At 43.6% G+C, this 288,358-nt stretch overlaps 1 protein-coding gene across 1 annotated transcript; it reads right to left on the bottom strand.

Annotated features, from left to right (window-relative positions):
• Nucleotides 1-60,414: 60,414 nt before the first annotated feature.
• Nucleotides 60,415-283,091, bottom strand: LOC143773558 (tetratricopeptide repeat protein 24-like). The gene is made up of 9 exons (XM_077260964.1): nucleotides 283,019-283,091; nucleotides 268,067-268,728; nucleotides 263,851-264,066; nucleotides 258,271-258,399; nucleotides 255,441-255,562; nucleotides 177,658-177,777; nucleotides 143,349-143,413; nucleotides 143,239-143,258; nucleotides 60,415-60,543 (listed from the first exon to the last, which is right to left on the bottom strand). The coding sequence occupies exons 2-9, from the start codon at nucleotides 268,713-268,715 to the stop codon at nucleotides 60,539-60,541; spliced, it is 1,326 nt and encodes a 441-aa protein (XP_077117079.1). The 5' UTR covers nucleotides 268,716-268,728; nucleotides 283,019-283,091; the 3' UTR covers nucleotides 60,415-60,538.
• Between the last annotated feature and the right edge of the window lie 5,267 nt (nucleotides 283,092-288,358).

Genomic DNA, 288,358 nt, shown 5'->3' with positions numbered 1-288,358 from the left:
GAGCCCACTTGAACGAGCACTTCATATCCGGTAAAGCACCTGCTGTTTTTGTGCCTCATCTGGAATTTGTAGCGATGCTCGTGAGAAAAGGATCATATCAGATTGTCCATGAAAAGAAGTAGACATCTTACTTTGGCTGGAAGATGGTCATTCTTCTGCAGATGTTACTGTTACTTTACCACCTACGCCACGGACACAACCTTTTTTTCCCTTTCCAACACGCCTATTCCCCTTTCCACCAGCAGCAGGCCTTTTGCCACTCATTTTGGTGCTTAACAAATTGGCAAGTCTGTGTCTGTAGTTGTTGGCACATAAAACGATGGATGAAAACCGAGCAGAGCTGAATGGCCAAACTGTGGTACTAGGCCCAAAAGGATTTACTGGGTTAGATGCAGTAAAAATGTAGATACACAGGTGGTGTAGTTAGCTTCACAGGCGGGCTACTCTGTGGACGTGCAGACACTGCTCCTAGGCCCAAAGCTATTTACTGGGTTAGATGCAGTGAAAATAGAAATAAACAGGCGGTGTAGTTAGCTTCACAGGCGGGCTACTCTGCGGACGTGCAGACTCTGCTCCTAGGCCCAAAGCTATTTACTGGGTTAGATGCGGTAAAAATTTAGATACACAGGCGGTGTAGTTAGCTTCAAAGGTGGGCTACTCCGCTAACGTGCAGACACTGCTACTAAGCCCAAAGAGATTTACTGGGTTAGATGCAGTAAAAATTTAGATACACAGGCGGTGTAGCTAGCTTCACAGGTGGGCTACTCTGCTGACGTGCAGACACTGCTCCTAGACCCAAAACAATTTACTGGGTTAGATGCAGTAAAAATGTAGATACACAGGTGGTGTAGCTTGCTTCACAGGCGGGCTACTCCGCTGACGTGCAGACACTGCTCCTAGACCGAAAACAATTTACTGGGTTAGATGCAGTAAAAATTTAGATACACAGGCGGTGTAGCTAGCTTCACAGGCGGGCTACTCCGCTGACATGCAGACACTGCTACTAAGCCCAAAATGATTTCCTGGGTTAGATGCAGTAAAAATTTAGATACACAGGCGGTGTAGCTTGCTTCACAGGCGGGCTACTCCGCTGATGTGCAGACACTGCTACTAAGCCCAAAAAGATTTACTGGGTTAGATGCAGTAAAAATTTAGATACACAGGCGATGTAGCTTGCTTCACAGGCGGGCTACTCCGCTGATGTGCAGACACTGCTACTAAGCCCAAAAAGATTTACTGGGTTAGATGCAGTAAAAATTTAGATACACAGGCGATGTAGCTTGCTTCACAGGCGGGCTACTCCGCTGATGTGCAGACACTGCTACTAAGCCCAAAAAGATTTACTGGGTTGGATGCAGTAAAAATTTAGATACACAGGCGATGTAGCTTGCTTCACAGGCGGGCTACTCCGCTGATGTGCAGACACTGCTACTAAGCCCAAAAAGATTTACTGGGTTAGATGCAGTAAAAATTTAGATACACAGGCGATGTAGCTTGCTTCACAGGCGGGCTACTCCGCTGACGTGCAGACACTGCTACTAAGCCCAAAACGATTTCCTGGGTTAGGTGCAGTAAAAATTTAGATACACAGGCAGTGTAGCTAGCTTCACAGGCAGGCTACTCCACTGATGTGCAGACACTGCTACTAAGCCCAAAACGATTTCCTGGGTTAGATGCAGTAAAAATTGAGATACACAGGTGGTGTAGCTAGCTTCACAGGCGGGCTACTCAGATGACTATCAGACGATGCTACTAGCCCAAAAGGATTGCCTGAGCTAGATTACACCAAATGCTGTGACAAACACTTGCGCAGCACTGGCACAGACCTGCCTAGCAAAAAGTGCTATGAACTGCTGTTACCTACCCTGAAAAGGGCTGATATTACAGCTAGTCCCGACTCCCTAAACCTATCTCTCAGAAAATTTGCTCGCAAAAAAAGACTCTTTGACTGTATAGTGCCCACAGCAGCAGCGGTGCCATCTAACACTAAGCTGCAGCAGTGAGGAAATGGTGGCGATGGGGAAAATGGCTGGCTCTTATAGGGCAAGGAGTGACATGTGGCATACACAGCCAATGACACATGCCCTTGCTTGTGTGCATCACATGCACATTGCTGTGTGTGTGTGCACTGCTGGTAGGCCGAGAGACTGCACCGCCCCACTGTAAATGCGGGAAAGAAAAAAAAATGGAGATCGGCATTATTTCAGCCCAGATCTATCCCCCACCCCCCCACTATACACTGAAACAGTCTATTAACAATGATAAACAGTATTAATGTGCAAATCAAGTTAGGCTTTTGGTGAACGAACAGTTATCGAACAGAAACTCGAACAGTCAAATTTTAAGCAAATTGTTCGAGTTCGACGAATGACTCGAACACCGCCCAAAACAGCTCGAATTTGAAATTGGCGAACAGTTCTACTCGAACACGGCTCATCTCTAGTCATCAGCTGCACTTATTGTTTTTTTTTACATAGGATGATGTGCTGGCATGAACAATACATTTTTAGCTTGTTTAAAAATCATCTCACCTGACAAATGAGCATTTTGCCCAAATTTTCAGATGTTCGTATGCCCAATTTTATTGACCTATTTAATGGTTCCATATACTTCTGCACTGCTTCGACAAACAGACATGCTTTTACAGATTTGAACAAACTGCCAGTCTAGATCATTTTACCTTATCGTGTTAATAAGATGTGTAATATGCTACAAATCCAAGTTATATGCATGTTATCAAGAAAAGTTTTCATGCAGGTCTTTTAATTGGAAATGTATAAAAATAGACATATGACAATGAAATGTGTTTACAGTATCTACTTTTGTGTATATGTACTTTTAACATATCTGTATATACTGTACTTTTGAATGGTCACTTGGTCAGTAATCTGTGGCCATCGGACAGAAGCCATGCAAACCTCCTCTTACTTGATTGCTTTTTTGGTTCATCCTTTGGTTACCCGGCCTGGCGCAACTTCCTTCATCATTGCAGCATGTCACACATGTAACATTGCACCAAACCAGCTAATTAAAATGGTTGTTCTGAAGGCTCCCGCCCAATGACTACAGATTGCTAACATATCGATAAACCGGTGTCCTGTGAATCCATTTGCACCATTTTTACTTTTGAAACATTTATTTATTTTTCTTATTCAACATTTTCTCCCTTTCGAACAGTACGCCTTATGCGTATTTTCAATGTCAAGAGAATTTTATTCTGTCTTACTCTCAAGCTGTTAAAATAAATTCAGTGTAACAGAATCAAGAGAAAAATAGGTTCAGCAAGTGCAGATTCCAATCCACCAGTGTTTTTATTAAATATTTTTTGCAATCCACCATTTGTACAAATAAAAAAATAACTAGCCACCTCCCGCTTCAGGAAATAAGTAAAAAAACTGTAATAATGGAAAGTAAAATGTACAAGTAGCTTAAAAAATGTACATCTGTTCTGCCGTTTGTCATGTTATTTATATTCGTCTACCTTCCTGAAGATGGTGATTTATGCTGAAAAATTTTGGTTGGGTGAATAAAATTATTATTTTTTTTATTGCAGTAAGATCTTGCTTTCATTAACTTCACTGTCTAATTCCAGTGGTGTGGATGGCAGCCACACCACTCTGTGTGTGTGTGTGTGTTTGTGTGTGTATATCAGCAACCAAGTGCATATATTTTAGATGAGCGGATCAGACTAGATTCGAATTTGCCAAATCGGATGGATTTGACAATGAAATTCAATTTGCAGTGAATTCAGTCTCTGTGAATTTATTGCCATTTAATATGCTCTGAGGTCTGAAGAGACAGAAGAGCTTTAAAAATGTGAGAAAAAATAAGCACACCCAATGCCACTTCACTGCTCACCTCTGGGGTGTATTGTTTCTCGTATGGTCCATGTTGCCTCTTCTAAAAGCTGCTGTGCATGGAATTCCTGTGAATCCTTATGCTAGGCCAGGACTTCCGGCCACTACTATGCCCGTGATGTCCATGGGCCTAGTCATTGTAGAAGTCCCGGCTTAGAGTGCCTGTTGTAAGGTGTGGTACTTGTCTTGACATGCAGCTAAAAATTCTGGCCTAGTGTGAAAATACCCTGGGCTCAACGTGTGGTGGTGGTAATAAGAGGCAGCAATGACTGTATGAGGAAGAAAGTGCAGTGAAGGTGGACAGGAATTAAGCAGTGAGGTATTAGATTTTTGATTTTTTCTTTCTATCTATCTATTCCATATCTATCTATCTATCTATCTATCTATCTATCTATCTATCTATCTATCTATCTATCTATCTATCATCTCATATATATCTATATATATCTATTTATATCTATATATCTATCTATCTATCCCATATCTTTCTATCTATATAACAAAAAAATGGAACAGCACATATCCAATGGCAACGTTTCGGCTCACACTAAGCTTTTTTCAAGCCTGAGCAGAAAAAGTCACCATGCCATGTGGGACTGAAAAAAATCCACATTTTTTCACTTAAAGTCTATGGAGTGTTGCCTTCCTTTTTTTCACTATCTATCTATCTATCTATCTATCTATCTATCTATCTATCTATCTATCTATCTATCTACCTACCTACCTATCCTGTATTCATTGTTTAGTTGCTTTCTTATTGATTGTCCTAATTGCATACACAGCAGAGGTACTGTGTTTTTATCTCACAACGAGCTTCTTCATTTAATGTTTTTATTGATGAAGCAGTAAATGATCACTTCTTTAACCTCAGTGGCATTTTTTCTAGATCAGTGTTATTCTGCCCTGCCACTCATTACAGCACATCTCAACTCTTATTTGTGACAAAGTGAATGAGTTCTTTTCATGTAAAGTATTTATTCTAATGTATGACTTTTTGAATGAATAATTTTAGAGACATATCTTAACTAAATTGCGCATGAATAAAGTAAGTAGCTTTCTAATTGCTGGCACTGAAATAAACATTTCATTTCTTTATCATTTGGCTAAAATGATAATATGGTTGAACAAAGGATTATTTTCTTACTGAGTACGTCTACATTTTTATTTGACAAGCACTGACGTATCATCACATTCAATGCGGAATGATTGATTTGCTAACTGTTTTTAAAGCTCCATACGATACTGTAATGACAATAAAGTTGATACACTACCAGCCAGAAGATTCAACATTTACTAGACCTTGTTCTCAAAGTTGGTAGTATGTGATACTAAATATAAATTTATTTCTCTTAAAACGTTTTAATTTTTTTTGTATACTAAATGTTTAATAAGTTATATCTAAATTTACAGAGGAGTTCTATTTTTTTCTTCATGCTGGGTCTACTAATTTTTAGAGTTCTTCTAAAGGGGATGTTTTCTTTAGAGAACATCTGGTAAAATTTTCTGTTAGGGCATGATGAGGAGGAAATATAGGGGTTAGACATGATGTGTTCTTAAGGTACCTTCACACGAAGCGACGCTGCAGCGATAGCGACAACGATGCCGATCGCTGCAGCATCGCTGTTTGATCGCTGGAGAGCTGTCACACAGACCGCTCTCCAGCGACCAACGATGCCGAGGTCCCCGGGTAACCAGGGTAAACATCGGGTTGCTAAGCGCAGGGCCGCGCTTAGTAACCCGATGTTTACCCTGGTTACCAGCGTAAAAGTAAAAAAACAAACAGTACATGCTCACCTGCGCGTCCCCCAGCGTCTGCTTCCTGACACTGACTGAGCTCCGGCCCTAACAGCACAGCGGTGACGTCACCGCTGTGCTTTCACTTTCACTTTAGGGCCGGCGCTCAGTCAGTGTCAGGAAGCAGACGCTGGGGGACGCGCAGGTGAGCATGTACTGTTTTTTTTTTTTACTTTTACGCTGGTAACCAGGGTAAACATCGGGTTACTAAGCGCGGCCCTGCGCTTGGTAACCCGATGTTTACCCTGGTTACCAGTGTAAAACATCACTGGTATCGTTGCTTTTGCTTTCAAACACAACGATACACAGCGATCGGACGACCAAATAAAGCTCTGGACTTTATTCAGCGACCAGCGACATCACAGCAGGATCCTGATTGCTGCTGCGTGTCAAACGAAACGATATCGCTAGCGAGGACGCTGCAACGTCACGGATCGCTAGCGATGTCGTTTCGTGTGAAGGTACCTTTAGGCTCCTTTCATATTGTGTTTGTTAGGTGTCGAGTTCCCGCCTCTGCACAGGGGGAGTCTCAAACCATCTCCGCTGCAGTCATTCATTCTTTTCCAGCCGCAGTGGAGCCTGCTCAGCGGAGACGTCGGTCTCAGCGTCTGGCTCAGCCTGATACTGTGCGGATGGTTACTGTGGCCTTTCCAAGCTCAGCCATTGTAGCCAGTACTGGTCAGCGGCAAGCAGACATCTCTGGGACTAAAGGTACCGTCACATTAAGCGACGCTGCAGCGATATAGACAACGATGCCGATCGCTGTAGCTGTTTCGTCATTGTGTGGTCGCTGGAGAGCTGTCACACAGACAGCTCTCCAGCGACCAACAATGCCGAAGTCCCCAGGTAACCAGGGTAAACATCGGGTTACTAAGCGCAGGGCCGCGCTTAGTAACCCGATGTTTACCCTGGTTACCAGTGTAAATGTAAAAAAACCCAAACACTACATACTTACATTCCGGTGTCTGTCGCGTTCCCCGGCATCCACTTCCCTGCACTGTGTAAGCGCCGGCCCTAAAGGAGAGCGGTGACGTCACCGCTGTGCTCTGCTTTACGGCCGGCCGGCGCTGACACAGTGCAGGGAAGCGGACGCCGGGGGACCCGACAGACACCAGAATGTAAGTATGTAGTGTTTTTTTTTTTTTACATTTACAATGGTAACCAGGGTAAATATCGGGTTACTAAGCGCGGCCCTGCGCTTAGTAACCCGATGTTTACCCTGGTTACCAGTGAAGACATCGCTGAATCCGCGTCACACACGCTGACTCAGCGATGTCAGCGGGTGAGCCAGCGACGAAATAAGGTGCTGGCCTTCTAGCTCCGACCAACGATGTCACAGCAGGATCCTGATCGCTGCTGCGTGTCAAACACAACGATATCGCTATCCAGGACGCTGCAACGTCATGGATCGCTATCGTTATCGTTGGTAAGTTGTTCAGTGTGAAGGTACCTTAAGTCCTGCTTTTCCCCTTCTGAGCATGCCCAAGGTAAGACCTCTCATTGGAGGTCAGGGGTCACATGCTCAGGTACTGCAGCAGCTCCCAATGGTCCTCTAGGAAGGTCCTGAAGTTGCTCAGGTACTGTGGCAGCTCCCATTGGTCCCCTAGGAAGGTCCTGAAGTTGCTGCAGCTATAAAAGGTTTGCATAGCCGCACGGCCATGCGCTAGGATCAGCTTATGTCATGAGCTTTTGCTATTCAGTGGTCTTGTCTGCTTGTGGTCAGGGTCCGGCTGAAGTAAGCCACTAGGCTGGCGTAAAGTCATTAGAATTCCGGCTCCACCGGAGAGGAGGTGTTTGTGTGCTTGCTACTCCCTGAGCACTGATTGCTTTTGCTCTGTTAGGCAGCTGTGTTCCCCTGTGACGCTAACAGGGCACAGCATTTTCCCTTCTGTGCGACTCTGAGAAGTAACAGAGTTCGCTTATACCGTCATATTGTGCGGCCATTTGCTAGCAGCAGGTTCGTCTCCTGCATGGTGGACTCCGCACCAATAATTATATCTAAATATACTCGGTGTCCTAACAGTGTTTTTGCCCATGTTAGTTGGTCGTGTTGGGGCTTACGTCCGAACACCCACACCACAAGGGAGTCAACCGTATGTGCTGATGGGTCCATAGACTATAATGGTGCCAACAGAGTCAACGTGTGCTCTGATGTGCATCATTTTTGGGAGTATCCAACTACTGGAGGCAGACACACAGATGTTGTAGACTCCCGTTTTGCTTGGCGGTTTGAACACAATCTTTGATGGGACCAACAAACATTGGCTAGAACTAAATGTGAATGGAGCCTTACTCTATTAGCCAAAGCTTATAAGCAATGCTCTGAGAAATTTACATCCATGAGCATAAAAATGCACATAGTGTGTTTTATAACAAAATTTCAAATGTCACATTTTTTATGGCTGAGGCCATTTTCCATTTAGTTTTTTTCCCAATTGTGACCTTCCTGTTGTCAGTTTTGTTGAAATAGCTAGTGCTACCACAAAAATTACAATATTGCTGTAAGTATTAAAAAATACCAAACTTTGTCTACTACTCTATACTCCTTCATGCTGTTGCTTTATGAAGAAAATCTCAGTAATCTGAAGGAGGATGTTTTGCATGCCTTGAATAAAAAAATACTAAAGATTGATAAAAGAAACTATATTGATAAAAGAAACTATCACTATAGTAGTGATAAACTAAAGTTTTAGGCAAAAAGTGGCATCTAGAAAAGTGATAATTTCACCATTGTAACTGTCGTAACAACTAACAAAATTAATCCTGCAGTGCATTTCAGGACAGACATTTGGAGAGCAGAATTAGCATGTAAATTGCTCCTAATTTTATATTTACAATTTTGTTATTTACTGTCCAGTAATAGTACATTAAAGTTGTGTGACTTGTCATTTAAGTAATTTTCTGTAAATTCATATCATCAATCCTGCATAAACACACTTCAAAACAATGGAGTAATTGCTTCTCTAATCTATATTGGATCATCAATAGCAGCTCTGACAGTTTCTAGTTGTCATATTTATGACTGCTATATTATATGTAACTGTACTAAGTGAAAGCCACAGGAAAGCTCACCTCATTATAAGTCTCTGCCCCCAATCCCTAACACCTTAGGCCTGTTTCACACGTCAGTGGCTCCGGTACGTGTGGTGTCAGTTTTCTCACGGACCGGAGACACTGACATACCTAGACACATTAAAATCAATGTGTCTCTGCAGATGTCATTGATTTTTTGCGGACCGTGTGTAAAACACGGAGACATGTCAGTGTTCGTGGGAGCGCATGGATCACACGGACCCATTAAAGTCAATGGGTCGGTGTAAAACACGTACCGCACATGGATGCTGTCCGTGTGCAGTCCGTGTGCCGTGCAGGAGACAGCGCTACAGTAAGCGCTGTCCCCCCAGCATGGTGCTGAAGCCGCCATTCATTTCTTCTCTCCAGCAGCGTTCGCTGGAGAGAAGGAATGAAAAATAATTGTTTTTTTTTGTGTTTAAAATAAAGATCCCTGTCACCACCACCCTCCCACCCCCTGTGCGCCCACCCGCTGGAAATAAAATACTCACCCGGCTCCCTCGATGCTTCCTCTCAGTGCCGCAGCTTCTTCTTGTATGAGCGGTCACGTGGTGCCACTTATTACAGTGATGAATATGCGGCTCCACCTCCCATAGGGGTGGAGCCGCATATTCATCACTGTAATGAGCGGCACCACGTGACCGCTCATACAGGAAGAAGCTGCGGTGCTGAGAGGAAGCATCGAGGGAGGCGAGTGAGTATTTTATTTCCAGCGGGCGGGTGCACAGGTGGTGGGAGGGGGGTGGTGACAAAGATCTTTATTTTAAACACACACACACACAAAAAAAATGATTTTTCATTCCTTCTCTCCAGCGAACGCTGCTGGGAAGAAGGAATGAATTCCGGCTTCAGCACCAGATGCAGGGGACAGTGCTTATCTCTAGCGCTGTCTGCTGCATGGTCCGTGTGGTACCCAGTCGGCACACGGGCGGCACACGGCTGCCACACGTGTGCCACACTGATGTGCCACGTGAGCTCACGGACACACGGACACGGATAACTCCGGTACCGATTTTTCCGGTACCGGAATTATCTGCACGTGTGAGACTGGCCTTAGGGTGTGTTAATGTAATTTCATTGTTGCAGGTTTTCCATTCAGATTTTATTGTAGAAAATCCACAGAATTTAAAATTCTCATCCACACAGTGTGATTTTTTTTTTCAATCCACATCAGTAAAGAACAATTTTTGCAGTTTTTGTCATGGAGTGCCCACTCGGGTTGTAGTGGTCAGTTTGAACAAAATATTACAATATTGCTATGTTCACATGCAGTGTTTTCTTTTGTTTTGTTTTTTTTCTGCAGAAAAGAAGCTGAGTTTTAGGGTATGTGTCCACGTTCAGGTTTGCTTCAGGCTTTGGTCAGGATTTTATGCAAGTAAAATCCTGACCAAAAATGCACCTGAGGTCACTGGCAGGTCACCTGCGGTGTTCCTGCGTGTTTTGTTCATTGTAGCAACATGCTGCGTTCTTAAAAAATGCACCGCATGTGCGTTTTCGCGGGAAAAACGCATGCGTTTTTTCCTGCACAGTGGAGACGGGATTTCATTAAATCCCCTCCACTATGCTGTAACATCTGGACACTGCGTTTTTGACGCTGCGGCTCAGCGCTGCGTCAAAAATGCAGCGTTTCCTGAACGTGGACACATATCCTTAGGGTATGTGCACACGTCAGGATTTCTTCATGAATTTTTGCAGATTTCCCCTATAAAAACGCTCTAATTCTGCATAAAAAACGCATACATTATGCATCCTATCATTTAGAATGCATTCCGCATTTTTTGTGCACAAGTTGCGTTTTTTTCAGCAAAAAAACGCATTCCGGAAAAAGAAGCAACATGTTCATTATTTTTGCGGATTTTTTGCGGATTTCCCATGAAATTGGAGTGTCAGGAAAAACACGCAAAAAATCCACATAAAATCCGCAAAAGAACCTGCACAAAAAACGCGTAAAAAACGCAAAAAAAGCATGCGGATTTCTGGCAGAAATGTCCTGATTTTGTCAGGAAAATTTCTGCAAGAAATCCTGACGTGTGCACATACCCTTACAGTATCAGCAAAAGTTAAGAGATTTAAGAAAATCTCATGCATACACTAGTTCTTTTTTTCGTGACTGAGTTTGAGCACTGCAGCGTTTTTGAAATCTGCAGCATATCATTTCTTTCAGCATTTTTGCAGTTTTTTACCACACAGAAACGGTGATTTTCCTGGGTTTTTGGTGAATTAAACTAATTTAACCCCTTCATGACCTTGGGATTTTTCGTTTTTCCGTGTTCGTTTTTCACTCCCCTCCTTCCCAGAGCCATAACTTTTTTATTTTTCCGTCAATTTGGCCATGTGAGGGCCTATTTTTTGAACGACATCATTGGTTTTAGCGTGTCGTGTATTAGAAAACGGGAAAAAAATTCCAAGTGCGGTGAAATTGCAAAAAAAGTGCAATCTCACACTTGTTTTTTGTTTGGCTTTTTTGTTAGGTTCACTAAATGCTAAAACTGAACTGCTATTACGATTCTCCAGGTCACTACGAGTTCATAGACACCTAACATGACTAGGTTATTTTTTACCTAAGTGGTGAAAAAAAATTCCAAACTTTGCTAAAAAAAAAAAAAAAAAAAAAAAAAAAAAAATTGCACCATTTTCCGATACTCGTAGTGTCTCCACTTTTCATGATCTGGGGTCGGTTGAGGGCTTATTTTTTGCGTGCCGAGCTGGCGTTTTTAATGATAGCATTTTGGTGCAGATACATTCTTGTGATCGCCCGTTATTGCATTTTAATTCAATGTCGCGGCGACCAAAAAAACATAATTCTGGCGTTTCTAATTTTTTTCTCGCTACGCTGTTTAGCGATCAGGTTAATGCTTTTTTTATTGATAGATCGGGTGATTCTGAACGCGGCGATACCAAATATGTGTAGGTTTGATTTTTTTTTATTGATTTATTTTGATTGGGGCGAAAGGGGGGGTGATTTAAACTTTTATATTTTTTTTATTTTTTCACATTTTTTTTTACTTTTTTTTTTACTTTTGCCATGCTTCAATAGCCTCCATGGGAGGCTAGAAGCAGGCACAACACGATCGCCTCTGCTACATAGCAGCGATCTGCTGTTCGCTGCTATGCAGCAGAAAATCAGGTGTGCTGTGAGCGCCGACCACAGGGTGGCGCTCACAGCTGCCAGGGATCTGTAACCATAGAGGTCTCAAGGACCTCTATGGTTACCATTCTAAAGCATCGCCGACCTCCGATCATGTGACGGGGGTCGGTGATGCCGTCATTTCCGTCCGCCCGTCCGGATGCAGTAGTTAAATGCCGCTGTCTGCGTTTGACAGCGGCATTTAACTAGTTAATAGGCACGGGCAGATCGCGATTCTGCCCCCGCCTATTGCGGGCACATGTCAGCTGTTCAAAACAGCTGACATGTCCTGGCTTTGATGCGGGCTCACCGCCGGAGCCCGCATCAAAGAGGGGCTTCTGACCTCGGACGTACTATCCCGTCCGAGGTCAGAAAGGGGTTAATAAGTCATGTGCGCCTCTTAATGAATTTGTTTTGCATGCTGTTTATTAGGCTGAAATCACATGCAATGTATAATAAATTGGTTCGTTTTACACGGACGAGAATCGCAGAAATGTTCCCCAACAGTGATCCGTATGTTATCCATGTGCAGTGCGAGGATGTGATTTTTTTCTCAAAAAAATAATCGTGTGTCATCTGTATGGCATCCGTATACTGAGATTTTCTCGCCGTCTTGCAAAATGGACATATAATGGATCCATGGCCTCAAATACTCTTGAAAACATATATACAGTTCAGTTTATATGCAGTGCCTTGCGAAAATATTCGGCCCCCTTGAACTTTTCAACCTTTTCCCACATATCATGCTTCAGACATAAAGATACTAAATGTAAATTTTTGGTGAAGAATCAACAACAAGTGGAACACAATTGTAAAGTTGAATGAAATTTATTGGTTATTTTAAATTTTTGTGGAAATTCAAAAACTGAAAAGTGGGGTGTGCAATATCATTCAGCCCCTTTAACTTAATACTTTGTTGTGCCACCTTTTGCTGTGATTACAGCTGCAAGTCGCTTGGGGTATGTCTCTATCAGTTTTGTACATCGAGAGACTGAAATTCTTGCCCATTCGTCCTAGGCAAACGGCTCGATCTCAGTGAGGTTTGATGGAGATCGTTTGTGAACAGCTCTTTTCACAGATTCTCGATTGGATTGAGGTCTGGACTTTGACTTGGCCATTCTAACACCTGGATACATTTATCTGAGAACCATTATATTGTAGATTTTGCTTTATGTTTGGGATCATTGTCTTGTTGGAAGGCAAATCTCTGTCCCAGTCTCAGGTCTTTTGCATACTCCAACAGGTTTTCTTCAAGAATGGTCCTGTATTTGGCTCCATCCATCTTTCCATCAATTTTAACCATCTTCTCTGTCCCTGCTGAAGAAAAGCAGGCCCAAACCATGAAGCTGCCACCACCATGTTTGACAGTGGGGATGGTGTGTTCAGGGTAATGAGCTGTGTTGCCTTTATGCCAAACATATCGTTTGGCATTGTTGGCAAAAAGTTCGATTTTGGTTTCATCTGACCAGAGCACCTTCTTCCACATGTTTGGTGTGTCTCCCAGGTGGCTTGTTGCAAACTTTAAACAATACCTTATATGGATATCTTTGAGAAATGACTTTCCTCTTGCCAATCGTCCATAAAGGCCATACCTCTTGAAGCTCATCAAGAGAATGCCAAGAGTGTGCAAAGCAGTCATCAAAGCAAAAGGTGGCTACTTTGAAGAACCTAGAATATAAGATATATTTTCAGTTGTTTTACACTTTTTTTGTTAAGTATATAATTCCACATGTGTTAATTCATAGTTTTGATGACTTCAGTGTGAATGTACAATTTTCATAGTCATGAAAATACAGAAAAATCTTTAAATGAGAAGGTGTGTCCAAACATTTGGTCTGTACTGTATATATATACACTCACCGGCCACTTTATTAGGTACACCATGCTAGTAACGGGTTGGACCCCCTTTTGCCTTCAGAACTGCCTCAATTCTTCGTGGCATAGATTCAACAAGGTGCTGGAAGCATTCCTCAGAGATTTTGGTCCATATTGACATGATGGCATCACACAGTTGCCGCAGATTTGTCGGCTGCACATCCCAAAGATGCTCCATACAAGGCAGGATGGATCCATGCTTTCATGTTGTTTACGCCAAATTCTGACCCTACCATCCGAATGTCGCAGCAGAAATCGAGACTCATCAGACCAAGCAACGTTTTTCCAATCTTCTACTGTCCAATTTCGATGAGCTTGTACAAATTGTAGCCTCAGTTTCCTGTTCTTAGCTGAAAGGAGTGGTACCCGGTGTGGTCTTCTGCTGCTGTAGCCCATCTGCCTCAAAGTTTGACGCACTGTGCGTTCAGAGATGCTCTTAGGCCTACCTTGGTTGTAACGGGTGGCGATTTGAGTCACTGTTGCCTTTCTATCAGCTCGAACCAGTCTGCCCATTCTCCTCTGACCTCTGGCATCAACAAGGCATTTCCGCCCACAGAACTGCCGCTCACTGGATTTTTTTTCTTTTTCGGACCATTCTCTGTAAACCCTAGAGATGGTTGTGCGTGAAAATCCCAGTAGATCAGCAGTTTCTGAAATACTCAGACCGGCCCTTCTGGCACCAACAACCATGCCACGTTCAAAGGCACTCAAATCACCTTTCTTCCCCATACTGATGCTCGGTTTGAACTGCAGGAGATTGTCTTGACCATGTCTACATGCCTAAATGCACTGAGTTGCCGCCATGTGATTGGCTGATTAGAAATTAAGTGTTAACAAGAAGTTGGACAGGTGTACCTAATAAAGTGGCCGGTGAGTGTATATATATATATATATATATATATATATATATATACACACTATATATATATACAATGTATATATATATATTGTAGCATAGCGCCTACTACGTATCTTGGGGGACACTCGCTTGGCACGGAATTAACGCACTCGGGCACGGTTTTCTATCAAAACAGAGTCTTTTAGGTTTATTTCACACAACATAAACCATATCCTTAGGAACTTAGTAACAGTTTATACACCATCTGGACGTATTCAACTTCACAACAGTTCGTCTCTGACCCCGGTCAGCATTACACACGGTTTTCAGACCGTTACCCGTTGGCAACCTTCACGGGTTCCTGGACACCTCTTGTCCTCAGAGGTGCCCCATACACAATGTATCTCTCTTCTAACCCCGGTTAGCATTACATGGATCCCTTTCCGTTACCTGTTGGTGCCGCACAGGTTTCTCGGATACCTCTCCTCCACAGAGGTATCCTTCAGACGTTTCTCACTCTGACCCCGGTCAGTACAACACGGATCTCCATCCGTCCCACACACTGGCATGTACTAGGTCCAGAGCCCTGCCATGTGCTCTTCAGGAATCCTATTCTCCATGACTTCCAACACAAGCTTCCAGGACCTTCCGGCATAGACCGGAGTTTGTCCCGCCCATCTCACACAACTAGCCTAGTAAATCTCCCTTACAACTACACCATAGATATACACACTCTTGAGGGACTACAGGTCCCAGAACAACAACATTGCATCAGACTTACCACGCAGACTCCCTCTGCGACACATAACGGCCATTCACAACACTGACAGTCACTGTTTTACCACCATTATCACAACATATATGCCTCCATGCATATCCCAAGGAGCACACACAGCGCCCCCTAGCTGCCACAGGGGTCACTACACCACAATATATATATATCAGTGAGACACATATATATGTTTATATTTCATACAGAGCTAGATAGCTGAATAGCCGGTAATTCAATTGTCGGGTTCTGTAAAATCATTACCGAACCCGACAGGATATGAGACATGGTTCACGGTTCACATACAGTTATATTTTTATATATCCCTCCCTAATAATGTTAGTAGTGTGTGTGTGTGTAAAATTTGGGAGCTGTAGGTGTTAAATTAAAGGGTTAATTCATAGAAAAAACTGGCGTGGGCACTAGTGCAATTTTCTCCACCAGAGTGAGAAAGCCAGTGACTGAGGGCAGATATTAATAGCCTAGAGAGGGACCATGGTTATTGCCCTCACAGCTAAAAATATCTGCCCTGAGCTTCCTAGAAAAGGCACATCTGTAAGATGCGCCTATTCTGGCACTTAGCCTGTTTCTTCCCATTGCCCTGTAGCATTGGCATATGGGGTAATAAGGGGTTAATGTCACCTTGCTATTGTAAGGTGACATTAAGCCTGGTTAATAATGGAGAGGTGTAAATAAGACACCTATCTATTATTAATCCAATTAGTCCATATTATGCTCTAGTGTGACTCCAGCCTTAAAGGGAATCTGTCAACGTTTTTTTTCTACTCCATCTGTGAACAGCATAATGCAAAGTCGGAGACCCTGATTCCACCAATGCATCACTTACTGAGATGATTGGAAGAAAAAGAAGAAAAAAAAAGGAAAAAAAAAGAAAAAAATAGAAGAGAAAAAAAGAAGAAAAAAATGAAGGCAGCACTCCAATTATTTCAGGTGGAAAAAAGTGAAAAAAATTTATTCTGCCCCACTCATCCTGGGCAATGTTTTGGCTCCTCCTGAGCCTTTGTCAAGCCATGACTGAGATGATTGCTAGAATTTTTTTAAGAAAAACTATTATTGGCTGAACATCCAGCAGTTCTCAGAATGTTGAGCCTGTATAACAGTGTTCCCCAAGTCTGGTCCTCAAGAGCCACCAACAGGTCATGTTTTCTGGATTTCCTTAGTATTGCACAGGTGACGGAATGATTGCCTGTGCAGGTGATGCAATTATCACCTGTGCAATACTAAGGAAATCCTGAAAACATGACCTGTTGGTGGCTCTTGAGGACTGGACTTGGGGAACACTGCTGTATAATCTCACCAACACCAATGATTGGCATCTTTCTGCTCATGTAATGTGTATACAAAAAGCCGCCAGTCAGAAGTGTGGGTGCGATCATACTGAGCTTATGAACATGCTTGACTCCCTGGCAGCAGGTTTATTAGTCCTCTAATGATAATCTCCTTCTGATAAAAGTTATTTATTTAAAATTATTCTAAGCAGCCTAGTAAGTGACATGTTGTTGGAATCAGGGTGTTTGGCTCTGCATAATGCTGCTCTCCGATTAGGCAAAAACTACTTTGTGACAGATTAACTATAAAACATTAAGACTGGCATGCACAACACCAGTCTTAATGAATAGTAGCCCAAACCTTATGTTAATTGATTACATAAGTGACTTTGTTATATAAAATCCAAGTATTTTACATTGTCAATGAGTAAAAATGTATAGTTAGGTCCAGAAATATTTGGACAGTGAAACAAGTTTTGGAATTTTAGCTGTTTAACAACGCAGATTCAAGGTACACTTATGTAATCAATATAGGCTTTAAGTGCAGACCGCAGGCAAACTGTGGAGTTACTAAGGACCGCATGCAAATTGAAGAGTTACTAAAGACTGCAAGCAAATTGTAGAGTTACTAAAAACCACAGGCAAATTGTAGAGTTACTAAAGACCACAGGCAAATTGTAGAGTTACTAAAGACCACGGTCAAATTGTAGAGTTACTAAAGATCGTAGGCAAATTGCATAATTACTAAAGATGGCAAGCAAATTGTAGAGTTACTAAAGACCGCAAGCAAATTGGAAAGCTTCTAAAGACCGCAGGCAAATTGCAGTTACTAAAGACCACAGGCAAATTGCAGAGCTACTAAAGACTGCAGGAAGACTGCAGAGTTACTGAAGACTGCAGGAAAATTGCAAAGGTACTAAAGACCGTAGGCAAATTGCAGAGCTACTAAAGATCATAGGCAAAATTGCAGAGTTACTAAAGACTGCAGGAAGATTGCAGAGTTATTGAAGACCTCAGGCAAATTGTAGGGTTACTAAAGATCATAGGCAAAATTGCAGAGTTACTGAAGACTGCAGGAAGATTGCAGAGTTTCTGAAGACCTCAGGCAAATTGCAGTTACTGAAGACTGCAGGCAGATTGCAGAGTTACTAAAGACTGCAGGCAAATTGCAGAGCTACTAAAGACCGCAGGCAAATTGTAGGGTTACTAAATATCGGACGCAAATTGCAGAGTTACTAAAGACCATAAGCAAATTGAAGAGTTACTAAAGATGGCAGGCAAATTGTAGAGTTATTAAAGACCACAGGCAAATTGCAGAGTTACTAAAGACCACAGGCAAATTGCAGAGTTACTAAAGACTGCAGGCAAATTACAGCGTTACTAAAAACCGCAGGCAAATTACAGCGTTGCTAAAGACTGCAGGAAGTTGCAGAGTTACTAAAGACCGAGGCAAATTGTGGAGTTACTATAGACCGGAGGCAAATTGCAGAATAACTAAAGACCGCAGGCAAATTGCTGAGTTACTAAAGACTGCAGGCAAATTGCAGAGTTACTAAAGACCGCAGGAAGATTGTGGAGTTACTGAAGACTGCAGGAAGATTGCAGAGTTGCAGAAGAAGTCAGGCAAATTGCAGAGTTACTGAAGACCACAGGCAGATTGTAGAGTTATTAAAGACCACAGGCAGATTTCAGAGTTACTAAAGACTGTAGGAAGATTGCAGAGTTACTGAAGACCGTAGGAAGATTGCAGAGTTGCAGAGTTACTAAAGACTGTAGGAAGATTGCAGAGTTACAGTGGCATGTAAAAGTTTGGGCAACCCTGGTCAAAATTACTGTTGAACTACAAGTTGAAGATAAAATGATCTCTAAAAGGCCGAAAATTAAAAATGAAACATTTCCTTTTTAGTTTAGGCAAACAAAATGTGTATTTTCATCTTTTTCATTTTAAAAATTACAAAAAGGAAGATGCAAAATTTTGGGCACCCTGCATAGTTAGTGTCTAATTGCACCCCCTTTCCAAGTATCACAGCTTGTAAATGCTTTTTGTAGTTAGCCAAGAAAGATTCTTTCTATTCTTGTTTGTGGGATTTTCATCCATTCTTCCTTGGAAAATTCTCCAAGTTCTATGAGATTCTTGAGTCGTCTTACATTGACTGCTATTTTGAGGTCTTGCCACAGATTTTCAATGATGTTGAGAAAAGGGGACTACGAGGGCAATTGTAAAACCTTCACCTTGCACCTTTTGAAGTAGTCTATTGTGGATTTTGGTGTGTGTTTATTATTATCTATTTGTAGAAGCCTTCCTCTTTTCAACTTCAGCTTTTTTACAGATGGTGTTATGTTTGCATCAAGAATTTATTGAAATTTCATTGAATCCATTCTTCCCTCTACCTGTGAAATGTTCCCCGTGCCATTGGCTGCAACACAACCCTAAAGCATGATTGAACTGCTCCCATGCTTAACCCCTTAAGGGCCAAGCTACTTTGTAGGTTAATGTCCAGGCCTTAATTTTGAAATCTGACCACTGTCACTTTATGTGGTTATAACTCTGGAATGCTTCAACGGATCCCACTGATTCTGAGAACATTTTTTCTTGACATATTGTACTTTATGAAAGTGGTAAAATTTCTTCCAAATTACCTGTATATATTTGTGAAAAAAATGTAAATTTGGCATCAATTTAGAAAATCTCACAATTTTCAAATTTACATTTTTATGCCCCTAAATCAGAGTGATATGTCACACAAAGTAGTTAATAAATAACATTTCCCACATGTCTACTTTACATCAGCAAAATTTTTCAAACATCATTATTTTTTGTTTGGAATGTATATAAGGGTTAAAAGTTGACTAGTGATTTATCATTTTTCCAACAAAATTTACAATACCATTTTTTTAGGGACCACCTCACATTTGAAGCGACTTTGGGGGCCTATATCACAGAAAATACCCCAAAGTGACACCATTCTAAAAACTGCACCTCTCAAGGTGTTCAAAACCACATTCAAGAAGTTTATTAACCCTTCAGGTACTTCACAAGAAAAGAAGCAATGTGTAAGAAAAAAATGAACATTTAACTTCTTTTCACAAATTTTTTTTACTGCGGACACAATTTTGTTTTATCAAGGCTATCAGGAAAAAATGATCTGCAATATTTGTTGTGCAATTTCTCCTGAGTACGCCAATATCCCATGTGTGGAGAGGAAGACCACTCTTTAGATGCACGGCAGGGCTCGGAAGGCAAGGAGCACCATTTGATGTTTTGAGCGTAAAATTGGCTGGAATCGAGAGAGGACACGATGTCGCGTTTGGAGAGCCCCTGATGTGCCAAACAGTGGAAACCCCCCACAAGTGACCCCATTTGTTAAACTAGACCCCTCAAGGGACTTATCTAGGTATTTGTTGAGCATCTTGAACCTCCATGTGCTTCATATAAGTTTTCAACGTAGAGCCGTGAAATTTGAAAATTAAAAATCAAATTTTTTCTACAAAAATCATTTTTTAGCACCAAATTTATTATTTTAACAAAGGTAGCAGGAGAAAATGGACCCCAAAAATTGTTGGGCAATTTCTCCCGAGTACGCTGATACCCCACGTGTGGAGGAACACCACAGTTTGGGCGCATGGCAAGATCTGGAATGGAAGGAGCAAGGTTTGACTTTTTGAACACAAAATTGACTGGAATCGAGAGCGGACACCATGTCACTTTTATATTGACCCTGATGTGCCTAAACAGTGGAAACCCCCACAAGTGAAACCATTTTGAAAACTAGACACCTCAGCTTATCTAGATGTGTGGTGAGCATCTTGAACCACCAGGTGCTTTACAGAAGTTTATAGCAGAGCTAAGAAAATTTTAAAAAAAATCAAATTTTTCCAGCAAAATTTTTCTTTTAGCCCCAATTTGTTATTTTCTCAAGGGTAACAGGAGAAATTGGACACCAAAATTTGTTGTACAATTTATTTTGAGTGTGCCAATGCCCCATGCGTGGGTGAAAACTACTTTTAGGGCACAGTGCAAAGCTCAAAAAGGAACGAGCACCATATTATATTCAAGATTTTACTATTATAGATTGAGCGTGCCATAACCCACTGGGAGAGCCCCTGAGGTGCCAGAACAGGAGTACTCCTCATAAGTCTCCCCATTTTACAAAATACACTTCTTGATTAATTAATCTAGTGGTGCAGTGATCATTTTGAAACCATTGTTGAGCCACAGAATTTTATACCATCGGGCAGTGAAGAAAAAATAATTACATTTTTACCACAAAAAAATGTTTTAGCCCAAGATTTAACATTTTGACACAAGAATTGGGAAAAATTGGCACTAGAATTTGTCCCACAATTTCTGCTGAATATAGAAATACCCCATATGTGGCTGTACACTACTGCATGGAGCTCTATTTGCCTCCTGTAGTGCAGATTTTCCAAGAATAGTTTGCAGACTCAATATACAGAGTCCCTAGGGGTGCTAGAGAGCAGAACACACTCCCCAAGTAACCCCATTTTGGAAATTATACCCCTGCCAAATGTGAACACTAAAGGAGATTTATGCACACTGGAGCTCAGAAGGGAGGGGGGCATTCAGATTTGGGAGCACAGAATTCTCTGAATTTCCTTTGGCGGGCAAGGAGCAATTTTGCTTTTCCAGAGCCTTTGTGCTACCAGTAATGTGGAAGACTTCTATATTTCCGTTAACAGATGATTGACCTGAGTAGGGGCTAGGTTTTTTTGTGGATTGAGATGAAGCTTTTACTGGAAACATTTTTCCTAATGTTTGGGATCACATTTATCCGGCGCTCTACGCTGAGCACTTTGGGGTTTCCATTTAAATCTCTGAGCGACATGACAGATGAAACCCCTGAGTGATCCAATCACTGTAATGAGGCAGTAGATTACTCTGGACTCTGTCTGACCGCTCTTCAGTGTTGTCCTTCCTTTCAGAGGTGCACAAAACTATTGTGGACTGTGCACGCCTAAAAAGTCGGACACCGCCGGATCACAGGTCCTACGACATTCACAGTGCCTCCATCTTCCTCATTATATGAAATCTTCCACTGGCGGTTCCGTCTGAATCATATATTTCAGATATTTACACAGAAACCCTGGTGTAAGAGCTCACTGTAGAGTGCAGGATAAATGTGCGCCGAGCCTTACTGCGATCTTTGGGAGACAGAATGAACAAATCCACAGCAGGTGAAGAATTGGTTTTATTTATTTTTTACATCATTCCTCATGCGGTATAAGTGATTAGTCAAGTATATTCTTCGGGTCGGTGTGATTGCAGTGATACCAGATTTATACCGTGTTTTTATGTTTGGCTGCTGTCACACACTAAAAGACTTTTTTTGCAAGAAGAAGTTTTTGCATCACCATATTTTGAGAGCTATAGTTTTCTATATTTCGGCCCATAGAGTCATGTGAGAGCTTGTTTATTGCAGGACAAGTTGACTTTTTTATTGGTATTATTTTCGGGCACATGAATTTTTTGATCGCTTTCTATTCCGATTTTTGTGGAGGCAGAATAAACAAAAAACAGCAATTCAGGAATTTTATTTTTTCCGTTCTGCGTGTGGTAAAATTGATATGGCAGCTTTATTCTTTGGGTCAGTATAATTACAGCAATACCACATTTATATAGTTTTTTTTCGCGCTTTTACACAATAAAAACTTTTATTGAAAAAATAATTATTTTTGCATCGCTTTATTCTGAGAGCTATAACAATTTTATTTTTCCACTGATGGAGCTGTATGGCGGCTTTTTTCATGCAGGACAAGATGGAATATTCAGTGATACTATTTTTATTTACATTTGTCTTTTTGATCGTGTTTTATTCCACTTTTTGTGATTTTTTACAGCATTCAGTGAAGGGCTTAACTAGCATGACACTTTTATAGATCGAATTGTTCTTGACGCGGTGATACCAAACTTTTTATTTATTTAATATTCCTTACATAAAAATGTGTATTTATTATTGGATTTTATTGTTATTATTATTATTAATAATAATATTATTATTTTGAATTTTTTTTAACATATTTTTAAACATTGTTTTTCCCTTTTTACCTAGTCCCGTTATGGGACTTTCACTTTTTTGTATTTTGATTTAAGGTAAAATGCATTGCAATGCACTAGCATTGCACTGCATTATACCTATACTGAAAGCTTCTGACACCATGCTCTGAGCATGGTCTCAGTAGTTTTCTGTAGCTTGGTAACCCCGGGGTCATCATGACAATGACTGGGCTCCCATGATGAAGTCGCGGGGATGCCCATCTGAAGGCAGAGGGCGCTTCCATCCCTCTGCCTCCCTACTGAATTTTGCGATCATGCTCAATTGCAGCATTTAGGGGGTTAACAGCCAGGGGCGGCATTGACACCACTCCTGGCTGTTATTGCAGAAGCCCGGCCACTAGCAGAGCTGAGCTACTGCAATGATCGGGCAGGAAGTGCTGAAATTTCAGCATCCCCTGCGCGATGATGCTGTGATTGGTCCATCAAATTGACCGATCACAGCGATCTGGGTGCGGAGACTGACAGCATGGATCCCTGCCCTTCTTCTTGTGCCTCTCACCTGTCACAGACAGCTGTTGGCACTGAACTGTCACTGCGTGTTTACATGCAGTGACAATTTAAAGTCCTGGTGTGGGAACTAACACCTTGCCATGACGGGCTATGGCCATCATTGGAAGTTAAGGAGTTAATGGTTGGTGAGATGTTTTTTTCCTGAAATTCTTTGCCCTTTTTTCTCCACACATACAGTATCTCACAAAAGTGATTACATCCCACACATTTTTAAAAAACATTTTATTATATCTTTTCATGGGACATCTCTGAAGATATGACACATTGATATAATGTATCAGTGTGTGCCCTCTAAATAACACAGAGCCATTAATGTCTAAAACACTGGCAGCATAAGTGAGTATACTCCTAAGTGTAAAATCCCAAATTCTGCCCAATTATCTATTTTCCCTTCCTGGTGCATGTGACTTATTAGTGATACAAGGTCTCAGGTGTGAATGTGCATTCCATATACACAGGAAATGGAGACCGGGACTACCCAGAAGTAGTACATTGCGATTCCTCAAATGGAGGGGATGTGGGGAGAAAACTAGCATGGTGGACACTGACTCCCAGTTTGCGGCAGACAGGCATCATTCCCACGCTGATCTTTACATCTATGATAAGTCCCTCTTTGATTTAGAGCTATACCAGCTATACCAGTATGTTCTCCTGAGGAACCAAACAATGGGGAAACGCATTGAGATTCAACATGCTGGATCTATTTGTATATGGTATACTTTGCATGGGGCATATGAATCTTAAAATACCTGATGTCTTTTGGGGATATGTGCAACCGAAATCCGGTCACAAGTGAGAATCGGCCACTATTGAAATATAATCCCTTTTAGGGTGCGTACATCTGAAACATTGTTTATGTACCAGGTTAATGCATAGTGGGGATATGTGCAATACAGGTGTGGAATTTGGCCAGTTAAATGCACAAATGTATACCACCCCCCCTTTTTTCTCTAGACTTAAAACAAAGTGGTATTATCTATTTTCAGTTGTGGATACCAAAAACCCTCCCCTTTGATATCTGGGATTATGTGCAATATCTACCAGTACTCTTGAATCTCTTTTCTAAATTGTCTGTTTCTTGTTCCCTGTGCGCTTCCATCAGGAAAATGCGATGCAATTGCGTTATCCTGATGGTCCATGGAGACCCCCAGCCGTAAGATGGCCGCGGGGTCCTTCAGGGAAGGTGGCATGTCAGTGCCTGCTCAGAGCAGGACCTGAGACGCCTCCCCTCTATCTGTCAGATCATGGTCTAATACCCTGCAGTGCAGATACATTGCAGAACATCAGATCACCGATCTGATGTTATACAGTAATGTCCCATACTGGGACAATGTAAAAACGTTTTTAAAAAAATTATTAAAAAGTGTAAAAATATATTTTTTTAAATATCCCCAAATAAAGAAAAAACAAACAAATAAACCAATAAATACATTTTTTAAGTAAATAAAAAAATAAACAATAAAAGTATAGATATTTGTTATCGTCGCTTCCGTAACGACCCGCTCTATAAAACTGTCCCACTAGTTAACCCCTTCAGTGAATACTGTAAAAAAAATTAAAAATCGAGGCAACAAAACAATGCTTCATCATCATAACGCCGAACAAAAAGTCATCTTGTCCCGCAAAAAACAAGCCATCATATAGCTCTATCAGCAGAAAAATAAAAAAGTTATAGCTCTCAGAATAAAGAGATGCAAAAATAATTATTTTTTCTATAAAATAGTTTTTATTGTGTAAAAGCGCCAAAACATAAAAAAACTAAATAAATTGGGTATTGCTGTAATTGCACTGACCCAAAGAATAAAGCTGCCTTACCAATTTTAACACATGCAGAACGGGGTTTCCGTGTAAATCTTTCAAATACATGATTCAGACAGAACCCCCAGTGGAAGATTCCCTATTATGAGGCAGATGGAGGCACTGTGGACCCCATAGGACCTAGGATTATGTAAAATGTTCCCAATAAAAGCTTCAACTCAATCCACAAAAAAGCATGCCCTCACTCAGGTCCGTCATCTGTTATTGGAAATATATGGGCTTCCACGTTACTAGTAGCACAAAGGCTCTGGAAAAGCGAAATAGCTCCTCGCTCCCAAAAGAAATTCAGCAAATTCTCTGCTCCCACTTCAAAATGCCCACCTCCCTTCTGAACCCCAGTGTGCCTAAACCACATTTAGCGCCCACGTTTGGCATTTCATTGGTGATGAGCGCCTGCCTAATTTACAGGTGCGTGTCTCCAGAAGCATGAACTGGGCGTAATGTACTGGTCACTACATCAGCAGTTTGCAATTTTCACTCAGCAATATCCACTGCTGTTTGTTTCTGGAAAACGCCCATGGAGTCAAAATCATCACTACATCTGTAGATAATTCCCAACGGGTTATAATTTCCAAATTGGGGTCACTTGAAGGGGATTGTGCTTTTCTAGTACTTAGGGGCTCCTTATATGGAATCAGCAAACTATTCTAGGAAAATCTGCATTCCAGGAGGCAAATAGCGTTCCGTCCCTCCAGAGTCTCTCTGTATGGCTAAGTAGTACTGTACAGCCACATATGGGGTATTGCCACGTTCAGTAGAAATTGTGGGACAAATTTTGGTGCATTTTACTCATTTCCCAGTATGAAAATGTAAAACTTGGGGCTGACACACAATCTTGGTAAAATTGATAAAATTATTTTATCTTCACTGCTCAATGGTGTAAAAGTCTGTGACACACCTGTGGTTTCAATATAATCACTGCACCCCTAGATGAATTCATTGAGAGATTTAGTTTGTACAATGAGGTCATATATGGAGGATTCTGCTGTGCTGGCACCTCAGGGGCTCTGTCAATATAACATGGAACCCTCAAACAAGTGCAGCAAAATCTGCACTGTAATATGGCATTTCTTCCCTTCTGAGCAGTTTTCAACTACATATAGGCTACCTGTGAACTCAGAGAAAAATTATACAACAAATTTTGGTGCATTTTCTCCTGTTAGCTTTGTGAAAATACAAAATTTAGAGCTTAAACAAGATTTTTGTGGGAATTATGTGATTTTTTTTATTTTCATGGCTTAGGTTCAATGTACTCAATGCACTTCTAGATAAGTTCCCTAAGGGGCCTTGTGTGTGTGTGTGGGGGGGTTCCACTGTTTAGACACATCAGGGGCTCTCCAAACGTGACATGGCATCCGCTAATTATTCCAGCAAATTTTACATTCAACAAGTCAAATGGCGCTCCTTCCATCCAAGCCCTGCCATGCGCTTAACAGTTGTTTTCCTCCACATACTGGGTATCTGTGCACTCAGGAGAAATTGCACAACACATTGTATGGAGCAATTTTTCCTGTTACCCTTATGAAAATGCAAAATTTGAAGCTAGAAAAGATTTATCTGGGAAAAATGTGATTTTTTTTTATTAACAGCTTAATGTTATAAACTTTTGTGAAGCACCTCTGGGTTCAAGGTGCTCAAGGTGTTTCCAAAATGGTGTCAATTGTTGTGGGTTTCTACTGTTTAGGCAAATCAGGGGATCTCCAAACACGACATGGCATCCACTAATTATTCCAGCAAGTCTTACATTCAAAAAGTCAAATGACGCTCCTTCCCTTCCGAGCCCTGCCGTGCACCCAAACAGTAGATTTCCCTCACATATGGGTATCGGCATGCTCAGGAGAAACTGCACAACAAATTGTATTGTCTATTTTCTTGTCATTTTTTGTCTGTATGAGTTAAAGAGATATAATTAGTAAATTTTGACTAATCTATGTCAATGATCTTATGTTTTCATTTTGATCTTTTTCACATGCCATATATAGTATAGAGATTGTAATAAATGAAGAAATTGGCAATTAATAATCTCCTTGCCTTGTCAATGACAAACTCACAGCTAAAAGTGAATCTTTATTTCATACTTTGAATTGGAGAGCTGTGACTGAGATCAAAGCAAAATGATATTCCAGAAAAATTGCTTGAAATCTTTAATTGAATTTCTTAGTTTGCAGGCTCCATTGATTAGAGCTGGATTGGAATTATCAAGAACAGCAAGAGTAAAAAAAAGGAAAATCATCATATGCTTAACGCTTAGTTGCTTTCAAGCATGGTGTCTACATTCTACAGCCAGCATGACAAAAAAATCTTCCTATTTTGGATCTGCACAGTCATGTTGAGCATACATGAAATAATTAATGGTCGTAGTCATATATGTATTTATTCTAAGTAGGAGTTTTTCTGCCCCAGTCTCTGTTGTGGAAATGATGGAAATGCTGTCATTAGTATTCAACTAAAGACAGCTCAGACTAATTGTACGAAAACCCGCAGGAAGCTTCATGCTCCATGCACACAGTCTAGCGGAAGTTTTTTTCCCCATTAATTCTTCTTTGAATGTGAATATTCAAATACTATGTAACCAGTGGATTAGAGACAAAATATATATTATTGTAAAATGAAAGGAGAATACAATTGGTGCCACTATTAGTAGACTTTATATAAGGTAACTGCACAATTTTCCAGATCCAGTGCCGTTTCCATGTCTCTTCTGCAGACACCCATCTCAACCTCTGTTATGCCTGGTATCTAAGAAAATTGCATTAAAAGAATCCCTGCCCAAAGTTAAAAATGTGTATGGAAATATCACAGATGATTTCAAGTCCTAGGATAGGGTTATTTTATAGCAGATCCAATAACAAAGCACAAACATAAAGTGTCTTCCTCACTACATTACATACTAGCTACAAAAGCCAAGAGGATATAACAACCAAATCACTTAAATTAACTATACAATACAGAAAAAATCAATAATGTATACTTAAAATACTCGCATTGATATAAACAATTGAAAGTTGCAGACACCTGCATAAAAACAAATATATAAATGATATGCAGCATGAGCCCATGTATAATGTGCATTAAATTGTTTTATTTAGTCATATACATTGATTCTGAAAAAATAAAATCTTTCTAAAAATGGTGCCAGCTGCGCCTGTGCAGTAGCATCTATCGGTGATTCCATAGATGCTACTGCGTGGGCCCTGGTGGTGCCATCTAGATAGAGACAATTTTTATTTCCTCTAGCAAAATGGTGCTGCCGGTGCCTGAGTAGAATCTTTCAAATCTCCCACAGAAGCTACTGCACAGGCATCGACGGCGCCATTTCGCTTGAGAAAGATTTTTTTCTCATAAGCAATGTATATGACTAAATAAAACAATTTAATGCACATTATACATGCAATGATGCTGCAACAAAGGCACCGCCAATGGCGCCTGCCTGCTGAAAGTGATTTTTTTTGTTTAATACATATAATAATCAGTATGTAAAATAGGAGGCAGGTCAGTAAGGGATCAGTGACCACTCAGAAGCCATACTGATGAATACCTAATCAGAGCACCACATGTAGACCCCCCCACAGGCCGCCCCAGAGCACGAGCATATCATTAACTGAAAACTGAAAATAAAGATTAAGCAACAACCACAAGACGAATTTCATCAACCAAGGTATCATTGTAATCAGTATAACGGCGCTGACCTGACACTGTGTGTAGGTTACTCTGCACAATCCTGCTGACAGGTTCCCTTTAAGAAACTGTTGGGCAAAGGCCATTAACCGTTTCTGTATGTATGCTGATAATTTTTAACAGTGAGCAGGGCCGGCTCCAGGTTTTTGAGGGCCCCGGGAGAAAGAGTCTCAGTGGGGCCCTCCTTTAACATATACGACGATCCATGATGCACAGATATAGCAAAGAAATATAGGTATAGTACAATGCCAGATTTCACTTCTTACATGAGTGATAGCTATTATAAATTCTACAATACCATACAGCAGAGGGGCTTCATATAAGTCAACCCCTTATATGCCAATTATGCAAGAGCCTTGCATTGCATCACCCGAAATGTCCAGATTTCTATGCAGCTGCACACTCCTGTTCAAAGAACGGGCTGCTGTGCAGGGTGAAGTGATGCGAGGCTTTTGCAAGTAGAACTCCGAGTCCAACCTAATATATAGTAATGATTGGTCACTTAACCCCTTCACCCCGAAGCCTGTTTTCACCTAAGTGACAGGGCCAATTTTTCCAATTCTGACCACTGTCACTTTATGAGGTCATAACTCTGAAACGCTTCAATGGATCCTGGTGATTCTGACATTGTTTTCTCGTGACATATTGTACTTTACGATAGTGGTAAAACTTCTTCGATATGACTTGCATTTATTTGTGAAAAAAACAGAAATTTGTTGAAAATTATGAAAATTTTATTATTTTATGCCCTTAAATTAGAGAGTTATATTACATAATATAGTTAAAAAACAACATTTCCCACATGTCTGCTTTACATCAGCACAATTTTGGAAACATAATTTTTTTTTGTTAGGGAGTTATAAGGGTTAAAAGTTGACCAGCGATTTCTCATTTTTGCAACAAAATTTGCAAAACCATTTTTTTTACGGACCACCTCACACTTGAAGTGACTTTGAGGGGTCTATATGACAGAAAATACCCAAAAGTGACACCATTCTAAAAACTGCACCCCTCAAGGTACTGAAAACCACATTCAAAAATGTTAATAACCCTTCAGGTGCTTCACAGGAATTTTTGGAATGTTTAAAAAAAATTGAACATTTAACTTTTTTTTCACAAAATGTTTACTTCAGATCCAATTTGTTTTATCTTACCAAGGGTAACAGGAGAAATTGGACCACAAAAGTCGTTGTACAATTTGTCCTGAGTACGCCGATACCCCACATGTTGGGGTAAACCAATGTTTGGGCACATGGCAGAGCTCGGAAGGGAAGGAGCCCCATTTGACTTTTCAATGCAAGATTTGCTGGAATTGAGATCGGAACCCATGTCGCGATTGGAGAGCCCCTGATGTGCCTAAACAGTAGAAACCCCCCACAAGTGACCCCATTTTGGAAAGAAGACCCCCTAAGGAACTTATCTAGATGTGTGGTGAGCACTTTTAACCCCCAATTGTTTCACTAAAGTTTAGAATGTAGCGCCGTGAAAATGAAAAAATATTTTTTTCTTTCCACAAAATGATGTTTTAGCCCGCAATTTTTTTTCCCAAGGGTAACAGGAGAAATTGGACCACAAAAGTTATTGTTCAATTTGTCCTGAGTACGCTGATACCCCATACATGGGGGGAAACCACTGTTTGGGCGTACGGCAGAGCTCGGAAGGGAAGGAGCGCCGTTTGAAATGCAGACTTAGATGGCTTGGTCTGCAGGCGTCATGTTGCATTTGCAGAGTCCCTGATGTACCTAAACAGTAGAAACCCCCCACAAGTAACCCCATATTGGAAACTAGACCACCCAAGGAACTTATCTAGATGTGTTGTGAGTAGGGTTGAGCGAAACGGGTCGGCCATTTTCAGAAGTCGCCGACTTTTGGCAAAGTCGGGTTTCATGAAACCCGACCCCTGTGTGGGGTCGACCATGAGGTCGGCGATCTTCTGAATCTGATATCGGAATTCCGATACCGAGTTCTGATATGTTTGCGATATCGGGAATCGGTATCGGAATCCATATTTAAGTGTAAAATAAAGAATCAAAATAAAAAATATTGATATACTCACCCTCGGACACGCCCTGGCACTAACCGGCAGCCTTCCTTCCTAAGAATGCACTGCATTGGGTTTCGTGTTTCGGCCGACCCCGACTTTTTTATAGGATCGGCCGATTTCCTATTAGGTATATACTCACCCTCGGACGCGCCCTGCTTCTTTCCGGCAGCCTTCCTTCCTAAGAATGAGCGCGTGAAGGACCTTAGATGACGTCGCGGCTTGTGATTGGTCGCGTGACTGCCCATGTGACCGCTCACACGACCAATCACAAGCCACGACGTCACCGCAGGTCATTCACGCGCTCATTCTTAGGAAGGAAGGCTGCCGGTTAGTACCAGGGCGCGTCCGAGGGTGAGTATATCAATATTTTTTATTTTGATTCTTTATTTTACACATTAATATGGATCCCAGGGCCTGAAGGAGAGTTTCCTCTCCTTCAGACCCTGGGAACCATAGTATCCCATTGCACTGCATTGGGTTTCGTGTTTCGGCCGACCCCGACTTTTTTATAGGATCGGCCGATTTCACTCGACCAGACTTTTGAGAAAGTCGGGTTTCGTGAAACCCGACCCGATCCTATAAAAATAAAAGTCGCTCAACCCTAGTTGTGAGAACTTTGAACCAACAACTGTTTCACTACAGTTTATAACGCAGAGCCATGAAAATAAAAAATATTTTTTTTTCCACGAAAATTATATTTTAGCCCCCACATTTTTTTTCCCAAGGGTAACAGGAGAAATTGGACCACAAAAGTTGTTGTCCAATTTGTGCTGAGTACGCAGATACCCCATATATGGGGGGAAACCACTGTTTGGGCGCACGGCAGAGCTCAGAAGGGAAGGAGCGCCATTTGAAATGCAGACTTAGATGGATTGGTCTGCAGGCATCATGTTGCATTTGCAGAGTCCCTGATGTACCTAAACAGTAGAAACCCCCCACAAGTGACCCCATATTGGAAACTAGACCCCCCAAGGAACTTATCTAGATGTGTTATGAGAACTTTGAACCAACAAGTGTTTCACTACAGTTTATAATGCAGAGCCGTGGAAATAAAAAAAAATTTTTTCCACGAAAATGATATTTTAGCCCTCACATTTTTATTTTCCCAAGGGTAACAGGAGAAATTGGACCACAAAAGTTGTTGTCCAATTTGTGCTGAGTATGCTGATACCCCGTATATGGGGGGAACCACTGTTTGGGCGCATGGCAGAGCTCGGAACGGAAGGAGCACTGCTTTACTTGTTCAAAGCAGAATTGGCTGGAATTGAGATCGGACGCCATGTCACGTTTGGAGAGCCCCTGATGTGCCTAAACAGTGGAAACCCCCCAATTCTAACTGAAACCCTAACCCCAACCCTAACCCCAGCCCTAACCCTAGCCCTAACCCCAACCCTAACCATAGCCCTAACCCTAGCCCTAACCCTAATGGGAAAATGGAAATAAATACATTTTTTTAAATTTTATTATTTTTCCCTAACTAAGGGGGTGATGAAGGGGGTTTGATTTACTTTTATAGCGTTTTTTTGGGCGGATTTTTATGATTGGCAGCCGTCACACACTAAAAGATGCTTTTTATTGGAAAAAATAGTTTTTGCATCGCCACATTTTGAGAGCTATAATTTATCCATATTTTTGCCCACAGAGTCATGTGAGATCTTGTTTTTTGCGGGACGAGTTGACGTTTTTATTGGTACCATTTTCGGGCACATGACATTTTTTGATCGCTTTTTATTCCGATTTTTGGGAGGCGGAATGAACAAAAACCAGCAATTCCTGAAATTCTTTTAGGGGGGGAGTTTATAGGGTTCCACGTGTGGTAAAATTGATAAAGCAGCTTTATTCTTCAGGTCAGTACGATTACAGCGATACCTCATTTATATAATTTTTTTATGTTTTGGCGCTTTTACACAATAAAAACTATTTTATAGAATAAATAATTATTTTGGCATCGCTTTATTCTGAGAGCTATAACTTTTTTATTTTTCTGCTGATGATGCTGTATGGTGGCTTTTTTTTTGCGGGACAAGATGACGTTTTCAGCGGTACCATGGTTATTTATATCCGTCTTTTTGATCGCGTGTTATTCCACTTTTTGTTCGCCTGTATGATAATAAAGCGTTGTTTTTTGCCTTGTTTTGTTTTTGTTTTTTTGCGGTGAACAAAGGGGTGAAGGGGTTAACTAATGGGATAGTTTTATAGAGCGGGCCGTTACGGACGCGGCGATACCAAATATGTATACTTTTATTGTTTTTTTTAATTTACATAAATAAATGGATTTACTGGGAAATGTTTTTTTTTTTCCTTTATTTGGGGATTTTTTTTTTTTTTACTTTCTACTATTGTCCCAGGGTGGGACATTACTGTATTAGATCAGATCATTGATCTGACAGTGTGCATATCACTCTGTCAGATCAACGATCTGACAGGGATGTTCAGGAGGCTTTCCGGCGCCTGCTCTCAGCAACTCTCAGCAGGCGCTGGCTAGCCAGGTCATTTCATGACCCGGAAGGAGTCCCACGGCCATCTTGGATCCAGGGACTCCTTCCGGATCACCGGAGCAACGCGATCTCATCGCGTTGCTCCGGTGGGAGAGCACAGGAGCCCCCGTCCCTGCGCGATCCCCCACTATGCCGCTGCCACTACTGACAGCGGCATCAGAGGGGTTAAATGCCCGCGATCGGCGCTAGCGCCGATCGTGGGCATTGCTGCGGGGTGTCAGCTGTCATATACAGCTGACACCCGCACCCGATCACCGCTGCGCTCAGCGTGAGACCGCGGTGATCGGTGCGCCGTACTAGTACTGCTGCTGGCACAAATGCAGTGCCGGCAGCGCAGTACTAGTACGGCGCATGTCGTGAAGGGGTTAATCAATTACTAGTCCATGTGTGTGTTCTGGAAAATAAGTCCTGATAGTGGCGTTTCTGCACTGTATCACTCTTGGAGTAGGTGACATGTAGATCCTGTGCTTTAGCAGATGGCTAACTCTGGTAATCTAAGGTCCACAGATCTCAGGGTATCAGTACCTGTAATATTAGAGGCAAATCAATATTATCGAATACTTTTGGGTTTTCATTGGCTATAAGCCATAATCATCTACATTAACAGAAATAAACACTTGAAATAGATCACTATGTGTTTAATGACTATATAATAAGGAGTTTCATTTTTTGTATTGAGGAACTGAAATAAATTAACTTTGATGATATTCTAATTTTGTGAGCAGCACCTGTATGCATACAACTTGATGAATAGGCAGCATTTCGTTTGTTTCGTATAATACACCCCATAGTCCTCCATATATTATAATGTTCACCACAGTCCTCCATATAGTATAATACACTCCTCAGTTCTCCATATAGAATAATACACTCCTCAGTCCTCTAAATAATATAATACGCTCCTCATAGTCCTCCATATAGTATAATACATTCCTCATAGTCCTCCATTTAGTATAATGCACCGCCATAGTCATCCATGTAGTACAATTCACTTCCCATAGTATAACATACCCATAGTTCTTCATATAGTATAATGTATTCCCCATAGTCCTCGATACAGTATAATGCAGCCCACATATAGTATAATGCTGCCACCTCACAGAGTATAATGCAGCCACCCCACAGAATATATTTTAGCCCCCTGAGTATAATGTAACCCCCAGAGAATATAATGCAGTACCCTCATATAGTATAATGCAGCCCCTGCATATATAATATATGGCAGCTCCCTCACAGAGTATAATGCAGCCCCCATAGAATATAATGTAGCCCCTCCATAGAATACAATGAAGCCCTCCTCATATAGTATAATGCAGTCCCCTCATATAGTACAATGCAGCCCCTGCATATATAATATATGTTAGCCCCCTCATAGAGTATAATGGTGCCCCCCATAGAATATAATGTAGCCCCTCCATAGAATACAATGCAGCCCTACTCATATAGTATAATGCAGCCCCCATAGAATATAATGTAGCCCCCTCATAGAGTATAATAAATTTAATACATAGAATACATTTAATACATGGAATATAATAGAGCCCACCTCCCCATAGAATATAATGTAGCCCCATAAAAGAGTATGATGCAATCCTCCCTCATAGATTATAATACTTCCCCCATAGAATATAATGTAGCCCCCAGAGAATATAATACAGCCCCCCATAGAATGTATTACAGCCCCCATAGAATATAATACAGCACCCCATGGAATGTAATACAGTCCCCCATAGAATATAATACAGCACCCCATAGAATGTAATACAGACCCCCATATAATGTAATACAGCCCCCCATAGAATGTAATGCGGCCCTCCATAGAATATAATACAGCACCCCATAGAATGTAATACAGACCCCATAGAATGTAATACAGCCCCCCATAGAATGTAATACAGCCCCCATAGAATGTAATGCAGCCCCCCATAGAATATAATACAGCACCCCATAGAATGTAATACAGCCCCCATAGAATATAATACAGCCCCCCATAGAATGTAATACAGCCGCTCATAGAATATAGTACAGCCCCCATAGAATGTAATACAGCCCCTATAGAATATAATACAGCCCCCATAGAATATAATACAGCCCCCCACAGAATGTAATACAGCCCCTAATAGAATATAATGCAGCCCCACACAGAATATAATACAGCCCCCCATAGAATATAATACAGCCCCCCATAGAATATAATACAGCACCCCATAGAATATAATACATCACCCGATAGAATATAATACAGCACCCAATAGAATATAATACAGCCCCCCTCAGAATGTAATACAGCCCACATAGAATATAATACAGCCCCCATGAAATGTAATACAGCCCCCCATAGAATATAATACAGCACCCCATAGAATGTAATACAGCCTCCATAGAATATAATACAGCCCCCCAGAATGTAATACAGCGCCCCATAGAATATAATACAGCTCCCCATAGAATATAATACAGCCCCCATAGAATATAATGTAGCCCACCCATAGAATACAATGAAGCCCTCCTCATATAGTATAATGCAGTCCCCTCATATAGTACAATGCAGCCCCTGCATATATAATATATGTTAGCCCCCTCATAGAGTATAATGAAGCCCCCCATAGAATATAATGTAGCCCTTTCATAGAATACAATGCAGCCCTACTCATATAGTATAATGCAGCCCCCATAGAATATAATGTAGCCCCCTCATAGAGTATAATAAATTTAATACATAGAATACATTTAATACATGGAATATGATAGAGCCCACCTCCCCATAGAATATAATGTAGCCCCATAAAAGAGTATGATGCAATCCTCCCTCATAGATTATAATACTTCCCCCATAGAATATAATGTAGCCCCCAGAGAATATAATACAGCCCCCCATAGAATGTAATACAGCCCCCATAGAATATAATACAGCACCCCATGGAATGCAATACAGTCCCCCATAGAATATAATACAGCACCCCATAGAATGTAATGCAGCCCCCCATAGAATATAATACAGCACCTCATAGAATGTAATATAGACCCCCATATAATGTAATACAGCCCCCCATAGAATGTAATACAGCCCCCCATAGAATGTAATGCTGCCCCCCATAGAATATAATACAGCACCCCATAGAATGTAATACAGCTTCCATAGAATATAATACAGCCCCCCTAGAATGTAATACAGCCCCCCATAGAATATAGTACAGCTCCCCATAGAATATAATTCAGCCCCCATAGAATGTAATACAGCCCCCCATAAAATGTAATACAGCCCCCATAGAATATAATACAGCACCCCATAGAATGTAATACAGCCCCCATAGAATATAATACAGCCCCCCTAGAATGTAATACAGCCCCCCATAGAATATAATACAGCCCCCCCACAGAATGTAATACAGCCCCATAGAATATAATACAGCACAGCACCCCATAGAATGTAATGTAATACAGCCCCCCATAGAATGTAATACAACCCCCCATAGAATGTAATACAGCCCCCCATAGAATATAATACAGCCCCCTCATAGAATGTAATACAACCCCTCATAGAATATAATGTAGCACCCCCTGAGAATGGCCCAACAATCCAGTTATCACTCATTAATAGATTAAAAAAAAACCACACTTAATCCTCACCTCTCCTAGTGCCCCACACTGCTCCTGGTGCTCCAGGATTGGCTCTGGTCTCAGTGACTGCAGTCTGCCCGGCACACAGCAGATCCGCGATGATATGACATCATCGCGCAACCGCAGGAGCACAGGCAGAGGGGAATGATGGGAGAGGGAGCGTCATCTGAAGCTCTCTCCTCCATCATATTGTAGATGCCGGTATAGTTGAATGCGGCGGCGCTGGCGGGGGGCACGTCGGCGCTGGCAGGGGGAGTCGGCGCTGGCAGGGGGATGAGTCGGCACTGGTGGGGGGTGAGTCGCCTGTATCCCAAACAGCGTGAGTGGGCCCTCCCATCTTTCCAGGACCCCGACACTTGCCCAGGTGTGCCAGGTGCTGACGCCAGCCCTAACAGTGAGTGTTGCGGACATTATGTCTTCATGCAACAGAATAATTTTTTTTAATGAGACACTAGCAATACAAATTCATTATGGCTACTTTGTCACATTTGCCTACAATATTTGCATTGTGAAAGGTCTGTGATGGCTCAAACTTAAAATGAACAAAACATGGGAAAAAACTAACTAATATAATTTCTGTTGATGATGTCTCAATAAAAAATAATGTATTCTTTTTCATGGAAATTAATTGTGTGGTTTCTTTTTTGTAAAAGAAAAAAAATCCATGGAGTCCTAGGTTCTAACAGAGTGTTATAGTCTTCTTTTGGTAGTGTGATCCGAGGAAATGTAACAGCTCTAAAATGTGTTAAAATTCAAGAAAACAATTCAGTTGTATTCTCTAAGTTATGACAGCACTGTCAGTGTGGGTGTATGTTTTTTCTACAACAGTATATCTTTAGACAGAACATTTATCTTATCAATTGTTGTGGAACCAGAGGTTCCAGGATATATAAGCAAAAATGCTATGTTCACATGTCCATTTGTACTGAATCCAGTTGGAAAAAAAATGGAAATATGAAAAAAAAGGGTGCAAATAAATACAAATTAAAGAACAATGTTTTCATTTTTAAATGGGTCCGTTTGCATGAATATTTGTTCTGTTTTAAAAAGATCAATTTTTGCTAGTCTCTGAAAACCTCTTGTGTTCTGGTCATGTGCAGATCCATTAAACAGAAAAAAAGCACATGATTAGTGATGATCAAACGTGCTCACAAGCTCATCACTATAGTTAAGCAAATTTGTTCGGGTCCTTGCTTATTCAGCAAGCTATACCACTTACCGAATAAGCTGCAGAGGGAAGCCGGCTACCTGGATCACTCCTGCTGATCAGCTGTTTGGCTCCACAGCTGCATTTGTCATGGCTGTGTGACAGGCACACTACATGCATGGAGAGCCTGTTTGTTGGTTATTATTAATTTATATAGCACCATTGTTTCCATGGTGCTGTACATGAGGAGGGGTTACATACAAATTACAGATATCACTTACAGTAAGCAAACTAACAATTACAGACTGATACAGAGGGGCGAGGACCCTGCCCTTGCGGGCTTACAGTCTACAGGATGGGGGGAAGGAGACAATAGGTTGAGGGTTGCAGGAGCTCCGGTGTTGGTGAGGCGGTAGCTTCAGTAGTGATGAGGAGGCAGCGGGGTCAGTGCAGGCTGTAGACTTTCCTGAAGAGGTGAGTTTTCAGGTTTCTTCTGAAGGATTCGAATGTGGTTGATAGCCGGACGTTTTGGGGCAAAGAATTCCAGAGGATGGGGGATATTCAGGAGGCAGTTGGGCAAGGAGCGAATAAGTGTGGAGGAGAGAAGGAGGTCTTGGGAGGACTGGAGATTATGTGAGGGAAGATATCAGGGGATTAGTTCAGAGATATATGGAGGAGACAGGTTATGGATGGCTTTGTAGGTTAGTATTAGTAATTTGAACTGGATACGCTGAGGGAATGGGAGCCAGTGAAGAGATTTGCAGAGGGGGGAAGTGGAGAAGTAGCGAGGAGAGAGATGAATTAGTCAGGCAGCATTGTTAAGGATGTACTGGAGAGGTGCAAGAGTGTTAGCAGGGAGGCCACAGAAAAAGATGTTGCAGTAGTCAAGGCGGGAGATGTTGAGTGCATGCACAAGCATTTTAGTAGATTGACGGTTGAGGAAAGGACGGATTCTGGAGATATTTTTGAGCTGGAGGCAACAGGAGGTGGAAAGAGCTTGGATGTGCGGTTTGAAGGACACTGCATAGTCAAGGTTTACTCCGAGGCAGCAGACTTCCGGTACGGGGAAAAGCATGACGTCATTAATTGCGATAGATAGGTCAGGTAAGGGAGATCTATGAGATGGAGGAAAGATGATTAGTTCAGATTTGTTCACATTAAGTTTGAGGAAGCGAGAGGAGAAGAAGGAGGATATGGCTGATAGACACTCTGGGATTCTGGACAGTAGAGAGGTGATGTCTGGGCCAGAAAGGTAGATCTGAGTGTCATCAGCATAAAGGTGGCACTGGAATCCATGATTCTCTCTGCAGCTTATTTGTTAAGCACTATAGCTTGCTGAATAAGCAGGGACCCAAACAGATTCGCTCATCTCTACTCATCACTAATGCTTATCTGTTGTGATCTGTTTCCCATAAACTTTATTGTTATAAAAAACTCTTAAATATGTGTTCTGTCGCCTTTTCGTTTTTTTTTTGTACAGAAGAAAAGTTGTACAGACTATGTTTTTGTTCATTCAAACAAATGGATACAGTAGCATACACAGAAATCACAGGGCCCAATAGCAAACATTCTAATTGTTTCCCTTCCCAAAAAAATTTATATGTACACATAGCACATACACAGTAATTATGTCTCTACTGAGAAGACCCTCAGTGTTCTCACCAGCGATACCCCTTTTATACACATTATACAGTATGATGCTTCCAAAAATGCCCCCACACGCAGTGAGTATGGTATACCCATGGTAAATCCTCACCCCCACACACAGTTTCAGTATAGGAAGTGATGATTCATTCCAGTGGCACCAGCAAAGTATAATGTCCCCACAGTGAAATTAACACAGCATAATACCTTCACCTCAGGATTCACTTAAAGTTCCCCCCATAGTATGATATGCCCATAGTTACCACACCACATATACACAGTATCATGACACCACACAGTATGATGGCCCCCACAGCCCCTTACTCTTTTTAAGGTACCGACAGACCCCTACTCTGTATGAGGGCCCTTACATCCCCCTACTTAGTATAAGTGCAACCACAGCTGAACACGTGAAGGAGACTTGTTGATCAGGACTGTAGCATTAAAACTTTGTTGTGGTGAAGTAGGGAAAAACAGCGGGCATAGAGGTCCGTGCAGTATACTACTGCAGAAGGATACTGTGTGGAAAATGGTCCATGCTGCAAAAGAAAAGTTCATAAACTTTGTACCCGTTATCCCTTGTATATAACCCTTACAAACCAAGTTGCTATTTAGTAAATATTTTTTTTTTGAATGGTCATCTCCCTCATTAAACTGTTAAACATCTGGTCCTGACAAACCAGCATCATCGGTTATATGTGGCTGTATGGACATAATGCCCCTCTCAGCATAAGTCCACCCAGCCAGGACCTTCATTTTCATGTAATGTGCCAAGGCTCCTCAGACGAGTTAATGAAAAGCCTGCGGCTACAGCCATACACCATGTTACATATTAACACTGGGGGAAAATTGTTAAGGCAAACTGGAGAATGAGACATGTGCTATATAACACAATAATGGCATAAACTTATTCTTACAGGCAATTATTTTGAAATAATTACAATATGTGTGCCGTATAAAACACTAGTGGCGCTAATAAATAGAGGCATTTCACAGAATTAGAAACACTCAGATTGTACTTCTAATGCAATCTATTACATTAGCACAGATTGATAGATTGTAGTGATGAGCGAGTATACTCGTTGCTCGGGTTTTCCTGAGCATGCTTGTGTGGTCTCTGAGTATTTCGGCGTGCTCGGAGATTTAGTTTGTCTGGAGCTGCATGATTTGAGACTGCTAGACAGCTTAAATACATGTGGGGATTGCCTGTTTGTTAGGATATCCCCACATATATTCAAGCTGTCTAGCAGTCTCAAATCATGCAGCTGCGCGTCGACATAAACTAAATCCCCGAGCACGCCGAAATACTCGGAGACCACATGAGCATGCTCAGGAAAACCCGAGCAATGAGTATACTCGCTCATCACTAATAGATTGTCCTATCATAGTATATACTAGTAATAGTATGGATAATATTATGTAATCTGTAAGGAGGCTTTAAAGGGGTATTTCGATTTCCAAAATCCTATCTCAATATGCAGTAGGTGTAATAATAATAATAATAATAATATTAGCAAATATCTTCATTTTGAAATGTAGTATAGTTCTTCTGATAAGCTATGTCGCTTACCTTACGTGCAGGGCATAGAAGGAGCTTAGGCATCCATGGTTATGACTACTCATATAGTGACAGTTAGTTATTTAGTTAGCTGTTAGTTGTAACAATGGATTTCTACCGTAAGTTACTACATTATCATACATACACCTACTGCATATTGGGATAGGATCTTAGAGATGGAAATACCTCCCTACGTCTTAGGACTCAGTGCGATTGCTGGTGGTGTAACAAGTTATTGTTCGCTGTGGTGAATATGTGAAAAACAAAACTTGTTAGGTTGCACTAGAGCACAACTGCCGAAATGTATTAATACAGGACTGCCAACAGAAAATGCCTTGTTAATGGCATGCATCACATTATGCTATAGGTAAATGGTATAAAAAGCCATAATTAGTATTTTTTTTAAAATGTATGTAGCATATATAAAAAGTATTCAGTATATTTGTGCATACATTATACATGATGTATGTATAGTATATTGACCTGTGAGAATCACTCCTCGCCCACTCTAGAATGATTGACATTCTATTTTCATTGTCATGTCCAAGAAATACTGTGTCTGTTCAATATGTTCAGACTCTCTGTGTGAAGCAACATGCCTCAGATACTCTGATCATACTACAAATATGCTGGATTTCTTGGAAACGACCTGGAAATGTAGCACAGCAGAATATGTCAGTGTAGATGTGCTACGTTTGTCTTCACAGACATTTGATCAGAATATGTGTGGTCTGTTATTTTAAACAAAGTTACAGATTAATCTTTTCAGCAATCTTTAAAGGGTTTCCTGAGACTGTAACCGATAGCCTAACATTAAAATTGGTTGTCACAATCACATTGGCAGCATCTGACTCCCAGCACACCCACCGATCTGCTAGATGTAAGTGCAAAAGTGTTCTACTAAGAAACTCAAATCCTCCATTGCTTATTCATGAAGGGGTATATATGCCCCATTTAATTAGTTAATTAGGGGAAGAATCATCGGTGAAGAGATTGGATGAGGGGGACACTGACAGTTTGGAGCCCCTGCGCAAGATATGTGTTTGGGCCCCCATCATTTTATGGTGACCAAGCTACATATATATATATATATATATATATATATATATATATATATATATATACACTATCATTCAAAAGTTTAGGGTCTCCCAGACAATTTTGGGTTTTCCATGAAAACTCATGCTTTTATTAATCAAATGAGTTGCCAGGTGAACTGAAAATCTAGTCCAGACATTGACAAAGTTCGAAAAAAAGATTTTTATTTGAAATAATAATTTTTTCCTTCAAACTTTGCTTTCGTCAAAGAATGCTCCCTTTGCAGCAATTACAGCATTGCAGACCTCTGGCATTCTAGCAGTTAATTTGCTGAGGTAATCTGGAGAAATTTCACCCCATGCTTCCAGAAGCCCCTGCCACAAGTTGGTTTGGCTTGATGGGCACTTTTTGCGTACCATACAGTCAAGCTGCTCCCACAACAGCTCAATGGGTTGAGATCTGGTGACTGCGCTGGCCACTACATTACAGATAGAATACCAGCTGCCTGCTTCTTCCATAAATAGTTCTTGCATAATTTTGATGTGTGCTTTGGGTCATTGTCCTGTTATAGGATGAAATTGGCTCCAATCAAGCACTATCCACAAGGTATGGCATGGCGTTGCAAAATGGAGTGATAGCTTTCCTTATTCAAAATCCCTTTTACCTTATTCAATTCTCCCACTTTACCAGCACCAAAGCAAACCAAAACCATCACATTACCTCCACCATGCTTGACAGATAATGTCAGGCACTCTTCCAGCATCTTTTCAGTTGTTCTGCATTTCATAAATGTTCTTCTGTGTGATCCAAACACCTCAAACTTGGATTCGTTTGTCCATAACACTTTTTTCCAATCTTCCTCTGTCCAATGTCTGTGTTCTTTTGCCCATATTAATCTTTTCCTTTTATTAGCCAGTTTCAGATATGGCTTTTTCTTTGCCACTCTGCCCTGAAGGCCAGCATCCCGGAGTCGCCTGTTCACGGTAGATGTTGACACTGGCGTTTTGCGTGTACTATTATTTAATGAAGCTGCCAGCTGAGGACCTGTGAGGCGTCGATTTCTCAAACTACAGACTCTAATGTACTTGTCTTGTTGCTCAGTTGTGCCACGGGGCCTCCCACTTCTCTTTCTACTCTGGTTAGAGCCTGCTTGTGCTCTTCTCTGAAGGGAGTAATACACACTGTTGTAGGAAACCTTCAGTTTCTTGGCAGTTTCTCACATGGAATAGCCTTCATTTCTAAAAACAAGAATAGACTGTCGAGTTTCACATGAAAGTTCTTTTTTCAGGCCATTTTGAGAGTTTAATGGAACCAACAAATGTAATGCTCCAGATTCTCAATTAGCCCAAAGGAAGGTCAGGTTTATAGGTTCTCTAATCAGCCAAATTGTTTTCAGCTGTGCTAACATATTTGCACAAGGGTTTTCAAGGATATTCTACCATCCATTAGCCTTCTTACACAGCAAGCACAAAGTACCATAAGAACACTGGAGTGATGGTTGTTGGAAATGGGCTTCTATACACCTATGAAGTTATTGCATTACAAACCAGACGTTTGCAGCTAGAATAGTCATTTACCACATTAACATTGTATATAGTGTATTTCTGAATCATATAATGTTAGCTTCACTGGAAAAAAACTGCTTTTATGTCGAAAATAAGGAAATTTCTAAGTGACCCTAAACTTTTGAACGGTAGTGTATAAACCGTATTTTCTGAACTGTAAGACACACTTTTTAACATGAAAAATTCTTGCTAAAAAATGTGTGCGTCTAAATGTCCATGGGCTTTGTGACAAGAACACAATGCAGTTGTGCTCAAAAGTTTACATACCCCAGTAGAATTTTTGCTTTCTTGGCCTTTTTGAGAGAATATGAAAGATAATACCAAAACTTTTTCTCCACTCATGGTTATTGATTGGTTGAAGCCATTTATTGTCAAACTACTGTGTTTTCAATTTTTAAATCATAATGACAACCCGAAACATCCAAATGACCCTGACCAGAAGTTTACATACCCCATTTCTTAATACCTCGTATTGCCTCCTTTAACATCAATGACCACTTGAAGTCTTTTGTGGTAGTTATGGATGAGGCTCTTTATTTTCTCTGATGGTAAAGCTCCCCACTCTTCATGGCAAAAAGCCTCCAGTTCCTGTAAATTCCTGGGCTGTCTAGCATGAACTGCGTGCTTGAGATCTCCCCAGAGTGGCTCAATGATATTGAGGTAAGGAGACTGAGATGGGCACTCCAGAACCTTCACTTTGTTCTGCTGCAGCCAATGACAGGTCGACTTGGCCTTGTGTTTTGGATCATTGTCATGTTGGAATGTCCAAGTACGTCCCATGCGCAGCTTCCAGGCTGATGAGTGCAAATTTGCCTTCAGTATTTGCTGAATACGTGCAGCATTCATTTTCCTTCAACTTTGACCAAGTTTCCTGTGCCTTTGTAGCTCACACATCCCCAAAATATCAGCGATCCACCTCCGTGCTTTACAGTAGGAATGGTGTTCCTTTCATTATAGGCCTTGTTGACCTCTCTCCAAATGTAATGTTTATGGTTGGGGCCAAAAAGTTCAATTTTGGTCTCATCACTCCAAATTACCTTTTTCCAAAAGTTTTGAGGCTTTTCTCTGTGCTATTTTGCATATTGTATGGGAGATACTTTGTGGCATTTGCGCAGTAATGGCTTTCTTCTGGCAACTCGACCATGCAGCCCATTTTTCTTCAAGTGCCTCCCTATTGTGCATCTTGAAACAGCCACACCACTAGTTTTCAGAGAGTCCAGTATTTTAGCTGATGTTATATGTGGACAACATTTTTGTTGGCCTACCTGACTGTGGTTTTGTTTTTACAGATCCCCAGATTTTCCATTTGTTAATCACTGTTTGAACGCTGCTGACTGACATTTTCAATTCCTTGGATATCTTTTTGTATCCCTTTCCTGTTTTAAACAGTTCAACTACCTTTTCCTATAGATCAGTTGACAATTCGTTTGCTTTCCCCATGACTCACAATCCAGAAACATCAGTGGCTGGTTGAAAGATGCAAGCGTCTGTCTGGATCCCAGAAACTCACTCAGCTTTTATGCACACACACTGATTAAAAGCAAGCAGGTCACAGGTGAGGATGTTACCTTTAGCAGCCACTCAAACCCATTTGTGTCAACTTCTGTGCATGTTATCAGGACAAAATCACCAGGGTACGTGAACTTTTGATCAGGGTCATTTTGATTGTATTGGGTTGTCATTATGATTTTAAAAAAGAAAACACAGTAGTTTGACAATAAATGGCTTCACCCAGCCACTAACCACGAGTGGGACCCTAACTAGGATAATGTGCCCCATCCTACTTCCCTTCCTGGTATAGTGTGCTCCAGCTTGGTCCCCTTCCTGTTATAATGTGTTCTCTTCATCTCCAACACATTAAAAAATAATATTCTCACCTTCCTCTGCTTCCATGATGCACGATGGCAGCTTATCTTGGTGTCCCTGCCAAGGCGCATGAAGTCATCCTTCCCCAGTCACAGGCACGCCAAAGTCAACTGCTGGCCTCTGATTTACAGGTGGCATGTATTGCAGTGATGGGAACCAGTGGGTCCCGTGCACCGCGATACATTTAAGATTAACCCCTTGGTGACAGAGCCAAATTTTTTAAATCTGACCAGTGTCACTTTACATGGTAATAACTCTGGAACGCTTCAACAAATCCCCCAAAAGTTATACCATTTTAAAAACAGCACCCCCTGACATATGGAAAACTGCAGTCAGGTAGTTTATTAACCCTTCAGGTGCTTTTCAGGAATTTATGCAAAGTGGCATGACAGAAATGAAAATGTTTATTTTTACCACCTAAATGCCGCTAACTTCTGAACAGGTCACTATAGCCTTCAGACTCTAAAGGTACCGTCACACTCAGCGACGCTGCAGCGATATAGACAACGAGCCGATCGCTGGAGCGTCGCTGTTTAGGTCGCTGTAGAGATGTCAAACACAGCAGCTCCAGAACGATGCAGGAGCGAATCAGTGACGTAACGGCGACTCACTTATCGTTCTCGCTGGTTGTTAGCTCCATGTAAAACATTGCTGGCATCGTTGCTTTTGATGTCAAACATGACGATACACACCGTCCTGATGACTAAATAAAGTTCTGGACTTCTAGCTCCGACCAGCGATATCACAGCGGGATCCAGATCGTTGCTGCATGTCAAACACAACGAGATCGCTATCCAGAACGCTGCAAAGTCACGGATCGTTGTCGTTCTCGTTGCAAAGTTGCTGAGTGTGACGGTACCTTTAGGCTGCTATTTGGCCATGAATTGCCATGGCAAACATCAGGACCACACAATCATGATCTGAGGGCACCAATTGGGATAAAGAGGAAGCCCCTACCCTCTGTTTACCATTTATATGATGTAATCACTATTGACAGCAACACCTAAGGGCTTAAACAGATTTGGAAGGTGCAAACACTGATCGTGGCTGATGCAGCAAGTTGTCAGCTATACTGTACAGCCGACAGCTACTGGATTGTCACCTGTATGGAGATGCTATGCCCTTATATCTCAGGTCAGTTAAAAGACTTATTGGTGGTCATTAAGGGGTTAATCTGTGTCCTTAGATGTACATCTAGCTAAAATAGTCACTGGTGTTGGCGGGCCCTCCTCCACCTCCGGGCCCTGGCAATATGTCCACCCCTGGATTTTTACTATTGATATAAAAAATTATGTAATTCCTTCCACACATAGAAGCTGTGCCTGCCAACTTCCTGGCTTATTTTACCCCTATGTATCCAATTCCTTCCCACCCGTTTAAATATTTTCAGATAACAAGACTTCTTTTGCCACATGGCAACCCTTTTCTCAGTAAAGTAAAACTATATAAAATCAGTGGTTGGCTTTTCTAATAATGCTCACAATGTGCTTCACAATTGAGGAGGCTAGATTGTTTGTGTAGACAGAACAATTCAATACCTCTGCCTCACAGAACAATTTTCCAGGTCACCACCTGACAGCACCATGGAGGATGTCCTTCTTATCCATAGTGGGACAGGAAACCACGAGAGTTTAAAAGGACTGTCCCCCTACCACCCTTCAGTGTTTTTCCTGTCCCACTGTGGATGGGAACGACGAGAGATCCTTCCGTCCCATGCAGAGGGTGAGGATCGGGGGGGCTTGGCCTCTTCCTTCACACTACAAAACTCTGCTTTGCTGACACCTGAGTAATAGGGTCCCTCAGCAGCACCAGTGTAGCGCTGCTCCTGGTTTCAGGGTGGCTTCCCCCTGGGGGGCTTTCGACCCTTGACGAAGCCCCAGATGTACCTGTGATAAAGACACCTCTGTAAGGTGCACCCTTAACAGCGGATCCAGGAGGAGTGAAGTGCCACAGGTCATCAAGGAGAACGCGATCCGGTGTGTCTGTAGGATCTGGGAGTGTGGCGGCCCCGTGCGCTCACTTCCCGATCGCGGCTCCCCCGCGCGTCCCCCAGGGTGCGTCAGAGGGTTAGTATATCCCTATTTTTTATTTTTATTCTTTATTTTACACATGAATATGCATCCCGATCCTGATTCCTGATATCGCAAAAATATCGGAACTCGGTATCGGAATACCGATACCGCAAATATCGGCCGATACCCGATACTTGCGGTATCGGAATGCTCAACACTAGTAGTGAACTGGTACAAATCAGACCTGACATCCAAACCAAGAATAAAGTTTCTGGGAATCATCCTGGACTCAAACATCAGAAATTTTTTTCTTCCAGTGGGGAAACTGACCAATTTAATAAAAAGGATTCGCCATTTTTCAAGAAGTCAGGTGTCCATCAGAGATGCACTGAAGATCCTCGGATTAATGACAGCCTGCATTCCCTGTGTCAGCTGGAGCCAGTTTCATTCCCGTCAACTACAGAGGGCAATTCTCGCTTCCTGGGACAGAAGACAGACCTCTCTGGACAGGGAGTTCCGTCTATCCCATCAGGTCAGACGATCTCTACACTGGTGGACCGTTCCCAGAAATCTCCAGGTCGCGGTCCGGTGGATTCAGTCTCCAGCAGTCACGGTGACCACGGACGCAAGCCAACAAGGTTGGGGTGGACAAGTCCTCGGAAGATACTCTCAGGGGCAGTGGAGTTCGGAAGACAGTAAGAATTCCTCCAATCACAGAGAACTACGCACGGTTTGGAAGGTCCTCTGTTCAGCACAAGCTTAAAGGTACCTTCACACGAAACGACTTTGTAACGATATCGCTAGCGATCCGTGACGTTGCAGCGTCCTGGCTAGAGATATCGTTTAGTTTGACACGCAGCAGCGATCAGGATCCTGCTGTGATGTCGCTGGTCGCTGAATAAAGTTCAGAACTTTATTTGGTCGTCCGATCGCCGTGTATCGTTGTGTTTGACAGCAAAAGCAATGATACCAGCGATATTTTACACTGGTAACCACGGTAAACATCGGGTTACTAAGCGCAGGGCCGCGCTTAGTAACCCGATGTTTACCCTGGTTACCAGCGTAAAATGTAAAAAAAACAAACAGTACATACTTACATGCGTCCCCCGCCGTCTGCTTCCCACACTGACTGAGCGCCGCAAAGTGAAAGTGAAAGCACAGCACAGCGGTGACGTCACCGCTGTGCCCTGCTACTGCCAGCGCTCACACAGTGCAGGAAGCGGACGCCGGGGGACGCATGTAAGTATGTACTGTTTGTTTTTTTTACATTTTACACTGGTAACCAGGGTAAACATCGGGTTACTAAGCGCGGCCCTGCGCTTAGCAACCCGATGTTTACCCTGGTTACCCGGGGACCTCGGCATCATTGGTCGCTGGAGAGCGGTCTGTGTGACAGCTCTCCAGCGACCAAACAGCGACGCTGCAGCGATCGGCATCGTTGTCGCTATCGCTGCAGCGTTGCTTCGTGTGAAGGTACCTTTACTAAAGAACAAACACCTAAAGATTCTGTCAGACAACACAATGATGGTAGCTTTCCTTCGGCATCAGGGTGGTCCAAGACACCCAAAATTACAGAATCTGGCAGATCGGATCTTCAGATGGGCAGAAAGATCTGTGCTTTCAATTTCAGCGGTGCACCTGAAGGGTACGAAGAACCAGGTTGCAGACTTTCTGAGCAGAGAAAAACTATCAGCGATGGAATGGGAACTAAACAACAAAGTATTCAGCGAACTATGCCAACGCTGGGGAACACCAGAGGTCAACTTATTCGCGGTCAGACGGAACGCGAAAGTCAGAACTTTTTACTCGCTGAACCCTTGGGTAAACCCTGCGGGAATAGACTCTCAGTCATGGAGCAGGAGTCTGTTATATGCTTTCCCCCCTCTTGCATTAATCCCAAGAATCCTCAGGAAAATATACGAGGACAGAGCTCAGATCATTCTAGTGGTCCCTTTCTGGCCCAAAAGGAGCTGGTTCCCCTTACTGAAAAAGTTTTTGGTAGAAGAAACCTTTCTCCTTCCAAAAAGAAGAGACTTACTCCTCCAGGGTCCAGTTCTACATCAAAACCCAGAGAGCCTCCAATTAGCAGCTTGGATTCTGAACGCCAGATCCTGAAAGCGAAAGGGCTGTCAGAAGGTGTCATCTCCATCCTTCAAGCAAGTAGGAAGCTGGTAACTTCTGTGATTTATTTAAAAATATGGAGAAAATTCTGCAGTTTCTGTGGAGACACAACAGTTGATGTTGACCATCCTGACATTCCCAAAATACTTGATTTTTTACAACAGGGATTTAAGAAAGGTCTTAAACCAAGTACTCTGAGGGTCCAAGTGGCAGCCCTCAGCATATTCTACGATTCTTCCCTGGCTTCCCACCCTTGGATAGCCTGTTTTTCCAGAGCAGTTCAAAGGTTAAGACCCTTAATTAGTAAAACTGTCCCACCTTGGGATCTTAACATGGTCCTTAACGAGTTGTGCAAAGGTCAGTTTGACCTAGCAGAAGATATAGAGATTGCTAATCTTTTTCTCAAAACAGCCATTCTAGTAGCCATCACATCGGCTAAAAGATTGGGGGAACTTCAGGCTCTATCTACTCAAAACCCCTATTTACAGGTATTTGATGATAGACTGGCCTTAAGACTTGATCCAGGGATTCTTCCTAAAGTGGTCTCAGATTCAAATATAAATCAGGAGGTAGTGCTTCCGTCATTTTGCCAGCTTCCTAAAAACCAGAAAGAGAAGTTTTACCATAACTTGGATGTTAGGGAGACCGTACTTAAGTGCTTGGAGGCTTCTAGGGCCTGGAGACAGGATAGTAATCTGTTTGTCCTTTATAGGGGTCCAAATAAAGGGAAAAAGGCATCAAAATCTACCATTGCAAGATGGATTAGGTCCACCATTAGCCTAGCTTATCAGGCACAGGGAAAGGGTCCCCCAGACAGTCTTAAAGCTCATTCATCCAGGGCTATAGCCACTTAATGGGCAGAGAAAGGGGGTGCTTCGGCAGAACAGATCTGCAGAGCTGCATCCTGGTCTAGTCTCAGTACCTTCTCTAAACATTACAAACTAGATGTAGAGTCATCTCAGTTAGCTTTTGGCAGGACGGTGCTTCAGGCAGTAGTCCCACCCTAGGACCAAAAATCTCCTTTGGTACTTCTCGACGGTGCTGTCAGGTGATGACCTAGAAAACGGTAATTAGACCTACCGGTAATTGTATTTCCAGGAATCCATCCTGACAGCACTGCTGGTTCCCTCCCTATTACAAAGACACTGCATACTCATGTGAAGTAACGTTTGTATAATGATTGTGCGTGTTCAAATAAAATTCTCTTTTTTGCATCCATCCAGATGTGTTACTTTGGAAAATCACTGAAGGGTGGTAGGGGGAGGGTCCTTTTAAACTCTCGTGGTTTCCTGTCCCACTATGGATAAGAAGGACGTCCTCCATCGTGCTGTCTGGATGGATTCCTGGAAATACAATTACAGGTAGGTCTAATTACCGTTTTTTATCCTCTGCCTCACCATGTACTGAGAGTCACTCTGTTAAGTACAATTTATTCACTTCTAAAATCTTTCATTTTCACACTGTACATTCCCAATTTATTATTCAAATAACGAAGATTTGTAGAATAAAACATATTTTCAACACAGATAAAACTGAAATGAATTCCAGACACTAATCTCAAGAAAGCAGGTAGTAATGCTCTTGCGGAAATGTTGTTCAACTACAAAATATTTCACCTTTGTGATTAAGCTGCTGGAATGACAATTAATGCTTGTATATATGTTGCAAAATTTGCGTCCATTACTAAAAATGCTAATAATTGCTCCGTGCTACTTTCCAAGCATTTACGTCATTATATCAGTTTGGCAGCCTAAACAAATTTTAGGGATTACCATTCGGAAAGCTACGGATTAATCAGTTGCAGACCCATTGTAAGAAAATCTGTGGTTCCTTAGATATTTAGGCAGATTGGAAAAGCCTAGAAAGATGGTGAAAACCAAAAATTTTTTCGCTACGGATTTGTGGTGAAACAAATTATTTTTCTTAATTTCTGTTTTGTACTACAACAGGTGTTGAAACTAAATTCAACGTCCCTGGTTCATTAAGTCTGGCACTGCTCACACCGTTCTTGATGAGGAGGGGTGCGTTTTGTCAGCGCTAGGAGAATCTTGCATGAGAAAGCCAAAATTCATATAATTTGCCTCAGTTTTGCAACTTTTCAATGTTTTTACTCCAGAAACCTTGTGTGAAAGCTTTCATGAATCGGGCCATTGTCTGGGGCCAGCAGCCTGCTATTGGATGGAAATTATAGGCCCCAAGACAAAACTATAGTAGAAAAGACTATTTAGAAAGTGTGCAATCAAGGACACTCTGTGTAATTGCAGACTTCTGAGTCATTACAGTGCACACAGTGCACCCTATCGGGATTCTCCAGTATTGCTGCCAAAACTTGGTGATCACGTGACCACAAGTATGTGATTTGCATGTATGAATTGCATACTTGTGGTCACATGACCATGTGTCTTGGCAGCAATACCGGAGAATCCTGACACTGTGCTGTGTAAGTATTCAGAAATCATATAAAGTGACTGCAGACTTTTAGAAGAACACCGGACAACCCATTTAAATGACTATGAAATGTGGGTCCCACCTCTGGCATCCAAAACTACTCTAGGCCTACCTGGTAAAGGGGAACTCAACCACCTTAAATAAGCAAAAAATAAATGGAGTAATAACCACACATTTGCAAAACTCTCTACATTCACTACTATGGGAGTCACCACTGTTTCTGTAATTCCTATAGCAGTGAATGTATAGAGACATACACATATGCAATCACTTTGCTGGCATTGTAGCTGGCAGGCTCTTCTTGTGGGACGGGCATCGAGGTTATCCTAGTCAAGAGATGACCCAGATGTGGGTGCTGCATTTGGCATTTACTGTATATATTGTATATGTCTAATGTAGAAATACCTTTTTAAATTGCAAGATTAGCATGTGCAGTCGCAATGGTACAAAAGTATATATTGATAAAAAAAGGTGGCTTGATTTGGAAATGCTAAATGTTATTTTGTTTTAGCTTGATTTTTTTTCATTTTCTGCTAATGTAAAGCTTAACAGTTCTTGATTTTTCTTTCAACTGTAATTACTGTTTACATTCAGTTTATGAAGATTGGATGTTGCAGCAAGAAGAGAGCTATCACTATAACTGGAATGTCATTTCCAGTGTAAACTTCATTGTAAAAGATGTTCTTCAAACAGCTCTTGCCCTCAACAAATTGTCCCTGTCTTATGTTCAGCCTCAATAACATCACACAAAGTGACAGCTGGACAGGCGAGAGGCACAGAACACTGCACATGGGAACAAGACCAAAGAAACTGTGAGCTACATCACACAGCACTTCTTTATTCATAGCACAAAAAAATACATTCATGGAATTTGGTACATATACACTCACCGGCCACTTTATTAGGTACACCATGCTAGTAACGGGTTGGACCCCCTTTTGCCTTCAGAACTGCCTCAATTCTTCGTGGCATAGATTCAACAAGGTGCTGGAAGCATTCCTCAGAGATTTTGGTCCATATTGACATGATGGCATCACACAGTTGCCGCAGATTTGTCGGCTGCACATCCCAAAGATGCTCCATACAAGGCAGGATGGATCCATGCTTTCATGTTGTTTACGCCAAATTCTGACCCTACCATCCGAATGTCGCAGCAGAAATCGAGACTCATCAGACCAAGCAACGTTTTTCCAATCTTCTACTGTCCAATTTCGATGAGCTTGTACAAATTGTAGCCTCAGTTTCCTGTTCTTAGCTGAAAGGAGTGGTACCCGGTGTGGTCTTCTGCTGCTGTAGCCCATCTGCCTCAAAGTTCGACGCACTGTGCATTCAGAGATGCTCTTAGGCCTACCTTGGTTGTAACGGGTGGCGATTTGAGTCACTGTTGCCTTTCTATCAGCTCGAACCAGTCTGCCCATTCTCCTCTTACCTCTGGCATCAACAAGGCATTTCCGCCCACAGAACTGCCGCTCACTGGATTTTTTTTCTTTTTCGGACCATTCTCTGTAAACCCTAGAGATGGTTGTGCGTGAAAATCCCAGTAGATCAGCAGTTTCTGAAATACTCAGACCAGCCCTTCTGGCACCAACAACCATGCCACGTTCAAAGGCACTCAAATCGCCTTTCTTCCCCATACTGATGCTCGGTTTGAACTGCAGGAGATTGTCTTGACCATGTCTACATGCCTAAATGCACTGAGTTGCCGCCATGTGATTGGCTGATTAGAAATTAAGTGTTAACAAGAAGTTGGACAGGTGTACCTAATAAAGTGGCCGGTGAGTGTATATTTGGTATATATACAGTATACTCACTTTTACAATATTAACACATATTCAAAATGTATTACAAAATAAGCAAAGCAATAGAAATAGATCACTTAGAAAAGAAAAACATCAAAAACCATACACACAAAATTGCCTTAGTAATGTCACACCATATTTTGGAACCAAAAATATTTTTAAATCTTTTAGTGATGTTTTGTCTTAAAGCAGGGGTTGCCAACCTGTGGCACGGGAGCCCATGAAGTGTGGCATTGGAGCCCATGATGTGTGGCACGGGAGTCCATGATGTGTGGCTTGTGGCAGTCAGCTTGTTGCACTAGCACCAGGTCTAACAAACACTTTGGAAGAGCAGGTCTCCAGATGGTAACTTTTATGAGTAGCCTTGCACAGAAGACCAGATCTAGAAGAACACATACTAGCTTAAAGCTGTCATGTGAAAATACGCTATTAACCTGCAGATATGGGTTTAATCTGCTGGTTAATAGTGTTCTTAACCTGCCCGGTGCCCGCACTTGGAACAGCGATGCCGGTTTCTATTCTTCCTGGTAGTGTTCGAGTTTCAGTCACGGGAGCGCTGCCGGTATGGGTTCAGTCACCTCTCTGTGCATAGAGATTGAAGACTGTTTTTGCACACCCGGCACTGACTGACAGCTGGCCTTAAAGATGAACTGCTGTCAGTCAGTGTACAGGGTGCAGTTACAGCCGCTGCTCTCTAAACCACCGGTGACTGAAACATGACTGAAACCTGAACGCTACCAGGAGGAATAAAGTTTATTTTCTCCAAGCAGCGGGTCTCTAAGTGCGGGCATCCAGCAGGTTCAGAACGCTATTAACCCGAAGATTAACCCCATATCTGCAGGTTGATAGCATTTTTTCACGTGACAAGTTCTCTTTATCGGTTGAAGAGATAAATTAACTATGGCTGGATATATGATGATACTGACAGGGTGGTTTGAAGATGGATGTAGTTGTGTGGTGAAAGTGCTTGATGTGAGAATACCAAATGGGAGTAAGGTGACAATCCTTGAATATAAGCATACTGCCCCAGTGTGAGTTTTATTGGGATGTTTTGGCTGTTATTATACAGTTATGGGGGCTCTGGGTGTCACTACTGTGGAGGGTGGGAGCGATCTTGATTTCACTACTCCGGGGGGCTCTGAATGTGGATCACAACCCTCTCTTAGAACTGAATTTGGCTCTCAAGATAAGAAAGGTTGAGGACCAATGCCTTAGAAGACATGCCAGAGGACTGTATAAACAGCAATTCCCTGGTATAATCTATGTTACCCATAATTATAATGTCAGTCTACTCACTTTAATATAAACTGGAAAGATCATACTACCATTTTGAAATAGCGCGAAATGATTATCTTGAGCATCTAGAAACATGAAAAACTGTCTTGTGTGATGAAGGATGACTATATTTCCCAAGTGTTCTATATAAGAAAGAACTGCTTCTTAATAATGTCACTTTTATTAAAGATATTATTCCATCTTTGCTCTCAGTAGAGGAAAAAAATAGAGCAAAACTCAAATACATAATGAAATTAAACCAGTTAGTTGAGGAAAAATTGCTTTTGTCTGTCCAGCATGAAATACAGAACATTTGCTCAACATATACAGTAGCTTACTGTATATTTGATGGTCGTCTTCATGGCTTTAGACTTCTTCAGATTTCTAAAGGTAAAGAGCAACTCTGTGCCCATATATGTGCCCAAGAGGAGGACTCATATATCTTGCCACCTTGCCGCCCTCAGCCTGTAGCTCCCGATATTTGTGTCTTCACCACTTTATTGAGAATAATTGGAAGGCAATGCACAAAATATATACAAAAGCTTCTACAAATAATTTCTTGAAGCAGATGTTGAATTGGAAGCAGCAAACACAATCCTTATTTATAATGGTGGCTTGCATAATGTGGAGTGATTTGATTTACAGAATGACTCCCTGAAAATGACTAGTTTATGTACATAACCTTTGCAGCCATTCACAAGATTACATTGCTAGATGTCTTTTTAGTTGATAATGTTGTTTTTCTTTAAACAATCACTGTAAGTGAAAATTATGTAAAGCTTTGGTTTATACATTAACATGTGGATGTATTGAATGACTAAGTGTATCTTCTATGCCTCTGGTGGGGCTTAACATCTGAAGCCCCATATGTCTATCGATTTAACCCATTTATTACCTTATGTCTATCGGGCAGTTCTTAAAGGGAATCTGTCACCAGAGTCTCTGATTCCAGCTATGCATCACTTATTGGGCTGCTTGCTAATTTTTTTTTACATTATCTGCTGCAGATCTACCAGTTTTCAGAATGCTGAGCTCTGTATAACCCCACTCACACCACTGACTGGCAGTTTTCTGTATACACTGTGCATAGGCAGAAAGCTAGGAAAAGGAGTGGTAGGGGGAGAAGGGCAGAGAGATGCAAATACACACAGATGGTTCTGGTTTCTAGTGTTTATGTAACTCTAATGCTGGCTTCACAACTACACTGCTCAGTACTTTTATATAATGATCTCCATGTCCTAAATATGTGCAATATAGAGACTGGAGAACAAGAACCCCTAATTTTTTGTGTACTGTGTATGGGAGACATCATAGTAGTTAAAGATGGATAGTTCAGAGGGGAAACTGGTGAAAAATGCAGGATACACATTAGGTCATATAATGGGCAGAAAGAGTGCTATTCGTTCTGTACATACACGTGACAATTTTATTCTGAAAAGTAACTGGAAATGGCAGGTACTTTTTAAAAACGATTCAAATAATGTTTCCTAAATGAGGCTTTCTTTCTGAAGGTGGAGTTAAGGTACATTGTTGCATCAATATTTTCGACTAGTATGCCAAGGCTGCACTAAATCTATTCTGTGTGACCACGGTCTTTAATAAATGGAATATACAGAATCTCAGTCTATTGGTAAATATGCATTTTATAAAATCCATTCTAGAAAGTATAATTTCATAGCATACCCTCAAACTATAAATTTGCTTATGTTGTTCCCTTCATTTTTTATTTTTGCTCTTTTAGATCAGACTGACTTTAATTGCATTCTATGTGAATTATTCAGATCATCGGCAGTCACTCATATCAAGAAAATAGATATTTTATTCAGTTTGAAAAACATTACTACAGCTGCAAATTTAGATCTTATATCGTAATAATTTGTGTATATTCTAAAAAGTGGTCCGATTAGCATATCTATTCTTGATTGGGTAACAGGATTGGAGTTACATCAGTAACCAAGGATGAAGTCATTGCTGGTAATATCAATAAATACTCTTAGCGTCATATAAGATCCAAGATTTCCCTGCCTATCTCCAAGTCCATATTTGCATATTGTACATTGATTTGTGTCTGTAGAGCAGAACATACCTTTAAAAGGCCACTGTCACCCCCTCCAGCCGTTATAAACTAAAAGAGCCACCTTGTGCAGCAGTAATGCTGCATTCTAACAAGGTGGCTCTTTTAGTTTTAGGTGCATGTATTACCAAAATAAAGTGTTTTATATTTTCGCCAAAATACCTTTCTTTCGCGAGGGAGGTGGGTCCTCACCCCCCTGCTTGTAACGCCACATTGTTGTCACTCAAATCTTCAGGGGTGCCGGTCGCCGCCCCCTCAGCGCTGTTTACCCATGAAATCCGGCGCCTGCGCTGTGTATCGCTGTTTGGTGCAGTCTGACGTCACAGCCAGGCTTGCAGACTGCACCTGTGCGGCGAGTGCGGCCACCCACCTTGGTAATCCCAGCCCCGCAGTGTGTTATGCATTATGCAGAGTGCAGGGCTGGGATTCATAAGCAGGGCGGCACCCCTGCAGATTTGAGTGACGGCAATGTGGCGTTACAAGCAGGGGGGTGAGGACCTGCCTCCCTGGCGAAAGAAAGGTATTTTGGTGAAAATATAAAATGCTTTATTTTGGTAATACATGCACCTAAAACTAAAAGAGCCACCTTGTTAGAATGCAGCATTACTGCTGCACAAGGTGGCTCTTTTAGTTTATAACGGCTGGAGGGGGTGACAGTGGCCCTTTAAGAGTACATAAAAAGATGGGGGAAAGAGGAGACTAAGTGGTGTCTGGCACTTACTTGTTCCCCTCTTCCCACTGACAACACATGCTGATCAAAGCTTACATTTATATAAGAGAGTCAGAAGCATTAGCTGTTAGTTGAACCAACATTTATCTGACATGTGCCTCAAGTCCTATGGCAACTTAAAGTGGTGGTCCAATCACTGGCGTAGCTAGAGCTTTTGCCGCCCGGGGCTGATTCCGAGTTTGGCACCCCCCCATTGCCGTCACTCAACGTCGGGCACCGCCCCCTCAGCACTGTTTACCCATGAAATCCGGTGCCTGCGCTGTGTATCGCTGTTTGGTGCAGGCGCAGAGAGCTCTGGCCGTCTGACGTCACAGCCAGGCTTGCAGACTGCGCCTGTGCGGCCACCCACCTTGGTAATCCCAGCCCCACAGTGTGTTATGCATTATGCAGAGTGCGGGGCTGGGATTCACAAGCAGGGCAGCCACACAGGCGCAGTGTCCAGCATTGCCCCAGTGTGTCCAGCATTGCCTTAGTGTGTCCAGCAATCTGCCCCAGTGTCCAGCATTGCCCCCAGTGTCCAGAATTGCCCCCAGTGTCCAGCATTGCCCCCAGTGTGTCCAGCAATCTGCCCCAGTGTCCAGCATTGCCCCCAGTGTGTCCAGCAATCTGCCCCAGTGTCCAGCATTGCCTCCAGTGTGTCCAGCAATCTGCCCCAGTGTCCAGCATTGCCCCCAGTGTGTCCAGCAATCTGCCCCAGTGTCCAGCATTGCCCCCAGTGTGTCCAGCATTGCCCCCAGTGCGTCCAGCAATCTGCCCCCAGTGCGTCCAGCAATCTGCCCCCAGTGCGTCCAGCAATCTGCCCCCAGTGCGTCCAGCAATCTCCCCCCAGTGTGTCCAGCAATCTGCCCCAGTGTCCAGCATTGCCCCCAGTGTCCAGCATTGCCCCCAATGTCCAGCATTGCCCCAGGTGTGTCCAGCAATCTGCCCCAGTGTCCAGCATTGCCCCCAGTGTGTCCAGCAATCTGCCCCAGTGTCCAGCTTTGCCCCCAGTGTGTCCAGCAATCTGCCCCAGTGTCCAGCATATTGCCCCCAGTCTGTCTCCAGCATATTGCCCCCAGTCTGTCTCCAGCATATTGCCCCCAGTCTGTCTCCAGCATATTGCCCCCAGTCTGTCTCCAGCATATTGCCCCCAGTCTGTCTCCAGCATATTGCCCCCAGTCTGTCTGAGTCAGACATAAAGAAAAAAAAAAAAAAAAGTAAAATCCTCACCTCTCCCCTTCCCAGCGCAGGTCCCGTGCACTCAGCGTCTCTCCGGCTCTGCAACGCTCAGGACAGAGAGGCTGAGCGCGCAGTGATGACGTCATCGCACCCTCTGCCCTGAGACGTCGCAGAGTCAGAGGGCGCTGAAGACGCTGCAGCTGCCGCAGGAACCAGGTGAGGTGAGTATTAAAGGGGGGCCCAATGCCAGCGCTGGCACCGGGAGGGGGGGGGCCTGGTCGTGGTGGGGGTCGGCGCCGCCCGAAGATTTAAAGGGCCCGCGTCTCTTTTTTTTTTTTTTCTTCCTCCTCCTCTCTGGGTCGGAGCCCCCCCCCCGCACCCCCCTTCCTACGCCACTGAGTCCAATGTGTAAAAAAAATTGTGAATGGCAGGAAAGTTTTTAAACAATGAAGTGAAGCATGCTCATCTCTGTCGATCTAACTGCTGAGGCCTCTGATTGGCTGCAGCAATGATATGACTGATTTGGCATTGGATGTTTCTCTGATGGTGTGCCATTCCTATCAGACGTAGTAGACTATGTCCAGGTGTCCGCCTCCAGTAGGTGTACACTCCCGAAAATAATTCACATTAGAGCGCATGTTCGTTTTCTCTGCACCATTACCATCAATGGCCCCACAAGCGCATATGTCCAGACCCCGTTTGGCAGGGATTTTGGACATATGTCTTGACGGGAACACAGAACACAATATGAGGGCATCTCAACAGTGGCAGAAACATCCAAACCACACAGTAGCTACAAAAGGTAAAAAAATAGAATGACTGATGAAACTGTAAAGCAGGCAAAAGATTTAGGACACAGCTAAATATGTATTGAGATTAGCCAAATCCATGATTTTAGAGCTTTGATCTGAGCTTTTAAAAAAAAATTGTGATTTTTGAAAAATATACCCAGCTTCTGTTTGATTACTCTAGCGCTTTGATATGTGGGATTCTCCTTTGGTTAATGAAGTATTGTTCTGGGAACTTGTCATCATCTAATGTACAGTATTCTTCCTAATCACATCCATTTCTTTATTTGGGATCACAAAATCTGCATTGTAGTTTGATTGTTCCTTATCAGAAGTTCTTTGACTGTAGATGATTTGTTTCTCTGTGGGCTTTATGGGTGAGTGAATTTTGTCCTTGCATCTTAGCTCTTCCTCATTAGTTGAGCTGTCAGAAGTCGTGATGTCACTGCTTACACTGCAAAAGAAAGATTTATTTCAAATTATGACTTTCTATGTCATAGTATTTCATTTGTGTCATTATAGGTCTATATTACAATCACAAATTCTATCTGTAATGTGTCAGCTACATGAAGTCATGGTGTCTATAGAAAATAAGAAGAATTTCAAGGAGCCCATCTAACATTTGCATTTCTAAGTACTTATTTTCATAAAGTCTATGGTTAGAAAACAGCTGACTTGTTTTAGGATTTGCTGTTGGATTTTTTTTACTATGGTATTTATGCATGTATTTGTATTTAATGAAGGACTCCCATCAAAATTTATATCCTCTTAATATATTGCAATCATCATAGCACCGAGTACTTACAATTACTCATTTTGCCCTTCTAACCAGTTAATTCTTCACATTTCCATTAGGTCTATGCCTAGGGATGAGCGGACCCGTGAATGTTAAGGTTCATCGGGTTCGACCAAACTGTAGTTCAAAGTTCGGTTCGGCATTAAAACTTGACCTCGAACTTGACTCAAACTTGAACGCAATAGAAGTCAATGGGGACCCAAACTTCGGTGTTTTAAAATGTTTGTAAAATGGTCATAGTAGTGGCTACAACAGGAAGCTAAAGGGGCAAGAGCAGAACAATTGCCCTGCAAACAAATGTGGATAGGAAAATGGCTTAAAATAACATAGAATTAAAAAAAAATTATAATCTTGAACCAGGAGGCTGATGCCCTAGTGGAGGAGGTGGAGTAGGTGGAGGATGATGTGGTGGTGTAGGTGGAAGAGTCAGGGGAGGAGGAATGCAACCCTGTTTGTGTGGTTTTATTTTAGGGAACTGACTTAAAAGAACATAGAATAAAAAAATAATAATTTAGAACCAGGAAGCAGAGGTCCAAAGGGAGGAGAAGGTGGCGTGGGGAAGAGGAATCCAACACTGTTTTTTTGGTATCTTTTTTTAGGGAACTGACTTAAAACAATCTAGAAGCATTAGACAATGGTTCAATTGGAAAAGGAGGTATAGTAGGTGGATGAGGTGGCGTGGCGATGTAGGTGGAAGAGGCAGGGTGGGAGAAATACATCACTGTTTTTGTGGGTTTTTTAGGGAACTGACTGAAAAGATCATAGAATAAAATAAAAAATAATCTAGAATCAGAAGGCGGAGGTCCAAGTGGAGGAGGGGGATGTGGCGGTGTACCTGGAGGAGGTAACCAACACTATTTTTTTTTTCATTTGGAGAGGCCCCAAAATTAATTGAATGGCAATTAGAGTTGAACAATGGCTGAGTGCATCTGGTATAGTTGTCTAATCAGCCAAAGGTATGGACAAGTCCTGTGGGATCCATGTCTGGTTCATTTTAATGAATGTTGGCTGTGGACAGGTGGATGCGCCTGTCTGTGACCACACCCCTTTCCATGGTAAACATGCATTTTGACAGTACACTTGTCACAGCGCAGGACAGCATCTCCAAGGCATAAAGGGCGAGCTCAGGTCATGTGTCCATTTATGGAGCCCCAGAAGTTAAATGGGGCAGATGTCATGCACAGTGTGGGAAGACTAAGTGCAACATGAGGGTAAAGAAGCTCAAATGCTAGGGAAAGGGGGAGTGGAGACCCCTAAGCAGATCTAAAAGCACCCTGCCTCCCCTACCGTCCCTATATTGTTCCACACCAATTGCCGAGCAGGAACCTAAGCCCTGTATATCCCTAAAGCTAGGCCCTGGATAGAGAAAGGGGGACTGATGACCACTAGTACATAAAAGTGTACTAGTTATGTACTAGTACATAAAAGTGAAGAACAGAGACAAACAAGGGGGAAGCAGAATAGCTTGAGAAGACTCAGAGAGGTAACACCAAATGTGGTCCAACAGCACCAGAGAGGAAGTAAGCCAACTGCTATAGCTCCAAGCCTTCACAAGGTAAAATGTGAATATCACCGGCGACTCCCTCCCTGAAGCAGAATCGGAGTCTATAAACACCCAGGCCCGGGAGGTTACCACTGGGTCCAAAAGTCAGAAGGATTAAGAAGGCGTCTGCAATGCCAAACGCAGAGACCTTCTGCAGCCAGAAGCAGAGGTACTGTCTGTAGCATTTGACACACCCAGTTAGTATGTGGAGATGTGTCAACACCATGTTGCTGTAGCGCTGCTTCATGCTAATACGGATCATATCAGATGGTGGTGTTGGAAGTTGTGGCATGCTGAGAAAATTTTGACACAAATTCGGCTATGCTAACCTTGTCTTTTGAGGTAGTGGCGATGTCCCAGATGTATTAGCGACTTCCTCCTCCTCTGCCTTGTTTTCCCACTGAGCCCCATTTTCAAGTAGGAATGCCGTCAGTAATGCCTCTACCAGCGTTCACTTGTATTCCCACATTTTGCGATACTGCTCCAGTGATGGAAGTAAAAATGGTATGTTGTCCTTGTAGCAGGGATCCAGCAGTGTAGATGGCCACCAGTGAACAGCACTGGTAACAATGCTACAGCAGCATGTGCAGCGCCCCAGAGTCCTGGTCGTTGCAGTACTGATGCTCTGCCGCTAAGGGGGGCTATGGTACATCTGATGGCACTGAAGGAGTTCACCTGACCAGGTATCACAGACACCAATACACTTCACAGTCGTCTGGCCTCCAGGGGAAGCTAAGGGTACTATGTATTAGGCCACTCCTCACAATCTGGTAAAACTGGGGGTTGGATAGGAAGTTAGGCAGAAGCTGACTGGGTTGGAACCAGGCAACATCCTGTGGCAGAGGGTGTTGCAGGGGAAGCTTCAGGGGGGGTCCCTGTCAGGGGTGGGATCCTGACAGAGGCCTAGCGAACAGGAAGGAACGTTACGGGACCGCGCCTGCACTTCATCGCGGCGGTACCCCAAGAAAGGACAAGAAGCGAGGTTTATTGTGCTGAGTGAGAAACGAGATCAACGCAACAAGGAGAAACACCAGTAGGAGTCGTGCTGCAAGACGAGGCAACATCCTACTGAGGCGCGTAGCCGGTGGCCGGAACGCCGAGGAAGTATTGAGCTCCAGGCCTTACTTCAAACCTACGGCAGGACAGTCAGTTATAGGCGGGCTGTCTCACCCAAAATCACCTAAGCAGACACAGGGGGCAACATTTGGAGAGGGGCGACTCTAGGGTCCCGGAAGACCTCCGAGCCCACCCGTCATACGGGTGCGTCCTAGCCATATCATCTGGGGGACGAAACAGAACATCAGAATCGAGTTGTGAGGGAACTTCAGAAACAGACACAACAGTTGTGAGGACTATCCCGTAAGCACAGCAGGGAAGGACTGCAACACACAAGCGCTAGAAGGTAGGCACAGATTTCCACCTGTAAAGGGAACTCTGGAGGTGCCATCGGACCTGCCGGACTTACGTAGCCCGGTTAACCGTATTCCGGACTGAGGATCCTGGAGCCTTCAGTAAAGAGGTAAAGAGACTGCAACTCTGTGTTCTCGTTATTCATCGCACCCTGCACCGCACACCATCATCACTCTCCACTTTCACTGGACGCCCCTCAGCAGGGTCACGGGCTGGGCCTAGCCACCGTGACAACCCCAGAACCGAGACACAGAGGCCCGGTACCGGGTGCCCCTAGGCCCTGCGGCAGTGGGGGCGCTCCACATGCATTGGCTCTTGTGTACCAGGCTGCCCAGAGGCAATGACAAGCTGTTCTTAGTGGGAGGTGTATGATCTGGGTCCTCTCTTTCCCCCCAGCCATGATCCAATGATGCCCATGAGCTGCTTTGCCCACTCTGCTGTGAACATGGTTCCTCCTCCTATTCATCCTATAAAACTGTCCCCTGGCTGGACAGTTGTGTACCTGGCGCTGTCAATACAGGGACCCACCCTCCTAGCCATGTGTGGACGACAGGCCATAGTATGAATTGGCCCTACTCCTCCTGCTCCTCTTCCTCCTGTGCCACCACCTCATCTATCATCGCCTTAAGGGCTTTTTCCAGCAGTAATAGAAGTGGTATAGTAACGCTCATAATGGTGTCATCAGTGCTGACCTTGTTGGTGAAGTATTTAAAGCTGCGCAGCATGGCACATGTCCTGAATGGAGGCCCACTAATTGGTGGTGAAGTGGTTCCACAGAGCAACTCAACCGTGCATGCTGCAGCTGATACTCAACTATTGCAAACTAGAAAACTGATTCAAGAAAAGCACATCCAGCCAATGAATGACAGTACTTCCCAGGACTCACATTCAAAGATGATATTTTATATTTTTTATTTCATAACTTAACCCCTTAATGACAGCCAATATGTCTTTTAACTGACCTGAGATATAAGAGAATAGCATCCCCATACAGGTGACAATCCAGCAGCTGTTGGCTGCGCACTATAGCTGACAACTTGCTGCATCAGCCACAATCAGTGTTTGCACCATCCAAATCTGTTTAACCCCTTAGATGCTGCTCTCAATAGTGACTACATCATTATAAATGGTTAACATAGTGTGGGGGCTTCCTCTTTATCCCCATTGGTGCCCTCAGATCATGATTGTGTGGTCCTGATGTTTGCCATGGCAATCCATGACCAAATAGCGGCCTTACAATCTACTGGCTGTTGTAACCTGTTCAGAAGTTAGCAACATTTAGGTGGTAAAAATACACATTTTCATTTCTGTCATGCCACTTTGCATTAATTCCTGAAAATCACCCAAAGGGTTAATAAACTACCTGACAGCAGTTTCCAATATGTCAGGGGGTGCTGTTTTAAAAATGGTATCACTTTTGGGGGTTTCCCAATATATGGGACCGATAAAGTCACTTCAAACATGGATAAATCCCTAAAAAAATAAATTTTGTAAGTTTCCTTGAAAAAATGAAAAACTGTTGCTACATTTTTAAACCTCCTAAAATGCTAGCAAAATAAAAGAACAATTTACAAATGGTGGTGAAATAAAGCAGACATGTGGGAAATATTATTTATTCATGTTTTGCTGTGGTATGGCTATCTGGATTAAAGGGATATTCATTCAAAGTTTAAAAATTGCTAATTTTTTTACATTTTTCTCAAATTTCTGATATTTTATATAAATAAACACGAAACATATCGAACTAAACTTACCATTATCATAAAATATAATGTATCACGAAAAAATCTCAAAATCACTAGGATTTGTTGAAGTGTTCCAGAGTTATTACCAAATAAAGTGACACTGGTCAGATTTAAAAAAGTTGGCTCCGTCACAAAGGGGTTAAAATAGAAGAGATACAACGCGTTTCGGATACAGTATATATCCTTCTTCAGGTATCATTAAAACACAGTACAAATCCTACTAGTATAAAATTCAATTACACTTAGGCTAGGTTCACATTGCGTTAGTGGGTGATCGCTAACGGACAGCGTTGCACGGCGAAAATGTCGCAATTAACGCCGTGCAACGGGTCCGTTAGCGCACCCATTGACAGCAATGTAAATTTCGCCTGCAGCGCATCACTAGCGCGTGCCCTTTTCGGCTCGCGCTAGTGATGTGCCGCTCTTCTGTGACGCGCCTCGGACGCTGCTTGCAGCGTCCGCGGCGCGCCCGAGGTCCGTTCCCCGCTCTCGCAGATCAGGGATCTGCGAGAGCGGGGACGTTAACGCGACCCCTGAACGCGGCCCCTAAATAAACATTGCGTTAGCGCAATCCGCTAGCGCTAGCGCTAAACGGATTGCCCTAACGCAATGTGAACCTAGCCTTAGGCTAGCGCTAGCGGATTGCGCTAACGCAATGTTTATTTAGGGGCCGCGTTCAGGGGTCGCGTTAACGTCCCCGCTCTCGCAGATCCCTGATCTGCGAGAGCGGGGAACGGACCTCGGGCGCGCCGCGGACGCTGCAAGCAGCGTCCGAGGCGCGTCACAGAAGAACGGCACATCACTAGCGCGAGCCGAAAAAGGCACGCGCTAGTGATGCGCTGCAGGCGAAATTTACTTGCTGTCAATGGGTGCGCTAACGGACCCGTTGCACGGCGTTAATTGCGACATTTTCGCCGTGCAACGCTGTCCGTTAGCGATCACCCACTAACGCAATGTGAACCTAGCCTTAGGCCGGTCTCACACCCAGCGTATGTAAATACGGTCCGTTTTTTACGGCCGTAATACGCAGAAAAGTCCCCAAAATAGTGATCCGTATGTCATCCGTAGGCAGGGTGTGTCAGCGTATTTTGCGCATGGCATCCTCCGTATGTAATCCGTATGGCATCCGTACTGCGATATTTTCTCGCAGGCTTGCAAAACCGACATCTAATGGATTTATGTGCTCAAATGTTCGTTAAAACATATATACAGTATATATATATATATATATATATATATATATATATATATATATATATATATATGTCATTGAGACACATATATATATATTCTGTATTTATATTTAATTCAGCGCGATATATGTGAAAAGCCGGTAATTCAATTGCCGTCTTTTCATTTCTCCTTCCCAAACCCGACAGGATATGAGACATGGTTTACATACAGTAAACCATCTCATATCCCCTTTTTTTTGCATATTCCACACTACTAATGTTAGTAGTGTGTATGTGCAAAATTTGGGCGCTGTAGCTGCTAAAATAAAGGGTTAAATGGTGGTAAAAATTGGCGTGGGCTCCCGCGCAATTTTCTCCGCCAGAGTGGTAAAGAAAGTGACTGAGGGCAGATATTAATAGCCTAGAGAGGGTCCATGGTTATTGGCCCCCCTGGCTACAAACATCTGCCCCCAGCCACCCCAGAAAAGGCACATCTGGAAGATGCGCCTATTCTGGCAATTGGCCACTCTCTTCCCACTCCCGTGTAGCGGTGGGATATGGGTTAATGAAAGGTTAATGTCACCTTGCTATTGTAAGGTGACATTAAGCCAGATTAATAATGGAGAGGCGTCAATTATGACACCTATCCATTATTAATCCAATTGTATGAAAGGGTAAATAAAACACACACACATTATTAAAAAGTATTTTAATGAAATAAACACACAGGTTGTTTTAATATTTTATTGCTCTCTCAATCCACCTGAAGACCCTCGCTCTGAAAAATAATAAACCAACAATATACATACCTTCAGATGATCTGTCACGTCCCACGAAGTAAATCCATCTGAAGGGGTTAAATCATTTTACAGCCAGGAGCCTCTCTAGGCTATTAATATCTGCCCTCAGTCACTGCCTGTAAACCCCCGGGTACTGAAAGGAAAGCAGGATGATCTGTACTTACCTTGAGTTGCGGTGATGCGCCCTCTGCTGGATGTCCTCATATGAACTCGAGCGTGGGAACTTTTCCAAGGCTCCAGTTCATGAGGACATCCAGCAGAGGGCGCATCACCGCAACTCAAGGTAAGTACAGATCATCCTGCTTTCCTTTCAGTACCCGGGGTTTACAGGCACGAGCGAGTGCTTCAGCACAGCTCCTGGCTGTAAAATGATTTAACCCCTTCAGATGGATTTACTTCGTGAGACGTGACAGATCATCTGAAGGTATGTATATTGTTGGTTTATTATTTTTCAGAGCGAGGGTCTTCAGGTGGATTGAGAGAGCAATAAAATATTAAAACAACCTGTGTGTTTATTTCATTAAAATACTTTTTAATAATGTGTGTGTGTTTTTTTAACCCTTTCATACAATTGGATTAATAATGGATAGGTGTCTTATTGACGCCTCTCCATTATTAATCTGGCTTAATGTCACCTTACAATAGCAAGGTGACATTAACCCTTCATTACCCCATATCCCACCACTACACGGGAGTGGGAAGAGAGTGGCCAAGTGCCAGAATAGGCGCATCTTCCAGATGTGCCTTTTCTGGGGTGGCTGGGGGCAGATGTTTGTAGCCGGGGGGGGGGCAATAACCATGGACCCTCTCTAGGCTATTAATATCTGTAAAGAACAAAGACCGAACTGATGTCCATATAATAATTAATTTTATTTAAGAAAAAATATATACCAAAAAAATCACACTACATAAATTGGTAGGGGGCGAGAAAGAAACCAAAAAAGGTTTGGCACAAAGAGGATACAGCAGCATGAAATACTCAGTCTAAAATGTGGCAATACAATATAGATGAATAAATAAATAAATGAATAATTACTATCATATAAAAAGGAATGGAAAATGTTGGTGTCAGTCTGTTTTTACCCAGGCATGAGATAGCCCAAAATTGATAATAAATATATATATATGGGCAAAGTGCAAAAAATAGTGCAAAGATAAAGTGCACCGGTGCAAAAAATATATAAATATTGAGGTGAACTGCTCGGGTAACGACTAACTGCAGGACACAGCCATCTAGTATCTGGGCACTGATCCCAAACTAGCTCCCATTACTCCCCATAAATGATTTGAATATTTACAAGTGTAGCAATCATAATAGATGGAAGCAAAAAGTGGAGCAAAGAAACGAAGAAACAAGTGCCTTGGGCAAGTTTGTACCTGCAATGCTGCTGTCGCCAGGATGTGCCAGTCCCCGACGCGCGTTTCGGCGCTAGCCTTCGTCAGGGGGTGGCAACATCCAGCAGGGAGGGAGATTATAAAGGAGGAATATCCAATGAATGGTGGACACGCATGTGGAGCGACGCACAGCGCTGCCGGATGTGATCCAGGCATGCACGCCGCCGCCGGACCATGTGGACCCCAGGGTCGCGTGCAGATGACGCAGCGCTGGGGGACATGAGACCGGAAAGCGGGGATGCCAGGACTCCAGCAGCGATGCGCGTACCATCCGGTCCGCCGTCATTGGCTGGCAAGAAACATGTGACTTAAGGTCCTGGAAGGGTAAAGTGGGACAAAAGGAACATATGACCACAGGTCCTGGAAGGGTAAAAACAGAAGAAAAAAAGGGGGAATAAAACAATATAACAATGAGGTCCTGGTAATGATGTATATAGAAAGAAACAAGGAGAAGTTTCAAATGGACAGATGGCGATACGATTTATTTGAAAAGATGTATATATATATATAAATAGTACAGATTTAATGTGTGTATCTATATGTGCCAGAGATCTGAACATGGAACGAAACAAAAATAAAAATAAAAATAAATAAGAAAAATAAAATAAAAGAAAGGAAAAATGTATATATATATATATATATATATATATATATATATATATATATATATATGATAAATCTAAGAAAAAAATTGTCATAAATGCAGATGTGCAAATATAAATGTGTATAGGTATATATGAAAATGAATAAATAAACAAAATGGGGTGCTACGTGAAAAATAATAAGTGACGTGAAATATATGAAACGTGAGAAATTGATACTGTCAATAAGAAACCTTAATGGGGAACTAATAATAATAATGATGGAAATATAAGTGCATAAATATAAATATAAATATAAAGTGAAAATTACAAACATATACATACACTTACATAGACATTAGGGAAAAGGACAAAAATATATATATATATATATGAAAAATAATAATAAGATATAAATAATAACAAATAAATAAATAAAGAATAAAAATAAATGAATAATAAGTAATAGATAATAACTGATAAATGAATGATGAATGAATAAATGAATGAAAATAATAATAAATGAAAATAAAAATAAAAATAAAAATATAAATGTAAAAATGATAAAATAAATATAAATAAATAAATGTAAAAATAAAGAATAAAAAAATAATAATAAATTGGAAAATAATAATCCATGCAATATGATAAAATAATTCAAAAGTCCATTATTTTTTCTTCTTTTTTATATATATATATCTCTCTCCATATCTCTTCATCACAGAAGTCTTCAGCCGAATGTCCATCAATCCGATGCAGCAATCAAAAAAGTGAATGAACAAACAGACAACAGTGTGCCCTCAGTGGTAAAGACGTGAGACAAAACGAAATCCTCATCTATAGAAAACCAGGTAAGTAACAACTAGAAAGGGAAACTGAAAAAACAAATAAGTGAATAAAATGCAATAAAAACATGACAAAAGCAATAACAATAGGACCCAAGGATACAACATACATATAGTTATATATATCTCTAAACATAATCAAGTATATATACATATGTAAAATGCATATATACATACATATAACAAAAAGTCCCCACAACCCAATTAAAACTATTTTTTAATGAAAAATAATAGCTAAAATCATGACTAAAAACATATACTGGAATTCATTATACGACACCTCACTACTGGATAACAAGGTGGAACAGGATAGTTATAAAATGGTGATAAAACTGAGTATCTATAAAAATGGAACAAAGCTAATGTTTTCGTTTAAACCGCGGGGTTGTATTGTGTTGAGTGACCAAATCCATCTAGATTCCATTTGTGCCAATTTTTGGCTTATGTTGCCTCCGCGGATCGATGGGTTAATTTTGTCAATACCTCTGACCTTAAGATATGAAGGGTCACAATTATGGAACAGTCTAAAATGCTTCGGAATCGTTTTAAGAGTACTCACATCAATTTCGTCATTTTGTGCGGCAACTATACCATTGACATGTTCACGCACACGTACCTTAAATTGGCGGGTAGTGAGGCCAACATAGATTTTAGGGCAAGGGCATGTGGCGTAATAAATAACCTCCTTAGTCTCACAGTTAATGAAATGTTTTATAGTGAATTGTTTTGCCCCATTAGAATCACAAAATGCATTGGTTCGTTCAATATTAGGGCATGCCTTGCAATGGCCGCACTGAAAAGATCCTTTCTTCTGTTGAGTCTGAGACAAAAAAGTTTTGGGACAATTCTCATAATGACTTTTTACCAACATATCCCGAATATTCTTCGATCTACGGAATGTAATGCTAGGTTGTTCATTCAAGTATTTGGAAAGAGTCTCATCTGCAAGCAAAATAGGCCACGCCTTCTCAAGCACATGTCTCATTTTCTGATTTTGAGAATGATAGTCAGTAATGAACCGCACATTCATTGTATTGGATGATATGGAAGCTGAACACAGTAGATCATTCCTTGAGGAATGTCTGGCTCTGTTGTATGCCCGTTTCAAACAGCGATGGCTGTATCCCCGATTTAGAAATCTTGATTTCAATTCTTGCGCGCGTAATTCAAAATCTTCATCGGTGGAACATAGGCGCCTTAGTCTTAAAAATTGACCCACTGGAATAGATTTGATTAAGGGTTTGGGATGTGCAGATGAGGCATGCAACACTGAATTAGTTGCGGTCTTTTTCCTGAATATATCAGTTTGTAAAATATTGTTACTGTCACGTTTGACAGTGACATCCAAAAATTCAATTTTAGACTTATGATGGTGATATGTCAGTCGAATATTCAAATTGTTATCATTGAGGTGGGACTTGTACACTTGTAGTTTTGTATATCCCTTGCCTTGAGTTATTTATTTAATCTTATTTACTGTGTTTCGCACAGGTTTCCCCTCTGGCTATGGACTTAAAAGCCAAGGAACAATCCTGGCTCAGTCGTATAAATCAACTTTTTGGTAGTGGTGGGTCTGATTCCAATGGCCCTGGTGGCCTAGGATTTACTGATTTTAATACCACAATTAAAAAACTGTTACACAAACGTACTCGTTTGTGGTGGAACAAAGCGTTTTTACAAAATTATATTACCAAAGACCTGATTCCAAGGGGGTTAAGGGTCAAAGTTATACCCTCGTTTGTCATAGAAGATGATGAATTTATTAAAAGTTGGGAAGATACCTGCAACAATACATCAAAAAAATTTATGGAACTGTTGATTAATCTGAACACTAAGAGCATAGAGACTATTGATCAACAATTGGACAACACATATACACTGGCAAAAACCCAATTATCTGTGGATGATTGTCAATCAATCAATGCAGCAATGGAAAAAGAGTTAGACATTTGGGTAAAAGAAATTCAGGACAATCATGCCAATAAATTATCATGGGATATGAAAGATGTCCAAATGAATAGAGTATACAGATGGAAAAGGTCACCTATCGGTGATCCTCCCCGTACTCGGACTATGTCTGTATCATCTACTCCATCATTGAGTGAATACTCTGATGCCTCAGCCTCCTCATCAACATCATATAAGGATGTATCCAAAAGAAAAAGACATCTACGGAATACACCCTATCGACGCAATTTTGATTATTCTGATGACAATCAGCTAAAGGTAATTAACCTCAGTACGCATTCTCTGTCTCAGATAGATTTGAGGGTATTACATAAAGGTCTTTCATTTTGCCCTGACTCTCATTTTGATCCTTTTTCTGCAACCAAGGACTTGCATATATTTGCAAGATCTCTCATGTTTAAAAAATATTTTCATGACGAAGCAACTTATGAATTATTCCCAACAGAATCGGAGCAAACGGCATTACAAGTCTTAAATGAGTTGGCCCGAGAGAATTCAATACCTGAAGGAGGTAAGATCCCATCTTGTATTGCACCCCGGTCAAAGAAATTTCCCCCTTTCTCTACTTGTTCAAATATTGACTTGTTTGTTCAAATAGTTAGTGAAGAATTTAAAAAGATCCCCTGCCATATTACCAATGGTAATCTGAATTTTGAGGAACGGAAAAGTGTCCAGAGATTGAGGAATCTACCTGGGGTCGTAATTAAGCCTGCCGATAAAGGAGGCAACATTGTGATCTGGCCATCTACAATGTATGAAGCTGAAGTTTTCAAGCAATTAAGAAACAAAACATGCTATAAAAAGCTCACCTTCAACCCTTTATCAGCTTACACATCTGAGTTAGATATCATCTTAAATAGGGCCAACAGCGAAGGTACTATATCAAAAGAACTATGCCAGGCTCTAACCATTAAAGAACCATGTATACCCACGTTGTACCTACTACCTAAGGTACACAAGGACTCTGAGTCACCACCCGGTAGACCGATTGTCTCCGGTAATCGTAATTATGTGGAAAATGTCGGTAAATTTATCGACTGTAAATTGCAGCCTCTTGTCGAATGTCTTCCTTCGTTTACCCGGGACACAGGTGACTTTTTGAAGAAAGTTGATTGCTTACATATTGAGGACGATACAATCCTTGTCACTTGTGACGTCGAATCGTTATATACCAGCATAAGACACACGGATGGTATGTATGCAACAAGATGGTTCCTGTCTACATCTGATTACCCTACATCAATGATTGACTTCATTATTGAAGTTTTAGAATTCAGCCTGACACATAATTTTTTTATTTTTAAAGAGTCCCTCTACCTACAGCTCCAGGGCACCGCAATGGGCGCATGATGCGCCTGCGTATGCTAATCTTTTCCTGGGGCTGTGGGAGAGGGACTTATTTATGTCAGACAGTCATCAATACATGTACCGTGTCCTATTTTGAACACGGTACATTGATGACATTTTTTTCATTTGGCAAGGCAGTACTGAACTATTGGATTCATTCATTTCCCACCTCAATGATAACAATTTGAATATTCGACTGACATATCACCATCATAAGTCTAAAATTGAATTTTTGGATGTCACTGTCAAACGTGACAGTAACAATATTTTACAAACGGATATATTCAGGAAAAAGACCGCAACTAATTCAGTGTTGCATGCCTCATCTGCGCATCCCAAACCCTTAATCAAATCTATTCCAGTGGGTCAATTTTTAAGACTAAGGCGCCTATGTTCCACTGATGAAGATTTTGAATTACGCGCGCAAGAATTGAAATCAAGATTTCTAAATCGGGGATACAGCCATCGCTGTTTGAAACGGGCATACAACAGAGCCAGACATTCCTCAAGGAATGATCTACTGTATTCAGCTTCCATATCATCCAATACAATGAATGTGCGGTTCATTACTGACTATCATTCTCAAAATCAGAAAATGAGACATGTGCTTGAGAAGGCGTGGCCTATTTTGCTTGCAGATGAGACTCTTTCCAAATACTTGAATGAACAACCTAGCATTACATTCCGTAGATCGAAGAATATTCGGGATATGTTGGTAAAAAGTCATTATGAGAATTGTCCCAAAACTTTTTTGTCTCAGACTCAACAGAAGAAAGGATCTTTTCAGTGCGGCCATTGCAAGGCATGCCCTAATATTGAACGAACCAATACATTTTGTGATTCTAATGGGGCAAAACAATTCACTATAAAACATTTCATTAACTGTGAGACTAAGGCGGTTATTTATTACGCCACATGCCCTTGCCCTAAAATCTATGTTGGCCTCACTACCCGCCAATTTAAGGTACGTGTGCGTGAACATGTCAATGGTATAGTTGCCGCACAAAATGACGAAATTGATGTGAGTACTCTTAAAACGATTCTGAAGCATTTTAGACTGTTCCATAATTGTGACCCTTCATATCTTAAGGTCAGAGGTATTGACAAAATTAACCCATCGATCCGCGGAGGCAACATAAGCCAAAAATTGGCACAAATGGAATCTAGATGGATTTGGTCACTCAACACAATACAACCCCGCGGTTTAAACGAAAACATTAGCTTTGTTCCATTTTTATAGATACTCAGTTTTATCACCATTTTATAACTATCCTGTTCCACCTTGTTATCCAGTAGTGAGGTGTTGTATAATGAATTCCAGTATATGTTTTTAGTCATGATTTTAGCTATTATTTTTCATTAAAAAATAGTTTTAATTGGGTTGTGGGGACTTTTTGTTATATGTATGTATATATGCATTTTACATATGTATATATACTTGATTATGTTTAGAGATATATATAACTATACACTCACCGGCCACTTTATTAGGTACACCATGCTAGTAACGGGTTGGACCCCCTTTTGCCTTCAGAACTGCCTCAATTCTTCGTGGCATAGATTCAACAAGGTGCTGGAAGCATTCCTCAGAGATTTTGGTCCATATTGACATGATGGCATCACACAGTTGCCGCAGATTTGTCGGCTGCACATCCCAAAGATGCTCCATACAAGGCAGGATGGATCCATGCTTTCATGTTGTTTACGCCAAATTCTGACCCTACCATCCGAATGTCGCAGCAGAAATCGAGACTCATCAGACCAAGCAACGTTTTTCCAATCTTCTACTGTCCAATTTCGATGAGCTTGAACAAATTGTAGCCTCAGTTTCCTGTTCTTAGCTGAAAGGAGTGGTACCCGGTGTGGTCTTCTGCTGCTGTAGCCCATCTGCCTCAAAGTTCGACGCACTGTGCGTTCAGAGATGCTCTTAGGCCTACCTTGGTTGTAACGGGTGGCGATTTGAGTCACTGTTGCCTTTCTATCAGCTCGAACCAGTCTGCCCATTCTCCTCTGACCTCTGGCATCAACAAGGCATTTCCGCCCACAGAACTGCTGCTCACTGGATTTTTTTTCTTTTTCGGACCATTCTCTGTAAACCCTAGAGATGGTTGTGCGTGAAAATCCCAGTAGATCAGCAGTTTCTGAAATACTCAGACCAGCCCTTCTGGCACCAACAACCATGCCACGTTCAAAGGCACTCAAATCACCTTTCTTCCCCATACTGATGCTCGGTTTGAACTGCAGGAGATTGTCTTGACCATGTCTACATGCCTAAATGCACTGAGTTGCCGCCATGTGATTGGCTGATTAGAAATTAAGTGTTAACAAGAAGTTGGACAGGTGTACCTAATAAAGTGGCCGGTGAGTGTATGTATGTTGTATCCTTGGGTCCTATTGTTATTGCTTTTGTCATGTTTTTATTGCATTTTATTCACTTATTTGTTTTTTCAGTTTCCCTTTCTAGTTGTTACTTACCTGGTTTTCTATAGATGAGGATTTCGTTTTGTCTCACGTCTTTACCACTGAGGGCACACTGTTGTCTGTTTGTTCATTCACTTTTTTGATTGCTGCATCGGATTGATGGACATTCGGCTGAAGACTTCTGTGATGAAGAGATATGGAGAGAGAGAGATATATATAAAAAAGAAGAAAAAATAATGGACTTTTGAATTATTTTATCATATTGCATGGATTATTATTTTCCAATTTATTATTATTTTTTTATTCTTTATTTTTACATTTATTTATTTATATTTATTTTATCATTTTTACATTTATATTTTTATTTTTATTTTCATTTATTATTATTTTCATTCATTTATTCATTCATCATTCATTTATCAGTTATTATCTATTACTTATTATTCATTTATTTTTATTCTTTATTTATTTATTTGTTATTATTTATATCTTATTATTATTTTTCATATATATATATATATATTTTTGTCCTTTTCCCTAATGTCTATGTAAGTGTATGTATATGTTTGTAATTTTCACTTTATATTTATATTTATGCACTTATATTTCCATCATTATTATTATTAGTTCCCCATTAAGGTTTCTTATTGACAGTATCAATTTCTCACGTTTCATATATTTCACGTCACTTATTATTTTTCACGTAGCACCCCATTTTGTTTATTTATTCATTTTCATATATACCTATACACATTTATATTTTCACATCTGCATTTATGACAATTTTTTTCTTAGATTTATCATATATATATATATATACATTTTTCCTTTCTTTTATTTTATTTTTCTTATTTATTTTTATTTTTATTTTTGTTTCGTTCCATGTTCAGATCTCTGGCACATATAGATACACACATTAAATCTGTACTATTTATATATATATATACATCTTTTCAAATAAATCGTATCGCCATCTGTCCATTTGAAACTTCTCCTTGTTTCTTTCTATATACATCATTACCAGGACCTCATTGTTATATTGTTTTATTCCCCCTTTTTTTCTTCTGTTTTTACCCTTCCAGGACCTGTGGTCATATGTTCCTTTTGTCCCACTTTACCCTTCCAGGACCTTAAGTCACATGTTTCTTGCCAGCCAATGACGGCGGACCGGATGGTACGCGCATCGTTGCTGGAGTCCTGGCATCCCCGCTTTCCGGTCTCATGTCCCCCAGCGCTGCGTCATCTGCACGTGACCCTGGGGTCCACATGGTCCGGCGGTGGCGTGCATGCCTGGATCCCATCCGGCAGCGCTGTGCGTCGCTCCACATGCGTGTCCACCATTCATTGGATATTCCTCCTTTATAATCTCCCTCCCTGCTGGATGTTGCCACCCCCTGACGAAGGCTAGCGCCGAAACGCAGTCGGGGACTGGCACATCCTGGCGACAGCAGCATTGCAGGTACAAACTTGCCCAAGGCACTTGTTTCTTCGTTTCTTTGCTCCACTTTTTGCTTCCATCTATTATGATTGCTACACTTGTAAATATTCAAATCATTTATGGGGAGTAATGGGAGCTAGTTTGGGATCAGTGCCCAGATACTAGATGGCTGTGTCCTGCAGTTAGTCGTTACCCGAGCAGTTCACCTCAATATTTATATATTTTTTGCACCGGTGCACTTTATTTTTGCACTATTTTTTGCACTTTGCCCATATATATATATTTATTATCAATTTTGGGCTATCTCATGCCTGGGTAAAAACAGACTGACACCAACATTTTCCATTCCTTTTTATATGATAGTAATTATTCATTTATTTTTTTATTCATCTATATTGTATTGTCACATTTTAGACTGAGTATTTCATGCTGCTGTATCCTCTTTGTGCCAAACCTTTTTTGGTTTCTTTCTCGCCCCCTACCAATTTATGTAGTGTGATTTTTTTGGTATATATTTTTTCTTAAATAAAATTAATTATTATATGGACATCAGTTCGGTCTTTGTTCTTTATGTTTATATATGAATTCTCCGAGGTGCCTGGTATTATGTCCATTATTTTGGGTATATGTGCATATATAAATATTAACCATCTTTGTACACTTGTAGTTTTGTATATCCCTTGCCTTGAGTTATTTATTTTGCTATTAATATCTGCCCTCAGTCACTGGCTTTACCACTCTGGCGGAGAAAATTGCGCGGGAGCCCACGCCAATTTTTTCTGCCATTTAACCCTTTATTTTAGCAGCTGCAGCGCCCAAATTTTGCACATACACACTACTAACATTAGTAGTGTGGAATATGCAAAAAAAAAGGGGATATGAGATGGTTTACTGTATGTAAACCATGTCTCATATCATGTTCGGTTTGGGAAGGAGAAATGAAAAGCCGGCAATTGAATTACCGGCTTTTCACTAACACCGCTGCGTATTTCTCGCAAGTCACACTGCTGGTCCGTGTGGAATCCGTATTTTTCTCGCCCCCATGGACTTTCATTGGCGATTTTTTTGCGCAATACGGTGACAAACGCAGCATGCTGCGATTTTCTACGGCCGTACAAGACCGGCAGATAGGAGCTGGGCCATAGAGAATCATTGGGCTGTGTGTAATGCGTATTTTACGGACGTAGTTTATGCGCTCATACGTCCGTAAAACTCGCTAGTGTGAGGCCGGCCTTATACAGTATATAGTATCAAACCTTTTATCCCAGCCTTAGAAACTTGATTTGGGATGTGGACAAAGTTCAGGAACACACACACTGATTGATACAGCCTTGTTAACATTGATGCAAGAAGGAGAGAAAAAAAACAAAACAAAACAAAAAAACAATCTTTAAACTCTCTCTATGATATCATTCAATCCATTTGGAAATAATGTTCCCAAACGATATACAGGTCCTTCTCAAAAAATTAGTATATAGTGTTAAATTTCATTATTTACCATAATGTAATGATTACAATTAAACTTTCATATATTATAGATTCATTATCCACCAACTGAAATTTGTCAGGTCTTTTATTGTTTTAATACTGATGATTTTGGCATACAACTCCTGAAAACCCAAAAAACCTGTCTCAATAAATTAGCATATTTCACCCGTCCAATCAAATAAAAGTGTTTTTTAATAACAAACAAAAAAACCATCAAATAATAATGTTCAGTTATGCACTCAATACTTGGTCGGGAATCCTTTGGCAGAAATGACTGCTTCAATGCGGCGTGGCATGGAGGCAATCAGCCTGTGACACTGCTGAGATGTTATGGAGGCCCAGGATGCTTCAATAGCGGCCTTAAGCTCATCCAGAGTGTTGGGTCTTGCGTCTCTCAACTTTCTCTTCACAATATCCCACAGATTCTCTATGGGGTTCAGGTCAGGAGAGTTGGCAGGCCAATTGAGCACAGTAATACCATGGTCAGTAAACCATTTACCAGTGGTTTTGGCACTGTGAGCAGGTGCCAGGAAGCATGAAGTGCTCCAAAATCTCCTGATAGCTAGCTGCATTGACCCTGCCCTTGATGAAACACAGTGGACCAACACCAGCAGCTGACATGGCACCCCACACCATCACTGACTGGGTACTTGACACTGGACTTCAGGCATTTTGGCATTTCCTTCTCCCCAGTCTTCCTCCAGACTCTGGCACCTTGATTTCCGAATGACATGCAAAATTTGCTTTCATCAGAAAAAAGTACTTGGGACCACTTAGCAACAGTCCAGTGCTGCTTCTCTGTAGCCCAGGTCAGGCGCTTCTGCCGCTGTTTATGGTTCAAAAGTGGCTTTACCTGGGGAATGCGGCACCTGTAGCCCATTTCCTGCACACGCCTGTGCACGGTGGCTCTGGATGTTTCCACACCAGACTCAGTCCACTGCTTCCTCAGGTTCCCCAAGGTCTGGAATCGGTCCTTCTCCACAATCTTCCTCAGGGTCCGGTCACCTCTTCTCGTTGTACAGCGTTTTCTGCCACATTGTTTCCTTCCAACAGACTTACCATTGAGGTGCCTTGATACAGCACTCTGGGAACAGCCTATTTGTTGAGAAATTTCTTTCTGGGTCTTACCCTCTTGCTTGAGGGTGTCAATGATGGCCTTCTTGACATCTGTCAGGTCGCTAGTCTTACCCATGATGGGGGTTTTGAGTAATGAACCAGGCAGGGAGTTTTTAAAAGCCTCAGGTATCTTTTGCATGTGTTTAGAGTTAATTAGTTGATTCAGAAGATTAGGGTAATAGGTCGTTTAGAGAACCTTTTCTTGATATGCTAATTTATTGAGACAGGTTTTTTGGGTTTTCAGGAGTTGTATGCCAAAATCATCAGTATTAAAACAATAAAAGACCTGACAAATTTCAGTTGGTGGATAATGAATCTATAATATATGAAAGTTTAATTGTAATCATTACATTATGGTAAATAATGAAATTTAACACTATATGCAAATTTTTTGAGAAGGACCTGTATCCAAAACGTTTCTTTCCTGTTTAAAAGAGCATTCCTGTTTGCAACTCCAGATGGTGTCTGCTCCACTGGAGTTACTTTTATGTTAAACATTTTATTATGTTTAATTAGCAGATTTCTTGAGAGACTATGTTTTAAAAAGCCGTTTTTTGCTCTATTTCTGTGGCCGTTAATGCGGGACCACAGTGTCTGTACAGTGCGTCCCACATATTGCAAACCACAACTGCATGTGATGACATATATAAGGGTACCGTCACACAGTGAAATTTCCATCGCTACGACGGTACGATTCGTGACGTTCTAGCGATATCGTTACGATATCGCAGTGTCTGACACGCAGCAGCGATCAGGGACCCTGCTGAGAATCGTACGTCGTAGCACATCGTTTGGAACTTTCTTTCGTCGCTTGATCACCCGCTGACATCGCTGGATCGTTGTGTGTGACAGCGATCCAGCAATGTGTTCGCTTGTAACCAGGGTAAACATCGGGTAACTAAGCGCAGGGCCGCGTTTAGTAACCCGATGTTTACCCTGGTTACAAGTGTAAACGTAAAAAAAACAAACAGTACATACTTACATTCCGGTGTCTGTCCTCCGGCATCTCAGCTTCTCTCCACTGTGTGAGCGCCTGCCGGCCGGAAAGCGAGCACAGCGGTGACGCGGTGACGTCACCGCTGTGCTTTCCGGCTATGGCGCTTACACAGTGGAGAGAAGCAGAAAGCCGGAGGACAGACACCGGAATGTAAGTATGTACTGTTTGTTTTTTTTTATGTTTACGCTTGTAACCAGGGTAAACATCGGGTTACTAAGCGCGGCCCTGCGCTTAGTAACCCGATGTTTACCCTGGTTACCCGGGGACTTCGGCATCGCTCCAGCGCCGTGATTGCAAAGTGTGACCGCAGTCTACGACGCTGGAGCGATATTCATACGACGCTGCGACGTCACGAATCGTGCCGTCGCAGCGATGGAAATTTCACTGTGTGACGGTACCCTAACATGATCACTACTACAGGTGAGTCTTTTTGAGATTTCAAAGACATCACCAGTATTATTGCATTTGATAGTTTTAGCCCCATGATCTAGGATCCCACAGGTACAACATTTTTTGGAGTTACATTTAAAACCTCCGGTGCCTTGAAGAACTCCACATAAAGTTTGATCCTTATTTTTATAAATGTTTTTTTCTTTTTGAATCCAACTGTTTTTTTTTATTTACTGGGGGCCACCAAATTTTTCAAAGTTTTCCCCCTTCTATATGTAATCCCTGGTTTATCAGGGAGATGTTTTCCCAAGACAGGGTCACGCTTCAAGATATACCAATATTTAGAAAGCACAGTTCTTATGACTTTATTTCCCCTATTGAATGTTGTCACAAAATTCAATTTCCAGCGATCATCACTTTTTTCTTTACCAATATTCAAATTATCCCCCTTCCTGGTTTTTCCTTTTAAACATTCCTCCTGTGTTTTTATTTTGTTATCCCTATATGCACCATTTATCAAATTTTTCAGGTATCTTTTTTCCTTACATTTTCTTTTTAGAATTTTAGACTGAGCTACATAATCAGATTCTCTTGTACAATTCTTTCTGATGCGAAAAAATTGGCTGTGGGGGTATATTAACCTTCCACTTCCTATAATGTGCACTATTGAAATCTAAAAAGCCATTTGAATCCACTTTTTTGAAGTGGGATTTCGTAATGATTTTTTTCCCACTATGGCTGATCTCTAGATCAAGAAACACAATTTTTTCTTTATTAATTTGTGATATAAATGTAATCCCCCAGGTGTTATTATTGAGCTCCTTTATTAATTGTGCCGCTTCCTCCTCTGTCCCCTTCCATATGATAATCAGATCATCTATGAAGCGCTTATAAAGCCTTATTTTGTCATAGAAAACAGGCTTAGAAAGTGACGATGAGGACTCGAATCGCCCCATAAATAAGTTTGCGAAATTTGGCGCGACCCGAGTCCCCATCGCTGTGCCGAGCAACTGTAAGTACAGTTTGCCTTCAAAAATGAACACATTGTGTTCAAGAATGAATTTCAGACCCTTTAACAGAAAATCTCTTTGTTCGGGGAGCATCTCTGTCTTTGCTAAAGAAAAACCCACTGCATTTACCCCTATTTCGTGATCTATGTTGGAATATAATGAATTTAGAGCTAATGAGATAAAGGAATAGTTATCTTCCCATTCAATATCCCTCAGTTCCTAGATTAATTGTGTGTAATCTCTCAGATATGAAGGAAGAGACTTTACTAGATCTTGTAGAAACAAGTCAATATAATGAGAAAGATGACAAGTTAAAGACCCTTTTCCTGATATAATTGGTCTGCCAGGTGGTTTTTCACAGTTCTTATGCAATTTTGGTAAATGATAAAATAACGCCATGGTTGGCGCAGGATTTGATAAAAACCCTTTTTCTGTTTTATTGAGAATGTTCCTCTCATATTCTTCCTTAATCATATGGTGATAGTCCCGAACAAAGGATTGTGTAGAATCTTCTTTTAGAATTTTGTAATATCTCATATCAGACAATATGTTCAAAGCTTCCTCAATATAGTCAGATCTGTTTTGCACAACTACTCCCCCCCTTTATCAGCTTGCCTTATTACTATATCTGTATTTTGTCTCAAATCCTCCAATGCCATTTTTTCTCTTTTAGAGATATTGTTCTACTTTTTTATCTTATTTTTTCCAATTCCATGCTTTTCGATTTTATGTTTATTATTATTATTTTCCCATTTCCTAAATTCTTCAGATACTAATGAAAAAAAGTGTCTATATTTGGTCCTCTGTGTTGATGAGGATTAAATAGAGATTTTGAGTGTACCTCCTTGTGGATATGTTCCTTTTCTTTGTTTGTCTCTATTGGGATCAGTATTTTTTTGGGATCCCCAATGTCTCCATTTTTTTCGTTCAACAAGAAATGCCTTTTAAGAATGAGTTTGCTAGTGTACGCATTTAAATCGAGAAAAAGATTAAATGCATTCATATCTTGAGCAGGGCAGAAGTTTAGTCCCCTACTTAAAATTTCCATTTCTGAGGAGGATAAAATATGGGATGATAAATTAAATATTTTAACCAGAGGCAGATTTAGTTGTTTATTAGTTTCAAGGTTCCTTGTTTTTTACATATTCTCAGATTCCTATTAGATCCCTTTCCTCTTTTTCCTTTTGCTCTACTTTTCTTTATTTCTTTTCTAGAAAACTGAGTAGATACAACAACCCACCAAATAAAAAAAATAGTTTTTATTAAGTTATCACATATAAATTGATTGTCTCTCAAACAATACAGCACATAGAGGAGAATACGGAGGAGACACGCCGGTAAGCAGCTGCTGCTCACACAATCTCCCCAGCATATGCAAGGTGGAGTTCCACCTTGTTGTTACGCATATGAGGGGGTGAGGATGAAGGCAGAAGTGACTCTGCAGCGCAGACAGGCAAACAACAGCAAGTTGAGAACACTGAAAACACGCACACAGAGCTGGCATATGTGGATAATTTTTCTGGAAGCTCTGCACCACCAAATTTAGCACATGCGCCAGACAATGTATATACGTCAAACTCGCTAGGCCCAGAGATGCTCTGAGATTTCGCCTGTTATTGTACAAACACCAAGCTAGGCTTGAGGTTCACTAGTGCCAACCACTCGTCTGTTGTTTTATACCGGTCAACAGTTTCTGCGCAGTGTGGGATTTGTCCCTCAAACAGATGAGTTTCTGAACAGCCTGCTGTCGTTTTCCCCTTTGCAGTGCTAAAGTTGGTGGTGCAGGTCTTACTGTGACCAGATGAGGAGGTGGTAGATGAAGCAGAGGAGGAGGCAACATTGACAGAGAAATGTCCAGCAATCCTCGGTGGTGGTAGGACATGCACTAGAAAGTTTTCCACCTCTGCAGGACCGCCATCAGGGCATTACTACTGTATGGGACCCGATGAGCAGGGCCCTGCCTCTTGGACTTCTGCTCATCGGGCCCCATCGTGCCCTAATGTGCTGTGCACTGCCGGCCTGCGACACACATGTCGGTGCTGGGGCACGGGAGCTTTCTAGTAGTTGTGTACGGCCGTCTTACCTCGATGATTGTGCAGCTCCGACTCCCCTTGCCCTCCCAGAACTTCTGGTCAGATGTCGGCGCGTACACGATGACATCATCGTGTACGCGCCGACATGTACGAAGACACTGTGACTAGAAGCGTAGCTGTGCCTGCTGGGGATCGCTTATGAGGAAAGTATGTAAAACATTTTTTTCTTTATAAAATGAATTAAATGGGCAAGGAGGGGATGAGGGGGCACTGCACATGATGAAAGGGGGGCTGCTCATAATGAAGGGGGAGCTGCACATTATGGAGGGGCTGCAAATGATGGAGGGGCTGCAAATGATAGAGGGGTGCTGCAAATGGTGAAAGGGGGCTGCAATTGATGGAGGGGGCTGCAAATGATGGAATGGGGCTGTAAATGATGAAGGAGTTGCAAATGATGGAGGGGTCTTTAAATGATGTAGGACCTGCAAGTGTTGAAGGGGGCTGCACATAATGAAGGGGGTGCAAATGGTGAAGGGGGCTGCAAATGATTAAAGGGGCTGCACATGATGGAGGAGGGCGGCAAACTATGAAAGGGGCTGCAAATGATGGAGGGGGGCTGCAAATGATAGAGGGGGCAGCAAATGATGAAGGAGGACTGCAAATGGTGAAGTGGGCTGAACATGATGAAGGGGCTGCAAATGATGGAGGGGGCTGCAAATGATGGAAGGGGACTGAAAATGAAGGAGGAGGGTTGCAAATGATGATGTGAGGGAGGGGACAGGGGACTGCACATGATAAAGTGGGGGAGAACGAGGGACTGCAAATGATGAAGTGAGGGGGACAGGGACAGTGAATGATGAAGTGAGGGCGGAAGGGGAACTGCAAATGATGAACTGAGGGGGAGAAGGACTGCAAAATGATGAAGTGAGGGGCAGATGGGGGACTGCAAATGGGGAATTTAGGGGTGAGAGACAGGGGACAGCAAATTAATTGAAGGTGGGGGATGGGGAGAGCAAATGAGGACATGGAGGAGAACAAATAATGATGAATGTTGAGGGTGGTGGAAGTAAATGATGTATTGAATGTGGGGGGAGAGCAGCTGATAATGAATTGAGGGTGGGGGTGGGAGAGAGAAGACATGACAATGAATTGGGGAGGAAGAGGCATGTAAATATAATGAATCAGTGGAGTGGGAGGAACATAGTGGGGGGGCTTTGAGGATGCAGTGACTAGTAATGAATTGTGGGAAAGAGTACAGGGGCTAATTAATGTATATATTTATTAGGTGGGAAAATTACTACTTATAGTTGGTGGGGGCGCAGTGGTGGATTATAATTTATACTTGGAATGGTGGATTGCATAATAACTAATTATATATTAATGGTGGGTGTACGTCTGTATTCAGCTGTGTAGTGTAGTGTTGTGAATTCTGTTTTTGGCTCCCTCTGGTGGCTACTGGTGGTACTGGCTTACTTTTGTCTTTTGTTTCCAGTGCACCTGTTCCCATCAGGGTTTGGGAGTTTCCTATTTAGTTTGGCTTCTCAGTCATTCTAGTGCCGGCAATCAATGTTATCAGAGCACCTCTGTTGCTTGCTACCTGCTCCAAGTCTGCAATTCAGCTAAGTTGGATCTTTTGTATTTTTGTGTTTGTTTTATCCAGCACGCATTTATACACTCTTGCTGCTGGAAGCTCTAGTGATCTGAAATTACTACTCCGGTGTCATGAGTTGATATCGGAGTTAAAGTAATTTCAGGATGGCTGATTAAGGTTTTGAGGTGACCGCGAAGTCCTCTTTTGTATCTTCTGCTATCTAGTCAGAGGGCCTCTCTTTGCTGAACCTATATTCATACTGCGTACGTGTTTTCCTCTTACCTAACCGTTATTATATGTGGGGGGCTACTATCACTTTTGGGGTTTCCCTGGAGGCAAGTCAGGTCTGTGTATTCCTCTACTAGGGGGAGCTAGATCTCCGGCTGGTGCGAGACGTCTAGGAATAAAAACGTAGGCACGCCCCCCGGCTACTGTTATTTGTGTGTTAGGTTCAGCATCGCGGTCATCTGAGTTACCATCTTCCTAGAGCTAGTCCGTTTTTGCCTAAGTCCCTGCCATTGGGAATCATGACAGTATTGCCGGCCAAAATGTATTAAAGGTATTGGCTGAAGAAAGAGAGAAAAAAGAAGTTTCTGATACTTTTTTTTTTTTTTTTTTTTTAACTCAGAAGTTCTGTCTAGCCATAATTTCAATCTGCTGTTTTTTGTTTTTTTTTTCTCTCCTCTTAATCCCTGAATGGCTCAGATCTCAGCTGTTGAGAAATGGATATCCAGAGTTTAGCTTCAAACCTGAATACTCTTGCCTCTAAGGTTCAAAATATCCAAGACTTTGTTATACATGCTCCTATGTCTGAACCCAAGATTCCTATACCTGAGTTTTTTTCTGGAGATAGATCTCGTTTTTTGAATTTTAAGCACAATTGTAAATTATATCTTTCTCTGAGATCTCGCTCCGCTGGAGACCCCGCTCAGCAGGTTAAAATTGTTATTTCCTTGTTACGGGGTGACCCCCAGAATTGGGCATTTGCATTGGCACCAGGGGATCCTGCGCTGCTCAATGTGGATGCGTTTTTTCTGGCACTGGGGTTGCTCTATGAGGAACCTAATTTGGAGATTCAGGCTGAAAAAGCCTTGATGGCCCTCTCTCAGGGGCATGATGAAGCTGAAATATATTGTCAAAAATTTCGAAAATGGTCTGTGCTTACTCAGTGGAATGAGTGCGCCCTGGCGGCGAATTTCAGAGAAGGTCTCTCTGACGCCGTTAAAGATGTCATGGTGGGGTTTCCTACGCCTACAGGTCTGAATGAATCCATGACTATGGCTATTCAGATTGATCGGCGTTTACGGGAGCGCAAACCTGTGCACCATTTGGCGGTGTCTTCTGAGCAGGCACTGGAGAATATGCAATGTGATAGAATTCTGTCCAGAAATGAACGGCAGAATTATAGACGTAAAAATGGGTTGTGCTTCTACTGTGGTGATTCTACTCATGTTATATCAGCATGCTCTAAACGCACAAAAAAGGGTGATAAGTCGTTTGCAATTGGCACTTTATAGTCTAAGTTTATTTTGTCTGTAACTTTGATTTGTTCATTATCATCTATTACCGTGGATGCCTATGTGGATTCTGGCGCTTCCTTGAGTCTTATGGATTGGTCCTTTGCCAGACGCTGTGGGTTTAGCCTAGAGCCTTTGGAAGTTCCTATCCCTCTGAAGGGTATCGACTCCACACCATTGGCTAGGAATAAACCACAATACTGGACACAAGTGACTATGTGTATGACTCCTGACCATCGGGAGGTGATTCGCTTCCTTGTGTTGCATAACTTGCATGATGTCTTAGTGCTTGGATTGCCATGGTTGCAAACTCATAATCCAGCCCTTGACTGGAAAACAATGTCTGTGTTAAGCTGGGGATGTCAGGGGGCTCATGGGGAAGTACCTTTGGTTTCCATTGCTTCATCTACTCTCTCTGAAGTTCCGGCTTTTTTGTCTGACTATTGTGATGTTTTTGAGGAGCCTAAACTTAGTTCTCTCCCCCCTCACAGGGATTGCGATTGTGCTATAGACTTAATTCCTGGCAGCAAGTTTCCTAAGGGTCGTTTGTTCAATCTGTCTGTGCCTGAGCATGCTGCTATGCGAGAGTATATTAAGGAGTCCTTGGAAAAGGGACATATCCGTCCATCCTCATCTCCTTTAGGAGCAGGTTTTTTTTTCGTGGGTAAAAAAGATGGCTCCCTGAGGCCCTGTATTGATTATCGCCTGTTGAATAAGATTACAGTCAAATACCAGTATCCTTTGCCACTATTGACTGATTTATTTGCTCGTATTAAAGGGGCAAAGTGGTTCTCTAAGATTGATCTTCGGGGTGCGTATAATTTGGTGCGGATTAAGCAGGGAGATGAGTGGAAAACTGCATTTAATACGCCCGAGGGCCATTTTGAGTATTTGGTAATGCCTTTTGGTCTTTCTAATGCCCCTTCAGTCTTTCAGTCCTTTATGCACGATATTTTCCGTGAATATCTGGATAAATTTATGATTGTGTATTTGGATGATATTTTGATTTTTTTCTGATGACTGGGAGTCGCATGTTCAACAGGTTAGGAGGGTTTTTCAGGTTTTGCGGGCCAATTCTTTGTTTGTAAAGGGTTCGAAGTGTATTTTTGGGGTTCAGAAGATCTCTTTTTTGGGGTACATTTTTTCCCCTTCTTCTATTGAGATGGATCCTGTCAAGGTTCGGGCCATTTGTGATTGGACGCAGCCTACTTCCCTAAAGAGTCTTCAGAAATTCTTGGGCTTTGCTAATTTCTATCGTCGATTTATAACTGGGTTTTCAAGTGTTGCTAAGCCTCTGACTGATTTGACTAAGAAGGGTGCTGATGTTGCCAATTGGTCCTCTGCGGCTGTGGAGGCCTTTCGGGAGCTTAAGCGCCGTTTTTCTTCTGCCCCTGTGTTGCGCCAGCCTGATGTTTCGCTCCCTTTTCAGGTCGAGGTTGATGCTTCCGAGATTGGAGCGGGGGCGGTTTTGTCGCAGAGAAGTCCCGATTGCTCAGTGATGAGACCATGTGCATTCTTCTCTCAAAAGTTTTCGCCCGCCGAGCGAAATTATGATGTCGGTAATCGGGAGCTCTTGGCTATGAAGTGGGCATTTGAGGAGTGGCGTCATTGGCTTGAGGGTGCTAGACATCAGGTTGTGGTCTTGACTGATCACAAGAATCTGATTTACCTTGAGTCTGCCAGGCGTCTGAATCCTAGACAGGCGCGCTGGTCGCTGTTTTTCTCCCGGTTTAATTTTGTGGTTTCATACTTGCCGGGTTCGAAAAATGTGAAGGCAGATGCCCTTTCTAGGAGTTTTGAGCCTGACTCCTCTGGTGATTCTGAGCCTATGGGTATCCTTAAGGATGGGGTGATTTTGTCTGCTGTCTCCCCAGACTTGCGACGTGCTTTGCAGGAGTTTCAGACTGATAGGCCTGATCGTTGTCCGCCTGGGAGACTGTTTGTTCCAGATGAGTGGACCAGTAGAGTCATCTCGGAGGTTCATTCTTCTGTGTTGGCAGGCCACCCTGGAATCTTTGGTACCAGAGATTTGGTGGCCAGGTCCTTCTGGTGGCCTTCCCTGTCTCGGGATGTGCGTACTTTTGTGCAGTCTTGTGATGTTTGTGCTCGGGCCAAGCCTTGCTGCTCTCGGGCTAGTGGATTGTTGTTGTCCTTGCCTATTCCGAAGAGGCCGTGGACGCACATCTCTATGGACTTTATCTCGGACCTCCCGGTTTCTCAGAAAATGTCCGTCATTTGGGTGGTGTGTGACCATTTTTCTAAGATGGTTCATTTGGTACCCTTGCCCAAATTGCCTTCTTCATCGGAGTTGGTTCCTTTGTTTTTTCAAAATGTGGTTCGTTTACATGGTATCCCGGAAAACATCGTTTCTGACAGGGGATCTCAATTTGTGTCTAGGTTCTGGCGAGCGTTCTGTGCCAGGATGGGCATTGATTTATCTTTCTCGTCTGCTTTCCATCCTCAGACTAATGGCCAGACGGAGCGAACTAATCAGACCTTGGAGACTTATTTGAGGTGTTTTGTGTCTGCTGATCAGGATGATTGGGTCGCCTTTTTGCCGTTGGCAGAGTTTGCCCTTAATAATCGGGCCAGTTCTGCCACTCTGGTTTCTCCTTTCTTTTGCAATTCAGGGTTTCACCCTCGTTTTTCATCTGGTCAGGTGGAATCTTCGGATTGCCCTGGAGTGGACACTGTGGTGGATAGACTGCACCGGATTTGGAGTCATGTGGTGGACAATTTGAAGTTGTCTCAGGAGAAGACTCAGCAGTTTGCTAATCGTCATCGTCGTGTGGGTCATCGTCTTCGTGTTGGGGACTTGGTGTGGTTATCTTCTCGTTTTGTCCCTATGAAGGTCTCTTCTCCTAAGTTTAAACCCCGGTTCATAGGTCCTTATAAGATTTTGGAGATTCTTAATCCTGTATCTTTTCGTTTGGACCTACCAGCATCTTTCGCCATTCATAATGTCTTCCATCGGTCGTTGTTGCGGAGGTATGAGGTACCGGTTGTTCCTTCTGTTGAACCTCCTGCTCCTGTGCTGGTGGAGGGTGAATTGGAGTATGTTGTGGAAAAGATTTTGGACTCTCGCGTTTCCAGACGGAGACTTCAATATTTGGTTAAATGGAAGGGATACGGGCAGGAAGATAATTCTTGGGTGACTGCCTCTGATGTTCATGCCTCTGATTTGGTTCGTGCCTTTCATAGGGCGCATCCAGATCGCCCTGGTGGTTCTCATGAGGGTTCGGTGCCCCCTCCTTAAGGGGGGGGGGTACTGTTGTGAATTCTGTTTTTGGCTCCCTCTGGTGGCTACTGGTGGTACTGGCTTACTTTTGTCTTTTGTTTCCAGTGCACCTGTTCCCATCAGGGTTTGGGAGTTTCCTATTTAGTTTGGCTTCTCAGTCATTCTAGTGCCGGCAATCAATGTTATCAGAGCACCTCTGTTGCTTGCTACCTGCTCCAAGTCTGCAATTCAGCTAAGTTGGATCTTTTGTATTTTTGTGTTTGTTTTGTCCAGCACGCATTTATACACTCTTGCTGCTGGAAGCTCTAGTGATCTGAAATTACTACTCCGGTGTCATGAGTTGATATCGGAGTTAAAGTAATTTCAGGATGGCTGATTAGGGTTTTGAGGTGACCGCGAAGTCCTCTTTTGTATCTTCTGCTATCTAGTCAGAGGGCCTCTCTTTGCTGAACCTATATTCATACTGCGTACGTGTTTTCCTCTTACCTAACCGTTATTATATGTGGGGGGCTACTATCACTTTTGGGGTTTCCCTGGAGGCAAGTCAGGTCTGTGTATTCCTCTACTAGGGGGAGCTAGATCTCCGGCTGGTGCGAGACGTCTAGGAATTAAAACGTAGGCACGCCCCCCGGCTACTGTTATTTGTGTGTTAGGTTCAGCATCGCGGTCATCTGAGTTACCATCTTCCTAGAGCTAGTCCGTTTTTGCCTAAGTCCCTGCCATTGGGAATCATGACAGTATTGCCGGCCAAAATGTATTAAAGGTATTGGCTGAAGAAAGAGAGAAAAAAGAAGTTTCTGATACTTTTTTTTTTTTTTTTTTTTTTAACTCAGAAGTTCTGTCTAGCCATAATTTCAATCTGCTGTTTTTTTGTTTTTTTTTCTCTCCTCTTAATCCCTGAATGGCTCTGATCTCAGCTGTTGAGAAATGGATATCCAGAGTTTAGCTTCAAACCTGAATACTCTTGCCTCTAAGGTTCAAAATATCCAAGACTTTGTTATACATGCTCCTATGTCTGAACCCAAGATTCCTATACCTGAGTTTTTTTCTGGAGATAGATCTCGTTTTTTGAATTTTAAGCACAATTGTAAATTATATCTTTCTCTGAGATCTCGCTCCGCTGGAGACCCCGCTCAGCAGGTTAAAATTGTTATTTCCTTGTTACGGGGTGACCCCCAGAATTGGGCATTTGCATTGGCACCAGGGGATCCTGCGCTGCTCAATGTGGATGCGTTTTTTCTGGCACTGGGGTTGCTCTATGAGGAACCTAATTTGGAGATTCAGGCTGAAAAAGCCTTGATGGCCCTCTCTCAGGGGCATGATGAAGCTGAAATATATTGTCAAAAATTTCGAAAATGGTCTGTGCTTACTCAGTGGAATGAGTGCGCCCTGGCGGCAAATTTCAGAGAAGGTCTCTCTGACGCCGTTAAAGATGTCATGGTGGGGTTTCCTACGCCTACAGGTCTGAATGAATCCATGACTATGGCTATTCAGATTGATCGGCGTTTACGGGAGAGCAAACCTGTGCACCATTTGGCGGTGTCTTCTGAGCAGGCACTGGAGAATATGCAATGTGATAGAATTCTGTCCAGAAATGAACGGCAGAATTATAGACGTAAAAATGGATTGTGCTTCTACTGTGGTGATTCTGCTCATGTTATATCAGCATGCTCTAAACGCACAAAAAAGGGTGATAAGTCGTTTGCAATTGGCACTTTACAGTCTAAGTTTATTTTGTCTGTAACTTTGATTTGTTCATTATCATCTATTACCGTGGATGCCTATGTGGATTCTGGCGCTTTCTTGAGTCTTATGGATTGGTCCTTTGCCAGACGCTGTGGGTTTAGCCTAGAGCCTTTGGAAGTTCCTATCCCTCTGAAGGGTATCGACTCCACACCATTGGCTAGGAATAAACCACAATACTGGACACAAGTGACTATGTGTATGACTCCTGACCATCGGGAGGTGATTCGCTTCCTTGTGTTGCATAATTTGCATGATGTCTTAGTGCTTGGATTGCCATGGTTGCAAACTCATAATCCAGCCCTTGACTGGAAAACAATGTCTGTGTTAAGCTGGGGATGTCAGGGGGCTCATGGGGAAGTACCTTTGGTTTCCATTGCTTCATCTACTCCCTCTGAAGTTCCGGCTTTTTTGTCTGACTATTGTGATGTTTTTGAGGAGCCTAAACTTAGTTCTCTCCCCCCTCACAGGGATTGCGATTGTGCTATAGACTTAATTCCTGGCAGCAAGTTTCCTAAGGGTCGTTTGTTCAATCTGTCTGTGCCTGAGCATGCTGCTATGCGAGAGTATATTAAGGAGTCCTTGGAAAAGGGACATATCCGTCCATCCTCATCTCCTTTAGGAGCAGGTTTTTTTTTCGTGGGTAAAAAAGATGGCTCCCTGAGGCCCTGTATTGATTATCGCCTGTTGAATAAGATTACAGTCAAATACCAGTATCCTTTGCCACTATTGACTGATTTATTTGCTCGTATTAAAGGGGCAAAGTGGTTCTCTAAGATTGATCTTCGGGGTGCGTATAATTTGGTGCGGATTAAGCAGGGAGATGAGTGGAAAACTGCATTTAATACGCCCGAGGGCCATTTTGAGTATTTGGTAATGCCTTTTGGTCTTTCTAATGCCCCTTCAGTCTTTCAGTCCTTTATGCACGATATTTTCCGTGAATATCTGGATAAATTTATGATTGTGTATTTGGATGATATTTTGATTTTTTCTGATGACTGGGAGTCGCATGTTCAACAGGTTAGGAGGGTTTTTCAGGTTTTGCGGGCCAATTCTTTGTTTGTAAAGGGTTCGAAGTGTATTTTTGGGGTTCAGAAGATCTCTTTTTTGGGGTACATTTTTTCCCCTTCTTCTATTGAGATGGATCCTGTCAAGGTTCGGGCCATTTGTGATTGGACGCAGCCTACTTCCCTAAAGAGTCTTCAGAAATTCTTGGGCTTTGCTAATTTCTATCGTCGATTTATAACTGGGTTTTCAAGTGTTGCTAAGCCTCTGACTGATTTGACTAAGAAGGGTGCTGATGTTGCCAATTGGTCCTCTGCGGCTGTGGAGGCCTTTCGGGAGCTTAAGCGCCGTTTTTCTTCTGCCCCTGTGTTGCGCCAGCCTGATGTTTCGCTCCCTTTTCAGGTCGAGGTTGATGCTTCCGAGATTGGAGCGGGGGCGGTTTTGTCGCAGAGAAGTCCCGATTGCTCAGTGATGAGACCATGTGCATTCTTCTCTCAAAAGTTTTCGCCCGCCGAGCGAAATTATGATGTCGGTAATCGGGAGCTCTTGGCTATGAAGTGGGCATTTGAGGAGTGGCGTCATTGGCTTGAGGGTGCTAGACATCAGGTTGTGGTCTTGACTGATCACAAGAATCTGATTTACCTTGAGTCTGCCAGGCGTCTGAATCCTAGACAGGCGCGCTGGTCGCTGTTTTTCTCCCGGTTTAATTTTGTGGTTTCATACTTGCCGGGTTCGAAAAATGTGAAGGCAGATGCCCTTTCTAGGAGTTTTGAGCCTGACTCCTCTGGTGATTCTGAGCCTACGGGTATCCTTAAGGATGGGGTGATTTTGTCTGCTGTCTCCCCAGACTTGCGACGTGCTTTGCAGGAGTTTCAGACTGATAAGCCTGATCGTTGTCCGCCTGGGAGACTGTTTGTTCCAGATGAGTGGACCAGTAGAGTCATCTCGGAGGTTCATTCTTCTGTGTTGGCAGGCCACCCTGGAATCTTTGGTACCAGAGATTTGGTGGCCAGGTCCTTCTGGTGGCCTTCCCTGTCTCGGGATGTGCGTACTTTTGTGCAGTCTTGTGATGTTTGTGCTCGGGCCAAGCCTTGCTGCTCTCGGGCTAGTGGATTGTTGTTGTCCTTGCCTATTCCGAAGAGGCCGTGGACGCACATCTCTATGGACTTTATCTCGGACCTCCCGGTTTCTCAGAAAATGTCCGTCATTTGGGTGGTGTGTGACCATTTTTCTAAGATGGTTCATTTGGTACCCTTGCCCAAATTGCCTTCTTCATCGGAGTTGGTTCCTTTGTTTTTTCAAAATGTGGTTCGTTTACATGGTATCCCGGAAAACATCGTTTCTGACAGGGGATCTCAATTTGTGTCTAGGTTCTGGCGAGCGTTCTGTGCCAGGATGGGCATTGATTTATCTTTCTCGTCTGCTTTCCATCCTCAGACTAATGGCCAGACGGAGCGAACTAATCAGACCTTGGAGACTTATTTGAGGTGTTTTGTGTCTGCTGATCAGGATGATTGGGTCGCCTTTGTGCCGTTGGCAGAGTTTGCCCTTAATAATCGGGCCAGTTCTGCCACTCTGGTTTCTCCTTTCTTTTGCAATTCAGGGTTTCACCCTCGTTTTTCATCTGGTCAGGTGGAATCTTCGGATTGCCCTGGAGTGGACACTGTGGTGGATAGACTGCACCGGATTTGGAGTCATGTGGTGGACAATTTGAAGTTGTCTCAGGAGAAGACTCAGCAGTTTGCTAATCGTCATCGTCGTGTGGGTCATCGTCTTCGTGTTGGGGACTTGGTGTGGTTATCTTCTCGTTTTGTCCCTATGAAGGTCTCTTCTCCTAAGTTTAAACCCCGGTTCATAGGTCCTTATAAGATTTTGGAGATTCTTAATCCTGTATCTTTTCGTTTGGACCTACCAGCATCTTTCGCCATTCATAATGTCTTCCATCGGTCGTTGTTGCGGAGGTACGAGGTACCGGTTGTTCCTTCTGTTGAACCTCCTGCTCCTGTGCTGGTGGAGGGTGAATTGGAGTATGTTGTGGAAAAGATTTTGGACTCTCGCGTTTCCAGACGGAGACTTCAATATTTGGTTAAATGGAAGGGATACGGGCAGGAAGATAATTCTTGGGTGACTGCCTCTGATGTTCATGCCTCTGATTTGGTTTGCGCCTTTCATAGGGCGCATCCAGATCGCCCTGGTGGTTCTCATGAGGGTTCGGTGCCCCCTCCTTAAGGGGGGGGGTACTGTTGTGAATTCTGTTTTTGGCTCCCTCTGGTGGCTACTGGTGGTACTGGCTTACTTTTGTCTTTTGTTTCCAGTGCACCTGTTCCCATCAGGGTTTGGGAGTTTCCTATTTAGTTTGGCTTCTCAGTCATTCTAGTGCCGGCAATCAATGTTATCAGAGCACCTCTGTTGCTTGCTACCTGCTCCAAGTCTGCAATTCAGCTAAGTTGGATCTTTTGTATTTTTGTGTTTGTTTTATCCAGCACGCATTTATACACTCTTGCTGCTGGAAGCTCTAGTGATCTGAAATTACTACTCCGGTGTCATGAGTTGATATCGGAGTTAAAGTAATTTCAGGATGGCTGATTAGGGTTTTGAGGTGACCGCGAAGTCCTCTTTTGTATCTTCTGCTATCTAGTCAGAGGGCCTCTCTTTGCTGAACCTATATTCATACTGCGTACGTGTTTTCCTCTTACCTAACCGTTATTATATGTGGGGGGCTACTATCACTTTTGGGGTTTCCCTGGAGGCAAGTCAGGTCTGTGTATTCCTCTACTAGGGGGAGCTAGATCTCCGGCTGGTGCGAGACGTCTAGGAATAAAAACGTAGGCACGCCCCCCGGCTACTGTTATTTGTGTGTTAGGTTCAGCATCGCGGTCATCTGAGTTACCATCTTCCTAGAGCTAGTCCGTTTTTGCCTAAGTCCCTGCCATTGGGAATCATGACAGTGTAGAAGAAAAGGAAAACATGGGGGGGTGCTCTGGAAGCAGTGTTTTAGGTAACTGTGTTATTTTATGCAGAGATGAGTCCTGGCTGGAGAAATGATGGCGGTCTGCGCTGCATGAAAAAGAAAAGCAAAGATGAAGGACATCAGCTAGAGACATCACTGATGAGTCTGTACACTATACACTGTACACTATATACAGAGTTCCTGTGTATAATGTCACTGGTGATCGCTGTATTACCTGTACATTATACACTATATACAGAGCTCCTGTGTATATTGTCACTGGTGATCACTGCATTACCTGTACACGGACACTCTATACAGAGCTCCTGTGTGTAATGTCACTGGTGATCACTGTATTACCTGTATACTATATACAGAGCTCCTGTGTATAGCGGTACTGGTGATCACTGTATTATCTGTACACTGACACTATATACAGAGCTTCTGTGTATAATGTCACTGGTGATCACTGTATTATCTGTTCACTGACATTATATACAGAGCTCCTGTGTAGAATGGCATTAGTATTTTATTTTGTTTATTAATGATCAGTATTGCAGTATTTGGTCACTATGTGGTGATAATATATGATCTGGTTATGGTGTGGCAGTACTTGTTCTGTGTATGTGGTATTAGTTGGTCACTATGTCATGGTAATATGTGCATGTAGGATAGCTGCGGAGACACCATCACGTGTTTCTCAACGCAAGCAGTGAATAGCCAGACCTTTCCCCGGGAAGGAACAACCACGGGAAGGGCAGCATCCAATAAAGGAAAACATCCAATACAGGAAAACCACCTATGCCAAGCATGGTATCCATCCACAGACAGCTGTTTCGGGGTGTTTGCCCCTCATCAGTGTGGAGTAGGAATCTGGCTATTAGGAGCAGTGCCTAGTAAAAGGCTGTAAAGGCACAGCATGTTACTACGATAGCCTCCACTCCATGTGGTGTCTAGGACCTCATCATCCAAAGCATCATCTTCGACCCACTCCTCACCCCTGCCTTCCTTGCCGGTCTGCACACTGCAGAAAGATGCTGCACTTGGCAACTGTGTTTCAGCATTCTCTGAGATGTGCTGCTGTGGTCCACTGATCGTGTGCACTAGCCCTCCAGATACGCATCCTGCAACCTAACAAGTGGTTGGCCATCAGTGCACTTAGTCTCTTCCATTTCTGGGGCTGAGCCAGGTGGATGGGCCACGGAAACCAAGTCAGTGGACTCATCAAAAAGCAGAAGAGACTTCCGCATGACTTGGGGCTAAAACTGCTTAGCTGATTTGATGTGGAAGCTAGATGACCATGGTCCTCAGGTGCCAACTCTGCATTTTCTGCAGGGGACCGGTGAAAGATAATGAGATAATGGAAAGGAACTACAGGACCTCTCAGCAATCCAACCTAAAGCCGCCTTAACATATTCTTGCCTCATCATTCGTGTAGCTGTGCTTGGGTCTATGAAATGATGCAGAATGTCCTGTCACCTGCATACACCAGAGAAAGGAGTTTCTTTTGGGCATGTAGCAGGCACAGAATGACCACGTCCTCTCCCTGCAGCTACTACACAAATATCAACAGCAGCAGCTACACCAGCACCACCACGGCCAGGTCATGTCCCCTGTTTGAGATTTTGTTCATTTTTTGAGCTGGATTTAGGCACACTACTCTCACAGACATGGGTACAGAGTAGAACAATTTGCTTTCATTCACACTACTCCCACAGGCATGGGTACAGAGTAGAACAATTTGTTTTTACGCACAGTTCTCCCACAGACACGAATGCAGAATAGAAAAAAATTGTTTTAGTCACATTACTCCCACAGACAGGGGTGCAGAGTAGAACAATTTGAATTTGTTTTTACTCACACTACTCCCACAGACACTATTGTACAATAGAACAATTTATTTTTACGCATACTACTCCCACAGACATGGATGCAGAGTAGGACAATTTGCTTCTAGGCACACTAATCCCACAGACACAGGTGCAGTGTAGAACAATTTGTTTTTAGGTACAGTACTCCCCCAGACATGAGTGCAGACTGGAATAAAATGGGTATAATCACACTAATCCCACAGACAAGGGTGCACATTTTAAAAAGTTGGTTTTAGGCACACTATATGGGTGCAGAGTAGAACAATTTGTTTTATCGGTCGTCCATGACAGCACTACGGAGAGAGGGGATCCGCCCTTCAGGAACAGGAAACCTACAGATACATAAGGGCGGCACCTCTCCCACGCATCAGTTGGTTTCCTGTTCCTGGAGAACAGGATTCCCTGCAGATACGACTTCGTTCACCTATCAATACCCAGGCCGGCTGTCCGACCCAGGTAGCGAGGGGGTCTCCTACCTCGGGCAGTGCGGGTCCCTGGAAGCGCCACGGTGGGTCCGGGTAGGGCTCCACGACAGTGAGCGGTGCAGTGTGGAGCGACGTCCGGAGGAGGTCCATCCCCAGTGGTCAGCGAGGTGAGTATGTCCCCCCCCGGGGTCCGCTCACCCCCCTGGGCCTCGGTCTTCCCCACTCTGATCCCCGTTGGTGCGGTGCGGCGTCCTGTGTGCTCCTTTCGATTCGGGACCGGAGCTGGGGGTCGGACGCCGGCCTCTGCCGCGGTCACCACTGGGCTGCGGCCGCGGAAGCGGCGGTAGTGTAGCGGGGGGGCGGCTGGGTGGTCCGGCGGCACCGTTCCCCGGCTTCCGGGCGCGTTCCTGAGCGATCTGCCCGAAACCGGAAGTGACACACAGGGGGCGGGGCCAGGACCGGAAGTCAAAAACCGGCCGGTTTTTTTCTAAAAATGCCGCTGTCCTGCATGCGGCGGGGGCGCGGGGGGGGGCGTTTGGGTGCAGGGGGGGTGGAGCAGTGACCTGCAAGTCGGGGGGGTGGATTTGGCCACACACCTGCACTGATTCCGGATCCGGGGGAAGGGCTATTTATAGCCAAACAGAATGCTGCAGCACTGCTTGTGAGCCCATCTGCAGCTATGGATGAGCCAGAAGCTGCCGTCGGTCTGCTGGAGCAGGAGCAGGACGGATCCTTGGAGAAGTCCCATGCGAACCCCCAGCTGAAGACCCGCGGATGCAGTAACCAGACCAGTCGCAGATCTAAACAGAAGGATCTGGACCGACCCCCCAGTAATCCGGTACCTACCGCTACTGCCTGGGTAAGAGATCTTCGTGAATGTACCCTGATGCAGTCTTTTCCTATGTTTATTTCCGTAGGGGAAAAAAAGCGCTGGTAAATCAAAAAACAAGGAGTGCGCGCTATGCGCTTGCCCTTTGCCAGACGCCTACCCTAAGAGACTTTGTCAGTCGTGTGTACGGCAGACGGTAGGAAATAAATTGATGGGAACACTGATAGCGGTAGCACCAGATAAATTACATAGCCTTTTTCTCCGCTCCCATAGGTGGCGGAAGAGTCTCCTGATTTCACATCAAGCCTTAGGGAGATTATCAGGAAGGAGGTGAAGGATTCCCTGAAATCCCTGTCCCAGGGGGAGTCTTCCAAAAGAAGAAGGGAGCCTAGCGCCTCAGATTCGGATTCGTCCGCTGGCCCTAGTAGGGAGAATGAGTCAGACGCCTCTGTCTCCTCAGCGTCCTCTTCGGAAGAGGAGTCTAACTGGTTCTGTTTCCCATTGGACCAAATGGACAAACTTATTAAATCAGTTAGATCCACCATGGGTGTGGCTGATGAAAGGCCAGAACTCTCAGCACAGGACCTAATGTTTGGCGGTTTAGACCCTAAAAAACGTAGGTCTTTTCCGCTCAATGACAAGGTCCAGAACCTCATCAAAAGGGAATGGAAAAAACCGGAGAAGAAAGGCTCTTTTCCACCTGCCTTTAAACGCAGATATCCCTTTGAGGACCCCATGGTGAATACATGGGATAAGGCGCCGAAATTGGACGCAGCGGTGTCTAAGGCGTCTAAAAAATCATCTATCCCCTTCGACGACATGGCTTCCCTAAAGGACCCTCTCGATAAGAAGGCTGACTCATTCCTTAAAGGGACATGGGAGATGTCGGCGGGTGCCCTGAGACCTGCTGTAGCCGCAACATGTGCAGCCAGATCGATGATGGTCTGGCTGGATCAGCTAGGGTCTAAGTTGGAAGGCGGTGTTTCCAGAGATTCTTTGTTGAAATTCCTGCCAACAATTCAGAATGCCGCTGCCTTTCTCGCGGACGCATCTGCGGATTCGGCAAGAATGGCGGCTAGGGCGGCCGGACTATCAAACGCAGCACGCAGGGCCCTATGGCTGAAATGTTGGCCGGGTGACCTTCAATCCAGATCCCGTCTGTGCTCTATCCCATGCGAAGGGGAATACCTGTTTGGTCCAGTCCTAGACGAACTGCTGGAGAAAGCTGGAGACGAGAAGAAAAAGTTTCCCAATCTACCAACTACCTCTTACAGGCGTCCCTTCGCAGGGAAGAGATTCTTTCGGAGGAGACCAGCCAGAGACCAGAGCAGAAGGGATGAGAAAAAGAAGAAAGGTACTGGATTTATGTTTGGAGGTGGAGGACGTCAGGAGCCATCCCGTGAGGTCAAAAAACCACCCCAATGACTAGTCGCCCCGGTGGGAGGTAGACTATCTGCCTTCTACCCGGCCTGGTCCAAAATCTCCAGTAGTGATTGGATTTTGGGGTTAATAGCTACGGGTCTGCGGCTAGAGTTCTCTTCTCTCCCTCAGAACTTCTTCAGAATTACCCCACTCAGGTCCTCTCCAGCAGAACAGGCGGCCCTGGAAGCAGAAGTTCACGACCTGCTCAATAAGAATGTCCTGTCAGAGGTTCCGGAAGGAGAACAGGGTAGAGGATTCTACTCTCCTCTATTCCTAATAAGTAAACCTGATGGCTCCTTCAGAACAATTATTAACCTTAGGGCTCTTAATAATTTCCTGACCGTCCAATCATTTAAGATGGAAACTATTAACACCGCAATAAAGCTGCTGTTTAAAAACTGCTTTATGGTAGTATTGGATTTGAAGGACGCCTATTACCATATCCCTATTTATGCAGGTCACCAACGATACCTGAGGGTGGCGGTAAGGTTGGATGGGGTAATCAGACACTTCCAGTATAGGGCCCTCCCCTTTGGTATATCGGTCGCCCCTCGAGTGTTTACCAAAGTTATGGCGGAAGTTATGGCACACCTGCATGAGTCCAACATTATAATAATCCCCTACCTGGACGATCTCCTTATCGTAGGTAAAACGGCGGATCACTGTCTGGAACAGTTACATAAAGTGATGTCTGCTCTGGAGCGTCTGGGGTGGATGCTAAATGTCAAAAAATCACGCTTACAGCCCATGACGGTGCAGCGATTTTTAGGCCTGACCCTGGATTCCCAGGTTCAGGAATGCCGTTTGCCTCAAGAGAAAATTGATCGCCTGCACCTTCAGGTGCTGAATGCCTCTAAAAACCCCACCATGTCCCTTAGAAGAGCCATGTCTCTGTTGGGCTCTCTCTCGTCCTGTATTCCAGCGGTCCGATGGGCCCAGTATCATACGAGGATACTTCAGGGCGAGGTGCTGTTACAACAAAAAAGGTTGGGGGGATGTCTGGAGAGCCTGATGACCCTATCCCAAGACGCTATTATATCCCTCGGATGGTGGCTAGTCCAAGAGAACCTGTCCACAGGGGTCCCCTGGGAATATAATGTAACTCGTATAGTCACCTCGGACGCTAGCCCTTCTGGATGGGGGGCTCACATGGGGGATACATTGATCCAGGGGCTTTGGGATCGGGATCAGATAGAAATGTCTTCCAACCTAAAGGAGTTAACGGCTGTGGAACAGGCAGTTAAATCACTCCTTGTCTATCTACAGGGCCACCACGTGCGGGTATTCTCGGACAATCGGGTCGCCATGGCATACATAAATCACCAAGGCGGGACTCGTTCCAAATCCCTAATGTGCGTAGCAGATCGTCTATTCCATCTAGCAGAGCAACATCTTCTCTCATTGACGGCTCTTCACATAAGAGGGGCAGAAAACACTACAGCGGATTTCTTAAGCCGCAACACATTGAGGCAGGGGGAGTGGTCCCTGAACGACTCCATCTTCAACCTCATCGTGGAAAGATGGGGTCAACCAGAGGTAGACCTGTTTGCCACAAAAGAAAACAGGAAAGTGGCACAATTCTGCTCTCTCAACCCCAGAGAAAATCCTCTGTCAGTAGACGCCCTCCTCATAGACTGGAACTTCAGGCTAGCCTACGCCTTTCCTCCCCTGTCTCTACTTCCTCTGGTGGTGAGGAAAATCAGGAAGGACAAAGCCACAGTGATAATAATTGCCCCCTTCTGGCCCAGAAGGACGTGGTTTCCATGCCTGAGGGCTATGTCGATATCCGACCCATGGGTCTTGCCAGACATCCCGGATCTCCTGTCCCAGGGCCCAGTCTACCATCCTCGGGCGGTTGGCCTTCATCTGACGGCGTGGATTTTGAGCGGGCGCTGTTAAAGGATAGGGGGTTCTCTCCGGGCCTCATTAACACTCTGCTGAAGAGCAGAAAAATAATCACCACAAAGATTTATGTTAGGATCTGGAAGAGGTTCCTTCAAAACTCGGGGGTAATAGCTGGTCAGTCAATACCAATAGACCAGATTTTAGAATTCTTACAGAAAGGGTTAGATATGGGGTTATCCCCAAATACACTTAAAGTGCAGGTATCAGCCTTAGGGGCCCTCTTTGGCTGCAACATTGCTGAGAATCACTGGGTCAGCAGATTCATCAGAGCGACAAAACGGTCCAGGCCAATGGTGAAGAATAGGGTCATGCCATGGGACCTGAACCTAGTCCTCTCAGCCATGACAGAGGCCCCATTTGAGCCAATTGCATCAGCCTCTATTAAAAATTTATCACTTAAAGTAGCCTTCCTGGTGGCCCTAACATCGGCGCGTAGGATAGGCGACATCCAAGCATTATCCAGGGTTCCCCCTTACATGCAGCTTAGGGATGATAGAGTGATACTATCCCCTGATCCAGCATATCTTCCTAAAGTAGTGTCCAGGTTCCACAGAACACAGGAAATAGTTCTTCCATCCTTCCTCCCCAATCCTACTAACGATAAGGAAAGGAAGCTACACACTTTAGATGTAAAAAGATGTATCCTGGAATATCTGGCAGTAACCGATCCCTGGAAGATAGATAACGCCCTATTCGTGTCCTATCAGGGTAGTAGGAAGGGTCACAGGGCATCAAAATCTACTTTAGCTAGATGGATCAGGGAGGCTATCTCGCTGGCATACATCTCAAAGGGCAAGCCGGCGCCTGAAGGTCTGAAAGCGCATTCCACTAGAGCTATGGCGGCTTCGTGGGCTGAAAGATTGGAGGTGTCGATCGACCAAATTTGTAAGGCTGCTACTTGGTCTTCTCCACACACATTCTATAACCATTATAGATTGAACTTGGGTGCCTCTTCTGACCTTTCGTTTGGTGTAAGGGTGCTGCAAGCTGTAGTCCCTCCCTAATTAGTTACTCTCTGTAATTCTCTCCGTAGTGCTGTCATGGACGACCGATAAAGTCTTAGTTACTCACCGGTTAACGGTGTTTTTCGGAGTCCATGACAGCACCTGTACATACCCTCCCGTCTTCTTAAGTTCTGGGTGTACACCTCTTCCTTTATTTATATAATTCACGGGTAGTGAATAGTTAGTTATTGTATCATTGTTTATTATGTATGCTATTAACCTTGGTGGTCCTCTTGTGCTCTGTAAACCAACTGATGCGTGGGAGAGGTGCCGCCCTTATGTATCTGTAGGTTTCCTGTTCCTGAAGGGCGGATCCCCTCTCTCCGTAGTGCTGTCATGGACTCCGAAAAACACCGTTAACCGGTGAGTAACTAAGACTTTTACAAATACTGCTCCCACAGACACAGGTGCAAAGTAGAACAATATGTTATTATACACACTAATCCCACAGACATGGATGCAGAGTAGAATAATTTGTTTTTACGCACACAACTCCTACAATAATGGATGCAGAGTACAACAGTTTGTTTTTGCGCAAACTACTCCCACAAACACCTGTGCAGAGTAGAAAAAATTGGCTGTAGGAACGCTACTCCATCAGACACAGGTGCAGAGTACAAAAAATTAGCTGTAACCACACTACTCCCACAGACACAGATACAGAGTACATATAGAAAGACTTTTTGGAAACCCGGGCACACACATAACATAATACTATCCCTCACTCCAGCTGTGTCCTGTACCTATGCTACGAGGAGCAGAATGGCAGTGGCACACGTGATCCTGCATTTATACAGGCTGGTTCACGTGGCGTGCTTGCCAATTACAGCCATGCCGATACTTGACAAGGCTGTAATGGCTCCGGAAGTGCCCACAGCCTAAAGGCTTGTTAATTGGCTGCACTGCAGCCTTTTAGCAAACTTTGTTTGGCATCCAAACCCAAGCAGTAAACTGGTTTTGCAGTAAAAAGTCCGTGTTCAGGGTTCGGTACCGGACACTAGGTGTCCGGTACAAACCTCGAGCTTTATAGTTCAGGTTCACTCATCCCTGTCTATGGCATCATGTCATTAAAAACCGACTAGGGGAATGCTTCTAAGCGCTATGTAGAAGCAGGAAGTACATTTTCACTGTATTAGTGATAAATCGCTGCAAAAGTCCCTGGCAAGTGGAAGGAGGGAGCAGATGGGTCTGGAGGCAGAGAGGGAAATGATAAATGCAGGCACAGGAGACATCCTGTTTCTACATAGAGCAGAGAAAAGAGAAGAATTATCTGGGTAGAAAGGCAAAATGAGCAATTGTAAGTGTGTCGCCCCAGGGTCCTGGTCGTCACAGTGACATTGCCTTCCTCATGGGGAGAGTGATGTTACACTTGGAAGCGATGAAGGATATCTCTTTATCAGGTAACCACAATGCACACAACATGTTCACACTCCAGCCCAGAAGGGGGAGCTCTAAGCCTGGATAAGGGTAAACTCCCCTATAAATACATTCTGATCTGAAGGGAAAGAGTCAGTTCAGTCAGAGAGTTAGTTCCTGTCAGAGAGACAGAGGAGAGAGCAGACCGACATAGAGTGTCAGAAGGTCTGAAGGGGCCCTGTAGTCTAAAGTACTACAGCCACTGGAGAAAGAGATACAGAAGGAAAGAACATTGTTCAGTGAGCGTGCAGGAGAGCAAAGCACAGGAGAGTGAGATCAGGGTAGGACAGCTGCGAATGAACTATCTCCCTCTGAAGCGCAGATCACCGGTAGCCAGAACACCGAGGTTGTAAGGGACTGCAAGTTACCTGTCTGCCCTAATACCCAGCAGGCACAGTGACACATAGAGCCCGGGTCATGATAGAGAACCTATAAAAAGGCCCAAGTCACCTGTCATACGGGTTTGTGTCCTATCCTATACGGGGGACAGACAGAAGAACTGTGAGGACCTTATCAGAAGCCATATGCAGTAAGGGACTACAACACCACCATGCTAGAGGAAGGCTTTCATCTCCACCTGGTAAAGGGGAACTCTGAATTCGCTTCCAAGCCGGCCGGACCCTGCCTGTACCTGTGATCTGGTGCCCTGGACTGTGGTTGCCTAAAGTCTTCAGTAAACCAGGTAAAGAGACTGCAAACGTGTGTCCTCATTCTTTACTGCGCCATTCACCATCTTCCATCTACACACCTGGAGCCCTGGTGATATACTTCACCTGTGGGAAGTTATACCATCTAGCTGCCATAACATCACCCCAGAGGACCCCTTAAATCAGTGTCAGTCCCCACTGACCGAATACCACAGGTGGCGTCACGAGCATAAACTTTATTCAATACCCCTTTTACATGGGCGCCCAGGGCCATGGACCGGGTCGCCACCGTGACATCCTGTGAACACCGGACCCGGTACCTGGTGGGCGACTCTTCTTGGCATCACGAACAGGATGGACTGACCCAGCAAATCGGGTCGTGTGCACCTAAAAGACTGTGTTGTGCTGAGAGACTGTGCATTGTGAATTGCCGCCAAAACTGCCACCATTAAAGCACCACGAGGAGCGAGAGGGAAGTAGGGACATACATTGGTGGGCGGAGCCAGCCGAAAAGAGCACGAAGAAGGAAACGGGTGCCACGCTGCCAAAGAAACAGCGAAAAGTGAGGACGCCATGCAGCAGGGTCGGAAGTGAAGACGCCGTGCAGAGGCCCTGGACAGAGGGCCGGGAGAAGCGCCCAACTGCATGCAAAGGAACTGCTGCAGACCACTGACAAGAGGAATCGCTACAGGCTTCAGAGAAGAGGCGCCGGCCCCAATAAGGTTAGCAAGGGGGAGAAGCTATGTCAGACCAGGGGGGAGAAATGGCGGCGGACGCAGCCGCAGCCCCTGTGATACCCCAAGACCCCGTGGGGGATGCAGCCGCTGGCCTCATGGCACCCCCGGGCCCCGCCATAGGCACACCTGCAGGTCCCATATTGCCACCAGGCACCACAGCTTCTACCCGCAGGCCGGACCCCGCGGCAGCTACCATGCCCATCATGCCACTGTCGATGCCCTATATTCCTGAAGCAGCCTGGCTTCCACAATATTCCGGGGAGTCCCATACATTAAGTGACTTTAAGGAAAGACTCTGCAGCCTATTTGAGGTATATCCCCTGACCGAGCATCAAAAGGTCAGCATCTTAATTGGACAATTGATAGTTACAGCCCTAAGAGAAGTGAAATCCTGGCCAAATATGGAAAAAGGAACTGTGCAGCAGATATTTGCTAAACTTAAAACCACCTTTGACACCCGCACCGCTGCAGAAATCAAAATGAAGTTTTTTGGGTGCAAGCAGAGAGCACATGATAACATACAGGACTATGCCCGTAATCTCCAGGAGGCACTGCGAGCTGTCAGACAGGTTGACCCTAACAGCATGCAGGATGGAGACAAGCTCTTAAAGGAACAGTTCATTAAGGGTCTCCTAGCCAGCACCCACAGAACACAGCTGCACATCCTGGCCCTGCAAAACCCTGACCTGGACTTTGAAGCAATTTAAGGGCAGGGCCATCCGGGTGCTGCATGAACCTCAGCCCAACCGCACAGTGCCCCCTAGGCATCTAGCCCTCATGTACCCCCAGGAGGTGGAACCCTGCCATCAGGTCCCAGTTGAGGCCGATGCACAGATCCTGGATGATGATCCCTCAGCAAGACTGCGCCTCCAGGTCCAGGAACTGACTAAAAGCGTAGCTGCACTAGCTTAGACCATGCAGTCCCTGCAGGTATCTCCGAAGGAGAAGATCAAGCTGGCTTCCAGACCGGAGGATGTCCCCTGGCGACTACAGAAGAGGATCCTGCCGACCAGAGAAAGAGACGACAATCGCTATCATCAGGACGAATGACCCATCTGCCGCCACTGCGACCAGGCAGGACACATCGCAAGGTCATTTAAACTAGCGACCCCTGGGGCAGAGGGCCAACCCCCAGGAATAGGACGACCAGGCCAGGCCCATACAACTGGCGAGCCAAGTACGTCAGAGGATGACCAGTCCTCCCTATTGTGATCGACGGCATTCCGATGAACGCTTTATTGGACACTGGTTCTCAGGTGACAACTATGCCTTAGATTCTATATAAATGGTACTGGGCTGACACAGACATTATCCGTGGCCCAGATGATGATTTGACAATAGTATCCAGTAATGGTCAGCCGTTGCCACAGGTGGGGTACAAAGAGGTCACCATTAAGGTGGGGCAGGTAGAATTGAAGGCCCAAGGAATGGTGATTGTTGATATTGACCGACGTGAACGTAACCCCATGATGACCATTGGTACTAATGTCATACAAAAATTGTCTTGCAGAGGTAATTGTCTTATTACAACAGATGGCCGAAACTGTTGGTTCCAGTGAACAATGTGTCCTGCAGAAAGAAATCGGAGCTCTGGTGAAGAGACAGCAGGTAAAACTATCTGGTGGAGAGATTGGCCGTGCCACAGTGAGTGTTTCGATCCCCATCGCAATACCCCCCAGGAGTGAAATGTTAATATGGTATTGGGCAGCAATAGGCCTCAGAGGTAAAGACAACCAGGCCCTGGTAGAACCTGTGTATTCAGATAGTAGGCCCACAATCCTGACAGCCAGAGAGGTGGTTGAAGTCCGCAAGGGGAGGGTACCAGTACGTGTCCTCAACTGTGGAGAGAAAGAGGTCCACCTAACCAGATATGCCACACTTGCCAAACTGTTTACTGTTGATAATAATGTAATACAGGCAACAGAACCCTTGGTCCCGTCCAACCAGGCGGAGGACAATGGCTCTGCAGGACAAATGGAGGATTGGTGTCAGAAATTACACGTGGGCACTGACTCTACTCCATCACACCAAACACAAGGGGCTTACCGGGTGGTCCATGAGTATGAGAGGGTATTCAGCAAACCTCCACTAGATTTTGGGCAGGTAACAGGGATTCAACATCATATCCCCACGGGAGATCATCCGCCCATTAAGGAGAGATACCGACCTGTACCTCCAGCTCATTATCAGTGTGCCAAAGACATGTTATGAGAAATGAAGGAGGCTGGGGTAATCAGAGATAGTTGTAGCCCCTGGGTAGCTCCATTAGTCCTCGTCAGGAAAAAGGATGGCACAACAAGAATGTGTGTTGATTATAGGCAGATAAACCGCATTACACACAAAGATGCATACCCATTGCCCAGAATAAAAGAGTCATTAGCTGCTTCAAAATCTGCTAACTACTTCTCTACCTTGGATCTCACCATTGGGTACTGGCAGGTTCCCGTGGCTGAGGTAGATAAGGAAAAGACAGCCTTCACCACACCGATGAGTCTCTGTGAATTCAACTACATGCTGTTCGGACTGTGCAATGCACCAGGAATATTTCAGAGATTGATGGAGTGCTGTCTTGGGCACAAGAATTTCAATACCGTCTTGCTTTACCTGGACGATGTAATCATCTTCCCCAAGACTTATGAGGACCACCTGAAGCACCTGGCCGAGGTGTTCAAAGCTCTGTCCAACTTTGGCCAAAAGGTAAAATCATCCAAATGCCATCTGTTAAAGCCCAAAGTGCAGTACCTGGGCCATGTAGTGAGCACCAAAGGAATGGCACCAGACCCTGACAAGGTTACCGTGATCAAGAACTGGCCAAAGCCCAACAACCTCCATGAAGTCTGGCAGTTCCTCGGGTTGGTAGGCTACTACAGAAGATTCATCAAAGACTTTACCAAGATAGCCACACCATTACAAGACCTGTTAGTGGGCCAATCCAAGAAAACCAAGGGTAAGAACACCCCATTTGACTGGGACGACAGGCTGGAGAGATCCTTCACTCGATTGAAGTTGGCTCTCACAGAAGATGAGGTACTGGCTTACCCTGAATATGACCAACCGTTTGTACTGTACACGGACGCCAGCAATGTGGGACTGGAAGCTGTGTTGTCCCAGGTACAGAAAGGCAAAGAAAGGGTAATTGCCTATGCCAGCAGGAAACTTCGCCCCACCGAAAGGAACCCCGAGAACTAGAGTTCCTTTAAGCTGGAGTTCCTCACTATCGTCTGGGTGGGGACAGAGAGGTTCAAGCACTACCTGGTATCGGCAAGATTCACCATCTTCACGGACAACAATCCGCTGACACACCTGGAGACAGCAAAACTAGGTGCTTTGGAGCAGTGATGGATGGCTCGGTTGTCCAATTATAAGTTCACCATCAAGTACCATGCAGGGCACAAGAATGCAAATGCCGATGCATTGTCCGGGATGCCCAACTTGTCAGAGATGGGAGAAGATTCAGAAACACTCAAAGAGATAGAGTTACCAGCTTTCCATCGTCCTAGGGCGACTCAGCATTCCCATTATGTGAGGAGCAGGCGTAAGGACAAGCAAGAAACCACGCTGAACCCATTGCCTCATCATAGAGTGGCGGAGATGCAGGATAGTGACCCCACAGTCCATCTGGTCAAGGAGCTGCTGACGCAAACCAATTTGCGCCCTGTGTCAGAGGAGTATTGACCCACACACTCACGAGCTGGTCTGGCAGATAGTGGTCTCAAGACAAGATGTGCCAATGGTTCTGGAAGCATACCACAATGGAGCAGGACACTTCAGATGGAAGAAGTTAGAAATCCTACTTCGTGGAAGGTTCTACTGGTTTGGCATGACAAAAATGATCGAAAAGTGGTGCCGAGAGTGTGGCCCATGTAGCCTGCACAAAAAGGACTGTGACAGCCTGAGGGCTCCCCTACAGTGCATAGCCACCAAATAGCCACTTGAACTGGTGGTCTTAGACCACTTGAAGCTAACTCCAAGCCGGTCAGGCTATGTCTATGCTTTGACTATTGTGGACCATTACTCCAGATTCCTGGTAGTAGTACCTGTCAAGGACCAGACAGCAAAGACGGGAGTCAAAGCCTTCCAACAGCACTTCTGTAGACCACATGGATATCCTGAGAAGTTACTCACTGATCAAGTCGCAGCCTTCAAGCGGAAGTGTTTCAAGAATTCTGCAACCTGTACGGATGCAAAAAGATCAGAACCACACCATGCCATCCACAAACTAACGGAATGTGTGAAAAGATGAACCAAGTAGTGATTGACTTACTGAAAACCTAGCCTTTGCATGAAGGAAACTTATGGCCCGAAAAGTTACCAGACTTGGTAGATTTGTACAACCACATCCCAGTGAATTCCAGCAACTGCACTCCAGCATACCTGATGAGAGGAAGATCTAGGAAACTACCAATTGATCTAGACATGGGAGTCCTAACCCCAGAAAATACCGCACCTGATACAGATTGGGATACCGAGAGACAACAAAAGTACTGTCAAGTACAAGAGTGCGTCAAAAGAAGTCTATCACAGGAAATACAAAAACAAGAGAGAGACTATAACCAATGAACAAGTGCTAAAATGTGAAAAGAGAATGCACAAACTTGATGACCAGTGGGAAGCAGAACCATATACTATCCTACCTTCAAACTTCGACAACACAAAAGTATGCCTCATAAGTAGTGTTGAGCATTCCGATACTGTAAATATCGGGTATCGGCCGATATTCGCTGTATCGGAATTCCGATACCGAGTTCCGATATTTTTGTGATATCGGAAATCGGAATCGGAAGTTCCTATAAGTTCCCAGGCGTGTGCGGTGCGTATGGTTCCCAGGGTATGGAGGAGAGGAGACTCTCCTTCAGGCCCTGGGATCCATATTCATGTAAAAAATAAAGAATAAAAATAAAAAATATGGATATACTCACCCCTCCGACGGACCCGGACCTCAGCCGTGCAACCTGCAACCTCCGTTGCTAAGAATGCAGTGAGTGTAGGACCTGCGATGACATCGCGGCTTGTGATTGGTCGCATGAGCGGTCACATGAGCGGTCACGCGGCCAATCACAAGCCGCGACGTCATCGAAGGTCCTTCACTCTGCATTCTTAGGAACGGAGGCAGACGCTTGCAGCGGTGACAGCCAGGGGCCGTCCGAGGGTGAGTATATCCATATTTTTTATTTTTATTCTTTATTTTTTACATGAATATGGATCCCAGGGCCTGAAGGAGAGTTTCCCCTCCTTCAGACCCTGGGAACCATCCAGGATCACTTCCGATATTTGTGTCCCATTGACTTGTATTGGTATCGGTATCGACGATATCCGATATTTTTTGGATATCGGCCGATACAATCCGATACCGATACTTTCAAATATCGGAAGGTATCGCTCAACACTACTCATAAGCAAAGATGGAGGAGAAACATCAACTGCAGTATCCAGAGATCATCTCAAAGTATGCCCTGACAAACTGTGGAACAAAGGAAGAAAGAAACAAAGAAAATCCAGGAACTACTCAACCCGTGGTAGAAGAAGAAAAGAGAATTCACACCGTTCTTGGAGGTTTTCCCCAGTCTTGGAGTCAAGTACATCAGGCCATAGTGATACCTGTCTTGACTTTTCCCCAAATGGAAATACCAGAACAAAATGTGATTCCAGACCATCCTGAACCAGAAGAGACTTTACACTAGCAGGTTCAAGCAGCAAATGTCACCCCAGCAGTGGAACCAGAGAACCCACCCTCTGCTATTGGTGAATCTGTCAGACCTATGGTGAATCTAAGAAGATGCAGACGCTTGCCCAATTTGCCAGTACAATGCAGGCCTACAAGTAGTACACACACTAGTGGTTCCACTACAGTAATAGCAGACACGTTAGCCCAGAAACTGCGTAGGTCTACCCGTAGTACCAAAGGTCAAATCCCAGCCAGGTACAGGGATTAAAAATGTCAATAATTGCTGTTACCTGTTTGAATTGCTTGCTTACATTTGTTACAGTTTTAAAATGGACAATAGGGTAATAGACAGTGAATTACCCAAAAACTGTTTTTGTACATAGTTGGCACCCTCAATGTGCACCCTGGTTCTGCCCACTTTGTCAGAGTGGGTAGGGCCTTGTTTGCTCGTTTCTTCACAGAACCAAAGCAAAACCGTCTGGAGAGGCGAACCCTGGGTCTGGATACGCCTTGTAGCTCGCCCAAGACCTACGTTGGGGGTTATGACAGGTCCCTCACATCGGCACTTTCATTTATAAACAAGGACACCCTGGTATAAGACCAGATGTACATTTATAAACTTGTTTTTGCAACGTTCAAAGACAAAAGTACCTCCCATAAAGGGAAGCCAAAGTTTATAATTGTTCAAATGTTATTCAAAATGTTTGCATTATTTAACCTGTAACTTATTTTCTTTTCCCAGTCTGGGAATACTGGATTTAATGTGGGGAGAGTGATGCCTCAGGGTCCTAGTCATCACAGTGACATTGCCTTCCTCATGGGGAGAGTGATGTTACGCTTGGAAGCGATGAAGGATATCTCTTTACAGTTAGTCCTCGGTTTACGACGGTCTCGGGTTACGTCGCTTCGTGTTTACGATGCTTTATACGACGCCTCATTCCGACTTACGACGTTTTGCGTCGTAAGTCGAACTACGTGCAGGGGCGGAACTACAGTGTCCAGTACTGTACACTGTACTCGGTTACAGAGGAAACTGAGCCTCCTGCACGCCATAATACGCTTCATTATGGCTCCCAAACGCAAGGTAGACTCATCTGACACCAGCAGTGCATCAAAGAAGAGGAAGGCCATCACCATGGAGGTGAAAGTGGATATCCTAAGGCGATCTGATAAGGGGGAAACACCAACAGAAATTGGCAGGTCATTAGGACTTAGTCGTTCGACTGTCGCTACGATTATCAAGGATAAAGATCGTATCCTTGAACATGTGAAAGGATCTGCTCCTATGAAAGAGACAGTGATAACAAAGCAGCGGAGTGGGCTTATTATTGAGATGGAAAGATTACTGGAGCTTTGGTTGGAAGACCAAAATCAACGCCGTATCCCTGTGAGCCTTATGGTTATTCAGGAGAAGGCTAGGCGACTGTTTGAGGCATTGAAAACAGATAAGGGGGAAGGAAGTGAAAGTGAAGAATTTGTGGCGAGTAGGGGTTGGTTTATGAGGTTTAAGGATCGTGCCAATTTCCATAACATTAAAGTGCAAGGTGAAGCTGCTAGTGCTGATGAGAAAGCAGCAACTGAGTTTCCTAAAGCATTGGCTGAGATAATTGAGGAGGGTGGTTACTGTGCTCAACAAGTGTTCAACGTGGATGAGACAGGCTTGTTTTGGAAACGTTTGCCTAACCGTACGTACATCGCCAAGGAGGAGAAGTCAGCACCAGGTCATAAAGTCGGCAAGGAGAGACTGACTTTGCTTCTTGGGGGCAATGCTGCTGGTGACTACAAACTGAAGCCCATGCTGGTGTATCAGGCTGAGAATCCAAGGGCACTCAAGGGCATTTCAAAGAGTCAACTACCAGTCATCTGGAAGTCTAATAGGAAGGCATGGGTGACACTTGCAGTGTTTGATGACTGGTTCACCAACCATTTTGTGCCAGGCGTGGAGCGGTATTGTATCTCCAAGGATATCCCCTTTAAGGTGTTGCTAATTCTGGACAATGCCCCTGGACACCCTGCTCGTCTGGATGACTTTAACCATAATGTCAAGGTGGTTTACCTTCCACCTAATACCACTGCCCTAATACAGCCTATGGACCAAGGAGTCATTGCTACATTCAAGGCCTACTACCTCCGAAGGGTCATTGGTAATGCTTTAGCAGCAACTGAAAAGAATAAGGACTTGACTCTAAAGGCCTTTTGGAAAACATACAACATCCTTGATGCTGTGAATAACATTGCTAATTCCTGGGATGAGGTTAAGCAGACCAGTATGAATGGTGTGTGGAAAAAACTGTGTCCCCAGTTTGTGAATGATGTCACAGAGGTCCAAGAGTCAGTGACTAGTGTCATAAAGAACGTTGTTGATATGAGTAAGACAATGAATCTGGAGGTGGAGGAGGATGATGTCACAGAGCTACTGGCATCTCATGGAGAGGAGTTATCTGCTGAGGACCTTATTCAACTGGAGAAGCAGATGATAGAGGAAGAGGAAGACATACCAAATCCAGAACGTAAGGGATTTACAAGGCAGGGCTTGGCAGGAGGTTTTGCCCTGATACAGGAAGGATTGTCAAGGTTTGAGGATGAGGATCCCAACACTAGGGTTGCCAGAGGAGTCATGGATTCCCTTAGGTGTTACAAGGAGATCTTGGAGGAGAAGAAGATGGTCTCCTTCCAAACTAACCTGCAGCAGTACTTCAAGAAGGTAGAGAGGCCTGCAACAGATCCTGCAACAGATCCTGTACCTGTACCCTCTACCTCTCCTGCCCCTCTTGACTCACCTGCCCCTCTTGACTCCCCTGCCCCAGTATCTCCAGCACCTTCTGCTGATTCCTCCCAATAAGCCTGTTCTGTCTTTGGAATTGTTATCTTTGTTTATTACAGTACTGTACAGTACTGTACACTGTTTATTACCTGTTATAGCACTTACAGTACAGTAGTACTGTACTTCATTATTAAACGTACTGTACTGCACAATATTTTACTGTACCTATCTTTATTGATAATTATGTAGGGTACTGTGTTAGGATAGGTGTTTGGATAGGCTAAGTGTTTGCAGTACTGTACTGTTATTATGGTACAGTACTGTATGAACGTATGGTTCGACTTACGTCGAAATTCGGTTTACGACGACGCGTAAGAACGGATCAACGTCGTAAGTCGAGGACTACCTGTATCAGGTAACCACAATGCACACAACATGTTCACACTCCAGCCCAGAAGGGGGAGCTCTAAACCTAGATAAGGGTGAACTCCCTTATAAATACATTCTGATCTGGAGGGAAAGAGTCAGTTCAGTCAGAGAGTTAGTTTCTGTCAGAGAGACAGAGGAGAGAGCAGACCGACATAGAGTGTCAGAAGGTTTGAAGGGGCCCTGTAGTCTGAAGTACTACAGCCCATGGAGAAAGAGATACAGAAGGAAAGAACATCATTCAGTGAGCATGCAGGAGAGCAAAGCACAGGAGAGTGACATGAGGGGAGGATGTGAAGCCCCAGGGTCCTGGTTGTCACAGTGGCACTGCTTTCCTCAAGGGGAGAGTGATGTCACGCTTGGAAGCGATGGAGGATTCCTTTTAACAGGTAATTAGCACATACAACATAATTCTGACTTCAAGACAGAAGGGGGAGCTCTACACCCAAAATCAGGGGAGCTGCTCTCTCTTTGGTTGAGAGGAGGAGTTAGTTGCTAGGCAGTTGCTAGGCAGTTGGAGAGATTTAGACAGTTGGTGCCAGACAGCAGACAGGAGCAGTCTGAGGCAGAAGGACGAGGGAAGGGGCCGTACAGCCTGAAGTGCTGTAGCTCCTAGATAGCGAGATACAGAAGCAAGAATAGCCTTTAGTTAATGTGCCAGAGACTGAAGCACAAGAATGTGACAACAGGGGAGAATAGCTGGGACTGGGCTACATCCCTAATTGAGCGCAGACACCAGTAGCCAGAAGATCGAGGCTTTTGTGGGACTCTCAGACACATAGCAGAAACCGGCAGGACAGCTGGATTATACATCACCTGTTCGCCCTAACACCCAGGAGACACAGTGACACATAGAGCCGTCGTTATAGAGACCCTGTAAAAAGGCTCGAGTCACCTGTCAGACGGGTTTGTGTCCCACCTACACAAAGGACAGAGATAACTGAAAGGACCTTGCTACAAAGCCATAGGCAGTAAGGGACTATAGCAACACAGCGCTAGAAGGAAGGCTTTTAACTCCACCTGATAAATCTGGACTCTGAACTCACTTCCAATCAGACCGGACCCTGCCTGTACCTGTGATCTGGTGCCCTGGACTGTGGCTACCTGCTACCATCAGTAAACCAGGTAAAAAGACTGCATAACTGTGTCTTTCGTTCTTTACTGCACCACTCACCATCTTCCATCTATTCACCGGGAGCCCTGGGGACTTACTTTACCTGTGGGAAGTTATACCATCTGGCTGCCTTAATATCATCCCAGAGGACCCCTTTAAGTAGCGTTGGTCATCCCTGACCGAACACCACAGGTGGTGTCATGAACTTTCTTTGTTTCAAAAACCCCTTTAAAGACTGTCCCTTTAAAATGGGCGCCCATGGCCACGGACCGGGTCACCGCCGCCGTGACACATCCATTTAAGTACCGGACTCGGTACCGAGTACTCCACGGCCCTCACGGGCAACTCAAGGACAGCTGTGAATTAGCCATCTCCCTCTGAAGTGCACATCACCGGTAGCCGGAACACCGAGGTTGTAAGGGACTCTAAGACGTAAAGCAGAGACCGGCAGGACAGCTGAACTGCAAGTTACCTGTCTGCCCTAATACCCAGCAGGCACAGTGACACATAGAGCCAGGATCATGATAGAGAACCTATAAAAAGGCCCGAGTCACCTGTCATACGGGTTTGTGCCCTATCCTATACGGGGGAGAGAGAAGAACTGTAAGGACCTTATCAGAAGCAGTAAGGGACTACAACACCACTGTTCTAGAGGAAGGCTTTCATCTCCACCTGGTACAGGAGAACTCTGGATTCGCTTCCAAGCCGGCTGGACCCTGCCTGTATCTGTGATCTGGTGCCTGGACTGTGGTTGCCTGAAGTCTTCAGTAAACCAGGTAAAGAGACTGCAAACATGTGTCCTCGTTCTTTACCGCGCCATTCACCATCTTCCATCTACACACGTGGAGCCCTGGCGATATACTTCACCTGAGGGAAGTTATACCATCTAGCTGCCATAACATCACCCCAGAGGACCCCTTAAAGCAGCGTCGGTCCCCACTGACCAAATACCACAGATGGCGTCACAAACATAAACTTTATTCAATACCCCTTTTACATGGGCGCCCAGGGCCACGGGCCGGGTCGCCACTGTGACATCCCCCTGTGAACACCGGACCCGGTACCGGGTACCCCATGGCCCTGGCGGGCGACTTATAAGTACACAGTGCTATATAATATGATGTCTGTAATATTTTTAAAGGATAACAACTTTGATGATAGTGTTTTTTAAAGAGTTATTCTCATCACATAGCTGGATAATGTAAATAGTTACAAGCATTTTCTCAACTTACAGTTTATTAAACTTAGCAACTGCTTTTGAGCTCTAACAGTGAATCTGTCTGCAGATTTTGCTATGTAATCTGAGAGCATTATGGTGACATGAGAGAGACCTTCATTCCAGTGTAGTGTCACTTAATAGGCTGGGTGTTGTTTCAATAAAATCTGTGTGTTATCATCCGTAGACGACAAAGTTTCTCTTGCTATGTAGTCCCCCTGTTCTGTGTAACCCCACCTTCTGCACCGATTAGCAGCTACCTGCCAATTTATAGTGTACAGAGAAAGCTGACAGCCAGTGTTGTGGGAATGGTTATACAAAGCTCAGCAGTCAGAGAAACTGCTATATCTGCAGCAGAGAAAACAGTGCTTTTTCTCAAAACGGCACCAACTAGTATAGTAATTGATACATTGCTAGAATCAGGGTCGCTATCTCTACATCATGCTGCTCTCAGATGGGGTAGCAAATAATGTGGGATAGATTATAGCCTGACCAATGTTGTAATCTACCGTATATACTCGAGTATAAGCCGAGATTTTCAGCCCAAATTTTTGGGCTGAAAGTGCCCCTCTCGGCTTATACTCGAGTCACGGTCGGCAGTGGGGTCGGCGGGTGAGGGGGAGAGAGCGTGTCGCATACTCACCTAGTCCCGGCGCTCCTGGCGCTCACCCTGCCTGTCCCACGGTCTTTGGTGCCGCAGCTCGTCCCCTGTTCAGCGGTCACATGGGACCGTTCATTAGAGAAATGAATATGGACTCCACTCCCATAGGGGTGGAGCCGCAAATTCATTCCTCTAATCAGCGCGGTAACGGTGACCGCTGACAGAGGAAGAGACTGTGGCACCCGGAGACCAGCTGTCCGGGAGAAGGAGCCAGTGACGCCGGGAGCAGGTAAGTATCTCATAGTTACCTGTCCGCGTTCCACACGCCGAGCGCCGCTCTGTCTTCGCGTCCTCTTGTTCTGACTGTTCAGGTCAGAGGGCGCGATGATGCATATAGTGTGCGCGCCGCCCTCTGCCTGATCAGTCAGTGCGGAGAGACGCCAAGACGGGACGCTGAGGAGCTGCAAGCAAGAGAGGTGAGTATGTGTTTTTTTTTTTATTGCAGCAGCAGCAGCATTGTATATTGCACAGATTTATGTGGAGTATCTATGGGGCAACGGTGCAGAGCATTATATATATGGCACAGCTTTATGTGGAGCATCTATGGGGCCATAATCAAAGGTGCAGGGCATTATATATGGCACAGCTATCTATGGGGCCATAATCAAAGGTGCAGGGCATTATATATGGCACAGCTATCTATGGGGCCATAATCAAAGGTGCAGAGCATTGTATATGGCACAGCTATCTATGGGGCCATAATCAAAGGTGCAGAGCATTGTATATGGCACAGCTATCTATGGGGCCATAATCAAAGGTGCAGGGTGTAATGACCAGAGGTCCGAATAAGATCCAGTGAGTCACAAACCAAGACTAAGGCAGAAATCTCCAAACGGTATTTACTCAAAGGCAAAATAATAAAGGTAATATGGAGAATATTAAAGTAGATGCACCCCAAAGATACACCAGCTCAGCAGCAGCTGAAATCACTGTGCCACTCCAAGGTCTCCTGAGAACTGTATGCTACAAAAGACTAGTAAGAAATTTACCTAACAAGGAAACTAAAACAGGAACAAGTGTAAATTGATTGTAATGTTATAAAGGGAGTCCCTGGAACGGCACACTGAGTATAACTTCACAACTCTAATATTAGATACACCTCTAAAGTAACAATTAAACACTCTGCGCAGGGATACCCGGGTATCTATGACTATTGGTACCGTATCCTGAGATAGATCTCCTCTCAGGTAAGAATCCGCACAGGCTGCAGCCCAGTCTATATCGTCAGCGCCAATAAGTTACAGCAAGCTCCTCTTGTCTGATCGGCGGATGCCGAGCCCAAACGCCGGGGACTTAGTTAGTGGCCTCACGATATTGTCTCTTCTTCTGTAGCTCCTAGGAATGCTTCCACGACAACCCGTCAGTCTCTGTATCAGCAATCGGTCAGGCTTGTTTCTCCAATCAATGCACAGGGAATCACAGACTCTCAAACACGTAGTGGGTCTTTAGTCAAGTCTCAGTCTTTTTAGATAATGGATTAGCTCTTCTTCAGAATACGCTGGCAACGAAGTCTCTCAAAGGTTAACAAAAGATTGGCTCTTCTCCAGGGGAACGTTAGCAAGACTAAGTCTCTCCACAGCTTCTTTTCTCTACACACTCGCAGTAAGTCCACACACTGACTCCTTGCAATATCACCGCAGCTTCTGTCTTCTCTTCCCGCACTTTCTCTCTCACTTCCTTGTTTCATTTTTACACACAAGACACCAGACCCCACCCACCAGCCCAGATTGTCTCCGGGATTCTGGCAGTATCAGAATTTGTCCCTTGCTGCAGCAGGCAGAAACCACAGGGTCCTAGTGCTCTCTCAGTGTGACTACAGTTCACCCTCTTACTATGCCACCCCACTAGAGGTTGGCGTCCTCGACACACCTTCCCACTCAAATTCATCCTGAGCATATCGCTGAGGCGGTATTCCTGCCGTAGATCGTGTAGTTCTCCTGAGTCCTACATCAACAGGTGCAACCCTAGAGGGAGCTAAAGTCTCTTCCGTGATCGTGTTAGTGGGCGCAAGTGGAGTTGCCTCCTTCCGCGGCTCGATGTTCCGCGATACAGCGTCAGGACCAAGCAGTTGACCTGATGCGCTCTCCTCAACAGCATCCGCCACATTCTCAACATTCTCATCACACGAGGCAAGATTGGTCACAGGGGGCAAATAAGCAGGCGCAGGAATAAGCACACCATCAAACTCAAGATCATTCAGAGTTCCCGCCCCTTGGGACATGGCCTCTGGCTCTGGGGGAATAGGCGCCGAATCTTCAAACCAGCACCGTTGTAGCATGTTACGGTGCAAATTACGGGTTGGCCCCCCTGTCCCCACCGGTTCAACTTCGTACACTGGAATCTCAGGATTCACTTGTTTTTTTATCAGATACGGTATCGCCTCCCATCGGTCACTCAGCTTTCCTGACCGTCGCTTTGTCCTCACCAACACTCTGTCTCCCGGAGAGAACAATTCTGTTTGCACGGGTCGCGTGTCCCTATGAACCACCTGGCGAAGACGGTCGCCCACCACCTGATGCACCACCCTTAACTGTCGCCGATGTTCTCGTACCCACTCGGATGCAGTCCGGGGGGGGATGGAGGAGGGATCTGGCATGTTCAAATCCTCAATGTCTCGGCCAGGTCTACCAAACATTAACATGTGTGGCGAGTAACCAGTAGTACTGTGCACCCTGTTATTGTAAGCCCACATCAATTCGGGGAGATACTCAGGCCAGCATGTCTGTTGCTGACTCTCTAAGGACCGCAACATTTGCAACAAGGTCCGATTAAAACGCTCACATGCCCCGTTACCCTGAGGGTGGTAAGGCGTTGTTCTCGACTGCTCGATACCATAGAGCTGGTGCAACTCTTTCATCAGCGTCCCCTGAAAGCAGGCCCCTTGATCTGAATGTATTCTCTGCGGACACCCGAACACTTGGAAGAAATGTCGGCACACTGCCTCAGCCGCCGACTTGGCCGTCTGATCTCTTGTCGGCACCGCTACAGCATACTTGGTAAAGTGATCTGTCATCACCAGGCAATAGGAGTACCCTGACGTAGAGTACCCTATCAACACGTAGTCAATCATGAGTAGCTCCAGCGGAGCTGAAGTTTTAATAGATTGTGTGGGAGCCCGCTGCTCAGGGCTTTTGTTGAGCCCACAAATTCGGCACTGCCGACACGCGTCGGCCACCATCCCTCCCAACTCAGGGCAGTAGAGGACTCGCTGCAACCACTGGAGTGTCTTTTCACTTCCAAAATGGGCCCCCTTCTCATGCGCCTCACGAGCGACCACTGGACCCATCCCCACAGGGATTATCAGTTGGTACCGATGCTGCAGCTCCGATGGCAGGTACACCTTACGATACAAAAGACCTTGTTCCACACACAATTTATCCCATTGTCGAAGGAGTTTCATTCCTTCCATGGACAACTGAGCCTTGTCCTCTGCACTGGGCCAGGCCTTGTTTTGTACCCAACGGCGCACAAGTGCAACATCCGGACACTCATCCTGGACTCTTATCCAATCTGAGGATGTTTTACCCAGGACACAGGGCATCCCGGTGGCCACCCCACTTGAGTGTACCACACTTTGGAAGATAGGTATCTGCCCCAAAACTGGAGTTTCAGTGTCCTCCAGTTGTTCGTCAACATCTTCCCCTGATGACCCAAGGGGCACTCTTGACAATGCATCTGCATTGCCGTTTTCTCGACCAGAACGAAATTTAATGCGGTAATTGAACTTGGCTAGTCTGGCGACCCACCGCTGCTCCAACGCCCCAAGTTTTGCATTCTCTAAGTGAGCTAGCGGGTTGTTATCTGTCATGACTAGCACCTCCGCTCCTGTTAGATACTCGGCGAAGCGTTCTGTCATTGCCCACACCAGGGCCAGCAATTCCAGCCGGAATGAGCTGTAGTTAGCCGGATTTCGCTCGGAGTCTCTTAAAGATCTGCTACCATAAGAAATCACTCGCTCTCGGCCGTCCTGCACCTGTGCTAGCACTGCCCCCAACCCATGAAGACTACCATCGGTATACAACAAAAAAGGGGTGTCAAACCGGGCGTAGGCCAGCAATGGGGCACTCGTTAGAGCGGTTTTCACTTCATCAAATGCCTTTTTCTGTAGGGGCCCCCATGGGATGGGGCGATTTCGAGGACCCAGCGCTGTCCCTCTCAAAAGTTCATTCAAGGGACTCACCACTTGTGAGAATTTAGGCACAAACCGCCGATAGTATCCTGCTAGACCCAGGAAGGCCCGCACTTCTCGCAAGTCACAAGGAGGTGGCCACTCTTGTACCACCTTGATCTTACTGTCTAAAGGTAGTACCCCGTCCGGGGTCACCAGATGCCCCAAATATTCAATCTGGTTTCGTAACAGTTGACATTTTTTTGGCTTTATTTTCAGGCCGTAGCTCTTGAGCCACCGGAGAACTTGACGCAGCTTCTCCAGATGATCTTCAAATGAGGTTCCGAACACCACAATGTCGTCTAGATATATCAAGACTGATTCAAAATTTAGATCGCCCAAGCAATGTTCCATCAGGCGTTGGAAGGTTCCCGGGGCGGTAGCGAGGCCAAAGGGCATCCGGTTGAACTCGAAGAGCCCCATTGGCAAGACAAACACCGTCTTGGCCTGATCTTTTTCAGCCATTGGGACCTGCCAGTACCCGCTTGCCAAATCCAACGTTGAGAAATACTTGGCCCGACCCAGGGCCGACAGGGATTCTTCAATACGGGGTAAAGGATATGCGTCCCGTACGGTGTGGGCGTTCAATTTTCGATAGTCCACACAAAATCGGAGTGTCCCATCCTTCTTGCGGACCAAGACTACAGGAGCCGCCCAGGGACTCCGGCTCTCTCGGATCACTTGGTTGTCCAGCATACTGGCCACCATGCTCTTCACCTCTTGATAAAGCGCTGGAGGAATTTGCCGATATCTTTCTCTAATGGGTGGCGTATCCCCCGTTGGAATCTCATGCTCAATCATCTGGGTACACCCGAAATCCTCTCCATGTCGGGAAAAGGTCTCTTGATGTTCCCACAAAACTCTCTCCAACTGCTCCAACTGCGCGGGAGTCAGCTTCTCCCGATCCACTCCCATCTGTTCCATGATCACATGACCATTCCATTCCTCCGTAGGAGGCTCAGCCCGGCCTACCTCGACCGCAAAGGTCCAGGATGTTGGTCTGGTAGCAGTTCGAATCCGGCATTTTCCGGCACCTTTTCTGCCGGCACGAACAGTTCAGCCAGTATGGTTCCAGCAGGAATTGCAACAGCTTCATCTAAAACATTGATGCATCGGACCGGCACTCGTCCATTCTTCACAATCGCCAGAGACTGGGCCACATGTACCTTGGCGAATGAGGAACCCTCTCGGACGGGCTCAAGTAGCACTTCAAGCCCATTCAATCTCTGTGCAGCTCCCACAGGCAGCATTAAGAGTTCCTCTTGTCTTGGTCCCAGCAGGATCGGGGCCCTCGATGGCACTCGGACCCGGCCCACCCGGCCGCCTGGGACCACACTTTTCAGCAAGTCGCAACTCAGCACTAGACGGTGTAGAATTCTCTGTGTGGGTCGGTGTCTTGTCGCACGGGCCCAGTATCGGGGTCCTTCACTGGCATACATCTGGTGATTCAAGTCTCGCAGCACGTTCATTCCGAGCGTCACTTCCATCCCTCTTCTAGGGGGGTGATCCACCAGTACTACCCCTTTCTGCCCCAGCTCTTGACCAAACATTTTTAGTTGCATCCACACGATTCCCTTGACTGACAGTTGACCATTATTTGCGGCGGTCAGTCGTATCACTCGGCCATCCTCTGGAATCACTAGTCGACTGAAGTATCTCTCATATATTTCTAGTGGCATTATAGTACATTTGGATCCCGTGTCAACCAAGCACCTCATCTTCCGCCCTTCAAATTCTGCTTCTATCACTGGACTACATGCAAACAAATCTTGCTCATTCCGTCGAGGGCTTTGTGTGAGTGGGGCCGCTGCTGCTTGCCCTCTCATGGCAGCGGCCGGAAGTTTAAAGCCGGCGACGGAGTTTCTGGGGCTGCAAGCGTTCGGCAGTAATGAGAGATGTGTCCCTGGCGTCCACACTTCCAGCAGGTGATTGCTCCTCGTGGACGAGGGCTTGACTCATTCTGATAGGACGACCTGGCCGTCCGTGGGGTCACCGTTCCAGGGGGTGGGGCAGGAGGCCCCCGTGAGGGGGTAGAGGCGGGATCAACTGTCAGTTGAGACAATTTCAGCCTCAACTCCTTCACCTCAGCACGCAAAGCTTGTACCACGCTCACCAGCCCCTCTCCCCCTGACCCTGATGACCCACCTTCTTCCAGCTGGGCACTGTTCACTGACCCCTCGGGCACATGGGCAGATTTCTCTTCCCTTTCCACTGCAGCTCGGTAAATCTGCCAGAAGGATAATTCTGGTGCAGCCCGGGCCATTTCCAACAGTTTGTCCCGGAGAAGTCTATTAGCTAAACCGGTGATGAATTGATCCCGGAGCAAGCGGTCTACCTCCCGGAACGCTCCCATGGCCCCCTGGTCTAGTCGCTGCATCTCATTCAGCGTCTCTTGCAAGATATTAGAGTACTGCATCAGGGACTCACACTCTCTCTGGGGGCGATTAAAGAATAGGGACCGAAGCTGGGCCACACGCGCTCGGCCCCCCAAGCTCCCCTCTAACAGTTCCAAAATCTTTTCTAACGTATCCCTCTCTGATTCTGGGCGCACCATCACCATACGTCTAATATCGCCCTCCAGTGCATTTAATGCCAGCTCAGCGCGTAACGCGGGGGTCAAATTACACATGCGCAGAATACTCCGGATTCTCTCAGCCCAATCTTGCAACGCCATATTGCGCCCGTCGTATTTCGGCATGTGCTGAAGTAAAGCTCCTACAGGCACATACCCTCCCGAAATCGCTGCGGCTGCCAGGGGAACCCCAACCCCCGAGGAGGATGCGGATACAGCGGGGTCATTTCTACCCTCGCCCTCGTCCATGACAAACACTGGATCCTGCCGACTACGCCAAAAATGTAATGACCAGAGGTCCGAATAAGATCCATTGAGTCACAAACCAAGACTAAGGCAGAAATCTCCAAACGGTATTTACTCAAAGGCAAAATAATAAAGGTAATATGGAGAATATTAAAGTAGATGCACCCCAAAGATACACCAGCTCAGCAGCAGCTGAAATCACTGTGCCACTCCAAGGTCTCCTGAGAACTGTATGCTACAAAAGACTAGTAAGAAATTTACCTAACAAGGAAACTAAAACAGGAACAAGTGTAAATTGATTGTAATGTTATAAAGGGAGTCCCTGGAACGGCACACTGAGTATAACTTCACAACTCTAATATTAGATACACCTCTAAAGTAACAATTAAACACTCTGCGCAGGGATACCCGGGTATCTATGACTATTGGTACCGTATCCTGAGATAGATCTCCTCTCAGGTAAGAATCCGCACAGGCTGCAGCCCAGTCTATATCGTCAGCGCCAATAAGTTACAGCAAGCTCCTCTTGTCTGATCGGCGGATGCCGAGCCCAAATGCCGGGGACTTAGTTAGTGGCCTCACGATATTGTCTCTTCTTCTGTAGCTCCTAGGAATGCTTCCACGACAACCCGTCAGTCTCTGTATCAGCAATCGGTCAGGCTTGTTTCTCCAATCAATGCACAGGGAATCACAGACTCTCAAACACGTAGTGGGTCTTTAGTCAAGTCTCAGTCTTTTTAGATAATGGATTAGCTCTTCTTCAGAATACGCTGGCAACGAAGTCTCTCAAAGGTTAACAAAAGATTGGCTCTTCTCCAGGGGAACGTTAGCAAGACTAAGTCTCTCCACAGCTTCTTTTCTCTACACACTCGCAGTAAGTCCACACACTGACTCCTTGCAATATCACCGCAGCTTCTGTCTTCTCTTCCCGCACTTTCTCTCTCACTTCCTTGTTTCATTTTTACACACAAGACACCAGACCCCACCCACCAGCCCAGATTGTCTCCGGGATTCTGGCAGTATCAGAATTTGTCCCTTGCTGCAGCAGGCAGAAACCACAGGGTCCTAGTGCTCTCTCAGTGTGACTACAGTTCACCCTCTTACTATGCCACCCCACTAGAGGTTGGCGTCCTCGACACACCTTCCCACTCAAATTCATCCTGAGCATATCGCTGAGGCGGTATTCCTGCCGTAGATCGTGTAGTTCTCCTGAGTCCTACATCAACAGGTGCAACCCTAGAGGGAGCTAAAGTCTCTTCCGTGATCGTGTTAGTGGGCGCAAGTGGAGTTGCCTCCTTCCGCGGCTCGATGTTCCGCGATACAGCGTCAGGACCAAGCAGTTGACCTGATGCGCTCTCCTCAACAGCATCCGCCACATTCTCAACATTCTCATCACACGAGGCAAGATTGGTCACAGGGGGCAAATAAGCAGGCGCAGGAATAAGCACACCATCAAACTCAAGATCATTCAGAGTTCCCGCCCCTTGGGACATGGCCTCTGGCTCTGGGGGAATAGGCGCCGAATCTTCAAACCAGCACCGTTGTAGCATGTTACGGTGCAAATTACGGGTTGGCCCCCCTGTCCCCACCGGTTCAACTTCGTACACTGGAATCTCAGGATTCACTTGTTTTTTTATCAGATACGGTATCGCCTCCCATCGGTCACTCAGCTTTCCTGACCGTCGCTTTGTCCTCACCAACACTCTGTCTCCCGGAGAGAACAATTCTGTTTGCACGGGTCGCGTGTCCCTATGAACCACCTGGCGAAGACGGTCGCCCACCACCTGATGCACCACCCTTAACTGTCGCCGATGTTCTCGTACCCACTCGGATGCAGTCCGGGGGGGGATGGAGGAGGGATCTGGCATGTTCAAATCCTCAATGTCTCGGCCAGGTCTACCAAACATTAACATGTGTGGCGAGTAACCAGTAGTACTGTGCACCCTGTTATTGTAAGCCCACATCAATTCGGGGAGATACTCAGGCCAGCATGTCTGTTGCTGACTCTCTAAGGACCGCAACATTTGCAACAAGGTCCGATTAAAACGCTCACATGCCCCGTTACCCTGAGGGTGGTAAGGCGTTGTTCTCGACTGCTCGATACCATAGAGCTGGTGCAACTCTTTCATCAGCGTCCCCTGAAAGCAGGCCCCTTGATCTGAATGTATTCTCTGCGGACACCCGAACACTTGGAAGAAATGTCGGCACACTGCCTCAGCCGCCGACTTGGCCGTCTGATCTCTTGTCGGCACCGCTACAGCATACTTGGTAAAGTGATCTGTCATCACCAGGCAATAGGAGTACCCTGACGTAGAGTACCCTATCAACACGTAGTCAATCATGAGTAGCTCCAGCGGAGCTGAAGTTTTAATAGATTGTGTGGGAGCCCGCTGCTCAGGGCTTTTGTTGAGCCCACAAATTCGGCACTGCCGACACGCGTCGGCCACCATCCCTCCCAACTCAGGGCAGTAGAGGACTCGCTGCAACCACTGGAGTGTCTTTTCACTTCCAAAATGGGCCCCCTTCTCATGCGCCTCACGAGCGACCACTGGACCCATCCCCACAGGGATTATCAGTTGGTACCGATGCTGCAGCTCCGATGGCAGGTACACCTTACGATACAAAAGACCTTGTTCCACACACAATTTATCCCATTGTCGAAGGAGTTTCATTCCTTCCATGGACAACTGAGCCTTGTCCTCTGCACTGGGCCAGGCCTTATTTTGTACCCAACGGCGCACAAGTGCAACATCCGGACACTCATCCTGGACTCTTATCCAATCTGAGGATGTTTTACCCAGGACACAGGGCATCCCGGTGGCCACCCCACTTGAGTGTACCACACTTTGGAAGATAGGTATCTGCCCCAAAACTGGAGTTTCAGTGTCCTCCAGTTGTTCGTCAACATCTTCCCCTGATGACCCAAGGGGCACTCTTGACAATGCATCTGCATTGCCGTTTTCTCGACCAGAACGAAATTTAATGCGGTAATTGAACTTGGCTAGTCTGGCGACCCACCGCTGCTCCAACGCCCCAAGTTTTGCATTCTCTAAGTGAGCTAGCGGGTTGTTATCTGTCATGACTAGCACCTCCGCTCCTGTTAGATACTCGGCGAAGCGTTCTGTCATTGCCCACACCAGGGCCAGCAATTCCAGCCGGAATGAGCTGTAGTTAGCCGGATTTCGCTCGGAGTCTCTTAAAGATCTGCTACCATAAGAAATCACTCGCTCTCGGCCGTCCTGCACCTGTGCTAGCACTGCCCCCAACCCATGAAGACTACCATCGGTATACAACAAAAAAGGGGTGTCAAACCGGGCGTAGGCCAGCAATGGGGCACTCGTTAGAGCGGTTTTCACTTCATCAAATGCCTTTTTCTGTAGGGACCCCCATGGGATGGGGCGATTTCGAGGACCCAGCGCTGTCCCTCTCAAAAGTTCATTCAAGGGACTCACCACTTGTGAGAATTTAGGCACAAACCGCCGATAGTATCCTGCTAGACCCAGGAAGGCCCGCACTTCTCGCAAGTCACAAGGAGGTGGCCACTCTTGTACCGCCTTGATCTTACTGTCTAAAGGTAGTACCCCGTCCGGGGTCACCAGATGCCCCAAATATTCAATCTGGTTTCGTAACAGTTGACATTTTTTTGGCTTTATTTTCAGGCCGTAGCTCTTGAGCCACCGGAGAACTTGACGCAGCTTCTCCAGATGATCTTCAAATGAGGTTCCGAACACCACAATGTCGTCTAGATATATCAAGACTGATTCAAAATTTAGATCGCCCAAGCAATGTTCCATCAGGCGTTGGAAGGTTCCCGGGGCGGTAGCGAGGCCAAAGGGCATCCGGTTGAACTCGAAGAGCCCCATTGGCAAGACAAACGCCGTCTTGGCCCGATCTTTTTCAGCCATTGGGACCTGCCAGTACCCGCTTGCCAAATCCAACGTTGAGAAATACTTGGCCCGACCCAGGGCCGACAGGGATTCTTCAATACGGGGTAAAGGATATGCGTCCCGTACGGTGTGGGCGTTCAATTTTCGATAGTCCACACAAAATCGGAGTGTCCCATCCTTCTTGCGGACCAAGACTACAGGAGCCGCCCAGGGACTCCGGCTCTCTCGGATCACTTGGTTGTCCAGCATACTGGCCACCATGCTCTTCACCTCTTGATAAAGCGCTGGAGGAATTTGCCGATATCTTTCTCTAATGGGTGGCGTATCCCCCGTTGGAATCTCATGCTCAATCATCTGGGTACACCCGAAATCCTCTCCATGTCGGGAAAAGGTCTCTTGATGTTCCCACAAAACTCTCTCCAACTGCTCCAACTGCGCGGGAGTCAGCTTCTCCCGATCCACTCCCATCTGTTCCATGATCACATGACCATTCCATTCCTCCGTAGGAGGCTCAGCCCGGCCTACCTCGACCGCAAAGGTCCAGGATGTTGGTCTGGTAGCAGTTCGAATCCGGCATTTTCCGGCACCTTTTCTGCCGGCACGAACAGTTCAGCCAGTATGGTTCCAGCAGGAATTGCAACAGCTTCATCTAAAACATTGATGCATCGGACCGGCACTCGTCCATTCTTCACAATCGCCAGAGACTGGGCCACATGTACCTTGGCGAATGAGGAACCCTCTCGGACGGGCTCAAGTAGCACTTCAAGCCCATTCAATCTCCGTGCAGCTCCCACAGGCAGCATTAAGAGTTCCTCTTGTCTTGGTCCCAGCAGGATCGGGGCCCTCGATGGCACTCGGACCCGGCCCACCCGGCCGCCTGGGACCACACTTTTCAGCAAGTCGCAACTCAGCACTAGACGGTGTAGAATTCTCTGTGTGGGTCGGTGTCTTGTCGCACGGGCCCAGTATCGGGGTCCTTCACTGGCATACATCTGGTGATTCAAGTCTCGCAGCACGTTCATTCCGAGCATCACTTCCATCCCTCTTCTAGGGGGGTGATCCACCAGTACTACCCCTTTCTGCCCCAGCTCTTGACCAAACATTTTTAGTTGCATCCACACGATTCCCTTGACTGACAGTTGACCATTATTTGCGGCGGTCAGTCGTATCACTCGGCCATCCTCTGGAATCACTAGTCGACTGAAGTATCTCTCATATATTTCTAGTGGCATTATAGTACATTTGGATCCCGTGTCAACCAAGCACCTCATCTTCCACCCTTCAAATTCTGCTTCTATCACTGGACTACATGCAAACAAATCTTGCTCATTCCGTCGAGGGCTTTGTGTGAGTGGGGCCGCTGCTGCTTGCCCTCTCATGGCAGCGGCCGGAAGTTTAAAGCCGGCGACGGAGTTTCTGGGGCTGCAAGCATTCGGCAGTAATGAGAGATGTGTCCCTGGCATCCACACTTCCAGCAGGTGATTGCTCCTCGTGGACGAGGGCTTGACTCATTCTGATAGGACGACCTGGCCGTCCGTGGGGTCACCGTTCCAGGGGGTGGGGCAGGAGGCCCCCGTGAGGGGGTAGAGGCGGGATCAACTGTCAGTTGAGACAATTTCAGCCTCAACTCCTTCACCTCAGCACGCAAAGCTTGTACCACGCTCACCAGCCCCTCTCCCCCTGACCCTGATGACCCACCTTCTTCCAGCTGGGCACTGTTCACTGACCCCTCGGGCACATGGGCAGATTTCTCTTCCCTTTCCACTGCAGCTCGGTAAATCTGCCAGAAGGATAATTCTGGTGCAGCCCGGGCCATTTCCAACAGTTTGTCCCGGAGAAGTCTATTAGCTAAACCGGTGATGAATTGATCCCGGAGCAAGCGGTCTACCTCCCGGAACGCTCCCATGGCCCCCTGGTCTAGTCGCTGCATCTCATTCAGCGTCTCTTGCAAGATATTAGAGTACTGCATCAGGGACTCACACTCTCTCTGGGGGCGATTAAAGAATAGGGACCGAAGCTGGGCCACACGCGCTCGGCCCCCCAAGCTCCCCTCTAACAGTTCCAAAATCTTTTCTAACGTATCCCTCTCTGATTCTGGGCGCACCATCACCATACGTCTAATATCGCCCTCCAGTGCATTTAATGCCAGCTCAGCGCGTAACGCGGGGGTCAAATTACACATGCGCAGAATACTCCGGATTCTCTCAGCCCAATCTTGCAACGCCATATTGCGCCCGTCGTATTTCGGCATGTGCTGAAGTAAAGCTCCTACAGGCACATACCCTCCCGAAATCGCTGCGGCTGCCAGGGGAACCCCAACCCCCGAGGAGGATGCGGATACAGCGGGGTCATTTCTACCCTCGCCCTCGTCCATGACAAACACTGGATCCTGCCGACTACGCCAAAAATGTAATGACCAGAGGTCCGAATAAGATCCAGTGAGTCACAAACCAAGACTAAGGCAGAAATCTCCAAACGGTATTTACTCAAAGGCAAGATAATAAAGGTAATATGGAGAATATTAAAGTAGATGCACCCCAAAGATACACCAGCTCAGCAGCAGCTGAAATCACTGTGCCACTCCAAGGTCTCCTGAGAACTGTATGCTACAAAAGACTAGTAAGAAATTTACCTAACAAGGAAACTAAAACAGGAACAAGTGTAAATTGATTGTAATGTTATAAAGGGAGTCCCTGGAACGGCACACTGAGTATAACTTCACAACTCTAATATTAGATACACCTCTAAAGTAACAATTAAACACTCTGCGCAGGGATACCCGGGTATCTATGACTATTGGTACCGTATCCTGAGATAGATCTCCTCTCAGGTAAGAATCCGCACAGGCTGCAGCCCAGTCTATATCGTCAGCGCCAATAAGTTACAGCAAGCTCCTCTTGTCTGATCGGCGGATGCCGAGCCCAAACGCCGGGGACTTAGTTAGTGGCCTCACGATATTGTCTCTTCTTCTGTAGCTCCTAGGAATGCTTCCACGACAACCCGTCAGTCTCTGTATCAGCAATCGGTCAGGCTTGTTTCTCCAATCAATGCACAGGGAATCACAGACTCTCAAACACGTAGTGGGTCTTTAGTCAAGTCTCAGTCTTTTTAGATAATGGATTAGCTCTTCTTCAGAATACGCTGGCAACGAAGTCTCTCAAAGGTTAACAAAAGATTGGCTCTTCTCCAGGGGAACGTTAGCAAGACTAAGTCTCTCCACAGCTTCTTTTCTCTACACACTCGCAGTAAGTCCACACACTGACTCCTTGCAATATCACCGCAGCTTCTGTCTTCTCTTCCCGCACTTTCTCTCTCACTTCCTTGTTTCATTTTTACACACAAGACACCAGACCCCACCCACCAGCCCAGATTGTCTCCGGGATTCTGGCAGTATCAGAATTTGTCCCTTGCTGCAGCAGGCAGAAACCACAGGGTCCTAGTGCTCTCTCAGTGTGACTACAGTTCACCCTCTTACATGAGCATTATATATGGCACAGCTATCTATGGGGCCATAATGAACGGTGCAGAGCATTGTATATGGCACAGCTATCTATGGGGCCATAATCAAAGGTGCAGAGCATTGTATATGGCACAGCTATCTATGGGGCCATAATCAAAGGTGCAGGGCATTATATATGGCACAGCTATCTATGGGGCCATAATCAAAGGTGCAGAGCATTGTATATGGCACAGCTATCTATGGGGCCATAATCAAAGGTGCAGCGCATTGTATATGGCACAGCTATCTATGGGGCCATAATCAAAGGTGCAGGGCATTATATATGGCACAGCTATCTATGGGGCCATAATCAAAGGTGCAGAGCATTGTATATGGCACAGCTATCTATGGGGCCATAATCAAAGGTGCAGCGCATTGTATATGGCACAGATATCTATGGGGCCATAATCAAAGGTGCAGGGCATTATATATGGCACAGCTATCTATGGGGCCATAATCAAAGGTGCAGAGCATTGTATATGGCACAGCTATCTATGGGGCCATAATCAAAGGTGCAGGGCATTTTATATGGCACAGCTTTCTATGGAGCATCTATGGGGCCATAATCAAAGGTGCAGAGCATTGTATATGGCACAGCTTTCTATGGAGCATCTATGGGGCCATAATCAAAGGTGCAGAGCATTGTATATGGCACAGCTTTCTATGGAGCATCTATGGGGCCATAATGAACTGTGCAGAGCATTATATATGGGGCAGCTTTATGTGGAGCATCTATGGGGCTATACTGAACTGTGCAGAGCATTATATATGGCACAGCTTTATGTGGAGCATCTATGTGGCCATAATGAACAGTGCAGAGCATTATATGTGGCACAGCTTTATGTGGAGCATCTATGGGGCCATAATGAACTGTGCAGAGCATTATATATGGAGCAGCTTTATGTGGAGCGTCTATGGGGCTATACTGAATGGTGCAGAGCATTATATATGGCACAGCTTTATGTGGAGCATCTATGGGGCCATAATGAACAGTGCAAAGCATTATATGTGGCACAGCTTTATGTGGAGCATCTATGGGGCCATAATGAACAGTATGGAGCATCTATTTTTAATTTTGAAATTCACCGGTAGCTGCTGCATTTTCCACCCTAGGCTTATACTCGAGTCAATAAGTTTTCCCAGTTTTTTGTAGCAAAATTAGGGGGGTCGGCTTATACTCGGGTCGGCTTATACTCGAGTATATACGGTATATTGGAAGCTGGGCAGTGACAGTTTTACCCAGTGTTCTACCCTTTAGTACATAACTGTTTTGCTTTATCAGCACAAATGTGTTGCCTTGCATTTATCTACATTAAACTTGAATTGCCATTTCTCAGCCCAAGCCTCCAGTTTCACATATCTTTCTATAACAGAAAATTATGCTAGTTTGTTTTAATTACTTTTAATTTACGTTTAGTATCATCTGCAAATACTGAAATTCTACTCTGTATGCCCCCTACAAGTTAATTAATAAATTAATGAAAAACTGACTTCTATGGGCACCCTAATGTTTAATGTGACTAAATCTGAGTGTGTTCGATTAAATGGGTTGTCCCGTTGCACACACTGTGTGCTCTGAGTTTTCTCTAGCGTCAGCGCCGGAAACAGCTGACATGTATTCAATCTGCATAGTCCTGGCCACAATCCAACTAGACTGTTTCTGACCTCACTCAATAAAGTTGTATTGGGTGAGGCCATACCCATCTAGTCAGAATATGTCTGGCATAATGCGTATCACATATTTGCCCTCCATTCCCAGCGCTACCACTGGAGAATCCTCGCAGCAGACAGTGAATGCGATGTGAGGATTCAAAAGTCTGCAGTCACATAGTGTGACTGTAGTTTTAGACCAAACAACTTCTTTAAAAATCACCCTTTGCTTCCCATCACTGAGACAGTAGCTAACTCATTTAGGTTATGTGCGCACATTGCATATTTGATTGCAGACATTTCTTCAAGGTTTCTGCATCTCTTGGCAGAAAAACGCAGCGGAAAATATGCGCATTTTTGATGCATTTTTAATGCGTTTTTTCATGCTTTTTTGTTAATCCATGGAGCTGAATAAAGATACAGGTGCATCTCATAAAATTAGAATATCATCAAAAAGTTAATTTATTTCAGTTCTTCAATACAAAAAGTGAAACTCATATATTATATAGAGTCATTACTGAGTGATCTATTTCAAGTGTTTATTTCTGTTAATGTTGATGATTATGGCTTACAGCTAATGAAAGCCCAAAAGTCATTATCTCAGTAAATTAGAATACTTTATAACACCAGCTTCAAAAAAATTATTTTAAAATCTGTAATGTTGGCCTGCGGAAATGTATATTCAGTAAATGCACTGAATACTTGGTCGGGGCTTCTTTTGCATCAATTACTGCATTAATTTGGCATGGCATGGAGGCAATCAGCCTGTGGCACTGCTGAGGTGTTATGGAAGCCCAGGTTGCTTTGATAGCAGCCTTCAACTTGTCTACATTGTTGGGTCTGGTGTCTCTCATCTTCCTCTTGACAATACCCCATAGATTCTCTATGGGGTTAAAGTCAGGCGAGTTTACTGACCAATCAAGCACAGTGATACTGTTGTTTTTAAACCAAGAATTGGTACTTTTGGCAGCGTGGACAGGTGCCAAGTCCTGTAGGAGAATGAAATTTCCATCTCCAAAAAGCTTGTCGGCAGATGGAAGCATGAAGTGCTCTAAAATGTCCTGGAAGACGGCTGCACTGACTTTGGTCTTGATAAAATACAGTGGACCTACACCAGCAGATGACATGGCTCCCCAAACAATCACTGATTGTGTAAAGTCATACTAGACCTTGGAAATCAAGGTCCCAGAGTCTGGAGGAAGAGTGGAGAGGCACACAATCCAAGCTACTTTAGGTCTAGTGTGAAGTTTCCACAATTAGTAATAGTTTGGGGGAGCCATGTCATCTGCTGGTGTAGGTCCACTGTGTTTTATCAAGACCAAAGTCAGCACAGTACCAGGAAATTTTAGAGCACTTCATGCTTCCCTCTGCAGACAAGCTTTTTGGAGATGGAAATTTCATTCTCCAGCAGGACTTGGCATCTGTCCACACTGACAAAAGCACCAATACGTGGCTTACAAACAACAGTATCATTGTGCTTGATTGGCCAGAAAACTCACCTGACCTTAACCCCATAGATAATATATGGGGTATTGTAAAGAGGAAGATGAGAGATACCAGACTCAACAATGCAGACGAGCTGAATGCTGCTATCAAAGCAACCTAGGCTTCCATAACACCTCAGCAGTGACACAGGTTGATTGCCTCCATGCCACACCAGATTGATGCAGTAATTGATGCCAAAAGAGCCCCAGCCAAGGATTGAGTGCATTTACTGAACATACATTTCAGTAGGCCAACATTTCGGACTTTAGAATAATTTTTTCAAGTTGGTCTTATAAAGTATTCTAATTTACTGAGCTAATGGCTTTTGGGCTTTCATTGTCTATAAGCCATAATAATCAACATTAACAGGAATAAACACTTGAAATAGATCACTCTGTTTGTAATGACTCTATATAATATATGAGTTTCACTTTTTGTATTGAAGAACTGAAATAAATTATATATATATATATATATATATATATATATATATATATATACATATACATATGTAATACCAAGCCGAGGTTTAGCTATGAACCTTTAGCAATGAACTGGTGTCAGCCAGATACCCTATTAAAACGGTACGTAAAGAGTTAAATATAGACACACACACAGTCACAGTCACCAGCCTATGTAGGTGCAATAACATAATTAACCAACATATGCTGTAACAAGACAGAAACTGTCAGAAATCTGCGTGAAACACAATATCTGTTTAATTTTTGAAAAAACTTTTTTTTTAAATTCCGTCTGCTCCCGCATAATTTTCATAACTAGTGGGAAAGCCGACGGCTGAGGGCTGATGATAATAGTCTGGGAAGGAGCCAATAGCCATAAAGTTTCCCAGGCTATTAATATCAGCCCACAGCTATTTGCTTAGCCTTTACTGGCTAGTTTACAGGGGAACCCCAGAAAAAAGTTGACATGGGGTCCCCCTATAAAATCGAACCAGCAAAGACTAGGCAGACAGCTGTGGACTGATATTAACAGCCTGGGAAGTGGCCAGTGATATTAGCACCTCCCAGGCTAAAAACCATCAGCTCTCAGCCACCCCAGAAATTACGTATCTTACAGATGCACCAAATCTGGTACTTAGCCTCGCTCTTCCCTCTTACCCTGTAGAGGTGGCAAGTAGGGTTCATGTTTGTGGGGTTGACTTCACCATTGTATTGTCAGGTGACATCAAGTCCACAGGTTAGTAATGGAGAGGCATCTATGAGACACCTATCCATTACTAACCCCATAGTGATATTGTATAAAAACACAGACAACCAGAATAGAGTCCTTTATTTGAAATAATCAAACAGACTCCTAAATTCACCATAAGCGCAGGAGATGTTTCTGCTCTACCCGGCTGCCGGTGATACACTGACAGGAGGTAATCGCTCCCGCAGTGTATCACGGAGTTGCCGTAAGAGTTCACCGGAGTCCGTCAGCTCTAGTGCTCTCAGTTCTACCACTGTGTGAGAACTTTCTCATGCAGCAATGCCGTGAGAGCACCAGAGCTAATGAGCTGATGAATTCCGGTGAACTTTCACAGCAGCTCAGTGATACACTGCAGGAGCGATTACCTCCTGTCAGTGTATCGCAAGAGGCCGGGTAGAGCGGTCCAATACTGTTCTATATGTGAGATTGCCGTGGGACACTCGGTATTAAATGGACTACGGTGGAAAGGTGAGTATATGTTGGTTTATTATTTTTGATTGTTTGCAGGAGACATGGGCGTCGGGGATTAGGTGTTCGGTGAGTATGTATTTTGTATGTGAATATCTATCTAATTATGTAAATGTTTTGATTTTTTTTGCAATTGAACACAGGTGCCAGATGATGAGACTATTCTCCCATCATTCGCTCATGCTGTCTCTGTTTTATGTGACAAAAGATGTAGCCAGATGGGAGTAATAGTTAGAAGATGCCTAAGTACAATCATTATGGGCTGTTCGTCGCATGGGTACCCACACACACAGACAGACACAGACACCCGCACATATTCTCTGCTCACACACATATTCTCTGCTTACACACATATTTTCCGCCCACACACTTCCTCCTTCTGACTTCCTTTGACAATTCGCAGCATTTTTGGCAGCAAATACGCAAACCTTTTTACACTTGCGTTTTTGCTGCAGATTTGACTGACTCAATTGAAGTCAATGAGTCAAAAATGCTGCAGAACGCAAAAAGAATTGACATGCTACAGAAAATAAAACGCTGCAAATACAGACGGAGATTTACTGATCATGTGCACAACACTTCAGGATTATCATTGCATTACCTTGCATAAGTATTCCATTGCCCTTTTGGACCATTTACGCTCGTAAAAAAACGATGCGAAAACTCATCAAAAACGTATCATGTGCACATAGCCTTACACATATTTTCCTCCAGTCCCTTTGTTCTCACTTTATGCACCAACCTTTATGTGGCACTGTATTGAATATCTTTATAACCTCCAGATATAGAACATCCATATCCTTTCCCTGATCCAGTTTGGTACTTGAAGATCAATTTGACAGGGCCAAAACCCATGTTGATGATGGGTTTTGAGATTATTTTTATTGAGATGCTTCAGGATAGCATCTTTGAGAAACTGTTAAAGAGGTTGTCCACTACTTTAGCATTAATGACCTATCATTAGGATAGGTCATCAATGTCTGATCAGTTGGGGCCCGACTCCCATTACCCCGCCAATCAGCTGTTATCGGTGTCATTGGCAGCGGCTGCCAGCCAAAAGTATTCACTTGGGGAGCTGCTTCATCTTCTGATAGTATTATAGGCTTGATACTACACATCCGCCTTCTATTCAAATCAGTGGAAGGCAGATGTGTAGTACCCTGCAGTGGCTACTATCATAAGATGTCAAGCTCCATAAATGAGTACTTCCGGCCGCTGCTGACATTGATAACAGCTGATCAGCGGATTGTCAAACCCTAACTGATCAGACATTGATGACTTATCCTAAAGATAAGTCATCAATACTAAAGTAGAGGACAATTCTTTTTACTTTTTTGACATCAATTGAGGATAAACTTACAGGTTTATACTTTCTGGGTTTGGTTTATAATAATAATAATAATAATAATAAAAATAACCTTTATATAGCACCAACATATTCCACAGCGCTTTACAGTTTAACAGTTTCAAACGCAAGTCATAAGTAACAACGTTAACAATACAATAATCAAAGCACAATAAGACGACCCTGCTCGTGAGAGCTTACAATCTACAACGAGGTGGGGGAGATGCAAAGTACAAGAGCTTATTTACAATGATATATTTACAATGATGGTTCAGCCATCTTGAGGGAGTGGGGGATAGATGGAGATAGTGACTGGGCTACACATGCGCATTTACACGTAAAATGACTGATTAGGGCTGATTAGGGAATGTGATAGGCCACTCTGAACAAATATGTTTTGAGGGCACACTTAAAACGTTATGATCCCTTTTTGAACATTGGCACCACATTTTCTAAAGTCAGTCTCCTGGAACAGTACTTGTGATTATGGAATAATTTCATATTAAAAATAATGGCCCATCTATAATGGTATTTTATTCCTGCAGTGCTCAGGGACATATACCGTCCGAGCTCAATGATTTGTCTACTTACGTTTTTGTGAGACAGCCCCTTATTTCTTGCCAGCTTATGCAGGTGTTATTTGATGGAGAATTGATGGTATACTTTGTATATATATATGTCATTTGAGTTTGGATTTTTATGTATATGTATATGGTGGATAAGAAGATGTTTATTAGATTGGACTTTCATCCTCATCCACCATCTCACCAAGATTGTTTTTCAACAATACCATTTTGGAGTTTCTAATTGTTTATGAAGTTAAAAAAACATTTGGGATTATTATTACTTCTTTTACAATGACTTGAGTTTCTCTGTCACAATTTTTGCAGTCTCGATTTGTTTTTAACACTGTTTTTTTTCTCTATAATTTTTTAATGTCTCATCACTACTCTCTTGCTTTAGCTCTCTAAGCACTTACATTTTCTCATTTAGTTGCTTCGTCCCCTGGGGACAAAGCATTTCAGAGCGAAACGCGCGTCGGGTGTGGTGGGTCCCCAGGAGTACTCCATTGGTAACTATACTTATGCTTATTATGCTATAATCTGTGTATCGCTATACTTGTTACTATTGGAGCTTCCCTGTACATGGTCACACAACACTCTCGTATGTATATTGATTTTAGAGCTTTGACCAATTGTATACATGTTACTATTTATTTGGAGTCACAACCTGGGTTACCCACCTTTTCTGCCTGTGCTTGTGGCAATATACCTAGCCTTTTATAGTTGTTTTTATGGTGTTTAATAAAGATTATGCATATTTTACTGGCCTAGTGTGAAGGTGTTTCTTTTGATTATTTATTGTTATGTACTTCATGGCCTTATATGGTGGATATATTTAGGTGTTTCAACAACAATTAGACAAGCCTGTGAAATACTGGGAGAATATAGTCTAGTCAGATGAGACCAAAATTGAACTCTTTGGATGCCATAATACACATCATATTAAAACATCCAACCAGCATTCAAGTTTGGAGGTGGGAACATCATGGTATAGGGCTGTTTTTCAGCATATGGCACTGGCAAGGGTTTCTAATGTAATTGTAATTGATGGAAGGATAAATGAACAAATGTACTGAGACATTCTTGATAAAAATCTGCTGCCATCTACCAGGATGATGAAGATGAATTGAGGGTGGACATTTCAGTAAGCCAATGATCAAAAACACACAGCCAAGGAAACTCAATTGGTTTCAGAGAAACAAAATAAAACTTCTAGATTGGCCCAGCCAATCACCAGACCAGAATCCAAAATGTGTGGAAGGAACTAAAGCTCATGGAAGGAGTCCACTGAATATTTAAGATTTAAAGAATGTTTGTGTGGAAGAATGGGCCAAAATCACACCTGAGAAATGCCTGCAACTAGTTTCTCCATACAGGAGGCATCTTGAGGCTGTCATCACCAACAAAGGCTTTTACAGTAAGTATTAGTTAACTTTTAGTACTCATGTTCAATACTTTTTCCCTGTGCCATTTCTCATTTTTCTCATTATTACATGTAACGTAATTTATGGACATCTATGGTTTGATTTCTTTGCTTGTTTGAATTGGATGAGTTGCTATCGACATCTGGTGACAAATTTGTGTCAATACCACCCTTAAAAATATATTTACTTAGAAAATTGGTTACATGTTCTTTACTTATTTCACCTGCTGTATGCTAACCATTAGGGAATGTACCAGATTTGTGGGCATCCTGACGATATACTGTTTATAGCCTTGATAACTTTGTTGTTAGCCTTCCATTAAGCTACTTTATTTTTTAACAAAACATGATAAAATATTTTATTATTTAATAAAGTTGATATATTTGTGAGATATTTTGTAGCATCACTTTTCTTTTGGCTTCTCTCTTGATAGATGCATCTCTCTTAGGCTGGTTTCACACTTGCGTTTTTGTCTGCAGCGTTTTTTGCACAAAAAACGCATGCGTTTTTTCCCCTATATTTAACATTGATAACGCATGCGTTTTTTTTGTTTGCGTTTGGTCGCGTTTTCAAACGCATGCGTTTTTTTTCTGCATGCGTTCATTTTCAAAAATGCAACCTGTAGTATTTTTTTGCGCGTTTTTTTTGCCGCGAAAAAACGCATGCGTTTTTTCGCGGCAAAAAAAATGCATTGCTGTCTATGTAAACGCATGCGTTTTTAAGCACATGCGTTTGTTTGCGTTAAAAACGCATGCGTTTTTATAGAAAAAACCCAGAAAACAGACTGAAAAGCCACCCACCACCATCAAGGTGATAAAAGGGATCCAAACCCTAACCCTAACTCTACCCCTAACCTCACCCCTAACCGTTTAATGAACATTTTCTGACAGTCATAGTGCCACGTATTTAAGTGCCACGTATTTAAGTGCCACGTACCACGTATTTCAGTGCCACGTATTTCAGTGCCACGTACCACGTATTTCAGTGCCACGTATTTCAGTGCCACGTACCACGTATTTCAGTGCCACGTACCACGTATTTCAGTGCCACGTACCACGTATTTCAGTGCCACGTATTTCAGTGCCACGTACCACATATTTCAGTGCCACGTACCACGTATTTCAGTGCCACGTATCACGTATTTCAGTGCCACGTACTTCAGTGCCACGTATTTCAGTGCCACGTATTTCAGTTACGTTTAGGGGTTAGGGGTAGGGTTAGGGTTACGGTGACCAGGACATTCTTCTAATAAAAAGCTACCCCTAACCCTAACCCTAGTTAATTCTACTATTAGTGGATTTTCTAGTTGATTCCCTAACCCTAGTTAATTCTACTATTAGTGGATTTTCTAGTTGATTTTTTCATGGAAAAAAAAAAACGCATGCGTCTAAAAAACACGGCGTTTTGCCGCGATTACATGCGTTTTTTCACACATGCGTTTTTTTAAAAACGCATGCAGATAAAAACGCAAGTGTGAAACCAGCCTTACACAGTGGAATACTTTTGGTTACAGGAATATTGGTTGGTCCTAATATTATTTTTCCCTTACAGATTTCAAGCAGTTTCAACTTTTCAGCATGTCAATACTTTCAGTGTTTTTGTAGCATTTTTCACCTATTCAAAGGCTTTAAAAACGCATAAAAAAATGAAAAACAGAAAGCAGGTGCATTTTACGCTGTGTTATTTACTGCCAACGCTCCAGCCATGTGCACATACCCTTGCAGTGGAGCTTATGTTTGTGACTCGTCTTGGAGCCAGTATAATAAGTGTATATAGGAAGAAGGATAAAAGCCTTTTAATGTGACACCTAGTGGTTATCATCTGTTTGTGCACAATGCCAATCTAAATTCATTTGTAATTTTCTAGCTGATTGTATCTTGCATCCTCTAATCTGTTCTGGATTCAAGTTGTAAAATAGGAAGTGAACTGTGACCATTGAAATGCTTAAGATCTTCTGACAGAATGAAACCCTTAAATCATAGTTGATCTTACCTGTCTCAGCACTGTGAGACCTAGAGACAAGGGATTTAAATCTTAAAGTTATTTTCAAGTCACCCAGTCTTTAAAATTTATTGTTTAATAGCTGCACTTCTGTAACTCACCAGGATTCATGATATTGAGAGGTGACCGATTTGCAGGCATCATTAATACAGTTGCTAGGAGATAGCTAAGAGAAAGAAAAGGAAAATTCTTGTTTTATCGCTGGCAGCAGCATTAGATACGATTCTTTATTCTTTTATTTTCTATTATGCTCTCTTGTCATTTATTGAATTCATATTGCTATTTTTCAATTAACTGCTAGTCTTTGTAGAAGCCTAGGGAGAAATGTATAATAGCAAATTAATTTCATTCATTTTAAGCTGCCCGCTGTCGTAAATATTTTTTCTTAATGTGACGGGAATTCAGGCGTCCTTATTTTTACAATTGATAAGATCCTTGAGAAATTCTAAACATGATTAGATACTTTTTTTTATCATAGAAAATCACTTATGATGAGAAATATTCACTTCACTAGTCCTCATTTTTTCGCTTGGTAATAGAGTAATTATAATGAGTAAGCTATGATTGTAATATTTACCACGAATGTACCCCATACCCAATAGATAGCTGTCTGCCAAATGATGCTTTGGATGATATTTTGGTCGACAGCTATCTTAGACAACTCTCCCATACATAGGAAAGCCACTTGGCCGACCTGTGTTCTCTATTATATAGCCGTTGGCTAACATATCGGGTGGTGTCTAATCTCCAGGAGAACATATGATCGGCAGTTGAAAATCATATATTCCTGATTAACATCTCCCCCATCAAAAAGTTGGCTGGCATTAGCAGGCTCTAGCAACACTAGTCTAATGTGTACAGGCGCCTTTAGAAATCGTTAAGCATGAACAAGAGCTAAACGTAAAGAATCTTATTAGTGTATAAAGGAGGTGATAATTACCACCTTTCCCAATGTGGCTGTTGATTTCACTGTTTCCTCTGTTCAATTGTTTTTATGTAATTCAATGTAATACGAGCTATTGCTGTTCAATGTCTCTTTTTAGCAGAAATCAGGAGCTTAAATAATGAGTGGCTACCAGAAAATGAGTACTTTAGTGGTTTAGACTACATTGTTCCCTACTACTGAGAAAATAAATAGATGTGGCACTGAGCGTTTCTCAAAAAGGGCCGTACACAATTAGGGTACCTTTGAGGAGTGTGTGAGGAACACTGCAGCTGCAGAAAGACATACCAAAGAGGTTGCAACAGATGACCTGTGATACACCCATGTGAGATTATGAAACACGGTGAAAGATTATGAAACAAAAGGGCAACAATCTTAAAGAACAGCTTAATCAATAGATCTTGGGACAAAAATAAGTTCCATAACTGGATGTGTTAAAAAATATTGCTGTGCTGGGATGATCTTATAAATGTGCCCCTGTTACATACTGAGTAATGGTTGTGTCTGACCATACAGGGACATGATAAGATATCCGCCAGGGGAGGAAGCAAGAGAGAGTATACAGACAGGACAGCAAGGGATCACAGCTGCTGGTTTCTGTAAGGAAAAACATTTCACTCCCTGTTTAAAAACTTATTTTATCTCCCAGAAAGAATCAGCTGCTATCCCCTGCAGTCCTGTCTGTATACTCTTTTGCTTCCTCCCTTGCCAGAAGCAGCGTTATAATCAGAGGTTGTTCCTGCATGGTCAGACACAGCCATTACACAGGGGCATATTTATAAGATTACCTCAGGAAAGGAACATTTTTTAACACATAAAATTGTGGATTTTTTTTTTATTCCATGATCTATTGATTAAAATGTATTTTGTTCATGGTGTAAGAGTGGTGGACTATGGCTGTTGCATTCCTACCCCTGAAGACACCAATCACATCAATGCTGTGTATCCTGAACAGTGTACTGCGTATTTGTGAATATCATAATTAGTGTTGAGCGATACCGTCCGATACTTGAAAGTATCGGTATCGGAAAGTATCGGCCGATACCGGCAAAGTATCGGATCTAATCCGATACCGATACCCGATACCAATACAAATCAATGGGACTCAAGTATTGGACGGTATCCCTGATGGTTCCCAGGGTCTGAAGGAGAGGAAACTCTCCTTCAGGCCCTGGGATCCATATCAATGTGTAAAATAAAGAATTAAAATAAAAAATATTGCTATACTCACCTCTCCGACGCAGCCTGGACCTCACCGAGGGAACCGGCAGCGTTCTTTGCTTAAAATGCGCGCGTTTACTTCCTGCCGTGACGTCACGGCTTCTGATTGGTCGCGTGCCGCCCATGTGGCTGCGACGTGACCAATCACAGCAAGCCGTGACGTAATTTTCAGGTCCTCAATGCCTAATTCTAGGCATTCAGGATTTTAAAATTACGTTCCGGGTTGTGATTGGTCGCGTCGCGGTCACATGGGCGACGCAACCAATCACAAGCCGTGACGTCACGGGAGGCAGGAAATGCGCGCATTTTAAAATTACGTCACGGCTTGTGATTGGTTGCGTGCCGCCCATGTGACCGCAACGCGACCAATCACAGCAAGCCGTGACGTAATTTCAGGTCCTGAATGCAGAATTAGGCATGAGGACCTGAAAATTACGTCACGGCTTGCTGTGATTGGTCGCGTCGCGGCCACATGGGCGGCACGCGACCAATCAGAAGCCGTGACGTCACGGAAGGAAGTAAACGCGCGCATTTTAAGCAAAGAACGCTGCCGGTTCCCTCGGTGAGGTCCAGGCTGTGTCGGAGAGGTGAGTATAGCAATATTTTTTATTTTAATTCTTTATTTTACACATTAATGTTGTTTCGATACCGATACCCGATACCACAAAAGTATCGGATCTCGGTATCGGAATTCCGATACCCGCAAGTATCGGCCGATACCCGATACTTGCGGTATCGGAATGCTCAACACTAATATAATGTAATGCACAATGTGAAATGTAATGTTCCTGTGTAATGTATAGTAATATAGTAATGTGAAATATAATATACATATTGTATAGCAATGCTATAGGTAATGTTGGTATATTGTAATGTATAACATATGATGTGATAATGTAATGCATGATAGAGACAGGTATTATAATGTTTACATGGAACTGTGTGAAAGGTTAATTCTGCCCTCCAACAGACTGCAGAGTCAGAAACAGTTAACGTTGGGCCTAGCTCACAGTGGGAGGGGTCAGCTGCCAGGGACAGAGAGCTAAAACTTCAGTTAAGACCTATTGTCTAGTAAGAACGGACATATAGTCTGCAGGCTGTCAAGGCTGTGTGATTTGGGAGACTTGTGGCAGGAGGAGAAGCAGACCGGACAGGAGATAGCGTGAATCTTTAGCATTGAGGAGACACTGGGTGTGAACAGTGTTGTAACTAGGGACTCACCAGACAAGTTAAATCTGAAGCAAGAGAGAAGTTGAACAGTGTTTGATAATGTTGAGTGTAACTGAAACATGTAGGAAGCTTTGTGCCCACTATCTCCTGTACAGTGTTGGAACTGAAGGACTGCTGGAACTGTCTAGTAAAGAACTGTTGTTGAAAATGAACTGTTGGTCTCTTGAGTTGTTTTATGGTCCTGGCCAACTGAGAGCAGTGTTTGGCCTACATAAATACAAACCCCAAACTAGCAAAATCCACATATCCAGCCAGAACTGTGTTTTCCATATAGCATGCTGGGGCATTGGGAGTCAGTCCCTCGACCATGACTACTGACCCTTTAATGCCAAGGAGCTATAGTGTGTTAAATGAAACAGACTGGTTGTCTGTATATCACAGTGGGAGCCTGATTGTTAGCATTATGTTACTGTGGTGGCGTTCAACACTACTTTTGTGCTAGTGATGTAGATATGAGAGCCACAGAGTAGTGCCACAGTGGTATAATAAGAGGAAGAAGAGAATTTTATGCAAAAAAAGACTAAGCACCAAAAGGACATTTGGTCAGACCAAGAGAGATGCCTGGAAAACCTGTTGTTGTTTTAGTGTCTTGTGTATCAAGGCCTGAATATTGTTACTATAGTGCAGCGGTTAGGCTGATAGAGGGAATAAGTGTCACTGGGCATCACAGGCTGAGAGTCCCTTCAGCACTGGAAAAGTTAGAGTCTCTGGAGATCAGAGCATCTTTACATTGTGGAATGTTAGATCAGAGTCTGTGTGGATTGTAAGTGACTGAGTAAGATGGAATTTCAGTGAGGAAAGCGGAGTAAGCCACTGTCACAATCCCCTGACTCATTGCAGGAACAAAAACTTGGATTCATGTAGTTTACGTAAAATGGTTGATCCTTCTTTACCCAAACATCATATGTGAGGGGAGAGTTGAGAGACCCTCACACATTAGACTATTCCCAGGTCTTTCTCAAATGTAACATTTTTGGGGCTTTTAGGCATTAGCCCGGCAAAGTCTAGTGACCACAGAATGACAGGAGTCTGCCTTGCTCGGTGTGATGCGGCTGCAGTGCAATTTAGCAAACCTCCACCAGGAGGTGCTGGTGAGGGAAAAGAGGTTGCACACTAACAGCATAGCAACACTGAGCAGCTGCACAAGTGTCACAGGTAACGAAAGAGTCCAGAGAGAGCATAGCAGAAAACAAACAAATAACAGCATCCCATTTCAATGGGGGGCAACAGGACCACCAGGCTTCCCTGGATAATGAGCGTGAAAGGCCCGGACCAACTGATCAACATGGACCAAACGTGCCAGCACCCACGACCGGTCCTCAGGACCGTAACCTTTCCAATGGACCAAATATTGAAGTGAACTGCGAAGCATGCAAGAATCCACCACCCGTTTCACCTCATACTTGGTCTGGACATCCACCTCAACAGGCGGCGGGTGCAAGGGAGACTTACCTGAGGAAGGCACTGATGGCTTCAAAAGCACCATATGGAACACATTGGGGATCTGCAACGACGGAGGCAAGCACAGGTGAAAGGCCACAGGATTAACCGCCTCTAAAATTTCATAAGGGCCAATAAACTTGGGACCCAACTTAGCAGAGGGAATCCTCAATCTTATATCCTTGATGGATAACCATACCTTATCCCCGACCTGTTAGGCCATCCCCAAAGAGCGTCGTTTATCCACAAAAAAATTATATTTGCCCTGAGCCTCCCAATGTTTCTCTGAACCTCCCTCTAGACCTCCCCCAACCACAGAAAGGCCTAATCAGCCCCTGGAAATCCAGCTAGGAAAACTCACCAAAGTAAGGGTGAAACCGATAGTTGCAGAAGAATAGGGAAGTACCAGTGGACTGATTGACATGATTATTGAAAGCAAATTCCGCCATGGGTACCGCAGAGCACCAATCATCCTGTCTAGCCATGGCAAGACACTGTAATATCTGCTCCAAAGACTGATTGGTCCTTTCAGTCTGACCGTTGGTCTCAGGATGGTAGGCCGATGAAAAGGTCAGACTGATACCCAGCCTTTTACAGAAAGCCCTCCAGAATTTCTATACAAATTGCACCCCTCTATCAGATATCACACTGACAGGCACACTATGCAATCGGACCACATGCTCGATGAATAGTTTTGATAAAGTCTCAGCATTAGGGAGGCTGTACAGTACAAAATGGGCCTGTTTACTGAACCTATCAATAACTATCCAGATCACAGTTTTGCCATTAGAGGGGAGAAAATCGGTAATAACATCCATGGACAGATGAGTCCACGGTCTATCTGGAATTGGCAGCAGCACCAATTCACCGGCCAGTTACGGGGGGTTTTGGTGTGTGCATAAGTTTCACAGGAGAACAGAAACTCAGTGAAGTCAGAAGGCAACGAGGGCCATCAAAACAGCCTAGTGATGGCTTTATGCATGGCAGAGATTCCAGGATGCCCACTCAGAGCCAAGTCATGGAACTCCTGAAGCACTCTTAACCGATACTGAAAAGGCACAAAAAGCTTGTTATCAGGTATGGACGAAGAAGCAAGAGATTGGGCCTCACGAATCTCTCATTCCAATACCGAGGGCACCGCAGCCACCACCACTTCGCACTGAAGAATGGAGGAAGGAGGTTCATGAGGTGATATTGGACCTAGGCTACAAGACAATGCATCAGCCTTCAAATTCTTGGACCCCTGTCTGAAAGTAATAGAAAACTGATAGACCTTGCCTGTCTCGGAAATAATCGTTTGGCGGACTCTATGTAAGACAGGTACTTGTGATCCGTAATGACAGTGATACAATGGACAGCCCCTCCATTCTTCAAACGCCAATTTAATGGCCAAAAACTCCCTGTTACCCACATCATAATTCCTCTCAGCAGAGGAAAATTTTAAGTTAGTCAACGTGGTGGGTCCCTGAGACAACACAGCCCCCACTACCACCTCTGAGGCGTCCACCACTACGACAAATGGTTAGGACAAATCGGATTAAACCAATACAGGGGCAGTCATGAAACAGTTTTTCCAGAAAGAAAATGTCGCCACAGCTGGAGCTGACCGGTTCTGGAGATCAACCCCCTTACAAGTTTAATGAGTGAGGGGCTTGACCACCTGAGAAAACCCCTTAATGAATTTTCTATAATAATTAGCTAAACCCAGAAAACGCTGAAGACCCTTGAGATCTCTGGGTTGCACCCAATCTACAATACTCTGTACCTTCCTAGGGTCCATGCGAAACCCCTCAGCAGACAAAATGATCCCAAGGAAGGACAATTCTTGAGAAAAAAATGAACACTTCTCTGGTTAAGCAAATAGTGAGTTCTCCCTAAGCCTCTGAAGAACCGCCAGGTGGCTCATGAGACTGTTTGTCAGAAGAATTTATGAGGATGTCATCCAAATAAACTACCATGAAACACCCAATAAAATTAGAGAAAACATGATTCATGAAATTCTGGAACACCGCTGGCGCATTAGTCAGGCCAAAGGGCATAACCAAATTCTCAAACAAACCCTCAGAGGTGAGAAATGCAGTTTTCCACTCATCTCCCTCACGCGTACGGATGAGACTGTATGCTCCCCTGGGGTCCATCTTAGAGAACCACCTGGCCTCTGACAATTAAGCGTACAAATCAGGTATAAGTGGGAGGGGATAAGTGTTTCTTATAGTGATTTTATTCAGTTCTTGAAAATCGAGGCATGGGCGAAAACCACCATCTTTTTTCTTCACAAAAAAGAACCCCCCCACCACAGGAGAGACAGATGGCCGAATGTGCCCTTTACAGAAGCTTTCAGAGATTTACTCCTTCATAGTGGCCCATTAAGGGCTGGAAAGGTTGTACAGACAGGCTTTGAGCAATTTGGCACTGGGAACAAGAGCAACAGCACAATCGAATGGGCGGTGTGGTGGTAGAACCTCAGTCTCCTTTACAGAGAACACATCCTCAAAGTCCTTCAGGTACTCCGGAATATCCTCCAGACTGACAGATGACACAAGTTCAGTAGTGAGGCAATTTTTACTACAATTAGGACTCCATTTAACAATGTCCCGAGATTCCCAGTTTATCACAGGATTATACACTGTGTTCCAAATTATTATGCACAAAGAGTTTAGGAGTGATAAGGTTAGAATTTTTTTGTTTGTCATTTAAACTCCTGGATGGTGATATGTGTCAGGGCTCTTTATATCACTGAAAGCAATTGCAGATACCTGTGCAAATTAGTTTGGCAGGTGTGTCCAAATAAAGGCAAGACTACGTAAGAAGGCTGTTCCACATTATTAAGCAGCCTACATTTTTTCCTAAAATGGGAATGAAAAAGGATGTGTCGGCTGCTGAGAAGCAACAAATTGTGGAGTATTTAGGTCAAGGCATGACTACAATCAACATTGCCAAGACACTTCATCGTGATTATCGCACAATCAAGAAGTATGTAGCTGATTCCCAGCACACACGTGTGCGTGCTGATAAGGAAAAATTGGGGACTCTTTACAACAGGCAATTGCGTAAGGTTAAAAGAGCAGCTGCAAAAATGCCTTGTCATAGCAGCAGACAAGTTTTTGAAGCTGCTGGTGCCTCCAACGTCCCCAGAACAACAAGATGCAGGGTCCTTCAGAGGTTTGCAGCTGTGCGTAAGCCATCCTGTCGACCACCTCTATCCACTGCACAAAAGCAGAAATGGCTCCAGTGGGCCAAACGATACATGAAGACTGACTTCCAAACAGTTTTGTTCACCGATGAGTGCCGTGTAACTCTCGATGGTCCAGATGGATGGAGTGGAGGATGGCTGGTTGATGGACACCCCATGAAAACACGGCTAAGGCGCAAACAAGGATGAGGTGGAGTAATGTTTTGGGCTGGAGTCATGGGGAGAGAGATTGTCAGCCCCTTTATGATCCCTGAAGGGGTAAAGATGAACTCCATAATCTATGTGGAGTTTCTAAAACAACACTTCCTGCTATGGTTCAAGAGGAAGAACCGTGCTTTCCGCAGCAAAATCATTTTCATGCATGATAATCCACCGTCTCATGCTGCAAAAAACACATCTGCATCTCTGGCTGCTATGGGCATAAAAGAGGACAAACTTATGGTGTGGCCACCATCTTCCCCTGACCTCAACCCCATTGAGAACCTCTGGAGCATCATCAAAAGGAGTGTCTATGATGGTGGGAGGCAGTTCACATCTAAGCAACAGCTCTGGGAGGGAATTCTGTCCACATGCAAAACAATTGAAGCAGAAACCATCCAAAAACTGACAAATTTAATGGACGAGAGAGTTCAGAAGCTTCTTTTGAATAAGGGGTCCTATGTGCAAATGTAACATCACCTAGAATAAAGTTTTCACTTGAAAACTGTTTGATTTCATTTTGTAATAAGCTGATGATGCTTATAACTTCACAATTGACCATTTTTTTGTTCAAAATAAAAAAAAAGTTTAAAACTGCTGTGCATAATAATTTTGAACATGCATTTTGAGTGTTTATTTTTTTTAAAAAAAGATACTGTTTTCATATGCAGTTTGTTCCAAAACATTGCAATTATACTAGAATAGTAGATGACTGGAAAATAACAATGACTGCAATTCAGATAGGTAATTTAGAGAAAATATGAGGAAATATTATTTGCATAATAATTTGGAACACAGTGTATAATTGTAACCAGGGGAACCCCAACACCAGTCCCACAGATAGATTGTCCATAGCAAAACATGAAATACATTCCTGGTGTAGGGAACTCACTTTAAGGAGAAACTCCTCTGAAACAAATTTGATGACATTCTTAGCCAGCGGTGTTTTGTCAATGGCAACAATATGAATAGGAGTCTGCAGCCTAACTGTCCCTTACTTACACTTGGACACCAAGTCAGTCAATAAAGTTCATGGATGACCCGCAATCTATGAAGGCGGAAGTGGGTGCAGAGCCACTCCCACAACAAAGTTCCACTTCCAACAAAATTTTTGAAATTGTAGAAAAAGGCCCCCACCTCCATAGGTTCAGATGGAGGCAAAACAACCGGACCAGCAGGGAGCAACGGAACCTCTCGCTGTATAACACCTCTCTCCCACAGCCTCCGATCCATACGGATAGCCTGAGTCATAGCTTCCTCCAAAGAGCTGGGAGGAGGATGGAGAGCCAAAGCATCCTTCAGGTAATCCGACAGTCCACTCCTGAACTGACATCTCAGTGCAGAGTCATCCCAGGACACCTCAGTGGACCAGCTATGGAACTCGGAGTTGTACCACTCGGCTGAACGCCTTCCCTAAACCAGACTTATAATAGTCTCCTCTGCCAATCTGACATGGTTCAGTTCATCATAGATAAGTCCTAGGGCCTCAAAGAACCTATCTACCAACATCTGTTTAGAGGCAGTAGGGGGGAGCGAGAAAGCCCAAGATTGGGGACCCTCCCTAAGTAAGGAGATAATAATCCCTACCCACTGAGTTTCATTCCCAGACGATCGGGTCTAAGAGAAAACAATAATTTACAACCCTCTCTGAACATATGAAATATATCTTTTTCACCAAAAAATGTGTCAGGAAGCTTAACCGAGGGTTTGGGAGAGTACAAAACAACATCTACTGAATCACCAGGTCGACTACCAGCATGAAGGGTGGTTCCCTGCATGGTCTTAACAGTCTCTGTCAACTTTTTTCTTAAGTGAGTATGAGATGGCAAGGGTCCGATGTTCCACCGAAAAAATCCTGCATCATCTGTGTCAAACTGGATACTTTAGCCGCCATGTTACAAAGTGGATCCATGACCAGAGAAAAAAATTCTAAATCTCCATTAAATGTGTGATCAGTGATAATGTGCTGCAGTGCAGTTTAGCACAACCTCCACCAGGGGATGCTGGTGATGGAAAAATGGTTGCACACTAACAGCGTAGCAACACTGAGCAGCCACACAGGTGTCACAGGTATCGAAAGAGTGGTCAGACGAGCAGAGTCAGAAACTGTCAGGAGCAGAGGTACCAGAGGTCACAACATGCATGAAGTCGGAGACAACCCAGAAGTCAGAGCCAAACGGGAGCGCAGTATCCAAAACGTGAGATGTAAGACGAAGTCGGGGTACAAGCCAGAAGTCAAAGCTGGTCGGGGAGCGAGGTATCAGAGACAGAAAGCAAGAGGCGGGGTTCAGAGATCAGGCCGAGTCATACACTGTAAGGAAACCATCAAACACTATGTCAGGGATAGGGAACGGTTCACACACAAATATGGGAAGTCAGAGGCAGAAGGATCACCAGGGTATACGGGTCAGATGCTCTAGCCTGAAAGCATGAACTATCACTGATGCCGACCAGCAGACTGTAGAAGACTTAAAAAGCCAAGCCAGCTCCAAAACGAGACTGAGGGGATTAACGCATGACCAGTCCAGAGAAAGCATAGGAGAAAACAAATCCCGAACTGAATAATGTCTCTCGGGACTTGTGATGATGACTGGATATTACATTAGTAAATTGAAGGGAGTTTAAGAGGGATTGGTGCCAGAGCTATTGTACATGGTACATGGAGATAAGTTTATGATATTCAGTGGTGTTGAAAGGTAAAATATCCCTGGCCTTGAGAAGTCTGTGAGGCTAACTTTTGTAAGTTATCCAGTTTATCTGTGCTAAGTTTTAATAGATTATGGGAAGATAAGACTTCATTATGGTCTCTGTAAAGTTAACATTGACCAGTATGGAGTTAATAGTTGGTATGTTTCAAAATTAATAAAAATGAATCCAATTATGTTTAATTGTTCCATGACATCAGGTGTGATAAGCTACCAAGAGGTATAGCTAAGCCACCTTGAGTGCAATGCAACTGCCAAGCATATAGTTGGCTCCACTTATCCTTCTGGATATGGGTTTACCAGCCCCAGCGAATGGGGGGGGGGGGTGTTACCCATTCTTTTGCACGGTTATGTTTCAATATTTGTATCCTTTAGCCTGCCTTATATTTGGCGCATATTCCCATTACTATTCCAACAATTTTAGCATCATTTAATTATGCTATTTCATCAGAAGCTCCAGTTCACATTAGTGTTTTTCTAGTGTATATGGGAGTTTTCAAAATGTTGCCAATTTAGCGAGTGCATTATCAGTTAAATGATTAGAGGATGAAACGCTCGGGAAACGCTCGGTATCAATGCAAATACGGCGCTGGTGAAGTAGATTCACTCAGAGCACCGGTTTCATTGAGATGCTCTGCTGTCATGTGCACAGTGGACACTGGCACTTGCCATATCAAAGATGGCGTGGGTTACACGATCGTATCCAGCGTGCCTGAACAGCCAACATACCTTTTTTGGCTCTTCCTGTTTGTTGTGACATGCACAAATTGACCTTGTAGATGCCGAGTTTTGGCTTGATTACATTTGGCTTACTGGGGTGAGTTCTGCCACAAATTCTGTACACCTGTCACTGAATCACTAATTATTGTATTTTGCTAAAGTTTAGTGTTCATTATCTAGTTATATGCGCTTTATTATTTGAATGATCAAATATTGATTGCATACATGTATATTGTAATACTGTTTATAAATTTGTATGGCACTTTTTCACTTTATTGCCTTAATCAACTTATTATGGATGTGTTGTTGAATACTCTGCTTGTTCACTTTTCTCATTGCTTGAGAAAGGCTCACGCCCTGAGCCGAAACGTCACAGGAGCCCACAAGGGCGACTAAACCACAATATTTTTTCTAAGAAGGAGTGCTGTCTTCATCTTTTTTGTATTATATTAAGGATTGGTCTATGCCTGGATGTCTGTCACCCATTTTTCACATACCGCTTGCTAGTGGTTCTTTTCAACTTTCTTTTATATAAATACCATATATACACAGGGTGGGCCATGTACAGGGTGGAGCGCGGTAATTTGCTGATTTGGGAATGAAATAAAAAAATTAGAATCATTAGAAAAATTTATTTTATATTTTAATTATACTGAACAGTAATGGAATTTTTAAATTACATGGTTTTAAATAGTGTATCTGGCAAATGTCGACCTTCGCTATCCACACACTGCTGCATACGTTTTCTGAAGTTTTCATGAACTCTAACAAGCATGTCCACTGGTATTCTGCCAATTTCAGCTTCAATATTGTTCCTTAGGTCTTCCAAGGTGTTGGGACGGTTGATATACACCTTAGACTTCAGGTAACCCCAAAGGAAAAAATCGCATGGGGCTAAATCTGGTGAGCGTGCTGGCCAGTTCACATCTCCCCTCAAAGAGATAAGCCGTCCAGGAAACATTTGCCTCAAACAATTCATGGTAACCCTCGCTGTGTGTGCAGTGGCACCATCCTGTTGGAACCATGTATCCTCTAGTTCCATTGCCTCAAGAGCCGGCTGAAAATAATCCTGTATCATAGACAAGTACCGTTCGGAGTTCAAAGTTATGGCACGACCGTTTTCCTGAAAAAAGTAAAGACCAATGATGCCTACTCGTGATATGGCGCACCACACAGTGACGCGGTCCGAATGCAGAGGTCTCTCGTGAACTTCTCTGGGGTTTGTTTCACTCCAGTAACGCATATTTTGTTTGTTTACACACCCACTGAGGTGAAAATGTGCCTCATCAGAAAAAAACACAATTGCGTCACGGGGTATCGTTGCTAACATGTCTTCACAAGAGGTCCACCGTGTCAAATAGTCCCGTGCTGACAATTGTTGGACCACGCATATTTTATACGGGTGAAAATTCAGTTCATCATGAAGAATCCGGTGGAGAGAACGTCTTGAAATGCCAAGAGCAAATGATTGCTTCCGAGCAGAGCGTTTCGGAGATTGCAGTACTGCTGCTCTAACTCTCTCGATGTTTTGTGGTGTTGTAATCCTTCTCTCAGGTCCCCTTCGTACACATGACACATTCCCTGCTGTTCTGAATGCATTCACCCAATTTACAATTGATTGCCGTCCAGGAACACGTCCGCGTGGAGGAACAGCGAATTGTAAACGAAAAGCACGCTGCACTGCAATGATCGAGTGGGCATTTGAAAAATATGTTTCAACACAAAATGACCTCTCCTCACGTGTCCACTGCATGATGGCAACTGAAAGGCGGAGGAATACAAATCTCCCATCAGCCACTGTAAGCCACACCCACTCTACCCTCTCTTCGACCGACAGTGCCGCCACAGCATGCAGGGCAAAAAAGCAAATTACCGCGCTCCACCCTGTATATGGATACACCTAATTAAAATGGGAATGGTTGGTGATATCAACTTCCTGTTCTGGCACATTAGTATATGGGAGGGGGAAACTTTTCTAGATGGGTGGTGACCATAGTGGCCATTTTGAAGTCGGCCATTTTTGATCCAACTTTATTTTTTCCAATGGGAAGAGGGTCATGGGACACATCAAACTTATTGAGAATTTCACAAGAAAAACAATGGTGTGCTTGGTTTTAATGTAACTTTATTCTTTCATGAGTTATTTACAAGTTTCTCTTTGTTTACAGCCATTAACATGTCGCAGAGGTTAACACGTGAGGAGCGGATAGAAATTGTGTTGATGTCTGGTGAACGCAGTACCCGGGTCATTGCTGCAGATTTCAATGCAAGACGCCCTACGCAAGAAAACTGTCACCATTCCCATTTGTTTTAGGTGTATCAATATAAATGGCCCACCCAAAAAAGTTTGCCTCATCACTGAACATAATGTTCTGTATAAACTGAGGGTCCTGTTCAAATTTTTGTTTTGCCCATTCTGCAAATTCTGTGCGCTGATCTGGCATCAGTCGAACATCCCTTCGGCGGATATTAGCTACTCACAAATGGCACCCTTACAAAATCCAGCTGCTGCAGCATCTCAAAGAGGATGACCCAGATCGGAGCGCTGAATTTGCAGAATGGGCAAAACAAAAATTGGAACAGGATGCCGCACACTAAACTAAGCAGAGCGAAGGCCAAAGAAGAAAACATTACTGAAGAAAAGACATAAAAAGGAGTTATTGATCTTTGCCAAAGAGTACCTTGACAAACCACAATCCTTCTGGGAAAATGTTTGGTGAAACAAAAATAGAGCTTTTTGGCAATGCAAAGCAACAGTTTGTTTACAGATGGCGCAATGTACTTATAAGGAAAATATTAATTTGTGGTGCCTTTATTGCTGCACATGCTATTTTTTCTGTTTCTTCCTTGAAATTTCAACATGTAAGTTGAAAAACAATGTTTTATTGTTGCAGTACTTTGCACTAATTAAAACATCGTGAGAATATAGCTTTGGTACGTTTCCATTTATTTCTGAATATATTGTACAGTATATGAAAATAATGAAGGGGTGCCAAAAATGATGAGCAGGTCTGTATATATTTCTATTTTTTTCATTGGTGGTGTGTATATTTTAAAGTGGTAAAGCCATCTAATCAACCATTACAGGCTGTGATAAGTTATTTATGGGGGAACTCTTGATCACCTCTTGGGATTTAATCATTAAGAATAAGCAATATGCCTGCTAATTAATGTACCACCTGCAGGTAGTCCACATGATATAACATTTGAAGAGTGCCTCTATAATCACCTAATTAATATTTTGATCATGGGAACACCATTTAAATGCTGATGCTGAAGCTTCGGCCGGAGACACACTGCTGCGAGATGCGTCCGAGTCTCGCTGGTTACAAGCAAGCTGTGGCACCGGCACTCCGGAGCGGAGCGTGCAGCTCCATGTATTGCTATGCAGCTGCACGCTCCGCTCTGGAGTGCAGGTGCCACAGCTTGCTTTTAACCAGCGAGACTCGGCCGTATCTCGCACCAGTGTGTCTCCGGCCTATCTCACAGTATTTTGCTGTATAACATAATTTCTGGCAAGTAGAGTGGCATGTTAGGGTATGTGCACATGTTGCAGATTTCCTGCAGATCTGCAGCATTTTTTTCCATGCAGAATCGCTGCAGATCTGCAAGTGATTTACAGTACAATGTAAATCAATGGCGAAAAAAAATGCTGTGCTAATGGTGCAGAAAAATGTGCACTGAAAACACAGCAGATTAAAAAAAGGACCATGTCAATTCTTTGTGCAGATCTGCTGCGTTTCTGCACCCATTCCATAACAGAAATCTGCAGGGGTAAAAAAGGAAGAAATCAGCACAAAAATCTGCAACGTGTGCACATACCAAAAAAAGGCGCAGATTCTGACCTGCGTTTTCTGCCAAGAAATGCAGAATCTGCACAGAAAATTCCACAATCAAATCAGCAACCTGTGCATATATGTTTTGGCACAACAGGTCAAAATTACACTTAGGCTGTGTGCACACCTTGCTGATTTCTGACAAAACCTGATGCCAGTAAAGTGAATGAGAAACCTGTAGTTTCATACACACGTTGAGTATTTTTGACTTGCAGATTTGGTGCAGAAAATAATCTGCTACATGTCAATTCTCACTGTGTTTTTGCCCCACATTTTAATCGACTTCACTTAAACCTATCAAAAATGCAGGGAAATTTGTGCGCTTAGATAACTTTGACCAAGGTTTCAGTCTTTAATTGAAACATAACAATCTAAAAAAATCCTCATATAGTAGATCTTTGTTCCCATATACTCCTAAAATTTTAAATGAAAAACCAAAAAAATAGATCAACCTCACAGTAAGGCTGCCGTCACACTATCAGTATTTGGTCAGTATTTTACATCAGTATTTGTTAGCCAAAACCAGGAGTGGGTGATAAAAGCTAGAGTGGTGCATATGTTTCTGTTATACTTTTCCTCTAATTGTTCCATGTTCCACTCCTGGTTTTGGCTTACAAATACTGATGTAAAATACTGACCAAATACTGCTAGTGTGACGGCAGCCTAAGGGTAAATATGACCTTGTGAGATGATTATAAACACCAAAAAATAGCGCTAGGCAACACCAATAATATTAATATAAACTTTATTTAGAAAAAAGATAAAAGCTAGTAAGTATAAAAATGTAACCATGAAACAAGTTGCAGAAACAGCTGGCAGGTATAGCTGGGAAACAAGTGGCTTAAATTGAACAAGAAGAACAAGATTAAAAAATTCCAAAGGGATTTGAGTGATAAAGAAAACAATAGGATGTTTAGATGGCAGCATAACAAAAATATGAATACTGATAAAACAACATCTGAACTCACAGCAACTTCAACTGCTGGAACATCTCACAGCTCTTTCTCAGATAATGAGAGATACCCATTAAGATATGGAAAAAGAAGATTTGAGCCTTATCGTCACTATGACAAAAAGAAACGTCCTGAGAGGTCTAACGTTTTTGGAAACCAGATGGATACTTCTTCTAAGGTAATTAACCTTTCTAGTATTATTCTCACTACAGATCAACTTGCTGTACTCAATAGGGGTTTGTCTTTTTCACCAGCATCTAGGTTCAATTGTTTTTCTACAGTTTAAGATTTACAGCTTTTTGCTCGAAAATTAATTTATAAAAATTTTTGGACCACACTATTGATGAAATGTTTCCATCGGCAGCTGAAAAAGAAACTTTAATGGACTTGGAGGAGTTAGCGGCAGAATCAGATGGGATTACGACAAGTAAGTTTCCACGAGGCTTACTACCTAAATCCAAGAAATTTCCACTAATTTCGGCTCATCCCGAGGTTGATCTTTTTGTCAGGTTGGTAACTAGGGAGATTCAACTAATCCCCGAAACTATTAAACGTGACAATTTAAGCCACAGGGAGAGAGTTGCTCTAAAGGAATTGGAACAAATGAAGGAAGTGATTGTGAAACCCTCGGATAAGGGTGGGAACATTGTCATCTGGCCTGTTTGTATGTACGAGAAAGAGATGCATAGGCAGCTGAAGACGGAGTGCTACCGTAAACTAACATTCAACCCTCTGTCCAATTTTAGAAGTGAGTTACAGACTATGCTGTCAGAGGCTGTGTACAAACAAATGAACAAATGAAAGGTCTTTGGATTGATGAACTGACCATGTCAACCATTTACCTTCTTCCAAAGATCCACAAGGACTCAACGTCACCACCAGGTAGGCCGATAGTCTCGGGGATGAACAACATTTGTGATCCTTTGTGTAAATGGATTGATTATTACTTAAGACCATTGGTGGATACATTGCCATCACATCTCCGAGAGACCTCTGATGTCTTGAGAAGATTAGATGGGATTCAGCTTGAATCTGATATGTATCTGGTGACCTGTGACGTTGAGTCCTTGTATACATCGATCCGTCATGAAGATGGCCTATGTGCGGTCAAATTTTTCCTGGATATGAGTGGTCTTGATAGCGATTTGTGTCAATTTATTCTTAAGGCACTGAGATTTATACTTACCCACAATTTCTTCATGTTTGGTGATGCCCTCTACCTACAGCTCCAGGGGACAGCTATGGGCCGTCTTGTGCGCCCTCGTATGCTAATCTCTTCCTGGGGCTGTGGGAGAGGGATATTTTCCAAACAGATCCAGTGACCTTGTGTGAAAAGGCCATTTTTTGGGGCCGGTACATTGATGATTTACTGATGATTTCGCATGGATCCAAATTAGAACTGGATGGATTTCTTGTGGATTTGAATCAAAACAACATTAATGTTAGATTGACGCATAAACTAAGTCAGACCCAGATTGACTTTTTGGACATTCTCATCCAGGTGGACCATGAGGGATATCTACAGACAGACTTATTCAGGAAGCCTACTTCCACACTCTTCTACATGCTTCATCTCACCATCCTAGACATCTTATACGTAATATTCCAACTGGACAGTTCTTAAGAGCTAGAAGGATTTGCTCCAATGAATCAAACTTTGCTAAACAAGCGGTGGACCTTCATCAACGATTCTTGGATTGTGGGTATCAACCTCGATGTATTAGTGAGGCCCATAGACTGGCACTTAGGAGCAATAGAACTGATCTACTAAAGAGACGACCTGATAGACCTAGGATTGATTCCAAGGTAAGATGTATATTGGACTTCCACTCCAGAAGTGATGAGGTACATGAGATATTGGCTAAACATTGGAATGTCCTACGGTTGGACAACACTATTGCTAAGATCATTGATACAGTTCCAACCATTACATTCAGAAGGGCCAATAATCTCCGTGACAAATTGGTTCATAGTCACCATAAAAAAGTCAAAGACAAATATGTTTTTAATTCCAGGGGCCCAACCTGGGGCTGCACTACGTGTGGAAAATGCGTGGCTTGCAAAAACATCATGACGACAAAGAACTTTGTCGACTCTTCTAATACTAAAAAATATGTCATTACCCATTGTATCAATTGTACCACCAAGGGCGTCATTTACTATGGTACATGCCCATGTAATCTTATTTACATTGGGATGACATCCAGAGAATTGCGTCGTCGGGTCCGGAACATATCTTGGATATTGAGGCTGCCAGTGAGGTTAAAGATGTCACTGGCTTGAAAACTATTCCACGCCATTTTCGTATGTTTCATAGATGTGATTCATTGAAATTCCAAGTTAGAGGAATTGATAAGGTCTTTCCCGGCACACGGGGGGAAACTGGAAAAGGATTCTGGCACAAAGGGAATCACAGTGGATTTTCAAATTGAATACAATTGCCCCATATGGCCTAAATGATCATAATAGTTTTGTCCCATTCCTTCCCATATAAATGATTGTCATATATGTTGGACCCCTGATATTATTGATATTGCTAACTTACATCGACCTCATGATATGGGGTATTATTCTGCCATTCTGAGTTTTATTACCACCATTTTTGCGGTTTGAGGTTGTTGCTAAGTATATTTTAATCTATTTTTTCTTATATATATAATCTTTTTAATTATTTGTTAGTCCTCTGTTATGTGGGTAGCCATTTTTGTTTATATTGTATGTGTTTTGATTCTTGTATTTTCTTTCTTGTTTTTGCAGAGGCTTATGTTATGCCATTGGTCTTGTCTATTTTTGGGTTTGATTATGGGATGATTGCCATATAGTTTCATCGCCAGGATGCTTCATTTTGCCATATATACTTGTAGATTCACCTGTGTACACACCCATATACCAATGTATAATCATACTGTTAGGCTAATATGTTTTATATGTTTTATGTTAGTCAAGTTCACAATATTTATCACTTTAACGGTATCACATTTTACTTACTATTAGTGTTTTTTTAATTGTTTCACATTTTGCTTATTCCCATTGACTTTATTGTCCTTATATATGTTTTATGCATTTTTGTGTTTCTTGTTGTTAAATAATCTAATCACTTCACAGGTCTTTTTGCTTCATTCATGTTCTTAATCACACCAGTATATTTGGTATATGGCTTGTATGTGTTTGTAGTTACTCCAGGTCTCTTACCATGCACATGTCCTGTTGCCTGCACCATTGCTTTATGTGGAACTGGTCTGGATACGTTTATCTGCCCTGGACACTAATCATCAATGTGAACGTGCCCTATTACCACGGTTACGTTGCCGTGTTATGTGTTCTTGGACCGGAAATGACGTTATCTCTCCGGACTTCTGTTGCTCACGTGACTGGAATGCGATACCATGGTTACAGCTGGCAGCTGATGTGCGTAACCCGGAAAATACCTTTATCTGCTCCGGACTCCAATTATCTATGTGAGCATGTCCTGGTACCATGGTTACGCTACCACGCTATGTGTTCTTTGACCGGAAATGACGTTATCTCCCCGGACTTTCTTCTGCTCACGTGACAGGAATACGATACCATGGTTACGGCTATAAGCTGATGTGCGTAACCCGGAAATTGAATCAGGATATTTGGGAAGTGATTCTCAAAGCGTTCGCCGAAAAATAGTTCACATTGTTTGATATATTGGAGTTATAATATGTTATATATGTGTGTATTGTTATTTGGTGAACTTGCGGGTACTTATATTGTGAGTCCATTTTTTGGGTTTGTCTTTCAAGGAGAGGCAATTTGCCTTTCTGTCATTGGCCAATGACAAATATAAATAAGCCTCCTTTTCAGCTACCCACCACCCCTGGACGAAGCTTTCCTCAGCGAAACGCGCATCGGGTGTGGTGGGTCCCTGGCTGGTGGCATACATTAGGTAATTATGTTCCTCCCTTTATTCACGAATGGCCATATGATATGTTCTCTGGCATAGTAACTGATGGCTATCGAGCTCTTTATTGTTTATGTTATGTCTTGTGATTATTTCACATTTGTGATTATATATTAATTTATCCTATTATATGGTGGTACTTATATTCTGGTTGATCGCTATCAGTTACTATATCAGAGTTAATGGTATTTACATTTTGCAGTAATTTATGTGTTGTTACTATTGATTAATCATATTATTGGGAGGTTTCTTCTTGTTCAAATTAAGCCACTTGTTTACCAGCTATACCTGCCAGCTGTTTCTGCACCTTGTAGTGTCTCATGGTTACATTTTTATACTTACTAGCTTTTATCTTTTTTCTAAATAAAGTTTATATTCATATTATTGGTGTTGCCTAGCGCTATTTTTTGGTGTTTATAATTATAATTGCTTGGCTTGACATATTGATTTTGTCACTTATTATAGGTGCTTGTGAGATGATTGTAAGAATAGAACGGAATATCCTGTTATTTAGCAAAATTACTAAACTTTATTGAATATTAATGTCAATAATACATGCAGATGAAAGGTCAGCTAAAATGACAACAAAACTACAGGTAACATACTGTAGCTGTTTTGGAAATAATGCAGTGTAGAGTGTATCCCCAATTGGAGAATATGCGAACAATTCGGGTATGTGCACATGCTGCAGATTTTGCTGCGGATCCGCAGAGTATTGGCCGCTGCAGATTCACAGCTGTTTTCCATGAGTTTACAGTACTATGTAAACCTATGGAAAACAAAATCCACAGTGCACATGCTGCGGAAAAAAACGTGCGGAAACGTAGCGTTGTTTATTCCGCAGCATGTCAATTCTTTGTGCGGATTCCGCAGCGGTTTACACCTGCTCCATAATAGGAATCCGTAGGTGAAATCCGCACAAAAACCGCAAAAAAATGCGGTAAATCCGCAGTAATTCCGCATTAAATCCAAAGTGCAGATTTCCTGCGGATTTACCAAAATCAGTACGGAAAAATCTGCAGAGTAATCCGCAGCGTGTGCACATAGCCTTCCTATTAGATGTTACATACAATTTTACAGGGGTCAAAAAAAGGGAACAGGTGTCCTATACACTGGATAAAATACCATTGAATAATTTGTCCATATACATATAACAATGTCAATATTAGCTGTGATCTAGAGCTATGTGATCCAAATAGATATCCAAAATTATAATATATGTATCACTTCATGGCAATAGTAATGAGACTTTTTTGCTAAAGTGCAATTAGTTCCTTAATGATAATATTCAACATCTAGGAATCCTCTAGTAATCCAAAAATGTGATAAACACTAAAATGGTAAAGGATCATTAATATCTAGGAACAATAACCTGATGGCCTGATATGCTAATCAAGGGACACAGATTGTGTAACCATTAACTGCTATAATACATCACCACAAGTCCATATAATGTATCCAAACATATGGTTAGTGATGAAAATACATTTGTTTTGTACCCACACGAGCAGCACATTAGTGTAAATAGAATGTTCAATATTGTTACTAGATATGAGCACAATTAGCCAGTTATGCATATGGAATGAAAAAAGAAATAAAGCATAAGGTAAATGCCTGAAGCCATATTTTCAAACAGTGTCTGCACCAAAGACCAGCACAACTGACGGCCTGCAACACCTCAACACGTGTTTCACCCTCTAGGCTTTGTCAGGAGGCATTTTTTTTAATTACAAGAGGATTCCTAAATGTTGAATATCATTATCATTAAGAAGCTAATTGCATTTGAACAACAAATCTCACTGCTAATATTGACAATATTAAAATTATATAAAATTGTATGTAATAAAATGTATCTAGTGCAGTGTTTCTCAACTCCAGTCCTCAAGACCCCACAACAGGTCATGTTTTCAGGATTTCCTTAGTATTGCACAGGTGATAATTTCATCACCTGCTCAAGCATTAATTCCTGTATCTAGTGCAGTGTTTCTCAACTCCAGTCCTCAAGACCCCACAACAGGTCATGTTTTCAGGATTTCCTTAGTATTGCACAGGTGATAATTTCATCACCTGCTCAAGCATTAATTCCATCACCTATGCAATACTAAGGAGATCCTGAAAACTGTTGTGGGGTCTTGAGGACTGGAGTTGAGAAACACTGATCTAGTGGGATTTGCCCGCTTATTCTCCAAAGGGGATATACTCTACACGCTGCACTATTTCTGCAACAGCTGGGTTACCTGTAGTTTTGTTGTCATTTTAGCTAATCTTTCACCCATATGTATTATTGATGTTAATATTCCATAAAGTTTAGCATTTTTTTTTATAAATAACACGCTATTCCCTTCTCTTCTTTCAAAATCCACAATAGACTACCTCAAAAGGCGCAAGTTGAAGGTTTTACAATGGCCATCACAGTCCCCTAATCGGAACATCATTGAAAATCTACGGCTAGACCTCAAAATAGCCGTGCATGCAAGACGACCCAGGAATCTCACAGAAATGGAAGAATTTTCCCAGGAAAAATGGATGAAAATCCCTCAAACAAGATTCAAAAGATTCTTAGAGGCTAACTGCAAAAAGTGTTTACAAGGAGTGATACTTTCAAATGGGGCTGCTACCAGGTACTTCCACGCCCCCTGAGGAAGCGGTGAAGACACAAGACGCGAAACGCGCATTGGGGTAGCATTCCGGGCTCCAGACGGGTCATTTTGGATATCTATGGGTAATTAACCCTTTCACTTTTTGCACTTTTTGCACTTTATCTTGTACATATTGCGGGGTGTTTGTCTATGATGCACCACATGGTTAGTGCGGTTGTATTATCGCAATACTCATTGCTAGCTGGTATGCATCCATCTTTACTGCACATGCGTGGAGATTGGTAACATTCATGGCCGTAATATATGATTCACATTTATCCCGTTCTGTGAGCCTGTAGCACTAGATGCACTTTGATATATAGTCACTTGTTACTGTCATTATACTATATATGATGAAATTTTAAAGTGTAAATTGAAGTTTTCAATAAATATTCTAATAGTACCTGTATGGCCAATTTTGACTCTTGTTTCTCTAATAGCAGCTAATTGTATATTGAGTCGCCATGTGCTTATAATTTACTGACGTTCATTTCTATACAGGTACTAACCATGCAGGGTGCCCAAACGTTTGCATCAGCCCATTTTAATTTGTGTAATTTTTAAAATGTAAAACATGAATATATATATTTTTTGACTAAAATACAAAGGAAATGTGTCATCTTTAACTTTAGGCATTTTAGAGATCATTTATGTTCACATCAACATTAACCCCTTTCTGACATCTGACGTACTATCCCGTCGAGGTGGGCCCGTATGACCACCGACGGGATAGTACGTCATACGCGATCGGCCGCGCTCACGGGGGGAGCGCGGCCGATCGCGGCCGGGAGTCAGCTGCATATCGCAGCTGACATCCGGCACTATGTGCCAGGAGCGGTCACGGACCGCCCCCGGCACATTAACCCCCGGCACACCGCGATCAAACATGATCGCGGTGTACCGGCGGTATAGGGAAGCATCGCGCAGGGAGGGGGCTCCCTGCGGGCTTCCCTGAGACCCCCGGAGCAACGCGATGTGATCGCGTTGCTCCGAGGGTCTCCTACCTCCCTCCTCGCCGCAGGTCCCGGATCCAAGATGGCCGCGGCATCCGGGTCCTGCAGGGAGGGAGGTGGCTTACCGAGTGCCTGCTCAGAGCAGGCACTTGGTAAGCCTGCAGCCCTGCACAGCAGATCGCAGATCTGGCAGAGTGCTGTGCACACTGCCAGATCAATGATCTGTGATGTCCCCCCCGGGACAAAGTAAAAAAGTAAAAAAAAATTCCCCATATGTGTGTAAAAAAAAATTAAAAAAATATCCTAAATAAAGAAAAAAAAAATATTATTCCCATAAATACATTTCTTTAGCTAAATAAAATAAAAAAAACAATAAAAGTACACATATTTTGTATCGCCGCGTCCGTAACGACCCAACCTATAAAACTGCCCCACTAGTTAACCCCTTCAGTAAACACCGTAAGAAAAAAAAAAAAAAACGAGGCAAAAAAACAACGCTTTATTATCATACCGCTGAACAAAAAGTGGAATAACACGCGATCAAAAAGACTGATATAAATAACCATGGTACCGCTGAAAACATCATCTTGTCCCGCAAAAAACGAGCTGCCATACAGCATCATCAGCAAAAAAATAAAAAAGTTATAGTCCTGAGAATAAAGCGATACCAAAATAATTATTTTTTCTATAAAATAGTTTTTATCGTATAAAAGCGCCAAAACATAAAAAAATGATATAAATGAGATATCGCTGTAATCGTACTGACCCGACGAATAAAACTGCTTTATCAATTTTACCAAAAGCGGAACGGTATAAACGCCTCCCCCAAAAGAAATTCATGAATAGCTGGTTTTTGATCACTCTGCCTCACAAAAATCGGAATAAAAAGCGATCAAAAAATGTCACGTGTCCGAAAATGTTACCAATAAAAACGTCAACTCGTCCTGCAAAAAACAAGATCTCACATGACTCTGTGGACTCAAATATGGAAAAATTACAGCTCTCAAAATGTGGTAACGTAAAAAATATTTTTTGCAATGAAAAGCGTCTTTCAGTGTGTGACGGCTGCCAATCATAAAAATCCGCTAAAAAACCCGCTATAAAAGTAAATCAAACCCCCCTTCATCACCCCCTTAGTTAGGGAAAAATAAAAAAATTAAAAAATGTATTTATTTCCATTTTCCCATTAGGGTTAGGGTTAGGGCTAGAGTTAGGACTAGAGTTAGGGCTAGGGTTAGGGCTAGAGTTAGGACTAGAGTTAGGGCTAGGGTTAGGGCTAGGGTTAGGGCTAGGGTTAGGGCTAGGGTTAGGGCTAGGGTTGGGGCTAGGGTTAGGGCTAGGGTTAGGGTTAGGGTTGGGGCTAGGGTTAGGGTTAGGGTTAGGGCTAGGGTTGGGGCTAGGGTTAGGGCTTGGGTTAGGGCTAGGGTTAGGGCTAGTGTTACGGCTAGTGTTAGGGCTAGTGATAGGGCTAGGGTTATTGCTAGGGTTAGGGCTAGGGTTAGGGCTAGGGTTGGGGCTAGGGTTGGGGCTACAGTTAGGGTTGGGGCTAAAGATAGGGTTAGGGTTTGGATTACATTTACGGTTGGGAATAGGGTTGGGTGTGTCTGGGTTAGAGGAGTGGTTAGGGTTACTGTTGGGATTAGGGTAAGGGGTGTGTTTGGATTAGGGTTTCAGTTATAATTGGGGGGTTTCCACTGTTTAGACACATCAGGGGCTCTCCAAACGGGACATGGCATCCGATCTGAATTCCAGCCAATTCTGCGTTGAAAAAGGAAAACAGTGCTCCTTCCCTTCAGAGCTCTCCCGTGTGCCCAAACAGGGGTTTACCCCAACATATGGGGTATCAGCGTACTCAGGACAAATTGGACATCATCTTTTGGGGTCCAATTTATCCTGCTACTCTTGGGAAAATACAAAACTGGGGGCCAAAAAATAATTTTTGTGGGAAAAAAAAGATTTTTTATTTTCACGGCTCTGCGTTTGTAAACTGTAGTGAAACACTTGGGGGTTCAAAGTTCTCACAACACATCTAGATAAGTTCCTTTAGGGGTCTAGTTTCCGATATGGGGTCACTTGTGGGGGGTTTGTACTGTTTGGGTACATCAGGGGCTCTGCAAATGCAACGTGACGCCTGCAGACCAATCCATTTAAGTCTGCATTCCAAATGGCGCTCCTTCCCTTCCGAGCTCTGTCATGCGCCCAAACAGTGGTTCCCCCCCACATATGGGGTATCAGCGTACTCAGGACAAATTGAACAACAACTTTTGGGGTCCAATTTATCCTGATACCCTTGTGAAAATACAAAACTGGGGGCTAAAAAATCATTTTTGTGAAAAAAAAAAGAATTTTTATTTTCACGGCTCTGCGTTATAAACTGTAGTGAAACACTTGGGGGTTCAAAGTTCTCACAACACATCTAGATAAGTTCCTTGGGGGCCTAGTTTCCAATATGGGGTCACTTGTGGGGGGTTTGTACTGTTTGGGTACATCAGGGGCTCTGCAAATGCAACGTGACGCCTGCAGACCAATCCATTTAAGTCTGCATTCCAAATGGCGCTCCTTCCCTTCCGAGCTCTGTCATGCGCCAAAACAGTGGTTCCCCCCCACATATGGGGTATCAGCGTACTCAGGACAAATTGGACAACAATGTTTGGGGTCCAATTTATCCTGATACCCTTGTGAAAATACAAAACTGGGGGCTAAAATCATTTTTGTGAAAAAAAAAAGAATTTTTATTTTCACGGCTCTGCGTTATAAACTGTAGTGAAACACTTGGGGGTTCAAAGCTATCAAAACACATCTAGATAAGTTCCTTAGGGGGTCTACTTTCCAAAATGGTGTCACTTGTGGGGGTTTTTAATGTTTAGGCACATCAGGGGCTCTCCAAACGCAACATGGCATCCCATCTTAATTCCAGTCAATTTTGCATTGAAAAGTAAAATAGCGCTCCTTCCCTTCCGAGCTCTGCTATGCACCCAAACAGTGGTTTACCCCCACATATGGGGTATCGTCGTACTCAGGACAAATAGCACAACAACTTTTGTGGTCTAATTTCTTCTTTTACCCTTGGGGAAATAAAAAAATGGGGGCGAAAAATCATTTTTGTGAAAAAATATGATTTTTTATTTTTACGGCTCTGCATTATAAACTTCTGTGAAGCACTTGTTGGGTCAAAGTGCTCAACACACATCTAGATAAGTTCCTTAAGGGGTCTACTTTCCAAAATGGTGCCACTTGTGGGGGGTTTCAATGTTTAGGCACATCAGGGGCTCTCCAAACGCAACATGGCGTCCCATCTCAATTCCAGTCAATTTTGCATTGAAAAGTCAAATGACGCTCCTTCCCTTCCGAGCTCTGCCCTGCGCCCAAACAATAGTTTACACCCACATATGGGGTATCAGCGTACTCAGGACAAATTGCACAACAATTTTTGTGGTCCAATTTCTTCTCTTACCCTTGGGAAAATAAAAAACTGGGGGCGAAAAGATCATTTTTGTGAAAAAATATGATTTTTTATTTTTACGGCTCTGCATTATAAACTTCTGTGAAGCACTTGTTGGGTCAAAGTGCTCACCACACATCTAGATAAGATCCTTAGGGGGTCTACTTTCCAAAATGGTGTCACTTGTGGGGGGTTTCAATGTTTAGGCACATCAGGGGCTCTCCAAATGCAACATGGCGTCCCATCTCAATTCCAGTCAATTTTGCATTGAAAAGTCAAATGGCGCTCCTTTCCTTCCGAGCTCTGCCATGCGCCCAAACAGTGGTTTACCCCCACATATGGGGTATCAGCGTACTCAGGACAAATTGTACAACAAAGTTTGGGGTCTATTTTCTCCTGTTACCCTTTGTAAAATAAAACAAATTGGAGCTGAAATAAATTTTGTGTGAAAAAAAGTTAAATGTTTATTTTATTTAAACATTCCAAAAATTCCTGTGAAACACCTGAAGGGTTAATAAACTTCTTGAAAGTGGTTTTGAGTACCTTGAGGGGTGCAGTTTTTAGAATGGTGTCACACTTGGGTATTTTCTATCATATAGACCCCTCAAAATGACTTCAAATGAGATGTGGTCCCTAAAAAAAAATGGTGTTGTAAAAATGAGAAATTGCTGGTCAACTTTTAACCCTTATAACTCCGTCACAAAAAAAAATTTTGGTTCCAAAATTGTGCTGATGTAAAGTAGACATGTGGGAAATGTTACTTATTAAGTATTTTGCGTGACATATGTCTGTGATTTAAGGGCATAAAAATTCAAATTTGGAAAATTGCGAAATTTTCAAAATTTTCGCCAAATATTTGTTTTTTTCACAAATAAATGCAAGTTATATCGAAGAAATTTTACCACTGTCATGAAGTACAATATGTCATGAGAAAACAATGTCAGAATCGCCAAGATCCGTTGAAGCGTTCCAGAGTTATAACCTCATAAAGGGACAGTGGTCAGAATTGTAAAAATTGGCCCGGTCATTAACGTGCAAACCACCCTTGGGGGTGAAAGGGTTAATTTTGACCTGGGGTGCCAAAGCATTTACCAACCACTGTAATGGTTAAATCTTTATGTCAGTAGAAGTGCTTTATGGGTAACCATAAAGAATACATTTAACTAAGCAGAAAACGTGAAAATAAATGGTTTTGTAATGTATTGTACAGTTCTTAAAAATTAGGCTCCATTAAAAAAATAACAAGCTTTCATCTTCTGAAGTATGCTCCCTAGCATTATTGCATTCAGTCCTCCAAGTGGCTGATCAGCTAGTCAGAGCTGTGTGAGCGCAGGAAACGTCTGCCTGCAATCGCGCTCACACAGCTCTGACTGCGCGCATATGAAGCATCTCACTCAGATATCAGAGACAGCGTCGGACTGGGGTGTCTGGGGCCCACCAGAGGAATGGACTGTAGGGGCCCACCCTACAGCTATATGCAAATATCTGTCATTATAGTGGAGCATCGGCTGTAAAACACCGGCGGCTGCCGCACATCTACCGTGTGCCCCAATAACTGAGATGTATAATTACGGTAGTTTACATTAATGTGGTTCTTGGTAAAACAAGTTATCACTGATCCATGGGCTCCACAGGATAGGTGATCGCTTAGATCCGACCATTAGAAACTGGGGAAGTTTTATCCCTGACAGGACACTTTTATCACTATTTTAAAATGCAGCGGCAGGTGGGATTTCTGACCGCAGCTCCATTCATTCTCTTTGGGGCTTCCAGAAAAAAACAAGAGCAGCCACTGAGGGAATGAATGGATCAGTGATCTAGTCGGACATGCCACTCCAGTCTCATGGGGATAAAAAGTTCCACATTTTGCTGAATGGGTCAAAGCAATCAGACCCCCACCAATCAATATGTTATCACTTATCCTGTGGAGAGGTGATTACTTTTTTCCACTGGAAACCCCTGTAAGTGCATCTCCGCCGCTGTGTACAAAGCATTAAAACTCTAATGGAAATAAAGAATCTTCTCCTAATTAATATCAGAGAGAACAAATGACCGCCATACACAACACAATCCACTATACCAAGACCAATATTACCACATACAGGAAGAAATACCACCACACCATGACCAGACCACATAGTGACCGAATAATACTACATACAAGGGACAAATACCACCGCACCATGTCAAGACCACATATTACCACCACTTGGTGACCAAATAGCACATACAAGGGACAAATACCACAACACCATTTCCAGACCACATATTACCACCACATAGTGACTGAATACTACAATACTGATCAGAAATAAAAAAAAACAAAAAAAACCACAATACTATCACCATAAGGCTGCTGTCACACTAGCAGTATTTGGTCAGTATTTTACATCAGTATTTGTAAGCCAAAACCAGGAGTGGAACAATTTGAGGAAAAGTATAATAGAAACATGTGTGTGCACCACTTCTGCATTTATCACCCACTCCTGGTTTTGGCTTACAAATACTGATGTAAAATACTGACCAAATACTGAATGTGTGACGGCAGCCTAAATGACATTATACACAGGAGATCTGTACTTAGTATGCAGTGTCTGTGTAGAGGTAATACAGAGATCACTGGTGGTATTATACACAGGAGCTCTGTATATAATGTATAGGTAATACAGTGATCACTGGTGACATTATACAGAGGAGCTCTGTATATAGTATACAGTGTATAGTGTCAGTGTATAGGTAACACTAACTCACCAGTGACGTCTCTAGGTGAAGTCCTTCATCTTTCATCCAGCACAGACCGCCATCATTTCTTCCAGCCAGGACTCATTTCTGCAGGAAATAACACAGTTATCTCGAGCTCCGCTTGCAGAACACATTACTTAATTTTTCACAACTTCTACATTACACCACATGAAGAAAAAAAGGCGACATAGTGTCACTCTACACAGTAACAGGACCGCCCCCCCAATTAAAACAGTATACTCAAAAAATAAAATAAATACATCACTGCAGTAATAATATCCCTTAATTAGCCCCTATGGTAATAATATTCCCCATCCTGGACCCGTTTATCTCATTCCTGGCTCCAGCCATATGTTCTCGCATCCTGCCCTCATGAGTATCCATTCTACCCCATATGATCTCCCCATCCTGCCCCATCTGTCTCCATCGTATCCATCCTGCCCCATGATCCAATCCTGCCCCATGTCTTTCATTCTGCCCCGTGTCTCCAATCATGCCCTGTATCTACATTCTGCCCATGCCTCCAGTCCTGTCCCCAGTGTGTCCAGCAATCTACCCCAGTGTGTCCAGCATATTACCCCCAGTGTGTCCAGCAACCTGCCCCAGTATGTCCAGCATATTGCCCCAGTGTCCAGCAATCTGCCCCAGTGTGTCCAGCATATTACCCCCAGTGTGTCCAACAATCTGCCCCAGTATGTCCAGCACTGCCCCCAGTGTGTCCAGCATTCTGCCCCCAGTGTGTCCAGCATTCTGCCCCCAGTGTGTCCAGCATTCTGCCCCCAGTGTGTCCAGCATTCTGCCCCCAGTGTGTCCAGCATTCTGCCCCCAGTGTGTCCAGCATTCTGCCCCTAGTGTGTCCAGCACTGCCCCTAGTGTGTCCAGCACTGCCCCTAGTGTCCAGCGTTCTGCCCCCAGTGTCCAGCGTTCTGCCCCCAGTGTCCAGCGTTCTGCCCCCAGTGTCCAGCATTCTGCCTCCAGTGTGTCCAGCGTTCTGCCCCCAGTGTGTCCAGCGTTCTGCCCCAGTGTGTCCAGCGTTCTGCCCCCAGTGTGTCCAGCGTTCTGCCCCCAGTGTGTCCAGCGTTCTGCCCCCAGTGTGTCCAGCGTTCTGCCCCCAGTGTGTCCAGCGTTCTGCCGCCATTGTGTCCAGCGTTCTGCCCCCAGTGTGTCCAGCTTCTGCCCCCAGTGTGTCCAGCGTTCTGCCCCCAGTGTGTCCAGCGTTCTGCCCCCAGTGTGTCCAGCTTTCTGCCCCAGTGTGTCTCCAGCATTCTGCCCCAGTGTGTCTCCAGCAATCTGCCCCAGTGTGTGTCCAGCAATCTGCCCCAGTGTGTCTCCAGCATTCTGCCCCAGTGTGTGTCCAGCAATCTGCCCCAGTGTGTCTCCAGCAATCTGCCCCAGTGTGTCTCCAGCATTCTGCCCCAGTGTGTCTCCAGCATTCTGCCCCAGTGTGTCTCCAGCATTCTGCCCCAGTGTGTGTCCAGCGTTCTGCCCCCAGTGTGTCCAACGTTCTGCCCCCAGTGTGTCCAGCGTTCTGCCCCCAGTGTGTCTCCAGCATTCTGCCCCAGTGTGTGTCCAGCATTCTGCCCCAGTGTGTCTCCAGCATTCTGCCCCAGTGTGTCTCCAGCATTCTGCCCCAGTGTGTCTCCAGCAATCTGCCCCAGTGTGTGTCCAGCAATCTGCCCCAGTGTGTCTCCAGCATTCTGCCCCAGTGTGTCTCCAGCATTCTGCCCCAGTGTGTGTCCAGCAATCTGCCCCAGTGTGTGTCCAGCAATCTGCCCCAGTGTGTCTCCAGCATTCTGCCCCAGTGTGTGTCCAGCATTCTGCCCCCCCAGTGTCCCCCACTGCTCCGGGGGCCCCCCCGGGGGCCCCCCCGGCCGCCACCCACCCTCCTTGAAGACGATACTCACCCTGCTGCCTGCTCTAGCGATGGTCTCGGCGTCTGCTCTGCACTGCATCTTCTTCCTGCTTGAGCTTGTGCGGTCATTTGATACTGATTAACGTCATGAATATGCGCATATTCATGACCTTAATGAAGCGGTACCACGTGACTGCACAAGCAGGAAGAAGATGCAGTGCAGAGCAGACGCCGAGACCATCGCTGGAGCAGGGTGAGTATCGTCTTCAAGGAGGGTGGGTGGGGGGCGGCCGGGGGGGCCCCTGGAGCTGTGGGGGCCCTGCAAGCAGGTGTCAGTGCCTGGGCCCACCGGAGGATCCTCCGGTTCTCCGGTGGGCCAGTCCGAGCCTGATCAGAGATGTGTGAGTGCCAGGGGTGATATCACTGCACACACTTTCATGCTTCTCAGCAATCTGCATTCTACACACGGTGCTGTCAGAGCGGTGCGCTCCAGGGGTGGGGAGGTGGTGAACCTCTTATGATGACAGGAACTGCGCATACTCAGCCAGCTGATCGGCCATTGGGAGGACGGATTGGAATAGTGCTACTTCAGAAAATGAAAGCTTGTTATTTTTTGAAAGAAGCATAATTTTTATTAATTGTACATTGCAAAACCATTTATTTTCACAATTTCTGCTTAGTTAAATGTATTCTTTATGGTGGTACAACTCTTTTAAGGCTCACATAGAAATTAGAGAAGTATTAGCTGAATCCACAGACTTCCGTGGAACTGAATGGCCCCCTAAAATGTAAAATTTTAACACCTTTCTGCCATCGGACGGGATAGTACGTCTCATGGCAGTACATCCACTTTGATGTGGGCTCTGGCGGTGAGCCCACATCAAAGCCCGGAAATATCAGCTTTTTTGAACAGCTGACATGTGCCTGCAATAGGTGCTGGTGGAATCGCGATCTACCTGTGTCTATTAACTAATTAAATTCTAGTCAAATTCTGACAGCTGCATTTAACAAGTGCTTCCGGCCATCCAGACGGAAATGCGCGCACCGGTGACCCCCCTCACATGATTGGGGGTCATCGGTGCATCGGCATGACAACCAGAGGTCTTCTTGACACCTCTATGGTTCTTGATGCCGGATTGCTATGGTACCGGGCTCATGGCAAAGCTTTAATCAGCCGATAAAGTTGTGGTAGCTTTTAGCCTCCCATGGAAGCTATTGAAGCATGCCAAAAGTAAAAAAAAAATGTTTTTAAAAATATGACATTTTTAAAAAAAATATAAAAGTTTAAAATGCAATAATGGATGAAGAATGTATCTGAACCAAAATGGTATAATTAAAAACGACAGCTTAGCACACAAAAAATAAGCCCTTACCAAACCCCAGATCACGAAAATTGGAGATGCTACGGGTATCGGAAAATTGCGCTTTTTTTTTTTTTAGCAAAGTTTGGACATTTTTTTCACCACTTAGATAATAAGGAACCTAGAGAAATTTGGTGTCTATGAACTCGTAATGACCTGGAGAATCATAATCACAGGTCAATTTTAGAATTTTGGTGAACCTAGCAAAAAAGCTAAATAAAAAACAAGGGGATTGCACTTTTTTTTGCAATTTCACTGCACTTGGAATTTTTTTCCCATTTTCTAGTACATGATTTGGTAAAACAAATGGCGTTTTTCAAAATTACAACTCGTCCCGCAAAAAATAAGCCCTCATATGGCCATATTAACGGAAAAATAAAAAAGTTATGGCTCTGGAAAGGAGTGGAGTGAAAAACGAAAACGCAAAAAGGAAATAAAAAGGCTCCGGGGTTAAGGGGTTAATTGTTCAATCCTTTTGTTTTTATTCACCACCAGAGAGGAGTGACAGCAGCCTACTCCCTTCCTTCCTATTAAAATTACAGGCTAAGTTTAGTTACATGTGTATGGGGAGGCACTTTTAGCACTAAAAAATATATGTATATTGGAATATATTCATAAACCATGCCGGTAATTATGATTTTTCCTTTATAGAATGAATTCCATCTGTCAGACAGTTTTCTTGCCAATTTCCACATGGTATACACAATTAATTGCAATATAATATGATACTATTTATCTCATAGAACACATGTGATGCTCAACAATGACTACAATACATGTTAAAACAATCTTGTTGTTTAGACAGAAAAATGTGTGAGTATTTCTGATTGTGGTTATCTTTGAGTAGTGGAATCTGGAGTTTGTTTTTCAATTGGAAAATTAATTCTTTGAATCCATTTCCTTCTGGATAAGTGTCACAAACTACAATAAAAAATCTACTTTTATGTCTATGCATTTCACTAGCAAATGTGTACATTAAATGGAAACTTAGTGAATTGAATTGAATTAGTTCTATTCCACTTTTTAATTCTACAGTTATGTCTAATAAACTTACATCTGGTTTTGTCCTGGTAACGGTTTCAGGCGAAATTGCGGCAAGTTGATGAGATATTTTATATTCAATGGTGTCTGTAAGTTTGCTTAAAATTCTTTCCCTAATGACATCAGAAGTTTCCTGCAAACAAAGAAAAAATTAATTTTGTAAACTGAAATCAATTCTCTCCAACATTTTCATTATGAAGTCAAAATGGTAATTTATCATATCAATTGTATAGGTAATATCATTTTCATTGTGCCATGTATACCAACTCTCTGATAAATAAAGTTTTATAACAAATTTGGGATAATAAAATAGCCCAATTTCTTTTCCCTGACACAGTTGCCCAGACCCCACAAATCAGTAGACGAACTTGAAAAGTAGGGCAGTTAGGCAAACATATATTCATGGCAAAACACAGTATCTACTATATAATTGTCTAAGGTCCACTTCCGTCTTTCTGTCTGTCCTTCTGTCTGTCTTTCTTTCTGTCACGGAAATCCCAAGTCGCTGATTGGTCGCGGCAAATCGGCCACGACCAATCAGCGACGGGCACAGCCCGGCGGCAAAATGGCTGCTCCTTACTCCCCACAGTCAGTGCCCGCTCCATACTCCCCTTCAGTCAGCGCTCACAAGGGGTTAATGGCAGCGCTAACAGACCGCGTTATGCCACGGTGTAACGCACTCCGTTTACGCTGCTATTAACCCTGTGTGACCAACTTTTTATTATTGATGTTGCCTATGCAGCATCAATAGTAAAAAGATCTAATGTAAAAAGATCTAATGTTAAAAATAATAAAAAAAATAAAAAAATCGTTATATACTCACCGTCCGTCGGCCCCCGGATCCAGCCCAGGCCTTTCCCACTCCTCATGATGCTCCGGTGACCGCTCCATGCATTGCGATCTCGCGAGATGATGACATAGCGGTCTCGTGAGACCATACGTTATCATCTCGCGAGACCGCAATGCACTCTTAAGACTGGAGCGCGCGAGAAGCATCGGTAAACGTTTTGCCTGGATCCGGGGGCCAACGGAAAGTGAGTATATAACTATTTTTTATTGTAATTCTTTTTTTAACAGGGATATGATGCCCACATTGCTATATACTACGTGGGCTGTGCAATATACTACGTGGGCTGTGCAATATACTACATGGGCTGGGCAATATACTACGTGGGCTGTGCAATATACTGCGTGGGCTGTGCAATATACTGCGTGGGCTGTGCAATATACTACGTGGGCTGTGCAATATACTACGTGGGCTGTGCAATATACTGTGTGGACTGTGCAATATATTGTGTGGGCTGTGCAATATACTGCGTGCGCTGTGCAATATACTACGTGGGCTGTGCCATATACTACGTGGGCTGTGCAATATACTACGTGGCCTGTGCAATATACTACGTGGCCTGTGCAATATACTGCGTGGGCTGTGCAATATACTGCGTGGGCTGTGCAATATACTACGTGGGCTGTGCAATATACTACGTGGGCTGTGCAATATACTGTGTGGACTGTGCAATATATTGTGTGGGCTGTGCAATATACTGCGTGCGCTGTGCAATATACTACGTGGGCTGTGCAATATACTACGTGGGCTGTGCAATATACTACGTGGCCTGTGCAATATACTACGTGGCCTGTGCAATATACTGCGTGGGCTGTGCAATATACTGTGTGGGCTGTGTAATATACTGCGTGGGCTGTGCAATATACTGCGTGGGCTGTGCAATATACTACGTGGGCTGTGCAATGTACTACATGGGCTGTGCAATATACTAAGTGGGCTGTGCAATATACTATGTGGGCTGTGCAATATACTACGTGGCCGGCCACGAACAATCAGTGACAGGCGCAGTCCAGCCGCGAATTGGCGCGGGATTTGAACCCTGCTTTGCTAATTGGTCGCGGCTGGCCGAATCCTGTGTATTCAATATATTATTCTAAAATCTTCATAAATAAACTACATACATATTCTAGAATACCCGATGCATTAGAATCGGGCTACCATCTAGTAAGATATAAGATTTCAGCATGATTGTCTGATAAAATTATGTGCGCAGCTCACCATTTTGATTCTTCCTTGGTGGCAAATGTTATAAGAAAGAGGTTTTGGGAGTATTTGCTCCTGCAGGAGATTAGCTGCTACCACAGTGGTCTGGTAGCAGCTTTTTGCCTTCTCTCTATTAACCCAAGTGTGTATTTTCATGGTGGGGTCAGAAGAAGCAACTGTACTGAATGTTCACTTGAATGTTACTTCTCCAACTTTTTCTTTCAAAGTTAAGGGGATTACCCTGCATTTATGAGAATACCACCAATGAGATGGTTCTTCTATTTCACTTGAAACCAGGCAATCACCTTTAAGCCTTTAATGAATTTTATACTGAAAAATTGGCCACTTCCCTTCAAATATATGCTAAATTCACTTACTACAGAAGTGACTGTCAGTACATTGACACAACATTTGAAGGGTTGTTCCATTCTTGAAAGATGGGTATATTTGGAAAGTGTTTTTAAAATGAACTTTCCAATTTACAACTAATTAAAATATGAGATAGTTCTCAATATATTTTGTCTTTAGTATTTTATTGTTTAGAGGTTTTTTAGGGCACCTGCCACCGCTGTGGCTTGCTAGAGGTGGACAAACATGCACATAGCATAATGTTTTGTACTGATCTTGTAACCACTGCACTGAAGCTAGCTGGAATTTTTGGAGCGCACTGTTAGCTCCCAAGTCCCAATCCTAACGCTGTGCTCCTCTACTGCTGCAAAGGCAAAGATGCTTCATATAGCAACTTCAGAGAGTGCACAGTTTGGGTCAATTGCCCAAACATGCAGCTGTTCTGAACTGTCAATCGAGCAGGATCATCCACCTCCTACCAATCAGAAGGTTGGGATAAACATAAATGATGAGACAAAACCTTTTAAAGAGTATTATTTAGTTGAATTTCTAAACATTTGCTCAAAAATGCTCAAAAAAAAAAATTGAATAAAGCAAAGTAATTAACATTATGGTATGATGTAAAATATTAGTCTTGAATGACTATCCCCTTCTTAAGTAGAGATGAGCAAACCTTCACGAATATACACAAACTCCATTGACTTTAATGGGAGGCAAAACAAACCGCATATACATCTTCAGGGGTGCCAAAAATTTGTCAAAACAGCTCAAATTAAGAGCAGACATCAGGAAAAGTGGCAGCAATTGACCCATCATTTGCGCTATAAATAAATCATTTAAAAAAATTATGTGGGTTCCCCTGTATTTTTGATAACCAGTGATGCAAAACTGACAGCTGCGACAGCTGCGGGCTTCAACACTCAGCTGTCAGGGTTCGCAAGCCTAATTATCAAGAATAGAGTGGTCCCCACTTCATACTTTTTAATTAGGGCAAATAAATAATTGAAAAACAGGACACCTCTATTCTTGATAACCAGCTTTGCTAACGCTGACAGCTGAGGGTTGCAGCCCGCAGCTGTCAGTTTTGGCTGGCTGGTTCTCAAAAACACAGGGGAACCTCACGTCATTTAAAAAAAAATTTACATTTTATAGCGCAAACTGCGGTTGATGAATACTCCCATCAGCTGCCACCTGCTCTTACTGTTAACAGTTGAATACCACTCTCAACATCAGCACAAGCAGGGGATAGAGATATGAGCTATCTTCTTCAGCACCCGGTGCCAGGGAACAGCGCCAACAGTACCTCTGATTTCCAGGCACCAGTTCGTGTAACACTGATGACCCATGGATATGATCCATGAGTCCTCAGTGTTCACGTGTGCCGGATGTTTTTCGGCCCGTGCTGCTACCGGAAACACTGACGTCTGAAAGAGCACTTGGTGAACTCAGTTATTTACCAAACTTTGACCAAATTTTGCCAATTTTTTTGAAAAAAGCTTGAGAATCCAAACATGAATCCGAATGTGCAACATTCGTGCTGAATTTGAGATTGGCGAGCATTTTCCGAACAAATTTGCTTATCTCTATTGTACTGTATGCTATTGGCACTGTCATAGTGTATATATTGCCCTTAACACTGCTCATAGTGATAATTGACTTACATTAATACATACTCACCTTTAATCATTGAATAATGGAATTTGTGGTAAAAAATAAAGCATTAAAACATGTTTGGAGGTGCTTTGAAAATGTCTGTTTTTTCCAGCTATTTATTGAGTGCATTTCATCACTGCAAAAATAACTCCAGCTGGCTTTCTGTGATTCATGTCCTTTTGAGGAATTCATTGCTTAGAAATCCCAGTAAATCTCGGGAATACAATTGCCAAAGAACTGATAATTACTACGTAGTTAGTCTCTCATCTCTAAGTGGCCAAGTAAAGTGGCACCACTGCGATTTTCTTCATTTCGCTCCTACATGACTGCTTGATTAGGCATATCTTCTGACAGTAAACCAAACACTGCAAGCACTCTGATGCCTTTAATTCATTGCAATCCTATTAAGTATGATTTATCTGCAATGACAATGAGGATTGTTTGCTGTGTAAGATAATTCCCACCACAGCAGGCCTGTTATCATTCAGATAAGGAGCTGATGTCTACAAATCTATTGTCAGCCATGGTTTGGTATGAAGAATACTGTGTCTTATAGCTGATAATCATGTTTTTTAAATAATCCTATCAGTGCTGAAATGAAATAAGCTATCTTGATGAAATATTTATGGCATGTATTGTAGAAGTATTAAAACCGTTCTATTGTCACATTTTGGTTTTATCTGCAGTTCTCTGTTCATTGTTTCTCATTAGAAATACATCAGTAAAAGTAAAAAATGAAGCAGTCCTAACAGACGTTCATACTGCACACATTTTTCCCTTCCCTTTACTGCTAATGAAAGAAAAAGGATCACTTGATGGTATCTGTACTAGATGCCAGTGAGTACACAGATTGTGAGCCTTAGAAAATAGAGCAATCAAAAGCAAGATGGTGACATGTGCAACTGGTGGATAGAAACCGTTTAGACAAGGTGATATAATGGCCACCTCACTCTCATCCAAAGAGAACCTATCATCAGATTCATTTTGGCCGAACTGTAGGGAGGAGAGCCAGTCTAACGGTCCCTCTTGCGTGTCTGGGCTGAAGGTGTCGGGGCTGTCACCATTATTCCGGGGGGAAGAGATTTCTGACCGGAGTAGTTCAGGACACCTGATTGAGGGGGGCGGGTCCGACTTAAATAGCGATGTGCGCGGGAAGACGGGGGCTTTTGGCAGGGAACCAGTTTGAGTGCACAGAGACGGTTGACTCCCTCTCAACTTACCCACACTAGCTATCTGTGCCTTCTCACTCGGTTAGCAGTGCCATCCCGACTGACAACACAGAGCCCAGAGAGATCCCCGCACCACACAGTGACCAGTACGGACTTCAGAGCATCGTTCCACTCACCACCGCAGAGGCACTGCTGAGTCCTATCCCTGCGGTGCCTACTGAGTGCCGGCCTGGTCCTCTGGCTGTAACTCCTGGACTGTATATTACTTCTGTGGCCCCGTCTGCTGAACTGTTTGCTATGTCTGCTGTGCCGTAGACCTACACCTCCACAACATCTTGTGCCCGTACCAGGAGACCTCGTGGTGAGGGACCCGGAGGATTCTCTACCGCAAGGAGACAAGGAGTGCATCGCCTTTCTGCAGGACCGGAATTGGAGACTTCTTGAGCCACCTGCGGCGCCACTGAGGGATCTTCCGGCCACCTCCTACCAAGGCCCAGAGACTGATAAGTTTAACTGTTGTTACCTTTATATTAATACCCTCCTGTTTGATCTATTGTTGTGTTACATAAAATCCCTGTTAACCCTTGCCCTGCCTCCTGTGTGTCACTGCATTCTATGCACCTGCTAGCATCTACAGATCCATGGTCAGCATGATCAGACACTAGAAGAGCGATTGTACCCAGGTATGTTTTACTATGAAACATTGCAGATTTTCAGAGTAAACATACTTTATAAAGCTGACCATTGCTTGGATGACTAGTCTTGAATGACTAGCCAAAGGAAGGTCCCTGGCCATAGCACTTCAGAGTAATACATGCCTGACAGCAATCATGCAGGCAGTGTCTACTCACGCTACCCATGGTTCAGACAGCATGAATCTGATGACTGGTTATCTTTAAATAATGTTTGTTATGATAATACAGTGAGAAAAAAGTATTTAGTCAGCCACCAATTGTGCTAGTTCTCCAACTTAAAAAGATGAGAGAGGCCTGTAATTTACATCATAGGTAGACCACAACTATGAGAGTCAAAATGAGAAAACAAATCCAGAAAATCACCTTGTCTGATTTGGCAAGATTAATTTTGCAAATTATGGTGGAAAATAAGTATTTGGTCACCTAAAAACATGCAAGCTTTCTGGCTCTCACAGACCTGTAACTTTTTCTATAAGAAGCTCCTCTGTCCTTCACTCATTACCTGTAGTAATGGTACCTGTTTAAACTTGTAATCAGTATAAAATACACCTGTCCACAACTTCAAACAGTCACACTCCAAACTCTACTATGGTGAAGACCAAAGAGCTGACGGTGGACACCAGAAACAAAATTGTAGCCCTGCACCAGGCTAGGAAGACTGAATCTGCAATAGACAAGCAGCTTGGTGTGATGAAATCAACTGCGGGAGCAATAATAAGAGACATACAAGACCACTGATAATCTCTCTCGATCTGGGGTTCCTTGCAAGATCTCACCCCGTGGGGTCAAAATGATCACAAGAACGGTGAGCAAAAATCCCAGAACCACACAGTGGGACCTAGCGAATGACCTGCATAGAGCTGGGACCACCGTAACAAAGTCTACCATCAGTAACACACTATGCCGCCAGGGACTCAGATCCTGCAGTGCCAGACATGTACCCTTGCTTAAGCCAGTACATGTCTGGGCCCGTCTGAAGTTTGATAGAGAACATTTGGATTATCCAGAAGAGTATTGGGAGAATGTCATATGGTCTGATGAAACCAAAGTAGAACTATTTGGTAGAAACAAAACTCGTCGTGTTTGGAGATGTAACAACTCTGCCGGCATCACTGCATGGCCTCCCATCCCTCACACACCATCTTACCCACTGCTCCAGGTCATGTTGCGGTCTCTGTCTGTTGCTGGCTTCATGTTCTGTGCCTCTGCTCTCTGCTTGCTTCCTGGCTGTGTGCATAGGGGGGTGGCACCAGAACTCTCTGGTTCTTATGGAATCAGGGTGCACCTGTCTAATGTGTTCCTGACCAATTACCCAGAGGCCTCCAGTATTTAGGGAAGCTCCACCCTGTGGACTGGGCCTATGCAATGTGTTTACTCAGTTAGTGCTTTGCTTCTGAGCTGCCAGGCCTTGCTCTGTGTTTTGCCTTCTCTGGAGGCTTTTCTCTTTGCCTTGCCTTGATCTTGTTTGTCCGCCCTCCATGAGGCAGAATATCCTGGTCCCTATGTCTTTGTTCTTGTACCTTGTCTTGTTCCATTACCTTGTCTGAACTTAGTCCTACCTCTGTCTCCTTGTCTGTGGCTTCGTTCCCTGCTGTGTCTTTCCTTGTGTCCTCTCTGTTTGCTTATGCTCCGCACTCTTGCAGCTCTGCCTGCTCTGTACCCTTGTGACTTTGCCTGTGCTCCGCTCTCTTGCAGCTTTACCACTCCTATCCACAGCCTTGCGGTTCTCTTCCTGTGTGAACAAGTCCCAACCTGTTCCTTCACACTTCATTCCTTCCTGCTTGTGTCCGTACCTGCACCTCCTGTGTGAACAGGTCCCAACCTGTTCCTTCATACTTCTTTCCTTCCTGTTTGTTTCCATACCTGCATCTCCTGTGTAAACAGGTCCCAACCTGTTCCTTCATACTTCATTCCTCCCAGCTTGTATCTGTACCTGCACCTCCTGTGTGAACAGGTCCCAACCTGTTCCTTCATACTCCACCTTCTCATGTCTGTTCCAGTACTAGCATCTGCTGTGTGAACAGGTCTCTACCTGTTCCTACATACACCACACCAGTCTGCCCTGTGTCTCAGCCATGCCTGCCTGCCCTGTGTCTCAGCCGTGCCTGCCTGAGCTGTGTCTCAGCAGTGCCTGCCAGCCCTGTGTCTCAGCCGTGCCAGCCTACTCATCCGAGTTTCTGCTGTGCTCATCTGCCAGTCCTGCCTGATGCCCGCACCTGTCCTAGTGTTCCTGTTCTCCAAGTGGGATCAGCAGCCACAGCCAGACACCACCCTGGAGTAGCACCTGGCAGCTGCCTGCCGCACAAGTCTGACTTCACCATCAGATGCTCTAGAGAAGACCAAGGCAGCTGTCCTAGTCACGCCCCTTCCAGGGTAGTCTGGTTTGAGGCACAGTGGGGCCACAAATCCCCTGGCTCATGCCCATCAGTCAGGGCGTGAGCATGACAGGAGAAGACAGAATGCTGAGTTGCATCCAAAGATCACCATTAGTGTTGAGCGATACCGTCCGATACTTGAAAGTATCGGTATCGGATAGTATCGGCCGATACCCAAAAAGTATCGGATATCGCCGATACCGATACCCGATACCAATACAAGTCAATGGGACACCAAGTATCGGAAGGTATCCTGATGGTTCCCAGGGTCTGAAGGAGAGGAAACTCTCCTTCAGGCCCTGGGATCCATATTAATGTGTAAAATAAAGAATTAAAATAAAAAATATTGATATACTCACCCGTCTGGAGGCCCCTGCACCTTACCGCTGTTAACCGGCAGCCTGCTTTGCTTAAAATGAGCGCGTTCAGCACCTTCCATGATGTCATGGCTTCTGATTGGTTGCGTGCCGCTCATGTGACCGACACGCGACCAATCACAAGCCGCAACGTTATTCTCAGGTCCTAAATTCCTAGAATGAGGAGTTTAGGGCCTGAGAATGACGTCACGGCTTGTGGCGGTCACATGAGCGGCACGCGACCAATCAGAAGCCGTGTCGTCATGGAAGGTGCTGAACGCCCTCATTTTAAGCAAAGAAGGCTGCCGGTTACTACCAGGGCGCATCAGAGGGTGAGTATGTCCCTATTTTTTATTTTAATTCTTTATTTTTTACATGGATATGGATCCCAGGGCCTGAAGGAGAGTTTCCTCTCCTTCAGACCCTGGGAACCATGCACTGGGAACTTCTGATTCCGATTCCCGATACCACAAAAGTATCGGATCTCGGTATCGGAATTCCGATACCACAAGTATCGGCCGATACCCGATACTTGCGGTATCGGAATGCTCAACACTAATCACCATACCCACTGTGAAGCATGGGGGTTGCAACATCATGCTTTGGGACTGTTTCTCTGCAATGGGACCAGGACGACTGATCCGTGTACATGAAAGAATGAAAAGGTCCATGTATTGCAAGATTTTGAGTGCAAACCTCCTTCCATCAGCTAGGGCATTGAAGATGAAACATGGATGGGTGTTTCAGCATGATAATGATTCCAAGCACACTGCTAGGGCAATGAAGGAGTGGTTTCGTAAGAGGCATATGAAGGTCCTGGAGTGGCCTAGTCAGTCTCCAGATCTCAATCCAATAGAAAACCTTTGGAAGGAGTTCAAAGTTCGTGTTGCCCAGTAACAGGCCCAAAACAACCCTGCTCTAGAGTAGATCTGCATGGAGGAATGGGCCAACATACCACCAACAGTGTGTGCCAACCTTGTGAAGACTTACAGAAAACGCTTGACCTCTGTCATTGCCAACAAAGGATATATAACAAAATATTGAGATGAACTTTTGTTAATGACCAAATACTTATTTTCCACCATAATTTGCAAAATAAATCTTGCCACATGAGACAAGGTGATTTTCTGGATTTGTTTTCTCATTTTGACTCTCATACTCGTAGCTGTGGTCTACCTATGATGTCAGTTACAGGCCTCTCTCATCTTTTTAAGTAAGAGAACTTGCAAAATTGGTGGCTGACTAAACACTTTTTCTCCACTGTATATTGTAATGCTCTGACTGTGAGGAAAGGTTGCCTTAACATGCCAATTTGTGTGGCAGGTCCAGGTTCAAATCATCACTTCCTATTGTATTCAATGTATAGAACCATTACCTAACAACTAGAGATAAGTCAACCTTTTAAGGTTCAGTTCGGTTTGATTCGCCGAACGTTTAGACGTTCGCTCAACGGTTTGCTGAACGTACCCGAGCCCCTTTACATTCAAAGGGAGGCCAAACCAATCGTATACACGACACCTTAAGAGGTGATAAACGGCTTCCCAAATGGCTAAAATTAGGGGCAGACACCATGAAAAATGGCATCAATTGAACCAAATTTGAAAATTGCAAATGGCAGTGCAGCAGTCAGCCATGGGCCATGCATTGAGTATCAGGATCTATGCTAGCATTTACAGCTTTGAATTTGAGGTTTTAATGAGGACTTGGTGGTTAAGGCAGCAGTCTAAGCCTTTTTAGCTGGGAGCATTGATACCTCATGCAACACCTCCAAAAAATTTTTTCCAGCTACACTCATATGGCACAAAACATCAGTTTCATACAGTGAAATTGGTAGAAAAATGTAAGGAAAGTAACAGGTACTTAAGTAAATGTGCAAGCCTGTGTGTTGGAAGCCCTACTCACACAGGCAACCCACCAGATGTAGACCCAACTTTGAGTCTCCACATTTAAAATAAATAATGTCAAACACCACTAAAATGGCATCAATTTCCACAGAGTAGAAATATAGTATATTGGGGCTCTGGCACCCCTTCCTCTACATGCAACCCACCAGACGGAGACACAACTTCGAGTCTCCACATTTAAAAAAATAGTTTGCAACTTTAGCAGAAGTTGTCACAGCAGGCACAGAAGCCACAACAAAGGTGTCACTGACTGTAATAACGCAAAATCAATGCATGACACCAAAAATGACACCATCGCCTAGTCTGCCCAGTCTTCGACTGGGATGCAAAATTCATTGGAGATCCATGGCTTTTTACCGTGGATCTAACAAACTGGCAACCCAGTAGTCAGCACTATTTCTAACCCTAAGAATACGCCCATCATGTTAAAGATAGTGCAGCAAGAAGGTGCTCATGCATTGGGTGCTTCCATGAGGTCCAAGTTCATGGTGTGTTGGTGGCGGGGTAACACTCAAGGTTACTTTCGCAATCCCCTCCTGCCAACCATGGACAACAGAGAGGTGATCATAATAATCTTCATTGCCTAATAGTTACATAGTTACATAGTTATTAAGGTTGAAGGAAGACTTTAAGTCCATCTAGTTCAACCCATAGCCTAGCATGCCCTAACATGTTGATCCAGGGGAAGGCAAAAAAACCCCATGTGGTAAGAGTAAGCTCCATCATGGGGAAAAAAATTCCTTCCCGACCCCACATATGGCAATCAGACTAGTTCCCTGGATCAACGCCTTATCAATGAATCTAATATATATACCCTGTAATATTATACTTTTCCAGAAAGGTATCCAGTCCCCTCTTAAATTGAAGCAATGAGTCACTCATTACAACATCATACGGCAGAGAGTTCCATAGTCTCGCTGCTCTTACAGTAAAGAATGTGCGTCTATTGTTATGCTTAAACCTTTTTTCCTCCAGACATAGAGGATGCCCCCTTGTCCCTGTCACCGGTCTATGATTAAAAAGATCAGCAGAAAGGTCTTTGTACTGTCCCCTCATATATTTATACATTAACATAAGATCACCCCTTAGCCTTCGTTTTTCCAAACTAAATAGCCCCAAGTGTAATAACCTATCTTGGTATTGCAGACCCCCCAGTCCTCTAATAACCTTGGTCGCTCTTCTCTGCACCCGCTCCAGTTCAGCTATGTCTTTCTTATACACCGGAGACCAGAACTGTGCACAGTATTCTAAGTGTGGTCGAACTAGTGACTTGTATAGAGGTAAAATTATGTTCTCCTCATGAGCATCTATGCCTCTTTTAATGCATCCCATTATTTTATTTGCCTTTGTAGCAGCTGCCTGACACTGGCCATTGAATATGAGTTTGTCATCCACCCATACACCCAGGTCTTTTTCATTGACGGTTTTGCCCAGAGTTTTAGAATTAAGCACATAGTTATACATCTTATTACTTCTACCCAAGTGCATGACCTTACATTTATCCCCATTAAAGCTCATTTGCCATTTATCAGCCCAAGCTTCTAGCTTACATAAATCAGCCTGTAATATAAAATTGTCCTCCCCTGTATTGATTACCCTGCAGAGTTTAGTGTCATCTGCAAATATTGAAATTCTACTCTGAATGCCCCCTACAAGGTCATTAATAAATATGTTAAAAAGAAGAGGGCCCAATACTGACCCCTGTGGTACCCCACTACTAACCGTGACCCAGTCCGAGTGTGCTCCATTAATAACCACCCTTTGTTTCCTATCCCTGAACCAACTCTCAACCCACTTGCACATATTTTCCCTATCCCCATTATTCTCATTTTATGTATCAACCTTTTGTGTGGCACCGTATCAAAAGCTTTTGAAAAGTCCATATTGTCATGATTCCCCAATGGCATGGGAACATCAGAACCACAAAATAACAGACTAGCCCTCGGGTGATGGAAACTCAAGCTGACCGTGACCTAAATCTACCACACAACTAACAGTAGCCAGGAAGCATTCCTACGGCTGCCTAGATGCCATGCGCCAGCCGGAGAACTAACTACGCCTGGAAGAGGAAGGAACAGACCTGGCTTACCTCTAGTGAAATTCCCCAAAGATGATAGTAGCCCCCACATATATTAACGGTGAGTTCAGAGGAAAAGACATACACAGTATGAAGGTAGATTTAGCAAAGCGAGGTCCACTTACTAGATAGAGGAAGGATACAAAAGAGGACTTCACGGTCAGCTGAAAAACCCTTTCAAAAACCCATCCTGAAATTACTTTAAGACTCCTGTGTCAACTCATGACACAGGAGTGGCAATTTCAGTCCACAAGAGCTTCCAGTAACAGGAAATGACAAACTGTAAACTGGACAAAAAATACAAAACAAAAAAGACAAGAGTCCACTTAGCTGATCAGCAGACTGGTAGCAGGAACATGCAACTGAAAGACTCAGGTTACAATGATGACCGGCAAGGAAGTGACTGGAGAGCAAGGCTAAATAGGGAACTCCCAAAACTGATGGAAGCAGGTGAGCTGAGGCAGAAAAGAACACACAAGTCTCCAGTACCACCAGCCACCACTAGGGGAGCCCAAAAGCGGATCACAACAGTACCCCCCCCCTTAAGGAGGGGGCACCGAACCCTCACAAGAACCGCCAGGGCGACCTGGATGAGCCCTATGAAAGGCACGAACCAAATCCGAGGCATGAACATCAGAGGCAGTTACCCAAGAATTATCTTCCTGACCATAGCCCTTCCATTTAACCAGATACTGGAGTCTCCGCCTGGAAATACGGGAGTCCAAGATCTTCTCTATAACGTACTCCAATTCACCCTCAACCAGCACAGGAGCAGGAGGCTCAGCAGAAGGAACCACCGGCACCTCGTATCTCCGCAACAACGACCGATGGAACACATTATGGATAGCGAAAGATGCCGGGAGGTCCAAACGAAAGGAAACAGGGTTAATAATCTCCAAAATCCTATAGGGACCGATGAACCGAGGCTTAAATTTAGGAGAAGAAACCCTCATTGGGACAAAACGGGAAGACAACCACACCAAGTCCCCAACACGAAGGCGAGGACCAACCCGACGCTGGCGGTTAGCAAACCGCTGAGTCCTCTCCTGGGACAAATTCAAATTGTCCACCACTTGTTCCCAAATCCGATACAACCGATCCACCACAGCATCTACTCCAGGACAATCCGAAGACTCCGCCTGACCAGAAGAAAAACGGGGATGAAACCCCGAATTGCAAAAGAAAGGGGAAACCAAAGTGGCCGAACTAGCCCGATTATTAAGAGCAAACTCCGCCAACGGCAAAAAGGCAACCCAATCATCCTGATCCGCAGACACAAAACACCTCAAATACGTCTCCAAAGTCTGATTAGTTCGCTCCGTCTGGCCATTAGTCTGAGGATGGAAGGCAGACGAAAAAGACAAATCAATGCCCAACCTGGCACAGAATGCCCGCCAAAATCTAGAAACGAACTGGGTACCCCTATCAGAAACGATATTTTCAGGAATACCATGCAAGCGAACCACATTTTGAAAAAACAAAGGAACCAACTCAGACGAGGAAGGCAACTTCAGCAATGGCACCAAATGAACCATCTTAGAAAAACGGTCACACACCACCCAGATAACAGACATCCTCTGAGAGACAGGAAGATCAGAAATAAAGTCCATCGAGATGTGCGTCCAAGGCCTCTTTGGAATAGGCAAGGGCAACAACAACCCGCTAGCCCTAGAACAACAAGGCGTGGCCCGAGCACACACATCACAAGACTGCACAAAAACACGCACATCTCGAGACAGAGATGGCCACCAGAAGGATCTAGCCACCAAATCCCTGGTACCAAAAATTCCAGGATGACCCGCCAGCGTAGAAGAATGAACCTCCGAGATGACTCTACTGGTCCAATCATCAGGAACAAACAGTCTACCAGGTGGACAGCGATCAGGTCTATCCGCCTGAAACTCTTGCAAAGCACGTCGCAGATCTGGGGAAATAGCGGATAATATCACCCCATCCTTAAGGATACCTGTAGGTTCCGAATCACCAGGGGAATCAGGCTCAAAACTCCTAGAAAGGGCATCTGCCTTCACATTCTTAGAACCTGGTAGATATGAGACCACAAAATTAAACCGAGAGAAAAACAACGACCAGCGCGCCTGTCTAGGATTCAGGCGCCTGGCAGACTCAAGATAAATCAGATTCTTGTGATCAGTCAAAACCACCACCTGATGTCTAGCACCCTCAAGCCAATGACGCCACTCCTCAAATGCCCACTTCATGGCCAAAAGCTCCCGATTACCGACATCATAATTTCTTTCGGCGGCAGAAAATTTTCGAGAAAAGAACGCACAAGGTCTCATCACTGAGCAATCGGAACTTTTCTGCGACAAAACCGCCCCCGCTCCGATCTCGGAAGCATCGACCTCAACCTGAAAGGGGAGAGAGACATCAGGCTGGCGCAACACAGGGGCAGACGAAAAGCGGCGCTTAAGTTCCCGAAAGGCCTCCACAGCGGCAGAGGACCAATTGGCAACATCAGCACCCTTCTTAGTCAAATCCGTAAGAGGCTTAGCAACACCAGAAAAACCAGTTATAAATCGACGATAAAAATTAGCAAAGCCCAAGAACTTCTGAAGACCCTTTAGAGAAGTAGGCTGCGTCCAGTCACAAATAGCCCGAACCTTGACAGGGTCCATCTCAACAGAAGAAGTGGCAAAAATGTACCCCAAAAAGGAAATCTTTTGAACCCCAAAAACACACTTAGAACCCTTTACACACAGAGAATTCTCCCGCAAGACCTGAAAAACCCTCCTGACCTGCTGAACATGAGACTCCCAGTCCTCAGAAAAAATCAAAATATCGTCCAAATACACAATCATAAATTTATCCAGATATTCACGGAAAATATCATGCATAAAGGACTGAAAAACTGAAGGTGCATTAGAAAGGCCGAAAGGCATTACTAAATACTCAAAGTGGCCCTCAGGCGTATTAAATGCGGTTTTCCACTCATCCCTTTGCTTAATTCGCACCAAATTATACGCCCCACGGAGATCAATCTTGGAGAACCACTTAGCCCCCCTTATGCGAGCAAACAAATCAGTAAGCAGCGGCAACGGATACTGATATTTGACAGTAATTTTATTCAGGAGTCGATAATCAATACAAGGCCTCAGCGAGCCATCCTTTTTAGAGACAAAGAAAAACCCAGCTCCTAAAGGTGATGAAGAAGGACGAATATGTCCCTTTTCCAGGGACTCCTTAACATACTCTCGCATGGCAGCATGCTCAGGTACAGATAGGTTAAACAAACGACCCTTTGGAAATTTACTGCCTGGAATCAGATCTATGGCGCAATCACACTCTCTGTGGGGAGGGAGAGAGCCAATTTTAGGCTCTTCAAAAATATCCCCAAAATCCGACAAAAATGCCGGAACCTCAGAGGGAATAGATGACGAGATAGAAACCAAAGGTATGTCCCCATGAGCCCCCCGACATCCCCAGCTTAACACAGACATAGTTTTCCAGTCCAGTACTGGGTTATGAGATTGCAACCATGGTAATCCAAGCACTAACACATCATGTAAATTATGCAACACGAGGAAGCGAATCATCTCCTGATGGTCTGGAGTCATACGCATAGTCACTTGCGTCCAGAACTGTGGTCTATTACAAGCCAGAGGTGTAGAATCAATACCCTTCAGAGGTATAGGAACTTCCAGAGGCTCCAAATCAAACCCACAGCGCCTGGCGAAGGACCAATCCATGAGACTCAGAGCGGCGCCAGAGTCCACATAGGCATCCACGGTAATAACTGATAATGAACAAATCAGAGTTACAGACAGAAGAAATTTAGACTGTAAAGTGCCAATAGAAACAGACTTGTCAACCTTCCTAGTACGTTTAGAGCATGCTGATATAACATGCGCGGAATCACCACAGTAGAAGCACAAGCCATTTTTGTGCCTATAATTCTGCCGCTCGCTTCTTGACAGAATTCTGTCACATTGCATATTCTCTGGCATCCCTTCAGAAGATACCGCCAAATGGTGCACGGGTTTGCGCTCCCGCAAACGCCGATCAATCTGAATCGCCATTGTGATGGACTCATTCAGACCTGTGGGCGTAGGAAACCCCACCATGACATCCTTAACGGCATCAGAAAGGCCTTCTCTGAAAATTGCCGCTAGGGCACACTCATTCCACTGAGTAAGCACAGACCATTTACGAAATTTTTGGCAGTATATCTCAGCTTCATCTTGCCCTTGAGACAGGGCTATTAAAGCTTTTTCAGCTTGAATCTCCAAATTAGGTTCCTCATACAGCAACCCTAAAGCCAGAAAAAACGCATCCACATTGAGCAACGCAGGATCCCCTGGTGTCAATGAAAATGCCCAATTTTGAGGGTCACCTCGCAGCAAAGAAATCACAATCTTAACCTGCTGAACAGGATCTCCAGAGGAGTGAGGTCTGAGAGAAAGGAATAATTTACAATTACATTTGAAATTCAGAAACCGAGATCTATCTCCGGAAAATACCTCTGGTGTAGGAATCTTAGGTTCAGAAATAGGAGTACGTATAACATAATCTTGTAAATTCTGAACCTTCGTAGCAAGATTATTTAAACCTGCAGCCAAACTCTGAGAGTCCATCCTTAAACCGGAGAGATCAGAGCCATTCAAGGATTAGAAGGAGAGAAAGGCAAGGCTGTAAATAGAGCAGAAATACAACTGAGCCAACTAAGTAGCAAACATGTGAGGAAAAAAAAAAAAAAAAAATCTACAGACTTCTTTTACTCTCCTTTCTTCTGCCAATTACTTTAACAGTGGCCGGTCATACTGTCATGATTCCCCAATGGCATGGGAACATCAGAACCACAAAATAACAGACTAGCCCTCGGGTGATGGAAACTCAAGCTGACCGTGACCTAAATCTACCACACAACTAACAGTAGCCAGGAAGCATTCCTACGGCTGCCTAGATGCCATGCGCCAGCCGGAGAACTAACTACGCCTGGAAGAGGAAGGAACAGACCTGGCTTACCTCTAGTGAAATTCCCCAAAGATGATAGTAGCCCCCACATATATTAACGGTGAGTTCAGAGGAAAAGACATACACAGTATGAAGGTAGATTTAGCAAAGCGAGGTCCACTTACTAGATAGAGGAAGGATACAAAAGAGGACTTCACGGTCAGCTGAAAAACCCTTTCAAAAACCCATCCTGAAATTACTTTAAGACTCCTGTGTCAACTCATGACACAGGAGTGGCAATTTCAGTCCACAAGAGCTTCCAGTAACAGGAAATGACAAACTGTAAACTGGACAAAAAATACAAAACAAAAAAGACAAGAGTCCACTTAGCTGATCAGCAGACTGGTAGCAGGAACATGCAACTGAAAGACTCAGGTTACAATGATGACCGGCAAGGAAGTGACTGGAGAGCAAGGCTAAATAGGGAACTCCCAAAACTGATGGAAGCAGGTGAGCTGAGGCAGAAAAGAACACACAAGTCTCCAGTACCACCAGCCACCACTAGGGGAGCCCAAAAAGCAGATCACAACACCATATACACTACATCTACTGGGTTCCCTTGGTCCAGACCGGAACTTACCTCTTCATAGAAGCTGATCAAATTAGTCTGACATGATCGGTCCCTAGTAAACCCGTGCTGATACTGGGTCATGAGGTTATTCCTCTTCAGATACTCCAGTATAGCATCCCTTAGAATGCCCTCCAGGATTTTACCCACAGTAGAGGTTAAACTTACTGGCCTATAATTTCCGAGTTCAGTTTTTGTCCCCTTTTTGAATATTGGCACCACATTTGCTATACGCCAGTCCTGTGGTACAGACCCTGTTATTATGGACTCTTTAAAGATTAAAAATAATGGTCTATCAATGACTGTACTTAATTCCTGCAGTACTCGGGGGTGTATCCCATCCGGGCCCGGAGATTTGTCAATTTTTGTGATTTTTAGACGCCGCCGTACTTCCTGCTGGGTTATTAAGCAGGTAACATTAAATTGGGAATTATTATCACTAGTCATATTGGCTGCCATGGGATTTTCTTTTGTAAATACTGATGAAAAAAAGTCATTTAGCATATTGGCTTTTTCCTCATCCTCATCCACCATTTCACCCAGACTATTTTTAAGGGGGCCAACACTATCATTTTTTAGTTTCTTACTATTTATGTAGTTAAAGAATATTTTGGGGTTATTTTTGCTCTCTCTAGCAATGAGTCTCTCTGTCTCAATCTTTGCTGTCTTGATTTGCTTTTTACATAATTTATTTAATTTTTTTTATTTATTTAATGCCTCCTCACTACCTACTTCCTTTAATTCTCTAAATGCTTTCTTTTTGTCACTTATTGTGCCCCTTACAGCTTTATTTAGCCATATTGGTTTCCTCCTATTTCTAGTATGTTTATTCCCATACGGTATATACTGTGCACAGGTCCTATCCAGGATGCTAATAAATGTCTCCCATTTTCTTTGTGCACTTTTATGTCTCAGGATATCGTCCCAGTTAATTGCACCAAGATCCTCTCTCATCCGTTGGAAATTTGCCCTCCTGAAGTTTAGTGTCCTTGTCACCCCTCTACTACACATCTTATTAAAGGAGACATGAAAACGTATTATTTTGTGATCACTATTCCCCAAGTGACCCCCAACCCTTATATTTGATATGCGGTCTGGCCTGTTGGTTAATATTAGGTCTAGCAGTGCCCCCCTTCTTGTTGGGTCCTGAACCAGTTGTGAAAGGTAATTGTCTCTCATAGTTGTCAAAAACCGATTACCTTTACTGGAACTGCAGGTTTCTGTTCCCCAATCTATTTCAGGGTAGTTGAAGTCCCCCATAATAATGACTTCTCCTTGAGTCGCAGCTTCATCTATTTGCTTTACAAGGATATTCTCCATTGCTTCCATCCCATCTTCCTCTTCATCCTCCTCTATTGGTTCCTCTGCTCCTGCACCTTCACTTACAGTTTGTCTGGTACCATGAGCCCCCTCGATCACTGTAAGTCACCCTCCCATGGCACCTGCCTGTGTGAAGACAGTATGGAAATTGGAGATATTGTTATCCCTTCCGCATCCTCCTCTGCTTCCACCTCTTCCTCTGGGACCACCACCTCCTCGCACAGGCTATTCATAGTGTTCTCCAGCATGTAGATGACCAGAATAGTGATGCTGATAATGGCGTCCTCAGCGCTAACCATTTTAGTAGTCAATCCCAAACCGTGCAGAAGGCTGCATAGGTCCTTCATCTGTGCCCACACCGCAAGTGTGGTTTGCACCACGTTTGTACAGTGTTGGCTGAGGCTATGCAAAAGGACATACTGCACCAGGGTTCATCACTGCTGCCACAGTCGCTGCTGCCACAGTCGATGCAACATGTGTAGAGTGGAATTTAACTGTATCAGAACATTGCAAATCAAACGGTTAACCTTGAGGGTGAAAGACCTCTGTAGCGATGCAAGTCAATGACCCGCAAGGTGCGATCATTGGAAGTGAGCACATGGCAACCATGATTTCTGCAGAAACGCATTCAGGCCAGAATAGTGGTGAAGATATTGCTGTACTAACAGGTTGAGGACATGAGCCATGCAAGGCACGTGTGAGAAGATACCCTGGCATAGGACTGCCACCAGGTTTGCAGCGTTATCACATATGACCTTCCCTGGCTCCAGGTTCAGTGGAGACAGCCATTTCTCTAACTTGGCCTGAATAGCTGTCCAGAACTGTTGATCCGTATAACTGCGATCTCCAAGGCATATTAATTTTAACACTGCCTGATTGCGGCGAGCCATGGCTGAGCAGTAAGGAGGTGGGGGATTCTATCTGCACTGTTGGAACGTGTGTCTGATTAAGTAAGAGGTTAAGGGCACAGGTGGAGATCCTAGAGGAGATGGAGGAGCCAGAAGCAGTGGAGAAAGTGTTTAATACAGAGGTTTGTCCCGCAAGCCTTGGGGATTCACAGACTTATAGACTCACCCCTTGACCGCCTGCCGCAAAGCCACCAGAGTCACTCAGTGCCCAGTCAGCGAGATGTAACACCCCTGCCCATGTTTGCTCATCCAGGTGTCAGTGATGAAATGCACAGTGGCAGACATAGATTTTTCAGGGAATGGGTGATGTTGTCTGCGACATGCTGGTGTAGCTAAGGCACAGATTTCTTTGAGAAGTGATGATGACACTGCAACTGATACTGAGGTACTGTGACAGCGATCAACTTTGTGAAAATGTGTGTATCCACCAGGCAGAAAAGCAGCATTTCTGTGGCCAACAGATTGGAGATAGTGATGAATTGAGAAACCTGGGTTGTGCTACATGACAAAATCAGCAGGCATGTACACTTCCATAACAGCTGACAGGCTCTCACTCACCCCGACTGTAGGGGGTAAATAAGAGGAGTTTCTGCAGCTGGACCTGTGTGAGAATACTTGGCACGGTGACAGAGGAGGAACAAGCAGCAGATGTAGTTCATAGGACGGCTGGTTGTAGGCGAGGCATTCTAGTCCGCATTTTAGTGCAGTGAGATTCCCACACTAAGGCATGTTGATCGTGCATGTGCCAGTTCATGCATGTAGTTGTCAAATTATTGCAATTTTTTCCCCTACTGAGATTTTTTTTGCAAATGTGGCAAATAACGCAAGTTTGGTCATCATTTACAGTCTCAAAAAAGGACAAGGCTAGGCAACCCTTTCTGTCCCTGCAAATTGTACATTTTTGACTGGTACTGGCAACAGCCAGAGTTGGGGCTGCAGTTCTTGATGATTTTTGCACCACTTTGTGTCTGTGTGGGAAGCTGCGGCATAACCTCCTTGTCTTCCTCATCTTCCACCTCCTCTTCTGAGCCACTCAGTTGCATACCTCTGGGTTCACATCAAGTGGCATCTACATCCTCATTGTCATCCTCTCTGTTCTCACACTCCTCATCCTGAGAGTCACTCTTCTCCTTTTCCTGTCCTGACACCACAGTACAGTCCGAGTGTGCCTTGGGTATCTGAGTCTCATCAAGATCACCTCCACCCCCCTGGTTAACATCTGGTGATGAGGGTCTGGATTTTAGTTTGACTGGTCTCGGATCCAACATGAAAAAATTTGGGCATATTTGCAGATGCTTTCCTCTTCTGGATTCTGTGCATCTCTGGAGCAGACTTCTGATGCCCATGGAATAGAATGTATAAACAGCTCTGCAGAATTACCCATCTGTGGTTCACCACAGTCAGTTGGGTGTTTGGAAATTTGTAACATGGCAGGAAACAATGGTGATTGGGGTGCCACCTCTGAGTGTTGTAGTGTGTGATGTTAAGGTGGAGGAAAAAGAGGAGAGGCCACATGATGCAGTACTTACCATCGTATCATAACGTATCACAGTGCAGTTGCTAAAGAAAGGGTGTCAAGTAGCCCATCCAGTAACAGATGCTGTAATTGTTCTTTGGATAGGATGAGACTGTGTTTGTTCAGTTGTGCTGTCATTAACATTAACACCTAAATCACAAACATGGCGAACACCAATCCTATTCCCTCTTCCACACAACCTTGCTTTTTCCCACTTATGTTGTGTATACACTTCCCCTCTTTTAATCTGCTGTTTCACAACCTTAAGCTGGAGTTACACTAAACGACTTACCAATGATCACGACCAGCGATACGACCTGGCCGTTGGTAAGTCGTTGTGTGGTCGCTGGGGAGCTGTCACCCAGACAGCTCTCTCCAGCGACCAACGATCAGGGGAACGACTTCGGCATCGTTGAAACTGTCTTCAACGATGCCGAAGTCCCCCTGCAGCACCCGGGTAACCAGGGTAAACATCGGGTTACTAAGTGCAGGGCCGCGCTTAGTAACCCGATATTTACCCTGGTTACCATTGTAAAAGTAAAAAAAAAAAAACACTATATACTCACATTCTGATGTCTGTCACGTCCCCCGCCCCACAGGGTTAAAATTGCTTTCGGCAAGAGCGCTGCTGATATGCACCGCATTGCTCTGCTTTACGGCTGGCGCTGACACAGTCAGTGCAGGGAAGCTCTCGGCAGCAGCGCGTGCATATTAGCAGCGCTCTTGCCGAAGGCAGTTTTAACCCTGTGGACGCCGGGGGACGTGACAGACATCAGAATGTGAGTATGTACTGTTTTTTTTTTAACTTTTACAATGGTAACCAGGGTAAATATCGGGTTACTAAGCGCGGCCCTGCGCTTAGTAATCCGATATTTACCCTGGTTACAAGTGAACACATCGCTGGATCGGCGTCACACACGCCGATCCAGCGATGACTGCGGGTGATCAGCGACCAAAAAAAGTCCTGATCATTCCCATCGACCAACGATCTCCCAGCAGGGGCCTGATCGTTGGTCGCTGTCACACATAACGAGATTGTTAGCGGGATCGTTGCTACGTCACCAAAAGCGTGACGTTGCAATGATATCCTTAACGATATCGTTATGTGTGACTCAGCCTTTAGGCTCACAGCTTTCAGTCACCTGTCAATAAATTAACAATCACTATTTTCTTAGATAGTGTGCCTGAACAACACTTTTATACCTAATGATTTTGATGTGCAAATGTGGCCTCCTGATTCCTCACTGCAACACAATTTTATCACAAATGATTTAGTTTAGCAAATAGGGCCTCCTGGCTGAACCCCTATATTAAGCATAATGATTTTTCTGTGGAAATCTGGCCTTCTGGTTTCTCACTGAAACACAGATTTATCACAAATGATTTGGATTAGCAAATTGGGCCTCCTGGCTGCACTCAAATGTTAGGCCTAACGATTTTTAAGTGGAAATGTTTCCTTCTGATTTCTCGCTGAAACACAGTTTTATCACAAATGATTTGGATTAGCAAGTTGGGCCTCTTGAGAATGCAACACAGATTTAGCACAATCTAGTTAGATGCTGGAAGATCAATATCACACAGGACAGGATCCTATCTTGCTAACTGATAAGTTCACTTTCAGCAGCAGCGGCACTAGCAGAAGTGGCCTCTCTGCACTGTGACAATGAGAAAATGGCTTCAGTAAAACAATCTGTCTACTTTTTAGATGGACAGGGACATGTGACTTCAGCAGCCAATCACAGAAGACCATGTTTCATGATGTTGTGGATGGTTTCTGTGCTCTGATTGGCTGCCAGAATATACAAACATTAAGTTATTAAAGAAAAAAAAAGAAAAAAAAAACAAACACTCCGCAGCTCCTTTGACCTAGGCACACACCCTTGCCTCATCAAACACGTTCCCCCGCTAGTCATACAGCACCACTATCCTAGCCAAGGTAATAACAAAAGCATTAGTGGAAACACGATGATTTATCCAACTGTGACCGAATTTTGAAGCCTTTGAGTAAAAATGCTCAAGAAATTGAACAAGAATCCAAATGTGCTACATTCGTTCCAAATTTTAGATTGGCGAACGTTTTCCAAACAAGTTCTCTCATCTCTACTAACAACCCCAGTATTTCCAACATAACAGCCAGAAATGACAGCATTAAATGCTTTTTGACACTTGATTTGGTTGAGGTTCAGATTAACATTGTATTATTTAAAAAGCAAAATTCATTGCAAATTGATGCTAAACTAACTCTATACTGGTGGTGCTCTCTGAAGGTTGTATAACATCTACAAATCTTCCAGTGAATGTGCTAAGACATGTGGAGAGTTTAGTGGACAAACATATGTAAAAAATAATTCCACTTAATATACAGCTCTTAGGAAGCTAACAGAAAACATATAACACAATACAGAAAGTTAATTTTTACTGCTTAACACAACAAAAGCCTTTGAATTTGTATAGTTTGGTGTCAAGATACACTTTACTGCATCAAGAGGATATATTTTTCATATAAAGAAATACTACATTAAATTTGGCAAAAGTACATTGGGATCTTGCAGCTCTAACTGTATTGTAAAGCTTAGTCTATTGCATTTTTCATTATCATTGTATGCAGAAAGCACAATCTATTGGAGATGTGAGTAAATTCTCTCACCAAACTTTAAGTAGCCACTTGGAGCCTACCCATTGGATAGGTAACAATTTTTAGATCAGTGGGTGTCTACCTACTCCAGTTGTCATATTGAGGCACTTTTATCATGGTTAGGATAGAGCAACAGTCCACACGCTCTATTCATTCACTATGGGACTGTGTCTGGACTCTGAACATTTTTTACCTTTTGTGCATTACTGCCCTTTTCCAAGATGGCGTCTTTGGTCTCATGTGCACTGTGTCTTCCTGCTATAAAACTCCACCCCAGCCTTCAGTCTGTGCTAGAGTATTCTGCCTTGCATCCAGCTCCTGACCGCTGATTACTCCCTGGCTATATACCTGCTCCTGTGAACCTGTGTGGTGATCCTGCTACTCTGCTCTGAGTTCCTGCTGCATACACCAGTTTCCAGTAATCCTCCTTCATCTGCTGCTCGTATTTACTTCCATCTGCATTTGCTGGACATGTAAGCTGTTTCTGCTTTGCAAAAACCTGAGACTATTAACCAGGCCTCCCTGGTTGAGCTAAGATATGATTTGAACTGCCTTGTAAGCTTATCTATCTGTGTTTGGACTAAGACAAGGATTTATTCGTGTCAAGTATCCTCAAGAATAACTGTGCTTCATAGACGTTCTGTGTGTTTGCATTTTCCTCCGAAGTTCCCTATAGACTGCTAAGCTGCGTTTTATATTTACACCAAGTGTTGTGGACTTGAGTTTCTCTCTGCAGCTGTTTGAATCACCGTGTGATAATATAGACTTTACCACTTATAAAACTGTGTCCTGCAGTTGTCTAGTTTCACGCAAAGAGTCTCCTGAGTTATCTCCTATAATTATTACAGGATACTCTAGCCATAAAAAAAAGGAGACTGCTGGAACAATGACTGCAGAAAGCAGATTAGAGCAGGTGTTTTCCATAATTAGATCACTGCAGAAAGATGTGTAAGGTCTGCAAAAGAAGTTTGGAAGTTTTGAACACAATCAACAAGTGTTTGGACAAACTTTGCGGGACTTAAGCATCCGCATGGCAGCCCAGGAAAACAAACTTGCTGGCATAGAGTCCCAGTATGGACAGGCTTTTCAGGACATAAGCACGCAAATAGCTGCACAAGTGACTTTACCCTCTGGGCAACCGCAACCAGCTAGCCCACCTAAGTTGCCCCCATTCAGATTTAATGGTGATCGCGACAAATTTCGTGGCTTTGTGAATCAATGTATGCTATATTTTGATGTGCATGCTGACCGTTTTCCTACTGATAGATCCAAAGTATTGTGTGTAATAATGCTACTGACCTCACGAGCGCTCGCCTGGGCGAATCTGATGATTGAGTCTCGTGACCCACGGTTAAATAGCTTGGATGATTTCTTGGCCGCTATGGCATTAATGTTTGATGACCCTAATCACCGTGCAACTGCTGAATCTGCTTTGTTGTCTTTACGCCAGGTTAAACGTTCTGTTATTGAGTATGCCACTGAATTCAGGAGATTAGCGGTAGATAGCAATTGGGACAGTTATGCACAATTGCCTATTTTTAAAAGGGGTCTGTCTAGTATTGTAAAAGATGAACTAGCTCGCTCTGAGTCACCACAAGAGCTAGAGACATTTATACAGCATTGTGTGCGCATTGACATTCGCCTTACTGAGCGTAGGCAGGAAAAGTTTGCTGTATATAACCGTATTTCTAACTTTTCCCTTCCTTCCAAAGAGCCTGCAGGTAAAACATCTCGGGAGGTGGAGGAGGTGCCCATGCAAATTGATTCCGTTCAGAGGTGCGAGATCAATGAGCGCTGGGAGCATCGCCTTCGTGAAAGTCTATGTTTCTACTGCGGCCAGTCTGACCACTTCTTGATCAATTGTCCTAAGTGTCCTAGACGGCCTAACAAGGTGCTAGCAGCAGTAGGGGAGTATGACAACTATGATGATGAATATGACATCTCTGAATGTAGCCTGACTTTAAACGCTGTATTCCATTCACTTTCTATGACTTCACCCCCCAAGGAGCTGAAGGAGAAGAACTCTCACTGTTCTCTCCCTATTAAGATCCTGTGTTCAGGACAGTGGATTTCCAGTGCAGCTATGATTGACTCAGGTGTAGGTGGCAATTTCATGGATATCGCATTTGCTAAGGAACATGGTATTGAAATTCAGCAAAGAGCCTCTCCAATTACCATGGAAACAGTGGATGGGTCACCCTTAATCTCTGGGCCTGTGGATCAGGAGACCGTACCCCTTGAAATTTTGTTGGAGCCTAATCATCAGGAGCAACTTTCTTTCTTGCTAATTTCTTCTCATTTTCCTGTGATTTTAGGCATTCCTTGGTTGCGTTCTCAGAACCCAATTATCAACTGGGAGACCAAGGAGATTATCTTTCCAACAAGGAGCAACTCAGCGTTAACAGAAGCTGTCCCTGAGTCCACGGCTACGGAACCACATGTACAGGTATTTTCTTTACCTCCACCATATAAAGAGTTCTCTGACATCTGTGACAAGAAGAATGCAGATCAGCTTCCTCCATTATGACTGTCCCATTGAGCTACTTCCTGGGGCAGCTATTCCTTTAGGTAACGTATACCCTTTGGCGGCACCTGAGCTTCAAGCCTTAAAGGAGTGTATTGATGAAAATCTGGCCAAAGGCTTCATACGTCCTTCTTCCTCACCAGCAGGAGCACCTATATTTTTTTTAAAAAGGAAGGATGGGACCCTGAGACCCTGTGTTGACTATCAGGAACTCAATAAGGTAACCATACGAAACCATTACCCTTTGCCTTTGATTCCCCAATTACTGAAAAGAGTCTGCCATGCTAAGGTGTTCTCTAAATGGATCTTCGTGGGGCTTATAATTTGGTGCGTATTCGTCCAGGGGATGAGTGGAAGACAGCATTCCAATGCCGGTATGGACACTTTGAATATCTCGTGATGCCCTTCAGGCTTTGTAATGCCCCTGCAACGTTTCAACACCTTGCTAATGACATTTTGAGAGATTTGTTGGACCAGTTTGTGGTGATCTATTTGGACGATATTCTAATCTTTTCTGACTCTCTACAGGAACATGAAGAACATGTCAAAGCTGTTTTAAGACGTCTGAAAGAGAACCATCTGTATATCAAGCCGGATAAATGCGAGTTCCATTGTTCTGAGATACAGTTCTTAGGTTATAGCATCTCTCCCCAGGGGCTGAACATGGAATCTGGTAAGATTAAGGCTATCCTTGACTGGCCGGTACCCAAGAACGTTAAGGAGGTCCAAAGTTTTATTGGTTTTGCAAATTTCTACAGACGCTTCATTCGAAATTTTTCTGATATTGTCCGTCCTATTACTTCCTTGACAAAGAAGGAAAAGCCCTTTAAGGCCATGTGCACACGTTCAGTATTTTTCACATTTTTTTCGCGTTTTTTCGCTATAAAAATGTGAAAAAAACGCTAACCTATGCCTCCCATTATTTACAGTGTATTCCGCATTTCTTGTGCAAATGTTGCATTTTTTTCCGCGAAAAAAAAATATGCGGAATTGCGGGGATTCCGCACACCTAGGAGTGCATTGATCTGCTTCACTTACACCATGCGGGAAGTAAGCAGATTATGTGCGGTTGGTACCCAGGGTGGAGGAGAGGAGACTCTCCTCCATGGACTGGGCACCACATAATTGGTAAAAAAAAAGAATTAAAATAAAAAATAGTCATATACTCACCCTCTGATGGCCCCCGAAGTGTTCCCGCCTCTCCGGTGCATGCTGCCGCTTCCGTTCCTATAGATGCTCTGTGTGAAGGACCTGCGATGACGTCGCGGTCTTGTGATTGGTCGCGAGACCGCTCATGTGACCGCTCATGTGACCGTGACGTCACCGAAGGTCCTGCATGCACCATCTATAGGAACGGACGCCGCTGATGAAATCGGCTGTCTGCAGGTGAGTATAACCATTTTTTTTTATTTTTTTATTATTTTTAAACATTCTATCTTTTACTATAGATGCTGCATAGGCAGCATCTATAGTAAAAAGTTGGTCACACTTGTCAAACACTATGTTTGACAAGTGTGACCAACCTGTCAGTTTTCCAAGCAATGCTACAGATCGCTTGGAAAACTTTAGCATTCTGCAAGCGAATTTCACTTGCAAAATGCTAAAAGAACGCGAAAAAAACGGGAAAAAAAACGCAAAAAAAAAAATGCGGATATCTTGCAGAAAATTTCCGGTTTTCTTCAGGAAATTTCTCAAGAAATCCTGACGTGTGCACATACCCTAAGTGGTCATCACAGGCTCAAGAAGCTTTTGATCGGCTTAAGGTCTGTTTCACATCAGCACCGCTGTTGATACACCCAGATCCAACACTTTCATTCATTGTGGAAGTGGACGCTTCTGATAATGCTTTGGGGGCTATTCTCTCCCAAAGAACTGGAGAGAAGGGTCTGCTACATCCTTGTGCTTTCTTTTCCTGTAGACTTACCTCAGCAGAGAAGAATTACGACGTGGGAGACAAGGAATTGCTGGCTATTATTGCAGCTTTCAAAGAATGGAGGCATCATCTGCAAGAAGCTGCACAGCATATCATAGTGCTAACTGACAATCGCAATTTAGAGTTATTTAGATCCGCTAGATGTCTTTCTCCTCATCAGGCTCGTTGGAACTTATTTTTAAATCAATTTAACTTTGTTATCTCGTACCGTCCAGGTTCTCGTAATGGGAAGGCTGATGCTTTATCCCGAATCCATGCTGCGGATTCCGTACCTGGAGCCCCGTCCAAGACCATTCTATCTGATGCCAATTTCATCGGAGTTATCCACGATCAGGACTTGTGGAAGGAGTGCAGGGAGGCCTATGACAGTGATGTATTTCTGGCCAACCCACCTGTGGATATTAATCTTGTCTTTAAGGTTGGCATGTGGTTCAGAGATCGACGTATCTACATGCCTGAGGTCGTCCGTCTGCAGATCCTCAAGTTGGTACATGACTCCAAGTTGGCTGGTCACAGGGGGTACAGAAGACACAAGAGTTCCTGAGCCGATTCTTCTGGTTGCCAACTTGCCTTAAGGATACCAAGGACTATGTTCTCTCTTGCGAGGTATGTGCCCGTTACAAGACTCCTCATGTGGCACCTACGGGTCTTCTACAACCATTACCTGTTCTGTCCCGCCCTTGGGGGTCTATATCAATGGACTTTATTGTGGAGCTGCCTACATTGGGGGGCATGAATACAATCATGGTGGTAGTTGATCGCCTGACTAAAGCTGCTCATTTTGTTCCATGCACCGGCCTCCCCTCAGCTAAAGATACAGTGAACTTGGTTATACAGAATGTCTTTCGGTTGCATGGGGTTCTGGATGAGATCATCTCTGACCGTGGAGTACAGTTCACTTCAAGATTCTGGAAGGGGTTTTCGCTCTGCACTCAATATTAATGTCTGTCTCTCTTCCGCTTACCATCCCCAGACAAAATGGTCAGACTGAGCGTACCAACCAGATGCTGGAACAATATCTAAGATGCTATGTCAGCCATCTCCAGGATGATTGGTTGGAGTTGCTGCCGTTAGCCGAATTTTCATATAATAATTCTCAGAGCGCCTCCACTAAATTTACACCTTTCTTTGCCAATCTGGGTTATCATCCATGTTTTTTACCTAGGTCTCCAATTAAAGGGGTTGTCCACTACTTTCAATTAACCCCCCAATGTATCCCCCGGGGCCCTTGATGAATTGTGTAATTACCTTCCTTTGCCGTTTTCGCCTGTGAGCGGCGCTATTCCGGGGGCTGAGTCCGGGTCACGTGACCCCCAGGCTGCAGCCGCCGCTTATTTCTGCCGATGTCACGTCAATTTCCAGACTCTGGAAATTGACGTGACGTCAATAGCAGGTGTGAGCCAGCCTCACAGTCAGCAGTCACTCATCAAGAGTGACTGGGCTGTGGGCGGGTGGCTGCAGGCCTGTGCTGGGGGTGGGCGGGGCTAGGCAGGGATGTGCGGGCGGGGCTAGGCAGGGATGATTGTGCGGGCGCCGGTGCTGTGCGGGCCGGCGCCGGTGCTGTGCGCGCTGGTGCCGGTGCTGTGCGGGCCGGCGCTGGTGCTCTGCGGGCGCCGGTGCTCTGCGGGCCGGCGCCGGTGCTGTGCGGGCCGGCGCCGGTGCTCTGCGGTCCGACGCCGGTTCTCTGCAGGCCGGCGCCGGTGCTTTGCGGGCTGGTGCTGTGCGGGCCGGTGCTGTGCGGGCCGGTGCCGGTGCTGTGCGGGCCGGCGCCGGTGCTGGGGTCTGCTGGGGGTGGTCTTTGGGGTGTGTGTGTGTCTCTGTGTGCAGGCATCGTCCGATGGGACTACAAGTCCCATCGGGCTCTGCCTGCTACAGTGACAGTGAGTGACACATTAGCCAATGATGGGACAGTAGTAGTCCCATCATCTGTCTAATGTGTTGAATGTAAAAAAAAAATACACATATACAATACATACATACATACATACATACAACACACACCATGTGACAACATGCACCATGCGATATGCAAAAACATGCAACATACGACATGCACCATGCGACGACATGCACCATGCGACGACTTGCACCATGCGACGACATGCACCATGCGACGACATCTAACATGCACCATGCGACGACATGCGACGAACCATGCAATGACATGCACCATGTGATGACATGCAACACTGCACCATGCGACGACATGCGACATGTACCATGCGATGACATGCACCATGCTGCGACATGCACCAAGCTGCGACATGCACCATGCGACGACATGCACCATGCGACAACATGCACCATGCGACGACATCTAACGTGCACCATGCGACGACATGCGATATGTACCATGCAACGACATGCACCATGCGATGACATGCAGCATGCACCATGCAACGACATGCGACATGTACCATGCGATGACATGCACCATGCGATGACATGCACCATGCGACGACATGCACCATGCGACGACATGCGGCATGCACCATGCGACGACATGCTACGACATGAACCATGCGACGACATGCACCATATGACCACATGCACCATGCGACGATATGCACCATGCGATGACATGCAACATGTATCATGCGATGACATGCACCATGCTGCGACATGCACCATGCGACGACATGCACCATGCGACGACATGCGACATGCACCATGCAACAACATGCACCAAGCGACGACGTGCACTATGCGATGACATGCGACATGCACCATGTGACAACATGCGACATGCACCATGCGACGACATGCGACATGCACCATGAAACGACATGCACCATGCAACGACATGCACCATGCGGCGACATGCGGCAGACATGCACCATGCGATGACATGCACCATGCGACGACATGCACCATGGGACGACATGCACCATGCGACGACATGCACCATGCACCATGCGGCAACATGCGACGACATGCAACATGTGACTTGCAACATGCCACACACAGTACATACATACAGTACATACATACAACATACATAAAGTACATATAACATAGAGTACATACTCACCATCACTTGTCACCTTGATCCCCGAAGCCATTGTCATCTGTAAAAAATCTTAAAATAATAAACAACCAATATACTCCCTGATCCGCAGAAATCCAATTAAAACAAGTGTCCCTCGACTATCTCCCATGGAGAGCAGGAGCATCTGCTGATGTGACTGCTCTCCAGGGGCTCAAGGAACACAATGATGGAAGGTATCCTTCCACAATGTATTCCTCACAATGTATTCCTATGCCCCTGTGAGAAAATAGTCCCTAGTCTCACTTTATCGCATTGCTGTATGATAACATTTCCCACGCAGCTTTTTGCCATAAAGTGAGACTTTGAACTTTAGTAACCTCAGTGATGCACGGCAGGAGCCATTGTCTCCTGTCAGTGTGTCACTGAGGGTCCTATAGAGCAGTGACATCACCCAATGTCACTGTTCTATAGGGGAGATCGTCGTGGGACACTCATTATTACTTGGACTACGGCGGACAGGTAGTATACGGTTTATAATTTTACGTTTTTTGCAGGCGCTGAAGTATGGTAAGTATGGTGAAATGAAGAATATTAAAATACTTTTTCCTAATGTGTGCATGTTTTATTAACCCTTTCTTACTATTGGATTAATAACGGATAGGCGTCTTATTGACGCCTCTCCGTTATTAACCCGGCTTAATGTCACCTTACAATAGCAAGGTGACATTAACCCCTTATTACCCCATATCCCACCGCTACACGGGAGTGGGAAGAGAGGGGCTAAGTGCCAGAATTGGCACATCTTACAGATGCACCATTTCTGGGGCGGCTGCGGACTGGTATTTGTAGCCGGGGGGGGGACAATATCCATGGCCCCTCTCTAGGCTATGAATATCAGCCCGCAGCTGTCTGCGTAGCCTTTCTGGCTATAAAATATAGGGGGACCCCACGTCATTTTTTTGGGGGGTCCCCCTATTTTAATAGCCAGTAAAGGCTACGCAGACAGCTGCGAGCTGATATTCATAGCAGGCTACAAATATTGGCCCCCGGCCGTCGGCTTTCCCCCTCTGGTGCAGAAAATTGCGCGGGAGCCCACGCCGTTTTTTTCTGTTTTTTTAATTAAATTAAACGCTCATTAAGGCCTCTTTCACACTTGCGTCGGTACGCTATGTGTCAGGCCTACGTACTGACGCACGTTGTAAAATTTGTGCACGTCGTGGGCAGCGGATGCAGTTTTTCAACGCATCCGCTGCCTATTCTGAAGTCCGGGGAGGAGGGGGCAGAGTTTTGGCTGCGCATGCGCGGTAGAAAATGGCGGACGCGACGGACAAAAAAACGTTCACTTTAACGTTTTTTCGTGCCAACGGTCTGCCAAAACACGACGCATCCGTTGCACGATGGACGCGACGTGTGGCCATCCGTCGCGATCCGTCACTAATACAAGTCTATGGGTAAAAAACGCATCCTGCGAGCACATCAGCAGGATCCGTTTTTTTTACCAAAAAGACGGATTGCTAAAAACGCAAGTGTGAAAGTAGCCTTAGGCTGCTTTCACACTAGCATCGGTAAGGGGCCGTCGCACTGCGTCGCTAATAAAAGTCTATGGAGAAAAAAAACGCATCCTGCAGACTTTGCAGGATGCGTTTTTTCTTCACAACGACGCATTGCGACGTGCAGTGCACGACGCTAGTGTGAAAGAGGCCTTAGAAACATCGGCCTTTCTATTATATATCTATGGATATATCTATCTATAGATATATTTATAGATAGATATATCTATAGATACATAGATGTATTTATCCATATATTTGGCTGCTTTCACACATCAGGTTTTTGCCGTGAGGCACAATCCGGCGAGTTTTGAAAAAAACGGATCCATTTTTTTCCGCCGGATCCATTTTTTTTCTCATAGAGTTGTATTAGCGCCGGATTGCGCCTGATGGCCACACGTTTCATCCGTTTTTTGCCGGAAAGCTGTTTCCGCCGGATGGAAAACACATACAGAGGAACGTTTTTTCTGTCCGGCAAAAAACACAGCGACGGATCCGGCAAAAAACGTATGAAACTGAGCTGTGAAATGATGAATCCGGCCTTGGAATCTGTTTTTTTCATGCATGTTTCCATTCAAATGTACATTTTCCGTTTATTTACTTATTTCCAAAAACGGCATTAAAACCGCGCATAAACCGCACCAAAAAAAGCATCAAAACTGCACCAAAAACTGCACCAAAAACTGCATCAATACTGCACCAAAAACTGCATCAAAACCTGGTGCAGTTTTGCAGTTTTGGTGCAGTTTTGATGCAGTTTTTGGTGCGGTTTTGATGCAGTTCTTGGTGCGGTTTTGATGCAGTTCTTGGTGTGGTTTTGGTGCGGTTTTGATGGAGTTTTTGGTGCGGTTTTGATGCAGTTTTTGGTGCGGTTTTGGCGCAGTTTTGATGCAGTTTTTAGTGCGGTTTTGGTGCAGTGTTGATGCAATTGTGGTGCAGTTTTGATGCGTTTTTTTTTTCAGTTTTGATGCATTTTTTATGCAGTTTTTTGCACGGTTTTGATGCATTTTTAAATTTGCTTTTGGTGCGGTTTTTGCACGGTTTTTAGGCGTTTTGGTGCGTTTTTGAAAGCTAAATAAAGATGTATTATTGAACAAAAGAAAAAGATTTGTGATGTCATTATTGTCCAACCTCCTCTTTTACATTTGTCCAACCCACACTCTATTAAACACACAGATAGACAGATAGATGATAGATGAAATGGATAGACAGATCTACATATAGATAGATCTATAGATGCATACATCTATCTATTCATGTATCTATCTGTAGATGTGTCTGGATAGATATATCTATTGATAGATGTATGGATAGCGTAGGGTGTGTGTCCACTGTCTGGATTACATCCGAATGAGCTGCAGATTGGATGCTGCATACTTGTTGTCCCATCAGATGATGCCTGCACACACACCCCAAAAGACCCCCTGCACAGCCCCGCACACACCTGAACAGTCCCGCACAAACCCACACAGAGCTGCTCACACCCGAAAAGTCCCACACAGGGCTGTACACACCTGAACAGTCCCGCACACATCCGAACAGCCCGCAGACTCCGCACACACCTGAACAGTCCCGCACACATCCGAACAGTCCGCAGACCCCGCCCGCACACACACACACGCACACCGTCACCGCCCACACACTTCCATCCTCCCGAGCTGCAGCGTTTCCCGGACACACATCCGCAGCAAAACTGCAGATCTTTTTTACATCTGCGGTTTTGCTGCAGATGTGCCCAACTCAATGAAAGTCTAAAGGTGCAGAAACGCTGCAGTTCCGCACAAAAGAAGTGACATGCTGCGAGAAAAAAAAGCTGCGTTTCGGTGCGGCTTTTTCTGCAGCATGTGCCCAACAAGTCTGCAGCTCCCTTACACTTACATTGGTTGTACTCTACACTGTGGATTTGATGCAATTCAGTGCGGCAAAAAAAGCTGCGGATCTGCAATCAGATCCGCAATGTGTGTGCACAGCCTTAGTATTTAGTGAACCTAGCAAAAAAGCCAAGCAAAAAACAAGTGTGGGATTGCACTTTTTTTTGCAATTTCATTGCACTTTGAATTTTTTTCACATTTTCTGTTACACGACATGGTAAAACCAATGGTGTCGTTCAAAAGTAGAACTTGTCCCGCAAAACATAAGCCCTCACCTGGCCATATTGACAGAAAAATGATGGCTCTGGAGGGAAGGGGAGCGATAAACGAAAAAAGCTCCAGGGGTGAAGGGGTTTAGAAACATGGATATGGACATATCTATGGAAATAGACATAGATATATAGATATATCTGTATGTATTCATCTATCTATCTATTTGTTATCTATCTAATCTATCTATCTATCCATCTATCTGTGTGTAATGGAGTGTGGGTTGGACAAATGTAAAAGAGGAGGTTGGACAGAAATGACATCACAAATCTTTTTGAAGATAGATGAGGGAGAGGAGGGAGGGGTTGGGGTGTGTTTTGGAGTGGGTGTGCCAGGTGCAGAGTTACAGATGAGTGCAAGGCATCATGGAACTTGTAGTATTAGAGCACAGTAAGTCAGGAGAAAGGAAGTTGTCGATTAACCCCATGAGAGCTGGATCCAGCACTAAAGATGTGCTGCTACAGCATGATAAAAGGTAATATTGCTAAAATAAGCACAGTAGATGTTTTCAGTGGCACATAATAGCAAGATTTATGAAAAAAAAAAAGGTTATAGTAGTGGACAACTTCTTTAATTCTCCGGTTCCGGCAGTGGAGGAAAGGTTGACTGCGATGAGACAAAATCTGGAGGTCCTGAAGGAATCCCTGACCACAGCTCAAGAACGTTATAAGAGATCGGCTGATAGATTCCGTAAACCTGCACCCATGTTCAAGGTAGGAGATTCCGTGTGGTTAGCAACTAAGAATCTGAAGTTAAACGTTCCTTCATAAAAACTTGGACAGAAATTCATTGGCCCTTTCAAGATCAACGGTATTGTGAGCTCTGTGGCCTGCCGGCTGAAGCTGCCTAGGACTGTGAAGGTACACCCAGTTTTTCATGTATCTTTACTAAAGCCTGTATCTCCTAATACCTTCCAGGGATGTGTTGTGCCACCTCCGCAGCCTGTGGTGATTGATGGGCAAGAACAATTTGTGGTGGAGGAAATTATTGATTCCAGGGTTTGCAGGAATCGGCTCCAATATCTGATAAGATGGCAGGGATATCCCCCTGAGGAAGACTCTTGGGAACCTGTGGAAAACATCAATGCCCAACAGAAGATTTCTCGTTTTCATCAGAGATTCCGAGAAACCAGGTCCAGGATCGTCCTGAGGCCGCTTCTAGGGAGGGAGTAATGTCAGGACTCTGAACATTTTTTACCTTTTGTGCATTACTGCTCTTTTCCAAGATGGTGTCTTTGGTCTCATGTGCACTGTGTCTTCCTGCTATAAAACTCCACCCCAGCCTTCAGTCTGTTCTAGAGTATTCTGCCTTGCATCCAGCTCCTGACCGCTGATTACTCCCTGGCTATATACCTGCTCCTGTGAACCTGTGTGGTGATCCTGCTACTCTGCTCTGAGTTCCTGCTGCATACACCAGTTTCCAGTAATCCTACTTCATCTTCTGCTCGTGTTTACTTCCATCTGCATTTGCTGGACATGTAAGCTGTTTCTGCTCTGCAAAAACCTGAGACTATTAACCAGGCCTCCCTGGTTGAGCTAAGATATGATTTGAACTGCCTTATAAGCTTATCTATCTGTGTTTGGACTAAGACAAGGATTTATTCGTGTCAAGCATCCTCAAGAATAACTGTGCTTCATAGACGTTCTGCATGTTTGCATTTTCCACCGAAGTTCCCTATAGACTGCTAAACTGCGTTTTATATTTACACCAAGTGTTGTGGACTTGAGTTTCTCTCTGCACCTGTTTGAATCACCGTGTGATAATATAGACTTTACCACTTATAAAACTGTGTCCTGTAGTTGTCTTGTTCCATGCAAAGAGTCTCCTGAGTTATCCCCTATAATTATTACAGACTGTTGGAGAAATCAGAGTACAGAGCTCTGGAAGGCCCATAGAGAATAAATGGAGAGGTGGTCAAGCATGCGCTGCCAATCTATTCTAACAGGCAGAAAAATGTCCTGTTCTCGCAATCAGTTGGGATTTCAGTGGCCAGACCCCACAGATCTAAAAGTTATCACCTTTTCTATGGATAGGGGATAATTTCTTATAACTAAAATATCCATTTAAACTGTGTTGTATGGAAAGAAAATGCTTAATTAGGATGACAAGCCTAATAAAAGCTGTATCTGCCTAGAGGATGCAGATTTTTAACTTGTTTATTTGAGAGTACACAACTGTGATTGGAACGTAACTAGAAAAACAAAATGGAACAGAAAAGCAATAGGAAGCCCCTAACATTTTGTGCAACACATGGCTTTCAAAGTTTGCAGACAAGAAGTGGAATATTTTCATCATATGGAATACCTGAGGAGGTTGCCAAACAACAAGGCAACAAATTTGACTATCCTAAGCTATTTTTGAGAAACATTAGATTTCGGAGTAATAGTAATTCAGAGCTGGAAGGGCAACTGCTTGCAGAAAACACAGTTTGGGGCTTGGGGAGCTTGGTTACGTTCTAGTTTTTAAGGACATTGATAATTATTATTACTGTATTTCATAGGTCCCTATAGAAAATGTGGGCCAAGTAACTTTGTAAGAAAGTAAAGTCATTTCAATCATTATTTCGTAATTTGATCAACACTTATTTATAAGGAATGCCTGTCTTTCAAAATACAAGAATTCTATTACTTTGGATAAAGATGCCGAGGAAATCCTATTTACGGTAATTATAAATATCAGGGAAATCAGTTAGTCCACTGTTGTAATGCAGATATCTGATCATTGCAAAGAAACAGCGGAATCTTAATGTTTCAGGTAGATTATTATAGGCACCCTAAATCCCTTTCACCCTAAAATGCCTTTTTGGTCATCACAGAACACTTCTTTCAATGTTTGAAAAGGCTGTCCTGAAAAATGTTTGCTGTGTATTGAGATTAAGCTGTGTTTACACATGATTTTCATTTTAGTCTGGCAGATTCCGACTGCTTGCAATGATAATTGTTTTGTGTACATGGGAAAAATCAATTCAGATGCTCAGAAATTGACCCCATCAGTAACAAAATGTACTTAATGCAGTTTTTAGTTTTTAAAGAAACATTAGATAAGATAGTTGTTTCCTTTTCACTAATACTGTGTTATCAGAAAGAAAATTAAAAAAGTATGAGCAGTGTATGTCTTTGGAATTAACAAAGTTTGTAATAGGGTTTACCACTTATCTGTTTAAATCATTTAGATACAGTCCCACATGTACCACTTCCGTCGTAGACCACCACTACTCACTATAGAGTTAATAAGGGAGAATGTCACATTCACATTGCTTAACCTCTTTACCCCCGAGGATGGTTTGCATGTTAATGACCCAGCCAATTTTTACAATTCTGATTACTGTCCTTTTATGGCGTAATTACTCTGGAAATCTTCAACAGATCTTGGCGATTCTGAGAATGTTTTTTCGTGACATATTGTACTTCACGTCAGTGGTAAAAAAATGTCGATATAACTTGCATTTATTTGTGTAAAAAATGGAAATTTCGCAAAAATTTTGAAAATTTTGCAATTTTTGAATTTTAACAAAATAGTTAATAAATAACATTTTCCACATGTCTACTTTACATCAGCACAATATTTGAACCAAAATTTTGTTTTGTTAGGAACATATAAGGGTTAAAATTAAACAGCGATTTCTCATTTTTTCAACACCTTTTTTTAGGGACAACCTCACATTTGAAGTCACTTTGAGGGGTCTATGTGATAGAAAATACCCAAAAGTGACACCATTCTAAAAACTGCACACTTTGAGGTGCTCAAAACCACATACAAGATGTTTATTAACCCTTCAGGTGCTTCATAGGAAGTTTTTGAATGTTTTAAAAAAATGAATATTTAACCTTTTTTTCACAAAAAAATTAATTCAGACAATTTTTTTTTTATTTTACCAAGAGTAACAGGAGAAATTGGAAAACAAAAGATGTTGAGGAATTTGTCCTGAGTACGGTGATACCTAATATATGCAGATAAACTACTGTTTGGGTGCATGGCAGAACTCGGAAGGGAAGGAGCGCCGTTTGACTTTTCAATGCAAAATTGGCTGGAATTGAGATCGGACGCCATGTCGCGTTTGGAGAGCCCCTGATCTGCCTAAACAGTGGAAACCACCCACAAGTGACACAATTTTGGAAATTAGACGCCCCAAAGAACTTATCTAGATGTGTGGTGAGCACTTTTAAACCCCAAGTACTTCACCTAAGTTTATAATGTAGAGCCTTAAAAATAAAAAATTATAGTTTTTCCACAAAAGTGATTTTTTTGCCTCTTTTTTTAAAATTTACTAAGGGTAACAGGAGAAATTGGACTCCAAAAGTTATTGTGCAATTTGTCCTGACTACGCTGATACCCCATATGTAGGAGTAAACCACTGTTTGGGCGCATGGCAGAGCTCGGAAGGGAAGGAGCGCCATTTGACTTTTCAATGCAAAATAGGCTGGAATTGAGATCAGACGCCATGTTGCGTTTGGAGAGCCCCTGATGTGTCTAAACAGTGGAAATCCCCCACAAGTGACACCATTTTAGAAACTAGACCCCCTATGGAACTTATCTAGATGTGTGGTGAGCACTTTGAACCCCCAAGTGCTTCACAGAAGTTTATAATGTAGAGTCGTAAAAATAAAAAATCATAGTTTTTTCGCAAAAAGGATATTTTTGCCCCAAATTTTTTATTTTCCCAAGGGTATCAGGAGAAATTGGACCTCAAAAGTTGTTGTGCAATTTGTTCTGAGTATGCTGATACCCCATATGTGGAGAGGAACCACTGTTTGGGCACACGTCGGGGCTCGGAAGGGAAGTAGTGACGTTTTGGAATGCAGACTTTGATGGAATGGTCTGCGGGCATCATGTTATGTTTGCAGAGCCCCTGATGTGCCTAAGGAGCGCCATTTTACTTTTTCAAGGCAAAATTGGCTGGAATTAAGATTGGACACCATGTCAAGTTTGGAGAGCCCCTGATGTGCCTAAACAGTAGGAACCCCCCACAAGTGACACCATTTTGGAAACTTCCCCTGATGAAGCCGTCCGTGTAACGGCAACATGCGTAGGGTTCGTCCCCACACTGATCCCCGCCTTTCTTCCTCCTCTGGCAGTTACCTTTATGATCTGGGGGCACACATGGCTGGATTCAGGTTGCTATTGGTGCCGTATTGATGTTTTGTTCACGTTTGCAGACCTAGGGCACAAGGCTCTCGTATGCATGATTAGGTTCATGACTGCAGCTGCTGTCGTTGTGACTGGGTTGTTCGGTTCACACATTGTGGCATAAAACCTATTTGCGCCACTACCCCTGCCTCTTTATGCGCTTTTACACTCCTCTGGCATACAGGTACAGATTATGTACAGGCATAGGGGTTTTATACCCAATCATTTAGATAGGTCTACGTTTGTATATTTATCCATGCATGTGTGATGTATATCTTTAACCCCGGGGGGTTGATTATCTATTTATGCTATTACATATGAGGATATACGACATGATATTGAGCTATTTTGCATTATACTCTGTCTTTCCTATAACAATAATTTTTGCCTCATATTTGTACAATTCTTGTTTACTTGTTCATGGTAGGGATCTTCTGGGTGATGGTGGGAATTTTTAGATGTTTTTAATTGTATCAATTAAAGTTTGCCTTTTTCATATTTATACTCTTTAGTGGTGTGCTGTTTTTTGGAGTGGCCCTTTTTCTTTTATGGTTTGCCATTTTGGAAACTGGACCCCTAAGGAACTTATCTACCGTATATACTCGAGTATAAGCCGAGATTTTCAGCCCAAATTTTTGGGCTGAAAGTGCCCCTCTTGGCTTATACTCGAGTCACGGTCGGCGGGTGAGGGGGAGAGAGGTCTGTCATATACTCACCTGCTTCCGGGGCTCCTGGCGCTCCCCCTGCCTGTCCCATGGTCTTCGGGTGCCGCAGCTCTTCCCCTGTTCAGCGGTCACGTGGTACCGCTCATTAAAGTTATGAATATGGACTCCACTCCCATAGGGGTGGAGCCGCATATTCATTTCTCTAATGAGCGGTAACGGTGACCGCTGACAGAGGAAGAGGCTGCGGCAGCCGGAGACCATCTGTCCGGGATAAGGAGCCAGGGACACCGGGAGCAGGTGAGTATTACATATTTACCTGTCCACATTCCACACGCCGGGCGCCACTCCGTCTTCCCATCCTCTTGCTCTGACTGTTCAGGTCAGAGGGCGCGATGACGTACAAATCTGCACGCCGCCCTCTGCCTGAACAGTCAGTGCGGAGAGACGCCAAGATGGGACGCTGTGGAGCTGCGGGCAGCAAGAGAGGTGAGTATGTCATTTTTTTTTATTGCAGCAGCAGCATTATATGTTGCACAGCTTTATATGGAGCATCTATGGGGCAATAATGAACGGTGCAGAGCATTCTATATGGCACAGCTTAATATGGAGCATCTATGGGGCCATAATGAATGGTGCAGAGCATTCTATATGGCACAGCTTTATATGGAGCATCTATGGGGCCATAATGAACGGTGCAGAGCATTCTATATGGCACAGCTTTATATGGAGCATCTATGGGGCCATTATGAATGGTGCAGAGCATTCTATATGGCACAGCTTTATATGGAGCATCTCTGGGGCCATAATGAACGGTGCAGAGCATTCTATATGGCACAGCTTTATATGGAGCATCTATGGGGCCATAATGAACGGTGCAGAGCATTCTATATGGCACAGCTTTATATGGAGCATTTATGGGGCCATAATGAACGGTGCAGAGCATTCTATATGGCACGGCTATGTATGGATCATCTATGGGGCAATAATCAATGGTATGGAGCATCTATTTTTATTTTTGAAATTCACTGGTAGCTGCTGCATTTCCTACCCTAGGCTTATACTTGAGTCAATAAGTTTTCCCAGTTTTTTGTGGCAAAATTAGGGGGGTCGGCTTATACTCGGGTCGGCTTATACTCGAGTATATACGGTATATGTGTGGTGAGCACTTTGCACCCCCAGGTGATTCACAGAAGTTTATAACGTAAAGCCGTAAAAATACAAAATCATATTTTTATTCACAAAAATGATCTTTTCGCCTCCAATTTTTTATTTTCCCAAGGGTAACAGAAGAATTTGGACCCCAAAAGTTGTTGTGAAATTTGTTCTGAGTCTGCTGATACCCCATATGTGGGGATAAACCACTGTTTGGTCGCATGGCAGAGCTCAGAAGGGAAGGAGCACCAGATTTTACTGTAATGGCTTGCAGGTGCCATGACCCCCTGGGACAGCCCATGAGGGGTTCAAACAGCAAAACCCCCATAAGTGACATCATTTTACGAACTATACCTCTCAATGAATTCATCGAGGAGTGCAGTGATCATATTGACACCATGGGTGTGTCACAGAATTTTATACCATTGGGCAGTGAGGACAAAATAACTACATTTTTACCACCAAAATTTTGTTTTAGCCAAAGATTTTACATTTTCACACAAGAAAAAGGTAAAAATGGCAACAAAATTTGTCCCACAATTTCTACTGAATGTGGCAATACCCCATATGTGGCTGTACAGTGCTGCTTAGCGATGTGGAGAGACTGGGGAGGAATGGAGGGCTATTTGCGTATTCAAGTGAATGGGTCTGTGCACATGTCAGTGTATTTCCACGGACCTTACCTGTGTGGGAAAAACACGTTGACATGTCCATTTTTTAATGTCAACACAGGCCATAAAACGTCCGGCATTCGTACATACACAAAACACACGTGGATGTCATCCATGTGACTCGCATCGGCACTGGGGAAGCGTTACAGTAAGCGCTGTTCCCCGGCGCCGGATGCTGAACACGGCTCTCTTTATTCTTCTCTGCTCTGCCAGAGATTGGCGCGAGTAGGGGAGAATGATGAGAGTTACATTTAAGTAATAAAAGAGATAACAGGCAGCGGCTGATGGAACTATTACTCCTATCAGCCTACACCTGCTGGTGCTAATAACAGTGACAGCAGTAGCGGTGGATGGGAGTATTCATCTGCTGCTCCTGCGTTTTAAATAAATACGGTAATTTAAAAAAAAGTCTTGGGTTCCCCCCTATTTTTGATATCCAGCCAGACAAAACTCACAGCTGAGGGCTGCAACCCTGCAATATGTTTTGATTACACTGGTCTACAAAGAAAAAAATGTTTTCTGGCATGGACTTTAAGAATAGTTTTAGACTAATTTGAGGGTGCTGAATTCAAATCTGCTCTTATAATTTCTCTATCACATCACATTATTGCGCTATAGGTATATAGCCCATTTTCATGAATTCCATGATAAATATAAGTAGTGTATGAAAAGTGCCGGTTTATACGGTTCACTAAGGTAAATTTAGTTTTCATTTAGTCTCCCAATAAATGTGAGAATATCTTTGTTTTCTTTGAACATGCATAATTCCCATTTGTTATGATAAGAAAGTAAACAAACAGTTTTCAATGTACACAACAGTCGTGTGCAGGTACTGTTTTATTTATTGAAATTTTCAATGAGTTTTGATATTTATTGTTTTTTAACCTTATGTTTTTCTGTTTTTTTTGGTTTGTGAATCAATACCTAAGGTGTGTGTGTGTGTGTGTGTGTGTGTGTGTGTGTGTGTGTGTGTGTGTGTGTGTGTGTGTGTGTGTGTGTGTGTGTGTGTGTGTGTGTGGGAAATTAACCCCTTCATGACCCAGCCTATTTTGGCCTTAATGACCTTGCCGTTTTTTGCAATTCTGACCAGTGTCCCTTTATGAGGTAATAACTCAGGAACGCTTCAACGGATCCTAGCGATTCTGAGATTGTTTTTTCGTGACATATTGAGCTTCATGGTAGTGGTAAATTTAGGTCGATAATTTCTGAGTTTATTTGTGAAAAAAATGGAAATTTGGCAAAAATTTTGAAAATTTTGCAATTTTCACATTTTGAATTTTTATTCTGTTAAACCAGAGAGTTATGTGACACAAAATAGTTAATAAATAACATTTCCCACATGTCTACTTTACATCAGCACAATTTTGGAAACAATTTTTTTTTTTGCTAGGAAGTTATAAGGGTTAAAATTTGACCAGTGATTTCTCATATTTACAACAAAATTTACAAAACCATTTTTTTTAGGGACCACCTCACATTTGAAGTCAGTTCGAGGGTTCTATATGGCGAAAATACCCAAAAGTGACACCATTCTAAAAACTGCACCCCTCAAGGTGCTCAAAACCACATTCAAGAAGTTTATTAACCCTTCGGGTGTTTCACAGCAGCAGAAGCAACATGGAAGTAAAAAATGAACATTTAACTTTTTAGTCACAAAAATGATTTTTAGCGAAATTTTTTTTATTTTCCCAAGGGTAAAAGGAGAAACTGGACCACGAACGTTGTTGTCCAATTTATCCTGAGTATGCTGATACCTCATATGTGGGGGTAAACTACTGTTTGGGCGCACGGCAGGGCTCGGAAGGGAAGGAGTGCCATTTGACTTTTTCAATGAAAAATTGACTCCAATCTTTAGCGGACACCATGTCGTGTTTGGAGAGCCCCCGTGTGCCTAAACATTGGAGCTCCCCCACAAGTGACCCCATTTTGGAAACTAGACCCCCCAAGGAACTTATCTAGAAGCATGGTGAGCACTTTAAACCCCCAGGTGCTTCACAAATTGATCCGTAAAAAAATTAAACAGTACTTTTTTTTCACAAAAAAATTATTTTAGCCTCAATTTTTTCATTTTCACATGGGCAACAGGATAAAATGGATCCTAAAATTTGTTGGACAATTTCTCCTGAGTACACCGATACCTCACATGTGGGGGTAAACCACTGTTTGGGTACATGGTAAGGCTCGGAAGGGAAGGAGCGCCATTTGACTTTTTGAATGAAAAATTATCTCCATCGCTAGCAGACACCATGTCACGTTTGGAGAGCCCCTGTGTGCCTAAACATTGGAGCGCTCCCACAAGTGACCCCATTTTGGAAACTAGACCCCCCAAGGAACTTATCTAGAAGCATAGTGAGCACTTTAAACTCTCAGGTGCTTCAAAAATTGATCCGTAAAAATGAAAAAGTACTTTTTTTTCACACAAAATTTCTTTTAGCCTCAATTTTTTCATTTTCACATGGGCAACAGGATAAAATGGATCCTAAAATTTGTTGGGCAATTTCTGCTGAGTACGTTGATACCTCATATGTGGGGGTAAACCACTGTTTGGGTGCACGGCAAGGCTCGGAAGGGGAGGCGTGCCATTTGACTTTTTGAATGGAAAATTAGCTCCAATCATTAGCGGACACCATGTCGCGTTTGGAGAGCCCCTGTGTGCCTAAACATTGGAGCTCCCCTACAAGTGACCCCATTTTGGAAACTAGACCCCCCAAGGAACTTATCTAGATGCATAGTGAGCACTTATAACCCCCAGGTGCTTCACAGAAGTTTATAACGCAGAGCCGTGAAAATAAAAAATAATTTTTCTTTCCTCAAAAATGATTTTTAGCCCAGAATTTTTTATTTTCCCAAGGGTAATAGGAGAAATTGGACCCCAAATGTTGTTGTCCAGTTTGTCCTGAGTACGATGATACCCCATATGTGGGGGTAAACCACTGTTTGGGCGCACGGCAGGGCTCGGAAGGGAAGGCATGCCATTTGGCTTTTTGAATGGAAAATTAGCTCCAATCATTAGCGGACACCATGTCACGTTTGGAGAGCCCCTGTGTGCCTAAACATTGGAGCTCCCCTACAAGTGACCCTATTTTGGAAACTAGACCCCCCAAGGAACTTATCTAGATGCATAGTGAGCACTTATAACCCCCAGGTGCTTCACAGAAGTTTATAACGCAGAGCCGTGAAAATAAAAAATAATTTTTCTTTCCTCAAAAATGATTTTTAGCCCAGAATTTTTTATTTTCCCAAGGGTAATAGGAGAAATTAGACCCCAAATGTTGTTGTCCAGTTTGTCCTGAGTACGATGATACCCCATATGTGGGGGTAAACCACTGTTTGGGCACACGGCAGGGCTCGGAAGGGAAGGCATGCCATTTGGCTTTTTGAATGGAAAATTAGCTCCAATCATTAGCGGACACCATGTCACGTTTGGAGAGCCCCTGCGTGCCTAAACATTGGAGCTCCCACACAAGTGACCCCATTTTGGAAACTAGACCTCCCAAGGAACTAATATAGATGTGTGGTGAGCACTTTGAACCCCCAAGTGCTTCGCAGAAGTTTATAACGCAGAGCCGTGAAAATAAAAAATAATTTTTCTTTTCTCAAAAATGATTTTTTTAGCCCACAATTTTTTATTTTCCCAAGGGTAACAGGAGAAATTGGACCCCAAAAGTTGTTGTCCAGTTTCTCCTGAGTACGCTGATACCCCATATGTGGGGGTAAACCACTGTTTTGGCACACGTCGGGGTTCGGAAGGGAAGTAGTGACGTTTTGAAATGCAGACTTTGATGGAATGCTCTGCGGGCGTCACGTTGCATTTGCAGAGCCCCTGATGTGCCTAAACAGTAGAAACACCCCACAAGTGACCCCATTTTGGAAACTAGACCCCCCAAGGAACTTATCTAGATGTGTGATGAGCACGTTCAACCCCCAAGTGCTTCACAGAAGTTTACAACGCAGAGCCGTGAAAATAAAAAATCATTTTTCTTTCCTCAAAAAAGATGTTTTAGCAAGCAATTTTTTATTTTCACAAGGGTAACAGGAGAAATTGGGCCCCAATGTTTGTTGCCCAGTTTGTTGTGAGTACAGTAATACCCCATATGTGGGGGTAAACCACTGTTTGGGCGCACGTCAGGGCTCGGAAGGGAAGTAGTGACATTTGAAATGCAGACTTTGATGGAATGGTCTGCGGGCATCAAGTTGCATTTGCAGAGCCCCTGATGTGCCTAAACAGTAGAAACACCCCACAAGTGACCCCATTTTGGAAACTAGACCCCCCAAGGAACTTATATAGATGTGTGATGAGCACTTTCAACCCCCAAGTGCTTCACAGAAGTTTATAACGCAGAGCCGTGAAAATAAAAAATATTTGTTCTTTCCTCAAAAATTATGCCTTAGCAAGTAATTTTTTATTTTTGCAAGGGTAACAGGAGAAATTGGACCCCAACAGTTGTTGCCCAGTTTGTCCTGAGTACGCTGGTACCCCAAATGTGGGGGTAAACCACTGTTTGGGCGCACGTCGGGGCTTGGAAGGGAGGGCGCACCATTTGACTTTTTGAACGCAAGATTGGCTGGAATCATTGGTGGCGCCATGTTGCGTTTGGAGACCCCTGATGTGCCTAAACAGTGGAAACCCCTCAATTCTAACTTCAACACTAACCCCAACACACCCCTAATCCTAATCCCAACTGTAGCCATAACCCTAATCCCAACCCTAACCCCAACACACCCCTAACCACAACCCTAACCCCAACACACCCGTAACCCTAATTCCAACCCTAACCCTAATCCTAACCCTAATCCCAACCCTAACCCTAATCCCAACCCTAACCACAACTGTAACCCCAACACACCCCTAACCCTATCCGTAACCCTAACCACAAGCCTAATCTTAACCCTATTTCCAACCCTAACTCTAATTCCAACCCTAACCCTAAGGGTATGTGCCCACGTTGCGGATTCGTGTGAGATTTTTCCGCACGATTTTTGAAAATGCCCATTTTAGCACAAAAAGATCGCCAGAATCTGGACACAAACTGGGATCCTCTGTCGGACACGATATTCTCAGGAATGCCGTGTAAACGAACCACATTCTGAAAAAACAAAGGAACCAGATCGGAAGAGGAAGGCAACTTAGGCAAGGGCACCAAATGGACCATCTTGGAAAAATGATCACACACCACCCAGATGACAGACATTCCTTGAGACACCGGAAGATCAGAAATGAAATCCATGGAAATGTGTGTCCAAGGCCTCTTCGGGACGGGCAAGGGCAAAAGCAACCCGCTAGCACGAGAACAACAAGGCTTAGCCCGAGCACAAGTCCCACAGGACTGCACAAATGACCGCACATCCCGTGACAAGGAAGGCCACCAAAAGGACCTAGCCACCAAATCTCGGGTACCAAAAATTCCCGGATGCCCTGCCAACACCGAGGAATGAACTTTGGAAATAACTCTGCTGGTCCACTTATCAGGAACAAACAGTCTGTCGGGTGGACAAGAGTCAGGTCTACCAGCCTGAAATCTCTGCAACACACGTCGCAAATCAGGAGATATGGCCGACACGATTACTCCCTCTTTAAGAATACCAGCTGGCTCCGAGACTCCAGGAGAGTCAGGCACAAAGCTCCTAGAAAGAGCATCAGCCTTAACATTCTTCGAACCAGGCAGGTACGAGACCACAAAGTCAAAACGAGAGAAAAGCAATGACCAACGAGCCTGTCTAGGATTCAGGCGCTTAGCAGACTCGAGATACATCAGATTTTTGTGATCAGTCAAGACCACCACACGATGCTTAGCACCCTCGAGCCAATGACGCCACTCCTCAAATGCCCACTTCATGGCCAACAACTCAAGATTACCAACATCATAGTTCCGCTCAGCAGGCGAAAACTTCCTAGAGAAAAAAGCACATGGTCTCATCACAGAGCAACCAGAGCCTCTCTGCGACAAAACAGCCCCAGCACCGATCTCAGAAGCATCCACTTCAACCTGAAAGGGAAGTGCGACATCAGGCTGGCACAAAACAGGCGCCGAAGTAAACCGGCGCTTCAGCTCCTGGAAGGCCTCCACGGCTGCAGGAGCCCAATTAGCCACATCAGAACCTTTCTTGGTCATATCCGTCAAAGGTTTAACAACGCTAGAAAAGTTAGCGATAAAACGACGGTAGAAATTAGCAAACCCCAAGAACTTCTGAAGACTCTTAACAGACGTAGGTTGAGTCCAATCATGAATAGCTCGGACCTTGACTGGGTCCATCTCCACAGCAGAAGGGGAGAAAATAAAACCCAAAAAGGAAACCTTCTGCACTCCAAAGAGACACTTTGAGCCCTTCAGAAACAAAGCATTATCACGCAAAACCTGAAACACCATCCTGACCTGCTTTACATGAGAATCCCAATCATCAGAAAAAAACAGAATATCATCCAGATAAACAATCATAAATTTATCTAGATACTTCCGGAAGATATCATGCATAAAGGACTGAAACACTGAAGGAGCATTAGAGAGCCCAAAGGGCATCACCAAGTACTCAAAATGACCTTCGGGCGTATTAAATGCAGTTTTCCATTCATCTCCCTGCCTAATGCGCACAAGGTTGTACGCACCACGAAGATCTATCTTGGTGAACCACTTGGCACCCTTAATCCGAGCAAACAAGTCTGACAATAGTGGCAAAGGATATTGAAACTTAACAGTGATTTTATTCAGAAGCCGATAGTCTATACAAGGTCTCAAAGACCCGTCTTTCTTGGCCACAAAAAAGAATCCCGCACCAAGAGGGGAAGAGGATGGATGAATATGCCCCTTCTCCAAAGACTCCTTGACATAAGAACGCATCGCGGCATGCTCGGGTACAGACAAATTAAATAATCGTCCCTTAGGAAATTTACTGCCAGGAATCAAATCTATAGCGCAGTCACAGTCCCTATGAGGAGGAAGAGCACTGGACCTGGACTCACTGAATACATCCTGATAGTCACACAAATACTCAGGAACTTCTGAAGGAGTAGAAGAAGCAATAGACACCGGTGGAGAATCGCAATGAATTCCCTGACAACCCCAACTCGACACAGACATAGCCTTCCAATCCAAAACTGGATTATGGGTCTGTAACCATGGCAGACCTAAAATGACCAAATCATTCATTTTATGCAGAACAAGAAAACGAATCACCTCCCGATGTTCAGGAGTCATGCACATGGTCACTTGTGTCCAATACTGCGGTTTATTTTCCGCCAGTGGCGTAGCATCAATTCCTCTGAGAGGAATAGGAACTTTTAAAGGCTCCAGGACAAAACCACAGCGCTTGGCAAACGACAAGTCCATAAGACTCAGGGCAGCACCTGAATCCACAAACGCCATAACAGGGTAGGAAGACAATGAGCAAATTAAAGTCACAGACAAAATAAATTTAGGCTACAAATTACCAATGGTGACAGGACTGACAACCTTGGTTAGGCATTTAGAGCATGCTGATATAACATGTGTAGAATCACCACAGTAAAAACACAGCCCATTCTGACGTCTATGATTTTGTCATTCGGTTCTAGTCAGGATTCTATCACATTGCATTGAGACAGGTGTCCGTTCAGACAACACCGCCAGAGGATTAGCGGATTTGCGCTCCCGCAACCGCCGATCAATCTGAATAGCCAGCGCCATAGAATCATTCAGACTTGTAGGAATTGTGAAACCCACCATCACATTCTTAATGGCTTCAGAAAGGCCATTTCTGAAATTTGCGGCCAGAGCACATTCATTCCATTGAGTAAGCACGGACCATTTCCGAAATTTTTGGCAATACACTTCAGCTTCATCCTGGCCCTGAGAGATAGCCAGTAGGGCTTTTTCTGCCTGAATTTCAAGATTAGGCTCCTCATAGAGCAATCCGAGTGCCAGAAAAAACGCATCAACATCCGCCAATGCCGGATCTCCTGGCGCCAACAAGAAAGCCCAATCCTGAGGGTCGCCACGCAAGAAGGAGATAACAATTTTAACTTGCTGAGCTGAATCTCCAGACGAACGAGGTTTCAAAGATAGAAACAATTTACAATTATTCCTAAAATTCCTAAATTTAAATCGATCTCCAGAGAACAGCTCAGGAATAGGTATCTTAGGCTCTGACATAGGACTGCTAACAACAAAATCCTGAATGCTCTGCACTCGTGCAGCAAGCTGATCCACACTAGTAATCAAGGTCTGAACATTCATGTCTGCAGCAAAGCTTCAAGCCACTCAGAGAAAAAGGGGAAGGAAGAAAGAGAAGAAAAAAAAAACAAACAAAAAAAAAACCTCAAAACTTCTTTTCTTTTAATCCCGCTTCTGCAATGCATTAACTATTCACTAGGCCTGGCATACTGTTATGATCCCAATGGCAAAGGATCTCAGAGATTACAGCAAAGTCTGCAAACATAAATACCAGCTCATAGGGAAGTGGTAACTAGGCTGACCATATACCTGATCCTAGCACAAACAACTAACAGTAGCCGGGGAACGTGCCTACGTTGATTCTAGACGTCTCGCGCCAGCTGGAGAACTAACTAACCCTATCAGGGAAAATAAGACCTCTCCTGCCTCCAGAGAAAAGACCCCAAAGTTATAATACAAGCCCCCAACAAATAATAACGGTGAGGTAAGAAGAAAAGACAAACGTAAGAATGAACTAGATTTTAGCAAAGAGAGGCCCACTGACTAATAGCAGAAGATAGTAAGATGACTTATATGGTCAGCAAAAAACCCTGCAAAATATCCACGCTGAATATCCAAGAATATCAGCCCCCTAGAGCTTCCAGCGATATCAGGAATCACATTTTGTACAAGCTAGACAAAAATATGAACAATGCAAATAAACAAAAATAAGAAAGCAGGACTTAGCTTATCTTGCAAAGAACCAGGACCTGAAGACAGGAGCAAACAGAAATGAACTGATTACAACGATGCCAGGCACTGGACTGAGAATCCAGGAAGTTTAAATAGCAACACCCCAGGCCTAACGAACCAGGTGAGTACCAACCTGGGAAAAGACAATCCAAGTGCCAAACCACTAGTGACCACAAGAGGGAGCCAAGAAGTATAGTTCACAACAGAATACTAAGCGGTCAGTATTAAAATCCTAAAAATATCCACAGCAGATAATACAAAAATTCCACCATCTAACTAAAGACATGGAATGTGCATCTTCTTCTCCTGAGAATCCAACTTGACTGAAAATATCCAAACACAGTCTAAGCTGGACAAGAAAAAACCATGAATAGCACTGAATTGTAAAGCACACAGCATGTGTGCTGTAGAAACAAAAACCAGACACTTATCTTGCTGATTTGGCAGCAGGGCAGGAGGAACCAGACAGAGATGCAAAACCTCCAAGAACAATGGACAACTGGCAAGGGCTAAAGAATCCTGCACACCTAAATATCCCAGTCAGAGCTGCCATCAGCATGGACACCTGCCCAGGATTGCAACCCAGGGACAACTGCATTACTATCAACAACCACCGGAGGGAACCCAAGAGCAGAATTCACAACAGTACCCCCCCCTTGAGGAGGGGTCACTGAACCCTCACCAGAGCCCCCAGGCCGATCAGGACGAGCCAGATGAAAGGCACGGACCAAATCAGCAGCATGGACATCAGAGGCAAAAACCCAAGAATTATCCTCCTGGCCATAACCCTTCCATTTGACAAGGTACTGAAGCCTCCGCCTGGAAAAGCGAGAATCCAAAATCTTCTCAACCACCTACTCCAACTCCCCATCAACCAACACAGGAGCCGGAGGATCAACAGAGGGAACAACGGGCACCACATATTTCCGCAATAAAGATCTATGGAAGACATTATGGATAGCAAAAGAAGCCGGAAGGGCCAATCGAAAAGACACCGGATTAATAATCTCAGAAATCCTATAAGGACCAATAAAGCGAGGCTTAAACTTAGGGGAAGAAACCTTCATAGGAACATGACAGGAAGACAACCAGACCAAATCCCCAACCCGAAGCCGGGAACCAACACACCGACGACGGTTAGCAAAACGTTGAGCCTCCTCCTGAGACAATACCAAATTGTCCACCACATTAGCCCAAATCTGCTGCAACCTGTTAACCACAGAATCCACACCAGGACAGTCAGAAGGCTCAACCTTCCCCAAAGAAAAACGAGGATGAAAACCAAAATTACAAAAGAAAGGCGAAACCAAGGTAGCCGAACTAGCCCGATTATTAAAGGGAACCTGTCACCTCGTTTTTTCGGTATGAGATAAAAATACTGTTAAATAGGGCCTGAGCTGTGCATTACAATAGTGTATTTTGTGGACCCCCGTTCCCCACCTATGCTGCCGAAATACGTTACCAAAGTAGTCGTTTTCGCCTGTCAATCAGGCTGGTCAGGTCGGATGGGCGTGGTGTCTTCCCCCAGATCTTGCGTAATTTTCCGTTGGTGGCGTAGTGGTGTGCGCATGTCCAAGGTCCCGAATCCTGCACAGGGGTGTGAAAATAGCAGCGATGTCCGTTATTCCATTGGTGATCGGTGGGCGCGGCAATCTTGCTTTGGCCGCGCGTGCGCTGAAGCGGCGCTCTGCTGGCCGCGGCTTCAGGAAAATGGCCGTGGGCATCCGCGCGTGCGCAGATGGCTATCGCGGCGGCCATTTTCGTGAAGCCGAGATGCGAACTCTGCTTCACGAAAATGGCCGCCGCGATAGCCATCTGCGCACGCGCGGCATCCCGCGGCCATTTTCCTGAAGCCGCGGCCAGCAGAGCGCCGCTTCTGCGCACGCGCGGCCAAAGCAAGATGGCCGCGCCCACCGATCACCAATGGACTAACGGACATCGCTGCTATTTTCACACCCCTGTGCAGGATTCGGGACCTTGGACATGCGCACACCACTACGCCACCAACGGAAAACTACGCAAGATCTGGGGGAAGACACCACGCCCATCCGACCTGACCAGCCTGATTGACAGGCGAAAACGACTACTTTGGTAACGTATTTCGGCAGCATAGGTGGGGAACGGGGGTCCACAAGATACACTATTGTAATGCACAGCTCAGGCCCTATTTAACAGTATTTTTATCTCATACCGAAAAAACGGGGTGACAGGTTCCCTTTAAGGGCAAACTCGGCCAATGGCAAGAAAGCCACCCAATCATCCTGATCAGCAGACACAAAGCATCTCAGATAAGCTTCTAAAGTCTGATTAGTTCGCTCCGTCTGGCCATGTGTCTGAGGATGAAATGCGGAAGAAAAAGACAAATCAATGCCCAGCCTAGCACAAAAGGCCTGCCAAAACCTAGAAACAAACTGGGAACCTCTGTCGGACACAATATTCTCTGGAATACCATGCAAACGAACCACATGCTGAAAAAACAACGGAACCAAATCAGAAGAGGAAGGCAATTTAGGCAAAGGCACCAAATGGACTATCTTAGAGAACCGGTCACAAACAACCCAGATGACCGACATCTTCTGGGAAACCGGAAGATCAGAAATAAAATCCATAGAAATATGCGTTCAGGGCCTCTCAGGGACCGGCAAGGGCAAAAGCAAACCACTAGCACGGGAACAACAAGGCTTGGCCCGCGCACAAGTTCCACAGGACTGCACAAAAGAACGCACATCACGTGACAAAGAAGGCCACCAAAAGGACCTACCAACCAATTCTCTGGTACCAAAAATACCAGGATGGCCAGCCAACACAGAACAATGAACCTCAGAAATCACTCTACTAGTCCATCTATCAGGAACAAACAGTTTCCCCGCTGGACAGCGATCAGGTTTGTCAGCCTGAAATTCCTGAAGAACCCGTCGTAAATCAGGGGAAATGGCAGAAAGGACCACCCCTTCTTTCAGAATGCTGACCGGTTCAAGGACCTCAGGAGAATCAGGCAAAAAACTCCTAGAGAGGGCATCAGCCTTAATATTCTTAGAACCCGGAAGATACGAGACCACGAAATCAAAACGGGAAAAAAACAAGGACCATCGAGCCTGTCTAGGATTCAGCCGTCTGGCAGACTCGAGGTAAATCAGATTTTTATGATCGGTCAAGACCACAATACGGTGCTTAGCTCCCTCAAGCCAATGTCGCCACTCCTCAAACGCCCACTTCATAGCCAACAACTCCCGATTGCCGACATCATAATTGCGTTCAGCAGGCGAAAACTTACGGGAAAACACCGGGGCAGAAGTAAATCGGCGTTTAAGCTCTGGAAAGGCAGAGACAGCCGCAGAGGACCAATTCGTCACATCAGCGCCTTTCTTCGTCAAATCGGTCAAGGGTTTAACCACACTGGAGAAGTTAGCAATGAAACGGCGATAAAAATTAGCAAAGCCCAAAAATTTCTGAAGGCTCTTCACGGATGTGGGTTGAATCCAATCATGAATGGCCTTAACCTTAACCGTATCCATCTCTATAGATGAGGGAGAAAAAATGAAGCCCAAAAAAGAAACCTTCTGCACTCCGAAGAGACACTTAGACCCCTTCACAAACAGAGCATTATCACGAAGGATCTGAAATACCATCCTTCCTGACCTGTTTCACATGAGACTCCCAATCATCAGAAAAAATTAAAATGTCATCCAAATATACAATCATGAATTTATCAAGGTAAGTCCGGAAGATATCGTGCATGAAGAACTGAAAAACAGATGGAGCATTAGAGAGCCCGAATGGCATCACAAGGTATTCAAAATGGCCTTCGGGCATATTAAACGCAGTTTTCCATTCATCACCCTGCTTAATACGAACAAGATTATATGCCCCCTGAAGGTCAATCTTAGTAAACCAACTAGCCCCCTTAATCCTAGCAAACAAATCGGAAAGCAGAGGTAAAGGGTATTGAAACTTGACCGTGATCTTATTCAAGAGGCGATAATCAATACAGGGTCTCAAGGAACCATCCTTCTTAGCAACAAAAAAAAATCCTGCTCCCAACGGTGAAGAAGATGGCCGAATATGCCCTTTCTCCAAAGACTCCTTAACATAACTCCGCATAGCGGTATGTTCAGGTACAGACAGGTTGAAAAGTCGGCCCTTAGGAAACTTACAGCCTGGAATCAAGTCAATAGCACAATCACAGTCCCTATGCGGTGGAAGGGAACTGGACTTGGGCTCATCGAATACATCCTGAAAATCAGACAAAAACTCTGGAATTTCAGAAGAGGAAGAAGAGGAGATTGACATCAAAGGAACGTCATTATGAACCCCCTGACATCCCCAACTAGTCACAGACATAGACTTCCAATCCAACACAGGATTATGTACCTGCAACCACGGAAAACCCAGCACGATAGCATCATGCAAATTATGCAACACCAGAAATCGACAATCTTCCTGATGGGCTGGCGCCATGCACATGGTCACCTGTGTCCAGAACTGGGGCTTATTTTTAGCCAAAGGTGTAGCATCGATGCCCCTTAAAGGAATAGGGTTCTGCAAAGACTGTAAGGGAAAACCACAACACCTGGCAAACTCAAAGTCCATTAAGTTCAAAGCGGTGCCTGAATCCACAAACGCCATGACAGAAAATGATGACAATGAGCAAATCAAGGACACAGATAACAGAAATTTAGGTTGTACAGTACTGATGGTAAATGAACTAGCGATCCTCTTGGTACGCTTAGGGCAGACTGAAATGACATGAGAAGCATCGCCACAATAAAAACACAACCTATTCTGACGACTGAATCCCCGTTGTTCCGTTCTAGACAGAATCCTATCACACTGCATTGGCTCAGGCATCTGCTCTGAGGACAACGCCACAGCGTGCACAGTTCTGCGCTCCCGCAAGCGTCGATCAATCTGAATGGCCAGAAACATAGAATCACTCAGACCGAAAGGCGTGGGATACCCCACCATAACATCTTTAACGGATTCAGAAAGACCCTTTCTGAAAATTGCCGCCAAAGCATCATCATTCCATTTGGTCAACACAGACCATTTTCTAAATTTCTGACAATACAATTCTGCCGCTTCTTGACCCTGAGACAGGGCCAACAAGGTCTTCTCCGCTTGATCCACAGAATTTGGTTCATCATATAATAATCCCAAAGCCTGAAAAAAGTCGTCTACATTAAGCAAGGCCAGATTCCCAGATTCCAGGGAAAATGCCCAATCCTGAGGATCGCCACGCAGCAGGGAGATGACAATTTTAACCTGCTGAATGGAATCACCAGAGGATCGAGGTCTCAGAGCAAAAAACAGTTTACAGTTGTTTTTAAAACTCAAAAATTTGGACCTGTCCCCAAAAAACAAATCAGGAGCAGGAATCTTAGGCTCTAAAACTGGAGTCTGAACAATATAATCAGAAATACTCTGTACCCTAGCAGCAAGCTGGTCTACACGAGAAGCTAATCCCTGAACATCCATGCAAGCACAAGACTCCTCAGTCACCCAGAGAAAAAGAGGGAAGAAAATGTAGCGCCCCCACTGCCGCAGGGCCAAGGGGTACCCGGTACCGGGCCTCTGAGTCTCTGCTCTGGGGTTGTCACGGCGGCTAGGCCCCGGTCCGTGACTCTGCCGTGGGGCGCTCAGTGAATAACAGGTGTGGATGATGGTGGTGACGCTGTAGTGGTGCAGTGCAGTAAATAACGAGGACACCAGGTTGCAGTCTCTTTACCTCTTTACTGAAGATCTCTGAGTCCTCAGTCCGGAACACAGTTCACCAGGCTGCGCAAGTCCGGCCGGTCCAATGGCACCTCCAGAGTTTTCCTCACAGGTGGAAATCGGTGCCTTCCTACTAGCGCTATGTGTTGTGGTCCTTCCCTGCTGTGCTTACGGAAAGTCCCCCACAACTGTTGTGTCTGTTTCTTAAGTTCCCTCACAACTCGATTAGATGATGTTCTGCTAATCCTCCGTCCCTCCCTGGTGTTCTGGTTGGGACGGCACCCGTTTGACGGGTAGGCTCGGAGCTCTTCCGGGACCCTAGAGTCGCCCCTCTCCACAAGTTGCCCCCCAAGACTGCATAGGTGATATGTGTTAGACAGCCCACCTTAAACTGACTGTCCTGCCGCTGTTTGGAGTATTGCTTGAATAGCTTACACATGAAAAATAACCCCCATAAAATGGAATACTTTATTCAATAATATACTAAAAGACCAAACCCCTATCTACTAGATGAGTATTGAGGGGGTGATAACCCCAACATAAATGAATCAACACCCTATACTGGAATAATATCAAAGATAGATAACCTACATATCCTATGAAAGTGATATAACGTTAGTGATATACAATAAATAGCTAAAAGGGTGTATGGATATACGTGCACTACCCCTACCAATGAAGCAAATATAAATTTGCAAACCTGAAATCTATTCCTACCTAGGTGCGGGGGTTGGCGCCCTAAGAAATAACGAGAATGGCGCCCCCGCTCGTGCGGTGGCTATCCCTGGTCTCCTATAAACTCCCTATGAGGGATAGAGTGTGAAACAGAAGGCCAGGTGGCTGTAAATAACTTGTCAGAATATGTGGTACCACTAATACAGCATACCAGGCCCACCCCCCGGAATGTGCTGTAAGGTAGGGATAGATAAAAAAGCTAAATATCACTTGATATAAGATGATGACCTAAAGTCATAGGATAAAAAATGTCAAATGTACACACACGGTATAACCAGTAATATAAGAGGCTGATGCCAAAAAATGCCACAAAAAGACATAACCAGAACAAGCCCCCACCAAATATAACTGGATATATACAGATAAAAACAATCAGCTCAATAGGGAATGCAGTAAGTAATAGAGACACATGTCAGTAATGGTAATAGTTTACTCATCTGCTGCAATAATCAACCCCAGCCGATCATTCATCCAGTATAGTGGCTCACACAGTGAAACGGGGCAAACAAACTCCGCAGACAACCTCTCGACGCGTTTCCCCCATATCCATGGGTTCATCAGGAGAGTCAGGATACAAACATGGCAGTAAAAGGATATATGTAAAGATAGGGCTGCCCTATCTTTACATATATCCTTTTACTGCCATGTTTGCCCCGTTTCACTGTGTGAGCCACTATACTGGATGAATGATCGGCTGGGGTTGATTATTGCAGCAGATGAGTATACTATTACCATTACTGACATGTGTCTCTATTACTTACTGCATTCCCTATTGAGCTGATTGTTTTTATCTGTATATATCCAGTTATATTTGGTGGGGGCTTGTTCTGGTTATGTCTTTTTGTGGCATTTTTTGGCATCAGCCCCTTATAATACTGGTTATACCGTGTGTGTACATTTGACATTTTTTATCCTATGACTTTAGGTCATCATCTTATATCAAGTGATATTTAGCTTTTTTATCTATCCCTACCTTACAGCACATTCCGGGGGGTGGGCCTGGTATGCTGTATTAGTGGTACCACATATTCTGACAAGTTATTTACAGCCACCTGGCCTTCTGTTTCACACTCTATCCCTCATAGGGAGTTTATAGGAGACCAGGGATAGCCACCGCACGAGCGGGGGCGCCATTCTCGTTATTTCTTAGGGCGCCAACCCCCGCACCTAGGTAGGAATAGATTTCAGGTTTGCAAATTTATATTTGCTTCATTGGTAGGGGTAGTGCACGTATATCCATACACCCTTTTAGCTATTTATTGTATATCACTAACGTTATATCACTTTCATAGGATATGTAGGTTATCTATCTTTGATATTATTCCAGTATAGGGTGTTGATTCATTTATGTTGGGGTTATCACCCCCTCAATACTCATCTAGTAGATAGGGGTTTGGTCTTTTAGTATATTATTGAATAAAGTATTCCATTTTATGGGGGTTATTTTTCATGTGTAAGCTATTTTTGTTTTTCCCTCAGTTACATATTTTGGTTAGTAAGTCCGGAGTATTGCTTGAAGCTGAATGTTATTCTACTCCCTCGGCGTTCTGGCCACCGGTAGTGCGCCTCAGTAGGATGTTGCTTCGGTCTTACAGCACGACTCCTACTGGTATTTCTCCTTTGCGTGATCTCGTTTCTCACTCAGCACAATCTATCTCTCTTTTAATCCTTTCTTGGGCATCGCCGCTACCCGGAGCAGGCACGGTCCCGTTACGTTCGTTCTTGTTGCCAAGCCCCTGTCAGGATCCCACCCCTGACAGAGACCCTACTGTATCTTCCCCTACAACACCCTCTGCCACAAGGTGTTGCCTGGTTCCAACCCAGTCAGCTTTCTGATCTAACTTCCTGCCTGACCCCCAGTTTACCCACTATGGTGGGGAGTGGCCTAATGAATAGCACCCTTACCCCCCCCCCGGAGGCCCAGCTGTGAAATGTATTGGTGTCTGTGATACCTAATCAGATGAACCCCTTCAGTGCCATCAGATGCACCATAGCTCCCCATAGTGGCGGAGCCACAGTACTGCAACGACCAGGACTCTGGGGCGCTGCAAAAAGACAAAGCAGGCTACAGAAAAAAAATGGCTCAACACCTTTCTTCCCTTCTTCTGAGATGCATTTAACTCATTGTTGGCCAGTTGTACTGTTATGATCTGGTGACCTTGGAGCCGCATGGGACTTTCTCAATAGTAAGTGGAACCTGTACTGACCGCAAACCATGAATAGCACTGAATTGTAAAGCACACAGCATGTGTGCTGTAGAAACAAAAACCAGACACTTATCTTGCTGATTTGGCAGCAGGGCAGGAGGAACCAGACAGAGATGCAAAACCTCCAAGAACAATTGACAACTGGCAAGGGCTAATGAATCCTGCACACCTAAATATCCCAGTCAGAGCTGCAATCAGCAGAAACACCTGCCCAGGATTGCAACCCAGGGACAACTGCATTACTATCAACAACCACCGGAGGGAACCCAAGAGCAGAATTCACAACAGGCAGGAAACTGAAAGTGGCTTACCCACATTACACCCTGAGGCACAGCAACAACCAGAGCCCAGAGTCACCGTGGATAGAGACCCCAAGTAAATGGCTCGCATTGGCTACCATGTAGGTACTGTCCCAGGACAGAGAGTAAGAGAGGACCTTAACATAAGCCACAGGCAGCAAGGGACTATTATTCAGCGCATAGTAGAAGGCTCCCAATCTGACCTGTCAAAGGGAATCCCAATCATTTTCAGGCTGCCTGGACTCCATCGACACCTGTTACTGGTACCCTGGACTGTGGCTGTCTACCATCTGTAAACCAGGTAAGAGACTGCAACCCTGTGTCCTCCGTTTATTTCCAGCACCACACCATCCTTGCTAAACACACCAGGAGCCCTAGGGACCCACCTGTGGGAAGAGATACCAACTTTGCTGCAGTACCATCACCCCCAGAGGACCTCTTTAAGTAGCGTTGGTCACCCCTGACTGAGGACCACAGGTGGCATCACGAACATTTCCTATTTTTACAAACTTTATTCAAACTCCTTTAAAGACTGTCCCTTTTACTTGGGCGCCCAGGGCCACGGACTGGGTCGTCGCCACTGTGACACAACCCCTTTTAAGTACCGGACCTGGTACCAAGTACCCCACAGCCCTGGTGGGTGCTCCATATAGAGAGAAAACAATTATACTCACCTTGCCTCCGCTCTCCCGCTGAGAGGTGTCCTCTTCTGAAGCCGACAGCTTACTTCAGCATGCAAGCAATGATGTCACTGCCATGTGCCCCCAGTCATGTGTACCATGACGTAAGATGCTGGCCTCTGATTGGCCAGCAGCATTTAATGCCATGCATAGACTTAATGGGTCTATGAGCCACAATACACTTTAGCTGATTATGCGTCTCACAACACACTTCCAGCTGAAGTATTTGTTGGCGTCTGTGAGCTCTTCCCAAGCCGAGTCCGGTTGCGGTCGCGACCTATGTGACCACAGTAGTTGCGCCCCTGTTTGGGACAAAGCTTTGAGTAAAGGTTAATATACTGTCCATATAACTTAGATGTACAGTGGGGGAAATAAGTATTTGATCCCTTGCTGATTTTGTATGTTTGCCCATGAACAGTCTATAATTTTAAGGATAGGTTATTTTTAACATTGACAGCTAGAATATCAAAAATAAAATCCAGAAAATCACATTGTATAAATTATCCTTATATATTATTTCTAAACACTCCTTTTCGGTGATCACACCATTTGAAAGGTAAACTTGCCCCTTCAGCAAGAAAATAGCCAAACAAACCACACATCCACGATGTGATCTCAAAATACAGTTTAAACATTAATTTTCATAAACCTGCAGTAAGGAAAATGATCTGCAGGTGGCACCACATTACCCCAAAGCACACTACCACAAAGCTGCTTACAGACATCACAAACAAATCTTAACATTTGTCTTGGGGGCTTTCCAGCTTGCCGAACTCCTTGCCCAGCAGATTTCAGGCACATTGAAGGATTACACACTTCACTGCAGGTGAGTTAAGGTACCGTCACACTAAACGATATCGCTAGCGATCCGTGACGTTGCAGCGTCCTCGCTAGCGATATCGTTTAGTTTGACACGCAGCAGCGATCAGGATCCTGCTGTGATGTCGCTGGTCGCTGAATAAAGTCCAGAACTTTATTTGGTCGTCCGATCGCCGTGTATCGTTGTGTTTGACACCAAAAGCAACGATACCAGCGATGTTTTACACTGGTAACCAGGGTAAACATCGGGTTACTAAGTGCAGGGCCGCGCTTAGTAACCCGATGTTTACCCTGGTTACCAGCGTAAAAGTAAAAAAAACAAACAGTACATACTCACCTGCGCGTCCCCCAGCGTTTGCTTCCTGCTCTGACTGAGATCCGGCCCTAAAGTGAAAGTGAAAGCGGTGCGGTGACGTCACCGCTGTGCTGTTAGGGCCGGAGCTCAGTCAGTGTCAGGAAGCAGACGCTGGGAGACGCGCAGGTGAGCATGTACTGTTTGTTTTTTTTACTTTTACGCTGGTAACCAGGGTAAACATCGGGTTACTAAGCGCGGCCCTGCGCTTAGCAACCCGATGTTTACCCTGGTTACCCGGGGACCTCGGCATCGTTGGTCGCTGGAGAGCGGTCTGTGTGACAGCTCCCCAGCGATCAAACAGCGACGCTGCAGCGATCGGCATCGTTGTCGCTATCGCTGCAGCGTCGCTTAATGTGACGGTACCTTTACATATGCAAACACATTTGTAAACATACATTGCCTATTCAATTGCACACTTCTTCCGTTTATACTCCACCAACACACACAAAATGATACACCATTTCAAAAGTCAAATTACCTGCAGGTGGCATTTTGCCACTTGCTGAAGTGCTTGCTTAGCCTATTTCAGGCAAATTCAAGGATTGCACACTTCACTGCAGGTGAGTCACATATGCAAACACAATTGTAAACATGCACTGCTTTTTCGGTGATTTCTTCGCCCCACACACACAAATAATACACAATTTGAAAGGTAAACTTTCCCCGTTAAGCAAAAGAAGACACAAACAAACTACACATTCACAATTTAACTAATAAATGCAGTTTAAAAATTCATTTTCAGAAGCCTGCAGAAAAAACAATAACCTGCAGGTGGCACGACAACCTCAAGACATTTTTTTAGCCTCTACTTATCAAACCAATTTATTGTGTTACCAATCTACATATATAAATACCTCTCTGTGTTCATCAGCTCATTAAATACATTAACATTTGACCAGCTTGATTTTCCTGAAATTACTACACCCCCCGACAACCAATGTGCGAAAATATTGCATGGGCCAACTAGTATAAATTTATTTGCGTTTTGCAGTGAGAAATGAGTATTTGATCACTCTGGCAAAGATTTAGTATATGGTGGCTGAACCCTTGTTGGCAAACACAGCAGTCGGATGTTTTTGTAGTTGATGATGAGGCTTGCACACATGTCAGGAGAAATTTTGGTCCACTACTCTTTGCAGATTATCTCTAAATCATTAAGAATTTGAGGCTGTTGCTTGGCACCTCGGATCTTCAACTCCCTCCATAATTTTTCTATGGTATTAAGGTCTGGAGACTGACTAGGACACTCCATGATCTTAATGTACTTCTTTTTGAGCCACTCCTTTGTTGCCTTGGCTGTATGTTTTTGGTCATTGTCTTGCTGGAACACCCAGCCACAACCCATTTTTAATGTCCTGGTGGAGAGAAGGAGGTTGTCACTCAGGATTTTACGGTACATGGCTCCATCCATTCTCCCATTGATCCAGTGAAGTAGTCTTTTGCTATTAGCAGAGAAACATCCCCAAAACATAATGTTTCCACCTCTGTTGTGAATTTGGATTCTGGGCTCCCCCGGTGGCTACTGGTGGAATTGAACTGGTGTCTTCATCTTCTCTGTTCACCTGTTCCCATCAAGATGTGGGAGTCGCTATATAACCTTGCTGTTCTGTTAGTTGCTTGCCGGTCAACAATGTTATCAGAAGCCTCTCTGTGCTTGTTCCTGCTCCTAGACAACTACTAGATAAGTTGGACTCTTGTCCATGTTTGTTTTTGCATTTTTGTTCCAGTTCACAGCTGTAGTTTCGTTACTGTGTCTGGAAAGCTCTTGTGAACAGGAATTGCCACTCTGGTGTTATGAGTTAATGCCAGAGTTTAAAGTAATTTCTGGATGGTGTTTTGATAGGGTTTTCAGCTGACCATGAAAGTGTCCTTTCTGTCTTCTGCTATGTAGTAAGTGGACCTCAAATTTGCTAAACCTATTTTCATACTACGTTTGTTATTTCATCTTAACTCACCGCCAATACATGTGGGGGGCCTCTGTCTCCTTTCGGGGTATTTCTCTAGAGGTGAGCTAGGACTAATATTTTCCTCTGCTAGCTTTATTTAGTCCTCCGGCTGGTGCTGGGCATCTAGAATCAACGTAGGCATGCTACCCGGCCACTGCTAGTTGTGTGTTAGGTTTAGTTCATGGTCAGCTCAGTTTCCATCTTCCAAGAGCTAGTTCCTATATATGCTGATGCTATGTTCTCTTGCCATTGAGATCATGACAGTTTGACCGGCCCACAAAGTGTTAATTGTTTGGGCTGAAGCAGGAGATAGAGAAGTGTTTAAGGGAAATTTTTTTTTTTTTTTTTCCCCTTCAGAGTTTTGCTGCCTAGCCCTTAATTGCTGTCTAGCTGCTTCTTACCTCCTCTTAACCCTTGAATGGCTCTGTGTCCACCTGTTTGTAATGGATCTTCAGAGTGTAACTGCAGGTTTGAATAATCTCGCCACGAAGGTACAAAGATTGCAAGATTTTGTTTGTCATGCACCTGTATCTGAGCCGAGAATTCCCTTGCCGGAATTTTTCTCGGGGAATAGATCCGGGTTTCAGAATTTTCGAAATAATTGCAAATTATTTTTGTCCCTGAAATCTCGCTCTGCCGGAGACCCTGCACAGCAGGTCAGGATTGTGATTTCCTTGCTCCGGGGCGACCCTCAGGACTGGGCTTTTTCATTGACACCAGGGGATCCTGCGTTGCTCAATGTGGATGCGTTTTTTCTGGCCTTGGGGTTGCTTTATGACGAACCTCATTTGGAGCTTCAGGCAGAAAAAACTTTGATGTCCCTATCTCAGGGGCAAGATGAAGCGGAAATTTACTGCCAAAGATTCCGTAAATGGTCTGTGCTTACTCAGTGGAATGAGTGCGCCCTGGCGGCGACTTTCAGAGAGGGTCTCTCTGATGCCATTAAGGATGTTATGGTGGGGTTCCCTGTGCCTGCGGGTCTGAATGAGTCCATGACAATGGCTATTCAGATCGATAGGCGTCTGCGGGAGCGCAAACCAGTGCACCATCTGGCGGTTTCCACTGAGAGGTCGCCGGAGAGTATGCAGTGTGATAGAATTCTGTCCCGAAGCGAGCGGCAGAATTTTAGACGGAAAAATGGGTTGTGTTTCTATTGTGGTGATTCTACTCATGTTATATCAGCATGCTCTAAGCGCACTAAAAAGCTTGGTAAATCTGTTTCCATTTGCACCTTACCGTCTAAGTTTATTCTATCTGTGACCCTGATTTGCTCTTTGTCATCTATTACCACGGACGCCTATGTCGACTCTGGCGCCGCTTTGAGTCTTATGGATTGGTCCTTTGCCAAACGCTGTGGGTATGATTTAGAGCCTTTGGAGACTCCTATTCCTCTGAAGGGGATTGACTCCACCCCATTGGCTAATAATAAACCACAATACTGGACACAAGTAACTATGCGTATTAATCCGGATCACCAGGAGATTATTCGCTTTCTGGTGCTGTATAATCTACATGATGATTTGGTGTTAGGATTGCCTTGGCTGCAATCTCACAACCCAGTCCTCGACTGGAGAGCTATGTCTGTGTTGAGCTGGGGATGTAAGGGGGCTCATGGGGATGTACCTGTGGTTTCCATTTCATCATCTATTCCCTCTGAAATTCCTGAGTTCCTGTCTGACTATCGTGACGTCTTTGAAGAATCCAAGCTTGGTTCGTTACCTCCGCACCGAGAGTGCGATTGTGCCATAGATTTAATCCCGGGTAGTAAATACCCAAAGGGTCGTTTATTTAATCTGTCTGTGCCTGAACATGCTGCTATGCGAGAATATATAAAGGAGTCCTTGGAAAAGGGACATATTCGTCCATCGTCATCTCCCTTAGGAGCCGGTTTTTTCTTTGTGTCAAAAAAAGACGGCTCTTTGAGACCATGTATTGATTATCGGCTTTTGAATAAAATCACTGTTAAATATCAATACCCATTGCCGTTGCTGACTGATTTGTTTGCTCGCATAAAGGGGGCCAAGTGGTTCTCTAAGATTGACCTTCGGGGGGCGTATAATTTGGTGCGAATCAGGCAGGGGGATGAGTGGAAAACCGCATTTAATACGCCCGAGGGCCACTTTGAGTATTTAGTGATGCCTTTTGGTCTTTCAAATGCTCCGTCAGTTTTCCAGTCCTTTATGCATGATATTTTTCGCGATTATTTGGATAAATTTATGATTGTGTATCTGGATGATATTCTGATTTTTTCGGATGACTGGGACTCTCATGTCCAGCAAGTCAGGAGGGTTTTTCAGGTTTTGCGGTCTAATTCTTTGTGTGTGAAGGGTTCTAAGTGTGTTTTTGGGGTACAGAGGATTTCCTTTTTGGGATATATTTTTTCCCCCTCTTCCATTGAAATGGATCCTGTCAAGGTTCAAGCCATTTGTGATTGGACGCAGCCCTCTTCTCTTAAGAGTCTTCAGAAATTTTTGGGCTTTGCTAACTTTTATCGTCGATTTATTGCTGGTTTTTCGGATATTGCTAAGCCATTGACCGATTTGACTAAGAAGGGTGCTGATGTTGCTGATTGGTCCCCTGATGCTGTGGAGGCCTTTCGGGAGCTTAAGCGCCGTTTTTCCTCTGCCCCTGTGTTGCGTCAGCCTGATGTTGCTCTACCTTTTCAGGTTGAGGTCGACGCTTCTGAGATCGGAGCTGGGGCAGTGTTGTCGCAGAAAAGTTCTGACTGCTCCGTGATGAGGCCTTGTGCCTTCTTTTCCCGTAAATTTTCGCCCACTGAGCGGAATTATGATTTTGGGAATCGGGAGCTTTTGGCCATGAAGTGGGCTTTTGAGGAGTGGCGCCATTGGCTTGAGGGGGCCAGACATCAGGTGGTGGTATTGACTGACCACAAAAATTTGATTTATCTTGAGACCGCCAGGCGCCTGAATCCTAGACAGGCGCGCTGGTCATTATTTTTCTCTCGGTTTAATTTTGTGGTGTCATACCTACCGGGTTCTAAGAATGTTAAGGCGGATGCCCTTTCTAGGAGTTTTGAGCCTGACTCGCCTGGTAACTCTGAGCCCACAGGTATCCTTAAGGATGGAGTGGTATTGTCAGCCGTTTCTCCAGACCTGCGGCGGGCCTTGCAGGAGTTTCAGGCGGATAGACCTGATCGTTGCCCACCTGATAAACTGTTTGTTCCTGATGATTGGACCAGTAGAGTCATCTCTGAGGTTCATTCTTCTGCGTTGGCAGGTCATCCTGGCATTTTTGGTACCAGGGATTTGGTGGCAAGGTCCTTCTGGTGGCCTTCCCTGTCACGAGATGTGCGAGGCTTTGTGCAGTCTTGTGACGTTTGTGCTCGGGCCAAGCCTTGTTGTTCTCGGGCTAGTGGATTATTGTTGCCCTTGCCTATTCCTAAGAGGCCTTGGACGCACATCTCGATGGATTTTATTTCAGATCTGCCGGTTTCTCAGAAGATGTCTGTCATCTGGGTGGTTTGTGACCGTTTTTCTAAGATGGTCCATTTGGTTCCTCTGCCCAAGTTGCCTTCTTCTTCCGAGTTGGTTCCTCTGTTTTTTCAAAATGTTGTTCGTTTGCATGGTATTCCTGAGAATATCGTTTCTGACAGAGGGACCCAATTCGTGTCTAGATTTTGGCGGGCATTCTGTGCTAGGATGGGCATAGATTTATCTTTTTCGTCCGCTTTCCATCCTCAGACGAATGGCCAGACCGAGCGGATTAATCAGACCCTGGAGACATATCTGAGGTGTTTTGTGTCTGCTGACCAGGATGATTGGGTTGCTTTTTTGCCATTGGCGGAGTTCGCTCTCAATAATCGGGCCAGCTCTGCCACTTTGGTGTCCCCGTTTTTCTGTAATTCGGGGTTTCATCCTCGATTTTCTTCTGGTCAGGTGGAATCTTCGGATTGTCCTGGAGTGGATGCTGTGGTGGAGAGATTGCATCAGATCTGGGGGCAGGTGGTGGACAATTTGAGGTTGTCCCAGGAGAAGACTCAGCTTTTTGCCAACCGCCACCGTCGTGTTGGTCCTCGGCTTTGTGTTGGGGATTTGGTGTGGTTGTCTTCTCGTTTTGTCCCTATGAGGGTCTCTTCTCCTAAGTTTAAGCCTCGGTTTATCGGCCCGTATAAGATATTGGAGATTCTTAACCCTGTTTCCTTCCGTTTGGACCTCCCTGCATCCTTTTCTATTCATAACGTTTTTCATCGGTCATTATTGCGCAGGTATGAGGTACCGGTTGTGCCTTCCGTTGAGCCTCCTGCTCCGGTGTTGGTTGAGGGTGAGTTGGAGTACGTTGTGGAGAAAATCTTAGACTCTCGTGTTTCCAGACGGAGACTCCAGTATCTGGTCAAGTGGAAGGGATACGGCCAGGAGGATAATTCTTGGGTTAATGCATCTGATGTTCATGCCTCTGATCTGGTTCGTGCCTTTCATAGGGCCCATCCTGATCGCCCTGGTGGTTCTGTTGAGGGTTCGGTGCCCCCTCCTTGAGGGGGGGGTACTGTTGTGAATTTGGATTCTGGGCTCCCCCGGTGGCTACTGGTGGAATTGAACTGGTGTCTTCATCTTCTCTGTTCACCTGTTCCCATCAAGATGTGGGAGTCGCTATATAACCTTGCTGTTCTGTTAGTTGCTTGCCGGTCAACAATGTTATCAGAAGCCTCTCTGTGCTTGTTCCTGCTCCTAGACAACTACTAGATAAGTTGGACTCTTGTCCATGTTTGTTTTTGCATTTTTGTTCCAGTTCACAGCTGTAGTTTCGTTACTGTGTCTGGAAAGCTCTTGTGAACAGGAATTGCCACTCTGGTGTTATGAGTTAATGCCAGAGTTTAAAGTAATTTCTGGATGGTGTTTTGATAGGGTTTTCAGCTGACCATGAAAGTGTCCTTTCTGTCTTCTGCTATGTAGTAAGTGGACCTCAAATTTGCTAAACCTATTTTCATACTACGTTTGTTATTTCATCTTAACTCACCGCCAATACATGTGGGGGGCCTCTGTCTCCTTTCGGGGTATTTCTCTAGAGGTGAGCTAGGACTAATATTTTCCTCTGCTAGCTTTATTTAGTCCTCCGGCTGGTGCTGGGCATCTAGAATCAACGTAGGCATGCTACCCGGCCACTGCTAGTTGTGTGTTAGGTTTAGTTCATGGTCAGCTCAGTTTCCATCTTCCAAGAGCTAGTTCCTATATATGCTGATGCTATGTTCTCTTGCCATTGAGATCATGACACACCTCCATGCTTGAAAGTGGGGATTGTGTTCTTTGGGTCATAGGCAACATTTCTCTTCCTCCAAACACGGTGAGCTGAGTTAATGCCAATAACATCAATTTTGGTCTCATCTGACCACAGCACCTTCTCCTAATCACTCACAGAATCATCCAGGTGTTCATTGGCAACTTCAGATGGGCCTGCACATGCGCCTTCTTGAGCAGGGGGACCTTCTGGGCACTGCAGTATTTTAAACCTTTATGGCATAATGTGTTACCAATGGTTTTCTTGGTGACTGTTGTCCCAGCTGCCTTGAGATCATTAACCAGTTCCCCTGTGTAGGTACAGGCTGATCTCTCACCTTCCTCATGATCAAGAATACCCCATGAGGTGAGATTTTGCATGATGCCCCAGATCGATGTCGATTGACAGTCATTTCTTCCATTTTCTTACTATTGCACTTACAGTCATCTCCTTCTCACCCGGCGTCTTATTTATTGTTTCGCAGCCATTCCAGTGTTGGGCAGGTCTATGATCTTGTCCCTAACATCCTTAGAAAGCTCCTTGGTCTTGCCCATGTTGTAGAGGTTAGAGTCTAACTGATTAATTGAGTCTGTTGGCAGGAGTCTTTTATAAAGGTGACTATGTAAGACAGCTGCCTTTAATGCAGGTAACGAGTTGATTAGAAGCGTCTAACTGGTCTGTAGGGGACAGAACTCTTCATGGCTGGTAGGGGATCAAATACTTATTTCTCACTGCAAACTACAAATAAATTTATATAATTTATACAATGTGATTTTCTGGATTTTATTTTTGATATTCTATCTCTCACTGTAAGAATGAACCTGCCCTTAAAATTATAGACTGTTTATAGTGGGCAAACTTACAAAATCAGCAAGGGATCAAATACTTATTTCCTCCACTGTTTATGAACCAGACAAATTTAGAGGAATCAGCCCTCCCAAATTCCCTCCTAGTCAGATGTTGGGGAGATGAAGATCAGACAGTTGGATTCCAGAATATTCGGTGTCACAAAAGTCTAAGGCTATGGCCGGTGTCACACTCAGCGTAGGGAAATACGGTCCGTATTTTACATGCATAATATGCTGAAATGTTCCCAAAATAGTGATCCGTATGACATCCGTAGGCAGGGCGTGGCAGCGTATTTTGCACATGTAAACCTCTGTATGTAATCCATATGGCATCCGTACAGCGAGATTTTCTCACCGGCTTGCAAAACGGACATACAATGGATCCATGGGCTCAAATATTCATGAAAACATATATACAGTCTCCCTCTCTCTCTCTCTCTTTCTCTCTCTCTCTCTATGTATATATATATATATGTCAGTGAGACACATATATATATATATATATATATATATATATAGTTAATACAGCGCTAGCTTAAAAGCCGGCAATTCAGTTGCCAGCTTTTGCTATCTCCTTCTCAAACCCGACAGGATATGAGACATGGTTTACATACAGTAAACCATTTCATATCCCTTATTTTTTTACATATTCCTCATCAATAATGTTACAAGTGTATGTGTGTAAAATTTGGGGACTCTAGCTGTTAAAATAAAGGGTTAAATCACAGAAAAAATTGGTGTGGGCTCCCGCGCAATTTTCTCCGCCAGAGTGGGAAAGCCGGTGACTGAGGGCAGATATTAATAGCCTAGAGAGGGACCATGGATATAGGACCCCCCAGCTAAAAACATCTGCCCCCAGCCACCCCAGAAAAGGCACATCTGTAGCGGTGGGATATGGGGTAATAGAGGGTTTCCGCTGTTACAGTCATGTCCCACGCTGTAAATCCATTTGAAGTGGTTAAATAATTTTACAAGCAGGAGCCTGCTAATGCAGCTGCCCTTGCCTGTAAAAACTGGGGAATGAATGGGAAGAAGGGGAAAGTAGCTACCTAGACTTGCGGTGCAGCGCCCCCTGCTGGCATAACATCAGATGAACTCGAGCGTGAGAAAAGATAAAGAAAAATTCCCACGCTAGAGTTCATATGAGTTTATACCAGCAGGGGGCGCAGCAGCGCAAGTCTAGGTAGCTACGTTACCCTGCTTTCAATTCATTCCCCAGTTTTTACAGGCAGGGGCGGCTGCATTAGCAGGCTCCAGCTTGTAAAATTAGAGAATCATTGGTCCGTGTGCAATGCGTAGTTTTTGCGCATCTCATACGTCCGTAAAACTCTCTAGTGTGATGCCAGCCTATGTGCACACGTTGTGGATTTTGCTGTGGATCCGCAGCGGATCTGCAGCTGCGGGTCCGCAGCAGCTTTCCATGCATTTACAGTACAATGTAAACCTATGGAAAACGCAATCCACAGTGCCCATGCTGTGGAAAAAAACGCGTCACATCCCGCAGCATGTCAATTCTTTGTGCGGATTCCGCAGCTGTTTACACCTGCTCCATAATAGGAATCCGCAGGTGTAAAACCGTAGGTGGAATCCACACAAAATCCGCATAAAAACAGATGCTACTGATCCGTTTTTTTGGATAGAGAGAATGGAAGATGTGCATGATTTAAATGGAAAAAATGCATGAAAAACAGGATTCAGAGGCCGGATTCATCATTTCACATCTCAGTTTCATACGTTTTTCGCCGGATCCATCGCTGTACGTTTTTTCGCCGGACAGAAAAAACATTCTTCTGTACGTTTTCTCCGTCCACCGGAAACAGCTTTTCTGATGGATCCGGCAAAAAACGGATGAAACGTGTGGCCATCAGGCGCAATCTGGTGCTAATACAACTCTATGAGAAAAAAACGGATCTGGCAAAAAAAAAAAGGATCCGTTTTTTTCAAAACTCGCCGGATTGTGCCTGATGGCAAAAACCTGATGTGTGAAAGTAGCCAGAGAGATATATGGATAGATATATCTATGTATCTATAGATATATCTATCTTTAAATATATCTATAGATAGATATAGCCATAGTTATCCATCCATAGATATATCCATAGTTATATCTATACATATATCTGTACATATATCCATAGATATCCAGGTATAGATATATAGATTTATCTATGGATATATGTATAGATATATCCATAGATATATAATAGCAAGGTCTATGTTTCATAATAAACGTTTAATTAAAAAAAAGTGGAAAAAAATGGCGTGGGCTCCTGCGCAATTTTCTGCACCATAGGGGGAAAGCCGATGGCCAGGGGCCAATATTTGTAGCCTGGGAAGAGGTTAATACCCATGGCCCCTCCCAGGCTATGAATATCAGCCCGCAGCTGTCTGCGTAGCCTTTACTGGCTATTAAAATAGGGAGACCCCCCCAAATACAAATACCAGCCCGCAGCCGCCCCAGAAATGGTGCATCTGTAAGATGCGCCAATTCCGGCACTTAGCCCCTCTCTTCCCAATCCTGAGTAGCAGTGGGATATGGGGTAATAAGGGGTTAATGTCACCTTGCTAATGTAAGGTGACATTAAGCCCGTTTAATAATGGAGAGATGCCTATCCATTATTAATCCAATAGTAGTGAAAGAGTTAAAAAATAGACACAGCCAGAAAAAGATATTTTAATATTCTTAATTTAACCATACTTACCATACTCGATTGCCTGCAAAAAATGAAAAATAATAAACTGTATACTCCCTGTCTGACGCAGTCCAATTAATAACGAGTGTCCCATGATGATCTTCCCTATAGAACAGTGACATCGGGTGATGACACTGCTCTATAGACCTTCAGTGACACACTGACAGGAGACAATGGCTCCTGCCGTGCATCACTGAAGAAGTTACCTGAGTTCAGAGTCTCACTTTATGGCAATGCTGTGTGGGAAACTTCTCACACAGCAGTGCCACAAGTGAGACTAGGGACTATTTTTTACTGTGGCGGAGGAATACAGTGCGGAAGGATACCTTCCGTCATTGTATTCCTGGAGCCCCTGGAGAGTGGTCGCATCAGCTGATGCAGCTGCTCTCCACGGGAGATCATCATGGGATACTCGTATTCATTGGATATCTGCGGATCGGGGAGTATAGTGTTTGTTTATTATTTTAATATTTTTTACAGGTGACACTGGCTTCGGGGATCAAGGTGACAAGGTGATGGTGAGTATGTACTCTATGTTGTATGTACTGTATGTCTATATGTATGTATTGTATGTAAAGTATGAATGTACTGTATGTATTGTATGTTATATGTTGTATGTTATATGTCGTATGTTATATGTACTGTTATATGTTGTATGTTGTATGCTGTATGTACTGTTATATGTTGTATGTTATATGTTCTGTTGTATGTTGTATGTTCTGTTATATGTTGTATGTTATATGTTGTATGTTCTGTTATATGTTGTATGTTCTGTTATATGTTATATGTTGTATGTTGTATGTTATATGTTGTATGTTGTACGTACAGTTATATATTGTATGTTGTATGTTGTATGTACTGTTATATGTTGTTTGTTATATGTTGTATGTACAGTTATATGTTGTATATTGTATGTTCTTTTATATGTTTTATGTTCTGTTGTATGTTATATGTTATATGTTGTATGTTCTGTTATATGTTGTTTGTTATATGTTGTATCTTGTATGTACAGTTATATTTTGTATGTTCTGTTATATGTTGTATGTTGTATGTTCTGTTCTATGTTGTATGTTGTATGTTATATGTTGTATGTTCTGTTATATGTTGTATGTTCTGTTGTATGTTCTGTTATATGTTGTATGTTCTGTTATATGTTTGTGTTTTCTTTTTGTTATTTACATTCAACACATTAGCCGGATGACGGGTTTACTACTGTCCCATCATTGGCTAATGTGTCAATCACTGTTATATGTTGTATGTTATATGTTGTATGTGGTATGTTCTGTTGTATGTTGTATGTTCTGTTATTTGTTGTATGTTATATGTTGTATGTTCTGTTATATGTTGTATGTTATATGTTTTATGTTGTATGTACAGTTATATTTTGTATGTTGTTTGTTCTGTTATATGTTGTATGTTGTGTTCTATGTTGTATGTTGCATGTTATATGTTGTATGTTATATGTTGTATGTTCTGTTATATGTTGTATGTTCTGTTGTATGTTCTGTTATATGTTTGTGTTTTTTTTGGGTTATTTACATTCAACACATTAGCTGGATGATGGGACTACTACTGTCCCATCATTGGCTAATGTGTCAATCACTGTCACTGCAGCAGGCATAACCCGATGGGAATTGTAGTCCCATCAGACGATGCCTGCACACACACACACGCACAGCCCCAACAGCCCTGCTCAGACCCCCGCGAGCCCCGCACAGACCCCCAGCAGCCTGCACAGACCCCCGAGGGCCCCGCACAGACCCCCGGCAGCCCGCACAGACCCCCAGCAGCCTGCACAGACCCCCAACAGCCCACACAGACCCCCCAGCAACCCACACAGACCCCCGAGAGCCCCGAACAGACCCTCGGCAGCCCGCATAGACCCCCAAGAGCCCCGCACAGACCCCCGGCAGCCCACACAGACCCCCGAGAGCCCCGCACAGACCCCCGACAGCCCCGCAAGACCCCACCCGCACACACATACATGCACAGTCTCTGCCCACTCTCCTCCCACACTCCACCCACACACTTCCCCCATCCCGATCTACAGCGTTTCACCCACAGCTAAACCCCAGATCTTTTTTACATCTGTGGTTTTGCTGCGGATGTGCCTGACTCAATGCAAGTCAATGGGTGCAGAAACGTTGCAGATCCGCACAAAGAATTGGCATGCCGCGGAAAAAACAATGCTGTATGTGCACAGCGGATTTGGTTTTCCATAGGTTTACATGGTACTGTAAACCGCATGGGAAACTGACTGCTGCAGATCCGCAGCATCAAAAACGTTGCCGATCCGCGGTAAAAACCGCAATGTGTGAACATGGCCTTACTCTTAGTGATTAAGCGTGAAGCTCATGCAAACATGAAGTTTGAAGTGAAGTAAATGTAATTAAAGTGAAGTGAGCATAACGTGAAGCCCATTGCAAAATTTCCAACTTAGCCCCCAACTAATATTACTGGTCTTCTTATAAGGGCAAAAGGTATCTTTTGGTCCCTAGGCTTCCAGGTTCAGATGCAACTGTAAACCGCGCACAGACTATAGTTATGACTCTGATAACAAAGAAAATGCGGCAGCACTCACCAGTCCTGGAGTGGTATAAATTCTTTATTCAAGCATAAAAAACATTATTTTCACGGCTCGGGGGTGTGTAGATGAAACAAGGGTGTGCAGGGATAGACAACGGCCGTTTCGCGCTAACGGTAGCGCTTCCACGGGTCAATCCCGTGGCGTGGAAGCGCTACCGTTAGCGCGAAATGGCCGTCGTCTATCCCTGCACACCCTTGTTTCATCTACACACCCCCGAGCCATGAAGATGATGTTTTTTATGCTTGAATAATGAATTTATACCACTCCAGGACTGGTGAGTGCTGCCTCATTTTCTTTTTTATCTTGGTCAAGTACTTTTTTCTATGCGAGCACCTCTGATCCGCTGTCAGGTCCTCCTTTGCACCGCACATGGACTTTGGTCAGCTCTATGCCTTATAGCTGTGCTGCTCAGCATTTTTTCTTTGACTGATCTCATAGTTATGACTCTGCTTACTCCCATAATCCAACTGAGAATGCACGTGTGATCTCTTAAGTTAAGTGTTCTTGTTTATGGGAGGATCTGATGAGATGTTAGCCAGACAGCATTTGTATGACAGCTATGTAATGTTTATTCACAGATTAAAGGCCCCCATACACATTAGAGGGCTGACAGCTGAATGATTTTCAGAATGGAAAAAAAAGCCATCTCGGCCTATTCTCCCGTACACAGGAGAGCTCACTGGGCTAACCTGCGTTTACCACTTTAAATCCGCAGGCTGACATGTCAGCCAGTGGCTTATCTCCAGGAGAACAATGTGATTGGCACTCTCTGAAGAGACAATTTGCATATTTCCCAGTGGAGCATTGTGGCTTTAAGTCTTCTCACCTCGACATGCTTAACTTGTCACTCTCCGCAAGGAGAAACAATACTTCTTGGATCCCGGTCAGACGCCTCTCAATTAGCCAAACCAGATCTCCACTTTGCATAAGGGGCAGTACCCCGAAACACAGTGTCTGCAAATTGAGATCTGGTTTGGCTCTTATCCTAAGTCATGTGACAAGGCTCGCTAAAGGGTCGACATTGACTGTTAGGATTGCTACTTCCAATAGGTGGCACTAGAGTTCTAGTCCTCTTCCTCTCTGAAGAGACAATTGTCATCCTGCTGTCATTGCATGCGTAACAACAAAAATATTCTAGGAGTGATAATTTTTCTGGTTAGCCAATAAAGGCATGTTTGCAAGATTTCGGAGTAGAGGGGCGCTTTCTTCAGGCTAGTGTACAAATCTTGAAAGCTTGCACACATAATTTTTCTGGTTAGCCAATAAAGGTATCACTCCTGGAATACAGTACTTTTGTCATTGTTGGGCATAAAAGTATTTACATTGATTTTTTTGGCTAACACAGTAAAACAATATAATTTTTTATTGTGTATCAATTTTTTATTGCGCATCATAACTAACTATCCAAACTATAACATTGTGTTTTAAAATATGATTTGATGTGTATTTGGACCTGATTCTACAATCTTTAATCACACTGTAGATGGAAACCTTGAAATGACAATACCTTTGATTTTCCAGACAGAGTCAATGCTTGCTTGTAGTGGTAGATAGCTTGATTCAGATTTCCAAGGCAAAAATATGTAGCACCCAAACCTTCACTTACAAGACATTGCCGTAGAAAGTCACCTGTCAACACAAATTGCCTTTTTTTTGTAAAGTTTAGTAATATTTTGTGCAACCCATGAAAATATAGACTTTGTTTTTTAAAACAAACATTCACCTAGGAAATCACTTTTTTCTAGTATTCTAGTATCTTTCCCCTTTAAACCCTTAACCCCAGGGGTATTTTCGTTTTGCGTTTTCATTTTTTGCTCTCCTTCTTCCCAGAGCCATAACTTTTTTATTTTTCCATCAACATAGCCATGTGAGGGCTTGTTTCTTGTGGGACAAGTTGTACTTTTGGACGACACCATTGGTTTTAACATATCATGTATTGGAAAAAGGGAAAAAAAATTCCAAGTGAGGTGAAATTGCAAAAAAAAGTGCAATCCCACACTGTTTTTTTGTTTGGCTTTTTTGCTAGGTTCACTAAATGCTAAAACTGACCTGCCATTATGATTCTCCAGGTAATTACGAGTTCATAGACACCAAACATATTTAGGCTCTTTTTTATCTAAGTGGTGGAAAAAATTCCAAACTTTGTTAAAAAAAAATTGCACAATTTTCCGAGACCCGTAGTGTCTTCATTTTTCGTGATCTCCGGTTGGCTGAGGGCTTATTTTTTTGTGCACCAAGCTGATATTTTTAATTAAATCATATTGGTGCAGATACGATCTTTTGATTGCCCATTATTGCATTTTAATGCAATTTCGCTTTGACCACAAAAATGAAATTCAGGCGTTTTGTCTTTTTTTTTATCGCTACACCATTTAGTTCATCTGTGAACTCCTATTCCCGTTTTGAGGGCACCGCGAGTGTGAGAAAGTTCTCCTGCTCATGGTGCCATCAAACAGGTCCTGGGAGTTCACAGCCAATGAACTCACTTCACCTTTATGACGTCAGCATGAGCGCCGGGGGAAAATTTCCCACTGCGCTCATGCTGACGTCACATAGGTGAAGTGAGTTAATTGGCTGTGAACTCCCAGGAGGCCTTTAAGAGGTCTAGGCCTTTTAGAGATAATTCTATCTTCATCTTGCTTAACTGTTCACAATAAGTTATTTTGACCTGGCGTGCCCAAGCTTTTACATGCCACTGTATATATAGGTATTACCTTTCATTTTATTTTTATCTGGGGTGATAATGAGACTGACAAAGTCATCTATGAAGATGTAGAAAAGTGTGATTAATTTTAGGGATAGTGGCCAGTTGGAAAATGGCAAGATTTCTCATATTATATTTAGTTTTTAATGTATATATTGATATGAAAATTTGAATAAAAACTCATTATAAATCATTTAAAAAATACATTTAGAGTAAAACCACAATTTAAACAATGGAGGCATTTTCTGATGACCAGAGTTGAGTAAAAAGATTAGTAGGACCTGATCATGCTGGAACTGCTAACCAGAAGAGGTGCCTGGAATGCCATCTGGTTAGAGGTGGCTCATAGTGCTCCAGTCTGGTGGCCACAGACTACCAATGTGACAACTGGACCAGGGACCTGCAATGTTTTCCCTAAACCCTACTGGTGACACAGTCATTTTAGGATACCATATTATTTTAGACACAATTTTTATAATGGTCTCACTTAGGCCAAGGATTATTCCTATAACCTATTTTTTGTAAATTTACTGGTGACTTAGAGTACTGCTCAAACTACAGAAATCTCCATTTTAAGGTCTCTGGAACATTCCTAAAAATGGTATTCTTTGTATATTTGTAACATATGTACTTTTTCTGCAGCCGTAATACAGTAATAGAAAGCCTTGTGGTCATGTTTCTGTCTGCAAATATGCGTCCTGGATATCTGCCACTTTAACTGTGCCTGCTGTTTCTAGCTTCAAATTGGCAGACATCAAAATGTCTCATAAAGAAAAATCATTTAATAGTGGGATTCATTCTCCAGTTATTGACTTTGCACACAGCAGTAAATACTACAAAGCATCTCAGAAAATATTGAATGTGTAGAGGAACACAACATGGCCATAATCATACGGCAGAAATTCTTACACCGATCTCGATGCCAGACAGACTTGTACAACAGGGCAGAAGGATGGCACTTGCTGCTCTGCTTTGCAGTCTGTGTTCTGGATATCTTATTCCAGTCATTCTAAAGGGAGAGTCATGATCATTTTCTATTGATCCAACGCCGTATGCAGTTATCTGTTCAGGATTTGCTCAGCCCTGCTTGTGACTGTTGCTGAATAAAAATTGCAGTAGTCCTCGAAACAGCTTTGTTTCAAAGTGTTTGTTTTACTTTTCTCTAAGGCTGCTGAGTATGTCAGAGAAATTGCCTGTGACACATGTATTCTGGATGGGCTGGGTTTAATCACCAGTCACAACAGCTTTGCTAGCTGTTTATCAAGAGCTGCAATGCTAGAAACTGCGGATCACTTTATAAATCGAAGAACAATTCCAGCTTCCAGAGCCACAACTTCAAGATTCTGAGCTTCAAAGCAAAATCTATATCAAAACTTCCCTGTTCTGCCCGAGAGTATGCATATCGCAAACTTGATTGCCATTCCCAGCGCAGACAATGACGAATCCTCGTAGCTCACAATGCGTGCACAAGTCTACACAGAATGACTGCAGACAATTTATTTTAGACCGGGCAACCACTTTAAGGCATCCATGTAAAAGGATTGGTCCCTACTCTTCTTTTTAGACCAATAATGGTATTTGCACTAATTGCATTGAAATATCTCTACAGACAATTTCATGTTTGTGTATTTACCTGCATCCACAAATGCTTGATGTGCCTGAAGATAGTAAAACTCTGCCATTTCATAGTTTTTCAGCTGGCTGTAGGCAAATGCCAAATTGCTGAGACACTGTCCTTGGGCATTTCTTTCTCCTAAAGATCCTGCAATCAATCATGAAAGGAGTCAGATTGAGCACTACAACATATACTATTGTTTGGCAATGCCAATGATAATCCTGTGGCTTCTTGCTTCTTGCAATATGCACAAGGCATCACATGGAAAAAGGGTTTACAATTGATTTTTATTAATATCCTAGTGATCCAATGAATTTAACAAGTTTACGAGGTAAAGCAGCAGACAATTATGACTCATGGCCATTGATTGTCAACGGAAACTGTGAACACAATTGTGAATGCTCAATATCAGTTCAAAGTTTTGTACTTCATTGTTGCTATGTCCACAAATATGACCACTTTAAAATTAACTTCTATTCTTAAACTTCATTTATAGTTACACTTTCTTAATAAAATCTTAAATTTGTAGTTTTCAGAGACACAATCAAAGGGGTTGTCCACAATCTATATGTTTCCTCTCTTAAAATAACAACACTTATACTCACTTTCAGTGCCGGCACCGTTCCAATGATGCTGACATTGGCTTTCCCGGCAAACGCATAGCAGTGAACCCTGTGGCCAGTCAGTGGCTGTTTCACTCTTCCCGCCTTTGGATAAATCGTTTACAACTGGAGGAAGTAAGCGCTGGTTTTCTCTCTTCCTCTGGAAGAGTTTGACATGTTCGAAGGCGGAGCGTGAAGTGGCTGCAGATTGGCCACAGGAATCACGTTACGTCATACTGCTATGTGATCACTGGGAGAGACAGTGCTGACTCCGTTGGGACAAAGCCAGCACCAGAGGTTAGTATTAGTGTTGTTATTTTAAAAGGGAACACACATGGATTGAGAAGAGGTTGTGCAAGTTGTGGACGACGACCCCTTTAATGTATGCAAGTGCAGATCAAACAAAAAATGACATTTACACAAAGCAATGCACCATGCGCTAACCACCACCACAGTGCCAATATTCCAGCAGAACAGGCACCCATGCTGTTGTAACACCCCAGGTAACTGGTTGATACAGTGGCATTGCTTTCCTCACAGGGAGAGTGATGTCACGCTTGGAAGCAGGGAAAGATCCATTTAACAGGTAATCAGCACATACAACACCATTCTGACTTCAGGCCAGAAATAGGAGCTTTACACCAGACTTCAAGGGAGCTGCTCTCTCTTGTCAGGAGGAGGAGTCAGTTCCTAGGCCGTAGCTAGGCAGTTAGGAAGAGTTAGTAGTTGGTGAGAGGAGAGCGACGTGTGAGGGAGGAAAGTGGGAGCCGTGCAGCTCCTGGGAAGGAAAGACAGAACAGAGCAACTGATAAAGAGACTGAAAGGGAAAAGAGGCAAAGGCAAAGTTAAGACCAGAAGAGAATATCTGCAATTTAGCTACCTCTTGACAGAGCGCAGACACCGGTGGCCGGAAAACAGAGGTTGTGAGGGGCTCTAAGACTCACAGCAGAAACCGGCAGGACAACTGAACTGCGTATAGAGCCCGGGTCGTGATAGAGACCCTGTGAAAAGGCTCGAGCCACCTGTCATACAGGTTAGTGTCCCGCATACACAAAAGGACAGAAACCTCATGAGGACCTTGTTGGACAGCTATGGGGAGTAAAGAACTACACCACAGTGCTAGAGGGAAGGCTTTTAACCCCACCTGGTAGGGGGGAAATCCCAACTTGCTTCTAAGCCAGCCGGACCACCACCAGCACATGTGATCCGGTACCCTGGATGGTGGCTGCCTGAATTGCTTCAGTAAAGAGGTAAAGAGACTGCAACCTTGTGTCCTCTGTTTCTTATTACACCATCTCCATCTACACACAGGAGCCCTGGGGACCTACTTCACCTGTGGGAAGTTATACCATCTGGCTGCCATAACATCACCCCAGAGGACCCCTTTAAGCAGCGTCTGTCACCCTGACCGAATACCACAGGTGGCGTCATGAACTTTCCTTATTTCTACAAATCCCTTTAAAGACTATCCCTTTAACATGGGCGCCCATGGCCACTGACCGGGTCGCCACCGCCACCGTGACACATCCCTTTAAGCACCGAACCCAGTACAGAGTACCCCATGGCCCTGGCGGGCATCTCATTTTATGACTGAGTCCCCATGACTCAAGGCCACACCGCCCCACAAGCACAAAGCCACAGTAACAATCGCCGTCACACAGCAGCAACACCAAGTGAAAGGAGCAAAAAAAATCAACTTACACAAGCTCTCAGACTGAGAATTGAGAGCAAAAATAGAACCCCTCTTTCAGTCTCCTGCTTATTAAAAATACCTTTGCCAAATGGGGGGAGAACTTGTCCCAGAAAAGGGACAGACCATGCAACCTGCTGAAAAAAAGAAACATGGACTGCACACCCAAAAAATCATATGCTGCACTAATGCCACTAGGCAAAAAAGTGCATACTGAACATGATGTTCTTAGGTTTTTATTCTGATCAGACTATGTGAAGCCCACCGTCACGGCGAACCTCTAAGTGGGTCCTAACTGTTGTATAGCCTGAGAGCTTATGGGAGGTGAGTTTTTTGCTTCTTTCGCTTGGTAATGGCCATTATTGCTGTGGTTTTGTGCTTGTGGAGCAGTATGGCCTGGAGTCATGGGGACTAAGTCTTGCGGGTGCATTGTCGCTGTGATGGTGGTTAGCAGAGAGAGGTTTGCCATGACGTGGCAGTGGGCTTCATACAATCTGATCAGAATGTTAAACTAAGAACCTCATGTTCTGTATGTAAACTTTTGCCTAGTGGCATTAGATCAATGTATGATTTTTTGGCTGTATGGTCCATGTCTCCTTTTTCAGCAAATTGCACAGTTATAAGATTATCTCAGGACAGGAACATTTTTTAAAATTATTTTTATTCCAAGATCTGTTGATTAAAATGTGCTTTGATTGTGGGGCAATCCCTTTAAAGAGGCACGCCCATGAAAGTTTTTATCTTCTTAATACATTGCAGTCATCATAATATATAGCACTGTGTACTTGCAATTGCTCTTATTGCCTTTCTACCCAGTAAGTTATTCTCTTTTCTCTGCTCTATGTAGAAAGCAGAAGTCTCTTGTCCTTGTATTTATCATTTCCCTATTCAACTCCTGACCCAGCTGCTCTGCTCCGACAGCGTGTTATCTGCCATTTGGATGTTCAGCCTTATTTCCGTAGTTTAAGCCAGTCAGTGAAAGACCAGCTAGGATTTAACTGTCTGCTGTTTATGTTCTTTACCTGCACCTATATTCTGTTTCTTTTTAAAAGTTGTCGGTATATTCTCTAACAGTACGTGCTTAATCCTTCATTTTCTATTTAGTGGTTTGTTTAACTTACTCTGGGATTTATTTCTATTTCAGCACACTTTCCCTTCTGTATGTAATTTGCACTCTACTCTGCACTCCAGTTCTTTAGGAGGAATGTGAAGCGCTTGACACCCTTTCAGGCAGCATAGGTCTGAGTTGCCATCATGTAGTCTATGGTTAATGCTATCTTTGCTTATGTAGGAACCGCAAGGGTCAGGATCTCTAGTCTGTACAGGACCGGCAGGGTCAGTTGAAGTTTTTAGCATGTTACCTATTTTTCCGAGCGAGTTGCTACACTATCATAACATTATCACAGCCCACTCTAATTTTTGGAAGCTGAGAAGCCATCATAGACACTATGGTAGCTTTGACAACGCATTTGTGTTTCTTGTCTTTGGAAGTGGCAAATATCAAGTGGCAACAACAGCGTGTGTTATCTGCCGTTTGGAAGTCCAGCCATACTTCTGTAGTTTATCTCTCTGCTGTTTATGTTCTTTACCCTGCACCTATCTTCTGTTTCTTTATGGGAGGTAGGTGGCATATTTTCTAGCAGTACACACTGAAGCCTTTATTTTCTATTTCGTGGTCAGGGTCTGCTGCAATTTTTAGTGTATTGCCTATTTTCACAAATCATAACATAAGAAATGTCCATCAGATCCTCGGTCACAAATTTGCTTGCAATTAATTTGATTGCAGTTAACAATTATTTAACAATTCATTTGCTTGCAATCAATACAAATACTACCATATCACTGTTCCTACTTTGAGGTCAATTTTACAAATAGCGTTTAATAGTGTTTTTCTATATGTTTTTCTAAGCCATCTGTTGTTACTTAAGTCTATATTAAAATATGAAAAGATTAACATAAATAAAGCATATTTATTAAACTATTTGGGCAAGGTTTTTTATTAAAAAAAAAATTTGGCAAGTCTGTTCTGGGGAAAATGTTTTGACTTATTTCAATTTTACATCACTTTTGCTACAGTGGTGGGCAAAATGTGATCAAAGATATTGACTATAATTTACATTGAAAAATGAAGCAAATTATAAACTAGCTTATCTGGTACATCTTAAGATGCTTTTACATAAAAAGATTATCATTAATGAGCATTCTTAAGAATGTTTACAACTATTTTTCTGTGTGATCAAGCTGCCAATCACCCAATCAATGCTTGAAAAAAATGCTTGTTCATCAGATAGAATGATCTTTTTGCATGGCAAAATTGCTGTACTGTTGATAGTTGTTGTGATTGTCTGTACTGATTGTTGTTCTGGCCCTGCATTTATGTAGTGATGGTGTTTTTGTGATGTATTTCTGTACTGATAGTGGTTCTGGTAATGTTTTCCTGTAACAATAATGATTCTGATGATGTATTCCTGTACTGGAGTTAATTCTTATCTTACAAACATGTCACAATCCATAACTTGTCAGGTAACATGATACATGGCTATGTTAACAAAGTACTATGCTGTCCGACAAGTTAAGGAAATAGAAACTGGATACAATATTGCAGCTGTGTACAGTATGCTTTGCTCTAAAACAATGCAGTGCTTCATGAAAAATAGACTTTGAAAGGTCAACTGGGAACTATGCATCTCATATGACAAGTCTGAACTGAGGTAGGTATTCGGTGGCACCAGACCTGCCCAACTACACAGCATGAAATTCACATGGCTGTGATGTCATATCAGATTCCAGTACCAGGAACTCAGTGAAAATCTGATGCGAGATTGCAATGTTCAAAGCATTTTGTGGCATCTGCATGCGTTAGCAAAATTCCGCAACCAACCTGTGACATATAGGGCATGCTTCAGATCTAAAAATCCAAATCATATGTGTTTCAAAACCCCATTCACTAGAATTATTCTTCACTTTTTCTGCACCCAAACTATAATGAACAAGTTTGAGAAATGCATAAATGGTCAAAAATAAAAATTAGAAAAATATTTAGTTTGGTTTGTTGTTTTACATAAGCTTAGCATCAAAGAATAGCAGCATGCAATATATTAAATTGTGCATTGCATAACATTTCATTGCCAATTTATTAATTTCTGAGTCTGAATTTCATTTTTTAACTAGTAATTAATTTAAAATGGGAGTAAAATACTGTTGACTGGTTGACAGCACCAGAAAAGTAATAAGCTATTTAATGGAAATATTGATCAGTGTACTAGACTGCATTAATTAATATACACAATAAATATGATACCTTACCGTACATATCTGCTGCTTCGGCATGGCTTCTGAGTGATTTTTCATATTGGTAAAGAGCATTGTCAACAGCTCCTAGGTTTTGGAGTAATACAGCCATCTTTCTTATAGAGAATTGCTTTCCATTACATAGGTTCAAGCTAGCAGTAAAACACTTTTCAGCCTGACTAAAATATTTTAGTTCAGCATAATGCAGACCAACATGGTTATATAGTGTTCCTGAAAACAGAAGATGGAAAAAATAAAATGTTGGGTGTATAAGCATGGTTATACGTTCTTATGCTTGATCTATTTCTTCCGTTATCTACTAACAGAAACAACATTAATGGCACCGCACAGAAAGTTCCTAAGCATTACTACCTACATTATAAAATACACCATGTGCTGGTAAATCAGAAGTTAGAGTGCTAATCAAAGTTTGGTAGTTATATTTTATCCATTTTGGCTTCATTTATATGTCCTATGTTTGTTGTTTGCTTCATGTTTTGGATCATTGTCTTGTTGGAAGACAAATCTCTGTCCCAGCCTCAGGTCCTGCAGACTCCAACAGGTTTTCTTCAAGAATGGTCCCCTTTAAGGCCCCTTTAAGTTAATACTTTGCTGCGATTACAGCTGCAAGTCACTTGGGGTATGTCTCTATCAGTTTTGTACATCGAGAGACTGAAATTCTTGCCCATTCTTCCTTGGCAAACAGCTCAAGCTCAGTGAGGTTTGATGGAGATCGTTTGTGAACAGCAGTTTTCAGCTCTTCTCACAGATTCTCGATTGGATTGAGGCCTGGACTTTGACTTGGCCATTCTAACACCTGGATACATTTGCTTGTGAAAAATTCCATTTTAGATTTTGCTTCATGTTTTGGATCATTGTATTGTTGGAAGACAAATCTCTGTCCCAGCCTCAGGTCTTTTGCAGACTCCAACAGGTTTTCTTCAAGAATGGTCCTATATTTGGCTCCATCCATCTTCCCATCAATTTTAACCATCTTCCCTGTCCCTGCTGAAGAAAAGCAGGCCCAAACTATGATGCTGCCACCACCATGTTTGACAGTGAGGATGGTGTGTTCAGGGTGATGAGCTGTGTTGCCTTTATGCCAAACATATCGTTTGGCATTGTTGCCAACAAGTTTGATTTCGCTTTCATCTGACCAGAGCACCTTCTTCCACGTGTTTGGTGTGTCTCCCAGGTGGCTTGGTGCTAACTTTAAACAACGCTTTTTATGGATATCTTTGAGAAATGGCTTTCTTCTTGCCACTCTTCCATAAAGGCCAGATTTGTGCAGTGTACGACTGATTGTTGTCCTATGGACAGACTGTCCCACCTCAGCTGTAGATCTCTGCAGTTCATCCAGAGTGATCATGGGCCTCTTGGCTGCATCTCTGATCAGTCTTCTACTTGTTTGAGATGAAAGTTTAGAGGGACGGCAGGGTCTCGGTAGATTTGCAGTGGTATGATACTCCTTCCATTTCAATATGATCGCTTGCACAGTGCTCCTTGGGATGGTTAAAGTTTTGGAAATCATTTTGTATCCAAATCCGGCTTTAAACTTCTCCACAACAGTATCACGGACCTGCCTGCTGTGTTCCTTAGACTTCATGATGCTCTCTGTGCTTCAAACAGAACCCTGAGTTTATCACAGAGCAGGTGCATTTATACGGAGACTTGATTACACAAAGGTGGATTATATTTATCATCATTAGGCATTTAGGACAACATTGGATCATTCAGAGATCCAGAATGAACCTTTGGAGTGAGTTTGCTGCACTGAAAGTAAAGGGGACAAATTATATTGCACGTCATGTATAATATTAAAACCAACAAGCTATATTGAAATATTCTAAAACGGGACTACCTATTATATATGATCCAAATTAACTTTTTTTTTCTTTCCCTTTTTCTCTTTCCTTCCTTCCATAAAAATAATAATAATAATAAAAAAAAAATATCCATTAAAACAGTTTTTATTCCATTTGTTAAAACTCTAAGTACTCAATAACAATGGTTATGAATACCCAGGATTTCAGAAGAAATAAAACCGCAATAAAGTGCGTAGTATATCTATATAATATATCTATAAATTATATATCTCCCATTCTGGGACAAAACACTAATTTGTACAGATATCTAAAATACATATTATACTAAAATAAATACGGTATTTTCCGGTGCACAAGTTGACTTTTTAACCCCTGAAAATCATCTCAAAAGTCGGGGGTTGTCTTATACGCCGGGTTCGGCGTGTACAGGGAGCTGTCCTGGATGGCTCCCAGGGTCCGGAGGAGAGGAGACCCCCCAGGCCCCATGGATCCCGTGCTTCTTTTTGCTGCACTGCTCACTACAACCCCCATCATCACCCCAGGGGCATGCTCTTGCTAAGGGGAGTGATCCATCTTGCTGCATTGCCATCTATCCCCTGGGGACCCCACTTGCAGCCCTGGCCATCCCTGGCCAGACACCTCAGCTGGCATCACAATACCATAAACTATTATCCCCTGTAAATATTCCCCTTTCACTTGCCCGGTCAGGGCCATGGTGTTGGGCGATTGCCACTGTGACATCCATGATAGACTGCCTGCCTGGCTACCGAGTATCCCCAGCCTGCGCGACCGCGGCACATACTCATGTCATACCTTGGAAAAATCACATTGTACTCGCATTACACTCGCATGACACTAATTTTCAGGAACAACTCAGAGTGATTTTATTTATGCAGATGAGTGCGAGCCCTTACTGGTCTACTCTCATTTCTATGATTTTGTCCTTTTGTGTAATTTTTTGTATGATATAAAATAATGAACTTTATGACACTACTGATGAATCTCCTCTTTTAAAAAAGCTGACTTGGAATGTTGGTACATTTCCCCAGTATATATAGTTCATACAAAACATCAGAACAATGTTCTGTAAAAAATTATGTGAGTGATCTTTTATCTTCATTTACAATGCATAAAAAAACAGTTACAAAGTTAGTATGAAGAAAAGAAAAAAATGTCTTTTGATTGACACATTTCTGACCATGTGTTCATTGTTCATAGCCCATAGATACATTTTGCTGCCATTTTGTATGAACTATAAGTGCTAGACGAGGAAAGTGGCCAGGCACAAGCTGTGAGAGGGCACAGGCATGGAACAGCACTGTAACCATTTAGAATAAATATGACAAATATACACTGTATTTTTCGGATTATAAGACACACTTTTTGGGGAGGAAAATGGGGATGCATCTTATAATCCTAAGTGATCTTATTGAGGAGTGACAGCGGTAGTGGAGTAGGGTCACAGCAGGCAGAGTGGCTGCTTCAGGAGGCTGGTGACGGCAGAAGAAGTGGGGCAAGATCTTGTTTCTCGGGATCTCTTTGTTTTCCGATCCTCTCAAGACCTCCTTCTCTACTCCCCTCTCATCTCTTCTTCCTACAACCGCATCCAAGACTTCTCCCATGCTTCCCCTATACTCTGGAACTCTCAACCACAACACATCAGACGCTCGCCTACCATAGAAACCTTCAAAAAGAACCTGAAGACTCACCTCTTCCGACAAGCCTACAGCCTGCAGTGATCCTCAACATACTGAACTACCGCACAACCCGCTCTACCTTCTCCTAGTGTATCCTCACCCATCCCCTGCAGACTGTGAGCCCTCGCGGGCAGGGTCCTCCCTCCTTATGTACCTGTGTGCCTTGTTTTTTGCTCATGTTTAGTTGTATTTGTCTATATTTGCCCCCTTTTCACATGTAAAGCGCCATGGAATAAATGGCGCTATTAAAAATGTACAGTAATAATAATAATAATCTCGATCTGTGCATGCATTGCCACTGGTGGCCATTTTCCAGAAGCCCACCACAGGGAACTGAATGGGAAAGGGAACTCTGCTCACTGGTGCCAACATCTAATGGCAACACAGCATCGACACACTCCTCCTGCCGCCTCCTGAAGCAGTTAACCCTGCCCCCTGTGACCTCGCTCCAATGGTGCTGCCCCCAGGTTAGCTGTTGTTAAAACAAATTATAAGATGCATCACCATTTTATTTTATTTAAAAAAAATGTTTTTCCTATTTCCACCCCAAAAATTTATGGTGCATCTTATAGTCCAGTGCTTTTTATAATCAGCAAAATATGTTGTGTGTGTATATATATAATATATAACAAACCATTCTAGTGAATGCCTGTCCCCATACTCATGCATCAACTAAGTCAGCTTATGTAAGAAAGAAAATACACTTACCAAGCAGTTGTATATCAGATATACCTATCAATGACTCCACACAAGAGTTCAACGTTTGGAGCACTGCAGCCTGGGAAAACGCTTGACTGTTTATCATGTATTTAGCAGCCTCTCTCATGGCCATAGCTGCATCTTCTAGTTTGTGGTTTTTTACGTATGTGTGACCTGCAAGTCTGAATGAATGTGCAGCAGAGGAAAGGTCACCAGTCATGACAAAACAGTACCCCAGCTTAATAAGAGCATCCGCAATACTCTTGAGTTTATCATAACCATATTCATTGATGGCCCTTTCATAAAACTTCACAGCTTTGCTATACTCTTTCATTTCATCATAAGCAGCGCCTATATTGAAAAACAGATCTCCATCTCTTTCTTCCATTCCACTAAGTCTGGATTTTATAAGACATTTTAAAGCTTTCTTGGGTTTTCCAACACAAATATAAGTGGCACCAAGATTGAATAAACAGTCTTTCTGAATTTTTTCTTCTGGTATCTTGGAGGAAAGTAGGAAGGCTTGTTTGAAGGTTCTCAGAGCTCCATTTATGTCATCATGATTTAATAAGTGGCTTCCATCTTTGCACAGTGACAGTATTTTTGACTGAATGGTGTTTTGCTGCTGTAGAGTTATTGAAACCTTTAAGTCTGCCATGGTGCTTTAAAACCTGTCGGAAAAATATACAATATCCTCAGATAAAAGGAACAGAATTATACTTTTAAAAAGTTGCCTTTCAAATGGCATGTGGTATTGTGTTCTGCTTTAACTGGTGGATATATATATATATATATATATATATATATATATATATATATATATATATATATATATATATATATATATGTATTGTCTTTACAACATCTGTTATCCCTCTTCTGCATACTTTCTATTTATGTCAACTATTTATTGGTCACCTGTGTACTTGGCGGGTGCACACTATATGCTGTTAGTACCATGTTTTTTACTGCTCCTTTTCTTGTCTCAATACATTTTGCATTCTATTACTCACTATTAATGGTCTGCACTATCAATTATTTGACCATATTATTTTGGGTGTTCCTTTAACTGGTGGATGCATAGTTGGTCTGAGGCTATAATGCGTCAAACACACGGCCTACAAAGCAATCCGAGCAAAGCCAAGGTGAGACGATGTAGTAAATAAATAAATATGAGGCGAAGCCTCAGCCAGCTCACCGATTTGCTTCACAGGTGCACAGAACCCGTCCTGACCCAATGTGTCTTCAATCCAATGTGTGAAAAAAAGTTAGTAGTTCCAGCTCCTTTTAAAATTTCCAATTCTTTATTTTTCCATTAAAAATGCAAAGTCCTTGTACAAAGTGGATGTAGTTACAGTGGATACAGAAAAACAAGCAACGCGTTTCGATCTAATATGATCTTTTTCACAGCTTCACAAGATCATATTAGATCGAAACGCATTGCTTGTTTTTCTGTATCCACTGTAACTACATCCACTTTGCACAAGGACTTTGCATTTTTAATGGGGAAATAAAGAATTGGAAATTTTAAAAGGAGCTGGAACTACTAACTTTTTTTCACACATTGGATTGAGACGATGTAGCATGCTTTTCCTAATCATGATCCAGGATTATCTCTCCATTAATTTTTATATGAGCTTCCACAATTACTGTGTTATGGGTGTACTCATTCCTTTTTGGGTTTTCAAGAAAATGAATAGAGACAACCACATGTGCACAACCAACACTCCATTCCTGACAATGTGTGGGCCCAGCTCTCAACACAGATGTGGGTTATTCTTGACATTTATAGCATATCCCCTTGATGCCATAAGTGTCTCAGATGGGAAGTCCTGTTTAAACCCATCATATTGAGAATTATAGGGTAATTATACCAGAAACTAATATTCTTTTTAAATCCTAGAGCCGATACATTATAAACTTTTTATTGATGGCATATTAATCCATTTACTCTAGCCTAAATTACCTCAAGAGAACCTACTCAAATACTATCATTTTATTTCATAGTCTTAGATTTAGGAGATATGTGTTTGTGTATTTTGGGAAGAGACACAGCGGTGGCTTAACACTACTCATAAACCACAATCCATTTTCCTCCTAACCTTACCAGCATTTAACAACCACAGATGACATGGATCAGATGCTGAAGATAAAAGCAATTTAGGGGCTCTGAAATAAAATAATAAATGGCAGAGGTGAGAAGACATCACAAGCTAGGGAGCTGGTTTAGATTGTTATAATATTCTCTAGAAAAAGAGACTAACAGTTACCAAATGTGAGCTATGAGAGTTACACAGTGCGAGAAACATTTTAGTTACCAAAAACTTTTTTTTTCAGAATTGACAACAAAATATTTGGTGGAAACTATTAACTGAAAATTGGAAAAAGAAGTCGTAGCAATATAAATGAAAATGGTGTCTTATTCTTTTGAAATTTGGCCATGTAAATAGTACATCTCCTCCTAAAAATAATAGAATATCAAAACTTGGCTTAATATGTATTTAAAGGGAACCTGTCTCCAGTATTTTCCCATGTAAGGTAGGACCACTACCATTAGAGTCTTTTTTTACAGCATACTAGAATGCTGTAAAAGAGTACCCAATCCAGTCCGCAGATCCTAAAAAATAGCTTACTGAAGAGGCGGTCTGGTCCGATGGGCGTTTGAGGTCTTGATCTGATGCCTGCTCTCTTACGAATGGTGTCTTCTTTCCCTGCTTCATGTTGAAGATGCGTACTACGTCATTCACACAATGTCCTCCATTGTATTCTTGTGCAGGCACACTTCTCTGTCCTGCCAAGGGTAGAACAAAGTACTGTAGTGCGCATGTACTGGGAAACGCCAAAGAGCGCTGATGACCCACCAGTAAAGCCGGTACCTGAGCCCTACATTACTCTACTCTATGAAACTCACCAAAATTTAGGGAATACTATGAGGTCGATTCATCAAAGCATTTACGCCACAAAAGTGGTTTGAAAGATTTGAAAAGGGGTGAAATTTTTTTCGCAACGATTGGCTGAGAAAAAGTTTTGAGATTTTTGAGTTTTACCCCACTTTAAGCTCCACAGAGATGGGTGGAGGTGGGGAGGGTATGGGGTGGCATTTTCTACACCAGAAATGCTACTCTACTCCCTGACTGGAGTAGTATTTCTGATACTTTGCAAAATCGTACACTTACGAGAGCCACAAAATTCATTACGTGGCGTGCGCCTCATAATAAATTTTTCAGCACCATGTACTCTGTCAAAAATGGATAGCGCAAGCTTGATGAATAGGCCCCTATGTTAATTTAAAATGCCATCTTTTCTGTGAAATTTTGCTGACTTTTTCCAGTGTTGAAGTAATGGGGATTGGCATCCATCTAAAGATCTTGGAGTGCTAATGGTGTAGTGGTACTTGTGCTATTAGCACTTGTGGAAATAGGGGGTATTTAAAAAAAACAGCATAAGAATGTGCAGACTTAGGCTAGTTTCACACTAGCGTTTGCATGAGCTGCGGAGGGCTGCGGACTTCCTCCATGAAGCAGTGCCCTCGGCCGCACCTCTGCCTCTAGCTCCACCTACTTCAGCATGCGGCCGGCTTGCGGCCTGTGTACCTATCTTTACCATTAGGTACGCAGGTCGTGCCGCAGTATGCGGATGCTTCCGCATGCGTCGTTTTGACGATGCGGTGAGCAGCGTAAATGCAGCTTGTAGCAATTTCATTTTTTTGCCGCATCGTCAAAACGACGCATGCGGAAGCATCCGCATACTGCGGCACGACCTGCGTACCTAATGGTAAAGATAGGTACACAAGCCGCAAGCCGGCCGCATGCAGAAGTAGGCGGAGCTAGAGGCGGAGGTGCGGCCGAGGGCGGGGCTTCACGGGGGAAGTCCGCAGCTCATGCAAACGCTAGTGTGAAACTAGCCTTAGCCAAGTCATCTATGTTTGTTGCTAGAGATATGTGCAAACTAATTAAAAAGAATTGCTCTGAAGGAAAAACTTAGGAATATGGTTGTCGTTGAAGAGGTAACTCAATTTGCAACCAACTCCTTCAAGCAACCAAAAGGAGATTTTCTGGAAGGAGCCGTACCTGCTATGGAAATCTCAGCTTTACCAGCTTTACAGACAATGTTCACATCATGGTTCTGACTATGTTTGGAAAAGTTCTAGACAGACAATTTACTTTAAAAGGAGCTCCAATAGTTGTCCCCCTTAGAATCCCATTGCAAAAAGATGCACGCTGTATGGTATAGGTTTTTTGCAGGATACCATTGTAAAGAATGTTCCATACTTAATTTTTTAGGGCTTTCAAACAAAAGCCCAAAAGACACTCATTTAGCCTTCACCAGGCCAGTTGGAGGATGTGGATATGGCTACAGTTTAGTTAATCTGTACATAATCTAAGATGGGCACCCTTTCTGTTCTTTTTCCTGGCCTAATTCCCATTTTACTTACAAGAAATACTATTTCCATGTTTCTTAAAAAGGATATGTTTCTGTTACTGTTCTATTCTGTGCCATTCATACTGTATATTTTCATTTTCACCTTTCCTTGCAAAATAGCCTTCATGGAAAATATCAATCATTGTAGCAAGGCTATACTTATTGATCATTAGTATAATTGGAAACTTGGTGAACCAAAGAAACTGACTTACGTAAAATATGGAAGTAGTTATGGAAAGTTAATTTTATTTTCACTGTTAAACTAGATAGGTTTTTGGATAATATGTCATTTTTAATAAGAGATGTCTGACAACTGGAGAATGCACCTTGACTTCTTTGATAACTATTATTATGTAATGCAATCTATGACATCTGAAAACATTAAATAAATCCTCTTATATCGAGCACCTGCCTAAGTGGAACATGTGTAAACTCAACTCTGCCGACTCTGCAGAACCCATTGTGATATTAGATACCCAGGGAGCTCATTAGCGCCTCATTAAATGTTTGATATAAACATACCACATTTTACGGTGTTAACTCTAAAAACATTCCAAAGCCATTCAACCACTGAGTCATGGATTGAGACTGCGAGATAAACTGTTCAAGTGGCTGCATAATTAACGTAATATAATTGATAAGAAAAATAAATATAAAAGCGACAACAGATTCATTGTTCCCTTATGACTAAATTTAATTTTGTATTAACATAAAACAAAGCACTATTGCACTTGTGATGCATTAAAAGAGCTTATTGCAGCTCAATTTGCCTTTTAATGCCTTTTCCTGCATTATGGGTTATCCCAAATGTATCATTTTGCTGCTAGTTCAGTTTGGCTCTGGTTAACCCAACACAATCTGTAAAATATATAGAGATTTTTAGTATTTTGATGAGTCTGTAAATAGCTTGGTGGATTGCACAAATCTCATTTCAAACTGCTATGCAAACCGAAGATGTAAAACAGGTTCCTGCTACCTAGCACCTAATGACATTGGCTTTATGTATACAATTGTGACTACTCATTCAAGTCTTTGCTAAATTAAAGTGTCTCCATAAGTAGAAGTAAGCTTGAGTTTAAATCGTGTAGCAAAAAGCCTAAGTTCCAGATGACAAATTTCATTGCATTATGAGTATAGTCTATGTATTGTTTACATATAAAATACTTAATCATTTGAGTAAAAAGCAAAACAAATATATAAAAGTAAATAGAAAAAACTGAACACATGTGAAACATGCATACGATCATTGATTTTTATCTCCCTGATCCTCTTGTTACACCCGAGAGACAGGCAATGCCAAGGGTGCCTGGAGGTCATATACATACCCATGGCTACGGGGAACTGTCATCTCTAAATAGAGCTTTTACATTCAGACTTGGCACAAGTCAATCCATTTAACCTGTCCTATGGACACTATGGTTTTCACCCCGATTCATGGATGTGGCCTTCACTGCAGAAGCCTCAATATAGCCTATGGAGTAGTTACCGGATAATGCAGCAAGTTGAGGATGAAATCATCAGTAAATTAGGTCAGTATCACATAGGAAGGGAAAATCACAAAATCAGTAGCCAAAATTCAAGGTTAAATTCAATATAACATCCAAGAGTCATGAGTTTGTGCCTGGTCAGAATAAATAAGCTCAATCAGAATGAAGTGCAGTAGTAGAAACATGAACAGAGCAATAACTGGAAAAGAATAGATGCTTCATGTGGGTTTTAATAGAGCATTATGTGTTCCCATTAGCCACCAGACCTATTCTGCCATTGGTCAAGTGACTGGTCCAGCTATTGACTGGGCACCAGGACCTAGTCTACACAGAACACATATAACTATATTTCTGGCCATCAATCATGGAAGCAAGATAAGAGATCTTCCAAAATTGTGCTTAAGGTGGCTTGGAGAAGTAATTTCCACCTATCCCATTGTCAAAGATGTCCACTAAATGAGAGCAACAGTGACAGTGTAGACATTTGTGTATATACATGCACACTGTATATATACTCCTTAACATTGAAAATGCAACACCAGGAATGACAAGTGGGTGGTTTATGCAAATCAAGAAAGTATCAGGTGTCAGTAAGCCCTACAAATGATTACATTTTCAAGTACTTAGCTCCAATCTGTGGATGTGGGAGAGGCATAAAAGTCAAATTGAAAGTAAATTTGTTTTAACTACATAAAAACTCAAAAATCACATAAAATCATGTGGGATGATTGTACAATGCCTCCTGTTCATCAAGGTGCCAATTATCCCCACTTGTTGCAAATGATAGGGAAAGAATCCTTTAAATGAGGAACCTTGGTTTATCACTCCAGCACATTGCATTGCATGTAGGCCAAGATGTCAGTAGCGTTCAACGTTGCGTGTCCTAGTGGTTAGGAGAACAATGACAAACTGGAATGACAATAGGAGGAGCACAGAGGTGAATTTCTGCATGGACAGATAATCATAGTAGAATAATGGTGCATTATGATCCAGTCTGTACTGTAAGGGAAATTGGACTTACCAAGCCTAATGTGTCAGTGCTCACACAAGGTATCAGAAGGTGTTTACATGACATCGGGCTATGAGCGAGTCATCCAGCCATGAAGAGGCCTTTACAAGGAAACATCACACCAGTCCTACTCAACCTACTTTCCTCTAGTCTTGTTAATCGGTACATTAACAGTTTCCCATTACTTTAAATTGGTCATGGAACCAGTAGTACAGCCATTTAATCCAAAATATCTCTGGAGTTGTTTTCAACAATGGTAGATCCCTTGTGGTTCATGCTAGTGTTAGTGGACTACATGGCCTAAATGTGCTACTATGGCTTTCAGTATCTCCGGACTTGCCTCTCATCAAGTACACAATTGCAAAAGGAGCTGCCAACAGCGAATCTTGTTGATTTGTATGCTGAAGTGAATTTAGCATGCAAGAACATTCCTTAGACAATCATTAATAGCTTCAAGCATAGCAGCCAAGATGTGTAAGTGCATGTATTTCTGTGTCAGGTGCTCATTATACTGAATAGATTGATAAAACTGTTTCCATTTTTTCATCATCATTTTCACCATGTTACCGATCTTGTGATTTCCATTGCAGTGCTGCAATTTTATATATATATATATATATATATATATATATATATATATATATATATATATATATATATTGTGATGCAGTGACCCCTGTTACAGCTAGGGGGCACTGTATGTTCTCCTCAGAATACGCACGGAGGTGTATTGAGGCCATGGGAGTGCATGGCAGTCGCAGGCGTAACTGTGATGGTGATACAGTGACCAGCAATATTGTAAATGCCCGTTATGTGTCGCAGAGGCAGTCCGCTGCACTGTAAGCCAGTAATGTTGTTCTGGGACCTGTGGTGCCACAAGTATTTGTTTAGTTTAAAGGGAGGCTTACAGGGTTAGTTGAAGAGCTGGGTGGGACTGACTAACCACACACCTCCCACCTATGGGGGTGGTTACAGCTACATAATGTGACCAGGGTTTGGGTCACATGGGACTCTGTGTTCAGAGTGTATGGACCTGAATGGTCAGAGTGTAAGGTCCTGGATGGCCTGTGTTGGAAGATCCTGGGAGTAGGATCGGATTCCTGGAAAAGCACATGGTGAGGCCATGGATCTGAAGGCCTGTATGTTGGAAGGTCCTAGGAGTGGATTTCCTGAAGAGCACATGGAGAGGCCGTATGTGCAGAGTCTGTGATGGCACTGCGTTGGGGAAGCTACTGTTTCTTTTGCGGGTCTGGACTGTCGTGAGTGCCCTGGTCACAGGGATGGTGATCCCAGTAAGACAGCTTCCCCAGGAGAGAGGACTGACAAGGAGTCAGCGTGTGGAGCAGGAGCTCCAGGAAGGTAACCCAGAGTTGGGGAACTGTGTGCACTGACGAGGGTCAGTTAATGAACTGTGCGGTCACCCATGGTAACTGGACAAAGTAAGGTCCGGCATGTTTATAGACTGCAACTTAATGTTGTCTGTTGGTGCCTATTGTGTTCTGTGGACATTCATGAACTGTTCGGCATGCGGTTGCCCACAGTAACTGGACAAAGAGGGTATACAGTGGGTATGGAAAGTATTCAGACTTCTTTAAATTTTTCAGCCTTTGCTTCATTGCAGCCATTTGGTAAATTCAAAAAAGTTCTTTTTTTTCTCATTAGTGTATACCCTGCACCCCATCTTGACTGAAAAAAACAGAAATGTAGTAATTTTTGAAAATGTATTGAAAAAGAAAAGCTGAAATGTCACATGGTCATAAGTATTCAGACCCTTTTCTCAGTGTTGAGTAGAAGCATACTTTTGAGCTAGTACAGCCATGAGTCTTCTAGGGAATGATACAAGTTTTTCACACCTGGATTTGGGGATCCTCTGCCAAACTTCCTTGCAGATCCTCTCCAGTTCCATCAGGCTGGATGGTGAATGTTGGTGGACAGCCATTTTTAGATCTCTCCAGAGATGTTCCATTGGGTTTAGGTCAGGGCTCTGGCTGGGCTAGTCAAGAATGGTCAAAGAGTTGTTCTGAAGCCACTGCTTTGTTATTTTAGCTATGTGCTTAGGGTCATTGTCTTGTTGGAAGGTGAACCTTGGGCCAAGTCTGAGGTCCAGAGCACTCTGAAAGCGGTTTTCATCCAGAATATCTGTTCTTGGCCGCATTCATGTTTCCTTCAATGGCAACCAGTCGTCCTGTCCTTGCAGCTGAAAACACCCCCATAGCATGATGCTTCGACCACCATGTTTTACTGTTGGGATTGTATTGGGCAGATGATGAGCAGTGCCTGTTTTTCTCCACACATACCTCTTAGAATTATCACCAAAAAGGTCTATCTTCGTCTAGTGAGACCAGAGAATCTTATTTCTCATAGTCTGGAAGTCCTTCATATGTTGTCTAGCAAACTCTATGCGGGCATTCATATGTCTTGCACTCAGGAGAGCCTTCCTTCAGGCCACTCTGCCATAAAAGCCCAACTGGTGGAGGGCTGCAGTCATAGTTGAATTTGTGGAACTTTCTCCCATCTCCCTACTGCAGCTCTGGAGCTCAGCCACAGTGATCTTGGGGTTCTTCTTTACCTCTCTCACCAAGGCTCTTCTCCCACAATTGCTCAGATTCGCTGGACAGCCAGGTCTCGAAAAACTTCTGGTGGTCCCAAACTTCTTCCATTGCATTACTCAAGGTTCCAAAGAGCACAGTGGCCTCCATTTAAGGATTATGGAGGCCACTGTGCTCTTTGGAACCTTGAGTACTGCAGAAATTCTGTTGTACCCTTGGCCAGATCTGTGCCTTGCTACAATTCTGTCTCTGAGCTCCTTGGCCAGTACCTTTGACCTCATGATTCTCATTTGGCCTGACATGCACTGTGAGCTGTGAGGTCTTATATAGACAGGTGTGTGCCTTTCCAAATCAAGTCATATCAGTTTAATTAAACACAGCTTGCCTCCAATGAAGGAGTAGAACCATCTCAAGGAGGATCACAAGGAAATAGACAGCATGTTACTTAAATATGAGTGTCTGAGCAAAGGGTCTGAATACTTATGACCATATGATATTTCAGTTTTTCTTTCCTGTTAAATTTGCAAAAAAAGTCTACATTTCTGTTTTTTTTCAGTCAAGATTGAGTGCAGTGTGTACATTAATGTGAAAAAAGTGGACTTTTTGAATTTACCAAATGGCTGCAATGAAACAAAGAGTGAAAAATGTAAAGGGGTCTAAATACTTTCCCTACCCACTGTTTATATTTTGGTAAAAAGAGGTAGGTCACCTGCGCTTGTGGAGTAGTAATGCTAGAAAGTGTCCTGCGTAATGACTTCTACCATAGGGAAGTCCAGAAGATAGACAAACACAGTATTTAAATAATGAGCCTGGATCCTCAAAGAATTGTGCACATATTGATACGGACAAACCCTCCCAGGATAATCCACCCGATAGTAGCCGGTGATGCAAGTGTACTTATTGGTGTGAACAAATGTACTCACTGGATGTGGAAGCAGGAATGGTCACAGCGTGGAGAGTGCCAGTCGTCCTGACTAGTTGGTAAGTGCGGGCTGCACCGAAGGGTTGCAGGATAGTGCCGTGGCCGGCTAGGCTAGAAGAGTCTCTGCTCACTTAGCGATGGATGTGAGCGAGAACCGCCAACTCTAGCGTGCCCCGGCCGGAAGCAACGCCGCAGCCGTGGCGGTGTTTGTTGGGGGCGTGGTACCTGATGTGACGTCACAGGGTAGGAGGATGGGAGCTTGACAGGGCAACCAATCCGACGCGTTTCGAAGGATACACTCCTTCTTGGTCAGGGATAGAGTTCCCTGTCTGGCCCGGCCTTATATGGTCTACGCCCTCTTTGCTCATAGCCTGCCTGAATAGCCCGCGCATTGATTCACCCACATATTGGAACTTGTGGGCGTTTACCTTTACTGCACTAAAATATAGTATGAACTATAGTATGGCATGTGTGCTCTGCACTTATATCGAACTTAGATGGTAATAGATGGGACCACTTGGTTCCTCCTTAAGTGGGACTATGGAGGCCTATACCAGAATTTGCTGAAGTTTAATTATAATGAAACTAAAAATCATACATATTAAAAACCCATATATGGGTATATCTAGTTTACTCATAAAATTACTCATTATAAACGAATTGATAAAAACATAAAATTGTTAAGCATATGTATAGAATGCTATATCTCATTATTGGTCATAGGCTGTGGGGTCACCAGGGTCTTCTTTTGGCACCAACCACAAAACCGATTATGTTAAGCAAAGATTTATCTAGCAAAACAGTAGATCCCCGTAATCTGGGATTTATGTAATGTGGTTGGTGTTCATGCTGTAAACGGACATCCCGCAAGAGGTATATTCAAACTACATTTAAGGATTCAAGCGGTACAAAAAGTTTCCCTATTGAGAGCAAAATTTCCTGCGAAACAGCAGGGGTCATCTATACACTCACATGTCCGTGCTATAAAATTTATGTGGGCTGCACAAAAAGACAACTAAAAGTGAGAATAAAAGAGCATCTGGACAACATTCAAAAGGGTTTTACAGGGCACCCTTTATCCCGCCATTTTGTGGAGAAGCACAACCGACCATGTACTAATATCATGTTTTGTGGGATTCAAACAGTTCAGCAAAACCCTAGGGGAGGAGACTTTATCAAAATAATGTCCAGGATTGAATCCAAGTGGATTTTTACACTGGACACCCTGGCCCCCAAAGGGCTTAATCAAGAAATAGAGCTGTATGCGTTTTAAACACTAAGGGTAACTTTAAGTGTGTTCGTTACCCAACTAGTCCAACACGAGCCTTTTACCAACAATTTAATATTAGGTGGCCATATGCTTATGTGGGTATCTCCTCTGGTGACCCCACAGCCTACGACCAATAATGAGATATAGCATTCTATACATATGCTTAACAATGTTATGTTTTTATCAATTCCTTTATAATGAGTAATTTTATGAGTAAACTAGATATACCCATATATGGGTTTTTAATATGTATGATTTTTAGTTTCATTATAATTAAACTTCGAGTTTTTAATTGTTATAACCATATGATTCCAAATTCCCTTTCCATTTAATCTTTCCCCCCCCCCTTCCTTATCCTCCCTCGACTATGTTCCCACATATCTATAGTGATATGGGGCAGACTATGTACTTTTAAGCAGCAAATTCTGGTATAGGCCTCCATAGTCCCACTTAAGGAGGAACCAAGTGGTCCCATCTATTACCATCTAAGTTCGATATAAGTGCAGAGCACACATGCCATACTATAGTTCATACTGTAATTTAGTGCGGTAAAGGTAAACGCCCACAAGTTCCAATACGTGGGTGAATCAATGTGCGGGCTATTCAGGCAGGCTATGAGCAAAGAGGGCGTAGACCATATAAGGCCGGGCCAGACAGGGAACTCCATCCCTGACCAAGAAGGAGTGTATCCTTCGAAACGCGTCGGATTGGTTGCCCTGTCAAGCTCCCGTCCTCCTACCCTGTGACGTCACATCAGGTACCACGCCCCCAACAAACACCGCCACGGCTCCGGCGTTGCTTCCGGCCGGGGCACGCTAGGAGTTGGCGGTTCTCGCTCACATCCATCGCTAAGTGAGCAGAGACTCTTCTAGCCTAGCCGGCCACGGCACTATCCTGCAACCCTTCGGTGCAGCCCGCACTTACCAACTAGTCAGGACGACTGGCACTCTCCACGCTGTGACCATTCCTGCTTCCACATCCAGTGAGTACATTTGTTCACACCAATAAGTACGCTTGCATCACCGGCTACTATCGGGTGGATTATCCTGGGAGGGTTTGTCCGTATCCATATGTGCACAATTCTTTGAGGATCCAGGCTCATTATTTAAATACTGTGTTTGTCTATCTTCTGGACTTCCCTATGGTAGAAGTCATTACGCAGGACACTTTCTAGCATTACTACTCCACAAGCGCAGGTGACCTACCTCTTTTTACCTTAGTATCTATTTTAGACGCGGTGCAGCACAGACCCCGTCATCTCACCAGCTGCTCACTATTCTTTGCTCGCTTTCCCTCGCCGCTTGCTCTATATCAATTTCCCTTTTGTTTTGTTAAGTGCAGCGCCAGTGTATATTATTTTTACTGTTTATATTTTGTTTGTCTACAGGTGCTTCTCACAAAATTAAAATATCATCAAAAAGTTAATTTATTTCAATACAAAAAGTGAAACTCATATATTATATAGAGTCATTACAAACAGAATGATCTATTTCAAGTTTTTATTTCTGTTAATGTTGATGATTATGGCTTATAGCCAATGAAAACCAAAAAGTCATTATCTCAGTAAATTAGAATACTTTATAACACCAGCTTGAAAAATTATTTTAAAATCAGAAATGTTGGCCTACTGAAATGTATGTTCAGTAAATCCACTCAATACTTGGTAAGGGCTCCTTTTGCATCAATTGCTGAATCAATGTGGCGTGGCATGGAGGCGATTAGCCTGTGGCACTGTTGAGGTGTTATGGAAGCCCAGGTGGCTTTGATGCAAACCTTTAGCTCTGCATTGTTGGGTCTGGTGTCTCTTATCTTCCTCTTGATAATACCCCACAGATTCTCTATGGGGTTAAGGTCAGGAGAGTTTACTGGTCAATCAAGCACAGTGATACTGTTGTTTTTAAACCAGGTATTGATGCTTTAGGCAGTGTGGACAGGTGCCAAGTTCTGCTGGAAAATGAAACTTCCATCTCCTAAAAGCTTGTCGGCTGAGGGAAGCATGAAGTGCTGTAAACTTTCCTGGTAGACGGCTGCGCTGACTTTGGTCTTGATAAAACACAGTGGACTTACACCAGCAGATGACATGGCTCCTTGAACCATCACTGATTGTGGAAACTTCACACTAGACCTCAAGCAACTTGGATTGTGTGCCTCTCCACTCTTCCTCCAGACTCTGGGACCTTGATTTCCAAATGAAATGCAAAATTTACTTTCATCTGAAAACAATACATTGGATCACTGAGCAACAGCCAAGTTCTTTTTCTCATTGGCCCATATAAGGCGCTTCTCACATTGTCTATTGATCATGAGTGGCTTGATACAAGGAATGCAACACATGTAGCCCATGTCCTGGATATGTCTGTGTGTGGTGGCTCTTGGAGCAATTACTCCAGCAGCAGTCCACTCCTTGTGAACCACCCATATTTTTTGAATGGCCTTTTCTTAACAATCCTTTCAAGGCTGCGGTTATCCAGGTTGCTTGTGCACCTTTTTCTACCACAGTTTTCTTCCACTCAACTTTCCGTTAATATGCTTGGATACAGCTCTCTGTGAACAGTCAGCTTCTTTAGCAATTACCTTTTGTGGCTTACCCTCCTTCTGGAGTGTGTCAATGACTGCATTCTGGACATCTGCCAAGTCAGCAGTCTTCCCCATGATTGTGGAGCCTACTGAAACAAACTAAAGGACCTTTTTAAACACTTAGGAAGCATTTGCAGGTTTTTTTTTGTTAATTACTCTAATTTACTGAGATAATGACTTTTGTGTTTTGATTGTCTTTAAGCCATAATCATCAACATTATCAGGAATAAACACTTAAAATAGATCACTCTGCTTGTAATGACTCTATATAATACATGAGTTTCACTTTTTGTATTGAAGAACAGAAATAAATTAACTATTCTAATTTTGTGAGAAGCACCTGTACAGTGGCAGCACAGCTACACAGCATAGCATATTTATGCCACTACAGTGACATTTCAGTTACTTATATTGCCATCATGTACAGTACTAAAGCCATTGGACAATACTATCAATGTGGATAAAATGTCGCTATGGTTCGATTGTTGACAAATGGCTACAATGTAGAACTGGTGCACAAAACTCTTCCCGTAGATTAAATATTTGATTCTTTTCAGCTTATAGCATATAACTTAAAACCACTTTAATGAAGCTCTAGCAATATTAAATCTGATGTGAATACTAATACATTAAATACTTATTGTATGTATACTTAAAAAATTACTTTATTGTGATCAATACATTTCTATGTTACTAATTATGAATTAAAATAAAGTTCTATTCACCATGAAATCTTCATACGGAAAGTAGGAATATCTTGTCTGTGACCAGCGTCCTATATTGTCATGTTCTCCAAAGCTGTCTTGCTCTGTGAATTGTTTGCAACTGCTACCTTAGTAACTAATGATCAAGTGTTCGCAGTGAGAAGCAAAAGAAAGCTAAGCATACCTGTCCGAGGAGGGGACGGTCACATGGATGTTTGCTTAGAGCAGATTGTACCTATGTAGTGATGTGGGCGCAAAACAAGTATTGTTAGTGCTTACAAAGCTGGGGAAATGTGGTACAGATCCAATCAGCTTTATGATGATTTTCAATGGAGGAAAAGTGCATACAAAAATAATATTGGTGCATTCATTGTCAAATCACGGAATTGTCAAATCCAAAAAATGCTATTACATGCAGATTTTGGATTAATCTGCAGGTGCGCAGCATCAAAATCCTTTTAGGCTGCTTTATTAGAGTAGCAGCTACAGGAAGAAACGGAACTTATATCGTCCCTCATACCTCCCAGCTCTTACAGAAAGAGGAACAAGTTATGTAGAGCATGTAGCTACACCCCCAAACCACATCTACAGAGCCAGTTTTGTCCATGGGCAAAAGATAAAAGTGGAGCCCAAAATGCTAACATATTGCACAAATCACAATCTCACATTTAGGCTGCATATACACATTCTGATTTCAGACCTTTAAATGAGCAAGACTGACAATATTTAAGTAATGCAGCGCTTTGTACCGGCCTTTTTACACCAGCTGATGAAGAATGATGGTGTAGAATGATCACTACTAGTTCTTTATCTTCCCATACATATCATGTTATCAAAAGCACATCTCTTTACACTGGGTGATGTGCTGCTGAGAACATTGTGCACGCCATTCAGGGCCGCTATAAAATGCTCCTGAATTTTTTAAAGAGGCATACTACCGTATAAATGTCGACCCGAGAATAAACCGGGGCACCTAATTTTGCCACGAAAAAATGGGAAAAGTTATTGACTTGAGCATAAGCTGGGTATGCATTGTCCCTTTATCCCTATCCTGGTATGCATGGCTCCCCATCCCAGTCCTTGTATGCGTGGCTCCCTATCCCTGTCCTTGCTCCCCGTCCTTGTATGTATGGCTCCCCGTGCCAATCATTGTATGCATGGCTCTCCATCCCTGTCCTTGTATGCATTGCTCCCTGTCCCTGTATGCATGACTCCTTATCCCCATCCTTGTATGCATGGCTCCTTATCCCCTATGCTTGTATGCATGGTTCTTATAAAAAAGAAACACATCCAGTTTACCTTCCCTGCGTGCAATTGCTGCATCTCGTTCTGGCACCAGCAGCTCTTCTGGCTGAGCAATCACGTGTCCCCGCTCATTAAAGTAATGAATTTTCACTCCGCACCTATGGGAGTGGAGTGAATATTCATTACCTTAATGAGCGGGGAACTATTGCAAAACAATGGGGAGACAAAGAGCGCAATAGGGTCTTATCCATGTTACACAGAGGAGAATATACACCAAATTTGCTCACCTGGTTATGATGAGATTAGAGCATGTAGATAGCCGCTGCTGCAGATCCACAGGTCTTCACTGACCAGAGAAAATAATGTCTTCAAAGGGAGATTTGTAGTTAAAATTCTGTGCTGCCGCTAAGATGAATTTCAGGAGAGTATAGTTGATTCACAGTGGTTTTATTCAACGCGTTTCAGGGGTCTCATGCCCCTTCATCAGGAAATACCACCTACCAGGTGGTATTTCCTGATGAAGGGGGCATGAGACCCCTGAAACGCGTTGAATAAAACCACTGTGAATCAACTATACTCTCCTGAAATTCATCTTAGTGGCAGTGCAGAATTTTAACTACAAATCTCCCTTTGAAGACTTAATGAGTGGGGGACATGTGAACTCTTGGCTGGAAGACTGGCACATGAAGGAGATGCAGTGAGGGCGCACAGGGAAGGTAGGTAGGATGTGTGCTGGAAGCCAGCAGCTGCGGTTCTAACTGTATATAAGAGAAATGAATATTCACTGCCAGCACAGTGAATATTAATTTCTCTTTAACAGCGGGCACAGTTACAGTCGCTGCCGCCGGCTCCTGCCTCTGTGACCCGCCGCTCCCCCTCCTCTCTTTCTGGGACAATGACTCGTGTATAAGCCGAGGGGGCATTTTCAGTACAAAAAAATGCGCTGAAAAACTCAGCTTATACACAAGTATATACGGTACTTAATGAATTAGGAATCTTACAAATTATTTTTGCTATGTCAAAAATAAGCTCCAGCAAAGGAATATACTTCTGAAATAATCATTGCCACTCAAGTAGTGTAACTTTAATAAATGTGATGGATTGGTATTAGTGATGAGCGAGCATGCTTGCCACTTCTCGATACTCGCTCGAGTATCATGGGTGCTTGAGCACCATACTTGAGTACCTGCTGTTGTGAATTCCGTTCTTGAGCTCCATCCTGTGGTCATGAATGGTATTTTTGGGAGTTCTGCTCTTGGGCTCCCTCTGGTGGTTTCAAGTGGAATTTAGCAGCTGCTTTCACTAATCGGTGCCCTGGCCTTGTTATTTAACTGGGCTGTAGGCTGTAGTTGATGCCAGCTGTCAATGTTCTCCTGTGGATTCAGTCCTTTTCTGGAAGTTCTCTGTTGGCCAGTCCATTTCAGCTCAAGATAAGTTCTGCTAGTTTTTGGGTGTTTCCCTGCTAATGACCTTCTGTTCAGTTTATGTTATGTCTCTTTTGTCCAGCTTGTCATTATGAAATATTCCGGCTAGTTGGAAGCTCTGGGGTTGCAGATTTGCCCCTCCACACCGTGAGTCGGTGTGGGGGTTATTTTTGTAAACTCTGCCTGGACATTTAGTTTTTATACTGACCGCACAGTAGCCTTTTCTATCTCTGTCTATTTAGATAGTGTTGGCCTCCTTTGCTAAAATTCTAGTTTCATTTCTGAGTTTGTCATTTCCCTCTCCACTCACCGTCAATATATGTGGGGGCTATCTTTCCTTTGGGGGTTTCTCTGAGGCGAGATAGTTTTCCGTTTCCATCTTCAGGGGTAGCTAGTTCTTAGGCTGTGAAGATGCGTCTAGGCAGAGATAGGAACGCTCCATGGCTATTTCTAGTGTTGGTGTTGGAGTAGGGATTGCGGTCAGTAAAGTTACCACCTCCTCAGAGCTAGTTCATTATTTGTTTTTCCCACCAGGTCATTTCAGTGCTGCTCCGTAATCACTAGGTCATATCAGTGATTTCTGTCTGTGGAGCTGCCACATCCTCTGAGCTTGTTCATGATTGGTTTTACCCACCAGGTCATCTCAGTACCGCTCCGTAACCACCAGGTCATAACAACCTGCCCTGCATGTTTGGTGCCCATGAACACCAATGAACAGCCAATGAACATGTGGGAATTGCCTGCCATACACAGTAATATAGTAGCCATGTTAGATACTGGCATTACTGTGATTGGCCAGTCGCATCATGCTAAGAAGTCTTACATAAGACCCAGTGATGTAATGCTCAGCACACTGTGTTCAGGAAAAGTTCAGGGAGAGTTGTTATAAGAGGGAGAGTGCAATTTAATAACATTGCTATTGCAGTACTTGCATACTGCTCCTGCAGCATTAAAACAGTCCTTTTCAGGGCTAAATATTTTCCTTTATGTACTGAAAACTACTCTTACCTGTGTAAGCAGGTTGCGGTATGCAGTGACGCAAGGGTGGCAGAGCAAGGGTTAACAATATAACAATTTAATTAACACAAAGGGTAAAACTCCCAGGGAGATAAACAGTTAAATTTGAAAAAAAGGCAAATGTAATATGATAACAGTCCAATTATCAAACTTTTCATCTCCTTATGGTCCTCCACCGCAGATGATCCGTTGAGGGTTGTAGTACTGGCAGCGGCCGGAGTAGTGTCTACAGATGTCATCCCACAAACGACGATCCAGCTTCTGGCGGCAATGGGCAGTCTCCAGTTTTACCCATTGAGTCCCTAGTCCATGTGCCTGTGCAGCCAAAGCAATGAGGGCTGTACCAATCTCAGAATCAAACCTGAGCTCAGGTGTGCTGTTCGGCATACAGTACCGCGGCCTAATGTCCTGCAACCAGCCCAAACTTCTTTTCACGTGCACAGCCTTAACTGTCTGGGCGCGCAGCACTCTCTACATGCACTGTCCCGCTGATGCTACCCAGAGGTGTCAGCTGCCATACGTTGCAGCTCCAGGACTTGGGGTGTGGAGTGTTATGATCCGGTGACCTTGGAGCCGAATGAGACTTTCTCCGGAGTAGGTGGAACCTGTACTGACCGCAAACCCTAAACTGACACTGCAACTAGAAGTAGCCGTGGGATGTACCTAACACATCCTAGACACCTCGACACAGCCGGAGAACTGTTATGATCCTTAGTGGTTGAGGATCACAAAATACTCCAGCTAAGTAACAAAACAAAGGACAAGCTTTAGGGAGGTGGTAAACTGGACTGACCGCAAATCTGAACCTATCCAACACACTAGAGGTAGCCGGTGAACGTGACTAAAATCCTAGACGTCTTGAGCCAGCCTGAGGAACTAACTACCCCTAGAGAAAAAGAAAGACCTCACTTGCCTCCAGAGAAATAATCCCCAAAGATATAGAAGCCCTCAACAAATAATAACGGTGAGGTAAGAGGAAGGCACATACACAGAGGTGAAAGCAGATTCAGCAAATGAGGCCCACTAATACTAGATAGCAGAAAATAGAAAAGGGGTCTGTGTGGTCAGTAAAAAACCCTTACAAAATATCCACACTGAGATTTCAAGAACCCCCGCACCAACTAACGGTATGGGGGAAGAAACTCAGTCCCCTAGAGCAACCAGCAAGCGAGGAAATCACATTTTAGCAAGCTGGACAAGAAACATGATGAATGCTGATAATCAAAAAATAAACAAACAAAAACTTAGCTTGTCTTGGAGAGACTGGGAGCAAGGTAGTCACAAGGAATCTGAAGAGCACTGAATACATTGAGAGCAGGCAAGGAACTGAGTATCCAGGTGAGCTAAATAGGAAACCAACCAAGGATAATGAACCAGCTGATGCTGCCAACCTGCAGAAAGACAACACTACACAGTACCGCTTGTGACCACTAGAGGGAGCCCAAAAATAGTTCACAACAGTACCCCCCCCCTTGAGGAGGGGTCACCGAACCCTCATCAAGACCCCCAGGGCGATCAGGATGAGCCGCGTGGAAGGCACGAACCAAATCGGCCGCATGAACATCAGAGGCGACAACCCAGGAATTATCCTCCTGACCATAGCCCTTCCACTTAACCAAATACTGAAGCCTCCGTCTAGAGATACGAGAATCCAAAATCTTCTCCACCACGTACT

This window comes from Ranitomeya variabilis, chromosome 5 (genome assembly GCF_051348905.1).
Source record: "Ranitomeya variabilis isolate aRanVar5 chromosome 5, aRanVar5.hap1, whole genome shotgun sequence".
In the NCBI taxonomy this organism is placed as follows: domain Eukaryota; kingdom Metazoa; phylum Chordata; class Amphibia; order Anura; family Dendrobatidae; genus Ranitomeya; species Ranitomeya variabilis.
This window is presented reverse-complemented; position numbering and strand designations above follow the sequence as displayed.

Coding starts and splice junctions, on each gene's coding strand:
- LOC143773558 (XM_077260964.1), bottom strand. CDS start 268,715: ATGGCAGACTTAAAGGTTTCAATAACTCTACAGCAGCAAAACACCATT. Junction 143,414..177,657: donor TTACCAGGACAAAACCAGAT/GTAAGTTTATTA, acceptor TCTTTCTCTTAG/CTATCTCCTAGCAACTGTAT. Junction 143,259..143,348: donor TCTCAATATCATGAATCCTG/GTGAGTTACAGA, acceptor CCTTGTCTCTAG/GTCTCACAGTGCTGAGACAG.